The sequence below is a fragment of the Lygodium microphyllum genome, chromosome 4 (assembly GCF_053477565.2).
Source record: "Lygodium microphyllum isolate KBCC chromosome 4, Lygodium_microphyllum_v1.1.10, whole genome shotgun sequence".
NCBI lineage: Eukaryota > Viridiplantae > Streptophyta > Polypodiopsida > Schizaeales > Lygodiaceae > Lygodium > Lygodium microphyllum.
Window position 1 is genome coordinate 30,380,372 of NC_141138.1, and position 288,358 is coordinate 30,668,729.

The 288,358-nt window shown below is 43.1% G+C and overlaps 2 protein-coding genes across 2 annotated transcripts in view; both read left to right on the forward strand.

Annotated features, from left to right (window-relative positions):
* Positions 1-5,522, forward strand: part of LOC148036911 (protein AUXIN SIGNALING F-BOX 2-like) — an 8,167-nt gene extending 2,645 nt beyond the window's left edge. The window contains exons 2-3 of the mRNA XM_087675834.1: positions 674-1,166; positions 4,458-5,522. Of these exons, the coding sequence (XP_087531960.1) occupies positions 674-1,166; positions 4,458-5,210 (1,246 nt within the window). The 3' untranslated portion in view covers positions 5,211-5,522. The remainder of the gene's footprint in view (positions 1-673; positions 1,167-4,457) is intronic.
* A 41,200-nt stretch (positions 5,523-46,722) lies between these two features.
* LOC148036912 (Acyl-CoA N-acyltransferases (NAT) superfamily protein) lies at positions 46,723-177,070 on the forward strand. The gene is made up of 7 exons (XM_087675835.1): positions 46,723-46,919; positions 109,026-109,128; positions 109,300-109,379; positions 140,802-141,143; positions 141,263-141,339; positions 141,643-141,685; positions 176,638-177,070. Exons 1-7 carry the CDS (start codon positions 46,872-46,874, stop codon positions 176,704-176,706), a joined length of 762 nt encoding a protein of 253 aa, XP_087531961.1. The 5' UTR covers positions 46,723-46,871; the 3' UTR covers positions 176,707-177,070.
* Positions 177,071-288,358: the final 111,288 nt, after the last annotated feature.

Below are 288,358 nucleotides of genomic sequence, written 5' to 3' on the forward strand. Positions count from 1 at the left end.
GGTTTATTGTTTAGGCAAGCACATAGGTCAAACTTTTGGTGGTTACCACTTCGCTTGCCCTTGTCAAATTTCCTGATTATGTGATGTAGTAGGAGGTTCTGTTTTGCTTGCCCTTGTCTGTTTACTACTGTTCTGGGTGTTTAAGAATCTCTCTTTAGGTCTCTCCCTGCTTTTGAAGCCCATATTCTTTGAGTGATTGACATTTCCTGAGATGCACAAACAATGGTATGAGCTTATCCGACTGCCTGAAGCAGCTGCCTGGGTTTTGTGTCTGACCTCTTTATTTTGGTCATGTCACCCTTTTGAAACTATGGTCTCCTCTTTGTACATTTCTGGTGATGCATGATCAAACATTATATTTGTTGGCTGTTCATGGCCTAAGTGGGCGACTTGCTTGATGAATGTTGCTTTTCCTCTTGACTATCAAAGACATCCTTTCTCCAAACAAATTGCATATATATTCAAGAATAGGCCTCTATCATGAGTATCAACACTGTCGATGCAGTTAGTTTCATTGCATGAATTATTTGGGTGCTTTGATATTCCACATGCATGCTTTTCACTCCACAGTATGTTTCTTATGTGCTTGTTCTGCTTGATTGCAATTCTGCCGTTAAATGCACTCCTTTTCAACAGATTGACTCACTTTTAATCCTCGTCTATGTCTTCGCAGGCACTTGACACATTTGGAGCTCACAGAGAATCTTCTGAATTTCATATCCAAGACCTGGTTGGATGCTTTTCCTGAGACTTGCACCTCCTTAGTGTCTCTGAACTTTGAAGATCTTGACCATGATTTGGATATTGGAGTTCTGGAGGCTATCATAACCAGATGTGTCTCTCTCAGAAGTCTTAGGGTAAACAGGTCAGTATCCTTGATGCAGTTACGGCGGTTGATCTCCAAGGCCCCTCAGCTTATCGAACTTGGCACCGGTTCATTCACTGCAGAACTGACACAAGAGGATCTTGTTGATGTATGCTCTGCATTTGCTGGGTGCAGACAGCTTCAATCTCTGTCAGGGTTTTGGGAAGTTTCACCTGGGCATCTTGCACTGATCTACCCAGTCTGCTCAAATTTAGTGTCACTAAACCTAAGCTACTCACCTATCAGCGATGGAGAACTTAGTATCTTGGTCAGTCAGTGCAACAAGATACGTCGATTGTGGGTGCGTACCATGAACTTTTTCAATTTACTTTGGTTGTTATCATTAGTTTTTATATGTATATGGTTTCTTTTTGATTGTCCTCAAAGAAAGAGAATCAGATGTAGTTTATCCAAGTGGACTGAGGTGGTAGCTCTTTTTTTGCCCCTTTAGATTAATGAATGCATTGATAAAGTGGACCTCTATAGAGCACATCAGGCCATGCAGAGGGAGTTTCAGAATGCATGCTTGGATCCACATGGAGATGCACCGAGTTGAACTGGACCTTGCCAACATTTTCTTTGAACACTTTGGGCCTTATTTGGCGTTGTCCCTGGTAGGGCCAGCTGGTGTGATGGAACCAAAGTTTTGATTATGTAGCACCCTCTTGGTGGTCTTTACTGCTAGATCCACAACTTTTTATTGAAACTAATGTTCAATATGCTAATTACAGGCGAGTGAAACCAGTAGGTCTATATCACAAAGAATACTAGAAAAGCTAGGAAAAATCATATCAGAGAGAGCACACTCTGCCAGGAAACCCCTCCCCGCCTCAAGAAAAGAAGGGGTGTGATGCCAATGCAGCAAAAGCTCATTGGTTCCGCATTTTAAGGGCTGTGGACAGAGTTGGGCTGACACTCCCCACCCAGTATGCAATCTCCATGCCCGAGGCTTATAAAGACAAATACTCTAGTCAATAATTTTTTTTGCATTCAATGGGGTTTGAACTCCCACCAGCAGCTTGGAAAGCCATTGGTTTGACCAATGAGCCATACACTACTTTTTGAATTGGGTTGGACATTTCAGTGCGAAAAGCATTAGTGCCCAGATTTTTGGTTTTTCAAGTTGGGCAGGCAGGGGATTGGCAGTGTGTAATCACCCTAAGACCAACTGATTTGTCTCCCTTTTTAGAGATTGCTGTAAGGACATTTGGAAGACGAGGAAGGGCTTAAAGTTTGCGTCCATAACTACGTCATGTGGTATGGGCTGTTTGTATGGTCCAAAATAGCAAGCAAAATTTGGGCATATTCTCTAACCAAATTGGACATGATCTTTATGCATGCTGGATATCTGCCAAAGAGCCAAAATATGGCAATCTGCTCCCTCTTGAATAGGCTACCCAACAAGGAGACAGCATGTGTCAACATTGGATGTGGGATAGGGAAAGCAGGCTATTTTTTGATGTCTATAAATGTACTCCCCTGGGAAAACTCCAAGAATATAAAAGAAAGAGCGATGTTTGCTTTAGAGGCAGCTTACTGTTCTAGGTGTATCTCATGATACCATTATCTTAGGGTTAAGGGTTTGGGTCAAATGATATCAGTCCTTGGCTTTAGACATTAAAATTTTTTGTACACTGCTGCCCATCATAGTGTGTAGGCTTAGATGTCTATTTTCCAATGCTTTGAGACATGAATTTTGAAAAATATCAACATAAAGGCAGGCTAGGGTTTTAAAAAACTGCTCAAAGAGTGAAACTAGCTGAGCTGCAGCTTTTGTTGTATCTGTATAGGCAGCCTCTTCTCTTTTTGTGACTTTGTGGTTTGCTCAGTGTTTTTCTATTTGACTACTATCTACTATTTACCTTGTAGCCTTTATGGTAGTGGATTTTTACAGACTACACTCCCTTTCTCCTATTTCGGATTTTAGAAAATCACTCATAGTTTCTAATCTAGACTCTGGAGTCTTGAAAAGTTGAATCATTGATACTTGAATGGTGATGAATCTTTTGTAAAGATGTGTAGTTTAAGTATTTGACTTTCCTTTTTTACAGTTTGTTGATTAAATACCATTTATATTGACATGAAACTCTCAATTTTCAATTTACAAAAATAACTCTTATCATGTTTCTAGTTGAGTCATCTATCTTGAGTAATCTCCCAAAATAACTCTAAAGCCCAACATATATTGGGCTTTGCAGCTTGCTTCATTTTGACACATGGATCACTTCCATTAAGACACAAGTCTTCATCATGATGTCTTTTTAGTTATTGCTTTAGGTCATTTCTAAGAGAATTCCTAAAACAAGGGTAGATTTTCAAGACAAATGCTCTTAGTAGGTCATCAAGGATGACAACCTGGACTTTTGTAGTTAGATTCTACTAAATGAATCTGGTTGAGGTGATTGATTGGAGGCTGATCAGTTATCAGCATCCATATCATCCTTGATTTGGAACAGATTGCAAAGCAACTCAGGCAAAGATCAAGAAAGTCTAGCATAAGCAAGCTTGGGATAACTAGCAAGAGCTGAACTTCAGGGGAGGAACAGTAGGTGCACATGAAGATTTGAAAGGATTGATTTCAGATTTAAAGGCGTCGGGTAATACAAGTTCAAATGCTGACTTGCCTGGATATATTGATGAACTGCATGCATGAAGCAAACTTAACTAGCTGGTCGCCCATCAATCAGAAGGAAATATATCCATGACAAAAGCAATACAATTCCAAGCAGTTGTGAGCTCCCATTAAAAAGAGAAGGGGGAATATCAGGATTAGAGTAATGGTTGCATGCAGGTTGAAAATTGGTATTGCAGGTTGAAAATTGGAATTACAACTCATGCTTGACTATCCTGTGTGCACTTTGAGTAAATCATAGAAACAGGGAACGGTCGTTTTGGCCTTTAAGAATGGCCTAACGCATTCCAAACCCTCAAAGAAGGTGAAACAACTAGGGAATGCTCCTTGCCATTTCCAGGCCCACTCCTTCTCGTTCCCTTCTGTTCCCTCTGCTGTTCCCTATTTGGAATGGCCATTGGCTTGCTGACCAAATTTGATGTTTTTTTCCCATTTTTTCTTCTCGATTGTGTCACGACTCACACTCCTGTCACATGTTCATCCATCTTTTTCTTTTTTGTATAATGAGTTATATTATATCATGTCAAAGTACAAAAGAAAAAGTACATGTTCATCTCTCTCTCTCTCTCTCTCTCTCTCTCTCTCTCTCTCTCTCTCTCTCTCTCTCTCGTGCTTGAGGACCCAAACAGTATGTAGGTTATGTGCAACAGTGACATGAGTACAGATGCACTCTTAGGTATTACTTAGTTAGAAAGATGCCACACAACACTCAGCAAAACTACCATGGGACTCAAGTTTGGACTTAGATTTGGAAGGATACCCTTGTAAGATGACAGACATTGTATGCACAAGCTGATTCTTTGAGGTTTGTTCCATGTGTTCAAATGGCAGTATTTACTGAAGAGTTCTGCTTTTATGCTGCTTATTTTTTGTTTCCATCAATACAGGCGTCAAGTGTAAAAAGCACCTTACATGTAGTTTATCTGCGTAAGGTAACAGTTTTTAATTGTGAAATTGCAGCTTATGGACACAGTAGAAGACAGTGGTTTGTGTGCTGTCTCTCAGTCATGCAAGGATCTGAGGGATTTAAGGGTATACCCAAATACTAGAGGAGAACCAGGACAAGGTGTTTCTGAGGAAGGCCTTGTTCACATTGCGGAAGGCTGTGCTAAATTGAGCTCAATTCTCTACTTCTGTGGTCAGATGACAAATGCAGCTGTGGAAATTATGGCCAAAAACTGCCCTTCATTGATAAGTTTCCGGCTCTGTATAATGGAGCCTCGTAGACCAGACCATACCACAAACGGTCCCATGGATGAAGGTTTTGGAGCTATTGTCAGGCATTGCAAATCTTTGAGGCGCCTGTCAGTGTCTGGTCTACTAACAGACAGAGCATTTGAATATATTGGGGCATATGGCAAGCGTTTGGAGCGGCTTTCTGTTGCTTTTGCAGGGGAGAGTGACATGGGTCTTCAACATGTGCTACGTGGGTGCACAAACCTTCGTAAACTGGAAATCAGAGACAGTCCATTTGGGGACATGGGACTGCTTTCCGGAATTCACAGGTATGAGTTGATGCGATCTTTATGGATGTCCAACTGCAGTGTGACAGTTGCTGGATGTGCCTGGCTTGCTAAGCAGAAACCCCGTCTCAATGTGGAGATTATTCAGAAGGGTGACAGGGAGAACAGTGGGCTTGTAGAAAGCCTTTATGTATATCGGTCAGTTGCTGGACATAGGAAGGACATGCCACCATTTGTTCTTGCATTATAAAACCTGATCCTTTTCATAAAAGCCAAAATGTTTCAATCCTTTTGTTACTGCATACGAAGCTCTCAACACAACGAAAACCAGACCACCTTCCGAAGTCTTTCTTTAGAGCAGAACAGGCATTGCCTTCAGAGCACATCAGAACAGATATTCTAGAGAGAGAGAGAGAGAGAGAGAGAGAGAGAGAGCTTGATAGTGTAGCTAAAATTGCCACCAAGCTTGTCCTTGGGAGCAAGTTCATAATGCAAATGCTCTCAGCTGATCACAAGAGCAATGGTATCATATCACTAACCTTTTAATACTTGTGTTTCATTACACTGGTCTGCTTCCTTAGCATGGCTTCTAGAATCCTTAAACAACTTGGCTCAATTTTCATGCTCATTTCGGGCACATCTGAAGGAGGGGCTTGATATGGCTTGTCTCCTGCAAGAGTTGCAAAAAGATGGTTTGGGATCAAAGTTTGGGCTTTGGGGAAATTAAGACTTTATCATAGATGAAGGACTATAGATGCAAACCATCCATAGTTGCGAATAATCTCTATTGAGAAATTAACACTAGTATACATTCTTGTTAATGTATTCATGAGTATTGGAATAAGTGATAAAGATGGGGGGATGTGCATTTTCGAAAACTAGTAGCTCTTGCAACAATGTACAATACACTTTGTAGTTTGTAGCTCTTGCAACAATGCACAATGCACTTTGTAACTAGCCTCGCACAGTCAGCTTTGGTAGTGGTCTTGCAAATGGATCCTAGTCAATGATTACGATGAATGATAATCTTGTAAGGGTAGAGAAAGGTGTGGAAGAACTTGAGCTTGTGGGAATCGACGAGTACTTAAAATGTTGATGCTTTTACTAACATTGTTGCCAAAGGTTTTGCAATGAACTAAAATGCATAAATCACTTGGCATAATCATGGGAAAAAGGAAGAGTAGCTTTCTAGAATTTGTAGGTACCATTCAATATGTATGGTGGAGAGTTGGCACAATTCTCTTCAAAATTTAAAAAGACGAGGGTGGTGATCTCATTTGTTCACCAAAGGGCATATTATCCTACCATATATGCTTCCAAGTGCAAGTAACTACTCGCAAACATGGTTTTGTGTAACATTTTGCTCCAACTCCTTGTTTATCTCCTCTTGCTTGGAATTTATGAGTACTTGGAAAGTCAGTGTTTGTTGTTGAATGTTGGTATGAGTGGCATTAGTGAGCTAGTCGGTTGACTTCATCTTCCTTTTGCCTATTATGAGTTAGATTGATCCCTCACTTAGCTCATTCAATATATATTATGTCTTCATGCATTGTTGAGGTAGCATGGCAATTTCTATCAATTCTCCTACTTTGTTTGACTTGGATATCTTGCCATGTGTTCTTCCTTCCACATGTTCTCTCATCGTTTTATATTATTCTTATTATTTGATCATTACATCAAGTTTGTATCCATCTTGTGTTTTGTTTTGAAAACTTTTGCAAAAGGTTGTGCACTAGGATTTACCATCCTGAGAGTCATGCATTGTTGCTTGGCATCATGTCAAGTATGCCACATGTAACAATGTTAGCACCTTTCAAAGGGTTTGGCCAAATCTAGGGGTTATATTATGCATGTGTTATATGTATAGATTGTAGGTGTTTCAATATGTGAGATGCAATTCAAAAAATTAATACTTATCTAACACTACCTTGCTTAAGCATCTCACTCAAAAATTGTAGCCGAGTTCACCATTGTAATGACTTGGGGCTAATATGGTTCTTGCTTGCTTTCCATGCTTGTTGATGTTTCTAATTGTGTATCACTTGAGTGATTCTTGGTTGATTTGGCTTTTATGTGAATGTTGGTGTTTAATGTGGTCATCTTTAATTAATCTTGAGAGTATATTGTAGGGCTTTCTTTTGTCTACTCTAGGTATTGTAGGATGAAACATTTTTTGCTAGAGTTTGTTGATTGCATGCCTCTTAGTTTTCTACTATGCTTTGAGTGCCCAATTTTGTAAGGCCCATATGGGAAGCTTGTGCACAATACATCATACGGTTTCTAGTTACCATTCAAAGGATTCTAATAATTAAACTAGATGGTTAGGAGATGGCTTTTGTGGAGGATGGTTGGGCCCAAGTGGGATACTGTATGAAGGTAGGGATATACATGCTCAAGCCATTTAGTAATGGGCAGTCAAAGTTACCATAGCCCCTATTATGGGGTGTAGAGGGGTGGGTAGTCTCTTGATGTGAGCTCCTTTTGGTGACCCACAACTTTCTTGGTAGGTAGATGTATTTTCTTGGATAGCTTTTTCGATATATGTTAGTCAATATATGTGGGTGGTGGCTGATGGATCAATCACAATGCATGAGGGGTGAGTCTAGTTTAATCATGCACATTTATTTATAATTACTTGATCTCTAACACAAATAGTATGGAGTGGCGTTTTCTAGTACAACAAAGCCATTGAGAACTTGTACCTTTTGCACTAGGCCCTTTATTCAACATCTACTTAGATCATTATCAAAGCTTGTAGGAGTGAACTAGTGGACATTGTTATTAGCCAACAAACGTATCTTCAATTTGGTATAACATGATTGTCGTGCTATTGTTATGGGCACGACAGGCGCTCCTCGACAGCAAGGAGATTGCTCTCATAACTTACAAGAGAAGAACTTGAAAGAGAAACACATGGCATGGCATGTGTACTGACACATGGATGTTGTCATCAACAATGATATAAGTGATGATGCAGATATGTTCTAGAATGTTCTAGAAACTTCATCCAGGGGTGGTTGTCCTAGCTTGTATGTGAACCAAGGGATGTCCTTGCTTGAGAGTCCGTTCCAACTATTATTGATTTTATGGCTTGATAATTGAAAAAGCACAAAAAATAGCAATTTTAGATTTTACTCACCACATTGCATTTTGAAGATGAGTTTTAAAATCACTAAGGAATATGATGAATTTTAGCACATAGAAGAAAGCTAACTAAAAATCAAAGCTTTGGATGAACTTAGGCACTTATGTGTGGATGATTAAAAATGTGCATTGTATTTACATGCAAGCATTTTATTCACTTCATTGTTATCCTACATCCACATATGTGGAATGTATACTTAGTTGGTATTAAAGTCTTCATCCCTCTTTTATTTTCCACATTTCTCATATGGCAGCATTGGTGTTACCCAAAGATTTTAAGGAGGATTTTGCTACATTTAACTTGGTTCTTTAAATGATTTATTTTATGTATTTAAAATCTTATCAATCTCTAAAGCAAGCAATAAAATATTTAATTGCATATACTGGAGGTAGGTTATCATGCACCACATAGCTTTAGCTAACCCAATTGATAGATAATCCCCATAAAAAAGGATGAACTACACTTAGTAAAATTAAAATCCATGTAGGTATATGAATGCATGCTTGAAGGTAACTCAATAAGTAGTACTTTATCGTGCTTATGGTTATGTTTCTTCACATGGTTGGCATAGCTAAACTTGAATAGGTCCAATTGTTGCTTATATGACCACACTAATTTCTTTTCTAGAATGCTTTAGAGCCTTTCTTTCATTCGATAAGGATATATTCTTTAGGCATAATGCTTGTTTAACCATTTATTTTGCCTTTGTGTGTTCTTGTCACATTATGTATGCTACAATGGTTACAATTTAAGATAAATATGACAATGTCCTAAAAATCTAAATGTAAGGTAATTACGAGTTTTGATAACATGAAACTGCTAATCTAAATGTGATATAATCACTAGTTTTGATAATATAAAAATGCCAATCTTATTCATTTGACAACTTGGATGTTGCCTTTTTTTAAAAAGAATGTGGTAGAGCCTTTCTTTTAAAGAGTAGACAAGGGTAGGTTCTTTTGACACTAATGCTATGTTTGACTATTTCTTTTTCTTTCATTTGTTCTTCTCACAAGCCAATGGCATATCCTCCACAAATCGTCATTGTGACAATCCTTGTGTAACTGTTTAACTATTGTAACAATTGTAACCATCATTCTAATTGTAATTGTAGGATGATAACATCCAAAGTGCTAACCTAAATGTGGGAAATTTACTAGTATTAATAACATGAGAAATTCAATAACTTTTATTTGAAAACTTGGGAAGTTGCATTTTTTTAATAGAATGCTTTAGAGGTTTTCTTTCAAACAATACATAAGGATAGGTTCTTTTGGTAGCAGTGATGCTTGTCTAGCAATTTCTTTTGCTTTCCTATGTTCTTTGCATAAACCAAATGCATATCTTCCACAAATGGGTCAATGACATATAATGGTAATAATGTGTTCTTGTCTAGGGAGGATTTGTTCCCATATTATGTCTTCTTGTTATCATAAATTGATGCCATATCTTTTGGGTCCTCCAAGTAGGTCTAATCACTTCATGCTACTAGCTTTAGCATGGTATGTAGATGAACTAGCTATGATATTTAACTACATGCATAATTTGACGATCATGCAATGTACTCTACCTTGACGGTTTTCTTATTGAAACTATTGAAATAAAATTAGTTAGCTTGCTAAATTTTTCCACAATGTTACAAATGATGTCATTTTTTATTGTAGCAATGCCATAGTGAAACTTCTAGTTACATTGTGTGTGAGTCGTGGCATAGAAGGGGCAAGAAATGGCTACCATAATTTTGCTGCCTTGTCTAGATAATGGCTCAAAAAGTCTTCACTTTGAAGGTATAGGTAATTGCTCCAATAGTGGATGTTTTGTGCCATTTTGATTTTGCTTTCCAACTAGTCATATAATCTTTGCCTAAGGCTTCAAAGTCACATCCTTAAATAGGCCAATGAAAATACCACTCACACGAATCCATACTAAGATACTATTGACCACCAAATGTTGCACTATGTTCTACAACTTTTTATCTTGAGGTAATTCACAATGCATAAACAATTAATTCAAGGGCATCTATCTTTTATAGCTCCTACTTACTCTATAGCATGATGACTAGTACATTGCGGAAGCATCATGTTTTGGTTTTGCAAAAGCACAGTCTTAGGGATGTTTCTACAAGTATTGAGTTGTGATTTGCATTTATAGCAAATGTCTTGTTTAGACCTATATGTGTAGTGGAAGGTAACATAAAGTAATGGCAAGGCTACTCCTCCATGTGAGTCTATTGTATGGCCTACATAGGAACAAAAAGGATGAGATGGTGGAGATGTATAAGCATATGGTTTGATTGCTTTGAACTTCAAATGTTTCATTATACCACAAATTCTCTCTAGTAAGTAATACTATTATAACGAGGAAACATGTGATGCACTTGCTATTTTGTATCACGTTTGCAATTAAGCATGAGTCATAACCAAATGGAATCAAATCATACTAATGAAGATGATTCTATGGATAGTTTCCTTACAAAGATCAAAGATATTTTAAGGACTAGTAAATTTCTTCGCATGAGATCATGCTTAACAATTCACTTGTACAAACTATTTTCGTGTGGACTACTATATTATTATTAGTTTTTGAGACTTATAATAGCAAATATAGATATAATAATGATGTTGTAGATTAATCATTTATTGTTACTCAAAGAGATTTAGAGAAAGGAATCTTTAAACAACAAAAGAAAGGCTACATTGACTACAAAAAAAACCCAAATATGGATGGTGGACAAAAAGAAAAGGAAGTATAAGTGTCACAGGGAACTAGTTCATCTCATTAAAGGATGTCGATTGTTGGGGATGGAAGCAAAGGAGAAAGAGGCAAATGTACCAAAATTTTTGTTAGCCAATACCAAAAAAAATGAAAAGGATGGTGGAACAAGAAGAAAGGAAATTATAACTATCATAGGGAACCAAGTCATTTCGTTAAAGGATGTTTGAAGTTATTTGAGAAGGAAGCAAAGGAGAAAGAGGCAATTGTAGTTGTTTTAGATGCCTTTACCATCACATTTATAGTCTACAATCTTGCACATGATGCAAAAGTGGGCTTTAATGTTCAATGTTTTATGACCCATCTATGTATGATGTCTATATGCTATTTCCAAATTTATGAGTTAATAACTGTGTTGGAAACTATGCCACTACTCAAGGAAAGATGTTCTCATCTTGACCTAGCTCCTTTTTTAAGGAAGGCAATCCATCCAATAGCTCCTCTTATCATGACGAGGGAGTTGAATAGATTGTCTTGTTGCATGCTAATGATAATGTATTCGCATTTTCAAATACATTATATGTATGAAGGACCAAATGTAATGAAGTAATATCATGCCAAAACTTTTGTGAAAACTGTTGCAATTACTTAGAATTAGGGATACCTATAAAAGGGAAGAATGTGCCATTGTATCTATCTTTTGCCAATCAATTGTAAACCTCCTTGTGGAGCTTGAGGTTCCCCACCCACCTTTCAAGGAGGTGTATTTCCATGGCCACCATGCATGAGGAGTGTATCATGTAGTCCATTGTAAGTTTTTCTCGGTTCTTGGCTATGGCTACCTTTTTGTCATGAGTAGCCCAAGAAATGGGTATGGTCTTTTAGCTTTCTTGTATTTTCTTGGATCTATCAATAGATTTCTTTTCAATTAGATTTCTACCATTTCAGTTGGTATTTGACGTTCCCCTCCCACCTTTCAAGGAGGTGCATTTCCATGGCCACCATGCATGAGGAATGTATCATGTGGTCCATTGTAAGTTTTTCTTGGTTCTTGGGAATGGCTACCTTTTTGTCATGAGTAGCCCAATTAGAAATGGCTATGATATTTAAGCTTTCTTGTATTTTCTTGGATCTATCAATAGATTTCTTTTCAATTAGATTTCTACCATTTACTTTGATCTTAGTTGAAGCCTTTCAAGTAAGTTTCAAGTTATAGACATGGTACAACACTACAATCTAGTTATAGTTTAGTTGCAAGATATAACGGTGACTAGTAGAGCTCTCCATATCTACCTATTAAGGCTAATCCTTGGTCATATTGGAGCTTTCTTATGCCTTCTTTCATGTTATAACATTCATTAGGGAAGCCCTAGTAAGCAGGACAATCAGTTGGACAACAAGTCTTGGTGATATTAAAGCCCTTTCATATTCACAAATCACCTCCATAACTTTCTTATATAAGTGGTAGGCCATTGAAGCTCTCTTTGAGAAATTTCCCTCTTTCTATTAGCCTTTCTCCTCAATAGTCTTCTTTCTAAAGTAGGGAAGCCATTAAAGCTTTACTAAAGCTTCAAAGTTTGTTCTAAATGCTTTATTTATTGGCCTTCAACTCTTCTTTATCCAGCATTGCTAGAGATACATTGAAGATTGCAACATTTGAGCATTGTTGAAGATTTATTGAGCAAGATTGCTATATAGTGATATGGATTTTGGGTAAATTCCATAGTTAGCCCAAATCTTGTTAATGTAGCATTCTTATGCATCATAGAGCTATTGAAGCTTATATTGGAGCTTCCTTTCAAGAGAGATCATCTGTTGATCATTGATTGGGCACATTATTTGATTGATCAAGAATCAAGCTTAACAAATGAGGTATTTCTCTATAATTCTTTCTGATATCTTTGTAACCCACTTGTTGCTAAGCCAATTCTTTATTGAAAAGAGAGATTATATTCTCCAAACATTCATTTGCTCCATTGATATTGAATGACTTGATTGTAATGGTTAATGTCTAGGCTCAATATTAATAAAACCCTCTCTATCTGATTTCAATCATCTTGAATCCTTCCCAAAAGTATCTTGAATACATTGGATTGATTCTAACATTGACATTTGATCTTGACCTGATTTGATTGATTGAAAATAATTCTAAAAGGGTAAGTGTAATAGTACAATCAATGACATTGATGTACTTGAGGGAAAGACATACTCCCTTTCATTCCATCATTTTCCGTTTCCTTTCCTAAAATTGTTAACGGCATTTCAATTCCCTCCAACATTGTTTAATTATTAGAGTAGAATACTCTTGCCATATATATCAATCTGGCTGAGGCAAATAGTCAAGTCTAGGAGAAGTAGCAAGACAAAAGAGAGGTCCCCCTCTCTTTCTACTTAGGACTCTAAAGGGGTGTGCAACTAGCCCCAACGGGGAATTTTTCATACTCCTTGTTGTTCCTAAGCCCCTGTAGGAAGCCTTCATTGCTGTTATATCCCTCACTAAAGATACTTGAGTGGAATGTTAAAGTTTGAAGTCATCATGAAATTTCATTGCAAATAAAGGCAATTGTAGGGTAATTATAGGTTCCTTATAGGTCTAAACAAAAACTTTATAGGTTAATTACATGGATCACAAGTTCTATACAGATAATTGATATGTGCAACAAGTTCCCTATAGGTTTTCCTATAGGTTTATAAAGGTCTATAGGGCATACATGGTCAAAAAAAGATTCCTACAAGTCCAAATAGGTTGTTGTCTTATTCTCAACATGTTTAGAAAAGTAGCTACATAATTTGTGAGTCTAACAAAAAAGTGAAGTATTCATGTTGGGGGTAAAGGCGCCTCTGCCTAACCGCCCGTGTATTACTACACTGGCAATACCCGCCACTGCACACTGCAGGTGGCGAGCACTCGTCACAGTCACTTATTCTTTATTATTTTACTGATAGCTTGAATAAACGAAAGCCCAGCCACACATTGTGGTTGTTGGAGTTCGCATTTATTGTCTCTCTCTTTCTTGCTCTTGCTCTCCTGCCATAGCCCTCGTATGCAAGCTTCGATCCTTCTCACCTTTCAACTGGTATTAGAGCATGGCTTCCCAACTCTTGAGCTTGGCTCATGGCATTCTCAGCTTCCCATCGACTCCCTACTCGCATTGGGACTCCATCCTGGCAGCCATAGCCAACTCCCTTGAGCTCCCATCACTCCCTGGCTTCTCGAGCTTCCTCCCAGCCTATTGAGGCACCCTCAGGGCATTCACACAAAGGTATTGCTTCATTCTTTACTGGGTTTTATTCATTCCATAGGGTGTAGGCAATGCGGCATCCATATCCAAGGTTCATGGAGCTCATATCTTGCTCCCCCTTCATGGTGGCTTGTTGAGGCCTCTTCCTAGGCTTCATTGGTGCCTACTCTACTCCCCACACTTGCCATTTAGGCCACATGGCATTGCAATAACCCCAGATCAGGTTGCACCAATTTTTCAGCCTATTTCCAGCAGCTACAGTTTAGTCTTTCTCATCTCCAGCTGCCCAGGCATTGGACACTTGCAAAGGCTCCATTTAGGGCATATGAACATGCTTTGATGCTTGGCATTGAAGGTGTGAGCACTGACATTGATTCGGGACTGATTTGGCACTATTTTGGGACTTTCATAATAGTCCATAGGAAGTTTATAACAATGCTACAATGATATTTGATGTTTATGCTTGCCCGGCATTGCTATTTGATGCCCGGTTGGTCCTGGTTGATGCCTATTGATTCGGGGATGCATGCCTATTGATTTGCCACCATTTTGGAGCTGATTTTGATGCTGAAATATTCAGTTTTGCACAATGAATCACTGCTGTAATACAGTGGGCTGAAGCTATTTAACTCATGCTTGGTTATGCCTATGCTATTCGGGCTATGTTTTGGGCATATATAGTGATGTATTGACATTTGAGGACCGACTTTGAGCTTGGCTTACACTTCAGACCATTGATTGAGCTTGAGCTTGGCTTTAGAAAGCATTTGGATGCTCCATCTTTGATGCACTTATGGTATGCTTTGGTCTATGCTTGACCGCCTTGACCGCCATTACGGGTTATGTCACCTATGCATGCTAGTTACATTGTTTGGAGCTGCTTGCTACTGGAACTTTGTCTTGGCTTAACTTTGGACTCCCGGAGCTTATTTGGGCTATTTATTGGCTTGCCAAAGTTTATTTTGGGATGTACTTGATGTCTATGGATGCTACATACGGATGCTCTACTGCCTACATGTTCGAGATGTATCATTGATGCTTGATCTTGGACACTTGTCATTGGTGCTTGTACATGCTTTGTTCAAGCTTTGTTGCTTGATATTTACAGCTTTTGTGCCTGTGAGAGCATCTTTGGATGCATGACAGACATCGAGCAGGCGGTCTATGCTAATTGAGCTTTTGAGACTATTTGGGATTTCTTACCCTTTGGGATAATGCATGGTTCATATGTCTTGGTTCCTTCCGATGCTTATGAGCTGACTCTTTGACTTGGGTCCCTTTCCTTGTGAGCTGACACCTACTTGTGTCAAGTCTTGGTAGTGGCAGGTACACTTTGCTTCGTTGACGGGGAGGTGTGCCTACTCATTGGTGGCAGATATTTCATGACATGTTTGGGTGTTGGATTCATGCTTATCGACTGTCATATGCCTATGTTATGCCCACATGATGTTGGTCATGGTCTTGCAGTATGTGATTGACTTGGGATCCGCTTCAGGTACAGTTAGCTCTCATTTACTGAAATCTGTCATTTATTACAGCAAGCTGAAATCTGTAGATTTTGAGCACTTCTCTAAGGGTAATGCTTATTATTTGATGTTATCTTGGTCATATTTGGTGGTCAGGTGCTTCTCTTAGTAAAATCCACTCTTTCAGCCTGTTTTAGCAGTGGTTTTAGTGCATTTTCTGCTAATTATAGCAACCTGTAATTTTGCCTTTTTGCATTGATTTGGGACAGTGTGGCTAGTCATCTGAAAGAAACAGCTCTCTTTAACATTGCCAAGTTGGATGGTACCAACTATGGGTATTGGAAGTCCCAAATATAGCAGGTTTTGGTGCAGAAGTTGCAGATTAAACCCTTGCATTTCAAAGGTGTCAAACCTAAGGATATGGGTGATGATGTTTGGATGGAAGTTGATGAGCTATGCAAGTCTACCATTAATTTGTCACTCTCAGAAGAGGTCCATCATAATGTTGTTGAAGATGAGAATCAGAGTGCATGGGATTTATGGGAGAAGATTCAGAAGCTCTATGCGCGGCAGAGTCCTGCGTCATAGATGTATTGGCTAAAGCAGTTAATGGACCTTCGCATGAAGGAGGAGACCTCCCTTTCATCTCATTTCAGGAAGTTTCATGCTATCATGAAGAGTCTGTTGTCACAGAGTATTGAGTTCAAAGAAAACTTGCACCCGTTGTTTCTACTTGGCACTTGCCTGAATCATGGGATGTCTTTTGTACTGCCATGTGCACAAACAAGCTTGATGGGCTAAAAATCAAAGATGTTGAGAGTGCTTTATTGACTGAGGAAATCAACAGGAGAAACAATGATGCTTCCCGCTCTTCACATGCATTGACCGCTAGTATGCCTAAGGAATTAAGGATAGAGTCCCCCCATGGCTCCTTAGTATCTCCTAGCTAACTACAAGCCCCTATTGGGAGACCTCTTGCATCCAATGTTGGTCCTAGAATCTAAAGTGGACAATTAACTCCTTGGTAAAAGATCTCAATGTGGCTGACCTTGGGGGGATCAAGCACACTCCTCAAATTTAATCTTTGTTGGCATAGCATGAATTAAGATACACCAATAATCAAACAATTTTTGACAATTCATCAATTAGTTCTTTGTTATACAAATCCATGTATATAATCTATATTAGTAGCTTTCTAGCATAATTCAAGCAAGCATGAGATTAAAGTAGGCCTTAGCCTATATCCCTCTTAAAGGGGAATGAATCCTTAGCTCCTTACATCATCTTTAATTTGATCTAGACTTTCATCTTGTAAATTCATCCATTTCTTCATTCTTACCTCACTAAGGTCTTGGATCTTTCCATATCCTTAGTGCTTAATTTCCAACCTAGTTTAGCCATCCAACTCAAGGTTTTGTCCTAGGGTTTAAAAATATTTCTCTTGAGATGAAAACTTAAAAGAAGCTCTGTATAAATCATAGACTTGATATTTCTTTAAGTAACTCAATCTTAGATCTAGTCAAGAAGATAATAACTCACTCGAAAGAAGACAATGTTCTACTAGTCAAGGGGCTAATATTATACTAAATTCTCCAAATGAAAGATTTTTCCAAGTACAATCATCAAGATCTCAATCGTAGCTCTCTTTTAGGTACATGATAATTGCATGAGAGTTTATAATGTATTATTCTTGATACTAGCTTTTCTGAAGAATTTGAGTGTTACAATGCTTTTTTGATTCAAGAAGCACACAAGCCAGGCATGTAATCGATTGGGGGGTTGCTTGCATCCCCCATATCTCCCCTCTCCCAAAATCGTCTCCCTATGAAGATGGCACCTCCACCCCTTTTTTCGGGCGAAAAAGAAATCCCCCCCCCCCACGAAATCAAAAATTAATGGGCTCCCCCAAGGGTCACACCCTTTTGATTCTTAAGTGGTTGGCCACTTTTTGGCCCTCCTCTCACGCCTGACGTCCAAATCGACCTTCGAAAATTCCTAGGCGAACGTCTCAAAGTCCCCCACTGCTAGGCATCTCCTAGAGTCTCATCTGACATGCTAAGAAATAATGAAATTTTCCCAACCGCCACTCAGTGGGTCTTTAAAGCACTTTTGGGGCTTGCCGCTTAAAATTGTACTAATTGCAGCTGCCGCCTTCAACGAATTCTATTTTTCCCCTGAAATTCAGATTTTTTGGATATTTTTAAGCACTTCTCAATGTCAAAAATCATCTGTCACAACTAACCAATAGCTTTCTTGCCCTTAGGCAAGACAACCAAATCCCAAGTCTTATTGGCTTCTAATGCATCCATCTTCTCATCCACTGCTACATCCTTATGAGCATGACCAATAGCATCCTCAAAATAAGTGGGCTCAGCATCCTCAACTACCTTCACTATATAAGCATAATGGTGAGCTACATAACCTTCAAAACCAAATCTTTTAACATGGTATTTGACCATGCTAGACCTGCATACCACTAGATCACTCGATGGAGCCTTTACATTACTATGTGCTCTCTATAAGCCTAGTGTTCTGAGACTAAAGGAATACCAAGCTCATCGTTCAAACTCTCTGAACCACTACAATCTCCATTAAATCCCAAATGACTAGTAGATACATCATTACCATCCATCACTTTTTTCTTTTCTTTGTTTTTACCTGCAACTCTTGTAGATCCACCTAAAGATGTGGGGCTACTCCTTAGTCAACTAAGGACTAACTATAGGTGTAGTATCAAATGATGTTTTTAGTCCACTAATGCTCCATAATTCTTACTTTTCTTTCTGCACATAGCTATCATGATCATTATCATCATCTAATACATCAATAGTAGATGCATATCAATTGCTCATCTCATCAAACATAACGTCGCTATTCACTATGAACTCACCTATGACAGGGTTATAACAATGATACCGTTTTCTGCTCCAAAGAGTATCCAATAAAAATACATTTTTCAACCTTCAAATCAAGCTTCTTTCGCAATTCATCTAGCACATGAACATATATAATACAAACCAAATACTTTCAAGTGTGAGATATCGGGCTTCTTGCCTATAAAGAATTCTTCGGGGGTCATTCCATGAACTGCAACTGTGGGAGTTCTATACATAATATAGATAGCAATATAAACAGCTTCAGACAAAAAATGTTTTGGCATATTTTTTTCAGTTATCAATGCCCGTGCAACTTCTGCAATATACCTATTTTTTCTTTTTGCAATCCCATTTTGCTATGGAGTATACCTGCAAAAGTAAACTGTCTCTTTATCCCAGGAAACCTCAAGAAGCCATTAAACTCATTAGAGAGGTACTCTCTCCCTACATGTGATCTCAAGAACTTAACTCTCCCTCCATATGATCTCAAATACTTAACTCTCAAGCATGTTTTTGTTTCAACAGCTACCTTGAAAGATTTGAAGTGCTCAAATACATCACTCTTTTCTTTCTTGAAATATATCCATAGTTTCCTTGAACAATCATCAATAAATGTAACAAAGTATTTGCTGCTACCACCAAGAGATACATTCTATGTAGGCCCCCAAACATCTGTATACATAACATCAAGTATATTTCTACTCACATCTCTGTCATGCAAAAAGGATTGTCTTGCTTGCTTACCAAACTAGCATGCTTCATACACTTTATGAAATTTTGCAACTCTAAAAGCAAGCAACTCTATAACCAATCCTTTGGACTGCATTAATTTCAGCCTTTGCATATTTGCATGTCAGATACGTTTATGCAATATTTTAAGGTCTGCAACCACTCCTTTTCCTTTAGCATACATGGCAGCATTCATTGTAGAAAATCCAGCATCTAAAGTGAACATGCAGCCAACTCTACTTCCTTTTGCAACCAACTTACACTTATCATTAAAGTCTTCTACAAAGCAATATTTTGCATTAAATCGAACCTGCAACCCTTGCTCTACCATTTGACCAACAGACACTAAATTCTTTGTGATTGATGGCACATGTAATGCATCTGATAGTCTCTTTGTCTGGCTATTATACAAGGACGGGGGAACCTTTACAATGTGTGAAATTGGGTGGTGGCATGAATCATCACTCATTTGTACCTAACCTGGATTTCTAAAGTCCTACATCTCATCAAACCATTCAACCTGACTAATCATATGATTAGATGCACCAAAATTGACATATCATGCATCATCACATGTCTCTTTTCCTGTAATAGCATTTATCATATGACGCATAACAAATAGGCACTTATTTTTATCTTCATTCTGTTGTGAAGGCAATGCATAGTTTCCTTGTTGCAATTTACCACTGTGAATATCATCCTTCTTAGTATAACAATGGGTTGCAATGTGACATGTTTTACCATGATAATGGCAAACAATAGCAGAATTTCTAGAACCTCTTTTTTGCCATCCACCTCTTCCTCTAGAGCTCCCCTTGCCTCTAAAAATTCCATGGCATCTTGAAATCTACATTTCACTAAATTGATGATTTAACCTATTTTGCCGATTATCACCAACATGTCCCATACCATGGCCTCTTGAAGAAGATCTACCACGCCCCCTTCCTAAACTTGAGTAAAATGCTTGGAACCATTCATCATTTCTTTTAGATAAGTCACCCTACATATTGATCTCTTCGCGGTAATCATGAGAGAGACCAACTCATCAAAATTTGAAAATGGCTTCCATACATGTATAGAAGTAACAAATTATTTCCAAGACTTCTCATTATTAAGCCACCCTAAGTAGATGAAACCAAATCATCCTCATAAGGCATTGCATCAATCGTTGCTAAAGCATATGCAAGGCTCCTCACCTTCAAAATATACTCATTGACAAACATTTTTTCATTTTTTCAAGGTATTCAACTCTTGCTTAAGTTGAATCTTTCGTGCCTTTGTATTTACTGAAAACATGTTGTCAAAAATTGTCCAAGTTACATGTGAAGTTTTTGCATTCCTGATATGTCCTAGCATAGTATTATCAATGAATACATATAGACAATACATCACCTTTTTGTCTTTTGCATTCCATTCTTTCCATGCCTTTAATTCATCTACAGTCGCAAGGATACTTAGCTTTGGCTCCTTTTCTTCACCTGAAATAAACTCATAAAGGCCCTTTACAATGAGGAAGTTCGTGACACAAAACTTCCATGAAGGGTAGTTGTTCTTTTCCAACTTCTTAATAATGGGGTAAAAATCTATATAAACCTTCCATATTTAAGATAGCATGATATTTATGCCAAAAATTTATATAATCACTATTTTATTTCATTAATTTTGTAAATCTGCTTTCACCTAACAAAATATTATTAGTTAGCATTGAAATCTTTTGTTGATAAATATGACATATCCTAAGTCATATTCTATGGTTGTATGTATAGAAGCATATGTAAAGTGTCCTTAAGTTGAGGGTATCTATCACTTTTTGAGGATACCACTTGTAGTAGACTGTGAGAATGGAAGAATGAAGAAAGAAGAAGATAAACATGGATAATGGTTGAGCCTCCATGTCCCATGCCATCCACTCTCCATTGCGTATCTCTCCCCCTCTCTTTTCACCTTCTAAGAGACCTATCCTGAGTTTTTAAGAATTAGATTAGTCCTAGCATGCCCAAAAAATTGTGGTTAGAGTCCCCATATGGCTCTTTGGAACCTCTTAGCTAACTATAAGTCCATATGAAGACACCTCTCATGTTCAATGCCAGTCCTAGCATCCACAATGGATGATTAATCGACTCCTTGGTGAAAGATCCTAGTGGCTAACCTTGGGAAAGGTCAAGCATGTTCCTAGAAATCAACCTATGTTGGCATAGCATGACTTAGGATACATCAATAATCAAACAATTTATTGTAATGCATCAAGCAATCCTTTGCAATTCAAATCCATGTATAGTCTAATGTGCCCATTACTCAGTCCCAATCCATTTTAATAAGCAATGTGCGCATGCGATTCACTTTATAAAAAAAATTTCATTTTAAAACAAGTTAATTAATGTGTGAAAAAATTTCAATGTGTTATTCCATTGATGAAATGCAAATGCTTGTCGTATTTCCACATTTACTCATTGTTAGATGATGTGCCCATTACTTAGTAAAAGTTGAACCATAATGTTAAAACATGAAATAAGTTGTCAATTTTAATTTGGACTATTTATTGCTAAAGATGAGGAAATTAATAGCATAGACATGTTCCTTTGGAAAAATTAGTCACATTATAATTTTATAGTATGTCAATCTAAGATTGAGAATGCATTAAGACATTACATATAGGAAATAGGGTAAATGTGCTTTTGAGCTAGCAAAAAAAGAGGGAGAAGGGGAAAAAAAGAGTGAAAAAAATAAATTTGAATTAACTTTTGTTAAAAATAGGGGAGTAAAAAAGAAAGTCGTTATTTTAGGAAAGGCATACTCAACTAGGCCTATTTTTAAAATAGAGCTTCAAAAAAAAGCAAAGGGGAGAAAAAAGCATGTTGGGTCCTTCTCCCCCTAAAATCGATATAAACCTTCCATATTGAGCAAGAAACCATTAATTCTCTGCTTTGTGGAGTTATAACAAACCTTGGACTAAATTAGCCTACTCTTTCCAAGGATTGCAACCATGTCCTTCATTGGAAGCTTCGTAATCGATATTGCACACAATATCCACTAACATCTTAGCATATTGGTGCCTATTTGTTGCTTTATTTCCCTCGTTTCTTCACAAAAACAATTGCAATATCATTTGAAGTTCATTCACACTATTTTCTACCCTTAACTCACTTACTATAAGCCATGTTTCTATACAGTAAGCCTTGGAGGTTGCCAAAAGGACCAAACGAATTTGGAATGGATCATGGAAATTCATGGAGGTTACTATAATCCTGCTCTACCCTTGAGCAATACCAGAGCTAGGTTCTAAAGACCATTCACATATGTTCATCAAGATTGTGTCTAAAGGACTACTTCCAGGGCCGCGAAGAGATGTAGAGAAACCATATGAGCTCCCATCAACAACAACAAAATGGTTGTTGAAGTTGAGGATCAACCTAAACCTAAGGCTCAAGTTGAAGAAACCCCAAAACACACACAATTTGAAGATATGGTAGTTACACACCAACCTGAAGTTATGACAATTTCATGTAACAATGGATGACAACAGAAGATAACTAGGTTGGAGTAAAAATTAATGGTCAATTTTTTCTATTATGAATTATTCTTAAAAATTTTGAATTTTATAACTATTTTTATGCGATCCATCAAAATAGTTAATGTGAAATAAAAGAACAAAATCAAGATAGTGAAAGAAGCATGTATGATTGTTCTTTTTTGCTTCATAAAATTGTAAGTGACTATAAATACTTGAAAAGAAGTTAGAAAACATATAAACAACTTAGAATCCTTAATTTCTTTTTACAAGTGAACATGGAATTTAAGGATAGTTTCTATGCACTCCATGTGTAAAAGTGTGTTAAAAACATTATTTTATAGTTGCAACTACCTTTGAATTTGGACAAGTGATGAATAATGTTATCATATGATGGTCTCGTGCTTGTAATAGCCATATGGGTTATGGATTATGGTGATTTAGGATATTGGGACACCTAGCCCAATGCTCCTTAGCATTCTACTCAATATGCTAAAAAACTCACCTATAAGGGGGGGGGGTCTTATGCTCTAGTGAGAGTTACATGTTTTTTATATATGGGTCATTCAAGCACTTGAGAGGGCAAAGGACTGAGTGGCAAGTGCCCCTCTTATGTAGAATAGTTCTAGAGGCTCAAGGAAGCTTAGTAACAGCTCTGAGCCAATAAATTACATGTTTCCATAGAAGGAGTGCGATCACATATAGGGTAACCTTATGGGATTTAAGGTCCTATCCTAGGCTAGATAGTTGTCTTATCTATGGAGAGATGGATTTTCTACCACTCTATAGAGAGATGGTTGTACATATTTTTTATGAAATAAAATACTTTTTTTTGAAGTGTTTATCATATGTTAAAGGCTATGTTAATGAACCTTGTTTAAATACTATTTAATAAAGTTTTTCGCATGTGCTAAAGGTTGTGTTAATGAACCTTGTTTGATGGGAAAGAGGAAGCTATTTCTATATATTTCAATAGTGTAATAGTATGCTTTGCTAGTTAGATAACTAAATTAAATCATATTAAGGAAAGTGGGAAGCCTGGGTCCCAATGACCAATCACCATAGGTGATTGGGTGAACCCAATAATTTGGGTATCCTTCCTAATACTAGATAGAGCTATTTACTATGTGACCCTTCACTTTTGATAGGATAGTTATTGGTATTAAAATTGTTTAGGATGTTGAAGCTAAGATTTTACCTTATGGTTAAAGCAATTAAGCTACACTCTCCCTTTCTCTCACTCTCTTTGAACCAAGTGTGGTATTGGCTCTACTCTTGCCTTTGATTGGTTACAAAGTAATAATTTTTAGGTGGGCATTAGATTGCTAGCAAGGCTCATCTATTTACGATTTCCTTATGAAGTAGAACTCAGATTCCCATGCTCAACTAAGCTTGATGTTTCCCGAGGGGAGACTAGCTAGTGATATGCATGGACTTGGATTTTGGTTGACTACTACAGGACTTCTCTAGGTTTATTAGAGAAGACACCTTGCACCTAGTATCAAAGCCAAGGTTTTTTGCAAGACATGTGATCAATAGATAAAATGAATTAATTAAATAGCAACACCTATTTGAATAGATCTTGGTTGTTTATTTTCCATTGATACAATAAGTGCATTATGACCCACATGAAATTAGAGAAGAAAAAGCTACACAATTGAGGGAGATTTTTCCATTGATGTATCAAGTGGCCTTAGTTTTAGATGAATTCTCATATCAAAAAGCCATATTTAAGGTATTGAAGAAAGTATTTTTTTCCTCCAAATTTGTTGAATCTCACCAAGATGATTAGTACATGAGTGTTTTTGGCCCCGAAATAGGTCGCACATTGGGATAACGTAAGCTTGAAACTTTTTGATTCGAGATGAATTGCTGAGGATTTGTTAGGCTGAGTAACTAAAGTTAGCTAAGTCATATGTTTTGTTTGCTCCTTTTGATAAACAATTCTTGTTATTTGGCAATAAATTGGTACCCAAAACATTGTATTTCTATCAGCAAGTATTGCACATAGTACCATGTAAAAAAGAGTAGCTATAGTACAAAGAATGCCTACATTTGGAGCTAGATGTTGGGGATACCCCAAGGTCCTACTAAGTATGTCATTTGATATTACATAAGTAATGAGAAGCTTTGTTGTTATGGGAAAATCTGAGTATGATAATCAAACTTGTTAGTTGAGTTGTTTTGACATGTGAGTAATAGAGTACAACTTATGTGATTCAATTTTGAAATTGCATACAAACTACTTGTTAATCAACAACTTTGGAATTTTGTAAGAACATTATGACTATCTTAGAAAAGATTAGTTTTGAAATTTTCAACATTTACAAAAAAGTTTCAATTGGAATCCTACTTAGGGATGGATTGACCCCTACTTTTATTTAGATGTAACTTCAAGGTTGTATGAAGATATGGAAACTCATCATAAATTCTTGAAGTGGCTTGAGGAACTTAAATTAGTGGGACTTTATAAGCAAGATATTCTTTGAAAATGTATATTGAAGTTTATAAATGGAAAGTATGTAAGGACAAATAAATGTGTATATGTAAATATTCCAATGTTTATCTCACCTTATAAAATTGTGCTTATTGGACTTCATGCTTATGGAGCAATTTTTGTTATATATCCATGTTGCTACATGGATATCCTTGGTAGTGGGAGCTTTGTATCTAGGCATTTTGCCTATAGCTACATACTTGTAATATCCCCATTACTTAATTTATTTTAATGTGCATATACATTCCAAAGAAAATTGATTTATATTGCACATTTTTTTTAAAAAAAGGAAAAAATACTAGCTCTAATTATGAAATTGACTCTCATTATGAAGATAATTATTATTATAATGAGGTATTATATCCAAATCATGGAAGAAAGACTTGGAAGACCCTTCCAAGTCTAGCTTATTAAAACTATGTTTGTAGTATAGAACAATTAAAAAAAAACTAGCCTAGTGGATAGTCTCTTGGAAGTTAAGCGCACTTGGGTGACAACACTACCGGGATGGGTGACCTCCCGGGAAGATTTTCCTACAAGCTAGTGGGAGCTTCTCGCGCATAGCCAACGACTCCAACAAAGCCTTCATAGCCCGTTGCTAAGTATGCCAAGGTCTATGCCTTAGTCACCACCTTGGTCGCCGCCTTGGTCTTAAGCCTTAGAGTGACGGCTGTTCGATGATGCACCACGCGATGCTTGCCCATATATTCGTAAATTTTTATCTTCGTGCTACAAAAATGGAGCTCCCTCTCTGACGTCATCAGTGATGTTATCAGAAGCTGATGCTAGGAGGCATAGTCATAGTGGATTCCGTGAGATTTTACAATGGATTGTGTAAATTTATTTGTTGACCGAGGCTCATACATAAGGTGGATTCCTTGTGCCAGAAGTTCACGGGGACGCCTATCCTTCTCGAGTGTTTTATTAATTAATGTGCACGTGGGTGATTCCACAGTGGGTGATTCCGTAAAATTTATATTAATTAATTAATCTTTTATGAGTTTAGAGTACGCACTCAAATTAAATTAAGGTTAGGATAGTGTTCCAACCTATTTTAATTATTTCTAGCTGAAGACTGATAAGTATTCACTATTATTTGTTTATTTTATTTATAATCAATTGTGAATGATTCAGTTGATGTGTAAAGCAGGTAGCTGTGGCTTTGGGTAGCATTAGGCATTAGCGTAAGTCCAAATGTAAATTTCATCATTATGATTAGTTATCTCAAGTATAATATATAATATTATGTATTTATATGATATTGTATTATTAATTTTATTACTCTATTTGTAAGTTATAAGTTTAAACTTCTTTAGTAATAATTAGATCATTATCTTTAGTACTATAAATTTATTTATTTTTAATATAGATTATTTTAGAATATGATATTTAAGATATGCTTTTATTGAAATAAGCTTTCTTTATGGAATACCTTGTTATTTTCTTAATGTGGTTAAGTATAGAAGGCTTTTTTAGCTTTCTTTATAAAAGCAATAGGATTGCACGCAAAATAGGAGAACATGGTGAAAACTGAGTTTTTTCATTTGTCCCTCATCCAAAATTGAAATTCAAAGCTTCAAGAGTCATTTTGGGGATTTTGGCATGCTTTGGACGCGATGGTGATATCAAAATGTCAAGATTCAGAGCATAGAATTTTCTGCATCAACTATAGCATGTTACAATATACCTCTTGACTTTTAAAACTCTGTATTTCAATTGATATTTGTACTTTCTTTGTAATTATATGTAAGATATGAATGCAAATATCCATGTAAAACTATAATATATAATTAAGGATGGCAAACTATGGCTTTTGCCATGGGGGACGTTGGGCCCAATCATGTGTTTTTCTCTTGTCATTCTCAATCTATTGAGTTATTCAAATCCTCTTATGTATTATAATGTTGTTTATATTTAATAGTTAAGATGTTTGATTTGCTAGATTTGCCACATGTTCTGCTTTGTGTTGGTATCAGAGCTTGGCTACCCTCCGAGTTTTCAATTGTATGATATCAGTGTAGAAAGGCGAATACCATGAAACAATCACAATCTACAAGACAAATCCCTACAAATTAATATTACAGCTACATTTCTCATGTTTTTGACAGCCTTATATCCATAGTTGATTGACTCGAATTGATCCAATTTGTTCTTCTTTGAATTTGGATTATAATATGGACTTGGCTATGCAAACATGATGTTATAGCCAAAAAGCTTTTGAAGTTTATTTCATAGTAAAATATAGCTTTGTTTTATTTTATAAAAGTTTCAAGTTTAAGCATATTAAGTATTTATTTATATAGCAGGCTATATAGAAGAGACACTTGAAAGTAGTCTAGCTATTCCATATACTTTACCATAAAAATCATCTCGAACAACTATTTTTCAGGTAATGTAGCTTTTTACTACTTCATATTTTGAGGATTGTGTGAAAATAAAAGTTTTAGCCCTCAAAAAGATCTACAATTGTTATTAGACACTTATTTTACAAATTTTGAATATCTAGCGAGTTATTTGAGTCCTAAAGTGACCTTGAATACAAATTTCACAGCAGTATGTAGAAAACTGTGTAGTAGCCAACTTTGAGCCCTATTTTTTATGACCTTACCTTCAAATTTGGTAATCCATCATGGTACGTGAATTGTAGACATTTTTGTTGTCTACAACTCTCTAGTTATCATCATGGCCTGATTCTATCTACAAAGAAAGTTATTTATCTTGAAAGTAGGTCTCACAGTTAATCCAAACTTAGTGAAATTTGTAAATTTCAATCTATACAGACATCTAATTTCCTAGTAGGATAGCTTTTAATCCATTTGGAATTTGAGTATACTTCCAAAAGAAAAAGTTTTAGCTTGTACAAATATCTAAAACTTATATTAGATATGGTTTTGTCTAAATATGCATATATTAAAAGATAATCATATCTAAATATGCCATAGAACTTGAATATCACTATTTTTTTTTTGCCAAGAGACTAGTATTTTATCCAACTTTAGCCTTATCTTTAATATATTTCTTTTTAAATTTTAGTATTAGTCATAAATAAATGTTTTGTAATATTCCTTATAAGCTCCAACTCTCTAGTTATAGACTAATTTGATTCACAAGAAGATATAAGTTGTTTTTTATTCAAAGTAGGCCTTCAATATGATTCTCTCTCTAATTTTTGACGATTATAGTATGCCTTTAATGTTGTTATCTTTTGATTTGATAAACATTGAGACTAACAAAATTTTCTTATGTACATTGAAAAATTCTTCAACTTCCTAATTCTGTTGCGAATTCATGCTTTCTAATAAAGATAGAGATCGCCAATCAAGGTAAGATAGGTAAGTCTTTTACTCTCTTTTTCTAGAATTCTTAGTTAAATTTTTACTTACTACTAAACTAGAATAACAATTTTATTTGTTATTGTCGATGCTTTGAGTATGAGACCTAGCATTCATAATATTTCTGTCTTATCTTTTGACTCTCTTACTCCCACGAAAGACATCTATGGCAGTAGCACTAGTTTTTAATCTTATTAGAATCAATTGTTTGCTAATAATTAGACTTCGATTGATTCATTGTCATATACTAAATACTTGGTAAAATTTTAAAATTAAAAAAAACTCATTCAGTTGAAGATGTGCAACGGATGACCGCCCGCGCCCTTAGTGCTTACCCTACACTGCTAGCTCCACATTGAGCAGCTAATAGCAATTGTGGACAATTGCTATCCTACCCCAGGGGTATGATGCCAGTAGACATAGTCGTGGTGGATTTCATGAGATTTTACAATGGATTCTGTAAAATTTATTTGTTGATCGAGGCTCGTACATAAGGTGGATTCCTTGTGCAAGAAGTTGATGGGGACACCTGTCCTTCTCAATCGTTTTATTAATTAATGTGCACGTGGGTGACTCCACAGTGGGTGATTTCACAAAATTCATATTAATTAATTAATCTTTTACGAGTTTAAAATGCACACTCGAATTAAATTAAGGTTAGAACATTGTTCCAACCTATTTTAATTATTTGTAACTGAAGCCTGCTAGGTATTCACTATTATTTGTTTATTTTATATATAATCAATTGTGAATGCTTCTGTTGATGTGTAGAGCAGGTAGCGATGGCTTTGGATAGCACTGGGCGTTAGCGTAAGTCCAAGCATAAATTTCATCATTATGATTAGTTATCTTATGTATAATATATAATATTATGTATTTATATGATGTTGCATTATTAAAATTATTACTCTATTTGTAAGTATAAGTTTAAACTTCTTTAGTAATAATTAGATCATTGTCTTTAGTATTATTAATTTATTTATTTTTAATATAGATTATTTTAGAATATGAGATTTAAGATATGCTTTTATTGAAATAAGCTTTCTTTATGGAATACCTTGCTATTTTCTTAATGTGGTTAAATATAGAAGGCTTTTCTAGCTTTCTCTATAAAAGCAACAAGATCGTACACAAAACAAGAGAACATGATGAAAATTGAGTTTTTTCGTTTGTCCCTCATTCGAAATCGGAATTCAAAGCTTCAAGAGTTGTTTTGGAGATTTTGGCACACTGCAGACGCGATGGTGATGTCAAAACGTCAAGATTCAAAGCACAAATTTTTTTGCAGCAACTGCAGCATATTACAGGATACCTCTTGACTTTTAAAACTCTGTATTTCAATTGATATTTCTACTCTCTTTGTAATTATATGTAAGATATGAATGCAAATATCCATGTAAAACTATAATATATAATTAAGAATGGCAAACCATGGCTTTTGCTATGGGGGAGGTTGGGCCCAATCGTGTGTTTTTCTCTTGTCATTCTCAATCTATTGAGTTATTCAAATCCTCTTATGTATTATAATGTTGTTTGTATTAAATAGTTGAGATGTTTGATTTGCTAGATTTGCCATGTATTCTGCTTCGTACTAGAAGCGCTAAAAGAAAGCGTTCTCTCCTTGTCATCAATGATGTCATTAAAAAACACTAAAAAAGTAGGTGTCCTCTCTTCTACCCCCATGCAAAACTATAAATTGAGGGCTTGTGGATGACAAGGAAGAGGGAACAAGAGCAATCTTGACAAGGACAAGATGTTGATCGAGAAGGAGGAGACTTTATTCCTCAAGACAAAGAGACATCATTCCATTCAACCCAAGGAAGGGGATACGCAAAAGGTCTCTCATCCTCTTCTACTCTAATCTAAGAAGAGAAGACATTGAAGAACTTTATCATATTCTATTAATCCAATTAGAAGTCATACCTTTACTCTCGTCCCTATTCCGTCTACTAGAGAGAGAGAAGTATTGCTCTCCATGAGGCAAGAAGAACCATCTGCGAGTGCTACATCGTTGAATCCCATAATGTCCATCATCATCATCTAGAATCTTACACCCTTTCCAACCGGTATTAATGCCATGCTCTTCTTCTTCTACGAATCATATTTCCGTCATGGCCCCAAAGAAAAAGATTTCAAAAGCGAAAATCTCAAATGACCCTACTTACATGGAAGCAACAGTTGGAGTTGCGAGCGTGGGAGTCACTAACAGAGTCACAGGCACGGATAACAACCCTTTACCAATCGTGATACCACAGGTTTTTCTAAAAATTTCTATTTGAATTCAATAGAAATAAGATAAGTCTCTTGAGAAATAGTGCGATCTTAGAGTATTCACTTGGTAAATTAATAGAACATCTTATAGGCTAGAAACTGTTAGGGGAACTATGAAAACCTAGAACTCAAGAGAAATCACAATAAATTTTAATGTTAACCCCATAGAAAATAAGACTAGTGAATTCAAGACGAATTTACTAAGAACGAAACCCTGAAGAAACTAGCCAAGGATATAGTTTTAATCTAGAAGCTCTAATAGAAGGTTTTTTATTTTTTTAAAAACCAAAAATAACTCTAAGTTAAAGAAACTGACTTAAGGCCAAGAAACTTAAACTGGAAAGTTAGAGACCCCAAAATCTAGATACTCTTAGTTGAATTCCAAGGGAAAGAGTTCATTATGTGAAATTCAAGTATCGATTGCTACTAGATTAATCATCACTTGAAAGTTGCATGATTGATTGAAGTTATAACTGCTTGAAGACATCAATCTTGTTTGTGATTTTCTAGATTAGATCCTAATTGAATTAAGTATTGAAATATATAAGATTTGAGGAGCCCTATACCTCCCCCAAGGATAGATGCCAAATCACCATACCAAGAGAGGATGTTTTTACCATCGCGCAAGCATGGACCGGCTCCGATGGCGAGAGGTCTCCCAGCAGGGATCGTATTAAGTAGGAGGTGGATAGGGTGCCAAGGGAGCTTTGGCTAGTAAATCCTTTATGCACCTAGGAACTACTTGATCCCCTATATGGCCCAAGTTCTACTTAGGACACCTAAAAACGCTAGCTATAGGTGGATTTTATCTTGGCGATGTGTAGATGCACCGAATGAGGCAACATGTGAAATTGTAAATTTTCTCCTATATGGGCGAGAGAACACACATTATGGAACATAATCAATGAATTTGTTTTATTTTGATTGTATGTCCGTGAGTAAATTACATAAACGAACAAATATGCATAAAAGGATTCTTTTTAATTAATGAAGTTGTTTTTATATGTTTGAAACTCTATGAAAGGCCGATTCGCTGACTTACCTAGGGTTTGGTCTCAGAACCCGAACTGTAAATTATATTAGGAGAGAGGTACGGCGGCTGTGCCAAAACACTGCAAGGGATTTCATAAATCCTTAATCTGCTACTACTGGAAAAAAGTGTTGTACTCCATGAACCAAGGATAATGGCAGTCGCTCCTTCCGGACAAGAAGCCTCTCGAAGGACACCTCCGGATATGAGCTAGTTGTTGATAGGTGACTGTTAGGTCAATTAGGAACCTTCAGGTTGGTCCTCCGTGGAAACGGCAAGACGCTTCCCTTGAGGGGTAGACCTAGAGTTAACTAGCCGGACAAAATCCGATCATTTTGGTTAGAGTTCGGATAATGATGGCTCGAATGTAAACTCTAGGCAACTACTAAAACATTATCCGTTACATAATCAAGGGTGGGTACGCTACAATACTCTTTTACTGGAATTTTATGGTCAGCAATGCTAAAATTAAATTTTGAGGAGTTTATTTGAGAGCAAATACTTAGTACAAGCACTCTAATGCATTTCTTTTGTGGACAACCATACATTGTATTGCACCCCACCTCTTGCATTCAGTTTTGGGCTAATTTATTGTTATTACAGCAACCCATTCACTTTTTACTTTGTAGTTATCATGGCATTTGCTTTTAGGGATAGTGCCATTTTCAACATAGACAAGTTGGATATGGCAACAACTTCAATTATTGAAAGACCCAGATATAGCAAGTATTGATTCAAAAGAAACAAATGAGATCATTAAAATGCAAAGATATAAAGTTCGAAGAGTTTGATGTAGAGGCTTGGGCTAATCTTGATAAGATATGCAAGTCCATCATTATCTTGTCTTTGTTAAATCAGGTTTATTTTAATATCATTGAGACAAAGGGTGGTGCTTGGGAGCTATGTGAGATGATATGTGGTCTCTATGATAAACAAAGCCCTGCTTGGCAATTGTATTGGCTTAAGAAACTGATGGACCTTCATATGAAGAGAGGCACTGCTATTTCAACTCACTCAAACTAGTTTCATTCCATTTCTAGCCAACTTACTTTGCACATGATTATCTTTGATGAGAATGTTAGGGCTATATTCTTGCTTGTTACTCTTCCTAAGTGTTGCAATACTTTTCGCATTGCCATAAGTACTAATGCTTCTGGTTTTATGACCAAAGATGCAGAGGGTGCCTTGCTTACTATGAGGAAGAAAATAGGAAGAATATTGATGCATCTCACATATCTGATGCATTCACTATTAGAGGCCATAATGATGGAAGATATGGTAATGACCACTGTGGTAGAGATGTACAACAAGACAAGTCAAAGTCTAGATATTGTGGGTAGGATCGTCCTAAATCTCATGGCCCCAAATCGTCTCTTACATGTCCTTTTTGTGGATAGTAGGGTCATATTTAGCCACAGTGCCATAAAATGCACCACAATAGGCGAGATAAAGGCAATGCGAAATTGTAGGATAATGCTAAGACTTCGGATGATTGGAGCATCACAAATTCTACTGTCAAGATTGAGGAGATAAAGGCATTGGAATATAGTTTTGATGATGAGCACATATTTGTTACTTTTTCTCATAATGTCCAATTGACTAATACTCAACCATATTTCTCTTAGCATTGGTTACGTAAGTTGGCAGCTTCCTTTCATGTGACCCCGCATCATGCTTGGTTCTATACATGACGTCCTATGAGACATGTATATGAGAGTAGGAGATGATTGTGTTTGTGATATTTTTGGCATCAAATATGGTCATTTGCAATTTGCTATACGTACTTCATTTATGTTGTATGATGTAAACCATGTGCTAACTTTGACTAAAAGCCTTATCTTTGTAGGATAGCTAAATGATTTTGGGTATCGTGTTTCCTTTGGTGACTTTGCATGGAAAATCACTTGTATCAACCTCATTTTGGCTAGAGGTGCCGAGACAAAAATCTTTATCCTTTACTATATCTAACATTATTGATCAGGTTTTGATTGTGAGGACTAATCTTCCACATCTATCTCTTTGGCATCATCATCTTGTGCATATGTCCCTACAATAAATTAAAGCCTTGACTCATTTGCAATATCTTCCACTCCTAGACTTTTCATGTTTTGATTCATATTATCATTGTTTATATTGCAAGCAAACTCATAACATGCATAAAAAGGTCTGGTGCTATGCACACTGGTGAGCCATTGGCTCTTGTTCATTTAGATATTTGTGGTCCCATGCCTTTTCAGTCCTTGGGTGGTGCAAAGTATTTCATTACATTTATTGATGATTATTCCATAAGGTCTGGGCCTATCCCATAAAGCAGATTTCATAAGTTTTGCATGCATTCATCACTTTCTTGCTATTGTTGAGAGCCAATAGAATTGCATAGCAGATATGGTCTAAAAAAACTCCTTCATTTATTCATTTGCAAGCCTTTGGATGTGAGGCATTTTAGCATATTTTCAAAGACAAATAAAGCCTCTATTTCCCTTTCCCTTAATACAAACAATTTATCTTGGTGTCCAAAATTGTATTCTTGGTTCCTCTAGGAAAGGATCCAAAATCAAGTATTCTTATGGTTTCTCCTTGATAGTGCTAAGATTACTAGAGTTGCGACCATGCATGGTGCTAGGTGATCCTTTTCATTCTCACCTTAAACAATTTAAAACATCTTAGCTTTTTAAGGCAAGGATATGATATCTAGGGTTAAAAAAGGGTTTAAAGGTGAATGTGTCAAAGAGAGTTCTTCAACAACATTAGAGTCTTGATGAGTAGTCATAGAGAACAAAAGACAACTTTTACCTTAAATAACTAGTGATCCCATCAATTTCGTGCAAGGATATATTGAATTAAATGTCGATGAATTGGAACTAAAACTCTTGAGATAGGAATTCCTTAGGATAGAATTATAGGGTGGACATGGCTTTTGATCCATTGTGATTTGAAAGTAGGAGTAGGAACGTGGCAAGTATTGGGGGGTCATTTGCTATATGTAGATCTAAACCACTCCAATTTGATGGGGTAGTTGAATTAATGTGATGACATGAGGCCATCCTTTGCCTTGTCCTCCTTTGATCTTATTAGTGCACTCGGCATGCCTTGATTCTTTGAGTTTTGCCTATTGCACAAGCAACCCTCAAGCCAAGGCCACTAGTAGGCTTTCTTCTTCTCTCCTCTCTTGCTATTTTGTTTTTGGCCTCCTTTTCTCTTCATTCTTCCTATCTCTCCCTCTATTTTTCTCTCTTTCTTTTCCTCTATCCTTCTTTCTATCTCTTACTATACACACACACACACACAATTATCAATACTGTAATATGAGCTAGTTAAGGGGTCTAATGGATTTCCCTTGATGCATCTAAGGGTGCTGCAACATCAAAGAGTGCACACTGAGGTCAATGACGATGAGCTTTGTTGCTCTACTCATTGCCGTGAAGAGCATGACAATTGACGGCATCTAGTTGGTGCAAATCGCAATTCGTTGAGGCAAAGTCATGAGAATTTGTTTAACTTTTCTTTTTTTATTCTAAACCTTTGTAAATTATATCCCCCCCAATAAGCTCTCGTTCATGAGCAGAGGGGGAAGGCATGGATATCTCACAAACCTCATGCCAAACTTCAAAGAAGAAGGCCCTAGAGCTCATCAATTATGCGTAAAAATGTGCTTCATCAACAAAGCAATGTATTGCAAAGAAGAAGATTGTAGTGGACCTCTTTGATGAGGATGATATTGACAACAAGGGAAAAGGCAAGCAAAAAGACTTTTGGGTGGGCCAACTCATTCATGTTTGGAGTGGTATGAATGAGGAATTTGGAAACCCACAAAAATAGAGGGTAAATATTTGGGAAAAAGTTGCATGCAAATTGTCACTACTTACCATGTCTTTGATAAATTAGCCAAAGCATATTAAAAAATGTGGGATGTAGTATTAGACCAACATATGATTGATAGGGCTCACAATTCAATGTTTTGGAAATAGTATGTGGTGCACTTGCAAGTGGTATGATGTGGTTGGCAAATAGCACTATAATAGGCCATCCATTGATTGTGTCCCCCTTGTGATATCTACTACCTCTAATCATAATATGGATGCTTTGGAGAGGGAGACAACTATCAAGGGAGACTCCCAAGTAGACCACATCAAAGCTCAATAATCTTCATCTTCATCCCATCATACTTGATCATATCAAGAAGGCCTCGCTCTAATAAGAGGCCATTGACACTAGGCAGCCATATATTCTTGTACAATTCCAAGGTACCATGGATGGATTCCTTGATCAAGCTAAATGAGTTCAAATAGCATGTATGTTTTGAATGTTTATGAAAGCATACTATCAAAAGTAATTAAATGTTTTTTATATGTGCCATTAAAAGAAATATGTACTATCAAAACATACTATCAAAAATAAATTGTACTATCAAAGTGCATTGTCAAAGTAATTTGTTAATTTATTAGATATTCACAATATTGAAAAGTTAACATCATGGGTTAATTCTTTTGACTAACATAGATGTGTATATGTAGGTTATAATAACAATCTCCAAAGGGATGGCCTTCTTTTATGCACGGTTGTGCTTCTTGGAAATCAAGGAGCTTTTTACACCAATCCACATACACATTGATGAGATGGCATTGAAAATGTGGTTGCATTTATTTCAGTGCATGGATTGTTCAATAAATGTTAAAGAAAAGTAACTGTATGAAGGGTCATGAGCATAAAAAGGGTGGGCTTATCCATATCCACAAGATTTTCTCAAACATTACTTACTAGGTTCTTACTCAACAAGTATATTCAAGTGGTACCGTCACATCAATATAGAGACTTTTCATTGCTTGTGTGGCAAGCTTGCTCTAAAAATGGAAAAGAAAACTAAGAATATGTGCACCATTCTAATTATTAGGACATATGTTTATCTTGCTATCCATAGATTGAAATCCAACAAAACATTAGAGATCTTAGCAAAATGGCATGGGTATGCAAAGAGTACTACTTGTAGCATGGTGACTTTTATATGGCCATCCTCATATCATGCTTAAATGATGCATATATTAACTGGCCTTCTCAATCTTGGTTTGAGAAGTTAATTAGGGAATTTGAGGTCTTGAGAGGTATCCCCTATGACTCGCATATTCCTATCATTCTCCTAAAGGAAGACCATGACAATTAGTTTAGTTTTAAATGGTTCCATCCAATTCTGTTGCAATTAAAAGTTGTAGCAAATTGTTATGTATGGAACTATGACATAGGATGGGTTGGGTCAATCCATGACTCCTTAAACTTCACTAGAAGTGAGCTAGGTCAAAGATGTACTAGGAGTGAATTGGATTACTAGTGTTTGGTAGGAGATTGTGCTTACCCAACTCAATCATATAGGTTAAGACCCTTCAAAGGATGCAAAGAAGGCTTGTCACCATGAAATATGATTGGAATTTCAATCTAGCATAAGAATGCGAGTTGAGTAAGATTTTGGTATGTTGAAGGTGAAAACAATAGGAGAGGATGCACAACCGAAGGAGCAATAGCACAAGATATGGAGACTCAAGAGTTTTTCCTCACCATCATCTTCATTCTTCTCCTTCTCTCATTGTCAACTAATACACACAAAGTATCCTCTAAAGTAATAGATAATGTTTGACCTTGAAGTCAATTTACACATAGCCTCTACTTTATTTATGCATACATAGGATATGACTTAGTCTATGTCTTATTTCACAACACTCCCCATCAAGCTTAGAATGATCTTGCAAATACAATACTTCAAGTGCACATCTAAAGTACTCAAACTTATCTTTACCTAATGCTTTGGTAAAGATATCCATGACTTGGTTGTTGGTTTTGATATGTACCAAGTCTATCTCTCCATCCATAGCCTTGTCTTTGATGAAATGGTAGTGCACTTCAATATGCTTTGTCCTTGCATCTAAGACTGGGTTCTTTGCCAACATAATGCTACTAATGTTATCACAATACATTATAGCTTCACCATCAATCTCTATCCCTATATCACATAATAGAAATCTCAACCATATGTGCTCACGTGGTACTAATGCAATACTTCTATACTTAGCTTCTATACTAGATAAAAAAATTGTAGGTTGCTTCTTGTTGCTCCAACTTACTATGGTTGAATCAAATGAAAATGCATAGCCACTAGTGGATCTCCTACCCATGATACTTCCTACTTAGTCTATATTTATGTAGCCAAACAATGTAGACTTGATCCCTTTCTCATAGAATAAGCCAAAATTAACTATCTTCTTCACATATCTCAAGACTCTCCACATTACATCCAAATGTGACTTGCATGGTTTCTGCAAGCATGAACTAGCTAATAACTCCCATTAAATAACTCAAGTCTCATCTTGTTATGGTTAGGTAGATTAGGCTCCTAACCATCTTTCTGAACATAGTAATATCCTCCACATATTTCCATCATCCACCATCTTAATGTTTTGATCCAATGGTATATCCGTTGGCTTACATATTGTCGTTCCATACTTCTCTAGCATCTTCAATGAGTATTGCCTCTACACTAACCAAACTTCATGTGGAGTGTAAATCACCTCAATGCCAAGAAAGTGCATCAATAAACCAAGGTCCCTGATGTTAAATTCTTTGTGCAGCACATACTTTACTTCAAAAAACTCTCTTTTAAGAGGACCTATAATGATGAGATCATCAACATGGATGACCACAATAACCATTCCATCTTTTGTATGTCTAATATAAAGTGAATCCCAGCCATGCCTTGCTGAAATCCCATGCTATATAAGAACTTATTGATCTTCTCACACCAAGATCTTGCTTGCCTCAATCCATATAATGTCTTCCTCAACTTGCACACATAATGTGGATATTTATGGTGTACATAATCTTTACTTGATTCATGTATACTTCCTCTTCCATTGTACCATTCAAAAAAGTATTCTTCACATTCGTTTAGTATAACTTCCAACCATAGATAGAAGCTAATGTAATGATTGATCTCATTGTAGTCATCTTAGCCAATGGACTAAATGTCTCTTCATAATCCAAACCACATGTTTAAGCATAACCTTTTGCAACTAACCTTACCTTGCATCTCTCCAATGAGCCATCAAATTTGCTCTCGACTTTGTACACCCACTTGTAGCCAATGGTCTTCCTACCATAAGACAACTCAACTAAAACACATGTCTTGTTCTTTCTCAGTGCATCTATTTCCTCATCCATACCATTCTTCCAATCTTTATTTCAATTGCCTCTTCAAAACAAGTGCACTAGATGATGTCTCTATCATTCTTGCATATAGTGGAACATACTTTCCTACACTCTTTATCCCTAGAGTTCTAACATATAGCAGGCCAAACGCATCATCTATAGACTATTCCTCAAAACTTTCACCCATAGGCTTCTTTCCTTGTGCAAGTTTTCTGCCCTCTTTTGCGCACTCCTCAACCTACCACTCCATGGACTATAAGTGCCATTGCTTTCTTCATGGACTTGAGGTCCAGACACATCCTCAACATGCCAATTTTTTAAACCACTATTTGATGTAATTTTCTTTAAATATCCATCATCATCATTGTTGTCATAAATATCCATCTCAATTGCACATTTCAATCAATACCAAGACTCATACTCACTGAATCTCACATCCTTGCTTATGTGAACCTCTTTAGTGAGATGATAGGATCATGACATTTGTATCCCTTCTTCTCATCTAGATACCCAAGGAAAATGCATTTAATAGCCTTTGGTTCCATATTTTTCCTCAAATCATCGAGGACATGTAGATAACATGCACAACCAAACACCCTAAAGTATGCAATTGTAGGTGTCCTTCCATGCGTCTTCTCATATGGAGACATATGATGAGTCAAAGCTGTAGGTGTCCTATTTATGATATGGACTACAATATGTACTAACTCAACCCAATAAGCTAAGGGCATGCAGTTTTGATTCATCATTGCCCTTGTCACTTTTGCAATAATCCTGGATTTCCTTTTTTCCACACCATTATGATGTGGTGTGTAACTGCATGTAATCAGTCTTTTGATCCCATAGTCTCTCAAATAGTAAGAGAACTCATTTGACATAGATTCTTCACCATTATCCGATCTCAAGCATTTTATATAGTCCCCAAATTGCTTTTCTACCATGGCCTTAAACTCAAAAAACTTTTCAAATGCTTCACTTTTTCGTCACAAAAAGTACGCCCATGTCATCCTACTGAAATCATCAATGAAAGTGATATAGAACCTATATTTTCCACTCAATGTTTTTTTTTGACATAAGCCCCAAATATCAAAGTGTAATATTTCCAAATGATAGTTGCTCACTCTCTCTCTCTCTCTTTGGAAATGGGAGTCTAGACTGTATCCAAACCGAGAAGCCTCACATACATGATTATAATTTACATATCCAAATTGTGAATGCCCATGAACCACTTGTCTAGGCTGCATCTATTTAAGCCTTTGAAAATTTGCATGCTCAATCCTTCTATACCATAGTTCGACATCTTTATCTTGTCCATGCCCTATCTCAATATACATAGAGCTTTGTATGATGGGAGTTTCTACATTCAAAGCAAATAAGCTACCTTTCTTTAACCACAAGCAATAAGGCTATCGAGTTTGTCATTCTTGAGCTCCTCAATAAAATAACCATACTTGTTAAACATCACTTGCAATCATTAATAAGCTATTTGACCAAAATTGAAGCCAAATTTTTAGTGATAGTAGGCATATATAAGACATCCCCAAGATTATTTTCTATTCTATCTCTAGTCACCAAAGGTATACTCCCAATATGAGTTATCTAATGCAATGTGTCATCTCCTATAGCCACATACTCTTCAGTTTGCATTTGCTATTTTCTATCAAACCATTCTGCATGGTGTGTCATATGGTTTGTAGCACATGAATCCAAAAACTAGTCATCCTCTCTAAGAGGGTGCATCATTCTACCAAGTACGTGCTCCATGGCAAAGAGATGATCTCTAGGTGATGAACCACATCTAGAGCCATAGCCACCACTATTGTATCACAGTGCCCAAGTGGATCCTTCCTCAACCCCTAAACATAGCATTTTTTTATATGAAAGCATTCTCTCTCAAATTGACCAAACTAACCACAATAATGGCATGCACCATCTCTTTGTGGACTAGAGCATCCCCTCTGCCTCTAGAGTAGGATCTCCCATTGCCTCTAGGCATAAAATCGCCATGTCCAAGGTACTACAACCATGTGCAAAGCTATCTGCATGATCATATGATGATCCTTTAGGTCTAGATTTGCTACCATGACCTCTTTGATGATAAAACACACTATCTTAATTTGCATTCGTTCCACTATTAGATACATTGAGGCCCAATTTTATCTCTTCCAGAAGCAAAAAAGCAATCAACTCTTCAAAATCAAGTATAGAGTCTCCTCTCATCATAGAAACGGAGGTATCAAGGGATTTGTATGCAGGTTAAGTCCATTTAGAGTGATAAAAACTGAATTATCATTATCAATTGTTGCATTTATTCAAGCAAGATCTTTTGCAACCTGTTTTATGTCTCCCACATAGTCACTGATGCTTCTATTTCCTCACCATGTACCATGCAATATGTGCTTTAGTTGTATCTTCCTAGTCTCCATGCAAGCGCTATACATCTTCTCAATGATTTCCTGAGCATCCTAACATGTACTTACCTTTTTAATGTGTGAAATCAATGTCTCTTTGAGATACATATAGATATCCAACATAAGACTTTCTTGTTTTTACTAGTCCAATCCTTGTACACCTTTTTCTAATCTTCAATGGGCTCATTAGGTAGTTATGGGCATACATATAAACTTGTAATGAGGTCCCATATATCTCTCCCTATCAAAAAAATTATCCATATGTAGGACCATACACTGTAGTTGTCCTTAGTCAATTTGTTACCCACAAATTGTGTAATCTTTGTGGTTTCCAACATTACGATGGCCACAAATTTAGTAAAACTAGTAGTATGCAATGTAGCAAATCAATATCCAAACCTATGAACAAGTCCGAGCATTAATCCGCTCAAAACTAAGACCAAAAAACATTCACAAGACCCAAGAAAATACATATAAATTGAGTTCCATTGATATGGATGTCATATATGTGTCTAGCTGTTATCACATACACCCATACATTATGTCTATATGACAACTTTTTGGGCTCCAAACATCCCCTTGAAACTCACATAGAAACCCTTTTTTGTGCATCAAAATAGCTAGTTCTCTTATATGTAATGTGAATAGACCAGCGGTGAACTGGTTTGTACAATAATTAGTTCAAACTCTTGATCGTGTGAATACAAAGTTTTAGAATAATCAGTTTATTGAGACCCAAGTGTGAAAGCAGGTAAGAAAGTAACCAATTCACTATTTGTATCAATGTGAAAAGGACTAATGTGTGTGTGTGTGGGGGGCTGGGGGGGGGGGGGCAGATAATTAAAGGAATTTAACTAAGCTTTAAAAAAAAAGCTTTAGCCAATAGCGACATCAGGTTCCTAGACCATTTTTGAATGACGTTGATTTTGTCAGTCTCTTACATGGGTTGCCTTTCTTCTTTGTAACAATGGCTTCAAGCCACCTACTTACAAAGCACGCTCTATGATTCTTCTTCTAAGTTGCCCCTAAGTTTCTCCTTCACAAACAAGCCCCCTGGGTAAGCTAGGCCTAAGCTTAAGTAGCCCCTATGCTTGTAAGCATTGATACATGAACCAATTTTACACTAAAAGCAAATTGAACCTTACTGTTCTAGCCTTCTTTAGCTTTCCAAATACATTCAAAGAGAGCATCAATACTCAAAATTTGAGCTTCAAGGGCTCTATAATCCGATGTACTTGTTTCAGGTGGATTAGATGAAGATTTGTACCTAATTTAATGGCCAAAAACAAGCTTTCAATCTAATATAGACCTCAATTCAATGTACTCCTTGATCCAAGCTTTTGATATCACACTCCTACTTTGATATCTATTGAAAAGAATAGAAGAAGATGTGTAACTAAAGGAGCAATGGCACAAGATATGGAGGCTTGAGAGTTTTTCTCAATCATCATCATCATTCTTCTCCTTCTCTCACTGTCAACTGATACACACAAAGTATCCTCTAAAGTGATAGATATCTTTTGACCTTTAAGTCAGTTGACACATAGCCTTTACTTTTTTTACACATACATAGGATATGACTTAGCTTGTATCTTATTTCTAAATAGAATGCAAGGTTTCACATATTCTTAGGAGATGTGACATAGATCTACATCACATGCTGGAATTCATTATTGCTTATCTAATGTTACATAATATTTGTGTATGCCATGGTGACTCTTTCGACATGGAATGGACACATGAGGCTGAGGTATGCTTGCAACTTGGTGAAGGGAGAAGCCCAAGTGGAAGCATGAGCAAGGGAAGTAAGAGAGGTGTGAGCTATGGTGGATGCAACAAGAGAGCAAGAGAGAGAGACTCAAGATGTAGAAACTCCAACAGTCATAATGTGTGACCGGCCTTCCCTTTATTTAAATGTCACTAAAAGAATAAAGAATGAAATGACAATGATGGGCGGCTACTGCTTACAGTGTGCAAGTGGTGCAGGTACTGTCAATGTAGTAATACATGGGTGGCTAGGCACAAGCGCCTTTATCCCTACTAACCTCCCACTTAAAGTTGAATGTGCCTTGAATGAAGAAGGAACAAGAAAAAAATAATAAAGTAAAATATGTATATAGAGTATAACATGATGAGGAATAGAGGTCATCTCATTGAATACCCATCAACTTTCTAAGAAAGGCAAAACACTCTGTTGAGAGACTTTTCGTGAGTAGATTTGCAGGATTTTGGTAAGAAAAGGTTAACAAACGTGTCCTTAATGATATCTCTGATAAAGTGATACCGCACCTTAATGTGCTTTGTCTTCGCATGGAAGACCAGATTCTTGGCTAACTAGATAGCACTCATAGAATCCGAATGTACTGTAAGGACCACATTAGTCATACCAAGGTCTGGCCTAATCGAAGAGCTTGCTTACAAGCCTCAGTGGCTACAATATACTCGGCCTCTGTAGTGGTAGAGAGGGTCATGCATTTTGTGCATCATGGACATCCAAGAAACAACCCCCCTAACATTGGTAAACACATAGTCAGAGGTGGATTTCCTACTATCTACATGTTCTACATAATCAGAGTCAGTGTACCCCATGACTCTTGTATCCTGGCTACCATAACATATGCACATATCTACTGTGCCCTTTAGGTACCTCATAATACCCTTGATGGCATCCCAATGCCACCTACCAGGTGTAGCCATATAGCATGCTACAACTCCCACTGCAAAAGCTATGTCTGGATGAGTAGCTATTATGGCACACATCAAACTATCCATTGTGGATTCATAAGGGATCTTAGCCATCTCGGTCTTTTGCTCATCAAATTATTGTCGACAATTTGCCTAGCTCATCTTCACATGAGAAGGCAAAGGGCATCCATTATTCTTAACATCTTGTATATGAAATCACTCAAGGACCTTCTGAATATACTCCTTCTATGAGAAGTAAAGGAGTCCTTGAGAGTGGTCACATGCAATGCATATCCTCAAGAATATGTTAGACATGTCCCATGTCTTTCATCTCAAAGCTCTTCTTGATCTGACTTTTTAGAGCATCCAACTCATCAAGAGCTCTCCCAGCAATCAACATGTCATCCATATAGCGTGTCAAAATCAAAAGGTTGCTATCACGAGCCTTCTTTACATGGATCCATATCACTACATGTATAGCCCTGTGCATGCATAAAAGCATCAAACTTGTGGTACCATTCCTAGGTGCCTACTTAAGGCCATAAGCACTCTTTCTCAATCTGCATACTAGGTGTTCCTTGCCTTTTTCATCAAAGCCCTTAGGCTGCTACATATAAATCTCCTCATGCAAGTCCCCATGTAGGAAAGCCATTTTAATATCCATATAATAAAGGTCCACATCTAACAGAGCAACCAATGCTAGTACCAAGCATAGGGTAGTCGTTTTGAGTACAAGAGAAAAGACTTCCTTGAAGTCAACACCATGCTCTTGTTTAAAACTCTTGGCAACCAATTTGGCTTTATAGGTAGGCTTGAGGTGTCTAGGGGTACTCTTCAACTTGTACACCCACCTGCATGGCAATGCACGCTTTCCACTAGGCAAAGGAATTAACTCCCACGTATGATTTTTTTGTAAAGAGTCAAACTTTGACTACATGGCCCTCTCCCAAGAGTGACTATCACCACGGTGCATGGTCTTATCCTAAGTGAGAGGCTCACCTACATCTGTCAGTATCACATAATCAACGGAGGGTTCAAACTACTCAAGGGGATGTCTAGCTCTAGCTGAGTGTCTCAAGGTAGGTTGAGGAGCCTACACCTTCTGTCTAACATCATGGCCATGGGCCACTAGAGCATTAGCTGCTGCTGCAGGTTGTCTAGTTGGTTGTATGGGAGTAAGAGGCTTCTCTTGAAATACAACCCTACGTATCTCGACTATCCACCCAAGCTACTTATGCATCTTTTTCAACAAGAACAAATGTGAAAGACTATCCTTAAGGTCAATACCTTGTGATGATATCTGGCCAATGATAGCATGAAACTTGCTCAAATGCTAAGAAACATTGGCACCTTCCTTCCTACAAAGGTCCATATACATCTGAGAAGCAGGACTTTGCTTATCATTGAGATTATGGATTTTCTCCCAAAGATCCCATGCAAAATGTCCATTTGTAACAACATTATAATAAACCTACTTGTTGAGGGACATGATAATCATGGATCTGCAAAGCTCATCTAAGTCATTCCTTGCATCCTAATCTTGACCTTTAGGCTTAATGCTCTTGCATTTGATAGGCCTAATATGAGATTTCTACATCAAAACCTGCCAAATTTAGGTCTTCTAATAGCCATAATTGCTACCATCCAACTTTTCAAGGTTAAAGATACCACTGTCATTTGAATGACTAGCCATACTACAGGAAAAAGAGGTACAGTACATACCAAATAGGCTGTTGTAATACTTGCAAATAGCCCCATAACCACTACCAAAATAAGCTGAAAATAAGAGGTACGGACCAAATAATGAGCTGTCCACGAACTATAACCAAAATAGCATCAAATGGATGGGCTTGCTCTCATAATACAATAGTTTGCAATTACATCATGCTAAAAATGAGGCACAATAGAGTAAGAAATCAATGCCAAACAGGGGCAATCACTGATACAAAACAACTTGTAGCACGCAAGTAGAAGTTGAAGTTGCTCAAGCTCAATTGCAAATAAAATCCAAAGCTCAATGTAATATCCAAGTATCAAGTAAGTGCCTCCCACTAGAACAAAAGTCAAATGCTAGACGAGTAAACAAAGCTCAAATCCTCATGTGAGTGGCATCCAAGATACATCAAGTACATAGTTGAGAGCATAAGACCCAATAAAAGCTTCAAGCACATAAGGTCATAGACCTTTGAAACATCCAATGAAGTAACTGACAACAACCAATGTCAAGCTCCGTGGTGGTGGAGCTATACCACGTGACTTCGATTCTAGGGCTAATTGGTGCAACAATATTCCAAGATCAATATATACAGAATATGCAAGGAAGAAAGCACATCATGTCTTTGGTGATAACATTTTGAAATGGAGAGAGATATCAACATCTTCCATCTTTAAAAAAAAGTACTAATGTATTTTTCCATTATGGTCGTTGACAATTGATGTACCGTGTCTTTATAATCAATGTTATGATTAGAGTTCATTGCATGCCTTTGTGGTTTGGAATTTATAATGTGAATGATTAAGATTGCTTTTCGATTCTCCAAAAAGTGCACACATCTTATTTGCTAAATCTTACACCACCACTATGTGAAAGTAAGGGCATGGGAGGATTAGAAAAAAGTTTGTTCCACTTATATTGTGTGAGCTTAAGGCCGGTGGCAAGGATACTTTGAGTCATAGCCACTCGGGAATGGATTCCCGAGGGATTAACTTCCACCGCCATCATGTGAACCCAGCCATAGACATGGACTCGGGGAGGGGGGGGCGCTTTGAAACATCGAACCGGAGCGAAAACCTAAAACGAAGAGCTACTCTCGCATATGGACAAGAAGCTCAAAAGCAAGGAAAAGAAGCTGAAGAGGAAGGAGGTACGCTGCCCTCATCGATTCCCATTTTACCTCAGTTTCCTCTCTCGGTAGGCCATAGTACGCTCTGCCAATCTCACCATGTTCGCTTGTGCCCGTTGGAGTTTCGCGGCTACCACCACTCTGCTTTGGGAGGGAAAAAACACAGTCGCCGCCTGTGTTGGTTTCATTTGTTTGCTTACCAAATCAGCCACCCTGCCATTTTCTAAGGTGATAGCCAAGCACGATGTTTTGGTCGCAGCAGCATTATGACAGCTTTGTCAAAGACCAGAATCACAATCAGAAGTAGAGCCGCTTGGGCCTTCTAGGGATGCAGTTTTGACATACTAATCTCTGTCTGGAGGAAGACGCACTTTGGAAGCAGGGCTTCTTGCCTACGTACTTCTAGGACCCTAGTGAATTCTGTCTAAAGGAATATCCTTCCACAAGTTTTTGTAGATAGGGTCACATAGACCATTAGCTCCTGGAATGTCTTAAGGTGCATTGGTACGATGAGAGGAGAAACTCATAGCGGCAAGAGGAGAAGCTCATAATGATGAGTTTGAAAAGAATTCTCCATATTTTTGTAGCAAACTAAAATAGGAACTTAAGTGATGATGTAAGTAGTTGTTGAATGGTTATAGAAGGGAAAGGTGAATGTCGAGTTAACGAACATGGACATTAGATGAGAGAGTTGGTAAGTTGAAAAGGTATTGGTTTGGTAATACAATTGCGTAAGATTGAGGCTGGATTGGGTGCAAAGCTTGCACACAAAAATAAATAAGAGAGAGAGAGAGAGAGAGAGAGAGAGAGAGAGAGAGAGGGGTGTAGCTCAGTTGGTTAAGTTGAACAGGGTGGTGTGACCAAAAGGTCTTTGGTTTAACTTCTACATCTCGCTCAATCATTAGAATAGGTATTACAAAAGGAAAAAGTGAACTCAGGTCAGTGGGTTAATAAAAACAAGTTGCTTACCTCGAGGGTAGTCACTTGATTATGGGAAAAAGAAAATAAATAAATATAAAAAAGAAGAAAAAAAGAAAGAAATATTTATAGCCACTAAAGGCCAAATCGACTTGTGAGACATATCCATGTACAAGGGAATATTCTCATAGTATTAGGAAAGTGAAAAGTGGAAAATCCTATCTAATGTATAATGAGTGTGTGCCTCATCATATAGGCGAGCCATCAATGTATACCAGTATATGTTAGAAGTGGTGCAGTAACGGAAGCATAGACAAGTGTTGAAATAAACAGTTGAATACAAGACAAAAGATAAAGAAAATAGAAGAATATTGTAAAATAAGAGAACTCAGAGATATGCTCGGGAAATTGAATTTATATATCAAACACGGGACAATGGTGTATAATACTGGGTCATTGGTTGGGTGGGCACCGATACTGGCTCCTCTCTCCAACGGAAAATCCACCTAATGAATGATGATGATTGAAGAGGAGGAGGAGCCTTGCTATAAGTAGGCATAAAACAGGCCTAAAATAGCAAATGCCACACAAATAAATCACAATAAAATGCCTAAAATAAGGAAAAGTGTGCCTAGTCTTAATTGGGATGCATTGACTCACACATGAGCCTTCTTATCCGAGCGATAACATTGGGCTTGCGACTTCTTCTTCTTGTTACCTCTCTCTGAAGCTGTAAAGGCCTTACTGGAACTTCCACAATGAAATGGAAGCCTCCCTTGTAAATGCAAAGATTTCTCATGATCAAGCAGCATTGAGGACATATATGTGAAGCTCACAGGTGTAGATGATGTTTGCACCCTCAAAGCATTTGCTACTCCATCAAACTTCAAGGAGAGCTTGTAGAGTACTGTTTCCACAGATGCACCTCTGGAAGGGCAGATTGTATGTGTCGAAGCTGGTCTTATACGTGTGTCGAAGCTGGTCGAAGCTTGTAGAGTTCTTAGACTGTAAATGCCTTGAACAACGTAGTATGCTTAAGAATTATGATATTCGTTTATTTTCGAGATTTAATATAAAAGAGAATGAACACTTAAAGCTGAAAAATGAAAATTACTCACAAAATTACAGCCATGAAAATGTAAAAGTAATGGAGACAAGATTGAGGGTTGAAGATGGGCAACCAACCCCCTCCCCCCCCCCGAAGGAATGTATTTCTGCTCAACCCAAGTCCCTTAGGGAAGAGCTCAGTTACAATCAACCTGAGAGTGAGTAGAAGTAATTCTCACTCTCACAAGATCATGCAAAGATGTACAAACACACGTTCATTATCCATTATGCAATGACAAGAACTGATTTCTTTACAGTATGAGAGAAGAAAGAGGAGAAACCAGCCTTTCTCCATTGTTGATCAGTAGTACATGGATAGGGCTTGCTTCTTGTTGCTAAAATGGAAGAAAGAACTCGAGAAGGAGGTGCTGTAATGAATTTACAGGCTTGCTGTCCTGTAAAACAGCAGTGATAGAAGAGGGAATATGGAGGAATTTGATAATGGAGAAGTGGGGGATGATGATGTGGATGGATGGGGCCAATTTCTGGCTATTTGTGGGTGTTGTACATGAGTTTACAACAAAGAAAAATGATGCTGAATGAAGAAAAACGAGCTCTTATTTATAAGAGAGGGAAGAGCTAGTACAAAAGGGGAAAGTAGAGTAGCACAAAACAAGTGTCTAGCCACATGTCATGAGATGTGACAAGTGGTGGGACACTTGGAAACTTGTGTGACAAGTGTCTTTACACTTGTCTCTTCTCTATGGCCTTTCTTTTTGGGCTGAATACTGTCAAGAATAGAAACAACCAAATTTAGTAAGCACAGTCAGAGTACAGAATTTACAATTTTTAGAATGACATCCCTATTTGTTAGGACTAGCATTTTTAGGCTAATTCGAGGCTCCTAAAATTTAAGGACCTCCTAAAATTTAGGGACCTCCCAATATGGGTGTCATATGAAAGCTTTTTCCGTGTACATCGCAAAAACGGTATTAGAATCTTCATGTGACTTTCCTATGCAAAGAAATATGCATTTCAAACTTTCAGCCCATACATGCACATAATATAAGCATTTCATGATCATGCCATCTTGTTGATTGTAACTGTCTGTTCTGGCGGATTTAGCCCACACTTCAAGGCATTCGATCCTTTTTGTGTGCGAGTCTAACCCTGATATGCGTGAGTTCTGGTCACAGGCACCCAATCGGGCCATATAGGTGGAAGTGTGAACTATCTTTTCTCTGACCCACTGTGTGGGTCCACCATAACATGTGACCACTCATCAGTGGCTAGCTCCAATGCACTTTTCTTTATATCTAATTAGTGCAAAGGAAACAAATTTAATAAATCATTATATAGACAAATTAATGGAAAAGGATACAAATTCTGTTTTTATAGAGTTGTGACAAAGACTCAACTTCTGTTGAAGCTATCCATAAAGGGTCACTACATGCATGGTGGAAGGTGCCTCCTATAACATTTGAAGCTTCGACCATACTTTGGGAGATGTTGTGCAGGAGGTAACCATTGGTAGAACTCATACATTGAAGAAGAGCATAATAGGCACATGCATCATTTGAATCCCATGTAAACATAGCTTCCTCATGGTTGTCCTCATCAAAATCTTTAGGAAGAGGAAAAGGACATTGAGGAAGGGGAATAGCTCCACAAACAATGTACCAAATCTGCTTTTGCACAAACCAAGCTTTCATCAGGAGAGGATACGAAGTGAAGATAGAAGGTATATAGAGAGATAATATAGCCAAACCAACAGCAAAGACTTTAGAAAATGAGAATTCACATGCAGTGTAACAAAAAGCTTGATACAAAACGAAGGGGGACTACTGCAAAATGAGGAAAACCTAGTCAAAAACTACCAGAAACAACAAGAACGGTATGTAAAAATAGTCACCCAACCATGGTTAGGGGCAGAAAATGCAAAATGCAAGCTGATTATGTAGTGAACGAGTAGATTGATGGTTATAGGCTGCAATGCTGGCACAGGTTGAAAACATAGGGTGTTGGACTAACAACACAGGCACTAGTTGACCTCTGATAGGCAAAACATGATCAAAAATAGGTAATTGGATCAGCAAAGAGAGGAAAGACCTGTAATCAGCAGAAAAACCAGTAGCATGATCCTAGATCCTACAATTTGATACTGTGTCAAAAGTGGTCCGACAATGGAAGATAGACAAGTGTTGAAATAAACTACTGAATGCAAGACAAGAAAGAGAAAATGGAAGAACATTGCAAAAGAAGAGAACGCAAAGATGTGCTCGGGAAACGGAATCCATATACCAAACATGAGACAGTTGTATACAATAGTGAGTCACTGGTTGCATGGGCATTGGCACTGACCTCTCCTCTCCAATGAGAAGTCCATTTGATGAATGATGATGATTGAAAAGGAGGAGGAGGAGCGCCCCACTATAAATAGACATGAATAGGCCTAAAATAGCAACTGGTTGGCCAGCATTAAATGTTGGTTGAATAAGGACATAAATACCACAAATACGACATAAATCACAACAAAAAGCCTAAAATAAGGACAAGTGTGTCCAACCCTAACTAGCATGCACTGATTCACACATGAGTTGACAATCCTACTAAGAATATGTCCATGTGGGGATGTGAAATTGTATCAATATGAGGTACAACAATTCCATGCAAGATCTAACTCCATTTAGTGAGGATGGGGGGATGTAAGATTTTGTTTATTGTTGATCCCTCCTCTAGACTAATGATGATGACTGCATCAGAAGCGGAGACTGTTGGATATGGAGTGTACTCAAATTAGAAGATGAATGATCAAGTGTATGTGGGGTAGGGGGTAGGGGAGGAGGCTATAAATAGCTGAACCTACCCAAATTTGGTAGACAACTTTAGGACAAAAACATTGATGCAGTGAGCCAATCAAAACTAGCCAATTAGCCTTCAAAAATGGTGAAAAACCTCATGCATATCTCTAGAACAGGCCACCCATTGTCTAGTACAAAAACAAGTTTCCCAGCATTGAAAAAGAAATGCAGATGGCTGGTGCTAGTGTGAACACACTCAAACCTTAGTGAAAATGCCATGTGCACACCTAGACTGAGCTAAAATAGTTAGAGCTCCTGTGTTTCTCTTAGAGTCAGACTTTGACGGAGTTCACCATTAGGAGATGATAGAATGCTAAAATATAAGCTACTATTGTTAGAGACTGTCATCCCTGGACAGGCATTTTCCTCAGTTAGGCTGTCTACATATGTATTTCCCAGCCAGGCAGTTATTTGAGAGTGTTACAGTGTGTGGAGCAGATTGACAGAGCCATCAGGGTCAGAGCAGCAGACACGCAGATGCCATGTCATTGCTGCCAGGTTAGATGCCATGTGGCAGTCTGCAGTCGGACAAGTGCAATCGGATAGGTACAGGTTGGACAGTTCTGCATCAGTCGGCTGCATTAAAGTCGACTTGGTCATTACTTGGCATTTCTTTTCTGCTATATATAACAGCTCTCCAGCACATTGTTCCACACTTGGCGATTGCAGATTTCAGGGCAGAGATCGGGCAGATTGCAGCATACTTTGAGGTGTACAGCAGGTGGCATCATCAAGGTGGAGATACGCAGACATACACACTGCGCCCGTGTACATATCTGCATTCCTTTGTATTAGCATACTTCATACAACAGATCTTGTTCTGTCTCGCTCTCTCTCTCTCTCCTCTCTGTGTTCACTCTACTCTCTCAGTCTTGGTCCCATGCTTCCGCATCGCTGCACTCTGACATGGTATCAGAGCAGTAAAGATGGACTGACTGAGTGAAGAACCTATGTGAAGAGGAGATTTCAACGCGACACAAGGCTGCGTTTCTAGCGTTCGAGGGCGAGCAGGAGGGCTGCGCATCGGAATAAGGCTGAAGCGAGTGTGGGCATGCGGGAAAGGAGCACGATCGGTGAATTTACTGTTGTTTGTTGCTGTTTGAAGAGGAGGAAGGCTACATTTTTGGCCTTCAAGTGCAGATTTTACCTTTTCATCGCCTCTGGCAGCTGAAGAAGATTCGGGAAGCGGAGAAAAGAGCCCTAGTAGGCTACATTCTCATAGTCAAAGGGGGTTTCTTTTGTGTTTGTGCAGGCATTGCAGGTGAAGATGTCTACAGAGACTAACGTGGAGTTCCAAGCGATCATGGACTGTCTTACTGGCTCTTCCATCAGATCAAAAGCTTGATGGTGACAATTATCGCATCTGGCGCGTGATGATGTTGGACATACTAGAGTCTTACGATTGGTGAAGCTTGTGACAAAGATCGTCGACTAGCCCTCGGTGAGAGATGAGTCCAAACTCTCTCCAAATGCTCGTGCGGAGTGACCAAGGCCCAGTCTCATTGGGACAAGCTGAATGCCAGGATTCGTTCTTTTCTTTTTCTATCTTGTACCCTGAGCCGTGATAGCCCATATAGAGTACTCGATGGTGGCTCAGGAGATATGGCTAGAGCTTGACCAGATGTACAACTGGATGACCCTTATGAAGAGGGTTTCTTTGGAGGTGCAGATGCGGATCTTGTTCATGAATAAGTCTTCTTCACTTCGGGAACACATCAACAAGTTTCGACAGCTTCAGATGCATGTTCAAAATGTGGGGAAGCCAATTTCCTCTGAAGACATGGCAATCACCTTATTGTCCTAGTTGCTGCTACGATTCCGTGCCTTTTATTCCGCTCTTATTGCTTCAGAGTGGGAGTTGACTCTTCATTGGGAAGAGTTAGTTTCTATGGTTTGGACCAAGAGGAACAGTTGAAGGGATAGAATGTTTCCAAATCAGAGACATTGATTGGTCAAGCCTCTCAGAAGAAGGGGAAGGACCAAAAGAAGGAGGGGACAACAAACCCAAGGACAAAGAGAAAGAATCGACATGCCATATTTGTGGTAAGACCGGCCATTGGAAGAAGGACTGCACCGACAAGGATAAGAAGGACACCAGGAAGAAGAACACGAAGGATTTTGGAGCGGTGGCTGCACCCTCATTAGCTTTCTACACTTAGCGGTCGTTGAGGACTCTACACCGAAGACTTCTAATGCTGCAATGACAGCTCCCCAGGCTCGAGAGTGGATCATGGACAGTGGTGCCTCATAGCACATGACTCCTTCGACAGTTGGTATTGCCCATTTGCGACCCTCGCATGGGCAAATTCTTACAGGAGACAACTCTTCTGTGTCTATTGCTGCATGGGGTGAGATGTAGCTGATTCCAGATGGATGCGGTGGTACCCATACTTCCGAGGTGTTGCATGTGCCAGGTTTAGGGTATCATTTGCTTTCGGTACATAAGATTTGTTCTCTTGGTCTTTTGGTGGAGTTTGACAGTGATGTTATTCGAGTCCTTGATCATGGATTGAGGAAGGTTCTCTCTTTAGGGTATGAGGAGAATGACATCACAAATTGAAGTCTTCTTCCGCTCTTACCTCTCTTCTTTTTACCTCTCAGACAAAGTCCGAGCTATGGCGTGCTTGGTTTGGCCACTTGAACTATGAGTATCTTCGGAAGGTGTCGCAAGGATCGCTTGTTCAAGGTTTGCCGGATTAAATGGTGAGCTAGCTGCCATGAGTCTCTTGCATTCGTGGGAAGCAGCATAGGGATGCGATTCCCAACAAAGCTTCGAGGCAGTTTACTTCACCTATGGAGCTTGTATCTATGGATCTTTGTGGCCCTATGAGGAACGAGTCCTTGAAGGGGAGCTGGTACTTCATGTTGATCGTAGATGACTACAGTAGGATGATGTGGGCCTATTTCGTGGCCCTGAAGCCGGCGGCTTTCTTCCACTTCAAGTATTGGCTTCTCTTTGAGGAGAACCAATTGGGCCGGAGATTGAAGACCTTGCGATCAGACAAGGGTGGTGAATTTGTTTCTAATGAGTTTGCTCGTTTTTGTGTAGATAGAGGCATTCACTAGGAGTTTGCTAATACCAATACTCCTCAAGAAAATGGCATCTTGAAACGGAAGAACCGAAGTGTGATCGAGATGGCACGCACCATGATGAAGCACTGACAGACACCTCAGTTTCTGTGTGCCGAGGCAGTGGCTATGGTAGTCCATATCCTCAATCGATCCCCCACTTTGGCCGTTGGCATGATGACCCCTTTTGAGGCTTACTTTGGGACTAAGCCTGATGTCTCTTATTTTAGGATCTTTGGGTGTGACGCCTATGTGCACATCCTGAAGATGCAGTGTGATAAATTTGAAGCGGCTTTCCGACGATAGGTATTTGTTGGCTATAGCTCCTAGTCCCAAGGTTATCGCTTGTATGATCTCATGAAGCGGAATGTCTACATGAGTTGAGATGTGTGGTTCGTGGAACTTTTGGCCACAGGGGGGGTAAGGATTATCCCATACTTTGAGGTCCAGGGGAGAGTTGGGCTCCCGAGACAGTTTCTTTGGAGCCAGAGCCTCTTGTTGGTGATTCTTCTTCAGATACAGAGTCTTCTCTTCCATTGGCCACCCTAGTGGAGCTTTCGTTGGTGGATGTACCTGAGTCTTCAGTAGATGGAGAGCGACGAGGAGAGATCCAGCCTCCTCCTCGTTGGGCTCGTGACACACTCCGAGATTCAGGGATTGAGGAGGTCCCTGAGAAGTGGGAACTACAAGATGAACTGCGGAGGTCATGGAGGCACTAGGCACATTCTACGGAGCTTGTTTGCTCTAACTACTTTGATGTCTCGTGTTATGCAGGATCGAGAGCCCACCTCCATGAAGGAGGCTTTATAGTCAGCACCATGGAAGAAAGCAATGGAAGCCGAGTTGGAGGCTATTGAGAGGAATGGCACTTGGTACCTTGTGCCTCGTCTCTCTCATAAGAAGATGATCGATGTCAAGTGGGTTTTCAAGACCAAGTACCATAGTGATGGCTCTTTGGACAAGCACAAGGCTCGCCTTGTTGCTAAAGGTTTTGCATAGCGCCTAGGTGTTGATTTCCATGATACCTTTGCCCCTACTGCTCGCATGGCAACTATTCGTGCTGTTCTTGCCTTGGTTGGTCATAGGAGATGGCCTGTCTTTCAGTTGGATGTGAAGTCGGCCTTCTTGAATGGTGATTTGAAGGAGATCTATGTCAAGTAGCCTCCTGACTTTGGTTCATCAGATGGGAAGGTTTACAGGTTGAAGAAGGCCTTGTATGGCCTAGCAGGCTCCGCACGTTTGGAATGAGAAGATTGATTCGTTTCTCCAGGCCATGTTGAGATATCAGCGCTCTAGGGGCCTGGAGCTCTATGTGCACACTTCCGAGGGTGATCGTGTGTTGTTTGTTTTGTATGTTGATGACTTGATTGTTACAGGTGGTCATGCCCAGAAGTCGACGAAACGAAGGCAGTCCTACATCAGAAGTTCGAGATGACGGATTTAGGACTTCTCCATTTCTTTTTGGGCCATGAGATTTATTAGTATCAGAGGGGGATTTTCATCTCTCAGCAGCAAAGATATGTACAAGAGCTCTTGGTGAGTGGAGGATTGTCGGTCCATTTCTACTCCTATGGATCCGAACTGGAAGGCCACTTCACACGCAGATTCTCCTTTGGCGGATGCTACCCGCTATTATCAGCTGATTGGATCATTGATTTGGCTCCTCAACACATGGGTTGATCTAGGTTTTGTTGTAGGTCTTTTGGCTGGGTTAATGAGTGCATGTCAGCAAGTGCATTGGTAGGCTACTCAGAGGATACTACGGTATCTGAGGGGGACCTCCGACTTAGGGGTTCATTATCCAATTGGTACAGGTGCTTCAGCTCTTGTTCTTGCAGGTTGGATCGATTCGGATTGAACTAGTGATGTGGACCACAGGCAGTCTACTACAAGCTATTGTTTTACCTTGGGTGCAGGTGTTATCTCTTGGAGTAGCAAGAAGCAACCCACGGTAGGCCCATCTTCTACTGAGGTGGAGTATCAGGCTGCATCTTCCACCACATGTGAGGTTGTGTGGCTTCGGAGATTGTTGGAGAAGCTTGGCTGCCCTAAGACTTGTCCTACTCTTTTGCGGTGTGACAATGAGAGTTGCATTGCCTTGGCACGGAATCTTGTTTTCCATGCCCGGACGAAGCACATAGAGATCTAGTACCACTTCATAAGGGAGAAGCTTCTGGATGAGACCATAGATGTGGAGTACTGCAAGATGGAGGACAATCTTGTAGATTTGTTCATGAAGGCGCTTCCCTAGGCTCTTCTTCGGAGACATGCCAGATCCATCCAACTTATGTCTTGTCTAGGATCTGAGAGGGGGTGTTAGAGATTGTCATCCCCTGGACAGGCATTTTCCTTAGTTAGGCTGTGTATGTATGTATTTTCCAGCCAGGCAGCCGTTCGAGAGTGTTACAGTGTGTGGAGCAGGTTGACGGAGCCGTCAAGGTCAGAGCAGCAGACACGCAAAAGCCACATCAGCAGCCACGTCATTGCTGCCAGGTCAGATGCCACGTGGCAGTCTGCTGTCGGACAGGTAGAGGTCGGACAGTTCTGCATCAGTCAGCTGCATTTAATGCAGCCGACCTGGTCATTATTTGGCATTTTTTTCCTGCTATATATAGCACCTCTCCAGCACATTGTTCCACACTTGGCGATTGCAGATTTCAGGGCAGAGATCGGGCAGATTGCAGCATACTTCGAGGTGTACAGGAGGTGGCATCATTGAGGTGGAGATATGTAGACATACGCACTGCACCCGTGTACATATTTGCATTCCTTTGTATTCGGCATACTTCACTCTTAGTCATGGTCCCACGCTTCGGCATCACTACACTGTGACAACTATTCCCTCTCAAATCCTGCGGGTGTTTGAAGACTGAAAGACTTCATGTGGTGAAGCATAGAAGCTCGAGACAATGGCTTTGTAAAGAGGTTTGTTGCGTTGTCCTCAGTGGGATAGTAGGTCACCTCTAACTCCGATTCCACAATCCGCTCCCGTACAAAATGATATTGAACCTCGATGAGCTTCGTGCGAGCATGAAACACAAGGTTGTTCACCAATGCTAAGGCATTTTGGTTATCCACACATAGGTGAGTGGGTCTTGTCTATGGAAAGCCAATCCCTACCAATAGTCGGTTGAGCCAAACTACATCTTTAGTGGTAGAACAAAATGCTCGGCACCTTGCCTCTATAGAAGATAATGTCATGGTTGCTTCTTATTGCTCATAGTACCTTGAAATGGCATTTGGGGGGCGCCAAAACGGAACGGTTGCTTGAGATCGAAACGGGAATGGGGAAACGTTGTTTCGGCACCTTGCGGCGGACGGGCAGACTAGTTTTCAGTTTCGCTCCCGTCTTTTGTGCAATCGTCTCCTCCTCTTTACTCGGAACTCAAGCACATTACTTCCTGCAACTCTCAACTACTACTACTACTACTCGTCCTCCTTCCTTCTTTCCTTCTCCTCCTAGGTTCTTCTCCTTCTTTTTTTTTGAGCTCTTCTTCTTCTACCCTCCTCCTTTTTCTTTAATCTTCTTTTATTTATTAATTTCTTTGTGAATTCCTAGGATCCTCAAAATCCGAATGAGTCACAACTCTTGGACTCTAGAGACTAGATTCATGATACCTCAGGAGTTAAGAGTCAGGAGTCAGTTTAGTATTGCAGCTGCTAGTTACTAGTCACCAGTGGTATTATACATGTCACATGTACACGGCGATATCATGATTGTTCATTAAAGTTGATAGTTAGTACTTAGTACTTACTCGTATTTAGTGTCAACCGGACTTTGGATAGATTACTCACATCACACAGTTATATATATCTTGATTTTACTTATTATGCATCTTAGTTCTACTGTTCTTGATATTAGTCTTTAGATAATTTACGAGTCATAAAATTTTTTTTTTTTTGGTTTAAAGTTTTGAAAACTATGTCTTAACTGTGTTGAACTATCTTAACCATTGAGTCTACACTTGTGATACGTGTAATGAATCGTGATTTCGATCATATGACATAAAGACTCAAATATTTTGTATAAACTTTGGATACACGTTGTTGTAGGATTGATATATTTACATATCCATGCAATAACATATTTATTTTAGTGTACAATTCGAAATGCCATTTTCGTGTTTTCAAAATTTAGTTGGAACTCCGAAACTCCAGTTTATCCCGTTTCTGTTTCCGTGGTTTTCGAAACTCCCCTGTACTATGTTATTACTCCATGAGATAGTTATTGATTCAAGGCAAAAAGCAAAACCCGTAGTGGAACATCTAGAGCCCATGTCACCTATCTAATTTAAGTGACTCTATCCAATGAGAGTGGCCCCCACTTCATACATCATTCCATAGGATTGAGTCCCCTAGGGTTGAGTATGAATAAGCCAAATCAAAGATCCAACAAGACACCTATAACAAGTAGTATCTAGAAGGGGATCTCTGGTAGTAATAATCTTGGACTTAGGGTCCATGGGGCATGAAGTGGACTTATACTTAACTATACTAAATTTTGAAAGAAGCTCTGTGCTTAGAATAAAGATGCCCTATGTTAGTTGATAAATCTCAAGACCAAGGAAAAAGTATAGGATCCTAGGGTTCATCATGTCAAACTCTTGTTGCAAAATATTTGGAGTCGAATGTACATGTTGCAAGTGACTCCTTGTAATAATCAAGTCATTTACATATAGGATGACTAAAGTACACCCTCAACCTTATGACAAAGATTGGGCTCAAGACGTAGGAACTTGCTTTAGGCCAGAGGGCCTTTTGCAATCCGCAAACATGATCCCCTTTTCCTTGTACACAAAAACTAGAAGGTTGATTAACATAAATCTTCTCCTCTAGGATGTTGTTTAAGAAGACACTTTATATCTATCTGGTAAACTGGCCATTAGTGATGAGTTGCAAGAGCCAACCCAAATAGTAGACATACATGCAGTAGGTGCAAATATCTCGGAATAGTCCAAGCTTGCCTTTTATGCAAAACCCTTGGCAACAAGCCTAGCTTTGTGTTTCTCCAAGGTACCATCACTCAAGTATTTGGTCTTGTAGACCTGCTTTACATCTATCACCTTCCGCTTTCGTGGATGTGGATCCAACTCCCAAGTTAGATTACGCTCGATGTAACCAACCTTTGTATATCAATAGTTATCAAGACATATTGGCTCAATGATTCCAATTAAGCTAATGCTCATTTACTTTGAAATGCGATTTATGTTATTTGAGTGTTTCAAAATATGGCTAAATGTTCATCTTTCTATTCAAGGGTAGCCAATGGCTAGAACGCCCTAGAATTGTACTTAGGCCTCATTGATAAGATGTCTAAGAGAAATCACAAGTTTAGTGGGACAATCAAATCGACTAGAAAGCCCAAATGACTAAGAGTTGTTCACTAGAGTAGTCACATTGACTAGAAGCCTATATAATGAGTGGTTTCAGAAAGTGAAACTAGATGCTCATGATTAAATAAACCAACCATGAACCGGTTGTTAATAAACCACTTTTTTGGTTTACACACTTCATTTAGGGTTTCTCATTGACAGCCCCAAAAAGGGTTGCGTCTACATTTTAGCGACTTTTTTAGTGGACGCCTACACAGTGGTGCGCCATCCTAGACAACTTATGCCTATAAATAGGCAGTCACTTCATTCATGCATCACCACCCTCTTTGGTCACTACTACCACACTTTAGTCTTTTTCCACTTCTCTTCTTCCGTTACTCTGAGACTCTTCCCATGTCGCTGCTTTTCAAACCCCTTGTGGAGGACATTGCAGTTCATGGCCTTCTTCCACTTGGCATTAGTCTCCACCAGCTGGCGTTAGCTCCCATCAGCCCGGCGACTTATTGAGGCCTTCTTTCTGCGAGGCGTCAACTTCCTACTTTTGGCGACAACATTTTGCAAACTGACGATTGCCTTCTTACTCTCTGCTCTAGTATGACCACCCCAAGTATTTGCATTTTGCAGCTTGGGGACTTCCTTTGCATCTGATGTCATCACTTGATTCTTGGTGTCATCATTTGGGCTGCTCTCCTTGCGTTTACAGATAGAGACACCCTTTTCTTCCTCTCCTACTCAGCTGCTATAACTTCTCTACAGGCAAATGGTCGGTAAAGTATATGTATCTATCTTTAGACACTCCTTGTGCCACCTCTCCCTTTTGGGCCATAGAGCTTCTTTTGCATCGGCTGTTAGGTTTTTATGCTCAAGGCAATAAGACACATCCGATGCACACTAAGCCCTTTCGAGCCACAGGAGATCCAGTGGTACCCCGGCCTCCTCGCTACCGTTGCAATGTGCTACGTTTCTTTTAGGGTTTCAGGAATGCCACATTGACAATCTTCAATTCTGTAGTCCGCTCCACTGAGGGACAGTGATTATTGGATACTGTCCCCTTGGTAGTCCGCTCCTTCGCAGGATAGTGGTTGTTTGACACCTTCCATTACTGCGGCTCCACAGTCCACTCCCTTGAGAGACACCAATTGTTGCCCATTCTCGACTCAACACGAGTCTCACCTTTCCCCACCCTTGACCACTCAAGTTTGAGTGGCCACCTCTGGGAGTTCTTTGGCATCTTTAATACCTCAAATACCTTCTTCAGCATGACTGGTGGCACTTCCTTGATCATTAGATAATTCAGAGTCCATGATCCATGAGCTTTTAGATTCCCTCTCTTGTAGAGGGGGATTCAGAGAGGGATGTATTGTCTTTGCCCTCCGCGGGGGCTTCTACTTGTTCGGCTTTAGGGGGGTGGCCCTTGCACCTCTATCCTCAAGGGGGCACCTACTCATCAATAGGTTTGTCACCCATCCTTTACTCTTTTGGGATGGTTGTCTTCGAGTATTCATTTCTCATACTGAAACCCAAGATCTTTAGATACCACTTAGATCGGGGCCTTGGAGGTTCTTGGTGACGAGGTCTCCAAATTCCTTCCAGCATGGAGTTACGAAGCTAGTGGCTTCTCTCTTGAGGTGGAGTTAGGTTCTGCATTTCATCCTGTCTACTCTTCCTTACTACAGGTTACCTTTTAGGTTGCAATCTTGGATCTCCATTGTCCAAGATTCTCTACATCTTCAGTGTCTCTCTCTTCGCTCCTCTTTTTTCCTCTCTTTTTGGGCTTGAGAAGGGGTGTTGAGAAACCACTTCTTTAATTTACACAATTCATTTAGGGTTTTGCATTGACAACCCCAAAAAGGATTGGCGTCCACATTTTGGCCACTTTTTCAGTGAGTGCCCATACAATGGTGTGCCACTCTAGACAACTTATGCCTATAAATAGGCAATCACTTCATTCATTCATCACTACCTTCTTTGGTTACCACCACCACACTTCTGTCTTTCTCCACTCCTTTTCTTTCGTCGCTCTGACACTTTTCCCACGCCATTGTTACCTACACCTCTTGCATAGGACATTGCAATTCATGACCTTCTTTCACCTAATGTCAGTCTCCACCAACTGTCATTAGCTCCCATTGGCTTGGCGACTTGCTGGCATTTGTATTTAGCATCTAGAGGCCTTCTCTTTGCCAGGCGTCAGCTTCCTACACTTAGCAATAGCATTTTACAACTAACAATTGTCTTTTTTACCCCTTGCTCTAGTCCGACATATCCTAGGTATTTGTGTTTTGCAGCTTGGGGACTCTCTTTGCATCTGGCGTCATCACCTAGTACTTGGCATTAGTGGTTCTTGGCATCAGCATCATCTGGGTTGCTCTCCCTACGTTTGACAACTTTGACACTTTGGGATTTGTGTTTTGCTGCCTAGGTCACTCCCCGGCATTAGAGGATTGCGGTTCACTTTCTCAACAGTTGTCCTTCACCTTCTAGTGACTACTTTGATAGCCCATTGCCAGAAAGACTGCGTTTTGCTCCCTTCACTATGCAGATTCCCACAGGTGTTCTCTCCTGATTCAGATAGGATAATGCAATTATCTTCTGAGCTTTGGCTTTGCTACATGGGCTTTTCTTCTCATAGCATGTTTCAGTGTATCATCACCGTGTTCTTGTGTTTCTGAGTTTTGCTGTACACACTCTATGTTTCTTCCCGCAAACCCTAATGTCTCTATAGTCTCTTTGTCATTTTTTGACACTTGTGAATTTGCATAATTAACCTCTCTAGAATCTAAATTTGGCAATCCCTAAACTTTAGGATGTTACTATTTTTGGAAGTTACTCAAATGGAAATTTTGTTTGCATTAAAGGTTCCAGAAAATTTCAAAGAATACCTTTGTCTTCACATCTATCTCATATTTTTAACCATTTGAGAGATTTTTAGAGTAAAAGGTTTAGAAACTTCATTCTCTAGAAAAGTGACATGTGGTATCTAGGATAAAACATTTGTAATTTTGAAGAGACAAGTATCCCTACACTTGTCATTTTCAACAAACACTTGTCATTTGTAAGGTCTACTTTTCACTTTTGAGCACCCAAGCCCCACATGTATATTTTGGAGGTCTCTCTCTTCATTTCGAATATGTTCTCATGCTAAAATTTCAGCCACATGCTTTGTACTCTTCTATCTATCACTTATCCAAGAAGCACTTTCTACTTAGCTTGGTCTAGTCCAAGCGCTAAATAAAAAAATCAGCTTGCTTCTCAGAGTATTCAAAAATTAGGGTTTCAAAATCCTAATTTTCAGATTTACAGCAAATCAGCCCTTTGTATACGGTTCGGGCACTTGGTACTCGTGGTTTGTTTCGATAAATTCATGTAAAGGGGAAGGGCCGCTTCCCCTCTCTACACAGTGTAGAGACTCTCTCTCTCCCTCCCTCCCCTTCTTTTGTCTTCTAATTTTTATGGTGCTAATTGATCAAGTTGGTTAGTTCAAAATATTATCACTCTTATGTTCTTCCTTGTGCTTACACTCGATGGAATTGAGCTTCTCCTGCATAGCACGATGCCATACATCGTATGCAAGAGTCTCATCAATAGTAGCAGGCTCATGATCTTTTAAAATTTGAGATATAAAGGCATAGTCCACATAGAGTGAACTCTACCTTGTGGGGCTTGTATTGTGGCTGAGCTACGTGGGCTGGTTGGTGTAGTGGGAAAGTGAGAAACGCTTGTATTTTGTGTAAGCTCTCTATACCACCGTAGAATCACAATAGACTCATCTTGCTGTGATGGAGATTGAGAGGCCTTCGGTACGTGTAATGAACTTGTTTGGGATAGGGACTCCCCCTCACTCTGGGTAAAGGTACTTTCCCCTCATCAGAAGAAGAGGACTTCTCCTCAAACGGCTGAATATTCCCTAAATACACTTGAGGGGATGTATTACGTGTTTGACAGTAATACAGGACTGTCTTCTGTCTTCTGCTGATGCCCCATTGAGCTTTGTCAATCCTTTTTAAGAAGCACGAGAAATCTCTGTCTCTCCACCCAACCATGCTCAAGAAGATGCTGGAGTGGAACCCTATCGTGACTCTCTCTGCCAGCCATCATTACCTGGTGAGTTTTACTATTTTTATGACTCACTTACTTCCTAAGCTCCCAAGGCTACATTTATTAATGTAACATTTCCTCCCCCTTAAGAATCGGTTTCGTCCTTAAAAATGATACTTGGAAGGTCCAACTGTAAATTTGGAAACCTTTTCCTCAAAGTACTTACTCACTCCCATGTTGAGCTTTCTTTTGAACAATCTTTCCATTTCACTAGATATTCTTGATAAATAGTGTTCCTTGTTCGTCTATTATGAACATTTAACATTCTTTCTGGTTCATGTGGAATAGATTGGTCACCTAATAGCTCCTCAATGTTATCATTTAAGATTAGATTATCCATGTCGCCCAACTTTTTTCTTAGCTTGCTTACATGGAAAACTTGATGTGTTTTACTACCAGTAGGCAGTTGGAGCTTATAAGCCTGTTTCCCCACCCTTTTAAGTATTGTGAAAGAACCACAATACTTGGGTGAAAGCTTTGGACATCGTTCCGTTTTCATGGTTTTAGTTTGTTCAAGCACCTTAAGATAGACCAATTTCCCTTCCTCAAAGGAGATGTCTCTTCGGTGAGGATCTGCATAAGCTCTAGCTCGGTTTTGAGCTTTCTTAATATTTTCTTGAGCAAATTTTAACATACTATTCATATCCTGCAAAAAATCCTTTGTTGCTTGAACCTTTTCCTTGTACAGTCCTACTGCATGAGGAGCTCTGGGCTGAAACCCATACATTAGCATAAATGGACTATATCTAGTGAAAGAGTGCTTGGCACTATTATATGCAAACTCTGCTATCGGTAAATACTCTTTCCAATTAGTTTGCCTTTTACTTACATATGCTCTCAATGTATCTTTAAGGATTTGGTTAACCCTTTCAGTTTGCCCATCAGTTTGCGGGTGCTCCGTCGTGCTCATGCTAAGTTTAGTATCCAACTTTCTAAATACAACGCGCGAAAATTGACTATTAAATTTTCTATCCTAATCAGAAACTATATTTGCTGGAAGGCCATACAATCGGTATATGTTCTCTATGAATAATCTAGCAAATTTTGGTGTTTTAATATCAGTTGAAGTTGGAATAAACCTAGCTATTTTGGTTAACCTATCCACAATCACCCACACAAAGTCGTGCCCCCTCTGTGTTCTGGGTAATGCGACAATAAAGTCTATGGAGATACTCTCCCATTTTCTCGAAGGAATCTCTAATGGGTGAAGAAGTTCTCCCATTTTCAATCTTTCAGCTCTATTAACCTGGCATTTATTACATTTGACCACATAGTCAAGGACGTCCTTATTCATTCCACGCCAATAGAACTACCTTTTAATAAGACTATAAGTCTTATTAACTCCTGGATGTCTCGCACTAGGAGTATCATGACACTCGAAGAGTTACTGGCGCCTTATTTCTTCATCTTTCGGGACACATACCCTACCCTTCTAGAGTAAATAATCATCATCAATGGTAAAATTCTTCCACTTGAATCCCATTTGAGCAACCCTTGATGCTCCATTTCCTTGTTGAACATCCTCAGATGTTCCTCCCTCAGTGGAGGCCCTTTCATTTGGATCCCCATTTTCAATTGCTTCTCATATGTTGGAATATGCCGGATCAACCTAGCATTTTCCTTTTAAGGATCCAAGCAAATCAAAAGAGAATTGAGTAAAACTCAATTCATTTATGATGGGCATTCTGCTGAGTGCATCAGTCACTATATTGTACTTTCCTTTTCTATACCTTAACTCATAGTCGAACTCTTGGAGGAGTTCGGCCTATCTGGCTTTATGCCCTCGTAGATCCGGTTGGTCATTAAGCCACTTAATGCTTTCATGATCTGACAAGATCAAAAGTTTGGCACCGTACAAATAGTGCCTCCATTTCTTCATTGCATGTACTATTGCATACAATAAACTCTCATAAACAGAATAATTCCGTTTTATACAGTCTAATTTCTTGCTTTCAAAACAACCGCTTGACCTTCTTGTAATAAGACCGCGCCTATTGTTCTGTCACTAGCATTAGCTTCAACCACGAATGGTATATTGGGATCCACAATTAATAGTATTGGAGCTGTAGCAATAGCTACCTTAAGTTTTTTAAAACTTTCGTTTTGGTTTGTTTCCCAATTAAAGCTCTTTCCTTTCCCTTTAAGTTAGTCGGTCATTGGAACAACTAACTTGGCATAATCTCGAATGGATCTACGATAAAATCCAGATAAACCTAGGAAGATCTGCAGCTCTTCCAGGTTCCTTGGAGATGGCCATTCAATAATTGCCCTTACTTTTTCTGGATCCATCTTAATTCCCTCTTTTGAGATAATATGCTCCAAGTATTTGACTTCTTGTGCAAAGAATTCACATTTAGTTTTCTTCGCATAAAGGGAATGGGTTCTTAATAATTGGAATACTAACCGTAAGTGTTCCAAATGTTCTTCTCTTGATTTACTAAAGATCAAGATAACACACTATTCATTAGCTTCATAAAAGTAGCTGGTGCATTAGTGAGACCAAAAGGCATCACCAAAAAATCATAATATCCTTATCTAGTACGAAACGCCATCTTAGGAACATCTTGGGCCTTAATTCTTACTTGGTGATAGCCTGATCTTAAGTCAATCTTTGTGAAGAATTTCGCCCCTTGTAATTGATCAAAAAGATCTTCCATTCTGGGCATAGGAAATTTTTTCTTCACCTTTATCTTATTAAGTGCTCTATAATCAATACAAAGTCGCATAGAACCATCTTTTTTCTTCACTAATAAAATTGGCGAAGCCCAAGGTGAATTGCTGGGTTGTATAAACCCCTTATCAAGGTAATCCTTGATTTATCTTTCGACTTCTTGGTGCTATGTTTCACTTAGCCTATAAGGTGGTTTAGAAACAGGGTGTATATCCCTATCTATGTCAATTGGGTGATTCACATCACCCCTATTTGGTGGAAGGCTACTTGGTAAATCAAAAGGAAACACATCTTTAAATTAATCTAACAAGCTTCATATTCACATTATTACAAGAAGTAAAAGTGTCTTGTACAGGAAGGGACCATAATATATATACCTTACAAGCTTCCTTCTTTATCAGCTTTTGAACTTCAAAGGAACACATCAAAGGGTTATCAGATACTTCATGTTCACCTTGAATTACAAAAGTCTTACCATCCCTTTTAAATTCCAGTGTATTATGATGATAACTACATTTTAAGGATGGTTCCAATCCTCATAGCCACTCCCTCCCTAAAGCGATATCAGCTCTTTCCATATTCATAATCTGGAAATCAAGCTTATCTTTATATCCTTGGATCTCGATTTCCAAATTGGATACCATTGTATCCCATATTTTGTTATCCTGACCTTGCATCATGCGAACAATGTATTGATGTTCACTCTTTTGTTGGGGAAGTTTCAACTTTTTGACAAGTACATAACTTATGAAATTGTGGGTGGCAGAGTCATCAATCATGACTCTAACCCTCTCCCCACCTATCGATCCATGCACTCTTACTAATTCATGTGGTCCGAAGGTAGGTTGCTACATAGAAGTTGACATACAACACCTATGTTGTACATCCTTGTGCAAGACCTCTAAAGATTTATACTTTTCATGCCCCTTTAATTCTAGGGTCTGCACTACATGGATTTGTTTCTCTTTTCCCTTGCTCTTTTTCTTTATCTTCCCCCTTCTTTCTTTGAGGGCAATTCCAAGCAGCATGGTTAGGGGATAGGCAATTGAAACACAGCCTTTTTTTTTTTGGCCTTATTAAAGTCATCTTGACTTAACTTCGGCCTTACATATTGTTTCTTTTCAAAGGGTTGTTTCTTACCCTTAAGGAATGGCATTTTCCTTTTGGATTTGCCTACAAATATTGAGGTCTCAAATTCCTTAGTTTTGGGCTCCGTATCAGTGAGACTAGTGAGTGCATCTGGACGCATATTATCTTCATTGATTAATGCAAATTTAATTGCCTCTTCTAGCATCTTGGGTGAACTCCTTTTCACTTTCTTTTTACAGGACTTATCTAGTCTCTTTATGAATCCTCTTGTTTTTTGAAATTCATCTATTCCTTCCAATTTGAGGATTATCTCATGATATTCCTCGAGATATGTCAGCAAAGGTCTTTCCTTTTGTCTGACAAAATCCCAATCTTTCCAAATTCTTTCCATTTCATTTTCAAGAAGGAATTCTTTCAAAAAGATCGATTCAAATTTAGCCATCCCTCAGCTTTTGGTGGGGTTCCTGTTAGCAGTCATGTTTGTCATGTCTTGTCATCTCTTGCCTGTGAGCCTCAGTCTGAGTCAGACGAGGGCATTAGGAGCTCTGACATGTCTGTCATGTGTTATGATGGGGGAGGCTAGTCACTCTCGATTGGCTGTCTTAGGTTGTGTATTTCTTTTTGGCCTCTTTTAGTGGGCAGCCACTGGCTGCCCGGCCACTTTTTGGTCACTGTGGTGGGGCGCCCATTTTAGGGCACTTTTAGGGTTTGCGCCCATTTTAGGGTTAGGGTTAGGGTTTGTCCGTTGCCTATTTATTGGCAGCCCCCCTCCCCACTTGATCACTTGTCTTCTTGCAGATTCCGACACTCCTTCTCCCTCGGGTGGTGCTGCCATCATCATCAGCCTGATCTGGTGCCCTCACTGACGCTGTGGGCTGCGTGCAGGGACTGATCAGTCCATTTCAGTGTATTCAGCATTCATTTCAGTCAGTGCAGATTTCTCTTCCTTATTTTCTGCTTTCTCTCTCTCTCCCCCTCCGTGTTCGTATTTCCTCTTCCGCAGCGCACTCTCACATGGTATCATCGCCAAACTGAGAGCACGGAGGTCTTCATGGACTGGAGAGAGACCACACCTCTCATCTGTTGTTGCCCCCCTTCTCTCCAACAGCCAGGCGGCCCCTCCAGGTGGTCTGAATATTTGTGTTTGCTGCATAGGTGGTTTGAATATTTGCATTTGCTGCATCAGCCCCTTCCAGAGGCTGCCACATCATCAACCAGCTCCTGCTCCCTGCGTTTTCAGCTGGGCGGCCTTCTCTTCAGCTGGGCGACTCCCCTACAGGCTGCGTTTTGCATCCAAGGTGGTCGTTTTCCCTCCTGGCGGCTCATCTCCAGCTAGCGCTTCTTTTCTGGGCTGTGTTTTGGTGCCTGGCAACTTTCCCTCCGGATTTTGTGCCCTACACAGCTGTGTTTTCACCTCCTGGTGATAGGCGACCTGATTTCCTGGAGTTTGGTGGTTCTTCTGGTGGTTGGTGACCCATCTGGTGGTTATTCTTCGGCATCGGCACAGTTTTCTTTGGTGTTTGGTATTTTGCAGATTGGAAAATGTCTTATCATCAGTCTACAGGTTTTGATGATTCAGATGACGAACTTTTGTCTCAACACTCATCTGAACGGAGGCGTGATTTCTATCGCGAGGATCGTCCTACGGAGTCTATTCCTCGTTCCCGTCCCCCTTCTATTCATGTATCTCGGCGATCCCCTTCCAGTGGGCCGACAATGCAGCCTTTCGTACCCCCTGTACAGGTACCCGTACTTCCTCAGCTGCCCAAAGAGGACCGGTTGGATGGCTCCAACTTTTCTTTATGGTCCTGCAAGGTGGAGTGTATCTTGGACTCCTTCGATCTTTGGGAGCTTGTTTCTGTTCCTATTCCCCGGCCTATGGTGGATCCCGCAGATGGGACATCTATGGATTGCGCAGCCTTATGGGATCGGCTCAATTCTAGAGCCCGATCTTTCCTCTTTCTGAGTTTGCAGGATTCTGTCCTTGTTCATGTTCACAGGTTGAAGACTGCAGCGGATGTGTGGAGAAAGCTCGTGTCTCTCTATCAACAGAAGACGTTTGCCCATCGGATATCTCTTGAAAAGAAGTTGCGGATGCTCGCTATTGATGATAGTCCTTCCATGAAGGACCACATCAATAGATTACAGGATATGAGGGATGAGTTTGCATCCCTCGGTCGTATGATATCGTCTGAGGATATGGCGATGATTCTTTTGACTCAGCTGCCCTCGCCTCGGTTTGATGTCTTCTATACCAGCCTTCTTACATCGAGGACCCGTGAGAAGCTTCTATGGGAGGAGCTATCCCCGCTTGTCTTGGAGCATGATGAGCGACTCAGAGAGGTTAGTGCTAGTGGATCCGACTCCATTAGAGCCTTTGTTGCAGGTTCGGGAGGACAGAAGAAGAAGAAGAAGTCAAAGGCTAAGCAGAAGGACAGTTCTTCAGGCTCTGACTCAGATTCAGAGAGACCGAAGTGCCCACATTGTGGGAAAGGGACACATCCCGAGGAGAAATGCTGGAAGAAGTACCCTCACCTTCGTCCGGGAGCGAAGGGTGGATCTACATCGGAGCCTTCTTCTACCTCTACACCAGCTGTTACCCATGAGTCAGTGTTCCTTCATATCCATGCTTTGGAGGAGGATTCTTCTTCCGTGGCTGCAATGTCTTCTGCGCAGCCTTGGTTAGTGGACAGTGGTGCTTCGAGTCATACGACTCCCCGAGGTGATTTGTTACAGGATCTCCGTCCATTAGAGGGTTCAGTCACTGTTGGTGACATTTTATCAGTGCCTGTTAGTGGTGTTGGCACATTGCCTTTGTTTATCGATTGACCTTCGAGCTCCTTTTCCCAGGCCCTACATGTTCCGGATTTGGGCCTTCCCCTCCTCTCAGTTTATGGCCTTACGAGGCTTGGCATATGAGTGATCTTCACCGAGCATGCCGTTGTTATTGAGGATTCTTCTACAGGAGCTGTCTTATCTACAGGTTGGCAGGAGAGCGGGCTTTACAGGCTCCATTCCCCTTCTTTGATGCAGGGTCCTCCGCGGCAGTCTATTGCTATACCCGTTCCCGCTTGTGCACCTTCTATTCCACAGGTTCCTTCCCATCCCCCACCTTCTCCTCCGGTGGTTCCCTCGTACCCCCCATCCCTTTCAGAGGGGGACGATCTTGGTGATGCGGCTGTGGATTCCCTGGCCCCTAGTGTTTTAGAGGGGGATTCCCAGGATCGTGAGGAGCTCCTTCAGCGGCAGTCTATATCGACGGACTTCATCGACCTTGGCATTCCTCTTGCCACCCCAGGATCTATTTCTCCCTTGGCCTTCAGCCACATCCAGGATCTGAGAGGGGGTGTTAGCAGTCATGTTTGTCATGCCTTGTCATCTCCTGCCTGTGAGCCTCAGTCTGAGTCAGACAAGGACATTAGGAGCTCTGACATGTCTGTCATGTGTTATGATGGGGGAGGCTAGTCACTCTCGATTGGCTGTCTTAGGTTGTGTATTTCTTTTTGGCCTCTTTTAGTGGGCAGCCACTGGCTGCCCGGCCACTTTTTGGTCACTGTGGTGGGGCGCCCATTTTAGGGCACTTTTAGGGTTTGCGCCCATTTTAGGGTTTGCGCCCATTTTAGGGTTAGGGTTAGGGTTTGTCCGTTGCCTATTTATTGGCAGCCCCCCTCCCCACTTGATCACTTGTCTTCTTGCAGATTCCGACACTCCTCCCCCGGGTGGTGCTGCCATCATCATCAGCCTGATTTGGTGCCCTCACTGACGCTGTGGGCTGCGTGCAGGGACTGATCAGTCCATTTCAGTGTATTCAGCATTCATTTCAGCCAGTGCAGATTTCTCTTCCTTATTTTCTGCTTTCTCTCTCTCTCCCTCCGTGTTCGTATTTCCTCTTCCGCAGCGCACTCTCACAGTTCCCTAGGATCTCGGTCTCTTCCGATGCTCGTGCGAAGTTGGTCAAGGCACAGTTTCACTGGGACAAACTGAATGCCCGGATTCGTTCTTTTCTTTTTCTGTCTTGTACTACAGCCGTGATAGCCCACATTGAGCACTTGACGGTGGCTCGGGAGATATGGCTGGAGCTTGACCAAATGTATAACCGGATGACCCTTATGAAGCGGGTTTCTTTGGAGGTGCAGATGCGGACCTTGTCCGTAAACAAGTCTTCTCGTTGCGGGAGTACATCAACAAGCTTAGACAGCTTCAGATGCAGGTTCAGAATGCAGGGAAGTCGATTTCCTCCGAAGACATGGCGATCACACTTTTGTCCCAGTTGCCGCTACGATTCGGTGCTTTCTACTCCGCCCTTATTGCTTCGGGGCGTGAGTCTACTCTTCGGTGGGAAGAGCTGGTTCCTATGGTCTTGGACCAAGAGAAACAACTGAAGGGACAACATTCTTCCAAGTTGGAAGCCTTGACAGGTCAAGCCTCTCAGAAGAAGGGGAAGGACCAAAAGAAGAAGAAGGAGGACAAGTCAAAGAAAGACAAGGACAAAGAATCCACATGCCATATTTGTGGCAAGACTAGCCATTGGAAGAAGGATTGCCCTGACAAAGACAAGAAGTACACCCACAAGAAGGACACGAAGGATTCTGGAGCGGTGGCTGCACCCTCATCAGCTGCATTTCTTTATCTAGATGTCATTGAGGACTCTACACCGAATGCTTCTGATGCTGCGATGACAGCTCCCCAAGCTTGAGAGTGCATCGTTGACAGTGGTGCCTCCCGATACATGACTCCTTCACCAGTTGGTGTTGCCCAGTTGCGAGCTTCGTGTGGGCAGATTCTCATTGGAGATAGCTCTTCGGTGTCTATTGCAGGACAGGGTGAGATGCAGCTTATTCCAGATGGACGTGGTGGTACCCATACCTTAGAGGTCTTGCATGTGCCAGGTTTAGGGTATCATCTACTTTCGGTTCATAAGATTTGTTCACTTGGACTTTTGGTGGTTTGACAGTGATTCGGTGCGAGTCCTTGATCGTGGGTCAAGGAAGGTTCTCTCATCAGGATATGAGGAGAACGGCATCTACAAATTGACGTCTTTTACTGCCCTCCCTACTCTTCTTCTTACCTCTCTGACATAGTCAGAGCTTTGGCATGCTCGGTTTGGTCACCTCAACTATGATTATCTTCGGAGGGCGTCACGTGGACAGCTTGTTTGAGGGTTGCCAGACATAGTGGTGAGCCAGCAGCTATGCGTCTCCTGCATTCGTGGGAAACAGCATAGGGATGCGATTCCCCACAAAGCTTCGCGGTGGTCTACTTCACCGGCTGGAGCTTGTATCTATGGATCTTTGTGGCCCTATGAGAAACGAGTCCTTGAGAGGAAGCTCCTACTTCATGTTGATCGTAGATGACTACGGCCGGATGACTTGGGCCTATTTCTTGGCGTTGAAGTCAAAAGCTTTCTCCCACTTCAAGGATTGGCTTCTCTTTGAGGAGAATCGATCAGGCCGGCGATTGAAGACCTTGCGATCTGACAAGGGTGGTGAATTTGTTTCTAATGAGTTTACCCGTTTTTGTGCAGATAAAGGTATTCACCAGGAGTTTGCTAATACCAACACTCCTCAAGAAAATGACATTCTTGAACGGAAAAACCGAAGTGTGATCGAGATGGCGCGCACCATGATGGAGCACCGACAGACACCTCAGTTTCTGTGGGCCGAGGCTGTTGCTACTGCAGTTTATATCCTTAACCGATCCCCCACTTCGGCCGTTGATGGGATGACATCTTTTGAGGCTTACTTTGGGACTAAGCTCGATGTTTCTTATTTTAGGGTTTTTGGGTGTGATGTCTATGTTCACATTCCCAAGAATCATCGTGATAAATTTGAAGGAGCTTTCCGAAGATAGGTATTTATTGGCTACAGCTCTCAGTCCCAAGGCTATCGTTTGTATGATCTCGTCAAGCGGGATGTGTACACCAATTGAGATGTGCGGTTCGTGGAGGTTCCGGCCATAGCAGCGGGTGAGGAGTATCCCGTTCTTGGAGATCTAGGGGAGAGTTGGGCTCCCGAGATAGTTCCTTTGGAGCCAACGCCTTTTGATTCCGATTCTGTTTCCGATACAGAGTCTGCTGTTCTACCGGTCTCCCCTGAGGAGTTACCACCGGTGGATATCCCAGAGTCTTCAGTTGATGGAGAGAGATGAGGAGAGGTTCGGCCTGCTCCTCGTTGGGCCCGTGGCACACTCCGTGATTCAGGGATCGAGGGGGTCCCTTAGGAGTGGGGACCGTAGGATGGTCCGTGGCGGTCACGGAGGCACCAAGCACATTCTACGGAGCTTGTTTGCTCTAACTATTGTTTGATGACCCGTGTTATGCAGGATCGAGAGCCCACCTCCGTGAAGGAGGCTTTATAGTCCGCACCATGGAAGAAAGCTATGGAAGCCGAGTTGGAGGCTATTGAGAGGAATGGCACTTGGTATCTCGTGCCTCACCCCCCGAATAAGAAGGTGATTGGCGTCAAATGGGTCTTCAAGACCAAGTACCTTAGCGATGGTTCTTGGGACAAGCACAAGGCTCGCCTTGTTGCTAAGGGTTTTATACAGCGCCCAGGGATTGATTGTCATGATACTTTTGTCCCCACTGCTCGTATGGCGACTATTCGAGCTGTTCTTGCCTTGACTGGCCATAGGAGATGGCCTGTCTACCAGTTGGATGTGAAGTCGGCCTTCCTCAATGGTGATTTGAAGGAGGAGATCTATGTCGAGCAGCCTCCTGGCTTTGGATCTTCAGATGGGAAAGTCTATAGGTTGAAGAAGGCCTTGTATGGCCTCAAGCAGGCTCCGCGTGCATGGAACGAGAAGATTGATTCGTTCCTTCAGTCACAGTTGGGATATTGGCATTTCAAGGCCCATCCGTAGCTTTATGTACACACTCCTGAGGCTGGTTGTGTGCTTTTTGTGTTGTATGTTGATGATTTGATTGTCACAGGTGATTATGCACAGAAGGTCAAAGAGATGAAGGCAGCTTTACATCAGACGTTCGAGATGACGGATTTGGGTCTACTCCATTTCTTCTTGGGCCATGAGATTTATCAGTCTTAGAGGGGGATTTTCGTCTCTCAGCAGCGATATGTACAGGAGCTCTTGGTTTCTTTTGCGATGGAGGATTGTCGGACCATTTCTACTCCTATGGATCTGAACTGGAAGGCCACTTCACATTTAGCTTCTCCCATGGCGGATGCTTCCTGCTATCGTCAGTTGATTGGATCATTGATTTGGCTCCTTAACACTCGTGTTGATCTTTGTTTTGCTATTGGTCTCTTGGCAGGGTTCATGAGTGAACCTTAGACGGTGCATTGGTAGGCTGCCCAGCGGATACTTTGGTATTTGAGGGGGACATCTGATTTAGGGATTCATTATCCAGCAGGCACAGGTGGTTTAGATCTTGTACTTGCAGGTTGGAGCGACTCGAATTGGGCTGGTGATGTGGACCATTGGCGGTCTACAACAGGTTACTGTTTTACCTTGGGTGCAGGTATTATCTCATGGAGTAGCAAGAAGCAACCCACGGTAGCCCTTTCGTCTACTGAGGCGGAGTATCGGGCCAGATCTTCCACTACATGTGAGGTTGTGTGGCTTCGGAGATTGTTGGAGGAGCTTGGCTGCCCCCAGACTCGTCCTACTTTGCTGCAATGCGACAATGAGAGTTGCATTGCCTTGGCACGGAATCCTGTTTTCCGTGCCTGGATGAAGCACATAGAAATCCAGTACCACTTTATTAGAGAGAAGCTTCTGGATGAGACCATTGCTGTGGAGTATTGCTGGACGGAGGACAATCTTGCAGATTTGTTTACGAAGGCGCTTCCTCGGGCTCTACTTCGGAGAGATGCCATATCCCTCAGGCTTCTACCCCGCCCAGGCTCTGAGAGGGGGTGTTAGCGATCAGATCCTGTCGGCAGCGAGTCGGTGGCAGTCCGACCTGTACCTGGACATGCAGCCGACCTGCATTTACTGGGCGATTTTATGCTGGTTATATATAGCCATTGTTCTGCAGTCTCTCCCATCTTTGATCATAGGTTTCAGGCTGGAGGCTCGTGCAGATTACATCTCTGTTTGCAGATTTTAGGTTGGAGATCGTGCAGACTGTAGCGGACTTCGAGGTGAACAGCAGGTTGCATTGTCGAGGTAGAGACACGCAGTCCCGTGCACTGCGCTCGTGTACATATCTACATATCTTTGTATACAACACACTTTATACAGCAGATCTTCATCTTCCACTGTCTCTTTCTCTCTCTTCTCTCTGCGTTCTCTCTCTCTCTCAGTCTTGGTCCCACGCTTCCGCGCCCAAGGCCTCGGACGGTCATCTCTCGCGCTTGTTTCCCAATAAGTTACATTTATTAATGTAACAAGATGGGGAAGGAGTAGAAATACTTGATGAGGAGTAGAAGAAACCATCATTGGTGGAAGGGGAGTTGAAGGGGAAGGAGATGATGCTAGGGGAGATGTTGGAGACAAAGGAGGGGAGCTCAAGGGTAACTTGAAAGGAAGGGGATGGGCTGATGTTTTGGAGAGGGGAGGGAGATTAATCTCTCATCGATGACGAAGAATCACCTGCAATAGAAGTACCATCAATCAGAATACGAAGATCGGAATCTCATCAAATACCACATCCCTACTCTCCTCAATCTTTCTTTTTGTTGGGTCATAGAGCTTGTAGGCCTTCATAGTCATGCTATAACCAATGAAGATAAACTTCTTTAACTTGGGGTCGACCTTACCCTGCTTCTCCTTAAGGCTTGTCCACATGGATATAAGTATCACACCCAAAGATGCGAAAATGAGTCAGGGAAGGCTTCTTCCCAAAGAAAGCCTTATAGGGAGTCTTGTCTTGTAATGTGGAAATTGAAGACCTGTTGTAGATATGCACCATTGTAGCAACTGTCTCACTCCAAAGGGAATGAGGATGACCGTAATGCTCCAATATCGAACGTGCCATCTCTAGCATGGTCTTGTTGGGTGAGCTCCACCACACTCATTCTCGAATGGTGTGTTCAGATGAGAGTACTCTATTTGAATGCCGTGCTCTTTGTAAAACCTATCAAAAGCCTTGGAGCAAAATTCTCCACCATGATCTCCTCTTACACCACAAACCTTGAAAGAAGTTTGTGTTTTAGCAAACACCTTCCAATCACAAAAGTTGGAGTATGTCCCACTCTTGTATCCTAGAAAATATGGCCACATGTATTTGCTAAAATCATCCGTAATAATCATTAGATATTTGGCCTTTGCAATTAAGGCTATGCCCATAGGTTTGCACAAGTTAGTATGCACCAACTTAAGTGGAGTAGAAGCCCTTCGAGAATCACGATTTAGAAGTTCCTCCACTTAACTTCTTTTAAGAAGCTTATTTGATGGAGGCAAAATTTAATTTCCCTTAATGAGTATGCCAATGTAGCCCAAGCTTGTGGGAAATCCGTGCAGCAAGGGTGGTAAGCTTGTAAAGCCCACCCTCTTAGGTACTTTTTCCAAGAATAGAACATGTAGAAGAATCCTCAATAGTCAAAACATCTTGGGTGAAGACCACACAAGTATCTGGCTATGCCAAACCATGGACAAAAAGAAGGTTAAAACCTTAATTGGGTATAATTGGATACATAAAGAACTTTGACGGATGAAACCTGTCTATCTTGCAAAAGTGAAATAGTCCCTACTCCACATATCAGTATGGAAGAGTTGTCAGCAATGATGATGGAACCTCCTTTGGTATGAAGATCTTGAAGCCAATCTTGTTGGTAGGGCATATGTAAAGAGGTCCCAGTGCCAACAAGCTATGGCTTCTTCTTAGTGGAAGAAGCAAGTGTTGTATCCTGTGTGAGAGTGTGCAATGGAAGAGAAACACAAACATAGAGAGAAGCACAGAGAGAGAGAGAAAGAGGAAGCAGAAGACGAAGGAAGGATACTGCACTGAATGAAGGAGAATGTTGATACAATGGGGATGGACTGATCATTCCCTGCATTCAGCCCAAAGCATCAGTGAGGGCACCAGATTAGGCTGATGACAATGGTAGTACCAAGCATGGAGAGTTGGAGTGTGCACTTGCAAATGGAAGATTGAAGATTGAAGAGTGTATGTGTTTGCCAAGTGGGGGGTGCGGCTATAAATAGCCAAAACACCAAAAAATTGGCTGCTTGCTCCTGTACGGGACATAAATGCTAGCCAACCAGCATTAAATGCTGGTCATTGAAGAGAAAAATGCCAAAAAAATAGGGGAGACCTAAAAAAAATCCCAAATCATAAATGACAATGACAATGTCCGGCAAGTGTAGGCAAATTGTGAAAAGCAGAAACTGGCCTAGGAATGCACCTAGGAAGCCGATAAATAAAGAAAATGCACCTAAACATCTAGAGCTTGTAAAGATGGTGATAGGATCGAAATGCAGCTGAGAGTACAATAGACATTGTGAGAGTGAGAGAGACAGAGTGAAGCTCGACACCCAATCCAATAGATTGAAAAAGAGTGTAACAAGAAAGTACAAAGTACAACCCTTAAACCTTAGGGTTGTAGGGGGTGTTCACATCCGACACACACTAAGTGCCCATAAGTGTGTAACATAAGCACATAAGCACATACGACAATAAGACTATAAGTCTGGGGGAAAAAACCTCTCATACCTAGAGTAAAAAGTGCCCCAGTGTCCTACTGATCACCGACACTCCCATATGAGCGTAGGCGTAAGTGAGGCGTGAGTCAAATACCCAACAGAGCTCCTATGTCTTCGTCAAACTTTGATAGGGGCTCACAACCAAGAGTGTGATGAAGCATAGAAGCTTGGGGCCAAGGCTTTGTGTAGCGATCTGTCCACTTTATGGGACAGTAGGCCATCGCTAACTCAGAATCCACGATCTGTTCTCAGACGTAGTGATTTTGAACCTCGATGTGCTTCATGCGAGCATGAAACATAGGGTTCTTTGCTAGAGCTACAACACTTTGATTGTCCACATGCAGCTCCGTAGGTCCAAGCTGAGGAAAGGCAATCTCTGCCAACATGCGGCGAAGCTTGTTGGATTTGACTCATGCCTATGCTTATAGAGGAGTATTGGTGATCCGTAGTTGGACACTGGGGTACTTTGCTCTCTTTATGAGGGGTTTTTTCCCTATTTTCTATTTTATGTGTTTATGTTACACAATTCGGTCACTTATCGTTTTTTACACCTTTCGGGTATGAACGCACATTAACAACCCTAAGCTCTAAGGGTTGTACTTTGTACTTTCATTACACAATTTGGAATTGCATTGAGAGTCATGCTGTGTCTTCACTCTCTCTCACTCTCTACTATAAACTGTGTACACTCAGTTGAGAGCTTCCATCTCCATCCTCACATTTGGTATCAGAGCTGTGGGCTTGCACGGTCTATCCCAACCTCTCTGTAATCTCAGTTAGCTCCAGCTTCAGCTCCTCCCAGTCAATCAGCTGTTCACCACCTTGCTGCTGCCCGTATAGTCCAGCGCCTCCTCCAACTACTCATTACCTCTGCTAGTGTCAATGCCTTTTGCTCCACTAGGCTTGTCGGCTCTTGCAGCCAACATTAGAGGCAAAAGAGACATTTACTCATTTTTTATTCAAAAATTTGAATTACAGCAAGGGTTTTGCCCGAGGAGTACATTTTTGCTTCTGGACGTGCCTTGGACACACACATTGCAGAAATTTCTTGGGATTTGGGTCAAAGAATTTGGGGCTTTTGCATGCTTGGTGGACATTGGCACATGTATAGACTGAAATTGTGTATTTTCGACAACAAAATTTTGGCGCTTTTGCATTGGTTGTGCTGCTAAGTACTATTTGTGCATTGGACAGCATGTACATTGGACAGTTGTGATAAAGTGTGACATAGATTTGCTAATTACAGCTTGGTGCATGCTGTAATTTCTGGAAATTTGCAGATTTTCAGGTTGTTCCAGCTTTGGTTCTTGCTTTTGTGTTCTTTGAACAAGTGACATTTACCATGGCCAATCAAGGACAAAATGATGTATTCACATATGTATCCAAGGAGGATAGATTGGATGGCAATAATTGTTCTCTATGGTCCTTCAAGATGAAGAATGTGCTGATTGCAAAAAATCTTTGGGATTATGTTAGTGGTGAGGAAGTCCGTCCCGGAGTTGTGGCTCCTACAACACCTCCCTCAGGAGAATGTTGTCAAAGGCTCGCTCCAGCTTAGCCACTACCCCAAAGATCAGTAGCATAAAAGACTTGGGACACACGGGATGCTCAATCATTGCCACTGATTGCATTGGTAGTTCAAGGGTCTATAATCCCGCATATACGATTTACTGCTTTTTCACGAGAAGCATGGCTCACACTTGAGCAGATGTTTGTTGGAGAAAATAAGACACTCATCTCTTTCTTGAAAAAAGAGCTTGAGAATGTGAAGGTGGATGAAGGTGATGCCATGTCGGATTATCTTAACAAAATTCAAGATTTACGTGAGTAGTTAATGAATGTAGATGAGTATTATTCTGATGCACAAATGATCCTACTACTTTGAATTCTTTGCCATCCTCTTATTTGGCCTTTCACACGGCCTCAAATCTCACCATGAGAATTTCTCCATAGCCACTTATTTTTCTTTAGTTGGTTAGTTTTCTCCTAGAAGAAGACCAAACAAGAAAGAACAGTGGGATGGATGTTGTAGCCTTGAATAGGCTTTTATGGCGAGATAGAAGGGAAAGGGCAGCTAGTCTAGAAACACTCCGCAGAGTTCTGGAAGTTCAAATACTTCACAGAGCAACAAGAAATAGGGGGGCACGCAAGCCAAAAAGGGAAAGTGCCATTATTGTAAGAAGCTAGGTCACTACATTACAGAATGTAAGAAGTATATTGCCAAGGAGAAGAAGAAGTCAAGGATGTCTGTTTTCTATGCACCTTCTATTGCTACAGAGTTCGCGTCTTTTGTTGTAGAGCGTGACTACTTTTTTTACACTTGCAATTATGACTCTTTTTGGGCTGATAGAGCATTTAGCTCTATTGAGGATGCTAGCATATGGTTCTTTGACAGTGGTGCTTTTAAGCACATTACATCCGGCATGAATTTGTTTTTCTCTGTTATTGTAGCTTTTGTTGGCAAGTCTGTGGAATGTGCCAACAATGCATCTTTCCGTGTTAGAGGTATTGGGAAGATTGTCTTGAAAGTTGTTGATGGCTCTACTCTTTGTTTACAGGATGCATTACATGTGCTAGGGATAATGAAGAATTTGTTGTCCATTTCTTCTTTAGCAAAATGTGGCATATAGGTTATATTTGATGATGACAAATGCATGGCCAGGGATAAAGAATTCTTGACTTTGGTATTGAGTGGCACATTATGTCATGGACTCTATGAGTTAGATGCCTATTCGATTAATCACTCAGTCTATTTAGCATCTACTCTTACTCCTATTATGTCATAGGCAGAGTTATGGCATGCTTGTATGGGGCATGTCAAGTATGGTAATTTGATACTTATGCAATGTACGTAGATGCTAGATTGCTTACCTCTCTTGGAGAGACCTCTTGAGTATTTGTGAGGGATGTATTTTGGGAAAAATGCATCGATTCTTGTTTCCTCATGATGTTGCTTTTAAGGCAACAGCTAGATTACAGATTGTGCATTTGGATGTATGTGGACCTATGCGGAAAAAGTCATTGGGTGGATGTTATTACTTTGTTATCTTCATTGATGACTTTACTTATTTTTGTTGGGTCTACTCATTGGTGAAAAAGTTAAAGGTGTATTATGCATTTTTAACTTTGTTGCACTTGCTAAAAATCAATTTGGCTACAGGATTAAGACTCTTTGTTCTGACCAAGGGGAAGAATACATTATTTACTTAATAATTTTTTGAAGTAGAAAGGCATTGGCCATTAGTATACTACTGCATACACTCCACATCACAATGGGTTTGCAAAAAGGGAGATTCAGTCACTCATAGAGATGGCAACATGTATACTGAAAGCTAACAAATTGCCATATGGTTTTTGGATTGAAGTAGTTATGTGTGCTTATCACATTTTGAACAGGTGCCCTACAAAGGCATTGAAAAATGTCATGCCTTTTGAGGCTTGGAACAGCCAGAAACCTTTGGTTGGCCACTTTCGTACTTTTGGGTGTCTTACATATGCTCATATTTGCAAAGTATTGAGAGCAAGGGATACAGACTGTATGATCTTGTTTTCAATAAAGTCTTTGTCAGTAGGGACGTGATTTTTGATGAAAAATCATAATTATCCCTTGTTGGTTTTGATACATATCTGGCTGCAAATGATGTGTTTGAAGGGCTGCTACCCATTTCTTTTGGTGATACACCTTGAGTTTTAGTAAATGAACAAAATGTTCAGCCAGCTGCTCCATTAAGTAATGCAGAAATTTAGCCTTGCTGAATTTGAGGTTCATCAGGAGCATGTACACAATTAAGAAGCTAGGTAAATGCCTAGATGGTACTTGTTGACTATGAAAGATAGTCATTTGAATGCCCCTATTGTTGGTTGTACTAGAAGACAAGCACGTTTGTATGATCATGCTAATACAATGGAGTTTGTTATGGCAGCACACACACTTGATGATAAGGAGTCAGATTGTTTTGAGGATGCACAACAGAGTGTGCATTGGATGGTAGCAATGCAAGCTGAATTTGATTCTATCATAAAGAATCAAACATGGGATTTGGTGATATTGCCTATTGGAAAGAAAGCCATTGGCACAAAATGAGTCTATAAGTTGAAAAGAAAAGTGGATGGATCCATTGACAAGTATAAAGCAAGGCTTGTGGCAAAAGGCTATGCGCAAAAGAAGGGCATTGATTATGAGGAGACATTTGCCCCTACATCTTGTATGATCACCATTTAGTGTATGGTTGCTTTAGCTGCCTATCATGGTTGGATTGTGTACCAGCTTGATATTAAAACTACATTTTTACATGGGGAACTTCAAGAAGAAGTGTATGTATAGCAGCCCATTGGTTTTGCAGTTGACGGATCTGAACACTTCGTATGCAAGCTGAAAGAGGCTTTGTATGGTTTAAAGCAAGCTCCATGAGCTTGGTATGCAAAAATTGATACCTTTTTACTCAGCCAAGGATTCATTAACAACCCATTAGAGTCTACTCTTTATGTATGCAAAGAGGGGGGATCCTTCCTGGTCATTTATCTTTATACAAATGATCTTCCGCTCATAGGGACGCATGCTGATCAAATTTCAGCATTTAAGAAAAATTTACAGCAAATCTTTGAAATGTCAAATTTGGGGCCTTTGCATTACTATTTGGGCATTTAGTTTATCTTGATGCCAAAGGCATTGAATTATCTCAGTCTAGATATATTGGTAAACTCCTTGAGAGGTTTGGCTTTTAGGATTGTAAGCCAGTTAGCACACCGATGGAGAGGACTCAAGTTATCTTTGTTGATGACAGTGATTTGTTTGACATTCATACATATGCTCCAATAGTTCGATGTCTTATTTAAAGGTCGGACATTCTATTTGTAGTTTTAACCCTGAGCAAATATATGTAAAGGCCACACATATCACATTGGAAAGTTGTGAAGCTTGTTTTTTGCTACTTGTAGAGTACTATGCTTTATGCCAAGGGGGGATCATTGCAATTACATGCTTACAGTGATTTAGATTGGACTGATGATTTTGATTTACGTCACTCCGAGTGGAAACTATTTCTTTCTTGGCTTATCTTGCATCTCTTGGCTTAGCTAGAAACAATCCACTGTTGCCATATTGTCTTGTGAAGCTGAATACAAGGCAACTTTCACTACTATAGTTGAATGTGTATGGCTGAGATGTTTGTTGGCTGATCTTGATGTATTTGTCAAGGAGCCTACTTCTTTGTGTACTGACAATAAGGATGCCATTGCAGTGGTATGGAACCTAGTGTTTCATGTACGCACGAAACACATAGAGATCCACTATCACTTTGTCAGAGAGGCTATATGCAGGAGATATTAGCCTTGTCTACTGTCCTACCACCAACAATGTGGTAGACATTGTCACAAGGATGTGAAAATTTGATGCTTTGCTTATGTTTAATTGACATTTGATTAAAGGATTAATCAAATGTGCAATTAGAAGATGTACATGTGTTGCACATGTGAGGTGCAAGCTACTTTTTCACAGTTGAAGGCCCAAGGACCCTGTGAAAAAGATGGGTATCAAAGGCAAAAGTTGTAACAAGTTAGACTTGTTAGATTCTAAGTGAATTTTGGTGTCAGTTTGCCCCTAGGACCATTAATTGGCCATTAAGTATCAGTGGGTGGTGACACTAGGGATTAGGCATTAATTAATGGATTAATGCTTGTCCAAGGGTCAATTAGTGCATGGGACCACTTTGGGTTGCAAATGGCCTAGCCAATTAATTTTTGGATGGGCAAGGTCAATTTTTTGGGCATGGATTAAGGGCTGAATTAATTTTCAGAATTAATTAATTCTAAAAATTAATTAAATGGCTGGAAATTGCTGAAAATGGATTAAGAAAGCTGCCACTTGGCAAAACTTTTCCATGCAAGTGGGGGAAAGGCTAAGTAGGGCTGAAGGGAGAGGGAAATCTCGTTTTTTCATTTTGGAGATGTTGGAAAGAGCTGTTGGACTGTGGCTGCCAGCTTTTGGGGCCATTTCCTAGCCATTGGAGACCATTTTGGTGATGGAGATTGCATATTCTTGACCTTGGGAAGTTGGCAATTGCTGCTGATGCACTTTCTCCTGAAGATCACAGTCTCTGATGCTCCTATTGTTGTTGGTGTATCCGTTTGGGGCTGTACAGCAGGGTAGCAGCTGATTTTGATCAGTTTTTCGTGAAAAATCTTAAAATTTTCTCTCTTTACAGCATTCTCTCATCTCCTTCAGTCTATGCTCAGCCATTCTCAGCAATTCTTAGCCATTTGGATGAGATTTCAGCCATTTTTTGTGGGCTGATCTGTAATTTCTGCAGTAAATCCTAATTTACACCAGAAATTAGGGTTTAGCAGCCACCTTGGGATCCGTGCCAGAGATTGAAGGCTCAAGGGACTGAAATCAGTAGCTGATAATTGAAGATTGTCAAGGGATTTCAGGAGCCAGCCCATCCCAAATTGATTTGGGGCAGCATTTGGCCAGCCAAGGGTCAAATTGGAGAAGAAGTCCTAGGAGAATCAAGGGGTAAATGACCCAAAAGGCTTGCTGGTCATTTATGACAGCAAGAGCAATTGGTTAGCAGGAGGAGATTGAAGAATCTCAAGTTGTACTCCTTCCAATTGAATGAAAGCTAAAGAAATACCACAAGGGGTGCTAATTTTGGGGTCAACAGGGTGTCTACTATCCTAGAATGTTATGGTAAAGTGTGTATTTCATTTTATATGCAATTATTTATTGCTGTAATTAACTCTTAAATCAAATTATCACCACCCATTCCAAGAACGAAGTTTCAGACATCTTCACCAAAGCTCTTCCTTACAAAAAATTTGAAGCATTTCGCATTGCTTTAAATTTCATCTCCTTTGGTGGATGATCCTTGTATGCTGATCACTTTTCACTCTAGGGGGTTTTGCTGGGTTTGACTCACACCTACTCTTACAAAGGAGTGTCAGTGATCCACAGTAGGACACTAGGGCACTTTTAATTCTCCTTATGAGAGGTTTTTACCAAAAGATGACGTACCAGCGAGACAATAGGGTTTGCGGGGAGGAACACGGAGTGAACTCAATAAACATGGAGAAGAGAAGAGAAGAGAGAAGAAATTGTGATGAATGGAATGATGAAGATCTGAATCATGGAGTGAAAGTGATACAAGAGAACAAGGGTGCCGTAGCACAAGGAAGATGATGAAGATAACCACGAACCACGAAGCGCAATGTCCTCCTGAAGGGATGTGAGTGTAGTGGAGAGGTTGGAGCCGTGTAGAATAACTTGAGAGAGTGACCTATAAATAGGCAGAGTCAGTCTAGGATGGCGCTCCTTTTTGGGGCTGCAAACCCTAAACGCAAAATGCAGAAACGCAAAAATGCAAATTGCCAGTGAAGGGATTCTCAACAGTTTTTTCCCCCAGTTACATTATTTTCTATTTTATGTGTTTATGTTACACAGTTCGGTCACTTATTATGTTTTACACCTTTCAAGTGTGAACGCACATTAACAACCCTAAGGTCTAAGGGTTGTACTTTGTACTTTTCATTACACACTTTGGAATTGCATCGTGAGTCATGCTGTGTTTTCACTCTCTCACTCTCTACTGTGTACTCAGAGCTGAGAGCTTCCATATCCATCCTCACAAAGCCAAATCACCTCTAGAGTTGTAGAACATAATGCTTAATACTGTGCCTCTATAGAAAAAAGGGCCACAGTAGGTTGTTGCTTACCGGCTCCATGAGATAACTCTCGATCCAAGGGAGGAGGGATAACCTGTAGTGGACTCGTGAATCCACATCACTTGCCCAGTTAGAATCTCTGATTTTTAGAATCACTCCAATCAGAGAGAGTAAACCCCTCTCCGGATCGAGTCCCTTTGTTTTCCAATGCTCCTGATGAGTGGGGGTCTTCATGAAAGAAGCCAACAATGCCACAACAAAAGAAATATCTGGCCGAGTGTGAATAAGCCAAATGAGAGAGCCAACAAAATAGCTATAACGGGTGGCATCTGGAAGGGGAGATCCAGTTGCCAAAAGCTTGGACTTTGGGTCCATGGGGCAATAAATAGGTCGACAATCAGCCATATTAAATTGTGAGTGCCACGAGGACATGAACTTTTATTGCTTTGCTCAGCATTTAATTAAAAGTTAATGAAATGTGCTAATATCACTTGCACATGTGAGTTGCAAATCAATTATTTCACAGTGTGGGATCTAGGGCCTCAATATATTAGTTGATGCCAAAGGCAATAGTTGTAATAAGTTATGCCTGATATGTACTAGGTGGTACCTAATGTCAGATTTTGGTCGAGACCAATATATTGGCCACTAATGTCAATAGTGACATTAGAGACTAAACGATGGAAGCCACTTTGCAGAAAGAATCGATTAATTCTCTAGTACCAAGCACAAGGAGCTTGCTTCAAGCCATAGGGGGCCTTCCGCAATCCATAGACATGGTTCTCCTTTCCTTGCACAAGAAAACTTGGAGATTGTAAAATATAAATCTTTTTCTCAAGGACACCATTCAAGAAGACAAACTTTACGTCCATGTGATAAACAAGCCAGCAGTGGTGGGTGGCAAGAGCCAAGATAGCCCGAATAGTAGACATCTGAGCCGTAGGTGCAAAAGTCTCAAAATAGTCCAAACCTGCCCTCTAAGCAAAACCCTTGGTAACAAGCCTAGCTTTGTGCTTGTTCAAGGATCCATCTGCAAGGTACTTGGTCTTATAAACCCACTTCACACCTATCACCCTCCATTTGGAGGGATGCGAAACAAACTTCCAAGTCTGATTACGCTCAATAAAATTGAGCTCCTCCTACATGGTGTGACACCCAATATTGTGTGCAAGAGCCTCCTCAATCGTAGTAGGCTCATTGGCATGAAGAATTTGTGACATAAGAGCATAGTTTACCCAAAGTGAGCTATTCCACTGGGCTTATAAGCAAGCTGATTTGTGTGGATCCATAGGAGAAGTAGGAATGTGAGAAACACCTAAATCTTGCATGAGTTGTCGGTACCATTGAGGAATTTTAATAGGTTCATTTTGTTGCGAGGGAGACTAAGGAGCCTTTGGTACTTCAATGCTATGAAAGGGACTCTCTCGCACCAACGGAAGGTAAATCCTCCTCATTTGAAGAAGGTTCCCTCTCTGACAACGACTGAGCATCCCTAGAATACTTCAGAGGGGAGGTTGAAGGGGTGGAAGTATGCGATGAAGAAGTAGTAGTTGCATCCGTCAAAGGTGGTAAGGAAGTTGGTGTAGAGGATAGAGAAGGAGGAGGGGGAGGAGTCGAAGATGAAGAAGGGGTGGTAAGAGGCAACTTGGAAGGAAGTAGAGGAACTGAGGGTGGGGGAGGGTTATTTGATGACGAAGAATCACCTGCAATAGAACCATCAATAGGATCCTTGGAGGTCGAAGCCTCGTTGAAGATTACATCCTTGCTCACCTCAAGCTTCTGTGTCGTCGGGTCGTAGAGGCGATAGTCCTTCGTGGTAGTGCTATAGCCCATGAAGATGAGCTTCTTGGACTTCAAGTCAAGCTTTGTCTTCCTCTTCTTCTTGTCCACATGGACAAATGCTTCACATCGAAAGATGCGGAAGTGAGACAGAAGGGCTTTCGACCAAAGAAAGCCTTGTAAAGAGTCATGTCTTGTAACGTAGAAGTCGAGGAGTGGTTGCAGATGTGAACCATAGTAGCCACCACCTCACCCCAAAGGGTATAAGGAAGACATTGATGCTCTAATATTGATCAGGCTATCTCTAGCATGGTTTAATTTGCATGCTCCACCACACCATTCTTTGATGGTGTGTTTGGATATGTATACTCCACTCGGATGCGGTGATTTCTGCAAAATTGAGAAAAAGGATTGAAAGTAAACTTGCACCACGATTTGCTCGTACACTAGTGTGTCTTGGAAAACGCGTTTCACTCACAGAAACAGGAGTATGCCTTGCTCTTGTACTCTAGAAAATAAGGCTACACGTAACAACTGAAGTTGTTTATAATCAACATTAGGTACTTGGCCTTCCCAAGCGAGGCCATGCCCATAGGTGCACAAAGGTCGGTGTAAACCAACTCAGTAGGGTAGAAGCCCTCTGAGTGGCAACCTTGGGATGTGGTTGCCTATGTTGCTTGCCCCTCAAACAGCCAGGGAATAAAGTGTGAATAGGAGGGAAACCAAAAAGTCCCTTCACCATCTTCTTCTGAGAAGCTTGTCGTATAGTGTCAAAAATCAGGTGACCATAACGAGTATGCCAAAGCAGCCCAAGCTCGTGGAAGACCGTGCGGCTAAGATTGTGAGTATGTAAAGCACACCCTCGTGGGATCTACTCCAAAGGACGGCACCTATAGAAGCATCCTCCACTGTCACCGCATCTTGTGTAAATACTAGGTGGGTCCAAGCCATGTAAGACCATGTAAGACTGTGTAAATCCATGAACATGCACAAGGATAGCTTGCAAACTCATAAAGAGAAGGATCAGGCTCGAGAGTTGTGCCGATCCCACAAGGTTGCTTGGTCCATAGAAGTCTCGTCTATTGGATCCTCCTTAGGACGGGGGCTGGAATTTGAAACAAGTGCCTAAAGATCAAAGGTGTTGAGTATGCACTCCACCTTACACGACCACAATGAATAGTTGGAACCATCAAGTTTGTCTTCTTTGGGTAATGAAGGTAAGATAGGCACCTGCACCGAAGGTATCAAGGACGGCATCCTCACTGAGAATGGAGCTTTTTGTGATAGATGAATAGAAGAGGGATGGGTGTTAACAGGGATTCCTCTCGCTAACTATAATTGCGATAATCGTGTCTTTGTTGAGAAGTGTGTCTGGAAAGAAGCTCCTCCTTTGAGTCATCAAAGTGTGTGTACTGGTAGGACATCTTTGATCTTGCAATCACCCAGACAGCTCCATTTGTCAAAGAAAGGCTATCGTCTACCACTAGAAGGTGGTCGCCTCCACTAGGAGGCTGTCGCCTATGCCAGAAAGCTTCTGCCTTTAAAATACAAATTTGTTTGCTGCAAAATGCAGAAAATAGGGGCCACTTGATGCTTGGATGTTGCTGCTAGGTCCTAGATGTTGTCGCCTAGCTACCAGGAAGGTTAGTGGACCACATGTACAGGCTGTAAATGCAGGCTGAAAATCTGTGTTTTGAAGATCTAGGCTGCTTTTTCGTGATGAAAATCTACTCTTTTGCAAGACATCTCGACTGTGTTCTCACTTAGGTGATGATACCATGTGAGAGTGCGCAATGAGTGTGTCTGCCAAGTGGGGGGTGTGTCTATAAACAGCCAAAACACCAAAAAGCTGGCAGACTTGCTCTTGTAGGAGTCATGAATGCTGACCAGCACCAGCATTAAATGCTGGTCATTGAAGAGAAAAATGCCAAAAAAATAGGGGAGACCTTGGAAAAATCTAGATGACAATGACAATGCTCAGCAAAGGTAGGTAGACCATGGAGAGCAGAAATTGGCCTTGGCATGCACACAGGAAACTGACAAATAAAGAAAATGCACCTAAATTGCTAGAGCTCCTATGTTTGTATCAGACTCTAATAGGAGCTCACAACCAGGAGATATTAGACTGACAAGACTAACATAGGCAGGCTAGCATCCTCAACCTCAAACAAATGAACAAAAATAGACTCAGTAGTAGTAGGGGTGGCCTTCGAATCCTTCGAACCTTCCTTTGGCTTCAAATGGGGATACTCTTGCTAACACTTCTCCATTGGAATCTGGATGAGTGCCCTTTCCACAATGTGGGCACTTAGGCTTGGACTTCTTCTAATCCTTCTTGTCATCCTGTTGCTTGTTGTTGTTTGCCTTCTTGTTCCCCTTCTTGCTTCCCCCTTCTACACATGCGGTAAAGGCCTTGGTAGAGTCGGATCAACTGGCACCTATCTTTTTGAGTTGCTTATCATGCTTCAAGACAGGTAGAGCTAACTCCTCCTAAAGAAGAGTCTCATGTATCTTGGAGATAAGTAGACAAATGTTGAAGACATCGTACTCAGAAGATGGCAATTGGGTAAGAAGAACCATTCCATATCCTCTGAAGATATCATATGTTCTAGGGATGCAAGCTCATCTTGCATGTCCTCTATCTTGTTGATGTGATCCTTCATAGAAGGAGAGTCATCAATGGAAAGCATTTTGAGTTTCTTCTGAAGAGTAATACGGTGGGCAAAGGTCTTCTGATGGTAGATAGAAGCTTCGTCCACATCTCTATTGCCATGTGTAACTTGCATACATTAACAAGGACAACATTGTGTAGAATCATAAAGAGAAGGGACTAAGCTTGAGAATGGAGCTGATCCCATAGAGTTGCTTGGTCCCTCGTGGAATCAATAGTGGGATCCTCCACGGGTCAAAGATTAGGAGTAGAAACGAAATTTCATAGATCAAGGTATCAAGGATGCACTCCATTTTGTAGGACCAAAGGGAGTAGTTCGACTCATCAAGTTGATCGCCTTTGGGTAAGGAAAGAAGAACTAGCAACTGTACAGAAGGTGCCATCATGTGAGACATGTAAAGAAGAGGGAGGAGGAGAAAGCTGCTTTGACGTTTGAGACCAATCAAAACAATGTTCCCTTTTGGAACGAGGCTTTGATCTCTGTCCTTCATGTCATTCTTCGCGAAGTTCAGACCAGTGTCTTTAGAGGAAAATATGGTTTTCTCATCGGAGTCATCAAATGCATTGAATCACGGTACTCCATCTCTGTCATAGACTTGCAATCACACTAGAAAAGTTGTGTTTTGGCGTTGCGATGCCTGGACGAAGGGAGAATCAGGTATACAGTACAAAGGAAGACTGTGGATGTCCTGCACGCTTGGTAGAAGGCCCGAAAACAGCAGCAAGATCGTGTTCTTCATGACAGATCTGCTCCAAACAGCAACCTAGATGTGGTCTCCTCTCGTGGAAGCCTCCACGTCCTCACTTAGGTGATGATACCATGTGAGTGCACAATGGAAGAGAACCATGAACATAGAGAGAAGAGAGAGACAACAAGAGAAGAGAATGAAGTGATTATCTGCATTGAATTTGAATGGAAGGCTGAATACAATGGCAGATTGATTAGTCCCTGCATGCAAGACAAGGTGTTAATGAGGGCATTGGATCAGGTTGACGATGATGGCTGCAGCAGAGGCAAAGAATGTCAGAGACGGAGTGTGCTTAACCTATAGAAGATGAATGATCAAGTGTTTTGGGTTGTGGGGGGGGGGGGGGAAGGGCTATAAATAGCTGACCAGCCCTAGGACAAAAACTCTAATGCATTTAGCCAGCCAAAACTGGCTGGCCAGCCTCCAAAACTGGCCAAAAATGTGGTGCAAATATTTGGAACAGGCCACCTACTGTTTGGCATGAAAACAGGCTGCCCAACAACTGAAAAAGAAATGCAGATGGCTGATGCCAACTGTTTGACATGAAAACAGGATGCCCAACCACTGAAAAAGAAATGCAGCTGGCTGGTGCCAGTGTGAACACATCCAAACCTCACTGAAAAAGAAATGCACACACCTAGACTGAGCTAAAACAATCACAGCTCCTCTGTTTCCATCAGACTCCGACACGGAGCTCACAAGTAGGAGTTGACAGACTGATAACATATGGGTTAACAGGGGGTGGTGATGAAGTCCCACAAGTGGAATATATCTAGGATGCATTTGGCTTTGCATGACCAAAGGGAGTAGTTTGGACCATTTGGATGGTCCTTTTGAAGAGAGTGAGAAGCGTAGGCTATTCTGACTGTGTCTGAGAGGTAAGAAGAAGAGTAGAGAGGGCGGTGGAAGACTTCAAGTTATAGATGCTGTTCTCCTCATATCCGGATGAGAGAACCTTCCTTGACCCACGATCAAGGACTCGCACCGAAGCACTGTCAAACTCCACTAAAAGTCCAAGGGAGCAAATCTTATGAACTGACAGTAGATGATACCCTAGACCTGGTACATGCAAGACCTCTGAGGTATGGGTGCCACCACGTCCATCTGGAATAAGCTGCATCTCACCCCTTGCTACAATAGACACTGAAGAGCTATCTCCAATGAGAATCTGCCCATGTGAGGGTCGCAATTGGGCAACACCATTTGATGAAGGAGTCATGTGCCGGGAGGCACCACTGTCAACGATCCACTCTCGAGCCTGGGAAGCCGTCATCGCAACATCAGAAGCATTCGGTGTAGAGTCCTCAATGACAGCTAGATGAAGAAATGCAGCTGATGAGGGTGCAGCCACCGCTCCAGAATTCTTCGTGTCCTTCTTGTTGGTGTCCTTCTTGTCTTTGTCAAGGCAATCCTTCTTTCAATGGCCAGTCTTTCCACAAATATGGCATGTGGATTCTTTGTCCTTGTCCTTGTCCTTCTTTGACTTGTTATCCCCCTTCTTCTTCTTTTGGTCCTTCCCCTTCTTTTGAGAGGCTTGACCTGTCAGTGCCTCCGACTTGGAAGCATTCTGTCCCTTTAATTGTTGCTCTTGGTCCAAGACCATAGGAACCAACTCTTCCCACCGCAGAGTGGATTCCCGCCCCGAAGCAATAAGGGCGGAATAGAAAGCACCAAATCGTGGCGGCAACTGGGACAAGAGTGTGATCGCCATGTCTTCGGAGGAAATCGGCTTCCCCGCATTTTGAACCCGCATCTGAAGCTGTCTAAGCGTGTTGATGTGCTCCCGCAACGAGGAAGACTTGTTCACGGACAAGGTCCGCATCTGACTCCAAAGAAACCCGCTTCATAAGGGTTATCCGGTTATACATCTGATCAAGCTCCAGCCATATCTTTCGAGCCACCGTCAAGTGCTCGATGTGAGCTATCACGGCTGTAGTACAAGACAGAAAAAGAAAAGAACGAATCTTGGCATTCAGTTTGTCCCAGTGAGACTGTGCCTTGGCCAATTCCGCACGAGCATCGGAAGAGAGTTTGAACTCATCTCTCACCGAGGGTCGGTCAATTTCCTCCTGTACAAGCTCCGCCAAATCATAGGACTCAAGGATGGCCAACATCTTGACACACCGGATGCGGTAGTTGTCGCCATCGAGCTTCTGATCTGCGGGAAGAGCCGGTAAGACAGACACCTTTCGGTCCATAATCGTCTGGAACTCCAAGTCAATCTCGGTAGACATCTTCACCTGTAATGCCTTCACAAACGCAAAAGTAGTCCCCTTTGACTGTGATAACTCAGCCTGCTAGGGCTCGTCCGCGTCCTGAAACTTCTTCACCCGCCGGAGGCGATGAAAAAGCAAAACCTACACTTGAAAGCTGAAAACTCAAACTTCCTCCTCGTCAAACAGCAGTAAACAACAGCAAATCCACCACCTGGACTCCTTTCCTGCGCGCCCACACTCGCTTTAGCCTTGTTCCGAGGCGCAGCCCTCTTGCCTGCCCTCAAACGCTGAAAACGCAGCCTTGTGTCGCGATAGAAACTCCTCTTCAGGTTGGTTCTGCACTCAGTCAGCCCTTCAACACTGATCTGATACCATGTTAGAGTGCAGCGGTGCGGAAGCGTAGGACAGAGAGAGAGAGAGAACACAGAGAGAGAGAACACAGAGAGAGAGAAGAGAGAGAAAGAGACAGTGGAAGATGAAGATCTGCTATATAAAGTGTGCTGTATACAAAGATATGCAGATATATACACGGGCGCAGTGCGCTGGACTGCGTGTCTCCACCTCGACGATGCAACCTGCTGTTCACCTTGAAGTCCGCTGCAGTTTGCACTGTCTCCTGTCAGAAATCTGCGAACAGAGACGGAATCTGTGCGTGCCACCATTCTGTAATCTGCGAGCAGAAAAGTGTCTCTAGAAGTCTGAAAACTCGGCTATAAATAGCCAGAAAACAGGCACCAGAAATAGCAAGTCAGCTAGATTAAATGCAGCCGACTGTACTGCAGTGTACAGTTCGACTGGACTGTGCAATCCGACCAGGGCGATGATCTCTAACACAATGCTCTTGCTGTCAAGTACATCTCTAATGAAGTGATACTTCACCTGTATGTGCTTCGTCTTTGCATGAAAGATGGGATTCCGTGCTAGCATGATAGCACTTTGACTATCACAATGGAGAACAGGTAACTCTGTAATGCCAAGCTCTCCCACCAGATGTGAAAGCCATAAAGTCTCCTTGCATGCCTTAGTGGCAGCCACATACTTTGCTTCTGTAGTAGACAATGCAACACACTTTTGTAGCCTGGAGATCCAAGAGATTGCTCCTCATGTGAAGGTAAACACATACCTAGAAGTGGACTTTCTGCAATCCGCATGACCACCATAGTCTACATCCGTAAAGCCAATGACAGATGCCTTCTACTTTCCAAAGTAGATGCACAAATCCTTTGTGCCTTTGAGGTATCTCATAATACCTTTGACTACTTTCCAATGCTTTTTACCAGGGTTTGCCATGTATCTGCTAACCACTCCCACTGCAAAGGCAATGTCAGGATGTGTAGCAACCATAGCATACATCAAAATGCCAACAGCTGAAGCATATGGTATCTTGTCCATTTCAGCCTTCTCATCATCAGATGTAGGGCTGTCCTCTGCACTGAGTTTCGCATATGGAGACAATGGAACCCCAATTGTTCCCCCCCCTCCATATTGAAACAGTGCAAAACCTTGAAGATATACTTCTGCTGAGATAGATAGAGTAATCCTTTTGACCTATCTTTGAGTATTCGCATACCAAGAATGTGATTTGCATCACCAAGATTCTTCATGGCAAAGCTGCCATGAAGAATTACCTTCAGTGAGTCCAAGGCATGAGTATCCTTGCTAGCAATCAGCATGTCATCTACATACAGAACCAAGATAATCAGACTGTTATCTATTGCCTTTTTGGTGTACAAGCAGTGATCCACTCGACTTCTATGAAAATGTTGAGACTGCATAAATGTATCAAACTTATGATACCATTCTCTTGGTGTTTATTTCAGCCCATACAAACTCTTTTTGAGTTTACATACCATCTTCTCTTTCTCTTTTGCCACAAACCCTTCAGGCTGCTGCACATATATGTCTTCATACAAATCACCATCTAAGAATGTAGTCTTTACATCCATCTGTATGAGCTCTATATCTTCAGCTGCAACCAAGTCCAAAATGGTTCTCAATGTAGTCATCTTGACTACAGGAGAGAAGATCTCATCAAAGTCAACTCCATGTTCCTGCTTGTACCCCTTCGTAACCAATCCTACTTTGTACTTTGGCGAGGAACTAGTAGCGACCTTCATCTTGTAAACCCATTTGCATGGAAGGGTTTTCTATCCTTTAGGCAACTGCATCAAGTCCCAATTGCCATTTTTCTCAAGAGATTCCATCTCTGACAACATGGCTTTATACCATTTCTTGCTGTCTTGTCTGTCCATTGCTTCTTGAAGCAAGACGGTTCACCACAGTCTATTAATATGATATAATTAGCCACATTATTTGCATTAGGAACGAATCTATTAGGTTGTCTAGTAGCCCTAGACAATCTTCTAACCCAATGATCATTGTTTGTTGGCTATTGAGCTTGCAAATTTCCATTTTCAGCTTACTGTCTTGGCATTTCATCCTGCAAATCAGCATTAACAGCTTGCTGTCCTGGCTATTCCTGCACATCCAGTGGCTTATCATTATGGGCAATGGCTGGTTGATCATTTTCAGCATTATTTTCAGCATTTGCAGGTTCATTTACATCAGGCATTTGTTGCTGTACAGTGGGCACATTTTGCTGTTCCAAAGGTATTTCTTTCCGGAATACAACCCTACAGATCTCCTCAGTCTTTTCTGGATGTTTATGCATGCGATCTTCCCGGAAGATAATATCATTGCTGCGTACTATTTTTCTTTTCTCGGGATCCCATAATCTATACTCCATTTCACTCTCGTCACCATATCCTAGGAAAATGCATTTACAGGACTTTGGCTCAAGTTTGTTGTGTTTTTCTTTACGAATGTATACAAAAGCCTCGCAGTCAAATACTTTCAAGTGAGCATATGAAGGTGGCTTGCCCGACCTCGCTTCCTGAGGAATGCCCCCTCTCCCCCCTCTCCCCCAAAGACCCGTTCGGTGACCGATTAATCAAGTGAATAGCTGTCATAACAGCCTTTGCCCAAAAGCCATGGGATAATGCAACATGAGACAACATAGTACGGATTTTATCCTGTATGGTCCGATTCATACACTCTACAACTTCATTTTGGGGTGGATTATAAGGAACAGTGGGCTTCCTCTTTATCCCTTTGCTGTCACAAAATGCATGAAAGGCCTTGGACACATATTCCCTACCATTGTCAGAGCGAAGACACTTAAGTGTCTTATTAGTTTGATTTTCAATCAATGCCAATAATTTTTGAAACTTGTCAAGCACTTCGTCCTTGCTACGAATAGGGTAAACCCATACCTTCCGTGTAGTATCATTGACAAAGGTGACAAAGTATTTCTTTCCCCCTAAAGATAACCCTGGCATTTGACATACATCAGAATGTACTAACTCTAGAGGAGAAGAGTTCAGTGAAAGAGACTTCTTATGAGGCGTCTGTGCATGTTTACCATAAACAGAATGATCACAATGCTCAAAATCAACATAACAAAGACAAGGCAAGTAACCCAAACGAGAAAGCACTTTCATTCCAGTTTGACTCATGTGTCCCAACCGGCCATGCCACGAAGAAACACTTGGCTGCTTGGTGATGGCAATAGCATAGTCACACATAGTAGGTACATGGAGAGGATACAAGGTATCACTTTTACCACCTTTGGCAATCACTCTAGATCCCTTACAGATCTTTCATTTCCCATCACCAAAGATGGTATGAAATCCATCGTCATCTAGTTGCCCTGTGCTAATGAAGCTCTTCTTGAGCTGAGGTACATTTTGTACACGCTGAAGTGTGAAGATAAAACCATGCTGAAACTGCAACTGCACACTGCCTATACTTGCAATGTCACATGCATAGTTGTCCCCAAGATGGACAATACCATGTCGACCCCCTGTATAGTTAGAAAACCACTCGCGATGAGGGGTGACATGAAAGGAAGCACATGAATCTAGAATTCAAGTGTGCATGTCATCATCCGTATCTGCAAGTAAAGCATGTATACTAAAGTGTGAAGAGACAAAGAATATGCCATTTCCACTGTTACTATCATGAGTGACTACATTCACCTCTTCAATTTTGACACTGCTCTTCTTAGGTTGACTCTCTTTTTTCTCTTCCTTGCTATCATCTGTCTTCTTGCCCTTACCTTTCTCTTTTTTCCATTTGTAGGAGTCACATTTAAAGTGACCCTTCTTGCCACAACAATGGCATTCAACATCCTTACCATGTGATTTACTGCATCCCTTGCTATTAGATTTGCCTTTCTGCTATGATCTGCCCCTAGTATGCAAAGCATTGGAATACTTACTGGATGCATTGTTCTATTGATTCATTTCTTCCATGAGTAGAGCACTTTCTACACCAACATACAAAAGCATCGCATTAGAATTGCTCATAGCAGTCCTGAATGTATCCCAACTCTCTGGCAGAGTGCAAAGCAAGAATGTAGCCTTAAATTGTTCATCAATCTTGAACTTCAAGGCAACCGGCTGGCTGAAAATGGAGTTAAACTCACTCATGCGTGTGGACATTGCTGTACCTTCTTTCATATGCAAATCCATAAGCTTTTTCAGCCAGTAAACTTTGCTTGCAGCACTCTTGTGGGCATACAGTTCTTCTAGTCAAGTCCAAATAGCATAGGAAGAATCCAAACCTTCAATGTTAAACAGCAAGGCATCAGAAATTGATAGCTCGATGGTTGAGCGTGCAAGCTCATTTAACTCATCCCAGTCTTCTTGTTCCATATTTGTTGGCTTTGTCCCTTTGGTCTTAATCAGCCTTGCCTGCTTCTTCTGCAATAGGATATTATAGCATTGCTTTTGCGAGACCGCAAAGTTATGTGCTCCTTCAAGCTTCTTAATGTGCATGAGATGATTGCTGTCACTGCTGCCAGCCATGATTTCAGCCCAAATGTGACCAACAAATTTAGCAAATGCAGGCCCAAATTGTCACACAAGTGACCAAGGTACAAACAAGTACCAACTAGCAATAAATAACCACGTAAAAGCAGAAATTTCAGATCTGCAAATAAATTTTCAGAAGCACTAACCTTGTGCTACAGCACTCCACAACTGATTACAGCTGTTCCAAGGACAAATACATCACATTACATGAGAAGTCCCAAATTTTAGCTGCAATTTCTGTTGTACATGCACCCACGGACACAAAATTTGACACCTACGGTCAAAAGCCCCAAAATTTTTGTGCTCAAAGCATCAACCATACATCTGCACTGTCTCTGACATGCATAGAATAGGCCAATTTTGCCAAAATAGAGCAATTTCAGCAAAACCCCCAAATTTTTCCAAGTGCTAGATGTTTATATTGCATGGAATTAAACCCGCATGTACATAAAATGACCAAATGGCGCACATATTTCACCCAAACAGCAAAAGCTCTAAATTGCACGGGGTCCAATGTGCAACAATGTTGAGGAATTGGGTAAATTTCAGCCCAATTCTTGCATGTTCATGAAAAACCCTAAATGTCAGAGGCAAAATGTCACAAATTCCTATAATTTTTGAGACAAATATCACTGTTGTGTCTTGCTCGCATCAAATCTGGATAAATCCTCAAAATTCGCGGGTTTGCCGGTATGCACAAATTTCAGTGAAATTGAAAAAATTTCACTAAAATATGAAAGGGGCCCCAAAATTCCCGAGCAAATGTACACTGATTTTGCAATTTCTGAGTTAGATTGTCTAGTTTTGCATTAAAGTCCCAAAATTTGGGAAAAGCCCCAATTTTTCAGGTCAGGTTTGCACACTGTGCATGTGTGCGCGAACACCCAGTTGTGGAAGGGGAACAAGTTTGAAATATTAAAGAAAATGACAAAGATTTGATTGCCGGTTCGTAACCCGTGGCCCGTCTAGTCACGGGTGACCTATTGAACACGTCGCAACCTATCTTGTTGGAGCGCCCGTCACAGTCCGTCTCGTCCGCTGCCTGGTCTTGGTCATGTGCAGGTCCCGTGTGACCCCCCCATTGACTTGTCACTTGTCGCCTACTCTCCAACAATCCACTTGAACCATCGTGCAATCTTTGCTTGGCCCCCCGTTGACCATGCTGACCTTGCATTGACTTGCACTTGTTGAACACTGACTATACTGATGCCGACACCTCTCACTTGAGGCCACTTGACTAGCTTGTGCCTGTCCAGCTTCTTCGAGAAGTGTGCACTCCTTGTGCTCTTATACCAGTTTGATGGAGCTGAGAGTGAACGCGACGGATAACACACACACAGAGAGTAGAGAGCACTAGAAAGGAGAGTGAGCAGGACACCTTTGATGTTTGGTACAAAGACTAGCGTACCTCTTTAGGTTTTAGATAGATATATATGAAAGTACAAATGTGCTAAGGGTGTATTCACACCTGTGCACATATAAAAGGCAAGATGACCCTTTATTCCCAACACAACGGAAGCAAATCATGAACATGAAGAGAGGAGGGAAGAGAGAGGTTGATGAAAATGTAGAAAATGAAGGAACAAGACCGAACTGATCTGCAAAAGAATGCTGGATACAAGGTTGGCCTGATCAGCCCCTATGTCCTTGGGCTTTGTGTCTTTGGGATTGGGGCCGAGGCATGAATCATGGAGTCTGGTGTGGACAGAGTGGCTCGAGATTATTGCATTGTCCTCGCTTATCAAGTGGCAACATCTGTGTATGAATCTACAACATGAAGGGAGTGAAACATGTTGAGCTAAAAAATGCATTACATGTTGATTAGCCTCTTCAACAGCCCAAAACATGCTTATGTAATGAAAAAGCCTAAAATGGTGCACTGTTCGAGAGAGTTTTTGTGAAACCATAAGGCAGTTTCAGCCATTGCTAGCCTTCAGTCTAGTCTTTTGCTGCTTGCATTCGATGCTCCATTAGCTCCCTTTATTTGGCGACCCTCTACTCTTTGCGATTGATATCATCTATCCTAGGCATAGTCTTCTGCTACTTGCATTTGATGCTCCATTAGCTAGGTGTTAGTCTATTCTACCCCTCCATATGGCGACCCTCTGCTCTTTGCGATTAACATCATCTATCCTAGGCCACAGTGGATTGACGTTCCACATTAACAGGCGACTCCTTCCTAGCTTGCATTTGCAGCTTTTTGGTGCTGTTTGTCTCCTCCAACATCTCTATTGCTGACGTTGAGTGTTCCAGCAGCCTTTGGCATTTGCGTTTGACAGTTTTCCTCACTTTGACACTCCGATTGGTGGTCACAATACTTGGGATTTGTCTCTGGTGGATGTTACTCTTTGAGACTACTACTTTGCCCTTGGGCACTTTGTACACTCTTACATTCATTTACAGTGCCCATTCACTTTGGAGTTGTGCTTTTTCTCTCTCCTTTTGCTTTTGTTTATTTTTGTATTTGAGTTTTGAGTTTTGCTTTTAGGGTTTGAGTTTTGCCTATCTATGTGTATATTGTTGTGTTTCTGTCGTGGTTGTACACTTTGTGTTTCCTCAATGTAAACCCTAGTAGCTACTCCACAGTTTTTTTCACATGGTATCATAGCTGGTGCTCTTATAAAGAGTATCTTGTGGATATTGTGGAGGCTTGGTTTTGTGCGAGGCAAACGAACGACTCGTAATTGCAGGACTCCATGATGTCTTATTAGGCTTCTCCATCACTGGAGGCCCTTAGTAGGCATTATGGACTTGATGAGGAAGACAAACACCCCACCTTCACCTTCACCTTCTTTGTTTTCTTGTGTTTTAAATTTCAGTCTCATGACAGAGAAGGCGTTTGAAGAGTACTTGCATATCCCTCCGACCAGCTTTGCTACTCCATTTGCTGCTCCTAATGACAGAGGAGTTTGAAGAGTACTTGCATATCACGTATAGTCGAACTTACACCCCTCCTACTAGCTTTGCTACTCCATTTGGACTAGTTGGTGAGGTTGGCCACCTCTACATGGAGGACATACGACATTCGGAACGATTGGTGACTCCCCTTTGAGTTGTATGACTCAAAATCCTCTCCTATTTCTCCTTTTGATGTGTAGAATCTGGACGATTTTCTGTTATTTAAACTTCAATAGAGGGGGCTCTCAAAACAAACATCCTTAATTAGGTATATCTATATCTTCCATTTCATTGGAGCATGTAAGCCACTCTTCTCAAATCCCTCCCATCCCACATCCCACCCCCTTCCAGCCTCTTCTAGCCCACATCTCGATTTTTGAAAGGTGAGAAGGATCGAAGCTTGCACACGAGCTATGGCGGGAGAGCAAGAGCAAGAAAGAGAGAGACAAAAAATGGGAACTCCAACAGTCACAATGTATGACCGGGTCTTCCTTTATTTACTAGTCACTAAAAAATGAATGTAAAGAATAAAGTGACGTGACGGGCGTCCGCCACTTGCAGTGTGCAGTGGCGTAATACACGGGGCGGCACGGTGGAGGCGCCTTTACCCCAACAGCCTTCCACTTAAAGGCGAATCTGTCCCAGTGAGAGAGAGAGAAAAGAAAGAGACAGTACAACTGTACATAGGTACAAGGGATGAGGAAAGGCAACATCTCATCCAACTCCCATCAATCTCCTGAGGAAAGCAAAGCACTCAATAGTGAGGCTTTTCGTAAGCAGATCTGTAGGATTCTCGTCAGTGGAGATCTTGACAAGGTCAACAGACTTGTCCTCCACGACACCACGTATGAAGTGATACCTCATCTCAATGTGTTTTGTCTTCGCATGGAAGACGGGATTCTTAGCCAACTGAATGGCACTCATAGAATCCAAATGCAGTGTAGGTATAGCATCAATCCCAAGGTCAGCAACTAGACGGCCTAGCCATATGGCCTCCTTGCAAGCCTCAGTGGCTGCAACATACTCGACCTCAGTGGTAGACAAAGCCATACACTTCTGAACCCTGGACATCCAAGAGACAGCACCTCCAGCATAGGTGAATACATAGCCAGAAGTGGACTTCCTACTATCTGCATGTCCTGCATAATCGGAGTTAATGTACCCCACGACCCCTGTATCCTGGCTGCCATAGCAAATACACATATTTGTTGTGCCCTTCAGGTATCTCATGATACCCTTCACGGCATCCCAATGTTTCCTACCAGGTGTAGCCATATAGCGTGCCACAACACCAACTGCAAAGGCAATATCTGGACGAGTGGCTATCATGGCATACATCAAATTGCCCACGGCTGAAGCATAAGGGATCTGGGCCATCTCGGCCCTCTGCTCATCTGTCTGCGGACAATCGGCGTGTGATACCTTCACATAAGAAGGCAATGGACAGCCAATAGGCTTTACGTCCTGCATGCGGAAGCGCTCAAGGACTTTATGAATATTCTCCCTTTGTGACAAGTAGAGGAGTCCCTGATGCCTGTCGCGTCTAATGCGCATACCAAGTATGTGGGAGGCCTGTCCCAAATCCATCATCTCAAAGCTCTTCTTCAGTTGAGATTTAAGAGCATCTAGCTCATCACGAGCTTTCCCTGCTATCAGCATATCATCCACATAGAGTACCAAAATAAGCAATGAACCATCACGGGCTTTCTTCGTGTAAAGACACGGATCCATAGCACTCCTGCTGTAGCCCTGTGACTGCATAAAGGCATCAAACTTATGATACCATTCCCTAGATGCCTGCTTCAAGCCATAAAGACTTTTGTTCAACTTTCACACTAGGTGTTCCCTGTCAGGTTCTGCAAAGCCCTTAGGCTGCTCCATATAGATCTCATCATGCAAGTCTCCATGTAAGAAAGCCGTCTTGACATTCATCTGATATAGATCTAAGTCAAGCTGAGCAACCAAAGCCAAGACCAAGCGCAGGGTGGTCATCTTAACCACAGGAGAAAAGACCTCATCAAAGTCTACACCATGCTCCTGCTTAAAACCCTTTGCTACCAATCTAGCCTTGTATGCCGGCTTGGGGTGTCCAGGGGTACTTTTCAGCTTGTACACCCACTTGCATGGCAAAGCCTTCTTGCCCTTAGGCAAGGCAACCAAATCCCAAGTCTCATTCTTATGCAAGGAGTCGATCTCAGACTGCATAGTCCTCTCCCAGGAGTGACTGTCACCCCTGCGCATAGCCTCATCATAAGTGAAAGGCTCTCCTGCATCTGTAACCAAAATATAATGCATAGAGGGCTGAAATCTATCAGGTGGACGTTTGTCTCTAGCTGACCGTCTCACTGCAGGCTCTGTTGCTTGCCCAGCTGCCTGTCCAACACCCTGACCATGAGCATCTGCTGCAGCTGTAGGCTGTTCAATTGGCTGTGTAGGAGCTCTAGGCTCCTCCTGAAAGATCACTCTGCGGATCTCAACCACTTTCTCAGGCTGCATGTGCATCTTGTTTTCATGGAAGACTACATCATGGCTGCGTATTATTTTCCGCGCTTGCGGATCCCATAGGCGATAGCCCATCTCTCCTGAATCACCATAACCAAGAAAGATGCATTTAATACTCTTTGGATCCAACTTACTCCTCTTGTCCTTGGGCACATGGCAGAATGCCTCACATCCAAAGATACGGAGATGCACATAAGAGGGTGGCTTACCAGCCCAAACTTGCTCTGCAACCTGGAAATCCAATCCACTAGAAGGCGATCGGTTTATGACATGCACTGCTGTACTAATTGCCTCAGTCCAAAAGCTCTGTGGTAGGCCTGCATGGCTAAGCATAGAGCGGACACGCTCCTGAATAGTCCTGTTCATGCGCTCAGCCAAACCATTCTGGGCGGGGGTGTAAGGGGCATTCAATTGACGCTTAATACCCCTGTCATCACAAAACTGCTCAAAAGCACGTGAGACATATTCTCCCCCATTGTCAGTTCTAAGGCATTTCAGCCTATACCTAGTCTGGTTCTCAACAAGAGCAAGCCAACGCTGAAAGACTGCCAAGACATCGGACTTTTGCTTTATGGGATAAGCCCACACTTTCCTAGAAAAATCATCAATGAAGGTAACAAAGTACTTCGCGCTACCCATAGACATACACGGCATGGGTCCACAAACATCTGAATGCACCAAAGCCAAGGGCTCACTCATGCATGGCCTACCCGATTTCTTATGCGTAGACCTATTCTGCTTACCATAAAGACAGTGATCAAACGAGTCAAAACGTGCATAGTCCAAAGGCGGAAGATACTGCAAACCAGATAACATTTTCATTCCCTTCAAAGACATATGTCCCAAACGGGCATGCCAAAGTGATACATGTGGGATAGAGCCCACTGCCAAAACATGGTCTACAAAAGACCCAGATACAACAAGAGGATAGAGGCTGCCAGCCTTGGCGCCTCTAGCAAGCACAAGTCTGCCTTTGGTAATCTTCCAGGAAGAATCCCCAAAACAGACATGAAACCCTGCATCATTCAACTGTCCTGCAGACATAAGACTGCGCGTAAGCGCAAGTACATGACGTACATCCCTGAGCAAAAAGGAACTGCTAGTGGAAAACTGCAACTGAATATCTCCATAGCCTACAATATCAAGAGACCTGTCATCTCCAAGTCTGACTGATCCAGATACAGTACGGTAAGAGTGAAACCACTCACGGTAAGGCGTCACATGGAAGGACGCACCTAAATCCAATAACCAACACTGTGCATACATACTAGGTGTCTCAGTCAAGTGTGAAGCATCAGAAGAACTAGCTGCAAGTATGAACTCATCACTACCATCGGAATCCTCGGTCTGCATGACATTAATTTCTTCAATCTTGACGCTCGACTTCGCAGGTACTATGCTGCAATCAGAGGACTTCTCCTGCACTTTCTCTTTGCCCTTATCCTTGCGCTTCTCATTGCGCAACTCATGACACTGTGGTTTGATATGGCCCTTTTTTCCACAATGATGACAAGTGACATTAGCGTTGCGCCCACGCGACTTACTACGCGACTTTCCACGAGATTTAGACCGACCCTTCTGCGAGTCACGGCCACGGTTATTACCACGATCATTCCTATCATTCCTGCCTCTAACTGTCAAAGCATGTGAAACACGAGAGGCATCCAAGTTTTTGCGATTAACCTCTTTCTGCAGAAGAGCACTCTCAGCATCATTAAGTTTCAGAGTAGCATTAGAGGCACATAGGGCAGTGCGGAATACATCCCATGACTCATTCAAAGTCCCAAGCAAGAAAAGAGGAGTTACTTCCTCTCCAAAGGTGATATCCTGCGAAGTCAGGTTCTTCAGTATAGCATGGAACTGGCTCAAATGAGCAGACATAGTCGCATTATCCTTCATGCGCAGATCCATAAGCTGCTTCAACCAGTACATCTAACTCGCCGGACTTTTCTTGTCATAAAGATTCTTGATCTTATTCCATAGATTCCATGCACTCTGTGCTTCCTCAAATACATTATAATATACCTGTTCAGTGAGAGAATATACAATCGTGGACTTGCATAGCTCATCAAGTTCAAGCCAGTCGTCATTGTCCATAGTTTCAGGCTGCTCCCTACTCAACTGAAGTGGCTTAATCTAAGATTTCTGCACCAAGACCTGCCAAATTTGACTCTTCCAATAAGAGTAGTTGGTACCATCCAACTTTGTGATGTTAAATATGGCATTATCAGTCAAAGAGGGCGCCATAATGCAGGCTGGAAATGCACAGACAATGTAAAACTGCTGGCTGTTTTACTGCAGAAAATGCCCAAAATCCACTGAAATGAGCTCCAAATGGCGAGAAAAGTGTGCCAAAAGATGCTGCCCACTTAGTACTAGGTGCGGTATACCAAATCAGGATATTTCAGCATAAAAAATACTGCTCAGTCCACCAATAAATGCTTGCTGTAATAAATTTCAGAATTGTAATAATGAGAGCAAACTGTCCCAAAATTGGATCTAATGTCAACTAAACAATGCTAGGTCCAAAGCTGGCATAAAGAGGACAAAGCAAAGCCAAATGACAGTGAAAATACATGAGCATAACACCGAGAGATGTCAAATAGCATCTGCCAGTAAGAGGCACACCCCAGACAATCTAGGCAAAATGTAGAACCAACTGCCAAAACTTGACACAAATAGGTGTTTGCTCAAAAGAAAGCGGATCCAAAATTGAGACTCAGCTTATAAGCATCCTGTGAACCAAGACATATACTCAATGCAACATCCAATTGTCGGAGTATAATCCCAAAGTCTCAATACATCGATAACTGCCAACACATTATCTCACTACTTAGATTGCCGACCTTCTATGAGTTTGAGTGCCAGTTCTTATGTTACACATGGTTGCATGACCAAGTCCACAAGAAATCCTCCACACATCCTTATTCAGAGAGGGGGCTAAAACCAACAGTGGCAAGAACTCCTAAGATGTGAAGCCAAGCCAAACCAAGGGTGACTGCTCTTCTTTAGATGGTGGAACCAAAGAAACAAAACCCTTCTGGTAATAACTCCTTAAGAAAAGTAGGTTTTGCACACATTGCTAGAGATCGGGCCATGTGGACGAGGAGTGTCATACCCAAGCCCAAGGTCTTTCTTGTAAGAAACCTCAGTAAATCATTGGGATTGCCTTCAATTCTGTTGGATAGTCCAGTGGGGCTATGCCTGCCGTTGTTGCTCCATCAGCTCATTCGATCGCAGTAGCTATTGGACATATGGCACACAGACAATCTTAGCATCGATTCTTCTCTACTCCTGAGGGGTTGATTGATTGGTCTATGAATACCGATCCCATTGCACTTTATGCATCCACTTTGCATTCACCTCCATCTAGGACTGCCTCACCATCTCGTTAGGTGTTTTATTGGCACAGACCTACTAGTGGACGCACATAATGGTGGTCACATCCTTAGATTAGCTCCATCTTCGCACTCTTAGATCTTTAGGCTATCGAGTAAGACCGATAGGATTTTGTCTTTAGATTTTCATTCTTAAGTCTTCCAGTGCATTTACTCACACACACATGCACATTTGCATCATTGCATTGTTTCTTTTGTTATCTTTTCATTTCAGTTTTGTATTGTTTTTTGAAGCATCCCACTATTGGCCTTTGTGCTTGTAGATCTTCATCTCTTTTGCTAGGCTTTGTTTTCAATGTAGGGCTAACATGCAGAGTTGCGCCAGTTCTACCTCGGCTGGAGACTTGGGATATGCGCCGTTCCATTCATGGTTTTATCACCCTAGGAGTTTTGCTCTTCTACTAGCATGGAGGTTTTCCCTCCTAGGCGGATTGTGCAACATCTCTTGATGCTATCATGGTGGTGACTTCTATCTTGTTCGAAGATTGACTCTGGCTCCTCTTCCTCCTTTGGCATCGACATCCAAGGTTGAGAGGGGGTGGCTACCCTTCTTGGTATTCTATAGGTCTTGGCTCTTGTCTTTGACATCAGCCTTCCCCTCCTATTGTACCTCCTCCGCGAAGGAAGTGAAATGTAGTCCTTCATAGCTGTGAGTGATGACGAGGAAGATCTCTAGGGGAAGCAACAGCAAAAACCAAAGTGTCTGCTGATGGAAGGACCTGAAGCAGGAAAAATACAAATTTATGCTGGGAAGGTCTCTAGGGGCAGTTGTTGCAAAAATGAAATTGTTTGCGGACAGTTGGTGCAACTATGGGGGGTGCTGGAGTGTCTTCCACAACCCTCTCCTTACCTCTGCTAGAATCTTTTGCTGCTTGTGATTTGGACAATCTCTCTTGCTTTTGTCATTCCAAGCACTCCCTTTGTCTTCTCATGTCCTCCTTATAAGACAGCCTTAGGGTGGCTGAGGTGTATTTGTGTTCTTTGGCACGAGCTGCTAGATCCTAAAGGTTTGCATGAAACTACACGCATTTTCAACATTGCATGATTGATCACAATTGGTGGGAGGAAGCAAAATACAGTCCTCTTCAATGATGCAATGGAATCGAATGAAAGAATGCGAGTGGACAATGGTCTTGTTGCTCCCAGAAACCTGTGTTCTTCACAGAGATTGAGGACCTTAAAGGCATTCTGAAGGTGTGAATGACTTCAGCAGCCACTGGTCATGGATTCATAAGCTTGCTGACGCAAATACTGTTCCAACTTGAGACCAGCAGTGCTGTGCAAACAGAATTGTTAATTGGCGGTTACAGTATTCCATTAGCATCTGAATAAATTAAAAAGTAGACTAACCCTTCATTCTATTGCTCATTTATGTGCACCATGTCATCCACTACTTACCTTCTGATGGGGATATCCAATATTGGCAGACTAATAAGGATGATGTTAGACTCACACAGTTGGAAATGAGAGCCAAAATAGAAAGCACTTCTATAGGGCAGTGGATGTAATTTTTAAAGGGAGTAGGAGATTTGACATCACACTGCTATCCCAAAGTGTTTCTAGAATTGGTCAGGATGTGTTGAAAAATGTAATTTTAAAGGTCTGCCATCTGGAAACTTCAATAAGCTAATCTAAGCAAGCTCATATTTCTTACATAGCTAGTTGATGATTTGCTTTGGATGTCAACCAGGAGTTTCTGAGAAAGAGAGCGGTCGATGAAATTGTCAAGTCAGCTTATGAGAAGACTGACCACCTTATAGATTTTCCGGCTTTTGTACATTTTAATCGCAATGGTGATTCCTGCTATCTTTTTATGCATGCTCTGGGATTCTCTGACCTGATTGAAACCTGGTTCTGTGATATGGCTCCTCTGTTTCATTCTTCCAATCTGTTAGGATGGATATTGGGTCTCATATCTCTTGATTTGTATTAACATGTTTAACTGGAATTACATGATCTGGCAGGCATCTCAGTTTGTTTGCATTCCACTAATGGGGTGTCTCTTTCTGTTCATATGAAACATTTCATACAAGACTTACTGAAGGTAAATAACATCCCTTTCTCTCCCTCCTGAAAATATATTGACTCACTGTCTGTTTTGCCATTAAACCAGTGCTAATCAAGAAATTGCTAGTTAGAGGAAGAAAAGCTTGGTTTACTTGCTGCGAGTTGTGCTGCTTGATTTGATAGTACTATTTTTCTTAGAGATTGATATGCCTCAATTTGTGTGTGTAATTTGAAACTTGTTCCCCATAAAAACCCAATCTCCCACCCCTTCCCCAAAACTGAAGGGATTGAATCTTGAAGTGGAAGCACAGAGTGGAAGCAAGAGCTATGGTGGAAGGAGTAAGAGCAAGAGAGAGAGAGATACACACATAAGATATGGAAACTCCAACAGTCACAATGTGTGATTGGCCTTCCCTTTATTCAAATGTCATTGAAAGAATAAAGAATGAAGTGACGGTGATGGGCGCCCACCACCTGTAGTGTATAGGTTTGTGGGTATGCAAGTATTGTCAATGTAACTAATACACGGGTAGTTAGGCACAGATGCCTTTATCTTCAACAACCTCCCACTTAAAGGTGAATGTGTCCTTAGTGAGGAGAGAACAAGAAAAAAGTGACGAAGTACAAATGTACATAAGTACAACAGGATAAGGAAAGACATAATCTCATCCAACGTCCTGTATTTCCTAAGGAAGGTAAAATGCTCTGTTGAGAGACTTTTAGTGAGTAGATCTATAGGATTTTGGTAAGTTGAGATATTGACAAGCTCAATGGAGGTGTCCTCAACGACCTCTCGAATAAAGTGGTAATGTAGTGTAGGGGCCACATTAGTAATACCAAGGTTTGACGGCCTAACCATAGAGCCTTCTTGCAAGCCTTAGTGGCTGTAATATACTCTGCCTTTGTAGTAGATAGGGTTTAGCTCATCCTGATCACATCCGTCAATGGAGAGTCCACAATGCCACACCCAATGTTGAGTTAATATAGGGGCAGCTTCCTGAACTCCACTCTCAATTACAACATTTTCCCCTCGCATCTGAGCATTGGAGTCATCTCATTGATATCTATGTGGCTCGATATCGCACTCGACATATTAGTCTCGATTTTGAGCTCCAGGAGTTTTCCATCAAGGAAGGGGATGATTTGAAAGTCAAGTTGGCCGAATATCCATGGTTACTTGTCAAGTTTGCTACTACTGGCTCCCCAAACTTAGACGACAATTAGACAGGTCACGTTCTTTTTGAACATGTTGGTCGATAAATACTTCTATTTTATCCAGTACATTATCTCACTACTTAGATTATCGATCTTCTACGAGTTTGAGCGTCAGTTCTTGCGTTATGCGAGGGTGCATGATCAAGTCCACAAGAAGTCCTCCATACGCACCCATTCATCGGGGCGTGGGTTGGTTGTCTCTTCTTCAGGAGGAAAAACCAACAGTGGTAAAAACTCCCAAGGTGCAAGGGTAAGCCAACACAAAGGGTGACACTGGTTTCTTCAACGAAACAAAGAAACACGACTCCTTTGGTAACAAATTTCTAAGAAACATAGGTTTTACACACATAGTTTGAGGTCCGACCATGTGGACGAGGAGTGTCGTATCAAGGCCCAAGGTCTTCCTCTTAGAAAACCACAGCAGAGTACTACCACTGCCTCCACTCTAGTTGGCCGTCCAATGGGGCTATGCCTCTTGCTGTTGCGCCATCTACTCCATTTACCCTAGCGGCTGCTAGATATTTGGCATGCGGAGAGTCTCAGCAGCCTATCTCCTTCACTACTCTTGAAGGATTAGTTGATTGGTTTGCTAGTGACTCACCTATTGCATTTTATGCATCCATTCCTAGGACATCCACTGCACCTTCTAGGACCACTTTCCTACCTCGCCATATGCGATGGTGGCCACACACTTAGCGTTTCTCTTTTTAGACTTCCATTGCATATGCTTTGCACTTTGCTTTGCTTTCTTTTATTTTCAGTTTTGTTTTTTGGAGTATCTCACTACTCACCTCTGTGCTGATATATTTTTTCTCTCTTTTGCAGGGTTTTGTGTTTCAGTGTGAAGCTAACATGCAAGCTTACATCAATCCTTCTTGAGCTGGAGAGTGGAGATGCGTGCCATTTCATGGTTTCATCTACTTGGAGTTTTGCTCTTCTACCAACATGGGGGCTTCTCCTCTTGCGGCAGATCATGTAGCATCTCTCTTGATGCTATTATGGCGGTGTTTGTAAAGATATGCTAGGGTTTGCAGTGAGGAAACACATGTACGACCAAGACTGAAATACAAAGGCTTAGACAGAGACAAGCAAAACTCAAATCCTAAATGCGAGACTCAAAACGCAAAGACTCAGAACTCAAAACTCAAATATGGAGACAAGCATAGAGAGGAGAAACTTTGAAGTGAATGAATTCTGTAAATGAATGTAAGAGTGTACAAAATGCCAAGGGTAGAACAATGAAGTATGGGAGAGTGATGTCTAGCGGATATGGATTTCAAGTGCTGTGACTACCAGTTAGAGTGCGGAAAACACCAAATGTTGATCACTAGAGTGTCAAGGAATTGAGGCGACAACAAGAAAGGTGTTTACTGATGTAGATGGCCTGCTGGACAGCAAAAACGCAGGTACTGCAGCAGTGGTTGTAGCATGTCGCTTGGCACTAGATGTTGAAAATGCAGACTCATCGGGTGCTATATTGATTAACATCTCCAAACGGCAGGGCGATGGCTGAAAATAGGCCATAGTGATGGGCTGCAGTCGATGATGGTTGGACAGCAGATGGTAGGTGGTTGGTGACTGAAATCTGCATGGTAGAGTGAGAAACTTGCACCAAAGGATGAGGCTGAATGATGGGCAGCTTGTCTACTTAATTAGAGTTTTGGGGGACCGCTGAAACTCTCTCGAAATGCGTACCAAATTTGCGTTTCTCATTAGTTAAGCATGTTTTGGGGTTGTTAAAATATGTGAATCAGCTGTAAAATGTGTTTTAGCTCAATATCCTCTCTCAGGACGAAAACTGAGCCTAAAAGAAACGACCGGCAATGTTTACCCCAAGGCGTCCCACCCCAAAGCAGCTAGGGTATCGGACAAAGGATGCACGTTGGTTGCCCAGTGGCTTACCAAGACTATAGAGGTGATGGTTATGTTACCAAGGGAGTTCAAGTAGTCACCCCAGAGAGGACAGGGCATCGAACAAGGGGTGCTCATCAATTGGCCAGTGACCTACCATGCCCTACAAAGGCAGATGGAACCACATTGAACTTTTTTTTTTGGTGATGATAAGTTAATTTTAGGGATAGCGGCCGATTAAGTAATAGGGACCTAGAAGACGTGGTACACTCAATACATCACAAAATAGTACAAGCCTACCCATCCACTCGAGGATTGTGATGATGAGGGAAAGGTGATGAAGTATCATGTGAAGAAGAATGGTAGTGTAATCCGGCGATGGAAATAGCTTAGGATTTGTCTAGTGGTGGTTTACACAATGGGATGCATAGTATGCTACATGCTGAAGAATGCTTATACAGCAAGTGCCACTTGTAGAGTGTCCCTTGTGGGGAAATTGTTCACTTGCCCAAGCATCCTAGTACAAAGATGATGAAATCATACACTGCATAGAGAAAGGTACAATAAGTGGGGAAGATTGATGCTGAAGACAAGTGCGAAAACTTGTAGAATACCAAGAAGGATAGGGATCCCCTCTTAACCTAGATATCTATGTCGAAGATGAAAGAGGAGCATGAGGATGTCGATCTTCATGTGGTGCCGAGAGTCATAATGATGAAGCATCCCTATTGGAAGAGCAAGGATAGAAGTCACCGCCATGATAGCATCACGAGAGATGTTGCACGATCTTCCACGGGAGGGGAAGCCTCCATGCTAGTAGAAGAGCAAAACTCCAAGTAGATGGAACCATGAAAGGAATGACATACATCTCCTGCCTCCAGCTTAGAAAGGATTGGTACAAGCCTGCATGTGTCAGAAGTGGAGCAGCGGTGAAAGCATAAACATGTGCTGAAATAAACTGCTGAAACACAAGACAAAAAGAAAAGAAAGAACACGATACAGATGAGAACTCAGATGTATGCACGGGAAATGGAATCCATATATCTGAACACGAGACAGTCGCATACAACAGTGAGTCACTGGCTGTGTGGGCACTGACACTGGTTCCTCTCTCCACAGAGTCTGTAGATGGTGAAGATAAAGTGACTGACTGAGGAGGAGCCACTGAGTATAAATAGGCTGAAAAAGTGGGGAGCAATAATGCTGGTCGGACAGCATTAAAGCTGGCCGACTGGTGCATAAAATGCTCCACTGGCATAAAATGCCACACCAGAAAAATACCTAAAATACCTAATAAAAAATGCCCAGCCCAGATCAAGCTCAGACTCACACATGAGCTGACAAATACTCTGCTAACACCCTCTCTCAGATCATGGGTGATCTGATATAATACAATAGTACAATGAAAAGGGATAAGAAACTATACAACATAGAACCACCAAGTAGAACCATGGATACCCAAGCAGTGGGTGATCAAGTCACCACCAAGGTGCCTCGGAGAGAACCTGATGTCGATGTCGATCGTACCAAACACCTGAAAATAGAGAAGATTATAGCATGTCTGTGTGTCCATCACCAATGTCTCTCAGTAGCATACAAGACCAGCCTGTCAAAAATGCCTCTGAACATATGCGAACGTGGATTCCCCGCCTTTGGCCAGACCGCCAAAGTGTCCCCTCATGTGAGCTCCAGACGAAAGCCTCCCGCTCTCTGTCAGATAACCAGCTCATCATGAACCTGGATGTCAATCCCAGCTCCAGGATTTGATTCCGCCAGACTGAAGTCGATGCGTCAGGGACGTCCCTCTCTGGAACTTGTGCACCTGTATAAAAATATAGATGAGGCGCGGCTGCCCCATCTGAACACCCGCTCACACTCCCTCTCTGGCACAAGAGAGTCGTGAGGGATGACCTCATCACCACCACTAGAAAGCAGCCGAGGAAGGGGCCACCAAGCCCTTCCCGCGATCCAAAGAAGAGGATCCCTTCCGCACCTTGGACTTCACCTTGGTCGGAGGATCGGAGTCGGAGTCTGATGAAGGAGAGGACTCATCGGTAGAGTCAACATCCCGCTTCGTCTTCTGCTCCTTCCTGGAAGCCGCTAACTTCTTGCAGTCCTTCCGCAAATGTCCCTTCTTGCCACATTGGTAACATTGGGCCTTCGACTTCGCCTTCCCGTTACCCCTCTCTGAAGCTACATAAGCCTCACCTCCATAATGTGCTGGAAGCCGCCCCTGTAATCTCAAGGATGTCTCATGGTTGTCCTCATCAAAGTCTTCAGGAAGAGGAAAAGGACGGAGAGGAGGAGGAGTAGCTCCATAGACGATGTACCATAACCGCTTCTGCACAAACCAAGCTTTCATGACAGCACTCCATGTGAGATAATCAGGTCCATGTAACTTATCATCAGTGGAAGTGCACGGAGGAGCCATATGGAGAGGATAAGAAGAGAAGTAGAGAAGAGATGGATTTTAGAGAGGAAACACAGCCAAAACACAAGCACAGACTACAGAAAAAGAGAGTTCACATACAAGATAACCCAAAATTTGATCAATAGAAGACAAAATCTGCTGCAGAAAGTCAAAAAATTAGTCAAAAACTGCCAAAAACAGTAAAAACGGCCTGAAGTAACAGTCACCCAGCCACGAGAGATAGTGAAGCAGCAAAACGCAGGCTGTAAACTGGAGAAAAACAGGTAGAAAACTGTTGCCAGCAGCTGCAGATGAAAAACGCAGGCAGCAGAGGGTGCGTAGGCAGTAGAGGGTGCGGAGGCAGCAGGCGATGGCAAAACTGCAAAAAACGCAGGCCGAAAACAGCCCCAAAAGAGGTTGCCTGGCTGCGACAGCAATCGTCTGATCAGCAGGGGTACTGAACAATCCTGAAATCAGCAAGAAAACACAGCAAAAACACAAATCGTGAAAACTGATACCATGTCAGAAGTGGAGCAGCGGTGAAAGCATAAACATGTGCTGAAATAAACTGCTGAAACACAAGACAAAAAGAAAAGAAAGAACACGATACAGATGAGAACTCAGATGTATGCACGGGAAATGGAATCCATATATCTGAACACGAGACAGTCGCATACAACAGTGAGTCACTGGCTGTGTGGGCACTGGCACTGGCTCCTCTCTCCACAGAGTCTGCAGATGGTGAAGATGAAGTGACTGACTGAGGAGGAGCCACTGAGTATAAATAGGCTGAAAAAGTGGGGAGGAATAATGCTGGTCGGACAGCATTAAAGCTGGCCGACTGGTGCATAAAATGCTCCACTGGCATAAAATGCCACACCAGAAAAATACCTAAAATACCTAATAAAAAATGCCCAGCCCAGATCAAGCTCAGACTCACACATGAGCTGACAAATACTCTGCTAACAGCATGTTGGCCCTACATTGAAATACAAAATCTCGAAAAAACGATTAAAATCTGCAAGCACAAATGTGACTAGTGGGATACTCCAAAAAACAAAACTAAAAATTAAATAAGAGAAAGCAAAGCTAAGTGCAATGTAATGAGTATTTAAGTATGTTACGGAAGTTTAAAAAGAGAAAGGCTAAGTGTATGACCACCATCACATACGGCGAGGTGGGAAAGTGGTCCTAGAAGGTGCAGTGGATGTCCTAGGAATGGATGCATAACGTGCAATAGGTGAGTCACTAGCAGACCAATCAGCCAATCCTTCAAGAGTAGTGAAGGAGATAGGCTGTTGAGGTTGTCGGCGTGCCATATATCTAGTAGTAGCTATTGGGATAGTTGGAGTAGATAGCGCAGTAGCGAGAGGCATAGCCCCATTGGACTGGCCAGCTAGAGTGGAGGCAGTGGTAGCACTCTCCTGTGGTTTTCTAGAAGGAAGACCTTGGACTGTGGTACGACTATCCTCGTCCACATGGTTGGACCTGAGATAGTATGTGCAAATTCTATTTTTCTTAGGAATTTGTTGCCAAAGGGGTCATGTTTCTTTGTTTCCGTCGAAGGAAGTGGTGTCACCCTTGTGTTGGCTTGTCTTTGCACCTTGTGAGTTCTTGCCACTGCTAGTTTTTCCTCTTGAAGAAGAGGCAACCCACCCGCACCCCTCTGAATGGGTGTGTGTGGAAGATTTCTTATGGACTTGATCATGCAACCTCGTGTAATGCAAGAATTGACACTCAAACTCGTAGAAGGTCGGTAATCTAGGTACTAAGATAATGTGTTGGATAAAATGAAAGTATTTGTCGACCAACTTGTTCAAGAAGAACGTGACTTGCCTAATCGTTGTTTGAGTTTGGGGAGCCAGTAGTAGCAAACTTGGTGAGTAACCACCGATATTCGGCCAACTTGACTTTCAGATCATCCTCTTTCTTAATGGAAAACTCCTCGAGCTCAAAATCAAGATTGATACGACGAGTGTAATCTCGAGCGGCATAGGGTCAATGAGATGACTCCAATGCTCAGATGCAAGGGGAAAATGCTGCAATTGAGAGTGGAAATTAGGAAGCAACCCTTGCATTAATGCAACATGGATTGTGGCATTGCGGGCTCTCCATTGACGGATGTGATTAGGGTGAGTTAATTGACATAGGCTCAGTACCAACGACGAGGTTCCAAAGTCCTTGAGATTCAAGCACTTGTTGCATTAAGTTTGGCCAAGTGGTGAAATTTGATCCGTTAAAACATGTCTTATCCGTGAAGGCATTCTTGGCCATGGCAACAAGAGTGGTAGTGCTAGGAGATGGAGGTGTGTAATGGAGGTAGGGTGGATAGGAAGGATAGGGAGATGGAGTGGAGTACACTTGGGAAGTAAACCGAGAGTGCCCATGATGCATATGAAAAGTGTGCATAGCGGATCCAAATGTGGGCAATAGTGGATTGGGTATGGGCATGGTAACCACTTGTGGAGCCTAAGGCGGAGGGATAGGGACATGGGGAGAAATGAATGGAAATTCCTGTGTAGGAGTGACCTAAGGGATGTGTGACGACAATCCATAAGTAGAGGAGGGATATCCTTGCGCTTGAAAGGTCATATGGGGGGTTTGTGAGTGTCCTTTTCCTTCTTTGGCATCGATATCCAGGTTGAGAGGGGATTCCTACCCTTATTGGTACTCTACAGGTTTTCACATTTGTCTTCGATATCGGATTTCCACCTTGTTGTACCTTTCCCTATGCATTGCAGGATTTCATCATCTTTCTACTAGGGCGCTTAGGCAAGTGAACAATTTTCCTACTAGGGACATTGTCCAAGTGGTAGCTGTTGCATTAGCATTCCTTAGCATGCAGTATACTATGCATCCCATTGTGCAGAGCACCGTAGGATGGATCCTTAGCTGTTTCCACTGGCGGATTACACCACCATCCCCCTCCCCACCACGATACTTCGTTCCCTTTCCCTTGTCATTGATATCCTCGAGTGGTTGGGTAAGCTTGTCCTATTTTGTGATGTATTGGGTGTACCATCCCTCGTGCCATCTTTAGGGTCACTGTTAGTTAATTGGCTGCCACCCCTCATATTAACTTTCCACTACCAAAAACTATAAATGCAGCCTATGGAGGAGAGAGAATGTCAGGGTGGTAGCTCCAGACTGATGATGATAACACCAAATGATGATGTTAGCATCAAACGCAGTACCAGGCGACAATTGCAGGCAAAGATTGGAATCGGGTGGAAGATGGTAGTAGCTAGCTAGGAGAAGCTTTGACTGCAATGTCCTTTGCGAATGGGGTGTGGGCAGCAGAGATACGGCTCTTAAAACCTGCAAAAACGAGATTATAGGAGAGTGGTGGGCTGCATGCCTATTTATGGAAAGTTTGGGACACCTAAATTAGGGTTTTGCATGTGGGACACAATAACACTCTAGGATTATGTTTCTTTTTTAAAATAAGAAGGTTTCTTCATTAATTAAGTATATTTTGGGGCTGTTTAAGTTAGGCTAATGCATTTTTAGCCCAAAATCCCCTCTCAAGACTAAAACCGAGCCATGAGAAATAAGCCCTTTATATTGATTTTTTTGTCTTTTTCCCCAAGGTGTTCCACCCCAAAGCAGCTAGGGCATCAAGCAAAGGGTGCATGTTGGCTACCTAGTGACTTGCCAAGACTATTGAGGCAATGGGTATCTTATCAAGGGAGCCCAAGTGATCACCCTAGAGAGGCTAGGGCATTAGACCAAGGGTACTCTTGAGCTGCCTAGGGGCCTACCAAGTCCTGTAAAGGTGGATAGAATCAACAATGGACTTTGTGTGTTAAAAAGAAAAAGAGCTTTTGGTGTAATTTGTTCAAAAGATTTAGCATTAGGTGAGAGTTTGAAATAAGTGGTTGTCCCATTGAGTCACTGTGCCTCAAAGTACGGGAAAAGAAGGATGGATAGCCTCCCTACTTTCATAAAACAAGCAAAACAATCCCACACACTACTAGGATAAGTGCTTAGGGATGCCTAAGGATGTGTGTGTATGTGTGTGTGTGTGTGTGTGCGTGTGTGTGTGTGTGTGTGTGTGTGTGAATCTTATGAAGAATATGTGGAGAGAGAGGCAAGATGATGGGAGCAAGTAAGACAGGCAAAGCCAACATGAAAGCATAGAAAAAAATTGCCTTTGGAGATTGGCATGTGACCGAAAAGGGATAAGTGTAGAGATGCATGTTTACATGAATAGAGTGCCAATGCATGGGGTAATGCAAAGGAAGATGAAAGTTTCATGCTCATGCAATGCGATGCAACAGTGTCACTTGGATAGTATCCTTATAGGGGAATTGTTCACTTGCCAAAGCTTCCTTTTACAAGCATGTCATCCTGACATTGCGGATGAAGTTATAAATGTCCATAATATACAATACAAAATAATTAAATGTTTGAAGGTGAAAAATGGTAAGCATCATCATTGTCACTATCAAGAGAAGAAAAGCACCCTCATAAACTAGAAGGAGAAGTAAGAGCGAAGCACTCTCTTCTCGTCAATTTGAAGAAGTAGAGGAGGATGTGCCCAAGCCGATCCGCGGTAGAAGACACTGTAGAATTGGAGTGTTGACCGCCTTGGTCAAAATATTTGCAAAATTATCACTGGATGGTAGAAACTCTAGGTGAAGAGTGCCTAGCTCAACCTGCTCTCTGGTGAAATGTAAATGAATTGCCATGTGTCGTGTCCGAGGGGTGATGATGGGATTGCTTGCAAGGGCAATGGCACCTTAGTTGTCACAGTAGATAACTGTAGGCGACTTGCAAGGAAATTGTAGTGCGGCCAGTAAGTTTCTTAGATAGACGGCCTTCATAGTATCAGCGAAGAGAGCCTAATACTCTACCTCGGTCATGGAGGCCACCACCGTCTCTTGCTTACGGCTAGCCCAAGAGATAGGAGCTGTGCCCAAGGTGTAGAGGTAGCCTCCACGGGAACACTGGGTGTTAGGTTCTCCCGCCCAACCAGTTAGAATCAATATATCCCTACAATTATAAACCATGATCATAAGTTAATCCATAATTATAGGAACACCTTAAATATCTTAACACATGAAAACAAGCAATCCAATGAGATATTCTAGGAACATTTAAATACTGACTAAGAAAACTAATTCACATGTTAACCTAAGGTATCCTTGTGCAGATGGACAGTGGGATCTAGACGCGTGGCCACTGGTTGTGTTTGATCGGTGCAATATTGTTTCACTAGTTGTAGGGCGTACTTTTGTTGTGACAGAAAGATACTTTCCTCGGATCTAATGATCTCCATTCCCAAGAAATAAGACAACAAGCCTAAGTCTGGCATTTCAAATGTAGAGCAAAGCTTTGTCTTAATTTTTGCAACAAAAATTGAGCCAATGAGTAATTTATCATCGACGTATAGAAGGATATAGTTGATCTCCATGCTAGCGGTACGCACATATAGGATCATAGGGAGAGCAAAGCTGTGTCTTAATTTTTGCAACAAAAACTGAGCCAATGAGTAATTTATCATCGACATATAGCAGGATATAGTTGATCTCTACGCTAGTGGTGCGCACATATAGATTAGGATCATAGGGAGTAGAATGTTATCCATGAGTCCATAAGGACTCGTCCATTGTGTGGTACCAAGACCTTGGCGCTTACTTCAGCCCATAAAGAGCTTTTCGCAAGTGAAATACCTTGTCAGTCCGGTCAGCGGAAGAAAAGTTAGGAGGCTGCTCCACATAGACTTCCTGCTAAATAACCATTTAGAAAGGCACTTTTGACGTCCATCTAATAGATCGATCAACTGTGGTAAGCGGTAAGCGCAACCAACAGACAAATTGATGTCAGTCGAGTGGTCTGTTCAAAGGTTTCCTCGTAGTCTATGCCATGCTTTTGCCTAAAACCTTGCACTAGAAGGTGAGCCTTGTATTTGTCTAAAGTATCATTAGCCTTTAGCTTGATCCTAAAAATCCACTTCGTCCCGATGATTTGCTTGTGACAAGGGCTATCCATTAGCATCCGAGTCCCATTTCGATTAATACTATCTAGTTCCTTCCCCATGGCCTCATGCCATAGAGGGTCCTGGAGAGCCTCCTTGGCTTAGAATGTGCAATGTAATCAGCTGTAAACAGTCATGCATATGAAGCCTAAGAGGCGAGCCAACAAACCTTCTAGAGCTCTTCGGAGTGGAATTTGATGGAAGGATCCTCAAATCCCTCATGGTTTACTGGTATCGGCGATGTAACCGGTCTCTTGGAGGAGGCATGGGAGTTGATGTATTTGCAAGTCGGTTAGGAGTGGGTAGTAGACTTGGCTCGATAGGCACAATCTCAAATGATGTGAGTGGAAGTGAGAATGGAGAGTCCAGTGCAGAAGAGTACACTATGTCCATCTTATCAAAGAGAATATCTCTCCTAATGATTACCTTGTTCATCTTAGGATCAAACAAACGATAGGCTTTCGCTTGAATAGCCCACAAAGATCAAGAGATCAGCTCGAGGGGTGAGCTTTCTTATCTTGTCATTAGAAGTGTGCATATAAGCACGACTATCGAAAACTCTAAAGTGAGAAATAACAAGCCAAGAGCCAAAAATGCCTCCTAGGGAGTCTTTTTAGAGATCATGGCCCATAGTACAGGAAAGTTTTGGAAATGGAAAAAACCAAAGTTTCAAAGTTTCGGCCAAATTTTGGAAATAGGGAAACAAGATTTCAAATTATACACTTAAATAAATACAGTATTATGTGGATATGTAAATACATCAATGCCTACAACAACATGTATCCAAATTTGATATAAACAACATGTATCCAAATTTGATATAAAACTTTGAGTCTTCATGTCATATGATTGAAATCATGATTCATTACATATGTCACGACTTAGGAGTGAAGATTCAGGAGTCAAGACTCAATGGTTGAAACTTAAGATAGCTTAACACAATTAAGACTCAATTTTCAAAACTTAAGGCAACCAAATGAATTATAATTTATGACTCATAAATAACCTATGATCTAAAGAGCAATGAAGATTGACATCAAGAACAGTGGAGACCGACATCAAGAACAATAGAACAAGAATCAAGATGCATAATAAGATACACAACCATTGTATCTTTGATGTGCCTAGTTACTCTTCACAGAGTTCCTTGTACGTTGTATTTACCTCAGGGGTTTTTCTTCGAGGTGTTATTAATAGAATTCTCTTTTCTTGGAAAAAAAATGCATAATAAGTGAAATCAAGATACAATGATACATGTAACTATGCCACATGAATAATCTGTCAAAACTCTAGAGTCTAGTGAGCACTAAGCACTGTATACTAGTCTTTAGAAGGATGATGGATCATAGATAAAGAAAGTTAAAAACTTAGAATAATGATCAATCATCAAGGAGCCGTTAACACTAAATAATTACATGTGTAAAAGTTAAAGAAGAACTTACGTCTTGGGGCAAAATGTTGTTGCGAAGCAAGGCCTCGCCAATTTTATCCATATACTCATATAGAAGGCCCAAAGTACTCCCTTCCATATCAGTGATGCACAATACAATGTAAATAGAAGTGTGAATTTTCACCAATGCCTTTGCCTCAACCGACTAGCTCTCATTTAAAATATTGTGCCTAAAAGTAAGAGCCTTTGGAAACTCTCTTACTCCATGTGAGTCATTCTTGGCATGCAATGGTCCGTATCAAATTTGGACGGACCCATATCAACCTCTCCAATATAATAAACCTATAAGCAATTTTAGTGGTTGAGAGCTTCAATAGCTTAAGTGTGCTATTGGCTTGAAGCATGCTTATGATGGATGGCCTCTTCTTCATAAATCTTACCATGCTTGTTGCCATCTTGAAAATGTCATCCACCTAAGATATTTGTCCAATATTTTCAATAGGCAAGTCAAAGCAATCGGATACATATGGAGTACATACTAAGCTAGGAAACTCCTCCTGAAGCATATGTCCCATAGACATATATTTGCTTTCATTATCTGTCACCACCTGCATCACATTTTGGACTCCTACGTCTTTATGACCTGTTGCATGTGCTCTCAAATGAAAGCTCCTATGATGATAAGACCTGAGATAGAGACATTGATGGCCTTAATGAACACATTTCCTTTGCATGAAGACACCAAAACATTGCATACATTTCTTCGTTGACGCATCTTTGACCATCCATCGCATAATATTGTGCATACATATTTCGCCCATGTCTCCTTCAAGGGCTCCAATCGAGGCTCTATGGATGCTTTCTCCTTTCGAAGCTTCCATGTGTATAATGCATCTGTGGATGGGCCTTCCCACTCACACCCTATGTGGCTCACTTCCCTGATTGTCTTCTTCCATTGATGTGTAGTGGCCACATTGAAAGGGATAGCACACCGAATAAATAAGCGTGTGAGTTTCCTAGTTGCTTCCACAATTGCCTGCCTTTGAAGTCATGCATAGACACTTGTACCATGCAAGGAGCCCTTTTGCCCAGCACCACTAGAAGATGGCAATGGGATTCTTTTTGCACTTGGACCCGATATGGATGGATGCACTTCTTTTCGATGGGCCACTGGCATCTCCAATTTGGCTAGCGCCACTAGCCTCTCCTTGTCCCACTTGTGCTTCATTAGCCTGATGTGGTGTTGGATAAGAGGATTCATCCTTTTCTAGCCCAATATCCATATGCTTTTGGTGCCAAAGATGGAGAATTATTGTTACTGTTGCCGGCACGTTTGTGCAAGGCCCGATGTCTTTGTTGGGAACGCATGCTTGGTGGTCTTTTACGCGGATTATGCTCTCCGATTTCTCCAACCCACAATAGTTGGACTGCCACTTCTTTGATTCGTCGGAGTCCTCGTATCCCTTGATTGGAGTGACATTACCTCCAATATGGATCCGATGCTATGATTAGGAGGAGGAGGAGGAAACTCAAGAGTTGGAGTGTAGTCTATAGGACCGAGAAGAGTCAAGATGATCGTGCTGAACGAAGAATGCCAGGTGCATTTTCTCCCTGGATAATCCACGGGCTGTTGCTCGTTTTGGATCGTAGGATGCCAAAACACTGGTTTGTTGTTTCCGTTTCGGTCCGAAACGGTCCGTCTATTTTGGCAGCCTTGAATCATTGTTTCGGGGTACTATGAGACCGCTGTAGTTGGACAGTGGTTGAGGATGTATATTGAAGTTTTAAGAGCCTTGACCCAAAGGCACTTAAGGAGCTTTGCTGTGAACATTATAAAGCGTGCCATATTCAGGATTGTTCAGTTCCTACACTCTACGACTTCATTTTGTGTAGGGGAGTTGGTAGAGGTAAATTGGCGTGCAATGCCCTACTCTTGTAGAAACTTAGAGAACTCATGGGAGGTAAACTCACCACGGGAATCACTCGTCAAAACCCATATGATGACTAATCTGGTTATGAACTGGTAGCACCCAAGCACTAAAATAAGTGAGGGCATCGGATTTGTGCTTTAGGAAGTACACCCACATGTACCTAGAGAAATCATTGACTATCAAAAAGAAATATAGTGTGCCATTCAAGGCAGTAGTGGATGTGGGACCACAAAGATCTACATGAATGAGCCTAAGAGCTTCTGCAACACGAGTGATAGACTATTGAGGAAAGGGTGTATAATGCTGCTTACCTAGTTGACAAACTTTACAGACCTCTTGAGATAGTTTTAGGTGTGGAAGGCCCTCAACCATCCCATTGAGCGTGGTTGATACAAATCAAAATAAGGCGGAAAAGGCAAAATAGCTTCTTCCATGGATTCCTCAAGCATGAAGGATGATGGTGCTAAGAAAAAGAGGTGCAATTATTGTAGTAAGAAGGGGCATGTAATTGAAGAATGCAAAAACAGGATGGCAAGTGAAAAGAAGAAACAGTTGGGCACGAGTGTTGCTGAAAATTCAGCAAATGCAAAGGATGCAACCACACATTTGGCAAGCTTGGACAATGGTTAGTCTTATGCCTTTGTTGTGCGTTGTTCATATGATTCTTCTTCACATGAGCATGGTCTGTTAGTTGCTGAAAATTACAGCACTTGGTATTTTGATAGTGGCGCTTTGAAGCGCATAATGTCCTTTTGTGAGTTGTTTGTATCATATGCAAATATACAAAAGGGGGGATCAATTGTATGTGCAAACAATGCTTTGTATGCCGCTCAAGACATTGGTCAGACTTCGATTATTGCAGTGGATGGGAAAATTAGCGTGCTCGAAAAGGTCTTGTATGTGCCAGGCATAAAGAAAAGCTTGTTTTCAGTTTCAGCCTCTGCTGGTTTTGAGGTCAAATTCCACATGGATTGATGCAATGTCTAAGACTGTAGTGAGGGGGATGCCCTCATCATCAGTGGTACTTTGTGTGATGGATTGTATCAACTTGATTTATATGAGAGGAGAGCATTAGAGGATGCATTACATGTTGATGCCACCATTGTGGATGACATTGAGTTATGGCATGCTCGGTTTGGTTATCTTAATTATGGTAGTTTGCTACACCTAAGAAGCAAAAATATGGTGCTCAATCTTCCTCCGTTAAAAGCATCCACTCACAATGTATGTGAGAGTTGTGTACTTAGCAAAAAGTATTGTACTTTGTTTCCCAAGGGTGGTACTATGCGTGCTGATTAGAAATTACAGCTTGTGCATAGTGATATTTGTGGCCCATGCATGTCAAATCCATCGAAGGATACTTGTACTTTGTTATCTTCATTGATGACATTACTCGTCATTGTTGGTTGTATGCTTTGAAGCACAAATCCAAAGTGTTTGCATGCTTAAAAACTTTCTTGGCCTTGGCTGAAAATGGCAGTGGATGCAAGCGATTACACTACGTACCGATCGAGGGGAGGAATATATGTCACGAGAGTTCAACTTCTTTTTGGTTGGAAGGGGTATTATCCATCAGTGATCTATGCCTTACACACCTCAACAAAATGCTGTGGTTGAAAGGACAAATTGCACTTGGATGGAAATGACACATTGTATGCTCTCACACAACGAGCCGCCCCCAAAGTTTTGGCTTGACACTATTGTGTGTGCAGTGTATGTGCTAAATTGCAAGCCAACTAAAGCATTGGCTGATTGTACGCCTTATGAGGGTTGGAATGGTCGGAAACTAGTGGTGTCATACATTCGTGCCTTTGGTTGTTTGGCATATGCTTTAGTGTCACAATCATGAAGGCATAAATTGGAAGACAAGGTTGTCAAATGCATGTTTATTGGTTATAGTGCAAGAAGTAAAGGGTATTGCTTGTACCAACCCTCCACCAATAAGATTTTTGTTAGTAGAGATGTTGTATCTATTGAACATGCTGATCAGCCCTTCATGGATTGCAAAAATTGGCCCAATGTGGAGTCTATGGACATGTTTGACAGCTCATTGCCTTTATTTTAGCAAAGTGAACCTACTTTTGGTCAATTTCAGCAACCTACTGAGGGTTTACAGTAGCAAAATCAGCAGCAAACACATGCTGAACAGCAGCCTGATTTTCAGCCCATTCATCAAGGCCTTGCTGATTATGAAGTGGTTGATGAGAGGGCTGCTATTTGGGAAGCTAAAACAATCCCTAGATGGCTGTAAGATACACTACAGGGGATAGCAAACAGCCCGTTTCTCTTCCCGGTAGAACTAGAGCAGCCACTCATCGTGCATAGGATAACTTGGTTGTGTAGGTGCTTGTAGCCCTACTCATAAAAATGGCACATGGTAATTATATGACTTACGTGCAAGCAAGTGTACTATAGACACTAAGCGGGCTTACAAATTAAAATGCAGATCTGATTGTAGCCTTGATTGCTACAACATGTTGAGAAACCATTTCTTGTGTGTATCTACTTCAATTAGGGTTTTGCACTGATAACCCCAAAAAGAGCTAATATTCTCATTTTGGTCACTTTTTCAGTGGGCGCCCACATAATGGTGCGCTACTCTAGATAGCTAAGGCCTATAAATAGGTTACCTCTTCTTCAAATACTCTCACCCCTCTTTCATTTATTCACCACTCTGTCCTCTCTTCATCACTTCGATACCCTTCTTTCCTTGCCATTGTTGCTCATATCCCTGTTGGAGGTTATTGGAGTTCATGGTTACTATCCACCAGAACCACTTGGTGTTCTACTGCTATGTTTTACTATTGCGTTTTACTATGACATTCTTCTATGGTGTTCTACCAGAGTGTTCTACTGTGGCGTTCTACTACGGTATTCTACTACGACGGTCTACTATGCAGTTCTACTACCGCGTTTTGTAGTGTGGTTCTCTTTCCGGCATGTGAAGAGTGCGTTCAGCTTCCTTAACAGTTTGTGATCATTGTTATGGGAGCACTAACTGTGCTCGAGAGACTAGAATAGATGCAAGATTTGTTACAAGAATTTTGATGATAAAGAAATCCCACATAGGGGCACAAGGTACAATGATAACTTAACAAGATACAGAAAATTTCACAACCCGGGACCGTAGGTATAGATAACAAGACTCCATAGGATATGAAGAATCCTACAACCTGGGACCATAGGTATGGATACAAGATATTAGAATTACAAGATCTCCCTCGATGGAAATAAACAAGATACAAGACAATACTAGACAAGATCTCATACTATGAGATTACAAGTTGACCAGACAACATGAGTATAATGGAAGACAAGACAAGACTAGATACCATGACTGGATAAGAACTAGAATTGGAACTTGAAGTTACTTACTTCGAGGCCTCGACTCCTTGAGCTCCCAAGACTGGCATTGGCAAGTCTAAGAAGCTCTATAGTGAGCCCCTTCTTTTACAGGTGTTGAAGAGCGGCTAAAGATCTTCTAGAATGTTCCATGATGACATCGTCGATAATGTAGGCGATGGCATGTTATATCTTCTAGGAGGTTCTATGATAACATAGCAAGGATGGGTTCGCGTGGTTGACTTGAGGATGTCCTCTTAAGGGTGGATTTCCATGGGGTGTGGATTCATATGGCATGAGCAAGAATTAATGCATATACTTGATCATGGCATGTTCGTGACATCATCCCCTCCTCTAGCAACGAGTTCCATGAGGAGCGACTTGGTGGTTTGGTCCAAGTTTCATTGGATTTCTCTTGTGAAATTCTTTAACTTTGAGAGGTGCTCTTTGGAGATATTTTGTAGGTTTCCAAGTGTGATCATTGATGTCATATCCTTTCCAGTGAAGAAGGTATTCCAATCGACCTCGGGAGATTCTTGAGTCTAAGACATGTTTGATCTCAAATTCTTCATGATCTTCAATCTTCATGTAATTGTTGCTACAGGCTAGGGCATGAGATCTTTGAGTGTGGCAAGTGTAAGGGTGCGGAGAAGAAGAAGAAAGAAGCCTCATTGGCTGTTAACAACTACCACATCTATTGCTCCTAGTGGTGGGAAGGATGAGGCAGCTCATCTTGCAGAAACTTTCAGTTCATATGCTTTTGCAGTGTCTTGTTCTTATGACCCCACTATACATGATGTAGGGCTTTTAGCAGAGGACAATGAGCAGCATTGGTATTTTGATAATGGTGCTAGCAAGCACATCACCTCATGCATGCATCTTTTTATTTCTTTGGTTGATGCTACACATGGGAGCACTGTAACATGCGCCAACAATGCTCTTTATACTATCAAAGGCATTGGGAAAATCCTTATCAATGTGGTGAATGAGGATGTTCTCACCTTAAAGGACATTTTGTATATACGTGGCATGCTCTGTTTGGGCACTTGAATTTTAACAGCTTGTCACGCTTGTATAGAGATGATATGGTACATGATTTTTCCAAAATATGTGCGCCTCATAAGCACATATGTGAGGTGTGTTTGCTTGGAAAAATGAATAGATTCAGCTTTACAAAGGATGGGAGCGTGGGTGCCACATAGAAATTGCAGCTTGTGCATAGTGATGTATGTGGTCCTATGCGTACTCCCTCTCTTAGTGGATGCATCTACTTTGTTGCCTTCATTGACAACTACACATGTCACAATTGGGTGGTTGGCTTGAAGGCCAAGTCAGAGAGGCATTCTCATGCTTTCAACATTTTATTGCCATGGCTGAAAACTCCTATGGCTGCAAATTGGTTACTCTTTGCACTGCTAGAGGAGGGGAGTTCATGTTGATGGAATTTGCAGCATTTCTTTAATCTAGGGGTATTATTCATCAGTGCTTTAGGCCTTATACACCAGAATAGAATGGTCTTGGTGAGTGCAAGAATAGATTTCTTATGGAGATGGTCAGATGTATGCTTAAAGGAAAGTCTTTGCTAGATAAGTTTGGGTTAGATGCGATTCATATAGCTTGCTATGTGCCGAATTGTTCACCTACTCGGGCATTAAAGACTATCACGCCTTATGAGGCATGAAATGGTAGAAAGCCAGTGGTTGCACACATGCATACTTTTGGATGTCTTGCCTACACTCTTGTTCTGTCTCAAAGGAGACACAAGTTGCAGGACAATGCAATCAAATGCATTTTTAGTGGGTAGAGTATTGAGAGCAAAGGCTATTGGTTGTATCAACCGGTTACAGGGAAAGTGCTTGTTAGTAGAGACGACCCCTCTTTGTTTGGGCTTCACACTCTAAATTGACATGGAGGCTTTTTCCCTAAGGCCAAGCTATTGTCTCTCTTGGGGTTACCTTCGAGGTGATTCATAGAAAAAGTTTTTAGTTGGACACATGTTTCACACTTCTTGTTTGGGTGCTTCTTCTCCTTCCTTTGGCATCAATATGTTGGGGTGAGGAGATGTGCTTACTTCTTCCACCGTCTGGTGGTGAGAGGGGAAGTATCCTTCTTTTGGTGCTTTCACAAACTTGGTCATTGTATTGATTCATTCATACCTTTGTATCATCATCCATTTGCATCTCAATGATCATACTTGTGAAAGGGCACTTGGGCAAGTGAACAATACTGCTCAAGTGGTACCACTAAATTGTGCATAGCATTCTGTTTGAGCATAACACTTTGCATTACTCATGCAAAGAGAGTGCTTTGGATGGAAGAAGATCTCTATTTGCAAGTGCCTATCCAAGAAAGATAACTTGCATTATGTAAGCATACTCCCCTTTTACCTCATTAAAGGAGTGGTCAACTTGAACCCGCCATATTTATAGCATCTCATTCTATGGTAGTCTACTATGGTAGAGATTTATGGGAGATCTTCCCTTGGCTATGCCTTGTCACCGTAGCTTTGCCTTACATAGATTCTATTTATGGAGGATGTTAAAATATCCCACCACACTACCATTAAGAGCCTTAAAAGAAGACTCTTTATATAGGCTATTTGAAAGAAGATATCAATTGCCTTAGTAGTCTTGGTAGGACCTTGGGTAGTTGTTGATGTGCACTCATTCAACCGATGCCTTAGCTGCTTTGGGGTGGCATCTTTCAATCATCAAAAGGGGGTGGAGACGTGACTTACACACCATCTTGGGCATAGCCTTTTTTGGGGCTTGAGCGGGGATGTTGTGCCACAAATATAGGATTTGCACTCGGACATAATTATGTTGCATTAATCAGTAATTTAGTTTCTTTAAAACAGCCCCAAAGAGCAATTAATGCTAAATTTCTAAAAATAAATGGCTTTATTTTTGACAGTAGGACAATGCACCCCCAATCGTCTGTAAATAGGAGTCTCATGTATGTGCATCCTCATTCCCTTATTCAGCCAGCCACACCTTCAGCCTTCTGATTGCCCACTCCTGCCCACACCCCTTTGGAGGATATCTCCAGTTTGTGGTGAGTGTTTGAGTGTTGTGGCCTGCCCCTGCTGATTGCTGGCCCTACATAGCTGGGCGACCCATTTACCAGCCCTAGACTGCTGCATTCTCTCCTGAGTGAAAGAAGCAAGAGTTGTATTCTCCTTGGCAAATACATGCACAAAGACAGATTCTGTCAGATATCATCAGCTTCCTGGCAACCTGATCTTATTAGCCAGACCTGCATTTTCTGCTACAACAGGCCATTCAGCCCCTCTGGACACACCTAAAGCTGTTGCCTGCATTAGCAACCTTGCATTTTGCTGTTTTGAGGTCCTTGCAAGCTGCTGCTGCTGCATTTTCTATCAGGATAGGCTGCCAGGCTAGTTAGTTGGCCTGTTGGACACATCTGGCTGCTGACATCGTCATTTTCTCCATCATAATCTGCATTTTCAGCTGATTTATTTGCTTATGTTGTTGCCACATCACTCAATCATCATCGACATTGCTGCTGTTACGTTTTTGGAATTCATTCAAAGTATGACGTGCTTCAAGATTGACTCCTTTAGCCACTCCTTTCCCAATCCTTGAGCGTGGACATTCAAGGCCCTCTGGTTGTGTCATCTTCATTTTCATAGATTTGATAGCATTCAACATTGTACAAATTGTGTTCTCCATGTCGTATACTAAGCGTTTTCTATGTTTACTGTATTATTATTTTACATGTGACACAAAGGTATTACTTGACCTTTTGTTTTTCTACAATCATCTGTTATTGCATTTCCATACTGATATGGGTTTGGATCTTCATAATAAATTTCACCCATTACTTGTGTTTCAAAAGGAGGGATTCAAAAAGAACTTGCAAAAGTTGTATTATATATAACTTGCATTGTGTTTGGGGAAAACGCCAACATTGGATAGCTCATGTTTCCCAAATTGGTTTGTTCTCTTTTAGTTGGGGGTCTGTGATCCACACCAACACGGATCTTTGACTTGCATGCAAGATCCTCCTGGTTGTAGACTTGGTCAATGAACTGGTATGCCAAAGGTGATGTGTGAAGTGGATTATGAGCATAGGGGCTCATTGTGGTTGTGCTTTCTCTAATCTCTGTCGTAGGTCCCGTTCATATTCCTCCTTAATGAGCATACACATTTTGGTGGGTGGGAGATCTTCATGAGGAGGAAGATCTGCCCTTTCAAGCACCAATTCCGTTGAGCCGATGTCGTAGGCTCTGAGGGAGATTGCTTTGGTGATGATGTGGAAGACAAGTCAGAAGGTCTTCTTGCATTTTGGAAAGCCAAACTTCATTCTTCACAAGGGGTGAGGATGTTTAGCTCCTATAGCACCTTTACTATGATACCATGTAAAGAAAGGGTACACTAAAAATGCAAAGTGTTGGACAAAATGGAAAACACAGTTTGTAGAATGCTGAATGGTGATGAATGATAATGAGAATGGAGATCATATAATCAGAGCATGTTGAACCATGTTTCTAGGACCAGGGAAAATGTGGCTGAAGGAGACGAGTGTTTATCTTTGATTGGATCTTGAAACGCAGCAGCTGCAGTCCACAAGGCTTTGATAATGTCAAATGATGGTAGCAGTAGTGTATGCAGTCCATTGTGCAGGAGATGCAGAGTTTGCTGGCTGTATGATGATATCTGCACTCCGAGAAGATGTGCAGGCTGGCCAAACAGCAAAGTGGCCTGCCTGATGACAGCACCTACTAGCAGTGACAGTCGATACCTGGCTGAGAACTCCAGAGCAGCAAAGACAGGTGCTTATCAGTAGGTGAGAGGTTGCAAGAGGTTGTGGACAGCAGGGCAACCACCATAATGCAAAAACACAGAGGTCGATGAGGTCACCAGCTGGTATACAGGTAGCCTGGCTAAGATGTGTAGCTGTACAACAATGGCAGCACTCTAAGAAGCTCCATGAACTGAGGTATCTTCGGGGTAAGTGTGTAGACAGCAGTCTGCGATGAGAGGGCTAAAGGGATGCTGGCTGGAATGGAAGGATTGAGGGTTCACAAACATGAATCCTATTTACAGAGGATTGGGGGTGCATTTGTCCTGCTGTCAAAAATAAGCCATTTATTTTTGGTAAATTTGTTACTTTTTGGGGTTGCTCTAAGGAGACTAAATTGAAGGTTGATGCATGATTATGTGCAAATCCTAATAGTAGTGGCACAACAGCTGCCACTTACTCCATGAAGTTGAGGGGAAAATTGTGATTTCACCATAGAGCATTTTTCGTCTGCCATACTTGGATTAGGCCCCCTCTGTAGCAAATATATGCTGGATAATCATTTACAGAATATCGGCAGCCTTATGGTTTGTCACATCTGGAAGTCATCTGTTGGTTCTTCTCAAAGAGAGAAGGTTTGTGTCCTAGACCTTGGTAGAGCTCTAGAGCTCTTTTATTCAATCTCATCATGTCGTTGGGATGAGCTTTTAGAGGGACTCCTAGCATTGCCAAGAGCTTCACAGTTCATTGACAGATGGAGATGGCATGGCAAGTTTTTGTCTATGCAGGATCATTGACATTAGTGGATGTATACTCCTCTGGTTTCTGCCCCCGTCTTACCATGTCTGTCCTAACTGCCAGGTGTTGTATTCCTCCTCCAGCATTGCTGGAAAGCCCCTTGCTTTCTTTCTTTTATTTGTTAGGTAATTTAACTTATCCAGTGATTCCATTAAAAGAATATTTTTCCATGGAGAATCTCCACAATCCTATATCAACTTGGTGAGTATAACATAGAGATTGTGCAGATGCGACAAATCAAATGGGAAAAGAACAACTACATTTGCTACCTGAGCTTCGTCTTTGAAGCTGCTTATAAACAGCTTTTCTTGAAAGATTAGTCCTACCAAGGAGATCTTCATGCCCTTTGTTCCATTTTGGCCTCATTAAAGCATTAAGACGTTAACACTAGTATATTTTTGCAAATAAAGTGTGGCTAATTAAATTACTTGAGACAAAAACCTGAATACAAGGAACTGCTCATGCTCAACAGACTAGCTGGAGCTGATGCAGAGTCACAGATATATGAAGTGCACAAGCATCTCAGGGCGAACTAGGGGGGATGGGGGCAAGAAGCCATGGAGGGGGGGGGGGGGGGGTATCGCCATCTGGGGTTGCCTGCCTGCATCACAAAAAAGAGGTCTTGGCCGCCCCAAGTGTGCATGAAATGAAAACAGAGCTCTTGATGAGCTCGAGACTCGCCCTGCACCTGGTTCCATCGGCCACGTAGGGAGTGGATGATGGAGGTCCAAAGCTCTGCTAAAGTCGCCTGTACTAAAAGTCTCTCTTCGCCAAAAATCTCCTGACACTGCGCCTTCCAGATATGCCATCCATTAAGACTCCCTATGATCTTCCATACATTAGAGTGGTCTGTTGTGGGCTCTAGTACTTGGCGGATGGGTAGAGCCTCCAAACTGACCACTGTGCACGACCTTGCCTCAGTAATGAATATCGTGTCATGCATCCCAGCCTTATACTGAAGGTGACGGCCTTGGCTGACTGGCTGCTAGCAGAAAGCTCCTCATGAGGTACATCCAAGGCTGGGTGCTATACGGCGGAGGATGCGGCATGCTCCTCTCCACACCAGCTGTGCCGCCTCACACAACCAAAGGCAGTGCTTTTGTTTCCAGAGGTTGTTGTGTGCAGCGTTAACAATCACCCTTCTTCGGCATCTGGGCTAACCAACTTCCCATTGCCAGGCCTTCATGTGCCACCAACCATAAGAAATATGATACCCTCCTCGACCTCCAACTATCCCATAGGCGGCGCCAAAAGGTCCGTTGGAAAGCCTTCGTGATGCTATGCTCCGCCCCGTACTTGCTACACGACGGCGCCCAATCCATGTTCTCCTGCATCAGTACGTGTCTACCAATCCTGGCTGTGTACTTCAGGAACCTCAGTGGTTTCTTGGTGACCGCAGTGGCCAGTCATAGCCACTCTCCCGGATCCCACTCTAGCTCATCAAGTGGCCTGTCCTCCCAAATCTAGAGGCGCCACTCCTTGAGCTCCTCCCAAAAGACATAGGGATCCAGCCGCCATGTCTTTCCCTGAAGGCCAACCACCCGAATCGTCCTCCATGAAAGGATAGCTATCCCCTCATCTTGCTGCTCTCTGTTAAGGGCCAGACGCCCCTCCTCTTGCACGATGAAGAACGTCCCATGTGGCACACCACCCATTCTACTTGCCACCTATAGGGGAATACCTACTGGTGAAAAAGCTAGCAGCCCATACCTCCCCGGGCTCTACCGGCTCTCGTATTGGGGGGACAAGCCACTCGTGAGGTATTGTTGTGTCTATCTCCCTTCTCCTCGACTCAACTCCTCTTTGGCAGCCTAATGCTTGCTGCAACACCTTCTCGTCCACCATCCTGTACACCTCCCGCCGTGTCTTGATGGTACAGGCCGGGCCAGCCTTCCAATCAGCCCACTGGATGTGGGGGCGCTTGCCAATCTGTACCCCATCCCGATCTCTGACCTAGGGGTTCTAGATCACAGGCTGGCGGTCTATCTTCTCCTGGCAGCCTGAGGGGCTCTGAATTAGGGCCTTACGAAGTTCCTGCCACATACGAAGCAAGCTACGTAGAAAGGGGGATTTGGGAGGGGTGATCTAGGCCGTCGTGAAGATCCATCTCAAGAACAGCCTTCAATCACTGCCAAGTCTCGGACTACAATCCTAGAGACCCTCCTGGAATAGGACCTTCCAAGTCTGCCCTCTTGGTGTGAGGCCACGAACTACTAGCTTGCCCAAGAGGGCTATACTCTGATACTTTGGGTTTATGATCCCAAGCCCTCCCTCTAACCGATGCCGAATGATGGTCGCCCACGCCACCTTGGCTGGGGAATCTCTAGAACCGTTTGACCCTGCCTAAGGGAAGTTCCGCACTAGGCGGCGAAGTTGAGCTACATAGGACGAGGAGAAGCACCAACACGAGGTGATGTACCAAGCTGTCGCTAGGAGGACCTGGTTAACCACCAGGGCTCGCCCTGCTAGGGAAAGGCGAGCAGTACTCCAGGAGGTCAGCTTCTTCTAAATAGAGTCAAGGATTGGAGTGATGTCGAGTCCCACCTGGAACCCTAGGTAATGGACGGTCCCTGTGCACACCCATCTAAATCCCAAGTGGACGCCCCACTCCGTGCTGGAGTCCAGGTCTGTAAGGAAATCGACCGACTTTCACTAGTTGATTTTTGCTCCCGCTGCAGTACAGAACACCTCGAGAGTTAGTCTCACTCTCTCCAACATCAACTCATTCTCCTCTATGTAGTGCTGTATCATCTGTATACTCTTAGTCTAAGAGCTCCATCTCCTCTCTTTTTACTGGAAGTCGGAGGCCGCGTAACCCGCTCACACGTAACTTGAGGAAGTGAGACATTGCCTTTGCAAAGAGTAAGAACAGGTACGGGGCCAGAGGGCAGCCTTGCCGAACCGATCTTTCCAGCTGAAACTCCTCCCCTCGCTTGCCACCTATGAGAACCCTGCTGGTAGCTGATTTGTAAAGTGCGGACACCCTATGCATCCATGCCTAGGGGAAGCCCAATCTCACCATGGTGCCCTCTAAGAAGTCCCAGTCCACCCTATCATAGGCTTTCTCGAAGTCCAGGAGTAGTACAGCGAGTCCCTGACAACTGTGCTAGGCCCATTGTGTCACCTCAAAGAAGGTGAAGACATTGTCTAGGATGCTTCTATCCTGGACAAAGCCTGTATGTGTGTCATGAATGGTGTCTGGAAGAAGAGGGCGGAGTCGCCTACCAATCATCTTTGCCAGTGCCTAATAGGCCACTGACAGTAAGGTGATCGGTCTCCACTGGGATAGCTCCAACCGGTCTCCTCCATTCGGAAGGAGACTGATAAGACCTGCCGAAAGACTCCCTAGCATCTATCCTGAAGTGAAAATCTCTTGGAAGGCTAGCAGTAAGGGGTCCTTCACCACCTCCCAGTAGGTAGTGAAGAAGGCCTTAGATAGGCTATCCTCTCCTGGGCATTTCTGCCCATCCTGTGTATGGAAAGCCTCTTCTAGTTTCTTCTTTGTGAAGGGGGCTAGGAGGAAGCGTCCATCTCCTCTGTGATGAGGGACGGGATGTGATCCTAGACCTGCTGTCTACATCGTTGTCCTCTAGCTAAGCTTATTTCCTGCTGGAAAATGCATCTATAGTAGTCGGTGGCAATCTCCATCACCTCGTCTGGGTTAGAACGAGTCCTCCCATATTGATCTCGAAGGCTGCGTATTTGCTCTCCTGAGGTGTGGGACTGGTGCAGCTGGAAAAACTCCTTGCACATTGTGTCTCTCTTTTGCACCCAGAAGGCTGTTGAGATGTGGAATGAGAACTTCGAGCGCCTATCCTCTAGGCCGGTGATAGTTGCTCGCATGCGCACCTCTTGTGCGTGGAGGATGGGATCCCCTGGTGCCTCCCGTAGTAATCTCTGTGTGGCTGCTAGGTCTCGCCGGAGTGCTATCTCCTCCTCCCAGCTGTGCTGCCTAGTCTGTAGGGCTGCCTCTTGGTAGATACTGCTTGACTCGGCTAGGACCTCTGCAATCTCCTCTGGGATCCGGCCCATCTTGCCCCACTCTCTAGTCCAAATGTGCTCAATTTGTCTCTTCATCTCTTCCCTTCTTTAGATCGAGTGAGGGATCCGCCAGGATCGTGTGTCTAGGACAGATGGTGGGGGATTAAGTGTCAGGAGAACCGGACAGTGATTGGACAAAGTGGTGCCCGCCAACTACCTTACCCGGCCTCCGCAAGAGCATTCCCACTCTCCCACATAGAACTCGTCCAACTGCTCTAGCAGGACTCCACCTAGCCGCCTATATCCCCAAGAGAAGTCCAATGATCCCTCCCTCTCGTGGAAAGCTGGGTCCCTCCAAGCATCGCGTGCTCCTATTGACAGTAGAAAGACCTCCCATGCCTCTCCTTCTCCTCCCCAGCCATGCCCTGGTAGTTTCCCTCTCTTCCCTACTGATCCTCTAAGGCCTCCAGGTTGTTGAAGTCTCTTCCAACAATCGAGGAGTCCACCTCTGGGAGTCGTGTTGCGATCTCCACCCAGAACTTGCTGCGTGCCCTAACCTCGGTAGAGGCATGGACATTGAGGACTCCAAGGCACGAGTCCCCAATATCCAATCTAATCCATAGAACCCTCCTTGCCACTATCGTCCCGCGGTCTTGTACACAGGCGGTGAGACCCGGGCCAATAGAGGTGCATACGCCTCCACTCCTGCTATGGGCACTGATGGTGTGCTCCCAGTAAGTGTGTGAACTGCCCAGGAGTACCTTCCCTACCCACTGGGCCTGGGTGGGAGTGAGCTTGTGTTCGTGTAGAAGTAAGATGTCAATCCGTCCGGCAAGGGTAGGCTGCAGCTCTTGCTAAACAATCAACTTCCTAGAACCACGTGCTCCACTGTAGTGGAGGCTATTCACATTCCAGGATGCAAGATGTAAGCTCATAGGGAAACCTGTGATTGACCGAACAAGAATTTGTTTGGTGTGGAAGTTGCTCACGAAGAAGAGGAGCTATGAGGCATGCGGATACACTTTGCTGCCGGCCTGGACGGTGAACTCCATTCCCCCAAGGTAGCCCTTGGGCAGACCATGGCGGTAATGGATGCGCTTGGTGGTACCATTAGGGCATCTATCAACTAGACTGAGAGGCGAGACTCTGTACATTGGTAGAAGCAGGCTGCCTGTGCCAGGGGCCACTTGATCACATCCATTGGAGCTCTCCACTGTAGAGGGGCTCGAAAGATAATGCTCAGATGTGGGACCTCGTCCCCAGCCCACCAGTTAATGCCATCATACAACATGGCCACTACTGGGAGAAAAGTACCAGTCTACCTTCTCCCATCCACTGGGGGATGTGGTTTGCTGCGTGGCTCTTCACCTCCTCCTCTATTTGTGTCATCGTCCAGTTTCCTATGTGAGAGATTTGAAGGAAGAAGACATAGTTTGGTCCGTCCAGTGGTGCTAGTAGATGGACCTTGCCGCTCCTTGACTTGCATACCACGAAGATTCCCACCTCCAGGGGTAGTGGGAACTCTCCGCGCTCCACAACTCTAAGGTAAGACCACGGTCCACTGCGAAAAAACTCATGTGGTAGCAGTTGTGCTTGTCTCGGGAAAGTGTGACGGGCGGCATGGACGGATGAGCTGGTGGCTGTGTGGGTTGGGGGGGGGGAGGAAGGGGGGCTTGACTGCCGGTGAGTGGAGGATGTCGGTGTATGGGGCTCCTCCCCTCCTGTGGGGGGTGGGGGGTCACCTGTACTGGGTGGGGATCAAGGGGGGTGGTCGGAGGGGGTGATGGTTGGGAGGGGGGGACTCGAGGGGTGGTGGGGTGGTCCGGGGCACACGGCGGGTGTGGGGGAGGGTCCGGTAGCTCTGGAAGGGGGCAGTTGTGGACTAGGGTGGGGGGGGGGGAACCTTGGGGGGAGGGGGGGAGGGCGTGGGGGATGTGGGCCCTCGTGGGAGCTGGCCTGTGATGCTTCCGTGTGGGGTGGATGCGTAGGCATGTGGTCTTGTTGGGTGGGGGGAGGAGGGGGTGGCTGCGTGGTGTTCTGTCGGGGTGGGGGGCAATGCTCGCCCTCCTATTGCCGTGGCTGTGTCTGAGGGGCTGACTACGGCCTCCCTGCCGTCTCCCTCTCTATCGTCTTTGGACCTGTGTGAAGCCGTCCGCGTCCACCTATGGGCCTATTGGCGAAGCCACCTTGGCTCCGAAGTACGTACAGTCTACTGCCTAATGCCCAAACTCATGACAACGCAGGCACTACCCTGGTTGCCAAGTCACAATAACCTGCTGCTTGAAGGAGTGTTCACCTGCCCCAATCTCTAGAAACTGTTGTATATGCTTTGTCTCTTTCATTGCCACTCGTACCTTCGGGACTCCTGCTGCTGTCACTGCGTCTGCGAAGGAGGTAGGACGGATAGTGCTGAAGAGCCGTCGTTCGAAGTCCTCCACTAGCTGGCAATACTCTACCACTAGTCCAGGGAAGAGTAGGGTGACCGGATGTCTCAGGAACCTGTTGTGGAGCGCGAATGCCTCCATTGTGAAGCCAGTGTACTAGGGAACCATATAGATGACCCCCTTTGTGGAAGCATAGGGTGAACTAGCCACTAGCTCACGGGTTGCGTCTGCCGAGGTGAGTCGTACCATGAAGATCCCTTGCCCCATGAGAACCGCCTCCACGATTTGCGTAGTGCCAATGCGCAGTGTGGAGTGAAGTCAATCCCGAAGCTGGGCCCTGGATGGGGAGTGTTCTATGACCTGACCGAAGATTGTTGTTACTTTTAGCTCCAGCTCTGTGGCACGGACTGCGAAGAGCTGTTCCTCAGAGAGGACGATGCACAAGGTGTTTGACTGGGGGCACTCACAGAATGCGCCGGCGTCTGACCAGAGGTTTCCATTGCGCGTCCCTACTGAGAATGTGCCAATCACATTGCTGAACTGCCAGAGGGGGGGGGGGGGGGGAGTGTTGCTGCAAACGGAGGGAGCAACCGGGGGGGGGGGGGTTCTATTTTTTGACGATGATGGAGGCACTGGGCGCCACGAATGATGTCGTCAGACTGGAGCTGTGCGGGTGAGGGGCCTGGAGCTGCAGGGTGAAGGAGACGGGGGACAGTGGGGGGGTGGGGGGGGGGGCCTGGGGCGTCAGATTGGCGGGGCGCAGAGGGTGGTGGGACTGGAGCAGCAAACAGAAGCCGCAAGGTGGGGGAAGACAGCGCGGGCTGGAATCAGGGCTTTGGGGGGGGGGGGTTGAACGGGCGTGGGACAGGGCGGGGGGGAGGCAGCTCGATGGTGAGAAGGTCTGGCAGGGGGAGAGGCACAGCACGCTGCATGGAGGAACAGGCGGGCGAAACGAGAAGGTCTGCTCAACAGTGTGGAGGAACAGGGGGATCTAACATTTCTTGTTGAGTGTCTCAACAGACCTTTAATATTTGATACATCATCACTTCTGCCAAATAAAATTTTGCCTGCATTAGAGAGGAGGGGCTCTAACATTTCTTGTTGAGTTGCTCAACGAACCTTTAATATTTGATAGTTCACCACTTCTGCCAAATAAAATTTGTGCTGTTTTTATTATTTGATGGATCATCGCTCTGCCAAATGACAAGCTTGCTATGTGGTTTCTGGGAAACTAATTTTATAAACCAATTTTTATGATAGTTTTGAGATATTGTGAAAGTAAAGTTGCCCTGCAGTTTTAATTTTTGTCTGAAAAGAGTATAATATACCTGTGACATATGCAATGAGAGTAACAAACTAGAATCTAAATCATAAAGGTATGCAAACATGATACCTGTTCCTTTTGCTTGTTAGATAAACATGGAGGGGCCATATGGCACTGAATGGGCAGAAGAGGAGAAAATAAAACGAAGAGAAATGGTCGCTGCAGACGCTAGGTACATTATTGGATCCTTGAATGAGACAGTGAATGATGTTGACAAAACTTCTGAGCGCAGTCTTGGTGGTACTGAGGAAAGTCATTCACACCTCTGGAAAGGTTCTGGAGGACGTGTTGTTGGTTTTGTGCAATACCGTTTTGTTGTTGAGGAGGAAGTACCTGTGCTATATGTGTATGAACTGCAGCTGGAAAAGGATGTGCAAGGCAGGGGCCTAGGAAAGTTTCTTATGCAGTTACTGGAGCTAATTGCACGGAAGGTCTTAGTCTCATACTGCCTTCTGCACACATGGTCAAACTTGCCCTATGCTTACATATAGTGAAGTCTATGTTGATACTTGTCAAGCAGCAAATGATCCTACAGTTCACTTTTTTGCAGAACAATATGAAGGCAGTGATGTTAACTGTTCAGAAAAGAAATATAGGGGCTATGCGATTTTATCAGGAGAAGTTGAGGTAAGTACACTCACTTTTTGTCATAGTTTTGAACAATAAGGATTGATAAATATAATAAATGAGGAAATGAAGTTACAAAATACAATACATTCATATTACGAGTCCCATTCAACAATAGGAGAGTATAATGTGCTATCCAGTTATAATGTCTGCTTGACATAAGTATGTTTTGGAAGCTTTAATCTTGCTTGGATGTGCGCACTGCTTACTTTTGTGAGAATTGTGAATGGTTTGTGAAGATTGCACATTCAAAGATACAAAATTTTCCTTTTGAGCTACCTTTTTCTTGCTTGGTTCTTGTAGGTATCAAATATCAAGTCTCTCACCTTCAAGAGTGGACCCTGTGGTAATAGTTCCCCCATAACAACTTCTTTACTTTTTTTAGGGTTCTACCTTTTGGAATAGTTATTTTAATGTTTTATGGCATTAATATTAAATCGAATAAGTGTGTCAAATACAGAATTAAAAGCAACTATATTATGCCTTCTTAGTACAAGTGAGGGCAAATAAGGTAAACAGAATGGTAAAATGCAGAATAATACTAAGAACTGATAAATTTTGCATCTGACAAATTTTGACAAAGAAATGGTTCTGTTTCCTTAATTTCATAAATTGACTTATATTAATGAAGTATGAGAGAACAGGAGAGTTCTTTAACATGGGTAAGCAAAAAAGGGACAGTCATGATGCCTGAAAGTGCATCTAGGCACTCACGTCACTTTGGTTTCCATGTATCATGTTCAAGTGGTCATGAGTGTGGGATCTTTTTAGGTCTGTTGCTTTCAAATGCAGGAGCATAGCCTTCTAATCCTGCCAGGCAGGAATGCTCAATATAAGCTCCCAGGTTGCAGAGATTTGCTGGTCACGCCCATTGTTAGAGGCCTTCTTCCAGGTGCAGAGCCTTGGAAAAAGTTATTGCTTTTGAATAGGAGGAGATCAGACATCAGTTGTGGGGCCCTTGGCAGCTGAGCATCAGGTGTCTTCTGTAACAGATCAGAGCTAGAGACTTGGGGAGGAGTTTCGAGGTCAGATTTACAGCTGCTATGATCAGGGTCTAGAGGTCTTTTTCCTGATGCCTGTATTAGAGAGCCCTGAGGCAGCCTCTTCTCTTCAACAACCAGGTCACTAGGAGATAGATGTCATTTTTCTTCGGTTAGATTTTCGTAAGAGATTGTCAACATTGTTGGAGTGGTTTTTCTTCATCGACCCTAGTGTTAGCAGAGAAAACAGTGTGTTCAAACATGACTAACATGCGGTGAACTGGGGTAAAAATGCAAGAAAAACAAGGAGAAAGTAATGAATGACTGAATACTGATGAATGCAGGATGAAAGTAGTACAATACAGATGAGGGAGCTCTTGAGGTAGGACAGGACATGCCTTATGAGGAGTTGGTTGCCATTCTTATGGACAAAGAACGTTGAAGCAAAGATATAGAATTGATTCTCAGTGCCTTCTACAATAAAAACAAGCTGTCCAAGTGTAGTTATTGCAAATTTCTTCCAATTCAAGGTAATGCCCTTTGGATTAACCAACCTCCAATAACATTTGAAAGAATGGGAAATAACTTGTTCCTAGATCTCATTGAAAGGAAGGTGCTTGTCAAATACTTAGATGATATATCAATCCATGCCGCAACATGGTCTCAACAGTTGGATATAAATGCAGACAGGGCACAACAACATTGAAAATCTTGGGTTACATTATCTTAGTAGAAGAAATACAAGTAGACCAATAAGATACTTGCAATAAACAGTTATGAGCACCCAAAATAGTTTAGTTACAATACTTCTTGGGCTTGACGGCAAGTTCTTTTTAATTCATACCAAATGCTTACGTCGATAGTGATGAGGATGTACTTGCATCAACCACCGACGAAGCAATAGCACATGTGGTAAGATTCTTGAAGAAGTTATCTTTTAACTGGGGGGTTTTGGTAACTCATTTCCTGGCCTCTGCATTGAGCCTGAGAGCAATACTTGGATTTTTGGGTCCCTGCTCATGTGCATTCTGCCTTTGAGCCATACAAATGTACCTCTGAATCATGCCCAACTTTAAATCCTTGAGCTTTTCAATAGACTATGCTATGCTATAGCTCTTCTTACAAATAGCCTCTTTATCTTGATATATCTTCTCTCTAGAATCTTTTGTATAGGATTACCTTTTAAGGTAAGACCTTCCCATTTTCAGATCATCTGCTGCATACACAGAGTATGTGACATGCATCCAGATTCGGAATAGACTACCTAGAAGGGCCTTTGAGGCCTCTAGGCTGCTAGCTCAAGCAGGACAGAAGACTTCATGGTATGCATAGGTTGAGCAGTGGCTAAGATATGGGATTGATGGACCATCTCCCTCCCTTCCAGTATGATCTTGACTCCCCCTTCATACATCTCTCCCACACAGAGACAAACTTGGTCATGCGACAAGATCTTTATCTATTGTACATACAACATACATGGCTATCACCCAGGCAGCCCCTTCCCCCAAAGATGCCTTACTACAGAGACCACTTCATGAAGACTACCATGGATGGCTTCATCGAGAAACCTAGATACCTAGATGTATACATGCCACAGGCAGGTAGCCATTGGCTTAGGGTATTGTCACAAGACTGTGACAACTATTACCTTTTTGCTGATTTCTTTATTACATACTTTATTTGGTTTTTCTTTTTGGAAGGATCCCTCTTGAAATCTAAATGCCTGAGTTGCATGGCTAGTATGTGAAACGGACAGGAATGTCCAGTGAGTCAAGACTAGACAATTAAGGTCCAGTACAAGTATGGAAGAGATTGATGGCATTGTAGATTGACAAGCCTGGAAGAGACTTGTGAAAGTGTATATGGACAAGTGTGTTGAAGAACTAGCCTGGAAGAGACTAGTTCAAAGTGAAGATGGACAAATCTCCAAGAGATTAGTTCATGTGTGGTCATCAGTGGAAATTCACTTTCAGTTGAGCTACATTACAAATTTGGATGTAGCCATAGTTTGCAAAGATGGTCAGAAGACTAGTGGGGATGCAATGGAAGCAACTCCTAAAATTTAGGGAGTTACTATTTTTGGGCCTCAGAATTTGTTCGTGTCATTATCTTCGTTTTTGCACGAGGATTAATTCTCTGGTTTGTGCCGAGGTCAAATTTTGCACCGAGCATGGAGAATTTTAGATTGGAATGCTAGAACGGGAAACACCTTCCATTGCTGCCATTTGGCACAAATTTGTGCACTTTCCTCTTTAAAGAGGGGCTGGCGTGCAGTTTTTTGGGCTTTTGGGGGGTTCATTTGAAGAGGGGAAAAAGATGGACAGTTGCTGATGGAGAATTATTGAGAGCTTGCCTACCTTGTCTATGATGCACAGAGGGTTGAGCTTGCTCCCTACTCTCTCTGTCTCTCCCTAATAGTTATGGTTATGCCCCAGTCAAGGGCCTTTCTTCTGATTTAGGTACAGTTGTGTGGGAATATGTTGTTTTTGCATGAGGCAAGAGCCTCCTTTCTCCAGGAACAGGAGCAATTGTTTGCTGCCCCCAAGCAGGAACAGGTGAGGGTGGTAACCTCACCAAGCAAGTGTCCGAAACAGCACTAAATCAGTACTGATTTTGGACTGTTCAGAGGTTATTTCAGAGCCCAATTGATGTCAGAATCAAGGGGCACTTGGCACAGATGATGGAGAACAGTATAGGGAACAATATGAGCTGAAAACAGGTTTCAAAACAGGTCTGAACCAGTAATTACAGCACGCTGAAATGGTCAATTTTGCACTCCAACCAGAAGTTTCAAACTTGGGCAGAGTTTCCCCTCCTGGTCAACTTGTTTTGGATCAGTAATTGTACTGTTATGTTGCCAAATTTCACCCAGAATAGGTGAAAGACAGCCCATTGTACTTTCTCTCTTTTTAAAAATAAAGAAATACCGCAAGGGGCACTTGACTTAGGGGCCAACAGGGTGTCTGTGTGGCAACAGGATCATTCTAGCTTCTTGTATTTCTTCTTGATTCTGTGTCTTTAAGTTCAGGTAAAGTGAGCGACTGTGAATTGGGTGAAAGCATTTATATATTTTGGTTGTACACTACTGCCCTTTCCAGAGAACAGGCCGGTTACATGGTTCCATCGCCATTGTTTACTCAAGTGATGCAGAATCCAAGGTTTTTGGCATTTTTGGAACCCTCCCTTCCTTTACAGCAAGTTGGGCAATCTGCAAAGATTTCAGATCCAGTAGAGGTCCAGGATAAGGGTAATCATGCTGCAGATTCAGTGGAAACACCAAGGCAGCTTGCGGAGTCAATGGAGACTCCAAGATTGGTTCCGACTGTCCAGGAACAGGTGGCGGAAACGCTAGTTACACAGGCATTGCTAGTTCAGCTCGCCACTTTACAGCAGCCAAATGTTGGTTTAAATGGACAGGGAAGTAGTTTTCTGGCTTTACTACAGGTTTTCCCACCGACCTCAGTACATCCTGGGTACTTTGGAGGTGGATGTGTATTTTAGAGTATGGCTGGTTATGTGCTTGGAAACCAGATTTATGTGCCAAGAACAGTGTTTGGGGGTACACAGGGTTTTATACCAAACCCCATGTATGGCAATATAGGCATGCAGCCTGGATTTCAGGGAGTTCAGGGCAGTTTTGGCATGCCACAGGGCACTTTTAATACGGCTGGTTATCAAAATCAGCAAGCAAGCATTGTGTCTACAAGCCCTGTAGTCAGTGGTCCGGCAACTCCCATACCACCTGTTAGTGTTCCTATGTTACAGGCATATCCTACGGACCCTTTGATGGCTCATGAGAAGCCAAAGCCATATAAGGAAGGTGGTGCAGCCGTACAGTTTGACATCTTTCGAGGATTTGAAGATAGGACTAAGGCTCTCTCTTTCTTACAGCAGTTTGATGCCGCATTTACAGGAGGGAATTTTATAGAGCCTTCTAGGGTCCGGAAAGCTTCCACCTTTCTTAAGGACAATGCTAGTCAGTGGTGGAGTACACTGTTGATGCAAGGACATGCTCCTGCCACTTGGACTTACTTTAAGCAAGTATTTGCTTCTGCTTGGTTGACCAATGAATTTGAGATCGATGTTATGTCAGCTTGGCACAATTTGGATGTATATAAATGCAAGGATCTGGAAGACTATAACAAGAAGTTTTGGGAGGCTTTACTTCCAGTCACTTCTTACAGGGTTGTGCCATTGACCGAGCAGATAGAGAAATATTGTTGCAGGCTGCCCAAGGAACTCCGGAATTATTGTACAAAGACAAAGGTCACCACTTTGACTCAGTTAATTGAGAATGCCAGCACAGGAAATGCATTATTGTTGGGATAATCAAGTGGTTTTGGGGGCAGCATTAAACATGACAAATCTGAGAAATTTTCAGCAAAGAAGCCATTTGGTAAACAGGTTTCTCAGATTTCTCAGAGCACAAGTAAACCTTGGCAGTTCAAGAAGAAGCCAGCCAAGTTCTTTGGACAGCAGTCAAAGGACCAGAAGAAACCTTTTGTGCGCAAGTCTCTTGAAGAGAGAAAGGCTTTAATGGCTGAGAGAAAGTGCTTTATCTGTGAGCAGACTGGTCATATTGCGTCTAATTGTCCGGACAAGAATAAGAGACCAGCTGATGATGATAAAGAGGATAGGAAAGGAAAGAAACCCAAACCTTCAGCAGGTTTAGTGCTAGATATGCTGGGAGACAAGCCACACTCGGATGCTAATGAGCTTTGCAGAGCTTGGGGTAAAGTTAGGGATCAACATGTACTCATTTCTTTGATCCCAGAGCTAAGGCAAACTTTATCTCACCAGAGTTGGCTTCTACTTTGGGCATCAGAGCAGATGAGATGGGCTACACAGCAGAGGCAGGGTTGGCATGTCCTGGCCACTCAGAGTTTGTGACACCCATTCTTGGAAAGCTGCGTCTTCATATACAGTCTTATGTTGATGCAGAAGAATTTTACATCATGCCACTTGAAGGCTGTGATGTCTTGTTGGGAATGCCATGGATGTTCAGAAAGCATGGTGTGTTGGATGCCTTTAACAAGACACTGACTTTGGAACATAGGGGAAAGACTCATGTGCTTAATGTGAAGCTTAAAGGAGAGTCTGTACCTGTTGTATCGGCTTCTGCCATTACATTTGTAATAAAGAATCATCTTTCTGCGTACTTGATTTTTGCACGTGATGTCAAGGATAATGATGAGTCAAATTTCTCTATGTTAAATAGAGATAGGTCTGCTTTCTTGTCTCAGTTCAGTGATTGTTTTTCCGACTCATTACCATCACAGTTGCCACCAGAGAGGTCTGAGGATCATGCGATAGATTTGGTGCCAAGCAGTAGCCCACCAAATAGACCTCCGTATAGGGTTAGTGCAGCCCAACAGAAAGAGATATTGAGCCAGGTGAATGAGCTGTTAGAAAAAGGGCTGATTTAGGCAAGTTCATCTCCCTTTTGCTCACTAGTGCTCTTAGTGCAGAAGAAGGATGGCTCTTGGCGCATGTGCATAGATTATCGAGCGTTGAACAAGAGTACCATCAATAACAGGTTCCTCATTCCAAGAATTGACGACATCCTTGATCGTTTGGAAGGAGCGTCAATTTTCAGCAGGATAGATTTGAAGAGTGGATACCATCAGATCAGGATTAAGCGAGAGGATGTGCATAAGACTGCATTTAGGACCACGTTTGGTCTCTATGAGTTCTTGGTAATGCCATTTGGACTTACTAATGCTCCTACTACGTTTAATCAAACGATGGACAGGATTTTTCGTCCATACAAGCAGTTTGTTGGTACATTCTTTGATGACATGATTGTCTTTTCAAAGAATGAACAGGAGCATAGAGAACACTTAAAAGCAGTCTTTGATGAGCTTTGCAGTAATAGGTTGCTTATCAATGGCAAGAAGAGTGAGTTCTTCTTGGAGGAAATCTAGTTCCTGGGGCACATAGTGTCAAAGGATGGTGTTCGAATGGATCGTGCTAAGGTTGAAGCAATTAGAACATGGCCAGATTTGAAGACTGTCCATGATGTTAGAAGCTTCTTGGGTTTGTGTTCTTACTACAGGAGGTTCATCCGCAACTTTGCAGAGATTGCTTCACCTTTACATGCTTTACAGAAGAAAGGAATCTCTTTCCAGTGGACACAGAAAGAGATTTCAGCTTTTAATCTTCTTAAAGAAAAGATGACTTCTAGTCCAGTGATCATTCTGCCAGATCTTAGAAAGCCATTTGTTGTCCAGTGTGATGCCTGTGGTAATAGCATTGGTACAGTGCTAATGCAAGATGGCCGGGTAGTGGCTTATGAAAGCAGAATCTTGCGAGGGCCAGAGAAGACTATGCAGGTCTATTAGAAAGAATTGCTGGCTGTGATTCATGCGCTTTCTTGTTGGAAACACTACCTACTTGGGGCAGGTTTTGTTGTCCAAACAGATCATCAGACATTGCGTTATTTCTTAACTCAGACTAAGCTGTCATAAAAGCATATGCATTGGGCAAGCTTTTTGTCAATGTTCCATTTTCAGATTGTGCATGTGGAAGGCAAAAAGAATGTTGTGGCTGATGCTTTGTCAAGGAAGCCACAAATTTAAGCTGTGTCAATTCCTTATCATCATGAGCTTGATGATATGAAGGAACAGTATGCTGATAATTAAGATTTTGCAAGAATCTTTGATCAGCTTGTCAATGGACAACATCATGAGCATTATCTTCTCAAGGATGGTTTCATGTTGATGCATGATAGACTATGTGTGACTATGCCATTGAGACGGAAATTTATGATAGAGAGTCACTCTCCACCGTATGTAGGGCATCTGGTATTGATGCAACAGTCAAAGCAATAGAGACATTCTTTTATTGGCCTACTTTGAGAAGAGACGTGGATGCTTTTGTGCGGCAGTGTTTGATTTGCCAGAAGGTCAAGTTTGACAGGCAAAAAGCACCAGGGCTTTTACAGCCATTGCCTATTCGAGATAAACCATGGGAAAGCATAGCTATGGATTTTATCTTCGATCTTCCAAGGACACAGACAGGAAATGATGGGATATGGACTATTATTTGCAGGTTTAGCAAACAGGCTCATTTCATTCCTGTCAGAGAGAAGATAAAACCAGATCAAATGGCACGTTTGTTTATGTGCAATGTCTTCAAGTACCATGGTATGCCACAGTCTATTGTTAGTGACCGTGATCCACAGATGACAAATCTACTTTGGAGAGGCATATTTGAGAACATGAGCACAACGCTTAAGTTCTCATCGTCATTTCATCCACAGACTGATGGACAGTCAGAAGAGGCAAATTCTACTGTCTTAGATCTGCTTAAGTGCTATGTGTCAGAGCACAAGTCAAAGTGGGAGCAGTATTTGCCTTTGGTCGAGTATGCATACAATAATACTGTGCATTCGTCAACAGGCAAAGCCCCTTTTGAAATTGTTGAAGGTGGTAAAAAGGTTTCTCCCATTTTGCATACAAAGGATAAGATCTTTCAAGCAGATCAATATGTGCTGAGTATGGGTGAAATGTATCAGAAAGTTAAGCGTGCCCTCGAAAGGACTCAGGCAAAGCAAAAGAAAGCTGTTGATCATCACCGTCGTGAATTGATATTTTCACTTGGTGATTGGGTACTGTTGCGGTTTGAAAAGACACGTTTAAAGAAGCGGAAAGGCAAGGAAAGTCTTTTCACTAAGCTTAGTATGCGATAGTATAGGCCTTTTAAAGTAACAGAGAAGATTAGTGATGTCAGCTATAGACTGAAATTGCTTGACAATTGGAAGATTCATAATGCTTTCCATGTAAGTCTTCTTAGACCCTATGTGGGTGATGTGCCAAAAGATATGCTAGTTGAGGAACAGCCCGAAGTTGAGAAACTTGATGAAATTCTTGTTCCAGAATAGGTACTCGCACACAAGGAAAGGAAAGTGAAAGGCAAGGCTGCTAGAAGGTATTTGGTTAAGTTCAAGAACTATCCAGCTGTAGATGCTAAGTGGATGGACGAAGGTGAACTTGCAGAGTCACCTAATGTGTTGGAACTTTACATTGAAGCATTTCGCTTGCAACCTACCTTGACCCCTTGTATCTCTAAGCTGAAATAGATTGTCAAAGTGACAATTGCTCAAGAAAGAAATTATGTACAGAAACAGATTTTGTACAGGTTAACACTTATTGTGTCCATATGGTTTTCTCAGTGCTAAAGAAGTAAGTATTGCTTGCAAGAATACAGTTTTTACTTCTATTGAATTGAATACATGTTGTAACAATGGTTACTCGATCGGGCATGTATTCTGTGAATTGACTCAGTGGGAATATCATTTTGATGTACCAGCCACTAGATCTCTAGTCAGGGTGATGTGGAGTCATCAAATGAGAATCTGCCACTATGGGGATATCATTGTGGTGTACCGGCCACTATATCTGAAAACAGTGATGTGGAGTCACATGATGATAGTCTGCCATGTTTCACAGTTAGAACATACATGTGTTAACAGTGTGTTCAGTACACAATGTTGACTGATAGCGTGTATGTGTTGTATATGTGCTGCCAAGTGTAAGTTCACTGGGTTAGCTGGAAGCATGTATGACATTCATGCAAACGAGGACGTTTGTGATTTCGAGAGGGAGGTATGACACAAGATTGTGACAACTATTACCTTTTTGCTGATTTCTTTATTACATACTTTATTTGGTTTTTCTTTTTGGAAGGATCCCTCTTGAAATCTAAATGCCTGAGTTGCATGGCTAGTATGTGAAACGGACAGGAATGTCCAGTGAGTCAAGACTAGACAATTAAGGTCCAGTACAAGTCTGGAAGAGACTGATGGCATTGTAGATTGACAAGCCTGGAAGAGACTTGTGAAAGTGTATGTGGACAAGTGTGCTGAAGAACTAGCCTGGAAGAGACTAGTTGAAAGTGAAGATGGACAAATCTCCAAGAGATTAGTCCATGTGGGGTCATCAGTGGAAATTCACTTTCAGTTGAGCTACATTACAAATTTGGATGTAGCCATAGTCTGCAAAGATGGTCAGAAGACTAGTGGGGATGCAATGGAAGCAACTCCTAAAATTTAGGGAGTTACTATTTTTGGACCTCAGAATTTGTTCATATCATTATCTTCGTTTTTGCACGAGGATTAATTTTCTGGTCTGTGCCGAGGTTAAATTTTGCACCGAGCATGGAGAATTTTAGATTTGAAGGCTAGAACGGGAAACACCTTCCATTGCTGCCATTTGGCACAAATTTGTGCACTTTCCTCTTTAAAGAGGGGCTGGCGTGCAGTTTTTTGGGCTTTTGGGGGGTTCATTTGAAGAGGGGAAAAAGATGGACAGTTGCTGATGGAGAATTATTGAGAGCTTGCCTACCTTGTCTATGATGCACAGAGGGTTGAGCTTGCTCCCTACTCTCTCTGTCTCTCCCTAATAGTTATGGTTATGCCCCAGTCAAGGGCCTTTCTTCTGATTCAGGTACAGTTGTGTGGGAATATGTTGTTTTTGCATGAGGCAAGAGCCTCCTTTCTCCAGGAACAGGAGCAATTGTTTGCTGCCCCCAAGCAGGAACAGGTGAGGGTGGTAACCTCACCAAGCAAGTGTCCGAAACAGCACTAAATCAGTACTGATTTTGGACTGTTCAGAGGTTATTTCAGAGCCCAATTGATGTCAGAATCAAGGGGCACTTGGCACAGATGATGGAGAACAGTATAGGGAACAATATGAGCTGAAAACAGGTATCAAAACAGGTCTGAACCAGTAATTACAGCACGCTGAAATGGTCAATTTTGCACTCCAACCAGAAGTTTCAAACTTGGGCAGAGTTTCCCCTCCTTGTCAACTTGTTTTGGGTCAGTAATTGTACTGTTATGCTGCCAAATTTCACCTAGAATAGGTGAAAGACAGCCCATTGTACTTTCTCTCTTTTTAAAAATAAAGAAATACCGCAAGGGTCGCCTAACTTAGGGGCGAACAGGGTGTCTGTGTGGCAATAGTAGCATTCTAGCTTCTTGTATTTCTTCTTGATTCTGTGTCTTTAAGTTCAGGTAAAGTGGGCGACTATGAATTGGGTGAAAGCATTTATATATTTTGGTTGTACACTACCGCCCTTTCCAGAGAACAGGCCGGTTACAGGTATCCTCTCACCAGCTTGAGATCAAGATCGGGTGAGCAGCCCGGATGCCTAGAGCTGAGTGGAGAGTTGGGAGCACTACATCCGCAGATGTAGAGCCTACAGCACAATCTGAGCCAGCTACCCCACACTATTTGGAGGAGACACCTTGCTAAGACTAGTTATGGAGTCCCCACACCAGCGCCACTTGGGCCAGTTTCTAGTCAAGATTGAGAGGCTCCGCACATCACTACTACAGAGTGGCACTACACAGAGAGTGGCAAGTCACAACTTACTGATTTCTTCCAAATAGCGACCACACACATGGCACCTACAAAGAGATGGGTGATAGTTCAGAGAGCTGAGGAGATCTGAGTAGCATGCCACTTGTGGATACAAGGTTACGAGGCATAGATACTACATTAGAGAGAGATGAGGGAGATCTGCAAGTGATACAAGTAGTAGTTGATAGAGTTGAGGGCGTGGTCCAAATGCTACCCTCATACTATTTCATCCAGGATGTGTGACATATTGTACCCACCGATCGTGATTGGGTGGAACTAGATATATGAGTATCATTTAGGCACACAGCTAGACATGTACTATCTCATCCTCCCATTGTATCCTTATATGAGCACTATTTTGTCTTGTACACCGCCTTGGCTTCTTTTATTGTATATCATTGACCATCTTTTAAAACCTCACATTTTGATGTCCATCGATGATCAACATTGTACATGATTTTGTCTCATACGCCAATTTTGACCTTAGAAGACACGTGTGTGTGTGTTCGTGTGTGTGTGCGTATTTCTTTGTCCACCTCTTGGCTCACATGGACTACCTATTCTTAAAGGATTCGCTAGATGGATAGCATCTAAGACGTGTGTGTGTGTTCGTGTGTGTGTGCGTATTTCTTTGTCCACCTCTTGGCTCACATGGACTACCTATTCTTAAAGGATTCGCTAGATGGATAGGATCAGATGCTCTCACATGCTTTCCACATAAGCATGCATCTAGACGACCAAAGGGAGCCCCCTCTATTGGAGCTACGTAGAGGCTAGGAGTGAGCCCAATGGATTATCTACTAGGTTTCTTACCTCTTATCGCAGATAGTATTTTATTGATTTTTTTCTGGGCAAGAACTCAATAAGAATCTGTTTTTTTGGAGTTCCAAAGGCAACGCTTATCTTACTTACCTTCGTTGTAATAGCCTTAGCCAATCCATTTCTTTTGCTTATATTGAGAAATTTTAGATTTCGTTGTTGATAATGCATTAAAAATGAGTGATCTAGAGAGATATATTTCACAAATTGCTGAGAACAGGTCCACAAGTATCATTTTACCAAATAGATGGCAAGTGCCTACTCTAACTGCCTACATTGGGCCTTGTAGGACATGGATCAATACTTAACCTTGAAGGAGTTTATGACACAGCTTGGTTCCACACTCCATACTGTGGCTACCACATATTTCTCTCACACTTGCCCTCCTATCACCCTTACGAGGAAGAATGTTCCATAGAACAACTAGTATAGTATGGAATGCCGAGAAACTTATCCATTCCTCTAATAGGAGGACGCATGAGGGACCTATACACATGGCTAGACATGCACGATCTTTTGTTGCCTAGTGTGGCTAAAGAAGAGGGCATACCTGGCCAAGTTAGAGCATGAGTTTTATCAGCTATTCTTAGGACAGAGGATCGTAAGGTGGCATAGAAGGCATTTCAGGAGCTTAAAGCCCATACCCTATTGAAAATCAAGCTTATTAGTGGTATTGACACAGACTCTACTTAGTACAGTTGTAGCTAGCTGTTACTAGTCATGTGTGGGATAATAATGGGTCAAACAAACTTATTTAAGTTAGAGATGTTTGGTTAGTTAGTGACCTACTTTCATACACTATATGTGTGACTTAGTACTTTTTGTGTGTTACAATGAATGAAATAATGAGAGTTGCACTAGTACCACATATGAAAGGTTTCATACTATACCATACTTTAGGTACCGTACCTTACGTATTAGTACCATAAAGTACCAACTTAATGGATACATCTTTCCCATCGAACTGCACTTTGCCTTGTGCTTCCTTCAATGCCTCCCTGATGATGGCAGTCAAGACCCCACCAAATCCTATGGTCGAGGCCTTAGATGACGACTTCTTTCTTGCCTTAGAGGCCGGGACTCTCCACCTGCAAGTCTTCCACTTGTAGCTAGTACATTTGTTGAGGTCTCAATTGTCTTCCGCACAAAGCCAGTCAAGTTCACTTCATCTAAAGACTTGGTTGCAATGCTTTCCATCATCGACATGTTGATCTTGCTCATTAGCATGTTGTACCTTTGGCTTGAAAACAAGGCATGCACCATCTTGGCTTCTAGCTTGACTTCTAGGTCAGGGATATCAGCTAAGCTGATGCCATCAATAGTGTGGACGAGAACTTTGTCCATTCCCAGCATGTTATACACATCCCTTTTCAGCTGTCTTTCAACTTTGTTGGCCAGGCCCAACGCTCTCTCCACGAGCTCCGGGGTCAACTCAACTTTCTCTTGGCGGGTGGCCTCTCCTTACCATACATTTATGGTGCCACGGTTCCTGTTGAAGGTACGGAGGAACTTTGCGCACTTACTATAGTCCACTGCTTCAACTTTCTCCATATACTTCTGTAGATTGCATTGATCCACAATCTGCTTTATGGCCCGCTCCTCCATGGCTACATCTTTCGAATTCAAGATGTGTCTGGACTTGAATCGGTTGAAGGCCTTCATCTCCACTGAGAAGCCATACTCTTCTTGCTCTTCCTTTGAGAATGACAACTTGTTGGTTTTCTCTTGTCTTGCCATTGTAGGTGCTTGTCATGAAGCCATAGCTCACCATTAGTGTTCTTCAAATAATTTCTTACGGAAAGATACATAGAAAATGGTCGTATGCTTATAGAAAACTGAAATGCTTAAGTATAGAAAGAGAATTTTCCTTCTAACAATCCATGCATTCCCCAAAAAATTTATGACACTTTTCCTCAATCATAAGTTGATTTTTATCCATTCTTTTCTGCTTTTGGATATTGATTGAGATTCAGAGTTTGTTTTTATGTTCCGCACCTTACCCCCTTCCCCCCTTGGAAATGAGTGTTGGGTATTTTACTCATGCCTTACTTACGCCTACGCTCATATGGGAGTGTCGGTGATCAGTAGGACACTGGGGCACTTTTTACTCTCGGTAGGAGAGGTTTTTTCCCCCAGACTTATGGTCTTATTATCGTATGTACTTATGTGCTTATGTTATACACATTTAGGCACTTAGTGTGTGTCGGGTGTGAACACCCCCCTACAACCCTAATTTTAAGGGTTGTACTTTGTACTTTCAGATTACACTCATTCAGTCTATTCTCTTGGGTGTCATGCTTCAACTCTGTCTCTCTCACTCTCACACTGTCTACTGAATCTGGCTGTATCTCGATCCTCTGCTCTCACATTTGGTATCAGAGCTGTCCTCAGGCAGCAGCTAGGAGTCCCTGCCAGTCTTGCCTCCGAGTCGGCAGCTCAAGACCTGCCCAGTTCTACCTTGCGCGCAGCTCACAATCAACGTGCAACATTGCCCTGTCCCAGCGCGCCACCAGCAGGAGCCGTCAACATCCCAGACGCGTCACGTCAGCTGCAGGCGCTGACGTTTGTCAGCGTAGCCTTCTCACATTTCGTCGTCGCCTGCAGTCGTCCACGTCAAACGTCAACGTCGTCAGATTCGTTAGTCCGCCTGACACAGTCTCGCCACGTCACGAAACTCCACGTCAGCTCGCGAGCAGCTCCACCAGTCTGCTAGGGCCTCGTTTCCTGCAAGCCGAGTCAATGCCTGCTCGTGACCACGAACTGCCCGCCTACCCGCGTCAGAGTCGCTGCCCGCCTACTCGCGTCAGAGTCGCTGCCCGCCTGCCCGCGTCAGAGTCGTCAGCCCGCCAATCGACAGCCCGCCTGCCCTGTCCACGTCGCTTGCCCTGTCCACGTTGCCTACCCGTCAGACCACCGTTTTTTACCACATGCCCAGGTAAAATTTTCAAAATTTTTTATTATTTCAGCCCAGAATAAAATTCTGGAAGCGGAGATTCACACGCGGTTGGCACAGAACTACTGGAGAAATAAATTTCATGCAAATTTCTAGACTGAATCGTCAGAAATTTTGGGGCTTTTGTGTATTTGGAGGACAGATGCGTTTAAACTGCTGATACAGTCACAGAACGACTGTTTTTGACAGAAATTTTGGCAAAATTTTTGGGGATTTATTCATAACAGTGTTGCATTGCACTATTTGCACCTTGGGAAACGTGCAGTAAAAGACAGTTTTCTGATAGAGTACGCCCTTGCACATTAATTGCAGAAACGTATTTACTGCAATTTTTGGAAATTTGCAGATTTCCAGTTCGTACTGCTTTGACATTGCTCATTTTGTCTTTGGAAATTTGTGATCATGGCAAATCAGGAAGGTGATGTTTTTACGTATGTATCTAAGGAGGACAGACTGGACGGAAACAACTATTCCCTTTGGTCATTTATGATGAAAAATGTATTAGTGACCAAGAATTTATGGGATTATGTCAGTGGAGAGGAAACTCGGCCGGGAGTTGTAGCTCCCGCTACTCCTCCTCCCCATGGCGCACGTGGACAATGGGGACCTCTTCCCGCTCCACCTCAGCCACTTCCTCCAAGAATTGCAGCTCAAAAAGCTTGGGATACCCGTGATGCACAGGCCTTGTCGCTGATTGCTCTGGCAGTTCAGCGGTCCATCATACCTCATATCCGTTCGGCATCTTCTTCACGAGATGCATGGTTGACTTTGGAGCATATGTTTGCAAGAAAAAATGAGACACGGATCTCTTTTTTAAAGAAAGAGTTGGAAACTTTGAAGATGCATGAAGGTGATTCTATGCAGGATCACTTAAACAAAATTCAGGACTTGAGGGAGCAGCTCATGAATGTAGATGAGTATTTTTCGGATGCACAGTTGATATCCACCACCTTGAATTCCCTACCTCCTTCGTACTTGTCTTTTCATACTGCATTGAACCTCACTACGAGGATTGCTGAGCACCCACTCACTTTTATTCAGCTGGTTAGCTTGCTTCTAGAGGAGGAGCAAACACGGAAAAATAGTGGTGTGGATGCTATAGTCTCTGAGCAGGCTTTTGTGGCAAGACAGAAAGGCAAGAACAACAAGGTGAAAAATGCTCCACAGAGTCCTGGTACTTCTGGCACATCGCAGAATCAGTCACAAGGGGGGACGCAAGCAAAGAAAGGAAAATGTCATTATTGTAAGAAGCCCGGCTAATATATCATTGAGTGCAAAAAGCGCATTGCCAAAGAGAAGAAAAAGGAGTCAGGAATGTCTGTTTCTACTACTCCTTCCACTGCTAGCGAGTCCGCATCCTTTGTTGTGGACAGGGACTATTGTTTTTACACTTGCAGTTATGATATCTCTTGGGCCGATAGAGCACTTAGCTCTACAGAGGATGCTGACACTTGGTTCTTTGACAGTGGTGCTTCTAGACATATCACATCTTGCAGAGATTTGTTTGCTTCAGTAGTGCACCTCCCGTTGGGAAATCAGTACAGTGTGCCAATAATGCATCATACCCTGTTCGTGGTATTGGGGAGATTGAGCTCACAGCCATTGATGGCTCCATTCTCCGCCTGCAGGATGCTTTGTTTGTTTCTTCTTTGGCACGTTGTGGTACGCAGGTCACTTTTGATGATGACCGTTGCATGGTTCGAGAAAAAGAATGCATGACATTGGTCTTGACAGGATCTTTGTGTCATGGTTTATATGAGTTGGATGCTCTTTCAGTAGATCAGTCAGCATACTTGACATCCACTCTTACTCTTGCTATGATACAGGCGGAGTTATGGCATGCTCGTTTAGGGCATGTAAACTTTGGCAGCTTGATGCTTTTACAGCGTACTCAGATGCTGGATGGCTTACCTCTCTTGGAGAGACCTCCTGAGCACTTATGGGAGGGATGCATTTTGGGGAAAATGCATCGTTTCTCATTTCCTCGTGATGTTGCTTTCAGGGCAACAACCAGATTGCAGTTGGTGCATTCAGATGTTTGTGGGCCTATGCAGACCATGTCATTGGGTGGTTGTTATTATTTTGTGACATTCATTGATGACTTCACACGTTTTTGCTGGGTCTATTGTTTGAAAAAGAAGTCAGAAGTGTATGATGCATTTTTGGCTTTCAGTGCACTTGTTGAAAACCAATCTGGATGCCACATTAAGACTCTCCGTTCGGACCGAGGGGGGGAATACATGTCCTCTATGCTGAATTCTTTTTTGCAGCAGAAGGGCATAGTACATCAGTATACTACAGCTTATACTCCACAGTAGAATGGGGTAGCAGAGAGGAAAAATCGGTCACTCATGGAGATGGCCAGATGTATGCTGAAGGCAAAGAGCTTGCCTCATAGTTTTTGGATGGAAGCAGTCATGTGTGCTTGCCATATTTTGAACAGATGCCCTACCAAAGCCTTGAAGACCATCACACCATTTGAGGCTTGGAATAGCCGTAAACCTTTTGTTGGTCATTTTCGTACCTTTGGGTGTCTTGCCTATGCCTATATTCCACAGGTACTTAGAAGAAAATTGGACAACAAGGCTGTTAAGTGCATTTTTATGGGATATAGCAATGAGAGCAAAGGCTACAGACTCTATGATCCCGTTACTAAGAAGGTTTTTGTCAGCAGGGATGTTGTTTTTGATGAAAAATCAGAATTATCCTTGGCTGGTTTGGACACATATCAGGCTGCCTGTGATGTTTTTGAAGGGCTGCTGCCCATTACTTTTGGTGATTCAGCTGGAGGTTCACAAAATGAACCTAATGTTCAGCCAGCTGCTCCTATGGATAGTGCAGAAATTCAGCCATTGGCTGATCGGAATATTCAGCATCATGCTGAAACAGAAATTCAGCAAGAGCTTGCACACAGCCAGGATGCTAGACAGCTACCTAGATGGTATTTGCAGACTATGCAAGATAGTCCTTTGGATGCACCCATGGCTGGTCGTACTAGAAGGCAAACTCGTTTGCATGATTCAGCACATACTATGGAGTTTATGATGGCAGCAAGTACTTTTGATAATGAAGAGCCTGAATGTTATGAGGATGCACAACACAGTGTGCATTGGATGGCAGCCATGCAAGCTGAATTAGATTCTATTACTAAGAATCAAACTTGGGACTTGGTGTCCTTGCCATTTGGGAAGAAAGCCATTGGAATGAAATGGGTCTACAAATTGAAAAGAAAAGCAGATGGATCCATTGATAAATACAAGGCACAGCTGGTAGCTAAAGGCTACGCACAGAAAAAGGGCATTGATTATGAGGAGACATTTGCTCCTACTTCCCGTATGACGACCATCAAGTCTATGATTGCTTTGGCTGCACATTATGGTTGGACAGTTCATCAGCTAGATATCAAGACTGCATTTTTGCATGGGGAACTTCAGGAGGAAGTTTATGTACAGCAGCCCATTGGTTTTGCAGTTGAAGGCTCAGAACATTTGGTATGCAAGCTCAAAAAGGCACTATATGGTTTAAAACAAGCTCCTAGAGCTTATGAAAAGATAGATGCTTTCTTGCTTGGTCAGGGGTTTCTATACAGTTCATCTGAGTCTACCCTTTACGTATGTAAAGAAGGGGGATCTATGCTGATTTTATGTCTTTATGTTGATGACCTTTTGCTCACTGGAACACATGCTGATCAGATTTCAGCATTCAAACAAAATTTGCAGCAAACTTTTGACATGTCTGACTTGGGAGTTTTGCATTACTACTTGGGCATCCAGTTCATACATACTGCTCGAGGTATTGGGTTATCACAGTCAAGGTATATTGGGCAGCTTCTTGAGAAGTTTGGCTTACAGGATTGCAAGCCAGTTTGTACTCCCATGGAACCTGGACTGAAACTGTCATTACATGATGACAGTGATTTGTTTGATGTACATACATATGCTCCTGCAGTTGGATGTCTTATCTATCTATGCAATACTAGGCCGGACATACAGTTTGCAGTTTCAGCCTTGAGTAGGTATATGCATCAGCCACGTATGTTACATTGGCAAGCTATCAAGCGTGTTCTCCGCTACTTGCAAGGTACTCGTTCTCTTGGGTTGCTTTATGCCAAGGGGGGACCACTGCATTTACATGCTTACAGTGATTCTGATTGGGCTGGTGATTATGATACACGCCACTCTACTAGTGGCAATTGTTTCTTTCTTGGCACTTCTTGCATTTCTTGGCTTAGCAAGAAACAATCCACTGTTGCCACATCGTCATGTGAAGCTGAATACAAGGCAGCTTTCACCACCACAGTTGAATGCGTATGGCTTAGACGTTTGCTAGCTGATTTGGATGTATTTGTTACTGAGCCTACTCCTTTGTTCATTGACAGTCAGAGTGCCATTGCAGTGGCATGGAACCCAGTGTTTCATGCTCGCAGGAAACACATTGAGATTCACTATCACTTTGTCAGAGAGAGGCTATATGCAGGTGATATCAGCCTTGTCTATTGTCCTACCACTAGTAATGTGGCAGACATCTTCACCAAAGCTCTTCCTCGTGACAAATTTGAAGCATTTCGCGATGCTTTAAATTTTATATCATTTGGTGGCGGATGATCCTTGTACTCTTGATCACTCTTCACTCCAAGGGGGTTTGTTGGGTATTTTACTCACGCCTTACTTACGCTTACGCTCATATGGGAGTGTCGGTGATCAGTAGGACACTGGGGCACTTTTTACTCTCGGTAGGAGAGGTTTTTTCCCCTAGACTTATGGTCTTATTATCGTATGTACTTATGTGCTTATGTTACACACATTTAGGCACTTAGTGTGTGTCGGGTGTGAACACCCCCCTACAATCCTAAGGTTTAAGGGTTGTACTTTGTACTTTTAGATTACACTCATTCAGTCTATTCTCTTGGGTGTCGTGCTTCAACTCTGTCTCTCTCACTCTCACAGTCTACTGAATCTAGCTGTATCTCGATCCTCTGCTCTCACAATGAGAAGAATCCTTCCTAGGATTGGAGGTTGAAGGGTTAAGGTCATTCAGTGCATGCTCACGGTGTTTCAATTTCACATGAGCCAAGCGTACAAGTTCAGGTTGTACTCCATGTTAGCATAGTGGTCCATGTCAACAGGTTAGATGCCTACATGGGTGATGTAAGTGAGGACATCCATTAGGAAGTCACCGGAGTCTCTTCAGTTGGCAATGTGTAAATCCTCCGTCAAAATGCGATCTAAATAGGGGTGGGTCATGATGTGCTCTTCTAGGGGTCAGTTGCGAATGGTGGTCAACAACCTATAGGAGGTTGGAGCTACATAAGTTGGGTCGTACTCCGAGGTTTTAATTGTACGTCTCTGCTCAGCATTGGTCAAGGTTCGGCAGCCCTCTAGCTCCCATTGAAGTTGGAGAGCATGCCATTTTCGTAAGAAAGAGGAGTCGTTGTCAGCAAGTTGTTTTAACTCTTCAATTTTCTGGTCTATGGTAAGGACCGTGCTCTTGTCATATGATGTGATGAGTCATCATTTGTGTGCTTGCTCGCGGGAAATCTCGGTGGAAATTAGCTCTTCAATTGTCTGGGGAGCCTTAACGAATACGAATTTTGATTCTTCCCAAGAGCAAGGTAGTGTACGTACCTCCGTTGCTAAAGGCTCTTCTCAAAAGCCTAGGTCTAATCAGTCATAGCTTTTAGCAAGTGTAGTAAATGTAGCATCCAAATGTCAAAGGCAAGTAACCAAGTCATCCCCCATATTTTCAGCTAAGTTTGAGGCCAAGGTAAGAATTGATCATCATTCATAAGAGGGTTTTAGGCCCACGGTGCATGATGTTATGAGGACACAGTGTGAAAAAGTATGGAATGCATTATCATCCGACTTCTTATTAATCAAGAGAGTCAATGTGATCTGAGTCATTAGTATTAGTGTGAGTTGCATGGATTATCCAAAAATACTAGATTTTTGGATAATTTTAGCCTATATTTGATATTATTTATTGTAAAAATCCGAAAAAGTTAGAAAAGCTTCTAAATTAGAATAGCATGCAAAAGCAAGTGGCTTTTTCAGCCAGTTAGGAGATTTTTCATAAAAAAGACAGATTGACGAAATCGCACGCGTCATGATCGTTGTAAACAGGCTGAAAATTGCAGATTGAACTGAAAGAAGAAGAAGGAGTGATCTGGGAGATCCGTGAGTAGGTGTCCTGGGGTTTTACCCCCCTTTCGGAGCCAACAGAGCCATTAAATTTGGGTTTCGAGTAGCAGAGAAGGAGCTGTAATTTTTATGCACGTTTTGTTCTACGAAGAAGCTCGAGGAGATCTAATGCTTGGAGATTGTTTTTGAATAGTACAAGGATTCCAGGTTCTTTCAATACATATTGATTCAATTCATTGTGCTTTGTCTTTGTCGTGTTTACCACTCGTGTATTCTCTTTCTTCTCTTCCATCTCCTATCTCTACTTCCTTCTACCTCTAATCCCCGGCGGATTTGACCTTTCGATAAAAATCCCTCCGACAATGGGAGGTTGAGGTTTGATTGGGCTAGACAGGTCTGCAGCTGAGGTTTATGGTTTTGCCTGCTCTTGAGGAAGCAGTTCAGTCACTTGCGCACTAGGTGTGGCTTGTGATGTAGATAGTGTGTTGCTTGTGAGACCTTAGGGGCACTAGCAGTGCTAGGTTGAGGCAGTTTGGAGGCATTAAGCTGCAATTTCAGTTGATAGACTTATTGAGGCTGTGGAGGCTTAGTGAGTTTGGGTTCTATGGGCTCTGTAGCTTGAGTCGTTTGGGATTTCGGTTTCTAATCTGTCATGTGGGCTTGTGTGGACAAGCTCGAGGGTTGTGCTTCAGTAGTGCACTTGGCAGTCTCGGCTTTAGGTACCCATATCCAGGTATTGCCCTCATAATAGCCTTGTGCTTGCAATAAGGTCTTGGGGACCTATGGCGGCTTGACCGTTTGTTGATACCTATAGTTTCTTCTTTGCCTCTCCTAGGTTTCGAGTATGAATTCTTAGCCTTGCGAGGTCGCATTTGGTTGCTTTTAGGTGACGGTCCTTGATGTTTAGGTACCCATTTGAATTTGGGTTTTCATGGGCTTTGGCTTTCATCTTAGCTGTTTGCTAGCGTTAAGGCTTGGCGGGTTGTGACAAGTCATGACCCCCCTCCTTAGACTTGGTTGTAGATTTCTCTATCGGTGGCTTTGCAGGCTTTGATGGAGCCACGTTGCCCTTGTTGAAAGCTATCACTATACGTACATTGCCGATGGCAAGATGAATGCGCTGTGACTTATAGTCGACATTGCAATGGGCCTGTTTTTAAAAGGTGTGTCCTAACAATGATTCCTTACTGGCATCATTTGTGTTCGACAATAAATACAAGATCATGGGTATGCTCTCAGACTGCGACTTTGCACTTTTCCAAAAGTGTATATGATTGGCCCCCAAAAGGGCTGAGTTTAGCGCTCATGGGCTGTAGTTGTGGTCAGTCGATTGAGTCTAATGATCGTGAGTTAAGATATTAAAATCAGCTCCCTCATCGATCAATGCATCAAAAGTGTGTATTCGTTGGGCAGTGATTGTTATACGGAGGTAAGCAAGTTTCACTGCTTTTTCATCCTTGTCTTCAATTTTCATAATTGTGGCAACTCGGACTTTCACAGGGGACTCTAGCATGGGAGGCTCGTGTAGTGGATGTGTGGGGAGGGTAGTACTTCTTTATGTGGCTATCATTGAAGAAACCTATGCCCTCTCCATCTAGGGTCTTGAGCTCCACATTGTCGGTTCCGACTGATGTTGCGAACTCAGAAAGGCCCTAATCCCCTAAACTTCATCTTTTGCTCGTGGCCTTTCACCGAGTATAACAGCACAAGGTCGCCCTGATTGAAGTCTCGCTGCTTGACATGCTTGTCAAACCAGCTTTTACGTTGTGCCTTTTCTCAAATCAATGCATAGGTAGCTAGAAGTTGAGTCTCTAATAGGCGTTCTAGCTCAACTAGGCATTCTGTCCATGCCTCCTTCCTATCCCATCTCTCTTGAATGGCTACTCTCAGGCTAGGGACAAAAAATTCCACTGGTAAAATAGCTTTAGTTCCATAGGTCAACCTAAAGGGAGTTTGTCCTACAGCGGTTTTGTAGGCTGTTCGATAGGCCCATAAGGCTACCATCAGTTTGTTGTCTAGTCGCTGCGCGAAGTAGAGACTACTGTGGTCAGGACATTCACTAAGATCTTATTTGTAGATTCTGCGTGGCCGTTCGCTTGAGGATAGTAAGGCGAGGATTTCCGATGGATGATTAGAAAGGTAGATAGAAGATGAGCAATCACTTCATTGATGAAATGCATACCTTGATCACTAACTAGTTCAATGGAGCAGTCGAATCACGAGATCACCTGCTCCCAAAGGAACTTAGCTGTGGTTCTAGTGTCATTCTTTCTAGTGGCTCGTGCTTCTGCCCACTTTGTGAGATTATTTGTGGCAATTATGATATACTTGGCCTACGAGTATTGTGTTGCGGGACTAATCGGCCCGATGAAGTCAATTTTTCATTTTTCGAAAGGTTGTCTTGCAATGATTGGGGTTAGCTTCATGGGCCCGATGAAGTCAATTTTCCATTTTTCGAAAGGTTGTCCTTGCGAATAGGTACCTTGGTCTGTTGGCACTCATCACAGTGCTTTACAAATCATGCTACGTCTCGAAAAAGTGTAGGCCACCATGGTTGAGATTGCAGTACCTTGCGGACTGTCGGTTCTCTGTTGAAGTGTTGCTCCAGCAATTCTGCTATGTGTGTCTACAAGTATGTCCTGCATTTCATGCTTGCATACACACCTACTATCAATTGATAGGGTTGAATCTTAAGGATGAGTCGCCTAAGTCGGACCTTCTCAATGGGTCTTTCGAGTAGTCCGTGCAGAGACTCTGCAGATCCATGCCTGGGGAAAGCCCAACGTCACCATGATACCCTCTAAGAAGTCCCAGTCAGCCTTGTAATAGGCTTTCTCAAAATCCAAGATTAGTACGGGCAATCCCTGACTACTATACTGGGCCCACTCTGTTGCCTCAAAGAAGGTGAAGACATTGTCTAGGATGCTCCTATCCTGGACAAAGCCTGTCTGTGTGTCATGGATGATGTCTGGAAGCACAAGACGGAGTCGCCTACCAATCATCTTGGCCAGTGCCTTATAGGCCACTGACAACAGGGTGATCGTCACTAGGATAGCTCTAGCTAGTCTCCTCCTTTAGGGAGAAGATTGATAAGACCTGTCGATAGACTCCCTAGTATTCGTCCGGAGCTGAAGATCTCCTGGAAGGCCAACAATAGGGGGTCCTTCACCACCTCCCAATAGGTATTGAAGAAGGTACGGAATGAAAACTCCGAGCGCCTGTCTTCTAGGCTAGCAAGACCCGCTCGTGTGCGCACCTCCTGTGCATGGAGGATGGGATCCCTTGGTGCCTCCTATAAGAGTCTCTATGTGGCTGCTAGGTCCTGCCGGAGTGCTCTCCCCTCCTCCCAGCTCTACTGCCTGGACTGTAGGGCTGCCTCCTGGCAGATGCTGCTCGACTAGGCTAGGGCCTCTGCAACCTCCTTTGCAATCCGGTCCCTCCTATCCCACTCCCTAGTACAAATCTGCTCAATCTGACTCTTCACCTCCTACCTCTTGTAGATTGAGTCAAGGATCCGACAGGATTGTGTGTCTAGGGCAGAGGCTAGGGGATCAAGTGCCAGGAGAACCAGGCAGTGATCAGACAAAGTGGTGCCTACCAACTGCCCTACCTCGCCTCCGCAAGAGCATCCCCACTCCCCCACATAAAACCTGTCCAGCTGCTCCAGCAAAACTCCGCCTAGCCGCCTAGCCGCCTATATCTCCAACCAAGAGAAGTCTAGCGATCTCTCCCTCCTGTGGAAAGCAAGGTCTCTCCAAGCATCGCGTGCTCCTACTGCCAGTAATAAGACCTCCCATGCCTCCTACTCCTCCCTAGCTATCCCTTGGTAGTTTCTGCCTCTGCTTTGCTAGTCCTCTAAGGCCTCCAGGTTGTTGAAGTCTCCTCCAATAATCCAGGAGTCCACCTCTGGGAGTCCTGCGATCTCCACCCAAAACCTGCTATTTGCGCCACGGACGATGAGAAGGAAGGGGTGGGGGGGGGTTCGGTTTTCTGACGATGATGGAGGCAGCGGCGCCACAAATGATGGGGTTAGACTGGAGCCGTGCAGGTGGGGCCCTTAGAGCTGTAGGGTGAGGGAGACGGGGGCCAGTACGAGGGTTTTGGGGGGGGGGGGGGGGGGGGGGGGGGGGGGGTTTGGGGGTTGCAAAGGGTGGTGGGCTTGGAGCGACAGATAGAAGCTGCAGGGTAAAGGAGATTACGAAGGGGTTGCTGGCAGGGGGAGCCACAGGGCGTTGGGGGGGGGGGGGGGGGGTTTACAATGCAAAGGGGTTGTGTAATATTTCCCTCCCCTGCTGTATGACCCACACACCCCCCCCCCCCCCCGGCGGCCCTTTTAATTAACGAATTTAAAAAAAGAAAGAATAAACGCCCGGAGGGGACTGCCGTGTGATGACGAGTGGGAGTGGGGGCGTGAGGAAGACGAGTTCATCTTCCTAGTTGGTCGCAATCGTCACGAAGAGCACTACAGGAGATGACATGATGACGAGATGGGATGGCGGAGGAGCTACGTGGTGGCCAACGGCTGCTGTGGGAGGATGTGACGACGTGGAGCAGGGAGGCATCGACTGTATGGCGGTCATACACCTAGCCGCCCTGATGGGGATAAGGAGGGGGGCTCCATACCATACTCTCCTCCCCCCCCCTCCCCCCACAAAAAAAAACCACTATAAAAGCCCCTTAGGCATAAGGAGGGGGATTACTACCAGTACCCTCCCCTGCTGTCGGTCTGGAGAGAGAGAGAGAGAGAGGAGAGAGAAAAAGGGAAATTTCCCTTGGAGGCTTTCAAGCTTTCCCTTTATTTTTCCCCCCTCTTTAAGAGGGTTCTCACAGTCGATTTCCTTCCACAAGGAGTCAACTCTCTTGTAACCCAGGTGCGTAGCCGCGAGGAAAAAGCCAAACTATACGATGCCTCCCAAGCGAAGTAAGGTCCAATAATCGAGTGTGAATCCCGCTTCAACCGATGGAGTTGTAGGTCAAGGAACCGCGACACTTGGTAACCAGGTGTGTCCCATAAATCCTACTTTGATGGGAACTCTTAAAAATGCAAATCTACTTCATTGGGAAGAGAGAAGTATTTTGGTAAAAATCTATGATAACTAACCACCAATTAGGTTACTGTGTTTTATTGCACTCTGGCATGTTTTAGAACGAACAACTTGCACAAAAGATTACGCATGGATACACACTGAAATCAAGGGCTTTATTGATTGTGTTCGTAGTGCATTAGATTTATGCACTAGCATTGGCATGCTTGAGAGGTAAAAGAAATTGAAAAATGGGTTATCAGAACGATAAAGTATAGTCATCATTAGGCGGAAATCATACTTTTTGTCAGGGTTAGTATCCATGCTTCCTTTTGACTTTGATCTTGATCCTTTTAACATCGAAATCTGCGAAATTGGAAAGGTAGGTGTAAGGGCTTGAATCAAGTTCATGATGATCATGGGTTACCACAAAAACGGTTAAGTTGTTGCAATACTAAGCCGAGTATTAGGCTTCTGTAAACCTTTAAAGAGAAGTAGCTCGCATTTGCATTAGGCCTGATAACTTCGTGTCCCCCGCACAAAAGAAAAATACAAGCCTCTATTTATTTTTTGCATAAGTGCATTGAAATGAATTCCCAAGAGTAGAAGCTCCGCATTGCATCATCGTCTTAGGAAAGACTTACATCTAGATTGCGTGGCATCATGGTCAGTTTTAGTTGCACTGCTAGGGATTCTCTTAAGGATAGATATAAGACGCGCTTATGAAGTGCTAAACTTAATTGCTCAAGGTAGTTCAATAAGATGAATCCTATATGATACGTAAGGCTAGGGCTTAACTTGACTTATTTAGGGTTTAAAAGTAAATGAGTCAAACTATTGTTACATTCATAGGTTGACCTTGAGACAAGTGAACCACTGATTGATCTCTATCCTACATTTGGCCGCGATAAGGCTAAAACAACCTCGGAGATATCGCATTTAGCCATGATACAACTCGATGTTAATACAAGAAAACTCGAGTGTCGTTTTTCCAAGACAAGAACCTTGAACTAAGGGCCAGCAAGGTAGGACAGCTACCATCAGAGAACTATCGGATATAGATCCAATTGCATAATTGCTCGCTCCTATCACATAGGAGTAGGGTCAGAAAGAAGGTATTCTCTATCCCTCAGAGGATATTGGAAATTGACGCTAAGGCAAGAAGGACAAATGCTAAGCGTCAAACATAGGGACTCCACCTTAGCATTTGTTCCGAGCACTCGCCTTCATCATTATTTGTGCTTGTAAATTTAGAAACACTGCTTGTAAAAGGATTGTATAACTCCAAACTCATAAAAGAAATGGGAATAATAAATTAGGTTGAACTCTTGGAGGGCGCACCAAACCACCCCCAGCTAGCCGCCAACCCTAGCCAAGGGGGTTCTAATAGCCATGACAAGAACGTGGATTGAACCCGCTACTAGAGATCTCTCCGCGGGTTGGTTTGAATGTAGGAGGACGCTTGGATGCCAAGGGGGGCTCTAGCTTAAATTCCTTGCCTCTGGGTCCTCCTCAAACGATCTATGTGACTCGAGATAGATTCTCGAGGCTCCTGTTACTAGTGCAAGGGCGGAATCTTGGAGGAAATAAGGTGCATCCTCACGGATTGCAAAAATTGTCTCTTTTGAACAAGACTTGTATCTCAATTAAAACGCTAATATTAAGTTTACTTCCAAGGAACCTGTTTGAAATTGTTTGCGTGTTAGTGCTGTAAGATTACGTGAACGAACCCTGTTCCCTAAAAGGCTAATTAAGGAAGTTGATTTTAAATGTCGCACATAAATGTGATAGAGGCTAATTAGATAACTAAAGTACGTCTATGGAGGGAACAGGGTGGGTGGAACCCCGACGGGTCCACCCTACGGCACGGTAGTCCCAAAGAACTGGGAGGCTTCTCACAAGGTTTTACCATCGTTCAACCTTTAGGTAGCGCGGGGTTAGAACCCGATTCATGCCGTTTTAGGGGACCGAAATGGGATTATGCCCTACGGCCAAAGAGTTGGAGCGACGCATTCCTCTCATTTCTCATTCTCCTTAACCAAGTGGGATATGGATCTGCTTCAGATTGGGTAACTCTGCGTGAAGTAGAATGTCTAGGACCCAACGCTAGAATCCTGTCAGGAGACCTTGACCACTAGGGACTCAAGTTTCAGGTTGATCCTAGTGGGTTCGGCCGCGAACGTTCGTTGCGAGGCGAACTCAGGAAACCCTAGGCGACAAACCCCGTGACAATCCATGGGAGTGCTGGGTGATGACACTTAGATTCGTTTCTCAATGGACTGCCAAAACATGCTTGGACAGCCAATAGGCGGGCACATCACAGGTTGTTGGTGGAGGGGGGGGGGGGGGGTTTGTATAGGCATGGGGCAGCGCGATGGCGAGAAAGTCTGGCGGGGGGAGAGGCGCAGTGTGCCGCGTAGAGGGACAGGCAAGCAAAATGGGGGGGTCATGGGGGGATGCAGTGGTAGGTCAGTGGTGACCGATGGGAGAAACCAAGGGGGGTAGCCGGGGGTGCAGTGGCAGCGGTGATGGGCAGGAGCCATAAAAATTGCCTCTTTCCCTCTCTGACATTGAGAGTCGTGAGGGATGATTGCATCACCTGGACTAAAAAGCAAGAGGGGCTGCCAAGCCCTTCCCACAATTTGAAGAAGATGATCCTTTCCACATCTTGGTTGGAGGATCCGAGTTGGAGTTGGAGGAGGTGGATGACTCATCGGAGGATTCCATATCCTAATGCTTCTTTTTCTCCTTCTTCCTCGAAACCACTAATTGTTTGCAATCCTTGCGCAAATGTCCCTTCTTACCACAATGATAGCATTGGATGGTATCCTTTGAGATGGAAAGCATTTCCATATGTTTTCCCCAATCTAGAGGATGTGGAATGAGAAATCTTGCTAGGATGCTCATTCAAGCACAAAACATAATGTCAAGTTGATTTTGTTGATTAACACATCCACCTAAATCTCCCTAAGGCTAGAATAATCTCTACCTTTAGCAAGAGGGAGTGAGCTGAGCTGATAAACAACAAGGTTCATCCAAACCGACCCACCCAGCAATACCCACAAAACAAAAAGAAAGTTTGTTGAAGGAACTTTTGTTGGTCTAGGATGAACAGCTCTTGCTAGTAGTCAATAGTTCGAAAATTGCACGAGATTATAGGAACCCACATGGAATGGTCCTAGAAACTTATCCTAAGCCATGGAAAAACCACCAATAGATTAGACCTAAATATCACATCAGTCCCACTTAGGTACCTAAGGCTCTACGGACTACACAAGGCTACTACGAGAAAAATTACTTCATATGGATCCAGAAAGGTGTCTCTTGCTCAAGTGCTGAAAACTCAAAAGCGACTCATTGTGGATAAAAGCACATATCAGGTGGATGCAGAAAAGTATTGGAAAACTCAAAACGCAGCAGCTGGCACGTGGAGTTGATGACATGGCAATTAGAGCAGCTTGATCTGCAGCCACCAGAAGCAGACCAGCAGCGGGGTGAAGCGGAGAAAGTGCTCCAGATGACAGACAGCAGCAGGGCAGCCTGTAGGGATAGAAACAAAACACTTCAAGTCATGATGCAAAATCCTTGAACTTACTACCTTTTGGTGATTGATTCACTCCTTTGTACTTCATCACATTGGCACTACGGGGGGTGTTAGAATTGGTCAATTATGGGCAGTGCCCAATGTTTTAGTGTGTGGTGTGGGCACAACTAAGTTAATAAGCTGTATCACTACTTCTAGAGTTAATTTAACTCCAATAGAGTTAGGGACAGGTATAACTTACTTTAGACCTATTGTACTTGTATCTTTTGAGTGTGGGACTGCTGCCCCCTCCTCTCTCTTTTTTTTTTTGTAAACCTCCTCTCTCTCTCTCTCTCTCTCTCCAAGGCATGGCAGCAGCTAAAGATGATGGGCAGATTGGAGAGATCGGGGATGCAAAAGAATGTGGGGTGTGCAAAGTGGTTGGCTATACCCCTATTTATAGACATTAGCCAACCAACTATTTACGGTGGGGCCTATCTATCTCAGGTGGCACCTGCACATTTTGCATGCATGAAATGTGGATGCCCATACACATTAGGTGCATTTAATATTTGAGTTTTGGGGATGTTTAGTGAATTGAAAAAAGGGAGCCATTGAGCTAATGTCACTTCCTATGTAAAGACAGCTAAGGGAGGATGCCATGTGTGCCTTGAAGTGCACTTATTGAAGAAATGTGCAGGTCTTCTTCAATAATTTGAGGAGATTTTTCTTTGGGATTAGCACTCGCACAAACTCCTATAGTCAAGATGAGACTATTATTAAATAGGTTGATTTACACTCCCCTACACCTCTCATGGGATATGGAGGAAGAGCTAGACTCACTGACAACAATTCTTGGTGCTCAAGTTTTGCAGCCTTGTTGGGCTAGACTGGGATTGCCAAATCCAAATGCTCACATGCCCTAGGCTAGAGCACTCACCTTGACTAGAGGTTCATTGTCTATCTAATGTGGTGGGCATAGTTGTCAGGTACGATACGGTACGGTACGATAAAATACAGTACTAAATGGTACCTTATGATTTTATAAGATACGGTACGATATTATTTAAAAACGATAAATCATTAAATGATAGATCATAGAATACATGTTTAAAGTGGAAATAGCCATTTCATTACAGAATAAGATGAATATATGAGGGTGACCATCGCGGTCACATGGGCTGCGCAAAACATGCGATACAACTACAGTCTAGTATATCTGATACAAAAACAAGAGAGACCTATGAATCTATGATGAGGCATCACTATCATCATCATCATCAAAACCATCTGAGTGCTTATCAAGAGAGTCTGAAGATGACTCGTCGGCATCCGATTATGAGACACACTCATACTCATCCTCATTGATGAGGTTACCACCATCATCAAATGATGGCTTCCTAGGTGGCGATTGTGTAGGCAACGGGGGGGATGTCATCATGAGACACATGATGTGAGCTACTAGAGCCCCACCTTACATAAGTCACTTTAACTACCCCTCGATGATGAAGGGCGTCGAATGACCATGCCCCTGCTACCACATACTCAAACTCCTCACCCACGAGCACGCTGATTACGAGTTTCACGAGTATCTGCTGCTATAAGCTCTCTATAGAGCTCTACAAAAATCATCTCCTCCTCATCCACCTCCTTATGTATACTTGAAAGAGTGTCGCCTGTCAACTTGAATGTATCAACATTCACCTACACATGCATCTACACAATGCAGTGATACACTTAAGATTGATCATTGTAAATGCTAAGGTCTAAATTGTTAAGTATAAACTTTAAAGTTCAAAGTTTAAAAGTTAAAACAACAAATTTTAAATGTTATGGTTAAGTGTTTAAACTTTACTTGCTTTGGACTACCCATGCTCATCATAGCTCTGATCATGCGTAAGTTAGTATGGCAAAAGACTAGCCACTCTAACTGTCGTGTGCTAAGCTGATTGTGAATCTTTGTGTAAATGAGAGAATAGGCACTCCAGTTTCTCTCACACGCACCTGAAGAGTAATCTTGGGCAAGGACCCTCATAGCTAAGGGCTAAAGGGTCTCCAGTGCGTATTCAAAGTTTTGCCACCAAAATAAAGCCTTCACAAGTAACTCTCTCCTCCAACAAGTGGAAAAAGCAAAAGCCACATGTCCTCTCTGATCTGCATAGCATCTTAGCTCCTCCAGCACTGCATTGTGGTCATCCATAGGGACCACATGAGTCAAATAAGAAAGCTGGTCCAAATGGAACTCTCTATCATCCATGACCGCCGGTGACTTATAGGCTGCCCGGATGTACCAATGCGGCAAAACCATAGATGGGCTTATACATCCACGCCCATCTCCTCTGCTATCTCTAAAAGATGTGCACGATGTGTCTTTGTGATCACTGTACAAGCACGTGTCTCCACTAATGCTGCTCTAAATAAGTGAACGAGAAGGCCCATGGTGGATCCCTCGCAATCACTCGTACGTAACACCCTATAAAAGGGAGTCACGACAATGACAACGACACAGACTTTTTGCCAAAACTGCTCATTAAGGCACAAGCACTGCATGGCTTTGGTCTCCTCGATCTCATGCTCATCCCACTCATTCCATAGAGTGGACACGGACCACACCTCATAAAGGCGCTCTAGCAATCACCACATGTAAGCAAAGCGAGTTGAAGAAGGCTTCTTCAACTCCAGTGTGCTATGTTCACGATACATCGCGAGCACCTTTACCTTTACCGTGAAGAATATGACAATAGATGTAGCTTTGCGAACCACCCTCTTCACCCACTTGAGCTTTCCAATGTCCCCCATGAGTAAGTCCAAACAATGGCTTGCATATGGAGTCCACACAATCGTAGGAAACTCGGCCTCAAGCAAACAGCCCATGCGCCGACAACTCAATGCATTGTTGGTAACAACTTGCACCACATTTGAGGGGCCCACCTACAACCACAATTTACAAATTACAAGTATACTTATTACTAACAATACTTGAAAATTGGAGGTTAGAGAGAGAAAGAGCCTAGAGAGAGTTGAAACTTGAGCCTTTCAAGTTTCAAGTTTCAAGTTTCAACTTTCAAGATTCAAGGATGAAGAGAGATGGGGCTCGGGGGTTGGGGGCCTTGCAGCCGAGGGGAAAAGAGAGAATCAAGATAGATCATAGATACTAGAGAGAAATTAATTATTAGAATAGGGAGATAGATAGTTATATATAAATCAAATTTCAATTATGAATCATGATATTATCATAATGGAAGAAATTGAAACAAATTTAAAAGGCAAATTGCAATGTATACCTCAATGATAGCTTGTCGAATGTGGCAGTAGATGAATGCGCCCATCGTTTTCCTCCCCCTCTTGCTGGTATCTACGGCCCGCAAAAAGTAAGTGCCAAGTGGACATAAGACGAGTATGTTGATGATGCCCAGTTTCTTATGATTACTCCATCCGTTAGTGAAAATGGAGTAACCATATTTTATCCATGCGGCTCGAACAGGATCAAGGGCTCTATCAATCTTCTGCCTCTCATCATCAATCTTTTTCGTCCTCATGTCATTGTATGTAACATTGGTTCATCCTTCACATGGTCCCACATTGGCAATGTCTTTTACCATCTTCTTCCATTGCTCTTGCTTTAGGACATTGAATGCAAGATTGCACTCAATCACCGTGCGTGCAATTTCAATGTCTGCAAGTCATTGCCTTTCTCTAAGAAAGGCAACCAATCCACGCACATGACCGGGAGCTTGAGAGAGAGAGGATTGTCTCTCTGGCACCGCATGAGCCTTCACTCTTTGTCTTTTACCGGAGCGAGATGCGGATGTGGAGCCCCTACCACCAATGGTAGAAGCCTCTCCCACATACACCCACATTTTATGCTTCCTCGTTAGTAGGCATAGGAGTTGGTGCGCGATAAGCCACTTCCTCCTCCTCTTGTGGATCCCCCTCTCATCTTGGCAAGAATCTCCTCCACGATGTTTTGAGGGATCTTCTTGAATGGAGCAACTTGCTCCCGTGTCTTGGAAAGATGTTGGAGAAGCCGAGTTGCACTAGCACTTCCCACAATACTTGCATATCCAATGGTGGGAGTTGGACTTCTTTGTGTCCCTCTCCACATGGATCACATGCAAATTGAAGGCCTTTTGCTTCTCATGAGTCATGGTGCCGATGACGGATAAAGAGGCCATAGCGAGAGAGAGAGAGAGAGAGAGAGAGAGAGAGAGAGATGCTTGAGTCTCGACTCTTGAAACTTGAGTCTTGAAAGTTGAAAGGGAGGGAGACTCATGTTCCCGAGGGTTGGGGTAAAGTTGAAAGAGCAAGAGTGAGAGAGAGGGGATGGGAGATGAGAATGGCAAATGCTTTGATAGGGTGTGGGATAGAGAGGATGGGAGATGAGATTTGAGAATGGCAAATGCTTCGATAGGGTGCGGAAAAGAGGAGATGGGAAGTGAGATTCGAGAATGACAAATCACAAGTCCATTCAAGAATCAAGATCCAAGAGAGGAAGATGAGAATGGTAAGTGCTTGCTGAATTGGTATGGAAGCATGGAAGAGAGGAGCACCTTTTGTAGATGAGAGAAGGGTCGAAGTTCAAACAGTCAAAGAGAGAGGGGTCAACAGTCAAAGAGAGGGCTGCCAGCTGGAAGGAATCCAAAGAGGGCTGGCGGGGCAGGGGGGAATGCATGGCTGGAAAAGGGGGTGGGATGAGGTAAGGCTTCCTAAACCCCCAAAAAGTGCAAGAAACGCGGGAAACGCGGGACGTGGGGCCGCAGGAAATGTGGGACACGGGATTGAGGATGCGCAGGCCAGCCAGCCCAAATAGGCCCGTTTTAACATACAAATTTGTACCGTACGGTACCATATGGACGGTGTTGTACGTCGTACAGAGGCAACTATGGTGGTGGGTGCCTTCATTGAATGGATTGTTTCGCCTATTTATGCATTAAAAAGTATCCTGTTTAACTTCGTTCACAGGGCCTCAATCTCCGAAAAGGTTGAATCTGACATTGTTTGAGTTGGTTCTATGTCAGAATGATAGACAACTGAAGCAAATGAAGTGTGTGAACGAGCTGAAAACTATTGCAATAGATGGACACTCGTTGCTAGGGAGGAAGATATATGGAGGTGCAATGATGCTGATAAATTGAGCTGACACATGACAAGCAGTATATAATTAGGTGCAACACTGAATTGTTGGGTGCCAAGTTGGTAGTACCAAATATCTCTAGAGAGTTGCATTGTCTTTGTTTCTGAAATAAGACTTCTTGAATACTTGCCATGACTGAAGCAAAATCAGCAAATACCTTAGATTTGTACAAGTTTGTTCTGGGTCAACTTGTGTGTCAAATGTGAACATTAAACTTACCTTTATGAACACGGTAGAATTGCTAGTAAGATTATTACTGTGTTCTTTTGCTGCTCTCAGATAGAAGTTTAACTTTTATGGCTCTAAAGAACATCTTTCAAGAGTCTGAATGCTGGTTTTTAATGATTTTGGTGTATGTTTCCAGGTTTGGGCTGATAGCACTTACGAGATTCTATGCAAGCCCTTCGATACACATGCTTCAGACATACTGTAAAGCAATCCAAAATTTTAATTATATATTTTGCTCAATAATCCTGCATTAAACATATTGTAAGGCAAGTGCTTTGATACCCATGCCTAAGGCATATTGTAAAGTAGTCTAAGGCTTGATTTGCAAGTCATCTTGAATCTTGTATCTGCTAGGATTGGGTATACCTTTCTTGTGTATCTTTGATATCACCGCATCAAATGTGGAACTAATTGTCATTCCAAACAATATGTGAACTACTTACTTCGTTGAGGCTAAAGGATTCATGTGGTATCTTGATTATTGCCTTGAACCATTAGGCTAATCTTTGATGATACTGTACTTTTTTGATGACATACAATGGCTTGCAACAATCCTTGTGAGTTAAAATTCACCAGCTTTTAAAGTAGTTGAAGTGGTCTTTATGAAGAAGGTTCAAAACATCAAGGAACTGAGAAGGTGTTGTTTAGGTGCATGCCCAATTTCTAAGTGATTTTTCCTGCAGCTGAAGAGAGTTTGGTTTCTCCATGCTGTCAGCTAATCAGCTTAAGCAACAGCTTTTTAAAAGAAATCTTGGATTTTGTTGTCATCTACAATGGTACATTTAGTAATCAATTCGTAACCTTGTCCTCAAGAATAATATAAAAGACAAGTTCTCCTAGATATAAAAGACACAGACCAGCCTCTTACTATGGTTTCCCATGTTAGAGAAGAAACTAGTTGTTGCTTCTAAGCATTAGACAAATGGTTTATCTGTCGGAGTGCAACTAGACTTCCAGATGTCTTGTATTGGCAATGTGAAGCAACTTGTGAGGAACTTTATCTAGTAAAGAGGAGCCCAGCAAGTGAAAATTTCTCTTGGAACGCCATCTTAAAATGGAGGTTGTTTGGGGGTGAGCAGAGCTCTGTTGAGAAAGCTCATTGCCAGAGGGATTCTTCCAGTAACAGAATTGTTTTATACCCGCGTTTGGTTCAAACCTTGATCATTCAGTGTTCATCCAGATGTCCAAGGATATAATAGTAGAGGTGGACTAATCTCTTTGGAGGTCTAGAGACTCTTGTTGATCATCTTAGTATATGCTCAACTTGAGCATTTTGTTATCACAACTATTTATCATGCTAAAGGGTTAGGCTACACACTTCGTTGTGGTATTCCCACCTAAATTAATGTGGTTGTCCTGGCCTTGCATCATGTGGAAGAGGTTATAATGGTTGTCGTCCATCCTCCTAAAGTACCACCTTGTGTATGTCAGCAATCTTGATAGGTTGTCTATGGACATTTTCATTGAATATATCACATTGTGACTATGCACTCTCTCTCTCTCTAGCCTCCAGATCCCATAAATGGTATCCCATCTCTCATTAATATCCATACCCAATAAAAATGCATTTCTATGAATTTGCTCCTCTTATTCTTGGAAATATGCATTTAGGCCTCACATCTAAACAAACACAAGTGCTCATAATAGGGTTTGTTTCTATACCATAGCTCTTCAAAAGGGCTTCTATCCAATGGCTTATTAGGTGATCTATTGATCTAATTAATATTTTTTAAAATTTAAATGGCTTTAGTCTAAAATTCATATGAAAGACTTGCATTAGATAGCATGCTCTAAAGCTTATCCTATATGGTCATGTTCATCTTTTTGGCAACCCCATTTTGAGATAGGTTTTCAGGAGTAGTCAACTCCCTTTTGATACTTTGCATTTCACAAAAATTTTGAGAGGCATGAAAAGTGTGCTTCCTACCATTTACTATATACAAGCATCAAAAGGGAGTAGTCAACTCCGTTTTGATGCTTTGCATTTCACAAAATTTTTGAAAGGCATGAAAAGTGTGCTTCCTACCATTTACTATATACAAGCATTTGAGTTTCTTACGTGGTTGATTCTATATATGTATCCATAACTTTTGAAATGTATCAAAGATATCACTCGTTTTGTAAATAACATAAGCCCATGCTTTCCATGTACATCGTCAATAAATGTGACAAAGTACAATGCTCCTTCCAATGATATGGTAGGCTTAGGTCCACACAAATCATTGTGAACTAACACCAATGTTTTACACCTCTTTTTGCAAAGATTATTATTACTTGGTGACTTAGTTTGCTTGCCATACATGCAATTCTCACACATTAAAATTTGAGAAGTTAAAATAGGAAACATACTACAAATGACAAAGAATTTTCGTTCATATCATTGACATGTGATCCAAATAGTGATGCCCAACCACAACAAAGTAATAGACTTGGGCCCTCTTGCAACAATAAGATACCCTTTCTAAATCTTCCATGAATGACTACTAGCAAAACACAATATTCATAACCATCCAATTGTGTAGTGCTAATCAAATTCTCATTGAAACTTAGTACATGTATATTTTTCAGCACACATGAAGAACCATTTGCAAGAGGTAGATATACAACTTGCGCTTCCACAATGTTACTTGTATTTTATGATGCAAGCCAATCCCTATATGTGGAGTAACATGAAAAGTTACTATTGAGTCAAGGATCCGATCATATAGCATACCATCATTATTAGCAATTAGAAATACATCACAAAGTATGGAGACATGTAAGACTTTACCATCATCACTAGTGTAAATAATGTTTACCTTTTCATCTTTTTTTTTTTTCCTTTGCCTTTGTTGTTCCATTTCTTGATGTAAACCTTCCTTCCATGATGTAGCCTTCTACATCCTTCCTTACATGAGATTTGCTCCTAGAGTTTTCTATTTTATGAGATTTCCCTCTTGCATTAGACCTCCATCTCATAGTAAGTGCAATGAAACTTTTTGTACCTATATTATTTTTCATGTTGAGCTCTTCAATAAGCAAACATCTCTCAACTACACTAGATATTGAATTACTTATGGTGATCCTAAAAGTATTTAACATTCAAGGTAAGTGTTAAGCAAAAACATAGCTTTGATTGAATCCTTAAAATCAATATTTTGAGCTAAAAGCTAGTTGAAAATGATATTAAACTCATTCAAGTAATTAGACATAGATGTCTCCACTTCCATGATGCAAAGATCAATAGCTTTTTTAGCCAACACACTTGAGATACACTTTGCTTTTCATAAATATTACAAAGCTTTTTTCATATACCATTAATTGTTTTCTTCCCATTAAAGTACACAAACTTAGAGAGTGTCTACATGATAGTAGAGTGGGTAAGCTCATTCAAATCATCCTAGTTATTTCTATCCATACCTTCATGTTAAATGGGCTTAATCTATTTATTTTGCATCAAAATATTATGGATTTTGCTCCTAATAAGTTAGTGTTATCCAACTTCTCTATATTGAAAAGTGGATTTTCAAATGAAGATCAAGAAGCCATTGCAATTGCAACAAATCTAAACTAAGAAGCAACCAAATGATATCCATTGCATCAAGAAGAAGGTTCAAAAATTCTGTAAATTGGGTGCTTATTGTGATAGCCAATTGATGCCAAATGTTATGGAAGCACTAGACTGTGCTCAAGAGACTAGACTAGATACAAGATTTGTTACAAGAATTCTGATTATAAAGAAATCCCACGTAGGGGCACAAGGTACAATGATAACTTAGTAAGATACGGAAAATTTCACAACCCATGATCGTAGGTATAGATAACAGGACTCGACAGGATATGATGAATCCTACGACGTGGGACCGTAGGTATGGATACAAGATATTAGAATTACAATATCTCCCTCGATGGGAATGAATAAGATACAAGACAATACTAGACAAGATCTTGTACTATGAGATTACAAGGTGACGAGACAACAGGAGTATAATGGAAGACAAGACAAGACTAGATATCATGACTAAACAAGAACTAGAACTAGAACTTGATGTTACTTGGAGGTCTCGACTCCTTGAGCTTCTAAGACTGGCATTGGCAAGACTCAAAAGCTCTATGGCGAGCCCCTCCTTTTATAGGTATTGGAGGGTGGCTATAGATCTTCTAAAATGTTCCATGATGACATCATTGATGATGTAGGTGATAACTTGGCATATCTTCTAGGAGATTCTATGATGACATGGAAAGGATGGATTCACATGGTTGGCTCGAGGATGTCCTATTAAGGGTGTGGATCCATATGGCATGAGCAAGAATTAATATGTACACTTGATCATAGCACATCCGTGGCATCACCCCCTCCTCTAGGGACGAGTTCCACGAGGAGCGGCTCAGTGTTTTGATCTAAGTTTCATTGGATTCCTCTTGTGAAACTCTTTAACTTTGAGAGGTACTCTTTAAAGATATTCTACAGGTTTCCAACTGCAATCATTGATGTCATATCCTTTCTAGTGAACAAGGTATTCCAATCAATCTTGGGATATCCTCGAGTCTAAGACATGCTCAATCTCAAATTCTTCATTATCTTCAATCTGGACAGGTGATGGGAGATTAGATCTCTTCCCCCTCAGTGGTGAGCTATGATATGGATGGAGCTAGGAAACATGGAAGACTGGATGGATCTTCATGGTGTTTGGGAGTTAGAGTGCATAAGCAACTCGGTTGATTTGGGCTATGATAGCTAAGGGCCCAAATCTTTGTTGGTCTAGCTTGGTGGAGAGCATTGTTGTCTAGAGGTTATGCCTGAGTAACCATACTTTATCACCAACTTTGTATGCTGGATGTTGGAGACGATGCTAGTCTATATAGTGCTTGTACTAATTCTAAGCCTTTTGGATTTTTTGCCTAAGTTCTTGGTGTATATCTGCTAGGTGTTGAGATTTATCTTGGGCAGCATGGTTCTTTACTTGATTGGAGAGATGCACATCCATCCATAAATGCTGGCCATAGTTTGCAAATAAATAAGTTTTCTTGGTAGATGCATGGATATTGTTATTATAGGCATACTTTGCAAAGGGCAAGAGCTCAAACCAATCATTCTGATGGTAGTAGATGGTGTAGTGGAGATATTGTTCCAAGACTTGATTTACCCATTCTGTTTGACCATCAATATGTGGATGATTGGCTCTGGATAACGTAACTTGGACTCCAAGGAGGTTGCAAAGGCTCTTCTAAAAGCTAGATATGAATTGGGGACCTCAATCACTGATGATGTCGTTAGGGAGTCCATGTAATATGAAAATGTATGTAAGGAAGAGTTTAGTGGTAGTTGCATGATGGTCATTTTTTTGAACCTATCTACCACAACAAGAATAGAGTCATAGTTATGTGATTTGGGAAGATCTAGTATGAAATCCATGGACAAAGAGGACTAGGGTTGCACTAGAATGGGCAAGGGTTGCAGGAGCTACGTGGTCTTTGACGAAGTACCTTGGCTATGTTGCAAGTATCACATGATTTTATATATTCCTTAACTTCTTTCCACATTTGGGACCACCAAAAGTCTCTTGAAATAAGCTCTAAGGTCTTATTAACTCCAAAGTGTCCTACTCTGTTGGGGTGTCATGGCGTTGTTGGAGTACCTGGAGTCTCGGCTTTCTTGGAGGGATGTAAAGTAGATCCTTACAATATAACAATCCATTAGTTTTCTAAAACTCACAAACTTCATTTCCTTTTCCCTCTTGATTTTTCCTCTTGACATTGTTGGCCAAATCATCATGTGGTAGGGCTTCATGGATTAATTGGATCAAGGTAGGGACATGTTGGCAATCAAGATGGCTGCTAGCTGCAGGTGCTTTAACTTGAGTAGTATTGCTCGTTGTTGATCAAGAGCTTCTTCTCCCTTCTTAGATTCCAAGTAGGATCTTCTTGATAAAGCATCTGATTGGCATTGTTGGCCCCCTAGGTGGTGATGACAAAATCAAACCTAGGTAAGAAGTTACTCCAATGAGATTTTCTTTGATTGAGGATGCGGGTTGTCATGAAGTATTCTAGATTTTTGTGATTTGTATAGACGATAACTTTATGGGCTGCACCCCTCTATGATGATGCCAAGTATCAAAGGTATCTATAATGGCAAGGAGTTCTTTGTCATGGATCTCATAGTTTATCTTTGGTGGGGAGAACTTCCTTGAGTGGAATGCCACTGGATGCATATGACCATCATCTCCATGCTGGGACAAGATGGCTCCTAAGGCATAGTCTGATGTATCGCTCTCTAAGAAAAATGGCTTGGTAGGATCTAGGTAGACTAGGATTGGGGCAATGTTGAAAGCAATCTTTAGGGTCTGGAAGACCTTCTCAGCTTCTAGGGTCCATGAGAGCTTTGAGTTTCCTATGAGTCTTGCAAGTGGTGTGACTATCTTTGAGTAATCCTTAATAAATATATTGTAGAAGTTGGCAAAGCCAAGGAAATGTTGGACATCATGGAATCATGTGGGCGTGTATCAATCAAGAATAGTCTCGATCTTCTTGGGGTCCATGAAGATTCCTCTTTGGAACACATTGTACCCCAAGAATTCCACTTCTATCTAATGGAAAAAGCGCCTCAAGTTTTGCATATAGTCATTTTTCTCTGAGCTTTTCCAAAACTAATTTTACATGGTGCTCATGCTCCTTTGGATTTTTTGAGAATATTAAAATGTCATCCAAGTATATAATTAAAAAATCATCTAAATGCTCTCAAAACAATGCAAGAGCATTGGTGAGACCAAATGGCATAACAACATACTTGAAGTAACCATACCTTGTGCAGAAGACTATCTTCTATTCATCTCCCACTTCTCTGATCCATACAAGATTGTAAGCCCCTCATTGATCAGTCTTTGTAAAGATCTTGGCTTTTCCAAGGTGTTCCAAGAGCTCTGGTATCAACAACAAAGGGTATCGATTCTTGACTGTTATCTTGTTGAGCCCTCGATAATTTATACACATTCGAAGTGACCCATCTTTCTTCTTCACGAACAAAATTGGGGCTCTGGTAGGAGACTGAGTGCCTAATGAACCCGTTGGCTAAGTTATCATCAATGTTCTTGCGTAGTTCAGCTAGTTCATCAAGGGATAGCCTATGGATGGATCGAAAAGGTGGTTGAGCCCTCTCATGGAGTTCTATAGCACAATCATATGTTCTATGTTCGAGCAAGAGATATGCATTCTTTTTTTCAAAGACATCTTGGAATTCTTGATACTGGCTCAGTAGCTTGACTGACTCATCCTTACTAGATTCTTGAGCTGATATATGATATATCATGTAGGTCGATTCCTACCTTGATGTGTGCATAAAGGCTTTGGCTCCTAGATATACAAACTCTCCTTGATTTTCACAAGGTGTAATCTTTAACTTAACCCAATTAATTTCTGGGTTGTGTTTCTTTAGCCAAGGCACTCCAAGGATGATTGGATTTGTGGGACTAGATATGACATTAAAGCATACATGAGATTTGTGATCGCCAAGAGTTACCATGAGTGGTCAGGTTTCCTCGGAAATATCTCCAAATGTTAGAGGTCTTGTATCCATGACTTCAACTGTTGGAGGATTAATCTTTTGGAGTACTAGAATCTAGTATTTATTCACAAAGCCATCATCAATGAAACATGTGGAGGCCTCAGAATCGACCAGCGCTTTGAGAGAAAGGGTCTTTCTCGGGAGGATCATTTGGATTATAACAAGGAAAGTTTCCATGGATGTGGTTGGGATCAAGAGACCCTTTCTTATGTCAAGGTCTAGTTGTACCATCTCATTTACAATTGAGCATCCTCATTTTCTTGCTAAGAATGGTTGCAGCAACTCTTGTGGTTCTTGCTCTCTTATTTGGGCAATTTAGGGCGATGTGTCCAAGGTTTCCACAATATAGGCATATATGATCCTCTCTTCATATTTTCTTTTCTTGTGGGGTCAAGGGGTGGAATTTGGTATTATCTATTTGCATCGATTCAAGCTTGGTTTCTTCTCTGATTGGGGATGGGTTCCACTGGTGAGGCCTTTATTCTTCTCGCTTTTCTTACTTCCTCTTGAACAATCTATTATCACACTAGATGTCTTGCATGATATAATTGTTGAGTGTTTAGGTGTAGTAAGCATGAGGTCCTTGATGTCATCTTAAAGATCCCATTTGAATTGGCTAATAAAGTACTCCTCATGCCAAGTGAGATCACATATTAATTGCCCAAATTTAGATGCATAAGCAGAGGAAGGGTGGTTAACTTGTCATAGCTTTCGAAGTTTTGTTTCTACTACTTGACTAGTATCTGCATCTCGAAATGTGGAAGTGACCTCACAAAGGCCTCATAGTTATGAAGTATTGGCATATTCTTTTCCAAGATTGGGGCGAACCATGATAAAGCATGACCACAAAGCAAAGTCCCAATGAATCTCACCTTGGAAGCATCATCTGGATACATATCCAGTTGCATGCAGATATAGAGTCCTACTTGTTGCAAGAATCCCTTGAACTTTGAACGATCACCATTGAACTTCTCTAGCATGCTAATCTTGGGTTCTCTTGTTGGGGGTTGATAAACGCGCAGAATCATCTGATCACTTCCTCTATTGTTCTACAGGTCTCAGATCTAGTCTTGCATCTCTTGAAGCGCAAGGTCTAGATGCATAGGGTGCTCTATTTGAGGTTGTGATTGTTGTTCATTCAAGTGTTGAATTTGTTGTTGGAAGTTTTAAAGGGAGGCCACGATTCTTTCAAGGGTCACTTCCATGATGCTTTGTAGGGCTAGAAAGTAGTCTTGCCAAATTGTTATGGGAGCATTAGACTGTGCTTAAGAGACTAGACTAGATGCAAGATTTGTTACAAGAATTCTGATTACAAGATAATCCCATGTAGGGGCACAAGGTATAATGATAACTTAACAACATATGGAAAATCCCACGACCCGAGACCGCAAGTATAGATAGTAGGACTCGATAGGATATGAAGGATCCCACTACCCGGGCCATAGGTATGGATATACAAGATATTAGAATTCCAAGATCTCCCTCTACGGGGATGAACAAGATACAAGGCAATACTAGACAAGATCTCATACTATGAGATTACAAGGTGACGAGACAACAAGAGTATAATGGTAGACAAGACAAGACTAGATACCATGACTAGACAAGAACTAGAACTGGAACTTAATGTTTCTTACTTGAGGATCTCGACTCCTTGTCAAGCTCCCAAGACTGGCATTGGCAAGACCGAGGAGCTCTATGTTGAGCCCCTCCTTTTATAGGTGTTGGAGGGTGTCTAAAGATCTTGTAGAATGTTCCATGATGACATCATTGATGATGTAGGCAATGACATGGCATATCTTCTAAAAGGTTATATGATGACATGGCAAGGATGGATCCGCACGATTGGCTCAAGGATGTCCTGTTAAGGGTGTGTTCGCAAGGGGTGTTGATTCATATGGCATGAGCAAGAATTAATACATACACTTGATCATGGCATGTTTGTGACACCAAATAAACCAAAAAATAGTCCAAGTAATCCCAAAAAATAGTCCAAGTAATCCTAAATGCATGCTAATGTTTTGCAATTTTTACCAAGCAAAACAATCCCTTAAAACATGCTTAGAAACTATCTTTTAGGCCTTCCAAAAAACTAGGTTTGCTCTCTGTAGTAGTGTGAACACAAACTAGCTAAACCAATTCATTAGAATAATTAGTCCAGATCCTTTAAGTATGAAAAAAAAAATCTCTAAGTGGTTCAATAAATAACAAGTTCAATATTTTGTAGTATGAGCACAATGTCTTGCCCGAGAGGTTCAAGCTTGAACCAACTCAAAACGCCTACAATGTGAATCCATCTTCCAACAAACTAGTTCAATTGTTTCAAGTGTGCATAAAGCTTTAGCCAAACTATTTTCATTTCATAGTTATAAAAAGGATTCCAAAAGAACTAGTTCATACAAAAAAGGATTTTTTGAAGTTTAAAGCCTTTAGATAAGCTTAATAAGCCTTATGATTAGTGAGAGGCAACCATTTTCAAAAGGGCATCAATTAATGCAGGCACATGGCATGTTTTTGTTGAGATAAAATTGAGATGCAACATCCTCAAGTTCTATGAGATTCGGTTGAGAGCTTCAAGCTTGCTGACAAGCCACACAAGAAAATTTTAATATCTTCTTTGTCTTTGACTCTAATAGAACTAAACAAGCCCTATGCTTTTTTGGATAAGTTGGCCCCCTAATTCTCAAAATAATAAGTTGTCAATGTGCTTAAGTAGTCCCTATGCTTGAATACATCAATACATAAACCAAATCTCTTCTTGAGAAATCTTAAAAACCAATTGACTGACTTTGATAACAACCTTTAACAGCTATGCAAACATTCAAACGTGGGCTATGGCAACCCCCAAACTAAGCCTCAATGACTCCCTTAATTGAAGTTTCTATTTTGCTTAAATCAGAAGGCTCTATGACAAGATATGTATCTCTTTCAAATTTAGGTAGCACGCATCAATCTCACAAGAAGCATTCACTTACTGTACTCTGTGCTCCAACTATAAGCCTTTAAGGATGATGCTTTGCTAGCAGCTACTAATAGAAAGAGAAGCCTAAGCATGAGAGAGAGAGAGAGAGAGAGAGAGAGAGAGAGAGAGACCATGGGTTTTTTTTGTTGGTACTGTGATTGCCTCTATTCCTCATTATCTCCACTCATATATGAATATACAATCGGTACATATAAGTGGTGCCTACTAGGCCTTTGGCCATTGGCATTTACCTCAACACCAACTATGTGAGAGGTAGCCTGAACCACAAGGATTGAACTCTTGAAAGTATAAAAGCTCTATTGATATTTTATTGTTGCACAAAAGCAATGAGAAGCTGACTCTCCATTTAATATCTAGAGTGGAAAGCTCTTTGTCATGTCCTTTGGTGGTGCCATCTTTTGTTTCTTATTCACAAGCTTGGGAGCTATCATATCTTTTTTGGGATTCTTGGGTACCCACTTAGTGCTCAACCTTTTTTTCTTTGGGAAAATTTGATCAATTATTTTCTTTTTCTCTATGTAGGGTTTGAGTAGTTCTCAAGAATCCATCACTAGAGATTGATACAACTTGCTTGTCTTTCCTTTGACATTATGCAAGGTCTCCTTTGCTAAAAGCTATTATGACATTGATATTGGGAAGGCTAAGGTGTATGCATTGCATGCCAAAGTCAATATCATACCTAGTAGCTTGCTTGAGCATCCTTCCAAGAAAGATCTTCTTTCTAGCATCCTTGTGATTAGGAAGTACATAGAATATGAGAAGCATGCTTTTGATCTCTATTGATGTTAAGGTCTTATGCTTTCCTAGTAGAATGTCTGGAAACCCCCCCCCCCCCCCCCCCTCTTATAGGTTGATTGTTTCAATGTAGGAACAAGTTGAGACTTTCCAATTTTGGTCTATGTATCAATCAAAAGGTTAGCATATGAAAATTGGAGCCTTCAACAATGAGAGCACTCATGACACACTTTGTCTTCACAATTAGTTTGATGATAAGATACATAGATGATACTAGATTTTTGTCTTTTGGATCAATATTAATGGCTCTCACTACTCTAATAGTAATGTTAGACAGTGGCAGGGTGGCTTATGATTTGGATGTTCAAATGGATAATATTGCTTTGTACAACTCCCATGGAAGTATCCAATCCCCTCGCCTTCTAAGATCTCAAGTTCTACATTACCCATTCGCCTAATGGTGTGGACATGGAAGAGTCCCAATCCCCAAAACTTCATCTTTTTCTATATCCTTTACACGAGCAAAGCAACACTATTAGGCCACGTTTCTTGAAGTCTCTTTTCTTAACATGTTTATTGAACGAATCCTTCCTACATACTATTTCACAAATTAAAGCATGCGGATTCACTTGCAAATATATAAGTGTATCACATGTTCAACTAAAGGGATCTTCAATTAATCTATTTTTAAGATAATTATTACAAACTAAAATGTACCATTTATTTGGAATATGCATATGTCGAATAGGAAAAGTGTATGTTTTATTCCATGAAAATTTCATAAATAAGGGGTTTCTAAATAAGGCCTTGAATGCACATGATAATAAGTGTTTACATATACTAAACTCCATAAGGTCACTCACAATTTCAATGGGATAGCTAAATCTACAGATGGCTTGCTCCCATAAGAACTTTGCTATGGTTCAAGTATAACTTTTCCTTGTCGTCATAGCTTGAGCCCATTTGTCAAATAGTCAATGTTGTAACTATGATTTATTGGACTCAAGAGTGTTAAGTTGCATGACGTATAGATCCAATGAGATCTATCCCCCATTTCTCAAAGGGTTTATGGGTTATCTAGTATAGCACCATCTTATCCTTTCTAATCGGCACTTTAGTACACTAATACTCATCGCAATGTTCCACAGAGCCATGTCCTCAAACAAGGTAGACCACTATAATTGAGCTTGAAGTACTTTACATGTAGTTGTATCCCTATTGAGGTGTCCCCCTACTATCTCTTTGTGATGCTAAGGTGCATTAATACAAATACAAGATTCATATAATATGAAAAATACAAGACTATAATCCAAAGGCCCTTAAAAATGTGGGGTATAATACAATGATATGTCAAATACAAGTATTATCATCTTGGGTTAAGGAAAAGTCTAGATAAAAATTCATTTTGTACTACAGAATCATTCATTTGAAAGAATATTTTGTAAGAAAGAATTCTTTCGTATGAAATATAGGGAATATTCCTTCATACAAAAAAGGGAATTGATAGGGCAAAGATAAAGAGACAAAAAAGTAACTTAATTAATGTGAGTTTAGCTTATGTTCTATGATGGGTTAGTCAACTTAAAGTTGTGAAATTCATGGAGTAAATTTTGACATTATTATTATTACTTAAGAAATTTTTATTGAGATTGTAAAATTTTTAATTGATATTTTGAAAAATAGTTTCATACAATTTTCAAAATAATAGTAAGTTAAATAAAAATAAATAAATTATTTAATTTAAAAAGTTAAAAATGGAAAGAAATTTACTTGATGAATTTTATCTTCAAGTAGACCTATTTAGGAGTAGGGGAAAACTAAAAGAATAATAATAACTTTACTTGATGAATATATTCTTTAAGTAGACATCTTTAGGAGTAGGGAAAATCCAAAAGGATAGAACTTAAAATATTTAGTAAGGGAAAACTTAAGGATACAACTCAAAATCATGATCACAAAATTAGGAGGCATTGGCAACAAAATGCAATGGTGTGCCAACTATATGAGACTGCTCTAAGCTTGGAATTACTTGCAACGTTATGTATCCTCTTGTGTATGTAGTGCATCATTGCATTTAATGGCCAATGCCTTCAAAATCAACGTGGTAAAGATATAAATATAGAAAAGCAAGTGGATTCATGGGTCTACCCCAAATGCCATGGAGGCTACATTCCTAGTTGCATGAACCAATAAGCCTCATGATGAAGTGGCATTTTATTTTGTGATCATAATTTTAACATGTTGTAGTTTTTCTACAACATAGCTTGTATATACTCAAGCATTAAATGCCTAGAATTTTCTCATTATTCTTGTAATATTTCGTGTGCATTGTACCATATATGCTATTGTTTTAATTTTACAATTTAATATGCTTAAGTAATTAATAGTAAAGGTGTGAATGATTGACTTATAAATAATATAAATGGAATAAAAAATGGACTTGCAAACAATTGTATTGTAAAGTATACTATTGCAATGCAAGTAACCTGTATACAATATGCAAAATACATCATTAACTCTAGATTATTGAATCTTAAATTATGTGATTGCAATGCAAGTAGCTTGTATACAACTAGACATAAAGCACGTGATTAACTCTAAACAATTGAATCACAAAGTACCTAATGCAACACAAATAACTTGGATATGATTGAAAACATTTCTATCATAATGTCTATTAAATCCTACTCCTAAATATGTTGGTGAAAAATGCATGCAAAATATTACTAAGATGCTGTTAATGCAACTTTTTTAAATATTTAGCTAACATATACTCATGTCTAATCCTAAATATGCAAATTGGCACAAATGTATCACTTATTTTTAATATTATTTCTACAAATTTTTACCTATTTATAATTATTTAACTATTTTCATATTATTTTTTAATAATTATAAAGTAAAAAGTATTTTTTAAACCATGTAAAGATATGTTTATTGATATTATTGAAGGTTGTAATGTTGTGAGCTCAAATTTTGATTATTTTAATTTTTTCCTTCTGTAACGAACTTTAGAATTGTGAGCTTCAACTTATATAAGGGAGTATAGCTTTCTATAAAAGAATTCTTTTCTACATTCTTTCATATATATGAAAGATTAGTGGTTACATAGTAATTTCAGTACTATATTGATCACATAGGGATATTGAATGTATAAAACATGTTTTTTGATAATATGGTTATATAAATGCAATGTAGTCCATGTTTTTCTTGGAACACATTTAGCACCTCATGTTCGATGCATATCATCCTACCCTAATCATGTAGTTAGCTTGCATGAGTTGGTGGGGCTAAGTCTTGATGCGGAGATGAGCCATAAGGTAGTATTGAAAATAATTCATGGTGTGTATCCTCACATTTTTCATTCCTAGTCCTTTTTAAAACTTGTACGAAAATAAAGTCCATGTTATATTCACCAAGCTCGCTATTATCACTTTCACAAGCTATACATATTGGACTTAATGGAGCACTTATTGTTTCAAGCAAGCAATATGTGGCTATGACTATACCTCTCACATAACCATTGCACACTCTTAAAACAAACGTAGTGAACTCACCAATTTCCTTCTCTTTGTAGTCATCTCCTTAGCCTCAATCGCCATGCAAGCTTCATATTTTTTGGAACTCACCGATTTCCTTCTCATTGTAGTCATCTCCTTAGCCTCAATCGCCATGCAAGCTTCATGTTTGTAGTAGTAGTAGCAGTAGTAGTAGTAGTAGCAATAGAAGAAGTAGTAGTAGTAGTAGTGGTGGTGGTGGTGGTGGTGGTGGTCGTCGTCGTCGTCGTAGTAGTAGTAGTAGTGGAAGAAAAAGAAGTAGTAGTGGTGGTGGTGGTGGTGGTGGTGGTGGTGGTGGTGGTGGTGGTGGTGGTAGTGATAGTGGTAGTAGTAGTAGTCGTCAAGAACTTGTCCCACACCACTCTCTCTCTCTCTCTCATATGAGCAAGATGCAAGCAAGAAGCAAGAAGAGAGCTCCATAAGATTGTACACCACAAGAATGAGCTTATCCTTTCATTTTTTACTTATGTGCATGGCATTAGTGTTCTTAAGTACCCTTCCATTTCATTGGCTTAACCTGATCTTCTCTCATCTTGCACACACTCTTTGATTTTTTTACAACTCTTTTCCAACGTGTTGGGTCAAGATTTTTACGCCCATGCCTCACTCAAGATGTTATTACAATTTGCATAGGAGTGAGCTTGAGTCTCTTTTACAAAACATTTGTTTACCAAACCATTACAAATACTAGAGAGATGCTCTAATCTAAAATTTTGCCTTTCTTTTTATGCCTCCCTTGTCGTGCTTTCCTAGAAGGGTTTAACATTATCCCCCTCCTTAGTCTCATAGTACTCTATGATTTGGTGAGTAATATTATGTGGCTAGTGTTGATGGGTCATTTAGAGGGTAACCGCTAGTGATATTGCAATTTTGGGGCCATTGTTGGTGTGGATGGAATTAACTCTTGCTTTGTTCTTCAAGAATTGACTTGTTGTTAAGGGAAAGGAGGAAGAAAGCAAGATGACAAGGGCCACTGATATCATTGGGTTACCTAGGTCAATCTTTAAGTTGTAATCCCACCATAGAAGAAAATATCCACTCCCTAAGAGTGTATGCTTGCCTTATTGTGCTATGACTATTATGCAAGTGCAAGTATAACTATGAGATGGGTCAAACCCCAAGCAATCTTGGAGTATTATCCCATACTTGAGAGCCTAGTTGGTGCTAGGGAAGGTGTGGTGCAAAGCTCAAGGTGACAAGTCTACTAATGCCTTTAAGAGTCTTACCCTTAAGGTGCCAAGAGTTTGTGAAGTGGGGAAGGGCTAGGGGATTGGGGATGGAGCTCACCGCATGTTGCCACGAGGCATACACAACTTGGACCCCCCTAGGTGATGTCAATGTGAGTGTTTCTAAAGAGACTTTTGTTTACTTTAATTGTTTTCTCTCTTTTTTTAATAGAAACTTCTGTATGGCTCCCTTTTGTTCCTCGGTGTTGGCACGGGGAGTAATCACAGTGATCTTTTTAAGCATGTCCTGGTCATCATGTATATCTTCAGTAGTATTGCCCTTGCAACTAGGGGTGTAGATGGAACGAAGGGAAGGTTGCAACTAGTGAACCTTTTGGGGTTCATATTCTCTAATAGCTCAAAACAATATGCAAGTAACAATGTAATGTTCCCACTACTTAGTTTATTTTAATAAACAATATGTGTATACATTCTAAAAATTGATTTATGTTGAAAACAAAATGGTAAAGATTGCACATTTTTAAAACTAGCTCTAACTATGAGGATAATTGATGAGGTATTATATGCCAGTTCATAGAAGGAAGGTTTGGGAAACCCTCCCAAGACAAGCTTATTAAAACTATGTTTGTAATATAGAACAACAAAAAGAACTAGTCTAGTGGATAGTCACTCGGTAGTTAAGTGCACTTGGGTGATGACACTGTCGGGATGGGTGACCTCCCGGGAAGTTTTTCCTACACACTAGTGGGAGCTTCTCTCATGCAACCAATGGCACCAACAAAGCCTTCGTAGCCTGTTGCCAAGTATGCCAATGCCAAGATGCCAAGGTCTATGCCTTGGTCGCTTTAAATCCTTGTAACTTGTTGGCTACTCCATAGACACCTCCTCTTACAAATCACCATACAAGAAGAGTCTTTATATCCATCTATTGTATGTTGAAATCTTTGGATACTACCAAAGCAATCACACATTTGATAGTCTCCATCCTAGCAATTGGACTTAATATCTTATGCCATGTATTGGTGCATAGGCTTTTGCGACCAACCTAGATTTATACTTCCTTATAGAACTATATACACTATGCTTTGTTTTATAGACCCGCTTAGAATCAATAGCTTTCTTTTTCTTGGGTAAAGATATCGGATCCCAAGTCTTATTGGCCTCTAATGCAGCCATCTCCTCATCCATTGTTGCATCCCAATGAGCATAACCAACAACCTCCTCAAAACAAGTGGCTTAATATACTCACCATTGTGGCAATGCTAGAAAGTGTGGTTGCATAGGCAATGGATAATAAGAACCTCAATGATTTTGTTATAAAGGAAATCCATGATGTAGCCAAGTCACTTGGTTTTGGTGTACAAGACTTAAAAAAGATCAAGATCCATATTGGAAGGTAAGAATAGAAGCAAAGAAGAAAAGAGGGAAAAAGCTATAAATCAAAGCCACATTAATAGGATTTGAAGGTAAATTAACAACAACCATACAAGAGGTCATCAAGGATCCGTAGACATGAGAGAAAGAGACATCCTAGAAATCCCCAAAGCATGTTGATACCGAAGGTGGTCTCCACATTCTTAGCTACATTAGAGCATGAATCCTCAAGAGACCCAAGGGAATAGAAATTAGGAGACTACAACTAGAAGTAGAGGAAACTACCAAAAGGTCCATAACAACAAGATAGAAGCTCAAAACTCAATAGGAAAGCATCATCCCAATCTCCATAGCTAACCCAATCATAGAAGAGGAAGTGACTCAACTAGAGCTTACAACACCTATTCTTTAAGCTCAAGGGCTAGAGTGACCACCAAGTTTTTTAAGCAAAAGATTCCATGATCCATGATCCATGAGTTGAGTCTAGAAACTCGAGTAACCAACACAAAACATAATCAAAAGAGCCAAAATTAGCCACCTCCAATAAGGAAGGAAGGGGAAAGTTTATCATTAGAGTATTGCCAAACAAAAAGGCCACATCCAAAGAAGACAAGGAATTAGAAAGAGACAATGAAGAATCAAGGAACCCTCCAATAAGGAAGGGGAAGTTTATCATGAAAGTATTGCCGAATGAAAAGGCCACATCCAAAGAAGACAAGGAATTAGAAAGAGACAAGGAAGAATCAAGGAATGAAAAAGAGAAATGCAGGTTGAAGCAACAAGAGCAGTAGGAGCAACTCAGAGAACAAGAAGAGGAGGATATAGCCTTGGCATTAGAAGGTCAATCAAACAATCCTCAAAAGTAGAAAATCTAGCATTAATGAGCCTCAACTTGGGAATCTCATTAGACAAAGGTGCAAGTGTAGCAAGACCTCCAACAAGGCCACCAATCATGGGAAAATGTAAGGCTCCACTAGAAACACCTATTTCATTAAATATGGCAACCACACTTTCCATCTTATTCCCTATAGCATAAGTCCTCACTAGATTTAGGCTAGAGATCATGGTCTATGAACTCATGATGCAAGTTGTTGCACTTTCTCATATGAGATTGGAAGAGGCCGCAACCACAAGGAGTAGGAGATCAACTTTTGCAATTGCAATTGCCGAGTTTGGTCAAAAAGCACTAAAAAATATAATAGTGGAAGGATAATCAACTTCCATAACTATAACCACACTAAGCTCAACACAAGGGTTTGAAGAGCTATTGAAGGAGCTAGAAGAGTAGAGGGACTAGTTAGATGAGGAGAGAAAGATAGCCTTAGCCACATTGATAAGAAAAGAAAGCTCAAGTAACATATCAACAATTGAAGTCCAAAGAAAGATTTGGTCTAAAGAAAGAATTTATCATACTAAAAGAGAGTAATGATAAAGGAAAGGGATATGAAGAGTTGTGGGAGTAGTATGAATTTGATAGAGAAAACCAAGTACAGCTTGAGAGTGAATATCCCCAAGCCATACAGAAGAAGTCCAAGGTAGAAGGAGAGTTAGAGGTGCTAAAACAACAAAGGAGATTGATGAGAGAGTTGGAAGAAAGAAAGGAAACAAAGGAGGACACACAGCATAAAATCGGACACTTGTGGAGTTATAAAATGAAATAGAAAAAGGCACATGTAACTACATACAACTTTAGAAGCAACTAGAATATGAAACACAGCAAAGAAAAATCTTGAGTCAAAACCCGAAGGGGACAACAAAATATGCTAGAAGTCCTTACAAGGTGGCAAAATGAAGGGGTAGAGCAGGCATGAGAGAAGATAAATCAATGGAAGGAAGAAATGTTGACACTATGAGAGATATGGCCACTTGCTTATCTCAAATTGAGTGTGAAAAGAAATTGGTGACGATTGAGAGGGCTAGAGCATTAGAAGAGGTGATGTGGGCACAACATCAAAACTTCGCCAATACATTGCTTGAAGGATGGGAGTCATGTGAGGAGGACACCATTGATAATCTTAACAAGAAGTTGCAACTTATAAGGCAAGCACTCAATCACAATCTAGAAATAGGAGTAATCTAGCTGCAATATAGGGTAACCAAGGAATAGAAGATGATATAACTAAGGAAAGCTAGACTCTCAACAAAAGATCTAATGCTGATTGGGGTTGTAAACAATGACAAACCCACTCCAACTACCATGGAAGAGCCACCACTACCACCACCTACACTTGAGTTAGATTGAGAACTAGAAAAACCTTAAGGATACTATCGTTGCAATCAAAAATTCCTATAGAAGCTGAAAGGGAACCCACTTCTTTAGAAGGAATTATAGAGCCTATATAGAGAAGAAGAAAGAGGGCGGAGAGAAGTAGAAGAAGGCTCGCCACCACACCTTAGCTAGTACCAAATGCATCCTTCCCATAAAGAGGGGAATCTATCTTAATCAGTTGGGATAGTGAGATCAATGCATGGGAGTAATAGGGGACTCAAGGATTCCTCATGTAGTTATCTTTCAACTTTTCCCATAGATTTAAAAAGGTGTTGCCACTCACTATAATGCAAAAGGTAATTCAAGTATCCTTGCGACTAGGGAAGAAATGGTTGGGGCCAAAAAGCTCAAGTCCTTGGAGTATGGTAGTGAGAAGCAATCAACCACTGGCAAGATAAAGTATTCGAGATACCAAGGAATGTGAAGGGATACCTCTCCTAATCAACATGGAGAAGGAACATTTTGGATAACAATATCGAAGCATGGGTAGCATCCTGTAGTATAGTACCCTTTGAAAGGGGGGATCTCAACTGCATGCCTTATCTTAGAAGGTTCAAAGTTGATTATGACTCTAAAAAGAATGGTAGGTATGGTTTTCCTATAATCTTTAATGTCAACACTAATAATCCAAAAGACAACCTCAAGTTTTGTGAGAAGGACTTGATTCTCCCTTTCAAATAGTCCATGGAGGACTTCTCAGCTTGTTGTCTTGACCTTGCCTTCATCACCACGAGTAAGTACCGAAGGTTAATTATCCAATTTCTCAATCAAAAGTATGCGACAGATGGAGAGGGTTGCATCCACTCCACTTTGACATAAATAAAGGAATAGATAGATATATCATGGTAAGACTAATTTTTTGAGCTACTTTGTTTATGAGGTGCCTCCTCCAACAGACTCGGAGGAGTCCTCTTAGTAGTCGACCGAAATTCATATCCATGCACATCACCATCCAGTCTCCCCATGGGAAACCTAGGACTTAGTTGAACATGGGAATCTCAATTCTACTTCACAGGGGAAGCATGGACAGGTCACCCCTAACAGCAATCTAACGGCCACCTAAGAAATATCACTTTGTAATCAATCAAAGGCAGGAGTGAGGTTAACACCGCACTTGGTTCAAAGAGAGTGAGAGACAGGGGAGAGTGTAAATCGATCCCCCTACCCATAAGTTAAAATCTCAACTCCGGCCCCCTAAAATGGTGTCAAACCTGGTAACTAATCCTATCGATATTGGAAGAGTCGTGATTTAATAATCTCTATCTAGTGTTAGAAAGTTACCTAACTTATCAGATCCACCCAGCGATAGGTGTTCGATCGCAAAGCCTCCCACTTTCCTCGATTGGATGCATCTTGTTAACATTTACTTTTTTGTTTCTAATGAAAATCACTCAATTTATGTGAGGAAGGATGATAGCAAGTTTAATATTCATAGTCATCTATGTCAATGAAATGATTATTATAGGTGATAATGACATTGGGATTGTTGATGTCAAGGGCCTTTTGAAGTAGAAGTTAGAGTTTGTGGAGAGAAACATTAAGTGTGTATGGCAAACATTGAGAGAGAAGAGAAACTCAAAAAACACATTTGAAGAAGATGATGAAGCACTGAATCATGCTATGTGAACAAACCTAATACAGTGGAGCCAAAGTTCTAAAGATAACTACACTGTCATGTTTGAATCGAGCAACAATATCTAAGGGGAATTTGTAAAGTGAAAGGAGTGAAACTTAGTTCTCTGGGTAGGATGTTGAGGATATATGTTGAAGGTGAAGGATAGTTGTCAAGGGAGCAAAACTCAATCCTTGCATGTCATCGGAATTGAGGAAGAATATCATTAGCTATAAGAATTCATACTCCAAAAGATAAGGATCAACAAGATGGCTTGCCTGATGAGGAAATCTAGCCCTTGATGGAGTAGAATTGCAAAAATGCAGGTGTTTGCACAGTGCAAGTGTTTGTAAGAGATGTTGGTGATGCTAGGGAGGTGTTAGATTATGAAACATAACCTAAGAGGCTAACACCAGATAGGGAGCATTATCATTAGGTAGAGAAAGATTATCTAGCAGTAAAAATGCATGTGCCTATTGATGCCAAACAAAGATGATGGTCGCAAGGTGGAAGAGAATCTACCACCAAAAACATAGGTATAGTCTAAGCCAGATGGTGGAGATGGACGCTAGAGGTGGACAAATATATTTTCCAACCCAAATGGAGCTTGAAAGGTATGGAAGATAGGGCACATAGTGCATTGAGAGATGTAGACCACAAATTGCCACAAGCTCCCTTAATGCTAGAGAGTATATGTAGGCCTAGCCATCAAGCCATGACTGAAACATCCAAAGCCCCAAACTAGGAAGAATCTGTAGATCCTACATAGCATTGCAGATTAATGGGAAGGGAAATCAACGATGAGTGAAACATCATGGAGATATCAACCACTCCAAGAAGGTAAAGGATTGTCGACAATGTGTGTGAAGAACCGCAGGATTAGGGACCCTCTCTAAAGCTAAAGGAATGGGATCCTCCTCAAAGAAGAAGAAAGATGAGCCCCCTCCAGATCCCCGATGGAAGCCCCCTCAAAGAGAGATATAGAATCAAGAAACCAATGGATCACAACCTCTAAAAGATTGAAAGATGAAGGAAACACCATTTGTGGTGCCAAAGAAGGTATGTGGGGCTCTAATGGCATATAGAAGCTAGGCAGCTCTCAAAGATGGCCTCTCAAATGTGAGTAGAGGAGGGAGTAGAGGGAGGGGTATCACATTAAACCTCCTTTATGCGCACAATGGAATCACTATCTATGGAGAAATCTAAGGGAGGGGAGGTAATAGACAGCTCCTTTGAAGCCGTGGGTGGACAACAATTACTATCTCTTAGTGGAGTGAAATGTAGAGCCGAAGAAGACGAAGGATTAAAACAACCTATAGAGGGACCTCATGAGCTCAACCACCAAGACCCACTGATTGCTTATTGTTTCAAGTGTTTCAAGCAAGCACAAATGGCTATCTCTTGCCTAGCCAATGTGCCTTCGATCCTACCGGGGTGTAGTGAGCTTACCTTGATGCTCAAATGAGTAGCCTCCTCCTTCAAGCAAGGCGATAGCTCCACGATTCGTGATGCAAGCTCAAGCATCCTCAAGCCTCCACCTCCAAGCTCCATCCTCCATAGCCATGCATGAGACAAGAGAAGAGAAGAGAAGAATAAGAGAGGAGATTATGGAGAGCTTCTTCTCCAAGATCCCTCACCCTCACACACTCATTCCCTCACACTCTTACACTCCCTCTCTCAAGCACACCCAAGCAAGCAAGAAAAAGAGAAGAAGGGAAGAAGAAGAGTCCACTTTAGCCACACACCAAAGAATGAGCTCCTCATTCACTTTTTGAGTTTATATACCAAAACCCTTATCCCTTTGGATACCCATCCCCTTTTTTACATGACCGGTCATTGTGACAAGGTCTCTTTTCCTATTCTCTTCTAGTTTCCCTTTCTCTTTATCTATGCCCATCTACCCTTTACAATTTGCATAAGAGGCTGGTGCTCTTTTACAAAAGTTCTAGGGGCGCCTTGCATTTAAAAATGTGCTTTTGCCTTTGACTTAGCTTTGAGGCTGCCCTTGCGCTTTTGACAGTTTTCCTTCCTGCTTCTTCCTTTGTGTCTGCATTTGGAGTTTTCTTGGACTTATTTTTCTTCGTCTCAAATTTGGATTAACATTACCCCCTCCTAGAAGAGTGCTAGTTTGTTAACGAGGGTTTGCAGTTATTTGAAGGGTGGTAGGAGAGTGGATGATGATGGAGCCTCTTGGGGATTGTTGGTTGTTGGAGAGAAGCTTATCAAAATGTTGAGGTGGTGGAGGCTGAGAATGGTTGGAGTGGATGACAGGGCCTTCGAAGTGGGTGGTTTGCAGTCCTTGTATGTACCTGAAAAGAAAAGAAGTGTGCTACCTAAAGGGAGTGTCTACCTTACCATGTGGTGCATTGTGCTCATGCTAGTGGAACTGGGAGTTGGCTATGCCTGGGTATTGTCCCACACTTGAGGACCCACTAGTTTGTACATAAGGGAGGTGCAGTGGGTGCGGCTTAGGGAGACAGGTCTCTAACCATAGGCAAGTGTGGCCTCCCTAGGTATGTCATGCCTTTGATGTGCCCTAAGCGTGATGTGAGGAATCAAAATGGGCTAGGGGGTTGGGGACGGATTAGGCCAACCGAAGCCATCGAATTCAACTAACTTGAGAACCCCTAGGTGTAGTGGTTGTGGTCTACATGCATTGAGGTGATTTGATTGCTTTTTCTTGTGATTTTCTTCTCTTTTCTTTTCTTTTTCCTTTGTTTTTTTCGTTTCTTTGTCTTTTTCTTCTTCTTATTCTTCTCTCTTTTTTCCTTTTTCTTTTTTCTTTTTTTTTGAATTACATAAATATGAGGAGAAGCTAGTCTTCATCATTTGAGTCGTGAGAGAGTGGTTTTGGGGGCTTAAGATATTTTTCAAGGAATTTTTAGCTCTGCATGTATCCCTTGAGGTTCAGACATACTTGGAGAATGGTGGTGGAAAGAAATGGATAATTGCAGCGACGGGTGAAGCGGCTATCATTCATATCTTCTAAGAGGGCTAAGCAAAATGAGGGGAGTAGAGCAACTCACATCATTAATCTAGCCATAGCACAGCTGTCTATGCCATTGGGATTAAAAAATAGTGCTGGGAGGAGATGTTCTTGTGGTGTCATATCCTGCCTCAGTAGTATCCTAAGCAATCTAATGTAGTTACACATTGTGATGAAATTAGGATCGGGGCAAGAAGAGAATTCATCAATGAAGCATACTATTGAGTTGTATAGATCCTTTGACGTGAGTCTGACGTGAAGACAAGGGCTTCTTCGAGTTTAGTAGCATTCGCATTATAGATCCATGGAAAATCATATTTGTCGTGGATGCTTGGATTAAAATCCACTCCTACCCTTCTTGGGTATGGCATGAAAGTCAGGTCATTCCTTTCGAAGGATAGGGTGTTACAAAATGCCATCTAGGCATCCATGTTTACATCCAAAATGCGCCTTCTCCATGTTGGTTGGCATTCATAGCCTTTGATTGCTCTGGGTACTTCAAAAACTTTGTTCTGCCAAAAATATGTGCCCTCTATCCACCATAAGATGGCAGGGTTCTATGCCCTCTCTAATATCCATTTGTCTCCAAGCTTGCTCCTGACATTGATTACCTCTTCTACCACACTTGACTGGCAGTACTTTGCACAAGTTGGCAAGAAATCAGAAATTAAAGTCAAAGGGCTTACAAGTAGTCTCTTGTTGCTCCCAGATTATGAGCTCAGCATTAAGGCTTGTTGGGAGTCATCTTGGCTTGGTGGGATAGGTGCTATTGGCACTATTGTTGGTCGAGCATTTAGCCTCATGCATGCTTGTTTTACCATCTTTTCTCTCTTCCTTTTAAGTGTAGCTTTCCTTTCTGTAGAGGTGTCCATTTGCTGCTACTCTTTTGGGCGAGGGGAAGGGGGCACTGGGACGAGTTCTTCCTTTTGAGGTCCCATCTCAAAACTTGTTCCTGCCTCGCCCTCTTGCATGTCGTCCTGCTGTTGTGCTTTCTTAGCAAACCCTAGGGCATCCACTTCTTGTGGGGTCAAGCCTTCCCTTAATAGATAACCCCTCGATTCTTTGAGGCTAAGGCTAACACCCAATGGTTGCACCTGCATATGCAATCCTGCTCTTAAGGCCCTATAAGCAATACCCAGCTTTTTCTTCAATGGTTCAACAGCCTCCCCTTCTTATGTTTGAGTGATATCCAAGATTATGTTAAGGAAGGCACGTTGTTGGGTCTCTAGGCTCACTTGAGTGGCCTCTTCCTTGTTCTCTACTAACACTTGATCTCCTTCCATATGGGCCAGATGGCGTGCCAAGTCCTTGACTCTTCTTTCATTTTGATTAGTCCAATCCTTTGCTCTTCTTTCATTTCTTCCAAACTCTCCCCTTGCCTTTGAGCCACGATTATGAGTCTTTGCTCTTGATCTTCAATCTCTCTCTCCAACCTCTTTTTCTCCTCATGTCCCAAGGCTGCCTCTTTTTTCAAATTCTCTATCTCCACTTGATATCTGCGTATCCTTTCCTCTCGTGATGCCTCCAGTGTTTCTATGGTGTCTTGGACATTCTTCATTTCTTCTTGCAACTCTTCATACAACCATGCCAGCTCCTCGATGCATTGTTGCATCCTCACCAAGCCCTATTTCTCCTCAGCTAGCCTTGCCTTCCACTTTCCTTCTTTACCCTCCTTAGCTTCTAGCTTTACGTTCAGCTCATGTATTTCTTTCTGGCACATAGCTACTTGGCATTGTCTTCTCTAATTGGAATGTTGCCATGGACTCCTTTTTGGCTTCTAACTTTTTATCCTCCTTTGCTTTCTCTAATTGCGAGAGAAGCTCTTGGATGTACTCATCATAGTTTGCAAGTGGCATCATCATCGTGGGAATGGAGGTCATGGAGGCTTCCACCCTCTTCCTCTTAGGATCCTGTCTCAACTCAGTATCTGCTACTACCGGTCTCTTAGTTCCTACTCTACAAGGGTACCTTCAGCTGCCCCTTGGGCCATTTCCTTATTCACCAAGAATTGCACCCATGCCAAGATATTGCTAGCATCAACCTTATGCATGGAGCCTTGGGTGGTTGTGGGCACTAGGAGAGTAGGGATGGGATCAATAAGTCCCTTGCCCTTGCCTTCTTTCACCGGAGGTGGTGTGATCTCTAGAACCTGGGTATTTGAGCCTGGGCCTTCATCTTGTGGTGGGCTCATAGCACCCATCTCATCCTGTCTATATTGTTATTCTATTGACATGAGCGTTGCTATCGCAATGTCATCTTCTTCCTTCCTTCTCAATTCTTTCTCTTTTTTAGTTGCCTTCCTCCTTCTCTCCTGTTCAGTTCTCTTTTATTCTTCTTTTAACCTCTCTGACTCCTCCTTTTCTTTCTTTTTTCTTTCTTCCTCTACTTTCTTAGATTCTTTCTTAGCCTTTTCTAAGTCTTCCTTCTCCTTTTTCCTACTTTCTTCTTCTTGCTTCTCTTGTGCAATCTTTTTCTTTGCTTTCTTAGCCCTTCCATAGATAGATTGTGTTTCCTTTTCCTCCTCTTTGTCACTTACTGTTCCCTCATTGGATTGCTCTAGTTCATGGTGGGGATGCGAGCTTTCTGATGTCTCGTCGACCCCTTCTTCTTCTTCATTTTGCATCTCTTTCAATACCTCTTGGATAAGAGCCGTTAGAACTCCCCCATACCCAATGAATGAGGCTTTTGATGATGGTTTCTTTCTTTCAACTCCACCTTTTGATGCTAGCGATTCTCCACATGTTGCCTTGCTTCCAAGGGCCAGTGCCTTGGTTGATTGGTCAATCGTCTTTCTCAGATACCCATTCCAATCGACCTCATCCAGTGAGTGGGCTGCCAAGCTCTCCAACATGGGTACGTTGATTCTATGCATGAGTGAATTATACCTTTGGCTGGAGAATAGGGAGTGGATGACCTTTGCTTGGAGCCTTATCTATGGGTTGGGGATGTCTTGAATGTTGATGCCATCATTGGTTATAACCTAGCCTTTCTTCATGTTCAACATGGTATAGATATCTCTTTTCGGTCTCCTTTCCACCTTGGGTTCCAACCCTATTGCCTTCTCTACCAAGGCCTTACTGAGCTATACATGTAGCTGATTGGCTCCTTCTCCTCTTCCAACTATCACCATGCCACATTCTGTGTCAGGATCGTAGGTTCTCAAGAACTCTATGCATTTGGTGTGGTCGGTCTCCTACCCAAATTTCTCAACGTATTTTGCCAGATTACATTGTTCTATGACTCTTTTGGCAACCTCCTCCTTGGCCACGACTTCTCGAATGTTGTGGATAGTTTTGAGCTTTATTTGGTTGTAGGCATGGTTATCGAGGAAGATGTGGTACCTTTTCCTCTCTTCTTCTATGAAAGGAAATCGATGGGCCCGATCCTACGGTGTTGCCATTTTGAGTTCCTAGCATGATATCATAGTTCACCATTAGTGTCCTTAAGATAATTTCTTCCTGAAAGATAAGTAGGAATTGATTATGCTTTTATGGAAAGAATAAAATGCTTAAGTATAAAAATAGAATTTTCCTTCAAGCAATCCATTCATTCCAAAAAAATTATGACTTTTTTCCTCAATCACAAGATTTTCATCGACTCTTTTTCGCTTTTGGACATTGATTGAGGTTTTTTTCCTTGCATGTTTCATTCACCTTACATGGCTAAGCGCTGGCATGATCTAAAAGTGAAGAAATATACTTTTAAGAAAGGACAATTAGTTCTATACTACAGTGCATGTAGGGAGCTATTTCCAAGAAAGCTGAAACCAAGATGGGATGGCCCTTACAAGATAGTTAGGATATGTAAAAATAAGTCCACGGATTTATTAGCTGATCTACAGGGAGTGGAATTTAAAAATAAGGTTAATCTTAATAAGATTAAATCTTATTATTTCTAAATATGCTAACATGCTAAATGCATTGCAGGTCCACACTGGGGTTGATTTGAGACCCGCAGGAGAGCTTAAACTGGTTGATGGGGTGGTTAATCCCTTATTTGGAGCACCCATATCTAGAACAAAGATATAATTAGGGGAAGCTTATCTAGTGGAGCAAAGGGTACAAAGTAATTGAGTAAGAAGATGGTACCTTTGTGTGGGAGATTAAAGTTTTCTGCCATCACTGTTTACAAATCTTGACAAACATCCCTGTTAAGTTAACTGAAGAAGGGGGGATGGAGGCGTCAGTTCATCCTCTAAATATGTTTAATTTTGATTATCATCATAACGAATAGGGGGAGTTCTTGATGGCATACACATTATACTTTGATGGAGCGTCCAGGGCCCTAATAAAAAAGGGAGTGTTGGAGTAGTTATCCGAGATCCCTGACGTAAAGTTACAATGAAATTAGCTGTTTATCTTGGGGTAGGATTCACTAATAGTATGGCATAGTATAAAGCCTTGATTATGGTATTGAACATTGCCAAGAAAGGTGGTATTTGGCGGGTGTTAGTAAAAGGGGATTCCCAACTGACTCAATGAGACATAGATAATCTGGAATCCCATCCTTCACATGTATCATCGAACTAATATAACCCTACTTGATGAATTTGATAGCGTCTCTCTTCAACTGATTCCACATTATTGGAATCAATTTGTGGATTCATCAGCTAATTTTGCAGGAGGACCTCTTCTATGGTCGTAGTTCGGATGTTGTTATTGATAATGAGAGAGGACTTGGTCGCTTGTGGGGAGTTTTATCAGACCACACGTTATATGGCAGGCGATGGTTGACATGGATAATGCAAAGAGTAGCCGAGATCCATCTCCCACTATTATCCTAGACCCATAGGTTGGTCAGATGGCATGTTATGCGTACGCCTCTTGCTATATATGCAAGAGGGATGGGTCACAACTTGATGCATTTAGTCTAGGGCAGAAAGCCCTAATTTTTTCCTTGGAATAGAGTGCATTTTTGTATATCTACCTTCTTCCAAGGAAAAATCTATATGAGGTGGCATGTTTGATTTCTTTAGGCCAAGAGAGCCAGTTAGTTTGCAGTGAAATGTGCTATTTCTTTAGGCCAAGAGGGCCCTATGTCTCTTTGGTGCAGATACATTTAATGGTTTGCGGTTTTAGTGATTGCACCATACAAGTTGACGAAAACACTGGAGGGAGCCTTTGCTGCGAAGAAGCTTCTTGTGGCCCTTCTAGATGGTTTCGTCCCCTTTTCGAGTCTTTTTCCCTTGAGCAAATAATGATACATGTGTATGTAAGGGTGCTTTCTTTCTATTTGTTGGGGGTCGTCAATCAAGGCATGAAGTCCCAGGTTTATATCATGTATGTTTGGGGTGGTCCGAGTAGTCATTGCCTCCTACAAAGGTATTATTAGGCACTGAAAGACATGTTTTAGATGGAAGTTCTAGTGACCTTGTTCTGTTGACCTAGTAGGCGACTGTGCTAGGTGTTCCTGTTAGTGTGGGGCAGTTAGAGAAGCCTACTAAAAATAACTAAAAGAAACAATCCTAAATATCCGAAAGAAAATCTATGAATATACAGAGGTGTGTAAAAAGGGGTTCTAACCCCTATAAAAATAAAGAAGAAAGAATAATCTTTAAGCAGTCATTTATCGCCTTGCGCTGGTAGGTTCCTGGGGACGAGACAAGACCTGGGGCTGATGCCTTGTCTTCCTAGGTGTGGCAACTAGTTGAAAAGCAAAGTAAATAAAAGAAGGTTGGAGCGAAATTAAAAGTGAGCGTTAGAAAAGGGTTAATTGTCGCCTTGCGAGGGCTTGGTAGGTTCTTGGGTACTGAGACAGGACCTGAGGTCGATGCCTTGTTCTCCTTGGGTCATTACGCTCAGCTCCCTCCTTTTTACATACCCGAGTATGGACAATCAGATTTGTGGTTGTGTGTATGTGCAGATTTGTTCATGGGATTCGACGAGCTGAGTTGCCCTATCCCATGGTTGCCAATGACAAATGATTTTTGATGTCGAGAAGTGCTTGCAAATAACCAAAAAAATTTAAATTTCAGGGAAAAAATAGGATTTGTTGAAGGTGGCCAGTTGCAATTAGAATGATTTTAAGCGGCAAGCCCCAAAAGTGCTTTAAAGACCCACCGAGCAGTGGTTGGGGAATTTTCATAATTTCTTAGCATGTCAGATGAGACTTCGGGAGATGCCTAGCACAGTGGGGGACTTTGAGATAGACGCCAAGAATTTTCGGAGGTTGATTTGGACGCCGGACGGGGGAAGAGTGCCAAAAATTGGCCAATCACTTAAGAATCAAAAGGGTGTGATCCTTGGGGGCTCCCTTTGGGGGGGACTCCTTAATGTTTGATTTCATGAGGGGAGAGGGGGGATTGTTTTTTTGCCCGAAAAAAACAGGTGGAGACACCATCTTCACAGGGCGACGATTTTGGGAGAGGGGAGTTATAGGGGCTACAACCAAGCCCCCCAACCGATTACATGCCCAGCCTTGTGTGTTTCTTCGCTCCCTATCGCCAATCTTCGTGCGTCAAATGGCTGCTTGGATGGCCTGATCAAAAACCAGTATTTCTCTCTCCTTCCTCTCTCTCTTCCAAGCGGTGGTTCATGTGGGAAGAATCAAGAAAAAGAGGAGCTAAAGGATGCTTGTCCGGCATGGATCGGATTGCTCCAAGATCAAAAGGAGGCTAGGGAAGGTGTTTAGCACTGAAGAATAATCATCGGATGGTCCATTGGCTGTCCATATCAATTATTAAAAACCCGCAACACGCAAATAAGAGGTATGGCTCATTTTTACAAAGGAAATTTGCTTCTTTTTTATGTTTGATGGTTGAAATGGAATTCATATGGAAAAAAAAATTGGAACTTTTTTATATTATGATTGAGGGCTGTGCATAACAAAAATGAAAATCCATATAATAAATAGTAGCGATAATTAAATTATAACTCGAAAAGTGTATTTTTAGTGTAAAAATGAAGGTTTTATTGGTTTCGGGTGGAAAAAAGAGATGTGCATGGGATAAAATTCTGAGGCAAAACATCTTTCAACTTTCATGATTAGTCACTGATCATAAATTAGAAAATAATCTATTTTTATGCACAAATAAACAGAGAAAAATAGCTAAAAATGGAGAAAAATAGGATTTTTGCGTTATAAAAAACTAGAAAATTATGATTCGTGGTTGTGGTTGTAAAACAAAGCTGAGGCATGAAGTTTGGCTTCAGTTTAGCTTTGTTTATGTGTCATAGTTCATGTTTTTTTCTGTTTTATGCGAAAAATACATACAAAATAATATCCTACACCTATGCAACACAGCATAACCTAAACATTAGAGGGAAAGAGTGAGACCAAGAGATTAAGAGGGATGAGAGGGTTTGAATATTTGAAATATTTTATTGTGAATTTCATTTAGAATTGTGATATTCCAGTTTAAGAGGCTAGTAGCATGAGGAATCGGTGCTAGTCTCCATACATTGAAGCATATGTTTAGTGAAAATCATGAAAGGGCTTTTTTTTCCACATTACAAAATGTTGATTTGTTAAATATTGTTTGTGCACTAGGATCATATGCACTATGCATGACACATGACATGGTATCAGTACTAGATTGCATAGAAATTGTCTTCCTAGGATATAACTTATACATTGAGTGGAAAGGAGCCTTTGTTGTTGTAGTGGGAGCTCACGCTCAACCGCCAAGACCCACGGACCGCTTATTGCTTCAAGCGTTTCAAGCGAGCTCTAATGGCTATCTCTCACCTAGCCTATGCGCCGTCGATCCTATGAGTGTAGTGAGCTTACCTTGATTCTGATACAAGTTGCCTCCTCTCTCGCACACCTCGGTAGCTCCACGATCCTAGATGCGAGCTCAAGCCTCCTCCATCTCCAAGCTCCATCCTCTATAGCCGCACGCGCGAGAAAAGAGAAGAGAAGAGAAGAAGAGAAGAGGAGATAGTGAAGAGCTTCACCCTCTTGATCCCTCACTCTCACACACTCACTCTCTCACACTCTCACACTCCCTCTCTCAAGAGCACACACAAGCAAGAAGATGAGGAGAAGAGAAGAAGAAGAGAGCTCTTGTTAGCCACACACCAAGAATGAGCTTCCATTCATTTTTTGAACTTTATATACAAGCCCTAAAATCCCATGGGCACCCATCCCTTTTTTACTTTACCGACCATTGTGGCAAGGTCCTTTTTCCATTTCCCTCTTCTAGCCTTATGCCTCTAGCCTACACCCATCTAATATTTTACAATTGGCACAGGAGGGAGCCTGGCACTCTTTTACAAGAGTTTTCCAAGTTTTTTGAGGCGCCTTTCATTTAAAATTGCACTTTTTGCCCCGGCTTAGCTTTGGAGGTCGCCTGCGTGTCTTGCTCTTTTTCCATGTTTTTTTTTTGTTTTTCCTTCCTTTTTCCGCCATCTCGACTTGGGGTTAAAATTACCCCCTCCTAGACGGGTGCCAGTCCCATGGCACTTCTATGTTGTTGTAGGTTGGCAGGCAATTGGCCAAGTGGTGTAAAGGTGAGGGCCACTTGGAGACTCAGGTGCTTGTGGAAGCTGTGAAATGATTTTTGTCAGAGAAGCCAAATGGATATTGCGGGGTTGATGGGGGCCTCCGAAGTTGGTGGTTTGTTGCTTTTTGTGATGTCTCAAAGGAGAAGGTGCGGTGTTGTTCCTAAGGGGAGTGCCTACCTCATTGTGTTAGTGCATTGTGCTCGTGCTAGTGGAATGGGGAGGTGGGTCTAACCGCAGGCAAGCCTGGGTGATGTCCCACACTTGAGGACCCCATTTGTGCCAAGGGAGGTGCGGTGCAAGTGGCTTAGGGTGACAACTCTAACCATAGGCAAGTGTTACCTCCCTAGGTATATCCTGCCCTTGATGTGCCCTAAGCGTGAAGTGGGGGACCAAAAGGGCTAGGGGGTTAGGAGTGGAGCCAGCCGACCGAAGCCACCGAGCAGCCTAACTTGAGAACCCCTAGGTGCAGTGATAAGACTTAGATAGGTGCCTGAGTGCCCTACTAGTAGGACCTGGAGAAGACACGAAGACACGAAAAGCAACAATATAGAGGATTGGACAATGCCGGAGCTGCTTGGATTTATTGACAACCTCGTGGAGCTGAAAGCAGAAACAATGTCGAGACCAAGAGGCGAACAAGGAGAGGACCAATTAGACTTAGGAGAATTTCCAACCTCAGTCCAAGAACTGGTCCACAACTACAATCTACTCACTATAGGACCGTGATCCAGGGTAGACTTGTAGAGGAAGTGGTAGCAAATTTAGAAGAAGAGAGAAGAGTAATCAAGAGACCGCTAGAAGGCATAATTGCCTACAACCATGAGCAAAGGGCTAGAAGGCTACAGCAAGACGTAGATATGTACGAGGCTAGACGAGTACTAGACCTAGCTGGAGCGGCCAAATCTAGACCGAATGTAGAGAGGGAACGGGTAGCAGAGGCTGACATGACATTGAGTGAACTGGTAGCAAAGCGACTCTTGGACAATACGTCCGTTGAACAGAGCGCTACTGCCCTAGCCACCGTGCTACTATCCGGATTGGGAGTCACGTAAGGGGCTAAAGGGCATGCTAGAATCCCCATCATAGCAAAACAACTAGCTAGATACGAACCTAGCAGTATGTGAGGAAAACGGTCTTACAGACCCTACGCAGCGAGCTCAAGCTTTCAACATGTGCTTAGGCGATAAGGGGAGGACCTGGTATTCTAGTCTATATGACGCAAAACGTACGAACTTTGTTCGCCTTAAGGGCCTCTTCATCAAGAGGTTTTTGGAGGCAGGATATTCGGATAACCTCATCATTAGGTTAATGAATATCAGTCAAAGGAAGAAGGAAGACGTTAGGGATTACGTCACTCAGGTGCGTAGCTCTACAAGAGAATCCCTGCCAATGAGCGACCTACCGAGAGGGCAATGTCTACAATGTTCTTGAACGGGATTCGGAGTGAGGAGCTCTACAAGGCTTTGGCCAGTAACTCCACCTTACAACGAGATGTGCTAGCTAGAGTTTTCAAGGAGGCAATACACGTAGATGATCAACTCAGGGAACGCAGCATGAGGACTACCAACCGAGAGAGTGCAAGCCAGAGGGACCCTGAGAGATCAACTACTTCGGGGGAAAAAGCAATTGCTAGTGTGTAGGATAAGGGAAAAAGTGTAGACCACGACCAGGGGATGGCAGAAATGAGAATGGAGATTGCATAGTTGCAAGAGCTAGTAAGGAAGCCTGTGAGATCGCATTTACAATGTATATACTGCGGCAGCAATCACCTCCCAGTTGAGTGCTATTAAGCCTCAAACGAACGAAGGTGGAAAATCCAGAAAAGCTAAAGTAGAAGACAAAGACAAAGGCCAAGGAAAAGAGAAACAGAAGACAAAGGTGCACAAGGAAAAGCTCAAGTCAAAAATTTTGTAAAAGAGCGCAAGTGCATCATGGTTTAATTCAAGGAGCGCCGGGCCCTCACCCGTGCAATTTGTAAATGTAGATGGGCGGTGGAAAGGAATCTAGGAAGATAGAAGGACAATGGGAAAAAGGGCCTAGGCTACAACCGGCCATGTAAAAAAGAGGAAAAGGGGATGACCGCCCAAAAGGGATTTAGGGTTTTGTATATAAAGTTGAAAAGTGAATGAGAAGCTTATTCTTGTGTGTGGCAAAAAGTGGCTCTCCTCTTCTTCTTCTTCTTCTTCTTGCTTGCTTGAGCTTGTGCTTGAGAGAGGGAGTGTGAGAGTGTGAGGGAGTGAGTGTGAGGGTGAGGGACCATGGGGTGGAGAAGCTCTCCATCTTCTCCTCTCTTCTTCTCTTCTCTTCTCTTCTCTTGTCTTGCTCGCGGCAATGGAGCTTGGAGCTTGGAGCGGAAGGATCGAGCTTGCTTGATACTTGCACTTGGATCGTGGAGCTACCGAAGTGCACGAGAAAGGAGGTAACTCGAACAGCACGGAGGTAAGCTCACTACACCCGTAGATATGGATGGCGCGTCAGTTATGTGAGAGGTAGCCACTAGTGCTCGGCTTGGAACGCTTGAAACAATAAGCAGTCCATGGGTCTTGGTGGTTGAGCGAAGGCTCCCACATTTTGGTTCCGTTGCTAGGACCAACGGATTCAAGCCTTGAGCACTTGCGCGCTTCGAATCGAGCATCAGAGTAGGATTTTTCCTAAACCGGTGCTTGAGATACGTTGGAAGTGAGGGGGTTTGAAGAGGTATTCGATCTCCTTAGCAAGTAGGTTTTTGGTCTTTTGGATTTGGAAAAGCATGTTGGAGTAGTGTAGGTGATTGCTTTGTGATTTGTATATGTTTAGGATAGGAAAAAACAAAGAAAAAGAAACAAACAGTAGGATTCGATGTTGCTGTATAGCAGGCTAAAACAGGAAAATAGGGGCACAGATCCTTGGAGTGCCGTTTGATTCGAGCACCACACTGGTTCCAGGCATGTCTGGCATTCCCTTGTAGTGTCTTACACCTATCTAGAAGGCGCTGGACAATTCGATGTAGTAGACGTTAGTCTAGAGGCATCGCGTGCAACTCACGGGCCATCGACTACGTAGTTGGACCAGGTCATCCGAGTCCGAGAATCGGACTAGTCCATACTCGGACACTTGGACTCGAACCACTCGGACCAGTCCATAATCGGATGCTCGGAAAACCATCCCGATCGGACCACTCGGACCAACCAGTCTGATTTTGGAAATCGGACCACTTGGACCACTCGGACTCAAACCACTCGGACCAACCCATCCGATCGGACCACTCTGACCAACCCATCTGATCGAACCACTCGGACCAGTCCAGAATCAGACCACCCCGTCCACTTGGACCAGTCCAGAATCGGACCACCCCGTCCGGTCCAAATCCCAGAATCAGACCAGTCCAAAATCGGACCACCCTGTCCGATCTGATTCCCAGAATCGGACATGACCAAAATCGAACCACTGGGCCGATCGGACCGACCTAAAATCCAACCTAAAATCGAATGTCCAATTCTGATAATCGGACTCCTGAAAATCGGACATCTGAGAATCGGACAGAAAATTGTCAAAATTGGACAGGTATCTAGAACACAAATTTTGACACATCTAAACCCTGAGATTGACCCCAAAGACCAGGTAGAGCTAAAGGCACATCACAGATCGATCACTGGGCTAAAACTTAGATCAAGTAGTTCAAATTTTGGCTATAAATGGTCCTCCAAATTGCGAATGGTGTTTACCATAACAGCCCTGCGGACCGAGGGGGACTACCCCCCCGGACCCCCGCAGAGGGGGCTCTGGCCCCCTCCGCACCTCCCCCAAGTAGGTTGGAGGGAAAACGCACGCCGTGACAGGTCCTCCAAATTGGACCCTAGTATAGTAATGGCTCTACACGAGCATGGATTCTCCCTTGCAAAAGAGCGACCAAAAGCCCGTGCCCGAATAGAGACAAACAGAGACCCTAGAACCTCAAAGGGCCCATCTAGCCAAGAAGGGCAAAAAGGCCACACTGCAAAAACACATACGTGTTGCATTCGGACTGCATCTAGTCAAAGCAGAAAGCAACAACACCAAGCTACAATAGCGAGAATGACTAGATATGACAGTCCTGATGATAGATGCTCCTTGAATAGCACTACACTGACAATCCAAGGCACCAGTGGAGAATCCACATCTGGTCCTGCCAGTCGAGAACTCAAGGGCATCTGTCAGAAGGCTTAAATTTACAAGCCAAGACCCGGAAGATGAAGACATAGTACCACCTGATTATCTTAGGGTCAAACTCACCGCGAAAAGAGAGCATACTATTGATGCTCTAATTGATGAAGGAGCAGATTTTAATATCTTGACCTATGAATCATGGACCCTACTAGGCCAACCAGAGCTCACACCGACTGATGCAACTCTTAATCCTTACGGGGAACACCCACAAGCACTTCTAGGGAAGTGCAGAATCCTTGTAACAATTGAAACAGAAAGCTTGCCACTCCTGTTCTATGTTCCTCCCAATAGCCAGAATGGTGGAAAGGAAATCCTCCTAGGAAGGCCCTTCAAAAAGGCTACCAAGTGTGAGGCTGACTACGTAGCTCAAAGGATACACTTGACACTACTTGGTGTGAGGATAGTCACGACCTTTAGCAAGGCTGACCTTAGCAAACCTCGAGGGAAAGGCAAGGAAGGTGCTGACATAACAGTCAAGCCCATTAACTAGATCAAGGACTTGTTGGAAGAGTTAATACAAGCACAGGTCGAACAACGAGAGCCAATGAGTGAGGCCATGCCTGAACCAAGAAGGTCAAGAGACAATGCCAAGGATAGGCTTTGGACTTACAAATATCGTAGGAGACCCCAAAACAAGCCCAAGCCTTATAGACGCAGGCATCGATGGAGAGCTAGCACAACGCCACGATGGATATCCAAGGCATTGCTTCGTGCTCAAGGGTATTATGCAGGCAACCGATGGATTTGGGTACCAAAACCCCCTGCTAAACCACCTCTGTCAGACGCCCAAATTATGTCAAAAGCAAAGAGGCGTAGGAGGAGATCTAAACGAAGAACCAAGTCTCAAGTCAAAAAAAGTGGAGTGACTGAGCCCCTCATGGTCGAAATCAAGAAACCCAACGGGACCAATTGGAGGGTAGATCCTCAGCCTAGCGTGCTTGACAAGCAGGCATCAGATGTAATCATTGAGGATACAAAAAAGCCACTAGTGCCCAAGGAACCTTTGATTCCCCAAGAGGATAGCAGGCATCATAGGCACAACATTGCTCATGGCAAGGTTAAATGCTCAACAAAGCAAATAGCAAAATCATCTAACAGCCATGAGCAAATCTCCAAGCCAGTGTCAAAGCCACTTAGGAGTCCCAAGTCTCCTACACCCTCTTCCCCTAAACGAACACAGGAAACACAACACTCGTCAAGTGCGGCTACTCAATCCCAATCTCGACCTACATCAAAGCTTCCAAATGTCCAAGAGGCAGGACACGACACCACCCTTAGCTCTCAATCTAAGGATGTGCCTGTGTAATCCACCGTGGCTAAATCAACAGATACTCGATCTACGCAAGTGAATGCTCTAAGGGAAACAAAAGACACGACCACTTCCAATTGCTCTAAGGACTTGACACCGCAATCCACCAATAGTAGCAAGTCCATTGAACTAGCTGCTACTACTTCAAATCAGGAATCACAGCAGTCACAGCCCTTGGCCGTGACTTGCGGAATGTGTCCTTAGTAGTTTACATGTGGAGGAGGTGTCACAACCAACTTCATTAACAACTCCAGCCCTTCCTAAGCACCTAAAGCCTAGGCTTAAGGAGAAACCTCTCAAAGATGTGGTCAAGGAGGTAGCGCATCGAACCACTCAACCTAGCAAGGCTATTCAGCAGGCCACGGCCATGTCCCATAAGGACACACTAGAAAAAGAGAATGTTGAGGCCCAACCAAGCACATCAACGGTGGACCCAGTCCAAGGTCCTGAGTCATTGAGAGAGGCACCTTCACTGACCAAGAAAAAGAGAAGAAAGCTGAGAAAACAACAACAGTTGCAGGTGGTTGTGGACCCCAAGAACATTGAGACGAAGGGTGCTGGAGAGCTGATGAATAAAGCATCGAGTCCATCCACCAATGAACCCATTGATGCCTCTCCTAATAGTGGTGAAACCTCAGACACATCCGTATACTCTGAAAAATCAAAGCAGTCGTTGCCATCAACGGCTTCTTTCAACACTCAATCCACCGACAATAGAACTCACATCGACCAATCAAGAGTGGATACAACATTGTCACAGCAGGGTGACAAATCTATACCAGTCACATTCGAGAAGAACCATGACAAAATAGCAGCAAAACCTCAGGAAAAACGCACAATCCCTAAGAGCATAAGCAATCCTCGCATTGACCAATCTTGCTCATCTAGGCCTGAGCCCCCAGCTATGCTAAATCCTAAGGAAACTCCTAGAACCTTGCATGAGATGGCAACCGAGCAAGCCTTCGTTGAACATAGAAGTGTCATAGAATGCTTAAGTGAGTTGGATGCTAAGCTCAAAGTGTTCGCACATGTCTACATCCTTGCGGACATGGGCGCATTCCCTAAGGAGCAGCTCGAAGAATACTTACCATTCCCCTTATCTTGGGAAGAGCAAGAACATCTTGACGAGCACTATAACAAGCTCTTACATGAACACATGCGACTCATCTCTGACGAGGAGCGCTTACGAACTGCGCTTAACCGTCACGTTCAATGAAGTGCTCTACCGACCGAATCTCGTAAACATAGAGCAACTAAAGTGACTGTCAGCACGCCAGAGTCAATTTGAGCAACGTTGGTGCGAATGCCGCGTTGTAATGGCCGAACTAGGGGCTCAGATCATGACAGTCTCTGAGGAGTGATTGGCCAAATGGCGGTCTCAAAGAGACCCAACCTTTGTGGCACCAACTTCCCTTCGAGTGCTGACTGACATTCAGGGTACGGACTTAGCTGGAACTAGCCTAGAGAGCCCTTTGATTGATAAGGTTCTCACTGAGGAGGAGTTACACGTTGCCAGTAGACTCGGACAAGGTTCCATGTTACTCGATATGGCAAAATATCTATCGGTACGAAGTAAGCTGCCACGAGTGCTGGATGCGTGTACCACGCTCCGGTACAACCCCGAGTTCTACACTTGGTTCTTATCCTCGTGAAGTGACATGGATTCATAAATATGTATATAAATAAACACTGATTTTTGTGTCACCGTGTATAAACAATGTCAACACACAAGCAATGATAGTCAAGCGCAAGGAGAAGAGTTGGGTCAGACAAACTAAGCTCCTCAAGTCCTCCTCTCATCACGCATTTAAAAGCCGTGTGACCATCCCCACCTCCAAGTGAAGGGCATGCAACCCACATTACCACCATAGGAAGCCTTGACCAACAACTCTGATGGTGTAGATAGGGTGTAGTCCCTTTCTATACACCTTCTTCCCTTTTTGGTCTATCCTTTCGAGGATGTGCCCTGTCCCACTCCATGACAACCAGTCCACACAACTTAGCATAAGCCAATATCTGCTAACAATTGGAGGCAAAACAAACATCATCATGGGGGCCATCCCTCTACAACAAACATTGCATGCCTCACCCCTCCCCTTCTTGTCATATGAGCTTGATAAACCACACTAAAATCCCTTCCATGCGAACAGTTGTATCCTGTATCAAGGTCTAACCCTTGGTTCGCACCTTGCAGGTCCCCCTACGAGGAAAACATGGAGAGCCTAGGGCAGCTGGCTTGCAAAGACGCTCTCCACTATGCCGACGGGAACATGCAGCACACGCCCCTCCGCCGGTGCGCTACGTGCCCACCCTCAAGAGGTATGCGAAGAAGCGAGGCCCTAAGCAACACCATCCCGAACGAAGGCTGAAGAACCCTCGGGCCAAGAAAATCGAGACTTGAAGCAACATGCAGCATGTGGCAATGCCAGTTGCACAGACCCCCAACGCACACTCGGGCACCAGGTGCTCACGAAGTGACAAGGCGGCCAGGGATAGGGCAGAATTTAATGAATTGTTTAAAGACATTCTAGAAACTGTAACGGCTCAGGACTACACCATTCATGTCCCAATCGACATGTTCCCTGTCCAGCCTCAGGGGAGCCCCGCACTAGCACCACCCCGGTCGCCTAGCCAACCGGACTCACCCCGCCTCATACCTATCGACTAAACCCCTCTGATGTACAAGTAGCTCAACAAGTCAGCATGCCAGAACATTTTGTTTTTTTATGAGTAAAGGGGCAAGATCCCCACTTGTACACATTCCTGTTACCTCTCATTAATGTATGCGACCTTAACAAGCAAGAAAATAGGCATCCCAATAGACATCATAGAAACTGAAAAATTATGTCTTAACATGATTGCATTTGCGAGCATATACTCTCGCGAAGTGACAAGTGGATGCAGGATAATACAGGTTCTTGTGTGAAAGTGTTCAATGCCCGATCACCGCAAGACCATTGACCCCACAAAGAGCTGCGACAAAGCCACGCTGTCGAAAGCAAAAATCACCCTTGCCGACTACCCACACCACATGACCCAAAGCATATTCATGGGCTACGCTCTCTTTCTGGGTCAAGCTCTATAGTTGGCTCACGACAGTCGTTACCTCAATTGTACCAACATCGCATGTGTTGCAAGGAGGTTTGCAATATCTCAAGTGTATCTCCCCATCTCAACAACTGCTTCTCTAACAACGAGGCTAAAGGCACAATCAACACTGTAATATCCATTTCTTGAGCCTTCGAAGCTTGACATTTTCCAACCCATTGAAAGGCTGCTAGCCTCAACATATTGTAATGGTTGTACTCCGGCAAGTCCAAAAAAAAAAAAAAGGAGAGAACAAAACGAAAGAAAGAAAGAAAGAAAAAAGCACAAGAAAAAGAAACAAAAAGAAAGAAATTTAAAAAAAAGCACCCACAATCACAGCACAGCATCTAGGGGTCCTCAAATTAGGTACGTCCAGTGACCTTGGTCGACTGGCTCTGTCCCTAGTCCCCTCGCCCTTTAGCACCCACAATTGTTCAGGGCACATCAAGGGCAGGACATACCTAGGGAGCTTGTCTCGTGTAGACCTGTCGCCCTAACCCACTTGCACAATTCTCTCTTGCACTCTGCCTTAGTACCATTACAATCAATGGTGGTAAGCACCGCACGATTGGCCATGAAAAGTACACTGTCCTCATCAAGCGAGTCCAATAGCTTCCAGCTACCAAAAGTGCGGTGTCCTTGTATTCAATTATGCTACGACGTGCAGTCACAATGCAAAGGATGTCTCATATACCTTCACATATACTTCTTCTCAACATGGACAACCTTGCTTCATCAACACATTGTTACGAGAAACTAGCCCACACTCTTCTAACTACGTAATATCTAAGTATGCACAAGCACTCACATAATATGCACTAAAGTATATACACAGTTTGGGTCCTCAAGTGCAAGACAATACTCTCAGCTTGCTTAGAGTTCGACCTGTCTCCCAAACTAATCAAATATGTCTTGTGCACAATAAGAAGGCTAGCACTACCCCTTAGGGAGAGACCACACGAGAGGTTTTCAAATTGCAAGTATTGAAGCCTCCAACGAAATTTCAATCTCTCTTTAGCGACACCCACCTCTGAATGCTTATCCCTTACCATCCGACAAGCCCGCAAAGAATCGGCATGTGCAGAATCCCCAACAAACCTACACTTGTGCTGGCCATCAATGCAATCCCCAACACAGAATAGCCCTACCACCAACTCCAACAACCCTTCCACCAGCCATCTTGGCCACCAGCACGCCCCCAGGACCTTCTTTCATACCACCACCAACACTCCTCCACAAAAACCACAGGCGTCCTTGTCACCCACGTCTTCGATGCATGCTACAGCCTGCTACCTACGACGGTGAGTGCCATGGGACTGGCACTCATCTAGGAGGAGGGTAATGTTAACCCTCAAACAAACGAAGGTCAAAAATCTAGAAAAGCTAAAGTAGAAGACAAAGACAAAGGCCAAGGAAAAGAGAAACGGAAGACAAAGGCGCACAAGGAAAAGTGCAAGTCAAAACTTTTATAAAAGAGTGCAAGTGCATCATGGTTTAATTCAAGGAGCACCGGGCTCTCACCCGTGCAATTTGTAAATGTAGATGGGCGGTGGAAAGGAATCTAGGAAGATAGAAGGACAATGGGAAAAAGGGCCTAGGCTACGGCCGGCCATGGTAAAAAAGAGGAAAAGGGGATGACCGCCCAAAAGGGATTTAGGGTTTTGTATATAAAGTTGAAAAGTGAATGAGAAGCTCATTCTTGTGTGTGGCAAAAAGTGTCTCTCCTCTTCTTCTTCTTCTTCTTCTTCTTCTTCTTGCTTGCTTGAGCTTGTGCTTGAGAGAGGGAGTGTGAGAGTGTGAGGGAGTGAGTGTGTGAGGGTAAGGGACCGTGGGGTGGAGAAGCTCTCCATCTTCTCCTCTCTTCTTCTCTTCTCTTCTCTTCTCTTGTCTTGCTCGCGGCAATGGAGCTTGGAGCTTGGAGCGGAAGGATCGAGCTTGCTTGAAGCTTGCACTAGGATCGTGGAGCTACCGAAGTGCACGGGAGAGGAGGTAACTCGAACGGCACAGAGGTAAGCTCACTACACCCGTAGATATGGATGGCGCGTCGGTTATGTGAGAGGTAGCCATTAGTGCTTGGCTTGGAACGCTTGAAACAATAAGCGGTCCGTGGGTCTTGGCGGTTGAGTGAAGGCTCCCACAAGTGCCAAGATCCTAGATCTCGACCGTGCTCAAATTGCGGTAGATTCGGGCATGATGCAGTGCATTACAGAATGCCGAGGAGATTCCCATACACGCAACAGTACAACCCTCCATACTTAGGTAATAGGCCACCCAATTTCTTTGGGAGGGGAGCCCAGTTAGCTCTCCCAACACCGATTGACTCAAGACATGCCGTACCTAAGCTGGAGATGAATCCAACTGGTATACCCAAACCACCAGGGCCTTTTGTAACCCACCCATCTAGCGATGCTCCTTTCACTTTGTGGAGGAGCCTAATGTGGAAGAAACATATGTCAACTCGTACATATCCTATGACGATGAGGGCAACCCAGTCTTGATGGACTATCGGCCGGTGCCGGTGATGGCTTTAGGAAGAGGAAGAGGCAGAGGCTTTGGAGGGCCAAGCCAAGATACAGCCACGTATTGGACTTGCGGCCACCTAGGCCACATTTCATCACACTGTCCAGAACGAGAACAAGCTAACAAGGACAAAGCGGATCTTTGATGCACAGAGTGTGGAATCACACATCTGTTTCTTGACTATCCTAGGCGGAGGCCATCAACCAGCTTTGCCAACATGCCATCAGTGCCTTTGGGGCTTTTTGGAGTGGAAACCTTTGACAGTGAGGATACACCCATCCCACTACATGTTATGATGCAAGCTCAAACAAAACAGGTAGGCATCTCTTTGCCAGGGCCAAGTAACCTTGACGCAACCTCAATAGGAAAGAAAAGCAGGAGGAGACGGAAAAAGAGAACCAATGCAAAGATAATTCTTAAAATCGAGGAAGCGACTACGTTAGTAACGGGAAAGAGGGTCACAGACGCAGAGGCAGAGACCTCAGCTCCTAAGACAATCGAGCTAGGGAGTGCCAAGGTAGGGGAATATCCCCATCCCAAACGGTAGCTCGAGGCTATAACTAAGGTCAAGGAGTGGGTCAAGGACGCCCAAAAGCACCTCAAGGATGCTAAACCCATATTAGAAGATCCTATTGACGATTTCTCCAGCGTGAGCACACTAGTCTCACCTTCAAAACCACAAACTGCGAGTATACCTACACCACTAGGGGCAACTCAGCAGCAAGGCCAAGGGGAAACTTGCCAGGGCAAACAGAATGCATGGCCTAGAAATGCTAGCCTCAGGGGTGTGAGAAATGCAGGACCTAGAGCATGGCAAAGGCGGAAGCTATGAAGGATGGAAGATGAAGATACTACTCATGTTGACATTGACAAAGAAGACAACTATTACACAAGTGAATTAGATTTCAAGATTGAGACTTGAACTCATAAACACAATCCTGTGTAGGACTGACAATGACACAGAGACTTGACAGAAAGAGACAAGTACTATTGCACTATCTTCATATGAAAGTGATAGTCAAGTACATCATTATATAGGATTGCTTGGTAGCACATTTCATCACTGTGCCTATGGAATCTGTCTCTCTTCCTAGAATGAACTGCATCTTCCTAGCCTAGTTGTTCCATACAAAGGGGCATACATAGGGTGTGATTGGCAGATTCTTAACACCCCTCCTCAATCACAACCTGAAAGTACAAAGTGTGTAGAGGCTTTAGTGAGAGCTGCACCTGCAAAGTGTGGGCATACCACAAACATGGCAAAACACCAGAGGTTGTTGCAGAAAAGGCTAAGTGTGGGTACCATAAACATGGTGGACATCCAGAGGCTATAACAGGGGCCTCACAAAGTGTACAGAGGCTATAGTACAAGGCTACATGAGGAGTTCTTTTCCAAGCTTATGAAAGGAACATTAAGGCAGGTACAATGCTTTTAAAACAGAAAATGAGAGACAAGGACCAATAGGCCCTTGTGGTCTTTTTTAGCATATGATTTCTCTTTGTCAGCATGGAAAATCTTCTTGTCTTTCATCTTTGGTTCTTCAGCTTTGAATGATGTGGTCTTTTGGTCTTCATGGCTGATCTTTTATTGTCCTTCTTCCTTTGCTCTTTGATCTTATGGTCTTCTTGGTCTACTTCTTCTTTGTCTTTGCTTGCAGCTTTAAACTTCATGTCGATGTCCCCCTCAAGCAAAGGTATCCTCTTTGAGGTAGTGGAAATGTCTTCAAAATCTTCTGATGGATTCATTGATTGAACTTTGATGTAGACAGCTCCATGTCTTTCTACAGTTAAGATAGCCAAGTCTTGCATGCAATGTAAATGGGCAACAAGAGTAATGTTACTCTTTATAACAGGTAACCACCCAAGAGACTTCATGCTTGGCATTTCCATGATGGAATCAGCTTAAAATTTCTGAAACTTTCTAGCACAAAGTTGAAATCTAATGTGTCAGAAGACACAACAAATGGCAGTGTGAAAAACACACTATGTAGTATCAAAAGATACTATGGTCGAACTGATGATGATTCTTGATGCTTTGATTTTGTTGAAGCTTATCTCCTTGAATCTTTTTCTTGCTGGGAACTTCAGTAACACAGTGGATCAGAGTGACACAGGCTTGGATTGAGTGTCAGGAGAGAGAAAATGAAGAATTTTTGAGTTTGAAGGATTTTGGCTATGGTGGATTTTAGGGTTTCTGAGATAGGGGCCTGGTTTTTCTAACATTGCAGGAGCTATGGTGGACCATTTTCAAAACCTTTTTTATGGAAATGTAGCTTATGTGATGCTCAACCAAAGCCCTAATCTCGTCGTCTAGATCGTGGCCCGTACTGCACGCGCAGAGACGAATTTCGTGAACAGGTGCAGTTTATACAAATTTTCACAATTTCCGCAATGCTAGGGTCAGGGCGTAGCAATGTGATCAATTTTCATGCCAAGATGAAGCGCCTTGAGTAGAAGAATGATTCCTTAGAAGGAAGCAAGAGGAGATATGCTTTGTATTGGGAGATCCAGGGACTCCAATCAAGGTATGTCCTGTAGGTCACAGATTTGGGCTATGGAAGTGATTGACAGTTTAAGCAATGCTGAGCTATGGAGTGGCCAATGTCAAGCTCTTAAGTGATAGAAAGAAGCCTTGGGAGTCAAGGAACAAATTTCTAGAAGAGAGCAGGTTCAAATATGACCTATGGAGAGAGATCCAGGAGCTTCAAGTTGATAGGGTGCTGCTGGCTATGGCTGCCATGGAAGCTTCAGTGAGGATAGAGGTAAGAAATGGAACCATGAGCTGGACTTGAGCTGACCTGAGGTTAAGAGGGACTGAGAGAGCAGATAAGGGAGTTATGCCATGCTCGACTAGGCTCTGATACCATGTGAGAAATGCGGGATCTAGAGCATGGCAAAGGCAGAAGCTATGGAGGATGGAAGATGAAGATACTACTCATGTTGACATTGACAAAGAAGACAACTATTGCACAAGTGAATTAGGTTTCAAGATTGAGACTTGAAGTCATAAACACAATCTTGTGTAGGATTGACAATGGCACAGAGACTTGATAGAAAGAGACAAGTACTATTGCATTATCTTCATATGAAAGTGATAGTCAACTACATCATTATATAGGATTGCTTGGTAGCACATTTCATCACTGTGCCTATGGGATCTGTCTCTCTTCCTAGAATGAACTGCATCTTCCTAGCCTAGTTGTTCCATACAAAGGGGCATACATAGGGTGTGATTGGCAGATTCTCAACAAGGGGAAGACAAGAGCCCAGTAGCCTCCTCACAACCTTGTTGTCTACTCCAGTAACTCTAAGCTTGGAAGACCTGCTTAGGCAGAATCATTCCTTATGGCAGGAGTTAAAAGACTTGATGGAGAGACACGCAAGACTTGCAGGTGGTGATCTGCAAGATCATGATGCAGTTACACAGATCCCAAGTCTAACTCTACACTCAACTCCTAAGTCTTTGCACATCAATGTTTTTTGGGAAGGCACTGAAATGCATGTAGTTTTACCTGTCCTAGCCTTAGGAGATATGATGTGAAAAGGAGTTGTAGACACAGGCGCAGGTGTTAGTGTACTAAGCCATGCAGTCTTAGAGGCATGGGGAAACCCTCCTGTAGAGACTGCCAAGTTTAACATCACGTTAGCAAATGGAATGAAGGTAAGACCATTCGGGGTCTTAAAGAATTGGCCAGTAAAGATTGCTAGTGTGCAGTTTTCCGTAAACTTCATTGTCATGAAGGGAGTGGATTACGACATACTATTAGGCCGACCTTGGATGAGGAATGCATGTGTCATTGAGGACTGGGGCAATGGTTTGATTTTCCTAGGGAACAGAACTAGTGCAGTAAGGGTAGAGATGGACACTTGGAAGACGACCCCTATTGACCTAGATGCGATCTCAGCTATGCTGAAAGGCGATACTCAAACGACCAAACCCTATGGATCACTCACTAAATATATTCCTTGCTCTGAGGATGAGAGGGATTGGATGCACATTTTGGCAACCATTGACCTACCATTCTCGAATGAGGAAGAACCATATCGGCCGGTTGCTAAAGCCGCAACCATGCAAATTGAGGAGCCAATTGTGGCACTCTGCATGATCGCAGGAAGCTCACTCAACCCAGGCAAACAAGCCTCGTTCCATATCCCCAACAACAAACTAGAGCTTCAGGAAATCGTAGAGTGTATGACCAATAAACTGGAAGGCAACTTGGCTGCTAACTTAAAACCTCTACGTGATCTATTAGCTAAGCTAGAATGGAAATGGACCAAGGTCCACGACCTGAAGTTGTTATATAACTGGGCTTTAATTACTGATGACAAGGAGATTGGAGAGGAAAGCTTAGGTGATGATGAGCAGTCAGAAGGACAAGGCTCTGATGACGAGGAGTATGAGGACTGTCGCTCTACGGGAGAGGAGAGTGAAGAAGAGATAGATACAATAGAGTACGACACGGAAGGAAAAGCGATAGAACAAATCAGGGTAGACTCGAGGCCTAGGAGAGGAAGGACCAGTCAGAACAAAAAAGGAGTCATGCGAATGGAGTGTGACAGATCCTGGCTAGAACACATAGGAGCCGTGGATTACGAGCAAGCCGGAGTGGCACGACCATGGGTAATCCCAGTGCTCAAGACGGATGCACCTACTGAACTACGACTCCCTAGGGAAACACCTTCCTCAAGTGAGGGATGCAAGTTTAACTCGGAGTCGAAAGTCAACACTGAGAGTGATCCTGAGATACCACAACCTTCTAAAGTCAAACGCACCAAGGGAGACTTGCCACTCCACCTAAGGCGCAGGAGCCTAAAGGAGGAGGCCAGGAAGCAAGCAAAGGACTCAAAAGCATAAAGGCAAAAGAAACCGCAAGATCTACCCAAACGGTTTACAAAATTTAAATAGGGTGATAGAGTGGTGATTCTGCTAGGTGCGAAAAGACAAGGCCAAACTAGTGAACCGATCGAGGGACCCGCCAAAGTCAAGGAAGTTAACTTGGCTAGGGAAGGTGAAAAACCAAGACCTGTATTCATTGCAGATGACTTGACGGAGGATGAGGAGGCCAAACTTGTTGCACTTTTTCAAGAGTACATTGACATATTTGCCTGGACATTGGATGAACTTAAGGGAGTCGACCCTAGAGTTGTGACTCATAATATCCCAATGGTCCATGATGTAGTGCCAATGAAACAACGACCTTACCCCATGAATCCCAAACACGCCCATGCAGTAAAAGAGGAGATTGATAAACTCATGAGGGCAGGATTCATATATGAGATCGAGCACACGAACTGGGTATCACCTATCATGATTGTCATGAAGAAAAATGGAAAAATCCGAGTGTGCGTGAACTACAAGAAAGTGAATGCCGCTACAAAGAGGGATAACTATCTTTTACCTTACACCAAGCACATGCTTGAGAGGGTAGCACGTAAAGAAGCCTACAGTTTTCTGGATGGTTTCTCGGGCTATAATCAAGTGCAAGTACACCCCGAAAACAGGCACAAGACTTCATTTGCCACGGAATGGGGTGAATTCACCTACATTATCATGCCTTTTGGGCTAATGAACACACCTACGACTTTTCAACGCCTAATGTGCACTATCTTTAAGGACATGCTTAGGCGCGAACTGGAAGTGTTTGTAGATGACTTATGCGTACACTCTACTTGGGCCAAACACTTAGAGAAATTGAGAGTTGTCTTTGAAAGGTGTAGGTTGCACCACCTCTCGTTGAACCCCTTAAAGTGCCAGTTCTGGGTGAAACACGGATGCATCTTAGGGCACGTAATGTCAAGGAACAGCATTGCCACTGACTTTTCTAAAGTCGGAGTCATTGTTGACTTGCCGCCACCTGATAACTACAAGGAAGTTCAGTGCTTCTTAGGGCACACTGGATATTATCGACGCTTTATATTAAATTACGCACTAATTGCTAGACCATTGTACAAGCTGTTGATAGTGTTCGAGTGGACTGAGGAATGCCAGCGCGCATATGAGGAGTTGAAAAAGGCTCTTACTACTGCACCAATCTTACGAGCCCCAGACTAGAACATAACGTTTCATGTACACATAGACGCCTCTAAGTTCGCTATTGGAGCCGTGCTATGCCAGCCTGGTGAACATAGCTTAGTATTACTCGGTGAGTTTTGCTAGCAGGCAGCTCACAGAGACCGAGATGAACTATTCCACGACAGGAAGGGATGGGTTGACCATTGTATTTGCGGTAAAGAAATTTAGGCATTACCTGTTGGCCACTCCCTTTGTCTTCTTTGTTGACCATCAAGCCTTGCTATATCTTGTGAACAAGCCTTGCGCTACGGGATGCATAGCTAGATGGTTACTCCTTCTACTGGAGTTTGACTTCTCTGTGGTTGTACGCAAAGGAAAACAACATTACATGGCTGACCACATGTCCCGTATACCCACAGGAGAAGCTGCTGGACAAGGCATACCTAACGATTTACCAGATGCTCATCTCTTTAACCTGTCTAGCGAGAGAGAATTGTTTAAAGCTGATCTAACGCCGTATTGGGCTGATGACATAGTGCAAGTGCTAGAGAGCGGACTACCTGAGAGACCCATTGAGAAGGCCAGGCTGAGAAGACTTATCCTGAAAATTCAGCCATACCAACTAATAGCCGGCCAACTCTACAGGTTGGGACAAGATGGCTTATTGCGCAGATGCATATGTGAGCACAAGATGCACGATGCATTGAAAGAAGCATATGGCGGAATCATTGGAGGACACTTTAGCGGGGACACAATAGCCCGAAAGGTGCTACAATCCCAACTATGGTGGCTCACCCTTTTCTGTGATGCAGCTAAATTCGTAAAGCACTGCAATGAGTGCCAAAGGACCAAAGTGCCTGTGCAGAAAGACAAGATGGAGTTGACCCCTGTCATAGCCCGACAACCCTTTGAAAAATGGGGCATCGATTTTATAGGACCTATCAGTCCTGCGGCACAATATTCCCAAGCTCACTACATCATAGTGGCAACTTATTATCTAACGAAGTGGGCAGAGGCACGAGCCACGAGGAAGAATGATCCTAGAACCACTACAAAGTTCTTGTGGGAGCAGGTCATTTCACGGTTTGGCTGTCCAATCGAACTTGTAAGTGACCAAGGCACGCACTTCATTAATGAGGTGATTTTCCACCTGCTCTCTACCTTCCTAATAATTCATCGGAAGTCCTCTCCCTATTACCCTCAGGCTAATGACCAAGCCGAATCCACGAATAAAATCTTAGTCAATGTGCTTACAAAGGTAGTGTCTACTTCAAGAAGTGACTAGGACAACAAGCTAATGGCGGCCTTGTGGGCCTATCACATAGCTTATAAAACGGCTATAGGACAAACGCCTTTTAGGCTGACGTACGGAACTGAAGCCATTTTACCCTTATAATTCTTCATCCCTAGCTTAAGGATAGCATTCCAGGAGCGTTGGGAGGAAAGAGAGGCTTGGACCAATCGCTTAGTGGAGTTAGAGCGCCTAACGGAGACCCGACTTCTCGCCACTCACTCTCTGATTTGTGAGAAGGCTCGACGAAAGATGTGGTTTGACAAGCATGTCAAACAGCGAGACTTTGAACAAGGGGACCTTGTTCTACTATACTCTGTAAAAGCACATAAACGGAAGATGAAGTTTCGGGGGCTAGGGCCTTTCAGAGTACACATGATTGGTAGAACAGGGAATGTTGAGTTAGAGACACTTGAAGGCAAAGGAATAGGCTTTTTTAATGGCAGCCGCATAAAGAAGTACTATCCTCCTTCCCATCCATTACATGAGCCACCCATGCTAGAACCCCCAATGAATGTCTGCATGGCTACTATAACCGACCTTACAGATCAGGACGAAGAAGCAGTGGCACCGGCGTATCTACAAATCACAGTCACAGTAGGAGTGACATATTCTTTCGATGCCTTGATTGATGAAGGTGCCGACTACAACATCTTGACGCATGACCATTGGACACGCATTGGTCAACCAAAACTACAGCCCACTAATGCCAAACTCACCCCGTTTGGGGGTAATGCTTATTCACTCCTAGGAAAGTGCAAGGTAGTCGTTTCTATCGAGTCTGAAAGTTTACCAGCTTTCTTTCATGTGTTGCCTGACACTAAAGGAGCCGGTAATATGTTACTATTAGGTCATACTTTCAAGAAGCAAATGAACTGTAATGTGGATTACAACATAAACCGCATTCATCTTGCTATAGGCAATGTGCGTATAGTGATGACTTTCAGCAAGGGCTGTCCTGACTCCTCCACCATTACGAAGCCACCGGTAGAAACCCCTACGACCACGCTTCAGCCCACGTCTAAACAGAAGAAAACTAAGGCCTCATGCCAGGCTCTCGACCCTAGGCCCAAACCCACCAAGAGTGCTCACAAGGCCAAGGAGTCCAAGCTTATATGGGTGCCAAAATGGCAAAGACCACATCCGGGTAGACCACCCAAACGTGACTCTAAACGCCAAAATAATCAGCCACCATCACGGCCTAAGAGGCAGTCTAGACGCTATCGACGCAGACACACAACCACACTGTGATGGATCCCCAAATATCTCTTACGAGCACAAGGATACTATGAGGGCAACCCTGGATTTGGGTGCCTAAAAATGGCAAGTTTAAAAGGTCATCTACAAGCAATCTCACCCCAGTGAGGGAGGCTTGCACACATGGTTCCCAGGACATAGTCAGCAAACCATTGCCCGCTGTGGCTAGTAAGCCCCAGCTCATCTATCGACCAAAGCAAACACCACAAGCCTTAGACTTACCTAATCTAGAGAACTTAAATACCCCCATGATTGCTCACTCAGAACCCAGCACAACTCCCATGCCCCCAAAGCTTCCTACAGCACCTCAAAGTGCTTCGGAGTGCAAAGCCACACCTGTGACACCAATGATGGAGTCACCACTATCCAGTCTATTTGCACCATTCCCACCAACAGGTCTTAAACCTTCCTACGCGGTACGACCTTTCCTTTCCTTGGCTAAATACCTCGCCCTGACTTCTGGGGATGACTTGGTCACCTGCATCAAGATGTTGGACAAAACTTTCACTACATTCGCTAGAAGTTATCAGAGGCTAGACCTAGGTCTTCTTGACAAAACACTTGCTTTGGATGTTCGTGTTTACCATGCACTTGGGAAGAATACGAACTTATGACCTGTAAATTCCCCAAAATTGCTCATGAACTGATAGCAAACAATGAAATCTCAAAGGAGCAAGCTGCCCTCAGAAGACTAATCACTTCATATCGTAAGCCTCCTCGTTCTGTTCCTAAGCACGAGTTGCAAGAGCTCATGCAAATGGCAAGCTCACCTTCCACGTTCTTGTAGCAGTGGTTTGCTCTGAGAATCCCACGGGAGAAAAAAGGTCGCCAGATAATGACCAATGTTGAGCAACGCAGGGCAGTTAAAACCATCGAATATGACCCTACTTATGTGGCACCTATCTCGTTTAAGGTTTTGGCCATCATCCGCAACCAGCATTTAGACGACCATGTGTTGCTCACCCTTACATTGACCAATTCCTTACGGAAGAGGAATTACATGTTGCAAGCCGCCTTAATACTGGAGATCTCTTTCACGATGTCTTGACCTACATCTCCCAAGTCTCCATCCAACCATTTGCTCTTAATTGTCATGGCCAACTCGAATACAATCCAAGCTTCTATGATTGGTTATTGGCTAAGTAAGTCAATCCACGAAAAACAACATTTGCCTTGTACTTACTGTGCTAATCCTAGGAAGGATTCCTTGAAAGATCCAAGACGGGGGGAGCAATGTGAGTAAGAGTAGAGCAAAATGAGAGTCATGCTATCTAGCAAAATGTTATGATTAATTGAGTTTCAATGGAAGATACTGCAAAGGGAAAACAATAGCAATTGCTGCTGTGAGCATGTCTCTAAAATTCAAGCCTCTAAGCAAGTATGCCAATTTTTGACACATACATTTTTCTCTAAAAATTGAGTTTTGTTAGAAATAAGCCGATTTTTAAGCATTAATGTTGGCATGGTGGGTTGATAGGTAACCACCATGGCAGGACAAGACAAAGGGGGCAAACTCCCATTTTTTGAAGAAGAGATGACCAAGTTCGGCATCAACGTCGAGACATGAGGATTTAGTCAATTCACTTTCAAGCACACGATGAACCTGGATGAGGCCATCTTGGAGGAACCTGCAGTCAAAGAATTGGTGGACAGATGCCACCTCCACAAGTATGTGGAAAAGGTGGGGCAGGCTGTGGATTACGGCATGTGTGCTGAATTTTTGAGGAACTTTGACAAGGTCAGGAACTGTGGCACTGTCGCAGTGAGAACAAGGGAGTAGGAAAGAAGAGTTGAAGTCCCCCTCAATGTGGCAATCGTAGAGAAGGCCTTGGGGCTCATACCCAAGAAAGAGAGGCGACCGAGAAGGGATGTTTACGCCATGCTGGGGGTAAAGAAAGAAGAGGTGCACACAGTGGATGGAATCAGCTTGGCTGACATCCTGGATCCAGCAGTGAAGGTGCAAGCGAAGATGATCCACACACTCTTCTCGAGCCAAAGGTACAACGCATTGCTGAACAGGATCGGGGTCCCGTTGTTAGAAAGCATCACAGCAGGAGTCCCTGAGGAGGTAGACTAGAATGGGTTCGTGCAGAAAACCATTCAAAGCTCAGTTGCCCTTCTCACTCCAGCGGAAGCACCAGTAGGAGAAGAATCCCCTGCCTCAACAGCACGCTCCACAAGGAAGAAACCTGCCTCAAAGGTGGCCACAATTAGATATGGTGGTTTTTTGACAGCCATCATAGATGAAGCAATGATGGATGCTGGAGTCATGGAAGAGCAAGCTGCACATCAAAGCCCACCGCATCAAAGCCCACCTCACCGCGAAGGAGAAGAATCAAGTGAAAGAACAATAAGTGACAAGGGAGAACACGAGGTGCCGCCTACACAAGCAAGCAAACTAGAAGGACAAAAGAAAGGGGACAAAAGACAGAAGGAAAGAAAAGAGGAATTAAGCAAAGAAGAACGAGCTGAAATCAAGAGGGCTCAAAGAGAGTCTAGGAGGGCTGAGGAAGAAAGAAGGAGGAAAGAGGAGGAAGAGCTTGCAAAGATAACAGAAGAATCAAAGAAGGTAGAAGAGGATAGGAAAAGAAGGGCGGAAGAAGAAGCTGAAGAGCAGAGACTGAAGGAGTTGGCCAAGTTGGCAGAGGCTACATGAAGATCTGTGGAAGAGACTCACGGGGGTGGAGAGCTCGAACCTGTGAGCCCCTGTCATAAAGCCAAAGCTCGTTCAATTGTGGAAGCAACTCCAGTGGTGGCTGTAGGCAAGGGCAAGTCCCTACTACATCCACTTCCTTCCTCTTTTGTGCCTGCAACGACTGAAACCACGACTACAACCACCACACAACCCACACCTCCCCTCGACACGGCACAGCTAATGAACATGATGCACATGCTAGTGAGCAAAGTGGCCGAGATTGTGCCAGAAACCAGATTGAAAAGGCCCGCTGCCGTAGATGCAGAGTTGCGGCAAGACCCTAAAAGACTAAGGCTGGAGGCATCAACCACCACACCCCATACTCCCATGCCTGCTGACACTAACTATGACTCATATGTGGCTGAGCTACTGGCACAACTAGACAAGGCGAAGAAAGAAAAGAAATTGGCCTTAATGGAGCTAGAAAAAGAAAAAGAAATGTCAGCTGCTCTTAGGCTAGAAGTCTCAAGGCAGGGAGCCGACCGACGAGGAGAAATGAAGGCCCTGCAGGACCAGCTAGTAGCAAAAGCAAAGGAAGCCCAGGACAACGAAAGCTGCCTTAGACAAAGGCTGGAAGACGAAAAGCAGAACCTAGTGGCAGAGCAAAGGAGTCTAAAGGTACTAGTGCAGCAATACAATGATCTACAACAAAAGGTCGCTCAAGTGGAAACACTAATACAGGATGTTCAGGAAGGCGAAGCGAGTACACCACAAGAACATACCATGGAGCTCCGTTGGTGGCAGGAGCTAGAAGAACAAAACAGATTAATAAGTGAAATGGAGTTTCTAAAGAGTGAAGGGCCAAGAGTCTCAGCAGTAGAAGCAAAACGGCTAGAAGATGAAGCGTAAAGATTACAAGATGCGTTGGAAACCTCCCAGGAAGATGTAGAGGCCCTCATGGCCATGGCTTTCAATCAAAAAAGGCTATTCCTTGCTGAGATCCAAAGCCAAGAGCAGCTGGTGCAGGAAAAATCAGAAGTACTGGCCGAGGTGCACCAAAGGCTCAACATTGTAGATCAAGCCAAAGGGATTGCTGAAGAGCAGCTTGCTCAAAAGTTAAGAGAAAGGAACCAGTTGTGGTTTTTAACAAATGAGCAGCAACAGGTAGTGACCACCCTGGCGAGCCAACTGGAGGAAGAGAGAAAAAGGATGGAAGAAAGAGCTATGGATTGGGAAATGAATAATTTTGACAGGGTGAGAGACTTGACCGAACGCTTGGCAGTGGTAGAATGCGAAAGGGTGCTAGTAGAAGCCAGGGTTGAAGCTGCCGAAATAACTATTAAAACACAGCAATAGGCCTTCGTCAACACGGTACTCCATGTCACACAAGTTGAGGGTGATGATCCAGTGGAAATTGTGAAAAGAAAGTTGGAGCTGACCACCCAAGCTCTAAGATATGGTCTTCAAGAGCAAGAGCTCCCAACGAGTATAGGGATCACTAAGGAGCAACAATTCCACTACTTACGCTATACGGGCCTTTCCACTGCTAAGCTCAAGGAGCTAGGTTTTGAGGAGCATGAACAGCCACCACCACCACCTCCAGTCATCCCATCTGTTGGTTGAGCAACATGTCGAAGAGGGTCCGAATTTCGAGCAAGGTGATGAAGAAGAGCAACAAAGGATGCCGAGTCCGCCTCAACCCGATCTCCCACAGGAAAAACCTGCAGATAACCATCTGCCTAAGCTTATAGTTGCAGCAAGGAGGAGAAGACAAGAATTAGCTAAGGAGGCCCAACGCCGAGCACGCACAATTCCAAGATAACTTCTTGAAGAGCCCATGCCACTGAGAGTTGATGCACATCCTGTAGACTGGCCCCAGGAGTTGGTCATCTGGCATCAGCGAGAGTTCCAGAAAAGGCCGTTTGAGCTCCCATTTGCTTTCCCACGATCTCTGGACCGGGCCCTGCCTCTAAGAGTCTTAGCCAAGATCAAGGATCTGGCTAATGAACTGATAACCAGGAAATTTGTGCAAATAAAGGCACCAAAATGTGCTAAACATGGAAACATCCTTTGCAAACTAATGTTGAAAGGAAAGGGAAGGTCAAACACCGTTTGTCTCATGCTAAAAATTGAAGGGTCTTTAGACCTTAGCCAATGTATGCAAATTTGAAATTTTATAATTCAAGAAAGGAAAAGGAGGTGGTTGCAGCCGTAGGATTTGGGGAGGTGGGAGGTTGAGGTGGTTACACCCTATCTCTTCCTTTATCTTCTCTTGTCACGGTTCATTTCTCCCTCTCTCATTTTGGCACAACACTTACCTTCTTGTTCTTTTTTCCCTCTCTTGTGCTCCTTTGCAAGATCTCATGGAGAGTGAGGAAGAGGAAGAGGGTGAGGATGGAAGAATTGTTCAATTTCTTTGTGCGAGAGTATGGATTCTTGGTGAGAATGAGAGTTTTCTTGCAGGTTTTCATGGCCAGCAATGTATTTGCAGCCTCTACCTAGCCGATTCATGGTTCATATCGTGTCGTGGCAGGGTGCTATTCATGAACTTGCAAACTGGTGGATTGAAGAGAGGAGCCTGGTAATAACTAGGTGGCAACAAGAACCACAGGATTATTGGTAAGATAAGGTCAATCTGGTTCCCTAAACCGTCCAAGGCTATGAGGCACATCCGAAATGGCGGAGGAGGATTTGGGACACCAATTTTGATGCATGGACTGCCTTTTACAGTTCACTCCTCGAAGAGCGCAATGATCCTATCTACATGCCCTACCCCCGTAGGCATGGAGTGGACTATGATAGAGACTTGCATGGGGATTACGACTTCCCAAAAATGTATAATGTAAATGCTAGGAGCCGTGAGGAATGCTTAGTGTTTAGGTTAGAAGATATACTTCCTTCTATAAATCGTTTCCTTGCAGACTTCTCTTCCTGCCCAAATCCAGCATTTTTGACCACTTGTAATTACCTCCGACTTATCAAATTCCTGCTACTCCAAAAACCCACAGTAGAGGAAGCCCATCTCCCCCCACTCTTCTTTGATATCAACCTAGGAATAGATAGTAGAGCTATGACTAGGTTAATGATGCGGGCTACTCTCCTTCCTTCCTTCTGTCTAGAGCTCTTAGAAAATATGAGTGACACCCGCTTCACAAGGTGTAATCACCCTTTCTTGTCAACCACTCCTCTGAGAGCTAAGGCCGATATTAAAGAATACCTACAAAGTCACACATTCTTATCTCAATGCCTGCGACCGCGCCGTGATTAAATGGAAGTGATATGCCTTGACAATTGTACTCCCTCTCTCATTCTCAAAAAAAAAAGAGAGAGAGAGAAAAGAAAAGAAAAGAAAAGAAAGCAAAGAGAGAAAAAGCCACAAGGAAACAAAGACAAGGTGACTGGAGAGAAAGACAAGAGCAAAAAATAGCAAAGCTGAAAGATGAATCTACTACTAAGCAAGTTAACAAGGAGAACACTTCACATGTGCTTGCAGTCTCCCTCATTGTTATTGTGCATCACACTCACTGCATCTAGGGTTTTCCCTAGCCCCTTCCCCACTTCACACTTAGGGCACATCAAGGGCAAGACTTTCAGACCTGTCACCCTAAGTTTTGCACCGCACCTCCAACGATGCACGAACTGGGTCCTCAAGTGTGGGACATTACCAAGGGCTTGCCCAAGGTTAGACCCATCTCCCAGTTCCACTAGCACGGGCACCATGCACTACATAGTGAGACAGACACACCCCCTAGGAAGTGCACAACTTTTCTTGCAGGTTATGTTCGTGTTTCAAGAACTAGCTGCTTGGCTGAAGAAGATCATCCACTACATCCTCCAAAGACAATGAATTTTTCCATGAGTCGGACATGACTCCATTACTACAACTTCAGGAGCTTCACTACGAAGGTTTAAATGGCTCAACGGATTTCATGTTGCCAATCATCCGCCTTACTAATGGCTACCATGACTAAACCAAATCAAGCAAAAGGAAAACCCAGTGATGGATCTGCCATTGGCTTAGATCTTGGAACCTCATCATCTAATGATCCATGCCCAACGCCTCAAGATCTACGGATCGCTTATTGATTCCACAAGCCTAAAGACCTTCAACTCAAAACTGAAGATCTTCAAATCGAAGACAAGGATCCTCCGGATAACAAGATCTTCAAAACAAAGACAAAGATCTTCCATGCGAAGACAAAGCAAACCTTTGTCAAGACAGAGTTCAGGGGGGTTTCTCCAGGATAAATCCCTCCAACACCATTCTCCTAAGGGATTGCTTATTGATCAAGCGTTTCTGTTGACCAAAAGATAATCGGCTACCTATTTTCCACTAGCCAATTGGAACCTCTATCAGCCGTCGCAGAATGGGAGCCACAACTGTATGTGAAATTTCGAGCATTTTCATGAAGTCTAAAGCACACCGAAATCTCTCCTGGTCATCGTCATTAAACTCCATCACCTCTCATTCACAAGCATCAGTGTCATCTACCCACCAGTTCCACCTAGCAACAGATCATCTATCCCACTACTTCCCACCACAGTGCCATGGGACTGGCACTTGGCTAGGAGGGGGGTAATGTTTACCGCAGCACAGAGGATCGGGAAATGGAAAAAAGGAAATAGCAAAAGGCGCTGGACAAAAGGAAGAAAAAGGCGCCTTAACCGGTAACTAGACCCTGAAAAAATTAAAAGCCCTGGCACAAGCCTCAGGAAGTCTTAGAGTCACCCAAGGAAAGTAAAAGAGTAAAAAGCCTACCATTAAGTGTGAAAGCACTCCTGAATCCTTGTAAAAGAGCGCCAGGCTCATTCTTGTGAAAATTGTATGCATTAGTTGGGAATAGGATAGATTAGAATGGTGGGAAATGAGAAATGGGCCTAGGCTAATGGCCGGCCATGTAAAAGGGGAAAAGGGGATGACCGCCCAAAAGGGATTTAGGGTTTTGTATATAAAGTTGAAAAGTGAATGAGAAGCTCATTCTTGTGTATGGCCAAAGCTTCTTCTTCTTCTTCTCTTGTTTCTTGCCTTCTTGCTTGTGCTTGAGAGAGGGATTGAGAGAGTGTGAGGGAGTGAGGGGGTGATTGTGTGAGAGTGAGGGATCTTGGAGAAGAAGCTCTCCATCTTCTCTCTTCATCTTCCCCTCCTCTCTTCTCTTCTCTTGTCTTGCGCATGGCTATGGAGGATGAAGCTCATGGGAGAGGGATTGAGGTTGCTTGAGCTTGCCTCAAGGATCGTGGAGCTACCGGTGTGCAAGAAAGAGGAGGGTACTCGATCGAGCATCAAGGTAAGCTCACTACACCCGTAAGGTAGGTATTGCACGTCGGCTATGTGAGAGGTAGCCATGGCCGCTTGGTTCGAAAAACTTGAGCAATAAGTGGCCCATAGGTCTCGGGGTAGAGCTTGTAGCTCCCCTTCAAAGTGCGTCATAGAGTCATCTAGGCTTTCTGAGTTAAAGAGGAGGGCATGTTTGAAGTATACTACATTGGAGTTATAAATAATGGGAAAGTCGTAATGCCCGTGGAGGGTGGCATCAAAATCCACACCTACCCTTCGAGGGTATGCCATGTATGTGGGGTTGTTCCTCTCGAAGGGCAGCGTGTTACAAAACGCCATCTAGGCAAGCATACTAATGTCCCATACTCGCCTCCTTCACAAGGGTTGGCTTTTATAGCCATGTACTGTATGTGGAACTTCAAAAACTTTGTTTTGTCAGCCTCTTCAGTTCCCCAAGAGGTGGGGGTCTTCTCTCTCTCTTCTAGCCACTTTTGCCCTAGTCAGCCACCAATCGCAATCACCTCCTCCATCACCTTAAGCGGCAAGACCCTCCGCAGGCTGTTGGGCAGGAGAAAGCTAAAGGTGAATGGATCCTTTTCTTTTTATTGTCTCTCCCAAACCACTAGCTCTGCGTGGAATTCAGCTAGGATGTCATCAGGGCAAGATGGGAGGGGTGCGAACGGCTGCACGACTAGCTTGGCCCTTAACTGCTTCCTGGCTTCTTCGACTAACTTCATGTGTCTCTCTTTAAGTGCGGCTCGTCTCTCCGCAGATGGGTCCTCTTGTTGTTGCGCTTGAGACTGCGGCGAGGGGGGTTGTGGAATCACATCCTCTCTAAATCTACCCATGTCGAATTCGAGTTCTGCTTCCTCCCCCTACCGGTCTCCTTGTTGTGCTCCCTCTTCAAATCCTATGGCATCTATTTCCTGGGGGGTTAGGCCGGCCAGCAGTAGGTATTTCCTTTGCTCTTCCAGGCTCAATCTAACCTCCCCAAGTTGGGGTGGCATCTACAGTCCTGCATGCAGGACTCTGCTGCAATGTTAAGCTTCTTTTGTGCCACCTCCAATGATTCTCCCTCCTCTGGGCAGGTGGTGTCCATGATTGTGTTGAGGAAGGCCTTTTGTTGGGCACCGAAGGCCACCCGAGTGGCTTTTGCCTTGTTTTATGCGATGATCTTCTCTTTTTCACCAGAGCAAGGCACCGTGCCAGTGTCTTCACCCTTCTTTCATTCTGCATGGCCCACTCCTCTGCTCTCTTGTTCATCTCTTCTAGGCTCTCTCCTTGCCTTAGAGCCAAGGTCATGAGCCTTTGTTCTTGGTCTTCCCATTCTTTGACCAGTTTCTCATGTTCTTCTTTTTTGGAGTTCAGCTGATCGGTCAGGGATCTCGTTTTGCTGCTCCTCCATGCTCTGTTTCCTTTCCTCGTCCCTAGCATTGAGCTCAACCATAAGCGCTTCGACTTTGGCAATTTTTGCAATGAGCTTCTCATACTGCATGATCAGGAGCTTGTGTTCTCTCTGCATTTTTACAAGTTCTTGTGTTTCATTGTCTAGTAGCTGCTACCTCCAGTGCTCTTCCCTATCGTCCTTAGCCTTCACTTCTTGCTTGAGATCCGAGATCTCCCTTTGTTGCATGGCTATCATTCTAGTTTTGTCGAGTTGGAAGGCAGCTAGTAGCTCCTTTTTAGCCCCACAACTATCTTTCATTCCTCCTTAGCTTTCTCCAATTGGGAAAGTAGCTCGACAACGTACTCATTGTAGTTAGTTGATGGAGTCATCGTTGTGTGGATTGGTGATGTCAAGGCTTCCACCTTCTGCCGTTTAGGGTCTTGCCTTGATTCTGCATCAGTGGCTAGCCTCTTTTGCCCTATGGCCGTAGTTTCGGTGCTTTGTCCCTGGGCCATTTCTTTGTTGATGAAGTATTGCATCCATGCCATGACATTCGAAACATCGGCACTAGTCGGGATGCTGGGGGTGATGGTGGTTGGTTTGGTGGGAGGCACCATGAGGGGAGGAATCGGGTGAATTGGGGCTTTGCCCTTGCTCTCATAGGCTCTTCTTCTCTTTACGGGCTCAAATTCCCCAATTCATCTGCCCTGCTTTGTTGTTCGATAGACTGGCGTGTAGCCTCGGTCATGTCTTCTTCCTCCTTTCTTCTTAGTTTCTCTTCTTCCTCATCGGCTTTTCTTTGCCTTTCCACTTCTATTTTTCGGCATTCTTCCTCCTTTTTGTCTTTTTCTTCCTTTTCCTTCTTTTTTCTCTCCTCAGCCTCCTGTTTTCACGCCTTCTTTGCCTTCTGTAATTCCTCCTTTTCCTTTTCTTCTTCATGTTTCTTCTTCTTCTCCCTCTCCTTGGCCTCCTTAAGGGATTCTTTTTTGGCCCTTTCCAAGTCCTCTTTCTCCTTCTTGCGACCTTCATCATCCTTTTTCTTCCTTTGGGTTGTTTTCTTCTTGGGTTTCTTGGTCGTCTTCTTGCTTTTTTGCTCTTCCCCTTCTTCCTCGGTCTCGATTCTGTCAGTGGACCCTTCTTTGTCCTGGTGAGGGGGTGACCTATCCGACGTTTCTCCTTCTCCTTCTTCTGCATTCTGTGTCTCCTTTACTGCCTCCTGGATGAGCACAATCAAAATGCTTCCGTAGTAGTCTATAAATGAGACCCTCTAGACGAGGCCTTCTTCCTTTCTGTGGCCTTGGAAGCTGGAGACTCTCCACCTGCTAGCGTACTTCCCAAAGCCAGTGCTTTAGCCGCCTGGTCGATGGTTTTGTGGAGATACCCATTCCAATGGACTTCATCTAAGGTGTGAGCTGCTATATTCTCCAGCACAGACACACTATTTCGATGCATTAAGGCATTGTAGCACTTGCTGGAGAAGAGCGCATGCACTAGCTTTGCCTGTAGCCTGGCTTCAGCATCAAGGATGTCATGGATGCTGATAGCGTCATTGGTTAGCACCTCCTCTCTTTTCATTTTCAACATGTAGACATCCCTTTTCTGTTTTTTCTCTATCTTCGGTTTCAATCCCAATGCCTTCTCCACCAAGACTGGGTTCAAATGCACCTGTACCTGTTTAGCATTTTCTTCCCTTCCCACCATCACAATGCTGCACTCTTGGTCGGGGTCGTATGTCCTAAGAAACTCCACACACTCCGTGTGGTCAGGCTCTTGCGCAAATTTCTCAAGGTACTTGGTGAGGTTGCACTGCTCGATGACTCTCTTGGCTGCTTCCTCCTTCGACACTACTTCTTTGATGTTCTGGATGGTCCGAAACTTCAATTGATTGTAGGCGCGGTTTTTTAGGGATGTGCCATACTGTGCTCTTTCCTCCTCCGTGAACGAGAGTCAGTGGGCACAGTCTTGTTGCGACATTTTATGTTCATGTCATAAACCGTAATTTTCATTAGTGCTTTCCACATAGTCAGCTTGCTGATTGCTGAAAAAGAAAAACTCTATGCTTTTTGAATGAATTCATTAAGAACCAATGGGTCAGAAGGGCAAGGGCATTCGGCATGGTGGTGTAGGAGTTACTTGTGAAGGAGCCAATCATAGAACTGGGGGTTGTATTCTAAGTGAGCTTCACGGTCCAGATCAAAGGGTCGAATCCCCACTTGCGTGATGTATGTGAGAACATCTGTTAGGAAGTCACCAAAGTTGACGCGGCTAGCAATGTGTAATTCTTCCTCAGTCAACAAGCGATCGAGGTAGGGGTGTCCTTTGATGTGTTCTTCCATGGGTCGGCCCCGAAGAGTGGTTAACACTCTATACGAGGTTGGCACGACATATGTGGGGTCGTATTCCGTTGTTTTGATAGCGCAGTGCTGCTCAACGTTGGTCATTATGCGGCACCCTTCAACTTCCCATTGCAGTCTAAGAGTGTACCAATGCCTCAAGAATAGGGAGTCAGTATCAGCCAGCTTTGATAACACTGTGATTTCTTGATCAATGATAGCAGAAGTGGTTCGCTGATCGTATGACGTGATGAGGCGTTGTTTGATGGCTTGCTCCTTGGAGATCTCACTGTTGAGTAATTCAGCAGCAATAGAGCGAGAAGCTTTTGCAAATGCAAATTCAAAGGTCTCCTAGGAGCATGGCATTGTTTTAACTTCAATTGCAAAGGGTTTCTCCAATAGTCCTAAGTCCAAACGGTCGTAGCTTAGTGCTAGCGACATTAAGGTGGTGTCTAGTCATTTAATGCATTCCACCACGTCATCCCCGGTGTCCTCAGCGACGTTGACGGCCAGCGCTAAAAAGGATTTGCATTCATAGGAGGGCGTAAGGTCGATGGGTGGTCGAGGTTTGCTAGAACTAGAGCCTCTGACAACAAAGAGTTACGGTTGGGAGTGTTCTTGAGTCTGCGGTTGGGGTGCTTAGATTATGGGTGGACTAGGAGCAGCCACAACGGACGCGGACTGCTATATTCAGGTTGGATTTGGGGAGTCAGATTGAGTTGGTTAGGTTGTGGGAACTTTCGCTCAATCGCCAAGACCCACGGACCGCTTATTGTTCAAGCGTTCTAAGCAAGCTCTAATGGCTATCTCTCACCTAGCCGACGCGCCATCGATCCTATGAGTGTAGTGAGCTTACCTTAATGCTTAATCAAGTACCCTCCTCTCTCTTACACTCCGGTAGCTCCATGATTCTTGATGCTAGCTCAAACATCCTCAAGCCTCCTCCATCTCCAAGCTCCATCCTCCATAGCCGCGCGTGCAAGAGAAGAGAAGAGAAGAAAAGAAAAGAAGAGAAGAGGAGATGGTGAAGAGCTTCACCCTCTTGATCCCTCACTCCCATACACACTCACTCCCTCACACTCTCACACTCCCTCTCTCAAGAGCACACACAAGCAAGAAGGAGAGAAGAAGAGAGGAAGAAGAAGACTCTTTTTTCCACACACCAAAGAATGAGCTTCTCATTCACTTTTCAACTTTATATACAAAGCCCTAAATCCTTTTTGGGCGGTAATCCCCTTTTCCCTTTTTTACATGGCCGGCCGTAGCCTAGGCCCTTTTTCCTATTTCCCACCATTCTAATTTATCCTATTCCCAACTAATGCATATACTTTGCACAGGAGCGAGCCTGGCACTCTTTTACAAGGATTCGGGGGTGCTTCCACATTTTAATGGTGCGCCTTTTACTCTTTTGCCTTTTTCTGCTTTCATCCTACACCTTTTTTGCTATTTCCTTTTTTTCCATTTTCCGCTCCTCTGTGCTGCGAGAAACACAGTAACATTACCCCCCTCCTAGCCAAGTGCCAGTCCCATGGCATTGCAGTGGGATCGGTTGCTAGGCGGAACAGGTAGGTGGATGACACTGCTTCCAAGATGGTTGTGTTAATGATAGGTGATGGAGTCTAGTGACGATGACCAGGAGAGATTCCAGCGTGCTTTAGGCTCCATGAAGATGCTCGGCATCTTTCACACAGCTGTGGCGTCCGTTATGTAGCCAGTCGTCCCTCGAGCATTAGAAACACTTGAAGCAATAAGCGATCCCTTAGGAGGATGGTATTGGAGGGATTTATTCTGGAGAAGCCCCCCGAACTCTGTCTTGACAAAGATATGGTTTGTCTTCGCATTGAAAATCTGTGTCTTTGATTTGAAGATCTTTGTCTTTGAGTTGAAGGTCTTCATCTTTGAGTTGAAGATCTTCAATACTGCGTTGAAATTCTTTAGGCTTGTAGAATCAATAAGCGATGTGTAGATCCTGAGGTGTTGGACATGCATCCGTAGATCTTGAGGCGTTGGAAGATGAGGTTCCAAGATCTATGCCAATGGCAGATCTATCTTGGCTTGGTTCAATCGTGGTAGCCATCAGCAGGCAGATGGCTGGACACTGGCACATGGAAAAAGTTTTGGTCATTAAAGGATATCGAGGGTGATCCTCTTCAGTGGAGTAGCCATTTCTTGAAACTTGAACATAACCTGCAAGAAAAGTTGTGCACTCCCTAAGGGGTGTGTCTGCCACTCCGTGTAGTGCGTGGTGCCCATGGCAGTGGAACTGGGAGATGGGTCTGAGCCCTTGGTAATGTCCCACACTTGAGGACCCAATTTGTGTGTCGTTGGAGATGCGGTGCAAGTCTTAGGGTGACAGGTCTGAAAGTCCTGCCCTTGATGTGCCCTAAGCGTGAAGTGGGGAAGGGGCTAGGGAGAACCCTAGGTGAAATGACGACGGTGCACAACGAAGCAAAGGGGAGTTGCAAGCGGATCTTGCAAAGGTCTCACCGCTTATCTTTGCTTAATGGTAGTTGCATCCCATGGCTTTGCTATGCTTTGCTGTCATCTCTTCTTTCCAGTTCATCCTTTTTTTGTTGCCTTGTGGCTTGCTTCTTCCTTTTTTTAAAAAAATATATAATAAAGAGGCTTATAGATGGATACATGTGATACAAGGGCATGACGGGAGTTTACTCCTCGTCATCTGAATGGCGGGTAGGGGATGGTGGAGGGCGTGGAGCCTTGTTAAGGAAACTGCGACTCAACAAGTAGCCCTTGAGGTTGAGGTGGGTTTTGAGAGTGGTGGTGGAAAGGAAGGGGTGGTTGCACTGGGTGAATTTGCTATGGCTCATATCTTCGAGCAGTGCAACACAGAAGGATGGCAAAAGAGTAGCGCGCATCATGAGGCGAGTCATGGTGCTGCTATCTATGACATTGGGATCGAAGTAGAGGGGTGGGAGGTGGCGTTCTTGAGGTGCGGGCTCTTGGTGGACTAGGACCCTAATTAGTCTAAGATAATTACAAGTGGTTATGAAGGCGGGGTCAGGATAGGAGGTGAACTCACTAAGAAATCTATCTATAGAGCTGTACAAATCAGGGAGGGTAAAGAGAAGGGCGTCCTTATGGGAGGTGCTATTGGCGTTATAGATAATGGAAAAGTCGAACCTGCCATGGATGGACGGATTAAAGTTGACCCCTACCCTTCGAGGATACGGCATGAAAGTGGGGTCGTTTCTCTTGGAAGGGAGGGTGTTACAAAACGCCATCCCCGCGTCAAGGTTGACGTCAAAAATGTATCTTCTCCAGGTGAGTTAGCAATTATAGCCTTCCATCGATCTAAGCACCTGGAGGACTTTATCATGCCAAAATTCGCGGTCCTCGGCTCCCCAAGCAATTGGGTTGGCCTCTCGCTCTGCTAGCCACTTGGCCTTGAGCCTTGCACCCATGGCGATTACGTCATTTACAAGTTGAATGGGCATTACTCTGTTTAGTGTAGCGGGAAACTCAAAGCTCAAGTCAAAGGGATTGCGGGTACATTCCTGTTGTTCCCAGATAATCAACTCTGCATGGAATTTAGCGGGGAGGTTCTTAGGGCGCGGTAGGAGAGGGGTAGGTTGTTTTGGAACAGGTCTAACGTTCAGCTTTTTCCTTGCCTTCTCTACCATTTCTCTCCTGCGGTTAGCATGGGTTGCTTTCCTCTCAGCAGATGTGTCAGGGGGTTTCACTTCCTCTTGTTGTGGATAAGGGGGTGGTGGGGCGTAGTCCTCCTCCTGAGGTCCCAGATCAAACTCTGGTTCACCCCATTTTGCTTGCACATCTTCTTGCGCCTTCGCCTCTGTGACGCCGAGTTCGTCTATTTCCTACGCCATCAGGCCTACCTGTGCAAGATATCTTCTTTGCTCCTCCAGGCTCTGTGGCGGGCCTCCTAGCTGCAGTGGCACATGCAGGCCTGCTGTTAGGGCTCTACGTGCAATGGCTAGCTTCTTCTGCACAGCTGATCATTGGCTTCGTTTCCTTCCGGTTTAGTGGAGTGGAGCAGTGTATTGAGGAAGGTGTGCTGCTGGGCTATCATGGAGAGCTGGGCCGCCTCTGCTATCCCTTCTACTTTGGCCAGCCGGCGTGCCAAGTTTCATATTCTCCCCTCATTGTGGTCAGCCCATTCTTTTACTCTTTTTTCCATATCTTCCAGGCTCTCCCCCTGATGGAGGGTCATAGCCATGAGTTGTTGCTGCTGGTCCTCGAGCTCGCAATGCAGACGAGACTACTCCTAGCGTCGGCGATGTGTGCATTGAGCTGGTCCAACTTCACCTGCATCCTTCGCACCTGCTCTCCTCTTAACTGGTCCAGCTCTGCAGCCTCTTGTCTAATCTTGTCAAGCTAGTTTTGTATTTCCAGGTTGACTGTAGAGAGCTGGTCGTTCTTGCATCGCAGGTGAGCATTGGTCTCTCTCTCTCTGTTGAGGCACTCCATCAAGATTTTTCTTCTTCCTTCCCAAGCAGCATCATGTTTCTTCAGGGCTTTTGATTCTTCTACATCCTTATTGCTGGCTTCCTCCCTGAGCGCAGCAATCTCCCTTTGGTATTCTGTTATCTGCTTTGTTTTCTCCAGCTGGAGAGCGGCTCGTGATTCTCGCTCTATTTTGCCATCTCCTCCATGGCTGTTCTCCTTTCTTCCTTGGCCCTTTCTAGTTGCGTGAGCAGCTCCTTAACATACTCGTCGTATTGGCTTGCTGGAGGTGGGGGATGGGACATGGTGGCGGTGGTGACAACGGCTTCTATTTTCTGCCGCTCCGGCCTTGGCTCCATATCAGTCCGTGGCTGCCCTTTTGACTCTTGACGCTGGGGTGGCTATGCCCGCTTCTCTTGCCAACTCCCGTTCCAACAGGAATTGCAGCCAAGTGACCACGTTGCTCTCATCAACTTTCGGGGTAGAACCTTGGGTGGTGGTGGCAGTGGATGTTGTCATGATAAGAGTGGTTGGCGTGGAAGGTATGAAGAGGGGGGAGTTGGCATCATCGGTTCTTTGCCTTTTCCCTCTGTCAGGGGCGGGGGTGTGATTTCCGGCACACTGGTACTGGAACCAGGTGCCTCTATTTGGTGTGGGCTCTCTATGCCTTCCTCGTCTCTTTTGTGCTGCTCCTCAATGGAGCGACAGGTGGCCAGTGCTAGTTCTTCCTCTTCCTTCCTTCTCAGAACCTCTTCAGTCTTCTTTTTTCTCTCCTCCTCATCCTTGACTGCCGACTCCCTTTGAGCCCTCTCCAGATCTTCCTTTTCTTTTTTCTTGCGCTCCTCTTCCCTCTTTCCATGCAGGACTTTTGTTCGTTGTTCTGCGTGCCTCTATGGGCTGCCCTAGGACTCTCCCTCTTCATCTTCGTGAGTCTCCGTTTCATCTGAAGACCTACGCTGCTCTTTTGTGTGAGGTGGGGATTGTGACGGTGACTCGTCACTTCCCTCTTTGCCTCCCTTCTTGTCTTCTTCTTCCCATCCTTGCCCTAGTGCTTCTAGGATTATGGCCGTAAGGACACCTCCAAACCCTATGGTTGCGGCTTTGGAGGATGATGCCTTGCGGGTTGATCAGGATGATGGGGATTCTCCTCCAATGGCTCTTCCTCCTGTTGCTAGGGCCTTAGCCGAGGCCTCTATGGTTCTCCTCACAAACCCATTAAGGTTCACCTCGTCCAGCGATTGTGCCGCAATGCTGTCGAGCAGAGGTACGTTGATCCGGCTCATTATGCTGTTGTGCCTCTGGCTTGAGAACAAAGCGTGCACCATTTTTGCTTGCAGCTGGATTTCTGGGTTTGGGATGTCTGCCAAGCTAATCCCATCATTGGTATGGACCTTCACCTTGTCCATTCCCAACATGGCATAGACGTCCCTCTTCATCTTTCTTTCCACCTTATTCAGCAACCCTAGTGCCCTTTCCACCAACTCCGGGGTCAACTCGATTTGTACTTGCCTGGTGGCTTCATTCTTGCGCACCGTGATGGTGCCTTTGTTTCTGTTAAAGGTGTGTAAGAAGTTGGCACACTGGCTGTAGTCCACCCTCTGGCCCACTGCGTCTAGGTATTTTTGCACATGGCATTGATCTATGATCTACACACTGCCGGCTCTTTGATGGCCACATCTTCAAGGTTGAAGATGTGACGAAACTTCAACTGGTTGAAGGCTCTCGTCTCCACCATGAAGCCGTACTTCGCTTGCTCCTCCTCCGAGAAGGGGAGCTTGCCCACTTTGTCCTGGCTTGCCATGATCGCTACCTGCAAGTTCAGCCGTTTCCACTATTAGTGCTTTTTGACAAATAACTTGCTGAAAGAAGAAAAACGTAGCAGATTTTATTTAGTGTAGCCTTAACTTTTCTTTTTAGACTTTTACCATTACTTTTTAAATTCCACCTTACCCCCTCCCTCTTTGGAACGAGAAGAATCCGTCCCAAGATTGGAGGTTGAGGGGACAAGGGTATTCAGCATAAAGGGCATCGGTCTATTTGTGCAGAAACCAAGAATAGAAGTTGGGGTTATACTCTAGCTGAGCTTCCCTGTCTAATTCTAATGGGTGGATACCGACGTGCGTGATGTATGTCAGAACATCAGTTAGGAGATCGCCAGAATCGACCCGACTTGCAATGTGGAGCTCTTCCTCTTTTAAGAGGCAGTCAAGGTAGGGATGCCCCTTGATGTGCTCTTCCCTGGGTTGGCCACGAAGAGTGGTTAATACTCAATACAAGGTTGGCGCGACGTAGGTGGGGTCATACTCTACTATTTTGATTGCGCAGCGCTGCTCAGCGTTGGTCATTATGCAGCACCCCTCAACTTCCCATTGCAGCCTAAGAGTGTACCAATGCTTCAAAAGCGTGGAGTTTGTATCAACGAGCTTGGATAACTCGGTGATTTCCTGATCAGTGATAGCAGAAGTGGTTCGCTAATCGTAGGATGTGATGAGACATTGTTTAATGGCTTGCTCTTTGGAGATCTTGCTGTTGAACAACTTAGCAGAGTAGAGCGAGAACCTTTTGCAAATGTGAATTCAAAAGTCTCCCAAGAGCAAGGCATATTGCGCACTTCCGTTGCAAAGGGTTCTTCTAATAGACCCAAGTCCAAGCGGTCATAGCTGAGGGCTAGCGCCACGAAGGTGGCATCAAGTCGTTTAGTGCACTCCACCACATCATCCCCGGTGTCCTCAGCAAGGTCAGTGGCTAGCACTAGAAAGGATTTTCGTTCATAGGAGGGCGTAAGGCCAACGAGCAGTCGAGGTTTGCTAGAACTAGAGGCCTTGGCAATACATAGTTGCGGTTGGGAGTTTCCTTGAGCTTGCAGTTGGACTGTTTGGAATATGGGTGGATTAGGGTCAGCCACAATGGATGGGCTGCTGCAGTCAGCTTTGCCGTGGGGAGTCAGCTTGACTTGGTTGGGTGATGCCGCCTGTGACGGTGGCTATTGCTTGGGCCGATAGGTGTGTGCGACTCTCTTGGGCCGAAGCGTAGATGAGCCGGATGGCTAGGGCTCTGGAGAGCACTGTGGCCTATGGTTTTGAGGCATTGGGGGACATGGGCTCATCAAGCTTGAGGGTGGCATATGAATAGTGCCTTTGGCCATGGGGACCTTTGGGATCCACAGCCAGGTATTTCCCTCGTAGTAGCCTTGCGCATGCAAGAGGGCTTTAGGGACCCATCTTTGCTTGATCATGCAGCACTTCCTGTGATTGCGTCTTGACCTCCTAGGTTAGAGTTCTAGGTCTTATGAGGATAGGTGCGTCGACTCCTAGGCGGTTGTTGTGGCTATTTAGGCACCCATTGGAAGCGAGGCTATTGGGCCTTTGCTTTGGTCACTGCAGGCTGCGATTTATGAAAGTCGGGGAGTGGCAGCCGCGCACTACCCCCCTCCTTAGTCTTGCTTACGGATGTTTCTACCGATGGCTTTGCGGACGGTGATGGTGTCTCATAGCCCTTGCTGAAAGCTGTGACAATGCACACATTGCCAATTGCTAGGTGGATGCGCTGCGATTCATAATCAACATTGCAATGAGTCTACTTTTTGAAGGTTCGCCCCAGCAGTGACTCCGTGCTTGCGTCTGTAGCACTTGGCAACACGTAAAAAAGCATTGGAACAGTCTCAGACTCGATAGAAACAGCGACTCTGCACTTGTCGAGAAGTGCATATGATTGAGCCCCATATGGGTTTAACTTGGCAGTTGTGGGTTTAAGTAGTGGTTTGCCAAGTTAGATCCAATGATTGTGGGTTAAGACATTGAAGTTTGCTCCCTCATCAATCAAGGCGTTGAAAGCACATGTTTGCTTGGTAGTGATCGTGACAATGAGGTAAGCGGATTCTACGGCTTCCTCATCATCTTCGTTGATTTCAATGATTGTAGCTACTCGTACTTTGACCGGCGGTTCTAAAAATGGTGGCTCATGCAAAGGATGCATGGGAGGGAAGTACTTCTTGACATGACTGCCATTGAAGAAGCCTATTCCCTCACCGTCTAGTGTCTCAATCTCTACATTGCCGGTTCGGCTGATTGCATGAACCTTGAAGGGTCCGAGACCTCTGAATTTCATTTTTTGCTTATGCCCTTTAACTGAGTAAAGGAGCACTAAGTCACCCTATTCAAACTCACGCTGCTTGACATGCTTGTCAAACCAGCTCTTGCATTGGGCTTTCTCACAAATAAGCACGTGGGTGGCTAGAATACAAGTTTCTGATAGGCGTTCCAGCTCGACCAGGCATTGCATCCATGCCTCCTTCCCTTCCCATCATTCTTGAAGTGTTATTCTTAGGCTAGGAACGAAGAATTCTAATGGTAGAATTGCCTCAATTCCATAGGTCTGCCTAAAGGGGTTTGGCCGATAGCTGTTTTATAAGCTGTGCGGTAGGCCCATAAGGCTGCCATCAGCTTGTTGTCCTAGTCGCTTCGTGAGACTGAGACTACTTTAGTCAAGACATTGATAAGAATCTTGTTAGTTGATTCTGCCTAGCCATTAGCCTGGCTGAGGGTAGTATGGTGAGGATTTGTGATGGATGATGAGAAAGGTGGATAGGAGATGTGCTATCACTTCGTTGATGAAGTGTGTGCCTTGGTCGCTAACCAGTTTGATAAGGCAAACGAAGCACAAGATCACTTGCTCCCATAAGAACTTGGCAGTCGTATGAAGTCAATTCCCCATTTTTCGAAGGGTTGACAAGCAATAATTGGGATCAACTCCATTTGATCTTTACGAATCGAGACTTTTGTCCGTTGGCACTCGTCATAATGCTTGACGAATAGCTTGGCATCGCAAAAAAGTGTGGGCCACCATAGTTGAGACTACAGCACCTTTCGTGCTGTCGTGTTTCCACTAAAGTGTCCTCTCACAATGCCGCCGTGCACCTCCGAGAGCACATCGTGCATCTCGTGCTCACACACGCACCTAGGCAGCAATCCGTCATGCCCCAGCCGATAGAGTTGGTCTGCAATCAGCTGGTAGGGCTGGATCTTCAAGATCAAGCGCCTAAGTCGGGCCTTTTCTATTGGTCGCTCAGGTAGTCCGTGCTTAAGCACTTGGACTATGTCATCCGCCCAATATGGCATTAAATCAGCCTTAAATAAATCTCCCTCGCTGGACAGGTGGAATAAGTGGGCATCAGGTAACTCGTCAATGATGCCTTGTCCAGCGGCTTCTCCTATGAGGATGTGTGACATGTGATCAGCCATATAATGTTGTTTTCCCTTTCGTACTACCACGGAGAAATCGAACTCTAGGAGCAGTAGGAGCCATCGAGCTATGCGCCCTGTAGCACAAGGTTTGTTCACTAAATAGAGCAAGGCTTGATGGTCCATAAAAAAGATGAAGGGTGTGGCCAATAGATAATGCTGGAATTTCTTCACAGCGAACACCATGGCTAATCCCTCTCTTTCTGTTGTCGAGTAGTTCATCTCCATCTCAGTGAGTTGTTTGCTAGCAAAGCTCACTCGATAATCTAAGTTGTGCTCACCAGGTTGGCACAACACTGCCCCCATGGCAAACTTAGAAGCATCGATGTGCACGTGGAAGATAATGGTCCAATCTGGGGCTCGTAGAATTGGTGCTGTTGTTAGAGCCTTTTTCAATTCTTCGTATGCTCGTTGGCATGCCTTGGTCCACTCGAAGACAATCAGCAGCTTGTACAATGGTTTGGCGATCAGTGCATTGACCTTCGAGAAGTCAATGGCAATGTCGTTCTTCGACACCATGTGTCCTAAGATGCATCCGTGCTTTACCCAAAACTGACACTTCAAGGGGTTCAAGGAGAGACGATATAGGCGACACCGTTTAAAGACTGCACGGAGTCTGTCTAAGTGTTCGATCCAGGTCGAATGGACACACAAGTCATCGACAAAGACTTCTAACTCCTTGCAAAGCATGTCCTTAAAGATAGTACACATGAAACGTTGAAAAGTGGCGGGGGCATTGGTCAACCCGAAGGGCATGACTATGTATGCAAAGACGCCCCACTCAGTGACAAAAGTGGTCTTGTGCCTGTCTGCAGGATGCACTTGCACCTAGTTGTATCCTGAGAAGCCATCCAAAAAATAGTAGGCTTCCTTGCCTGCCACCCTCTCAAGCATGTGCTTGGTGTACGGCAATGGATAGTTATCTCTCTTCGTAGCAGCGTTCACTTTCTTGTAATTGACACACACTCGGATTTTTTCATTCTTCTTCATCACAATGACTTTGGGTGATACCCAGTCTGTGTGCTCAATTTTGTAAATGAATCCAGCTCTCATCAGCTTGTCAATTTCCTCTTTGACAGCATGAGCGTGTTTTGGATTCATAGGGTACAGTCATTGCTTGACTGGCATCGCGTCCGACGTCATGGGTATGTTGTGAGTCACAACACTCGGATCTACCCCCTGTAGCTCTTCTAAGGACCAGGCAAACACATCTATATACTCTCGCAAGAGAGCAACAAGACTTGTTTCTTCTTCACCAGTCAGGTCGTCAGCAATGAATACTGGTTGGGATGTTTCCCCTTCCTGGGCTAGGTCTACCTCCTTGACCTTGGCTAGTCCTTCAATTGATTCGCTCGTCTGCCCTTGACATTTGGCACCTAACAGAACTACTATCCTATCCCCTTTTTTGAGTTTCTTAAAGCATTTAGGGAGGTCCTGCGACTTTCGCTGTTCTTCTGATCATGTATCCCTGGGTTGCTTTGACTTTTCCTGCCTTAATCGTCTACGCCTCAAGTGGATGGGTAGGTCCCCCTTGGTGCGTCTAGTCATGGGCGGCCTCGGGATCTCTAGATCACTATCCGAAGTAACTTCCGATTCAGAGTCAAACCCTCCATCTTCGCTAGAAGAGGTGGTCTCCCCTGGTGGCCGCAGTTCAGATGGTGATTCGGTCCTAAGTATTGATGTCATTCCTGGCTGGGCTAGGCCTTCTTGCTCAAGGTCTATGGCTCCTATGCATTCCAACCAAGCGCGATCACATTCCATGCGCATGATTCCTCGCTCTACTCTAAGGTCCTGCCTTTTCTGCGGCTTGGAGTCTGCTCGTATCTGCTCAATTTCTTGTCCTTCAGTGTCATATTCTATGGTATCTACGTCACCCTCGCTCTCATCACTGAAGGATTGGCAGTCTTCCTATTCGTCGTTGGAATCTTTGTCATCCGACTACTCGTCGTCTCCTAGGGCTTGGTATACCTCGTTTCGTTGGGGTCAGGAACCAGGGCCCAGTTATACATGAGGTTTAAATCATGCACCCTGGTCCATTGCCACTTGGAATCCTCTAAGAGATCATGGAGTGGTTTGAAATTTGCAGCTGGGTTGCCATCTAGCTGGTTCGTTAGGTATTCCAATATCCCCTGGAGTTCCCTTTTGTTGGAAGGTACGTGGAAGGTGATAGGCTTAGGTTTTCTCCGACGGCTTGCTGCCATCATGCAAACTGGTGTAGAGAGTGCTTCATTGTTCTTGCCGATCATTTTGATGGCTTGCTCGTACGCCTCATGGTCTGAGAATGGCAGGTCGATTGTAGCGAGAACGTGCATCCAATCTTGCTTATCCTCTGGGCATGGGATATACTTGGTCAAGGGCCCATAGGGCTTCTTGACTTGAGTGTTCCCCTTGAGCATAGCAGAGATGGCGTCTAGGTCAACTGGTGAGGTCTTCCAAGTGTCCATCTCTATTCTTACAGCATCCATTCTATTGCCAAGGAAGATCAAGCCGTTACCCCAATCTTAGATGACTCTAGCATTCCATATCTAGGGTCGGGCCTAATCGGACATCGTAGCCCACTCCCTTCATGACTATAAAGTCGACAGAGAATTGGATACTTGCGATCTTCACTGGCCAATTCTTCAGTGCCCCGAATGGCTTCACTCTCATACCGTTTGCTAGCGTGACATTAAACCTAGCAACTTCGACAGGCAAGTTTCCCCAAGTCTGAAGCACTGCGTGGCTAAGCACACTAACCCCAGCTCCCGTGTCTACGATTCCCTTTCTTGTTGTGTCACCCAGAGCTAGGACTAGCAGGACCGCGTGCATCTCAGAGCCTTCCAAAAGGTATTGACGTGCAAGGATTTAGACACGGAGTGCAGCGTCAAACTCGACAATTGCGTTTCTGCATCCTGGTCTTGAGGGTCTGCTGTGACCTACTCTTGTGATCCTTCGACCCACTGCTTAAGATCTTGCCATAGGGTAGGATGCTACTTAAGTAGATCTCCCAGGCTAAGTGTTACAAGGGTGGTCACTAGCGTGGTCAGGAGATCATTAGATACTCGTCCTTCCCCTAACCTAGATTGTCCGGGCCAATGGCCACGGCTGATCTGCGACTCTATCGCGTCTAGGCTTAGCCTTAGCGGCACTGCTTATGGCGCGATTTCTTCTGCCGACTTAGGTTGAGGTGGTGATATCGGCGTGCTTACGCTGGAGAGGTCATCAATCTCATCCTCTATGATGGGCTCAGCGTCTTTGAGATACTCTTGAGCCTCCTTCACCCATTCCTTCACCTTTTCTATGGCCTCTAATTGTCGCTTCGGATGTGGGTATTCCCCTACCTTAGAGCTTCCCTTTTCGGTTGTCTTAGGGGCTGAAGTCTCTGCCTCTGCATCTGAAACCTTCTTTCCCGCAGGCAGAGTCGTAGCACTCTCGGTTTTTAGTGCGACTTTAGCTTCCGATCTCTTCTTTTTTGGCATGCGGCTTTTCTTCCCTATGGAAGTTGCATCAAGATTGCTGGGTCCTGGCAGAGAGATGTCAGCCTGCTTCATTTGGGCTCAGGTCATGACCCGCAATGGAATAGGTGTAGCCTCCCCATCGAGGTTTTCGACACCAAACAACCCCAGTGGGACAGATGGTAAGTTGGCTGAGCAAGAGGATGGCTTTCGCTTTGGGCAATCTACAAAAAGATGGGTGATTCCACACTCTGCGCACCTTTGGTCGGCCTTATCTCTGTTTTGCTGCTCTCTTTCAGGGCAGTGCGATGAAACATGATCGGGGTGACCACAAGTCCAACAAGTGACTGGATCCTGCGGCTATCCTCCTAGGCCTCTACCTCGTCCTCGTCCTAATGCCATCATCGGCACGGGTCGATAATCCATGAGGACCGCGTTGCCCTCGTCATCATGCGAGACGTAAGGGTATATATAGGTCTCTTCATCATTTGGCTCCTCCACGTAGTGTACTGGAGCGTCGCTCGATGGGTGGGTCACGTAAGGACCAAGCGGTCTAGGAATGCCTGTAGGATTTATGTCCATTCTAGGGACGGCTGGTTTTATATCGTTAGGAGTGGGAAGAGCCAATGGGGCTCCCCTTCCAAAGAATAGCTACGACCTGTTTGCTAGATAAGGCTAGCCATAGGGTTGCGAGTATGGAAGTCTTCTTGGTAATCTACAATGTGCGACATCATGGCCGAACCTACCGCAGTTAGCACAAGGTCTTGACCTAGGGTCTTGACACTCAGCCGGCAAGTGGTTTTTGCCACAGTACACGCATTGGACGTGCGGGCGCGTTGTTCATCTCAACATGTCTTGTAACTTGGCTAATTTTACCTTGACCTCAATCAAGCCTTGGTTTGTCTCGGTGGCCTTCCCCTTATCTTGGGATGATGGGATTGACCATTCACTAGAGGCCGATGTTCTCTCTGAGCTTCGTGAGTTGGGTTCTTCTAGATTTAAGCTCCTAGAGCTCTGCTCTTTTAGCTGGTCATCGACTCTGATGGCTTCCTCAAACACTCTAGCAACCACATCCCGCTGCAAGCTTGAATTGCCTGCCAAAGCCTTATATAACTCCTCGTCTCAAATTCTACTAATGAATACAGTTGAAACTGCTATGTCAGTTGGTCGCTCGCCTAGAGGGATTCTCTTAAAGAGACTCCTCACATGGATCACATAGTCGCGGATGTCCTCCTTCTCTTTCTGCTTGACGTTCATCAAGCATACTAGTAGGTTATCGGAGTATCCGGGCTCGGCGAATCTCTTGACAAAGAGATCCTTGAGATTATTGAAGTTGGCTCGCTCTACAGCATCCAGGCTTGTATACCACGTCCTACCCTTGTCGCCTAGGCAAAGCCCGAATGCTTGTGAACGTTGAGTTTGGTCGTTGAGGCCGTTCGCTTCGCAAACTTGCTCAAACTGCTCAACAAAGCTGTATGGGTTGTCCTGAGGTTGGTACTTATCGAGTTGCTTGCCAACAATGGGTATTTTGGCCTGGCTTTTTGAGCCTTGGTTTGCCCCTAATCCTGCGAGCAACAACGTCGCTAGTACGGTGGCACTCTGCTCTGTTGCGGTGTTATCGAGCAACCGTTTCATGAGGAGCTCACTCAACGTCAAGTCTCCCTCCAGTGCTCTCTCATGGTTTGTTTGGTTTCGACCAACCAAGTTCAGCACTCACTGCACCTCATGCGACTCTGTGCTTTGCCTTTGGCTCCTAGCCTGCTAATCCCTATTGTACTCGACTATGTCTTGCAATGCCTTGCGGGCTAGCCTTCTCTCCTCCTCTAGATCTACAATGATTGTGTCTGTTGTCCTGCCGAGGTCCTCGTACCGGGTGTGCACGTCGTAACTGCTCACCAGCTCTACTGAATAGCATCTGGGAATACGTTAAAATTGAGGTCCTCGTTAGACCGCTGGTCGGAGCCTTCATCTGTCATGGTCGAGTTCTTGCGCTCCACTACGTTGTCGATTAGGTTGAATAGACTTGACAGATCCTCGTCATTGGCACTCCTTGCTTGGTCCTACCCTGTGCTTCAATGGTTTGTCTATGTCTTGGGTCCTCTCCTATTGGTGGGTTTCTTGAGTGGTTTATCTGAGTGAGTTCCTTTGGTTATTGAAGACAAACCTCAATTTATGGTCACTCGGTGAGTGTGTCATCTCTCATGCACTTGTGCCCAATCAAGCTTTTAGCTTTCTTATGTGTACTTCAAGTGCGGAATTCACTGTGAGTGCGGCAACAATCTCTATATGCTTATACCCTCTTGTCTCATCTCGGGCCTGATAAGCTTTGTCACTCAAGTCCTGGCCGTTCTAGCGGTTTCTAGGGTCTGCGCTGCTTCTTGTTGTTCACTAGGGGGTCGATCACAAATCCTCCAATTGGATTTCTGTTCTCAACGCGTCAAGTCACTGGGGAGTGCTCCAGCACTGTCCCCCTGTCCCTTGGTCGTGACTCCTACGTCGGGAACTGCCTACAAGATGTTTGCTATGTTGTCCTAGAGCGGTTTGCGCTTCCAGTCGATTGTGGGGGTCTTTTTTTTTTTGTTTTGCCTAAGGGTGTGTCCGATTCTGAGAATCGGACATCCGATTTACCAGTGGTCCGATTTATCAGTGGTCCGATTTACCAATGGTCCGATTCTAGGAATCGGACCAAGTGGGTCCAAGTTTGAGCCGTCTGAGTCTCAGAATCGGACGGGGGTTAAGTGTCCGATTTTTGAAAATCGGACAAGTGGTCCGATCAGACCAGGCGTGTGGTCTAATTGCTAACCTGTCCTAATTCGTGAGTCTGATTTCCTCGATCGAACGATCGGGCTAAGCATCCGATCGGACGGGGTTGGTCTGAGAGTTCGAGTGGTCCAAGTCCGAGTGGTTTGAGTCCCCAAATCGAACGGGTTGGTCCCCGATCGGACGGTATCGGACGTCTGATTCTAAGAATCGGACACTGAATCGGGTGTCCGATTTCGCCGACCCGAATGCAGTTTCGGGCATAAATTTGTCCAAAATCTTAAGATATCGATTATTATAGGCTGCAAGATTCAACAGGAATGATACTAGAGTGATGGGGAAGAGATCTATATACTTGGGGATTGCTGATAGCAATGTCACTCCTTGCAATGATTGATCGAACGGGTCGCCCAAGCTCTCTCTCTCTCTCTCTCTCTCTCTCTCTCTCTCTCTCTCTCTCTCTCTCTCTCTCTCTCTCTCTCTCTCTCTCTCTCTCTCTCTCTCTCTCTCTCTCTCTCTCTCTCTCTCTCCCTCAGCTGGTTGCAAATGAGGATTCCCTTGCCCTTCCAGAACTTATAACCCTATTGGACCTTACTCGGATGTTACCAATCACTCTCCTTGCGATTCCTACACATTCAAATGAGCATTTCCTCCATTTTCCACCTGTTTTTCCCGATTTTCTCCCTGTTTTACAGCAACAAACCCTATGCCTCTCGGGTGCGATTTCCTACTATTAACCTACTCTAAATGCAACAAAAATCGAAACCAAAACACTGAACTAGTTTCTCCATATGTTCCAATCATCAAACAACCAAAATATCCCAAAATACTTACCTGTTTTGAAGATCAAAAACACCCAAACTTCCTACCTATCTCAAGCTCCGTTTTGGGGATGAATACCCTACTTCGATGCTCGATGTGAGATGCGCAAGTGCTCAAGATTAAATCCGTTGGTCCCGGAAAACGGAACCAAAATGTGGGAGCTTTCGCTCAACCGCCAAGACCCACGGACCGCTTATTGTTCAAGTGTTCCAAGCGAGCTCTAATGGCTATCTCTCACCTAGCCGACGCGCCGTTGATCCTATAAGTGTAGTGAGCTTACCTTGATGCTTGATTGAGTACCCTCCTCTCTCTTGCACTCCGGTAGCTCCACTATTCTTGATGCTAGCTCAAGCATCCTCAAGCCTCCTCCATCTCCAAGCTCCATCCTCCATAGCCACGCGTGCAAGAGAAGAGAAGAGAAGAGAAGAGAAGAAGAGAAGAGAAGATGGTGAAGAGCTTCACCCTCTTGATCCCTCACTCCCACACACACTCACTCCCTCACACTCTCACACTCCCTCTCTCAAGAGCACACACAAGCAAGAAGGAGAGAAGAAGAGACGAAGAAGAAGACTCTTTTTTCCACACACCAAAGAATGAGCTTCTCATTCACTTTTCAACTTTATATACAAAGCCCTAAATCCTTTTTGGGCGGTTATTCCCTTTTCCCTTTTTTACATGGCCGGCCATAGCCTAGATGCCCTTTTTCCCATTTCCCACCATTCTAATTTATCCTATTCCCAACTAATGCGTACACTTTGCACAGGAGCAAGTCTGGCGCTCTTTTACAAGGATTCGGGGGTGCTTCCACATTTTAATGGTGCGCCTTTTACTCTTTCGCCTTTTTCTGCTTTCACCCTGCGCCTTTTTTGCTATTTCCTTTTTTTCCATTTTTCGCTCCTCTGTGCTGTGGGAAACACGGTAACATGGGTGATGACTTTTGTAACGAAGTCTGTTGTTTGGGCCGATAGGCTTGTGTGACTCTCTTGGGTTTAGGCATGGATAAGTCAGATGGCTATGGTTTTGGAGAGCATTGTGGCTTATGGTTTGGAGGGTTTATGGGACTTAGGTTGATCAAGCTTGAGGGCAGCGTATGAGTAGTGCCTTTGGCCGTGTAGGCCTTAAGGATCCACAGCCAAGTGTTGCCCACGTAGTAGCCTTGTGCATGCAAGAGGGCTTTAGGGACCCATCTTTGCTTGATCATGCGGCGCTTTCTGTGATTGCATCTTGGCCTCCTACGTTTAGAGTTTTTGGTTTTATGAGGATAGGAGCGTCGACTCCTAGGTAGCGGTTGCGGTTACTTAGGCTGCCATTGAAATCTAGGCTGTTGGGCCTTAGGTTTTGCTGTTGTGGGTTGTAATTCATGAAATCTGGGAGGTGGCGGCCGTGCACTACCCCCTCCTTGGACTTGGTTACGGATATTTCTACCGGTGGCATTGCGGACATTGACGAGGTCGCGCAGAACTTGCTGAAAGTTGTGATAATGCGAACATTGCCTATTGCGAGGTGGATGCGTTGCGACTCATAATCAACATTGCAGTGAGTTTGCTTTTTGAAAGTTCGCCCCAGCAGCGACTCCGTACCTGCATTTTTAGCATTTGGCAACACGTAAAAAATCATTGGGATAGTCTCAGACTCGATAGAAATGGCGGCTCTGCACTTGCCGAGAAGTGCGTAGGAATGGGCCCCATATGGGCTTAATTTTGTATTAGTGGGTTGAAGTGGTGGTCTGCCAAGTTGAGTCCAATGATCGTGAGTTAAGACATTGAAGTCTTCTCCCTCGTCGATCAAAGCGTTGAAAGTGCATATTTGTTTTGCAGTGACCGTGATATGGAGGTATGCGGGCTCTACGGCTTCCTCATCCTCATCATCAATCTCAGTGATTGTGGCCACTCGTATCTTGACAGGCAGTTCTAACATCGGAGGCTCGTGCAAAGGATGGGTGGGAGGATAGTACTTCTTGACACGACTGCCATTGAAGAAGCCTATGCCCTCACCGTCTAAGGTCTCGAGCTCAATATTGCCTGTGTGGCTAATCGCATGAACTTTGAAAGGTCCAAGACCTCTAAATTTCATTTTCTGCTTATGCCCCTTAACTGACTAGAGGAGCACTAAGTCGCCCTATTCAAAGTCGCGCTGCTTGACATGCTTGTCAAACCAACTCTTGCGTCGAGCCTTCTCACATATAAGTGCATGGGTGGCTAGAAGGCGAGTCTCTGAGAGGTGTTCGAGTTCGACCAAGCGTTGCATCCATGCCTCCTTCCCTTCCCATCATTCTTGAAGTGCTATTCTCAGGCTAGGAACGAAGAATTCTAATGGTAAAACCGCTTCAGTTCCATAGGTCAGCCTGAAGGGGGTTTCACCGATAGTCGTTTTATAAGCTGTGTGATAAGCCCACAAAGCTACCATCAGCTTGTTGTCCCATTCGCTACGTGAGGCTAAGACCACCTTGGTCAGGACATTGACAAGAATCTTATTTGTGGATTCTACCTGACCGTTTTCCTGAGGGTAGTATGGCGAGGATTTGTGTAGTCCGTGACCACAATCATGTATTTGGCCTGTGAATACTGTGCCACAGGACTGATGGGTCCTATGAAGTCAATTTTCCATTTTTCGAAGGGTTATCGTACAATAACTGGGGTCAACTCCATCTGATCCTTGCGAATCGGGACTTTTGTCCATTGGCACTCGTCACAATGCTTGACAAATCGTGTTGCATCGCGGAAAAGCGTGGGCCACCACAGTTGAGATTGCAACACCTTTCTTGCTGTCGTATCTCCGCTAAAGTGCCCTCTAGCAATGCGGTTGCATGTCTCTGAGAGCACATCGTGCATCTCATGTTTGCATACACATCTGCGCAGCAATTCGTCTTGCCCCAACCTATAGAGTTGGCCTGCAAATCAGCTGATAGGACTAGATCTTAAGGATTAATCGCCTAAGTTGGGCTTTTTCTATCGATCAATCAGGCAGTCCGTGTTCAAGCACTTGGAATATGTCGTCCGCCCAATATGGTGTTAGATCAACCTTGAATAAATCTCTCTCGCTGGACAGGTTAAATAGATGGGCGTTGGGTAATTCATCAACAATGCCTTGTCCAGCAGCTTCTCTCGTAGGAATGCGTGACATATGGTCAGTCATATAGTGCTATTTTCCTTTTCGTACAACCACGGATAAGTCAAATTTCAAGAGCAGAAGGGGCCACCGAGCTATGCGTCCTGTAGCACAAGGTTTGTTTACTAGATAGAGCAGGGCTTGATGGTCCACAAAAAATGTAAAAGGTGTTGCTAATAGATAGTGCCAGAATTTCTTCACAGCAAACACCATGGCTTATCCTTCTCTTTCTGTCGTCGATTAGTTCACTTCCATCTCAGTAAGTTGTCTGCTAGCAAAGCTCACTCGATAGTCTAAGCTGTGCTCGCCAGGTTGGCACAACAGTGCTCCCACAGCAAACTTAGAAGCATCGATAATGCACGTGGAAAGTAATGGTCCAATTTGGGGCTCGTAGAATTGGTGCTATGGTTAGAGCCTTTTTCAACTCTTCATATGCTTGTTGACATGCCTCGGTCCATTCGAAGACGATCAGTAGCTTGTACAAAGGTTTGACGATCAATGCATAGTTCCGTACAAACCGTCGATAGTACCCCGTATGGCCTAGGAAGCATTGAACTCCCTTGTAGTTGATTGGGGGTGGAAGGTCAACAATAACCCTGACTTTCGCGAAGTCAGTGGCAATGCTATTCTTCGACACCACGTGCCCTAAGATGCATCCATGCTTTACCCAAAACTGGCACTTTAAGGGGTTCAAGGAGAGACGATATAAGCAACACTGCTCAAAGATTGCGCGGAGTTTATCTAAGTGTTCGATCCAGGACAAGTGGACACAGAGGTCGTCGACAAAGACTTCCAACTCCTTGCAAAGCATGTCTATAAAGATGGTGCACATGAGGCGTTGGAAGGTGGTAGGGGCATTAGTCAACCCAAAGGGCATGACTATGTAAGCAAAGACGCCCCACTCAGTGGCGAAGGCAGTCTTGTGCCTATCCACAGGATGCACTTGCACCTGGTTGTACCCTGAGAAGCCGTCCAGAAAACTATAGGCTTCCTTGCATGCCACTCTCTCAAGCATGTGCTTAGTGTATGGCAATTGATAGTTGTCCCTCTTAGTAGCAACGTTCACCTTCTTGTAGTTGACGCACACTCAGATTTTTCCATTCTTCTTCATCACGATGACTCTAGGCGATACCCAGTTTGTGTGTTCAATTTTGTAAATGAATCCCTCTCTCATCAGCTTATCAATCTCCTCTTTGACAGCATGAGCAAGTTTTTGGATTCATAGTGTACGGTCACTACTTGACCAGCATTGCGTTTGGCGTCATGGGTATGTTGTGAGTCATGACACTTGGGTCTACCCCCTTAATCTCTTCTAAAGACCAGGCGAGCATGTCTATGTACTCTCGTAAGAGAGCGACAAGACTCGTTTCTTCTTCCTCAGTCAAGTCATCGGCAATGAAGACCGGTCGGGGTGTTTCCCCTTCCTAGGCTAGGTTCACCTCCTTTTGACCTTGGTTGGTCCCTCGATCGGTTCACTCATTTGCCCTTGACGCTTGGCACCTAACAAAACTACTACCCTATCCCCTTTTTTGAATTTTGTAAATCCTTTAGGGAGGTCCTGCAGTTTTCGTTGTTCTTCCGTTCGTGTATCCCTGAGTTGTTTTGCCTTTTTCTGCCTTAATCGTCTGTGCCTCAAGTGGACGGGTAGGTCCCCCTTGGTGCGTCTAGCCATGGGCGGCCTAGGGATTTTTGGATCACTATCTGAACTAACCTCCGACTCAGATTCGAACTCCCCGTCCTCGCTAGAAGAGGTGGTCTCCCCTAGTGGGCGCAGTTCGGACGGTGACTCTGTCCTAAGCACTGATGTCGTTCCTGGCTGGGCTAGGCCTGCTTGCTCAAGGTCTATGGCTCCTACATGTTCCAACCACGCACGATCACATTCCATGCGCATGACTCCTCACTCTATCCTGAAGATACTCTTTTTCTGTGGCTTGGAGTCTGCTCGTATTTGCTCTATTTCTTGTCCTTCAGTGTCGTATTCCACGGTATCTACCTCACCCTCACTTTCGTCACTAAAGGATTGGTAGTCTTCGTATTCGTCGTTAGAATCCTCTTTGTCAGACTCCTCGTCGTCTCCTTGGGCTTGGTATATCTCTTGTCGTTGGTCAAGAACTAGGGCCCAGTTATACATGAGGTTTAAGTCATGCACTCTAGTCCATTGCCACTTGGATTCATCTAAGAGATCCTAGAGTGGGTTGAAGTTTGCAGCTGGATTGCCAGCTAGCTTGTCCGTTAAGTATTCCAGTATCTCGTGGAATTCCCTTTTGTTGGTTGGGACTTGGAAGTTGACAGGCTTAAGTTTCCCACGAAGGGTTCCTGTGCCATCATGCAAATTGGTACGGAGGGTGTGTCGTTAGACTTGTCCATAGTTTTGATGGCTTGCTCATACACCTCATGATCTGAGAACGACAGGTCGATTGTAGCAAGGACATGCATCTAATCCCGCTCGCTCTCTAGGCATGGGATATACTTGGTCGAGGGCCCATAGGACTACTTGACCTGGGTATTACCCTTGAGCATAGCAGAGATGGCATCTAAGTCGACTGGTGAGGTCTTCCAAGTGTCTATCTCTATTCTCAGGGCATCCATTCTATTGCCAAGGAAGATCAAGCCATTACCCCAATCTTCGATGACTCTAGTGTTGCGCATCTAGGGTCGGCCTAATAGGATATCGTAGTCCACTCCCTTCATGAATATAAAGTCCACAGAGAATTGGACACATGTGATCTTCACTGGCCAATTCTTAAGCACCCTGAATGGCTTGACTCTCATACCGTTTGCTGATGTGACATTAAACCTAGCAGTTTCGACATGCGGGTTTCCCCAAGTCTGAAGCACCGCATCGCTAAGCACATTAACCCTAGCTCCCGTGTCCACAATTCCCTTTCTCGTTGTATCGCCTAGGGCTAGAACCGGTAAGACCACATGCATCTCGAAACCTTCCTAGAAGGCATTGACATGTAAAGATTTAGGCATAGAGTGTAGCGTCAAACTCGGTATTTGCGTCTCTGCATCATGGTCATGAAGGTCTGCCGTGACCTGCTCTCGTGACCCTTCAACCCACTGCTTAAGATCTTGCCATAGGGTGGGATGCTGCCTAAGCAAATCTCCCAGGCTAAGTGTTATAGGGGTAGTCACCAACGTGGTCAGGAGATCGTTGGGTGCTCGTCTTTCTTCTAACCTGGATTGTCCTGGCCAATGGTTGTGACTGATCTACGGCCCTGTAGATCAAGGCTTGGCCTTAGCGGCACTGCTTGTGGTGCAGTTGCTTCTCCCAACTTTGGTTGAGGAGGTGAGATTGGCGTGCTTATGCTAGAGAGATCATCGATCTCATCCTCTATGATGGGCTCAGCGTCTTTTAGATGCTCTTGAGCCTCCTTCGCCCATTCCTTCACTTTTTCTATGGCCTCTAACTGTCGCTTCGGATGTGGGTATTCCCCTACCTTAGCACTTCCCTTTTCGGCTGTCTTAGGGACTGAAGTCTCTGCCTCTGCGTCAGATGCCTTCTTCCCAGCAAAGCAGGCAGAGTTGTAGCACTCTCCGTTTTTAGTGCGATTTTAGCTTTCGACCTCTTCTTCTTCCGCCTGCGACTTTTCTTCCCTATTGAAGCTACATCAAGGTTTTTAGGTCCTGGCAGTGATATGCAGGCCTGCTTTGTTTGGGAACGGGTCATGACCCACAATGGGATAGGTGTAGCCTCCTCATCGAGGTTCTCGACACCAAATAGCCCCAATGGGACAGATGGTACATTGGCTGAGCTAGAAGACAGCTTTTGCCTTGGGTAATCGATGAAGAGATGAGTGATTCCGCACTTAGCACACCTTTGGTCAGCCTTGTCTCTGTTTTGCTGCTCCCTTTCAGGACAGCGTGATGAGACATGACCTGGGTGACCACAAGTCCAACAGGTGATTGGATCCTACGTCTACCCTCCTAGGCCTCTACCTCATCCTCTTCCTAACACCATCACCAACACGGGGCGATAATCCATGAGGACAGCGTTGCCATCATCGTCATGCGAGATGTAAGGGCATATGTAAGTTTCTTCCTCATTTGGTTCTTCCACGTAGTGGACTGGAGCATCGCTCGGTGGATGGGTCACGTAAGGACCAGGTGGTCTGGGTATGCCAGTAGGGTTTATGTCCATCTTAGGAACAGCTGGCTTAATGTCGTTAGGCGCAAGAAGGGCCAATGGGGCTCCCCTTCCGAAGAATGGCTACGGCTTGTTCCCTAGGTAAGGCTGGCCATAGGGTTGCGAGTACGGAAGTCTTCTTGGTAATCTACAATGTGTGACGTCATGACCGAACCTACCGCAGTTAGCCCAAGGTCTTGACCTAGGGTCTTGACACTCGGCTGGCAAGTGGTTTCCACCACAATACACGCATTGGACGTGTGGACGCGTTGGTCTTCTCAACATGTCTTGCAACTTGGCTAACTCCATCTTTACATCATCCAAGTCTTGTTCGTCTCGATGGCCTTCCCCTTATGTTGGGATGATGGGACTGATCGCTCACTAGAAGTTGACGCTCTTTCTGAGCTTCCCGAGTTGGTCTCTTCTAGGTTCCAGCTCCTAGAGCTCTGCTCTCTCAGCCAATCATCAACTCTGATGGCTTCCTCAAACACTCTAGCTAGCACGTCTTGCTGCAAGCTCGAATTGCCTACCAAAGCCTTATATAACTCCTCGTTTCGAATTCTGCTAATGAATACAGTCGAAACTACTCTTTCAGTCGGTCCCTCGCCCATAGGGATTTTCTTGAAGAGACTCCTCATGTGGGTTACGTAGTCGTGAATGTCCTTCTTCTCTTTCTGCTTGACGTTCATCAAGTGTACTAGCAGATTATCGAAGTATCCAGGCTCGAAAAATCTCTTAATGAAGAGATCCTTGAGGCCACTGAAGTTGGCTCATTCTGCGGCATCTAGGCTTGTATACCAAGTCCTTCCCTTGTCACCTAAGCAGAGCCCAAATGCTTGAGAGCATTGAGTCAGGTCGTTGAGGCTGTTGGCTTCGCAGACTTGCTCAAACTGCTCTACAAAGCTGTATGGATCGTCGTGGGGTTGGTATTTGTCGAGTTTCTCGGCAACAATAGGGATTTTAGACTGGCTCTTTGAGCCTTAGTTCTCTCCTAATCCTGCGAGCAGCGATGTCACTAGTGCCGCAGCACTTTGCTCTGCTACCGTGTTATCTAGCAGTCGCTTCATGAGGAGCTCGCTCAATGTCAAGTCTCCTTTTAGGGCCCTTTCGTGATCTATTCGGTTTCTACCTGCTAAGTTCAACACTCGTTGTACCTCACGCAACTCGGCGCTTTGCCTTTGGCTCCTAGCCTGCTGGTCCCTATTGTATTTGACTATGCTTTGCAAAGCCTTGTCGGCTAGTTTTCTCTCTTCCTCTAAGTCTACGATGATGCCATCCTGCTGCGGTGCTCGTATCGGGCGTGTGCATCGTAGCTGCTGACCAGTTGGCTGAATAGCCTCCGGGAAGATGTTCAAGTCAAGTTCCTCATTAGACCTATGGTCTGAGCCTCCTTCTGCCATAGTCATGTTGTCATGCTCCACCAAGCTATCGATCAGGTTGAGTAGATTTGTCAAATCCACGTCGTTGACGCCACCTCCTTGGTCCTACTTCGCGCGTTGATGGTTTGTCTATGTCTTGGGTCCTCTCCTACTAGTGGGTTCCTTGAGTGGTTTATCTGAGTGAGTTCCTTCAGTTATTGAATACAATCCTCAATTTATGGTCACTCAGTGTGCGTGTCACTTCTCGTGCACTTGTGCTCAATCAGGCTTTCAATTTCCTTAAGTGCATTCAAGTGCGGAAATTCAAGGTAAGTGCAGCAAACGATCTCGAAGCGTCTTACACACTCTCGCTTTGTTTCAGGCCTGATAGGCTTGTTGGTCAATTTTCTAGCCGCCTTGATAGGGTTTAGGGTTTTTCTAATATGTTGCCTCGTTTGTTTTTTGCCAATCACGTTTTAACTGCTCAACGCTTTGCATTTAGGTCTTTGGGTCTCGCTGTTGCCTACTTCAAGTTGCTAAGCGGCTGCTCCCTACGATTTTGTCTATTTCGTGTGCCAAAATCAAGTTCTCAGTGTCAGAAGGACTTTTGACAGTTTGCACTGCTGAGCTCTAGTCAAGTCACGTTAAATTTTTGAGAATTTGATAAAAATTTACACTCGGCCCAGCTGGTCCAAATTGCAGGGTGGGTCACTCGGACGCCGAATTCGTGACTCGAACAGGGTAGACGGGCTGAATGGTTAATTCGGACGAGGTCACTCAGACGGGCCGAGGCACTTGGACCGAGGGCTGAATATGACATGTGGCCGAGGGCCAAATCCTATGGCTCGGACGGTTTGGCTCGAAAGGGCCAATTAGTCGATGGTCTGAATGGTCGACTCGGGCGGGCCGAGTAGGTCTGGTGGGCGAAGGGCCAATTAGGGTTTTGGGCCGAGTGGGCTGAACGAAAGAGGACCAAGGGCCGATTCTAGGACTCGGCCCAAAAGCAACCGCTCGGACAGGCCGAATGCAGCGCGACGACAATAGTGAGAGGTCGATTTTGCTCGATTCTTGCGATTTAATCAATCATAGTAAGCATAAACCTCCAGATCCTATCTAGGGGGATAGGGGAAGGGATTCATATACCTGAATAGAGTGGTAGGCTTGTCGATGGTGCGATCGGATTGAATCTTGCGATGGCTCTCTCTCTCTCTCTCTCTCTCTCTCTCTCTCTCTCTCTCTCTCTCTCTCTCTCTCTCTCTCTCTCTCTCTCTCTCTCTCTCTCTTTGTGAAATGGTCACAAATGAGCTCTCACTTGGCCTTTTGGCTCTTACACCCCTTCCCAAGTATGGTGTTGATGCCCCCAATCACTCACTTGTCGATCTTAGGCATCACAAGCAAGCTTTTTACCATTTTTTGTACGATTTTTGCCCTATTTTGCAATAGTAAACCCTACCCTTCTTCAGTGCGATTTCCTAATCCTAACCTACGCTAAATGCAACAAGAATCGAAAGCAAAAAACTGAAATAATTTCTCCATGTTTCCCAATCATCAAACAAACAAAATATCCCAAAATACTTACTTGTTTTGAAGATTAAAAACACCCAAACTTCCTACCTATCTCAAGCTCTGTTTCGGGGATGAATCCCTTACTTCGATGCTCGATATGAGGCGTGCAAGTGCTCAAGCTTGAATCCATTGGTCCCGGCAATGGAATCAAAATGTAGTGGGAGCTCACGCTCAACCACCAAGACCCACAGACCGCTTATTGCTTCAAGCATTTCAAGCGAGCTCTAATGGCTATCTCTCACCTAGCCGATGTGCCGTCGATCCTATGAGTGTAGTGAGCTTACCTTGATGCCGATATGAGTTGCCTCCTCTCTCGCACACCCCGGTAGCTCTACGATCCTAGATGTGAGCTCAAGCCTCCTCCATCTCCAAGCTCCATCCTCCATAGCTGCGCGTGCGAGAAAAGAGAAGAGAAGTGGAGATAGTGAAGAGCTTCACCCTCTTGATCCCGCACTCTCACACACTCACTCCCTCACACTCACACTCCCTCTCTCAAGAGGACACATAAGCAAAAAGATGAGGAGAAGAGAAGAAGAAGAGAGCTCTTGTTAGCCACACACCAATAATGAGCTTCCATTCATTTTTTGAACTTTATATACAAGCCCTAAAATCCCATGGGCACCCATCCCTTTTTTACATGACTGGCCATTGTGGCAAGGTTCTTTTTCCATTTCCCTCTTCTAGCATTATGCCTCTAGCATACACCCGTCTAATATTTTACAATTGGCACAGGAGGGAGCCTGGCGCTCTTTTACACGATTTTTCCAAGTTTTTTGAGCCGCCTTTCATTTAAAATTGCGCTTTTTGCCCCAGCTTAGCTTTGAAGGTCGCATGCGTGTCTTTACTCTTTTTCCATGTTTTTTCTGCTTTTTCCTTCCTTTTTTCGCCATCTCGACTTGGGGTTAACAGCTGTAGGTTAGTTGTACGCTTTCCTTGGGACTATTTGGTGAGAATTTATATATTCTTGGATCATGCAAAATAAGAAAAGAGTGGACTTTGTGTGTTATGTCTTATATGTTGGAGCGACGCATCTTGGGGCTAATCCCCGAGATGTAGGAGAGTCGCAATGGAGCCACGACAATCAGTCGAGGGGAGCTTCCTGATGTTTGTGTGACAAGGCACTAAGCCTATATGTTATGGGATCTCCCTCTGAGAATAAGGGAAGGTAAACATTGGACTACATATCAAGTACAAATGCATAATTAAGTCTATCTAGTGTACATCGGTGTATTATAGACGCTCCTGGCCTGCGAGGCCGTGTAGGGGGGTTGTCTATTTTGTGCATGAGGTCCGGCTAGTGCCATAGCCAGTGCTGGCCCATTTTAGGTCCCATCAAGTTGTAAGTGGGTTTACAAAATCAGGCATAATGTAGATGGTTAAGTTAGCAGGTATAAGGCTAGGCTGGTTGCAAAAGGCTATACTCAAACATATGGCATAGATTATGAAGAGACATTCAGTCTAGTTACCAGAATGGCAGCGATTAGATGCATGATTTCTTTGACAACAACTAAAGGTTGGAATTTGCAGCAAATGGATGTTGAGAATGCCTTCTTGTATGGTGAATTGCAAGAAGAGATGTATATGGAGCAGCCAACAAGTTATGAGGATTTAGAACATACCACATATGTGTGCACATGTTAAAGAAGCCACTCTATGGGCTAAAGCATGAACCTAGGACAAGATCGGAGAGTATCTTGTCAATATTGGCTTTTATATTTTTTATGCTACTCACTTACTTTATGTGAGAAAGGGAGATGGAGGTTTGATCATCATAGTAATCTATTTGGATGAGTTGATTATTACAACTGATAGTGACGATGGGATTGCTAAAGTTAAGGATTTTTTTATGAAGAAGTTTGAGATGAAGGATTAAAGTGAGTTGAGATACTTTCTTGGTATTAAGGTGATTAGATGTGATGATGATATATGGCTATCCCAAAGGCAATATGGCTTGGATATGTTATGCAAGTATGGTATGATAGCATGTAAGCCTCTTTCAGTACCATTGGAGCAAAATGTGAAGTTGAGTGCTAACATAGGGGATGAGATAAAGTACCCTACTATGTCAAGAGGATAGTAGGGATTGTGATTTACATGACTATCACATGGCCGATGCTGTTGGCCTTGTCGGTCAGTTTATGCATATGCCTAGAAAAGCCTCATTTGGATGTAGTTAGATGCATATTGAGCTATGTGAAGTCCACTTTACATTATGGACTGTTCTATGAGACAGGTAAGGACGTACAGGTTTTTGGATACACAGATGTAGATTGGGCTGGTAGCATGTTAGAAAGAAGATCTACTAGTGGATTCATGTTTTTCCTTGGTAATGCAATAGTCACATGGAGCAGCAAAAAGCAACCGACAATTGCTTTATCGAGTATAGAGGCTGAGTATAGAGGTGATGCTATGGTAGCATGTGAGGTGGTATGGCTGCAAAAGTTATTTTGTGATTAGGATGTGTAGGGAGATGGTCTAGTTTTATCATTCACAGTGACAACATGAGCAGCATACAACTAGCTAGGAACCTAGTGTTCCATGCTAAGACAAAACACATTGAGGTGCATTACCACTCTGTGAGAGAGAAGGTACTTGCAAGAGAGGTTGACTTGGTATATCTTAGCACACAAGATCAGATAGCTCGTATTTTCACAAGGGCATTGGGTGCAAAGAAGCTTCAAAAGTTTCAAAGCTTACTTGGACTTGTAGAGATACAATTGAGCTTGAGGGGGGGTGTTGAGACGACAAGCTCAATATGTGTGGACATTGATGATGGGCCGCCTGGCTAGATGCATCCACATGTCCACACTTGGCACATAGGTGGTCATTATGACCCTCACATGGTCACTGACTAATCACTTATTATATTTAGTTTGTTACATCTACCTACAGCTAGCATAGATATAGTGTCCCTCGATTAGCATAGTTAGTTATGCACTGTTTGACTTAGTACGCCACTTTCCTTTATGTTGTAGCTTATCTATACATTGTGTACAATATATTGTGTGTGGAAGAAGAAGAAGAAGAAGGATCTAGCAAGAAAACATTTTGGCCTCCATCTCTCTTCTTGTGTTCTTGAGTGAGCTTCCTCTTATGTGTATGGTGTGTGTTTGGCACAACAGCTCAAGCAAGTCCCCTCATCACATGATTCTTAGCTTTCCTTCTCCTTGGAATCAAATTTTAATTGTTGGATTCAAATTCTAGGTCAAAACCAGAAGTCAATTCGTTGATATCATCATGTTGATGTTTTGCGATGGACTTGTCAAATTTCTTCCCTTTTCCTAACTTTTCTTTTGACAAAAATTAATCCAATCTAAGAGCTTTCTTATAGAGTGGATCAATGTTATTATCGCATAGATCATCAAAAGAGAATGCTTTTTGAATAGGTTTATTGAAACCTTGGACATACAAGGTATTTAGCATTTCATCTTTCGATTGTGCATTGAGATCAATGCGATCGTTTAAGATTTTGAACTTCACGATGTACGCCTAGACTGATCGATCACCCTGCTTCAAGTATTGGAGTGTTTTAAGTTTTTTCGCATCCATTCGATCTAGTTGGAATCAGATAGAGAAGGCATTTAGGGCTTCATTCCATTATGGCCAGCCGTGTTCTGTTGCTAGCCAGGTTGTAGCCTTCTTCCACATCAAAGATTCAAATATGACAACTTTGTGAGCTTCATTAACCTAACCAAGGTAGTCGACATTATATGCCACATCAAACTCCCAAATAAAAGCATATGGATCTTCATTGAAAGATCCAAAAAACTTAGGGAGGGATATGCTAGGATGGTGTGCCATGGGGATGGGGAGGACATGGGGAGTAGGGACTATTGATGGAACACCTAGTGCTTTTATTGAATCTAGGAAATGATGGGGCTAGATTCAAGGGTGTGATAGGCAAGATGGCAGAACTGCTAGGTTTGCTCTCAATCGAAGGAGTGGAATGCGAACAACGTTTTTGAACTTCTAGAGAAGCTTTTAGCATGTCAGAGACATCCTTACTTTGAGGAACGAAATAGCCTCAAAAGGTGGTATCATTCGACACTGTCTAGATTGGGACTGTTGTGAACGGCCTAATGTCAGAACTACCTCAGGATGACCTTGTGAATGCATATGGATTTAGGTCAACATGCGAAGGAATGGTAAGCGCAGTTGCCATGTGTAATCGAGGTCCAAGCATAACTGCCATAGAGATGATGATAGGAGTACTCATAGCCGATACATACAGACACTAACATCATTTTCAACATATAGTGCCCATATTGGGAAGCAAGACATAATCATCACATAGAGATCAAGCACAAAGTGTACTCAAACCCAATCAAAATGTATTATTGAGGTAGAAACTAGTACATTAATTCAAAACCTAATGGTCATAGCACAATACAAGGGACTAGACGATTTCAAGATACAAGGACCAGGGTAGTACTACTACTGAGCACAAGGACTGAGGAAACAATACAATATAGATTATGCTAGGAGAATACCCAAGATACTAATCAAAGAAGACTTGGCAGAAAGTCTTAGGAGGAAGGGTATGCATGGAGAAAAAAGACTACTTGTCCTCCAGGACTATGAGTATGCTCAAACAACAACCAACTATCATAGTTCGCTTCCTACCATTATATAGGCCGCTACTTGAAATGGGATACTCCCTCTGCCCATGTGTTGTATAGGTGGCAGGACATTCTCATCTCCCTTGTGCCATATTTGGTGGCCTTTACTACATTTGCACCCATGGGCTCCTTAATGCATTGTTGGTGCCTCTAGCCATTGATTACCCGATGCCTTTTACACCTTCCCTCTCTAGTTCATGATCCTCTTCCATTGAGCACTCTCACATGACCTTCAAAGGACCACAATCTTCCATGTGAGAGCCAATAGAAGCTAGGCTAGTGCAATGTTTTACCACAAGAGAGATGACATGAACATGTACAAGTCTAGAAACCATGCATCAACATATGGCTTTTTAATAAATTGATCACCACAACACTTATTTACGAAGCAAATATTTGGGGGCCTAGTCTCTATCACACAATGACAAGGATAGTTACAAGGAAAGAAGGGCCAAAGAAAGAATTATATGATGGATGGTGTTAAGAAATGTGCAATCACATCCAACATGGCCTCTTTGTTTGGAACAAACAAGGCAAAGAAACTGACTGCAAATAAAGCCTTAGACTAAGTCATGTATGCACGGTTTATTAAAACCACAATTGGTGAATACCATGGTCATTTTCCACCTTTCTCCACCTACTAATACCACCTACTGTAAGCCTATAAAAGGCACTCATCCCCACACTCATTCTATCAGACATTATCATTTAGTTGTACTTGCATTATGCTTGGATAATATTAGTTGTTCTTCTTTGTCAATGCTTCTACCTCATTATGATTGTTTATTTGCTCATCAATGATCCTCAATAGCATGCATTCTCAATATTTTAACATGGTATCAGAGCCAATTTCAAGATAATGAGTCATTGGGTCACTTCAGTTTGAATTTTTGGCTCCCTCCACCTTTCCATGAATCTCTCACCTACCTCCATAGCTACCCACCTTTAGTGGAGGACTTGAATCTCCCTCTCCAGGCTGCTTCAACTCGCATTTTCTTCTAGACAAATACTCCCTGAATTAGGGCGCTCCTACCCATCACATCAAACCCCGACGTTGGTGGTTCTATTGTCCAACATTGCACCTTTACTCACTCGCTTCTTGTATGCGCTTGTATTCCTATCATACATTGCATATAGCCCGTGCACCCTACAATCTTGATGGGAATCATGGGGTTTTAAAAGCTTAGTATGTAAGCTATCTCTCCATGAAATATTGTGGCATGTAATCGCTTGAACGCGCTGCAATAGTGGAAAAACCAATCGGGTCTGGTAACCCTAATCACAGACTCCATAGTTATCAAGCTTCAAGCTCATGCATCCCTTCCTTCTCTCACTCCTGTGGCTCAAATCAAGTCATTGACTCTCTAATCTACTCCAGCACTTAGTCTTCACTAAGGATTCAAGTTATTTACCAACAAGGAGGGGAGATCTTCATAAGATTCGCAAGCATTTCAAGCACAGTGTCCATTGACACTCATCTATGTTTTAGCACTTATGTTATCTAACACAATCAGCCTTGCCCATGATCAAATCTGATTTTTTTTTGTGCTACTCCAGCATCAAATCAAGGAGGGGAAGACTCGAACTTGCAAGATCTTGAAGATTCCAAAATCAAGGGCATAATAGTCACAAAATACCTAGTATCTCTTGATACTAATCACCTAGTGCTTCTTGGCACTTGTATAATCTTGCAATCTCAAAATGGGCAAGGACTCATTGACATCCCAATTCAATGGTGTTGGATTCCATACATGGCAAACTAGAATCAAACTGATCCTAATAAAGAAAGGCTTGTGGTCAATCACAAGTGGTCAAGAAAAGAAACTAAGGGAAGCTGCACTTTCAGTCGTATGGGATAAAAATGATGATAAGGCTCAAGCTATTATCAAGCTTCAACTTGGTGACAGCTATATTCATCATGTTGATGATTGTGAAACCTCTTACATAACATGGAATCGATTAGAAACCCTATTTGGAGCTCATTCAAAATCCTCCAAATATGGTTTACTGATTGAATTTTTTAGGCTCAACATGCAAAGTAATACCTCACTTGCAACTCATTTAAATTATATGGAAAGCTTGTTGACACAACTTGCAAGAATCAACTTGAAGATGGATGAAGACATTTGCATTGGAGTGCTTCTTAAGAGTCTTCCACCTGAGTTGATAATGTGTCTACCACATTAATCAACATGCCAAAGCCAAAACTTGTGGACATCAAAGCCTCTCTCCTAGAAGAGGAAAAGAAGATCAAGAACAAGGGAGAAACAAGCATCCCAAGAGGAGACCAACAACTCCTCTATGTGAAAGGGAAGAAGAGAGTAGTCTATGAATTTTGTAAGAAATCTAGGCATATTGAGAAATTTTGCTATGCTAAGAAAAAGTCTCAAAGAGCATATATTGCTACAGTCAAAGAAGATGAAGATAACATTAAAGAAGAAGGAGAAGAAGAACCCTAAGAACAAAAGGATAGGACTCACCAGTCCCTCTTTTGTATCTCATTTTCTGATAGACTTTTTTAAGTTTAAAATGTGGACTTGCCTAATGTTCCCACCATAAGCTCCTATACTCCTCATGTAACCTCTGCACACTACAGCCTCTACACACTTGGTGAGGCCTTGTAATAGCCTCTAGCTTTGTATGGTTGTCCTTGTTTCTTCCATGTCTACACTTAGCAAGGTTCTACTCACGATAGCCTCTGTATACTCAGTGTCTTTTCTGGTTGTGATTAAGGAGAGGTGTTGAGAAATGTGCAATTGCATTCACCATAGCCTCTTTGTTTGGAAAAAACAAGGCAAAGAAATTGACTACAAATAAAGCCTTAGACTAGGACATGTATGCATGGTTTATTAAAACCACAGTTGATGAATACCATGGTCACTTTCCACCTTTCTCCACCTACCAATACCACCTACTATAAGCCTATAAAAGGCACTCATCCCCACACTCATTCTATTAATCATTATCATTTAGTTGTACTTACATTATGCTTGGATAATATTAGTTATTCTTCTTTGTCAATGCTTCTGCCTCATTATGATTGTTTATTTGCTCATCAGTGATCCTAAATAGCATGCATTCTCAATATTTTAATAGATGGTAGCCCATGGAGAGACCATTGGTGATGTTGATAATAAGTATGATCAGGAGTAAGCCATTAGTACCCCATGAGATCATCAAAGTAGAGCTAGGCATTGCATCTTTAGTCATAGAGGCCCTCTTTGAGACAGTGACATTTCTTTAGAGACTATGGGAGCTCCCATAACCGAGATACCCTTGCTTAGCCCTCATATCCTCCAAGTAGCTATAGTAGTAGAGGGAGACACATGTTGATGCAAGGCCTAGATATGTAGTTGGCTAGGCCTACATGGCATAAGGATAGATGCACTCCCACATTTTGACTAGAGTCGTGATTGTCCTATGCTTGGACTGAGTCAGCTAGAACTAAATCAATAAGTGATTGGGATCGACATTGTGAGACTGGATACTGAGAGGACTTGGCTGAGCCTTGTGTAGTGGCTAGGCACAAAGATGGAAAATTACCAAACAAACTATTTGCACCTTTCCTAGGATGAATTGGTCACTATCATACATCAACATAGACCTTCCACATGGCCTTTGACACACCATTGATTAGATCCATACTTCAACGTTTAGCTCTATAAACAAAAAGTTCTAGGATAGAGGTAGAGTTTGAGAAGAATTACATATGTTGTTGCATTGTCTACTATGATATTAGAGGGTGATAGCACTACTTATTTTGAGAAGGTTTTGCAGCATTACACAAAGTCATAGAGTATAAGGACCAAAGGTGCCTAGGATTGTTCTTACTCAGATTGCCATGCCAAAAGGAAAATCTTTATAGAGATAGGGGATTAGTTATCTAGATCCACCTAGATAGAGAGTACTCACAAAGTTCCTTAGTCATAGAGAGCTCATCCTCATGTGGGATCACCCTAGAGTGAGCCAAATCCCTATGTTGAGTGAGATGTCTTCGACCCCTAGGGCAATGATCCTATCATCCTCAGCAATTACTAGATATGATCCATCATTGCTTGCCATAGGAGATACCCACTAAGATACCTTAGTCCACTTAAATTGGAGCAATTGCTAGCACCCTTTGAAGGGTATCTTGGGATGAGCAAAAGACTATATCATCTTTGGTTTTTCAAATTTAGTTCTTAATGCTACTTTCATTTCTTTCAGTGCTCTCTTTTACTCCAGAATCATATATTTAAATTTGGTTTATTGTACTCTCTAACAAGATATCAATGTATTTGTACTACATGCTTAGGTCGTATAGGCCACTTTGGCCTTTTGCGAACATTTAGAACTACTCCCTCCTCGGTAGGTCACCAAATTTGTTTTGAGTTCAAGTCTTGGTAGGTGCATTACTTGGTTCTATACTTATTTGACATGTTTTATTTGTGAAAATTTGGGTTCTTGCCCAATAGAGTATTCCCTCCTTGGAAGGGTCACCTAAGAGGGTCCTAGTGTAGTGGCATATTCTCTTATTTACTCAGCATGTGAGCTATGCTGCTTGTTCATAGGACAATGCCATGTGACTCTTGAATTCTCTCTTTGGTAGTATTTACAATTGCAAAAAAATACAATATGTAACATTGTAGTGTCAAATGTACCATTATGTCCTTGGTCTTTGTTATAGTGCCACATCTTAGAAAGGAAACAATGAATATGAAGATTATAATCAATACCCATATCATGTGGAATTTACTTTGGCTTTGTGTCTCAAAGGGTTCAATGTATATGTTGAACTTTTATTGCATGGATTTCATAAGCAATAATCATGATAGTAAGGTTCTTACAACCATTTGCATTTGATATAACATCGTTACTACTATTCTAAATATTCCCTTTGAACAATGTGGTGATTTTCTCTTTGGTGGTGAGATCAAACAATTTTTTTAAGAAATGTTCTTTTGCATTTTAACTTTGCATTGTACATCTAGTTATATAGACATTATCTTGTACACCTATCAAATATTCAACTTAGAAAAATTTTGATTTTAAATAGATGCTAAAGAGAACAGACACATGCATGATAAGGGTGAAAGATGATACTGAATAATAATGTAAAACTTAGCATAATTGTTTGATAGGATAGGTAATAGATGTTATTAGAAGCTCATCAAGTAAAAATTACCATCGTAATTCTTCAATCCAGGGGTTATGATTGATGGTAGGCTTAAAAGAAAACAAAGCCTTGTGAAATAGTTGCTTTTAATGTGAAAGAAAGTAGCAATTCACTCCCACAATTACCAAATTTGTGTTGGGGTAAAAGGCCCTTGGGCATGCCTGTGTACAGTGACCGCCCATATTCTTTATTCATATATATATGAAAGTGCAATAAGGCTGGCATAACATTGTTGACAGCACCTACATTGTGTGTGCTCTTCTCTCCCACGTCTCCTACATCCCTTTCAACTGGTATCAGAGCAGGTCCTTTGCGAGCACTTCTCGGCCTTCCCCGGCATCTACACAAGATATGAGAGCTTGCTTCTCACTCAATTCTCAACCATTCTTTGACATGAACAATAGGGTTTCATGAAGAGGCAGCCATAGCTTCCATCATTGAAGCTTGTTCTCTTCACCTCTTGCTTGGACTTGTCCTAGGCTTGTGTAGGCCTATTGTAGGCCTTCATTAGACTCTTTCTTATCCCCTACACACCCTGATTTGGCCCCTCAAGTATAGCAGCATGCTCACGTTTTATTTGCGCCTGTTTGGCTCAAAAATCACTCTTTTTGTCATATCTCGGGCATTCGAAACCCGAATCAGGCAAGTTAAGAGTCTATGTTGGGGTTTTGGCATGCTCCGGACGTGATGGTGATGTTAGATTTGCTAAATTCTGATGACAAAATATTCTATAACAGATTTCAGGTCTGAGACAGTATGTATTTGTATGCCTATGGCTTATGTGATGCTTCTATTGATGTCTATTGATATCGGATCACTTGTGGATGTTATGCCTCTTATGTAAGATGCATTTGGAGCTGATTTAGCTTAGCCATTGACTATTTTGAATAGTCCTAGATCTATCCAAAACAGGGCAGCCGTCTGTTACTTCAATTTTATGCTTACAGGTCTTGGCATTTGATGCTCGATTATGCCCGGTTGGTGCCTACATGTCTGGGAATGTATGCATGTGAGTTGGCACTTGATTTGAGCATTATTTTACTCAATTTTGGACTGTTATTTGCTGCTGGAAACTTCAAGGATGAAGCTATTTATGCTACAATTGGGTTATGCCTATTGGTCACAGGGTACTCCCGGCTACTCGGTATGATGTCATGATGTATTTTGACTATGCCACATGTCTTATTTATGCTCCAAAATACTTTTGAGCTGAGGTTAGAGCTTGATTTGGGTTTGACTGTCACTTCTTTGCAGCTGGCATTTCATCTATGACATGGTTTATGCCTAGGCTACCCAATACGGGTTATGATGTCTTGGTGAATGCTTTATACTTTGGCTGTGGATGGCAGTTGTTTGAGCTGGTCTCGACATACTTTTGAGTATTCCCTTGAGCAGTTGGACATTAACTTGGCTTTTTCCATTATGACTTGGCTTTTTTCGTTACGACCTTGGATGCTATATGGGATTTGATGCCCTGATTATGGATCTTGGCTATTACTTGGATGCACTTACAGGTATTGAGCATTGAACTGCTCCCTTGTTTTGGCAATTGCCTATTGAGCTGTGATTGCTCATTTGCATTTGATATGTGGGCTACTTACTGATTAGTGGACTTGGATAGTGCTTGGGATTTATAGTTATGGTCATCCTGCTTCTCTGTTGTATGGCATCTATACTATTTGGGCTCCTATTGCCTGTATATGTCAAGGAGAAGTTGATCTTTATGGCCACTCATGTATGCACATGGTTTGTTGCTATGTATTTTATAGAGCCTCTTACCTGGATGCTTTTACACAGATATTTGGGCTTTTATTGGAGCTTGATTCTTGTAGGTTTATTTGCCACCTGCCATTCTTGGCTGGACATGTATGTCAATACATGGTATGAGACACTACAAAGTTATGTATACTCCTATGTTTTGGGGATACTTATGCATTTATGGCTCCGAGACATGCTTATGCTTTTATGGCTGCGAGCTACAATGGTTGGATATGTCATGCTTTTGTCTGCTAGGCTTGTCCGTGTGGGAGGTTTTGCATCCATGGTTGATGCCTTTGTGTTCTCCCCTTCTGGTTTGGATGAGTCCCCTTTGCAGTATGCTATGACGATTTCCAGCTCTTGTAATCATGCAAACAGTACTCTTGATGAGCCTGTTCTCTCTTATGAGAGTTTCCCTGATTCTTTGAGCTCTTTGGATGTATTGAAAAGACAGGTTTTACAGGTTCTGTTTGCTTTCATTGTGGAAAGACAAGGCATGTGAACCATAAATGCTTCAAGTGAATTAGAGAGCAAAAAATATTGCACCGCACTAAACATGAGAGCAGAGTCAGTGATACAATAGGTGAGACCACTATTGATAGTGGTATGGTGTATGTAGTTACCCATGATGATGCAGTTGAGCCTAGACTCCTGGCATCGTGTTACCCTGCATATTACTTGCTCAGTAATACGGCCTATACCTTTGATTGGCTTTTAGATAGTATGGCATCTTGTCATGTTACTCCCTTCTTATAGGGAGGTTGACTTATGTATTTCTTTGGGCCTTGAGCAGGATTGTCATGTTATTGGTACAAGGGATATACACTTGGCTTTGCCAAATGGGTCTTCTCTTATGCTCTGTGATGTCTTGCATATACCTACGCTCAGTAAGAGCTTGATCTCTATCAGTCAGTTGCATGGTGCAAGATATTATGTCTCTCTTGGGGATACTTTATGGAAAATCCGTCGTAGTTGCTTGTATTGGCTAGAGGTGCTAGATATGGCAGTGATTATGTAGTGCATGTCTCTCATGTGGGAGATTCTATGGTTGCAGTTATGCAGATACCACATGCATTGTTATGGTATTGTCGCCTAGGCCATGTACGACACACTGAGATGGATGCTTTATGTGATATGGGCTTATTGCCTGCTCTTCCCCATGCTACTTGCCCTTATTGTACTCATGGTCCGTGCAGAGCCTCTTTGGCTTATGGCGATCGTGTCAGGCAGTCTCCTCTAGATCTAGTCCATGTTGTAGTATATGGACCTATGCCTTCCCAGTCACTTGGTGGAGCATTGTATTTTGTGACCTTCATGGATCATGCTACCCACTGTGTTTGGCCTTACCCTTTGGTACTGATTGAGGATGCTGTTACTATGCTTGACAGGTTCATGGATTCTGCTGGTAGCAGGCCTAGATGCTTGCAAATGGATTATGAGAGCTATGCTATCTCTCCCAGCTTACGGATATCTTGTCAGTAGTATGGCATTGATTCCTTATGCCCCTGATAGTATAGCATTGCTCATGGCATGTGCTTGACCTTACAAGCGAAGGTTGCTCCTATGCTTACCACAACTGGATTGTCTTATGGCTGAGGCCCCTTATGATGACAGTCTACTTGGTTAACAGGACGTCGTGCTTGACTTTGAATGGTATTACATCACATGAGCCATGGAGTGGTATGAGACCCTCCTATGATCACTTGAGGATATTTGACTGCTAGGCCACTATCAGTATGCCACATGAGCCTATGTCACGCAGATGTCTTCTCCTTGGTTATGGAGATGCTGACTTTATGACTTACAGGTTTTGGGATTTGGATGCCCAACAAGTTCTAGCAACCGTCCTGCTATCTTTTATGAGACGCAGACACCCCTCAGGCCTCTTGATGCGCGTTCAGTGCACTTTATGGTTGATTCTACAACCGTATGTCAGTCTTCCACTTCACTGAGGCCGCATACTGTCTTGAGACCCCGTCGGGGATGCTGGCCCTCTTTCAGTGATTGACTCTGGAGAGTTTGGATGCTCTCCACTGTCTTGTATACGCCACGCTGATGCTATGCGCTACTCTAATGATGATGATGTATAGCCTTGCACTCATGAGTTGTGCTAGATTGCTCCGTTGTATGGAGTTGTGGGATCACTTGCCTCCCAGATGTCTTGGACTCGGAGATTCCCAACACTTATTGCACACCTCACTTTCCGATTGGACGTTGGGTGAGATGTCATGATTCCTCACCTTGTCTCTTTTCTTTTGTTTTGTTTTTTCACTCCCTAGCCCATTGGCCTTTTAGTGGGAGGTTGTTGGGGTAAAAGGCCCTTGGGCCTGCCCATGTATAGTGACTGCCCATATTATTTATTCATATATATATATATGAAAGTGCAATAAGGCTATCATAACATTGTTGACAGCACCTACATTGTGTGTGCTCTTCTCTCCCGCATCTCCTGCATCCCTTTCAATTTGAATGAAGGAAAGGCCTTCGTTAAGATAAGCCATTGTACAAATTCTTGTCCATAGGGATTGTGAGAGGTATACTATAGTGGATATTCTAATTGCAAAATCAATTAGTCATTCGTTAGGGTTTTTCCATAGCCTTCTACATTTCTAAATGGTTCTTGTGAAGCTTTATAGACTTGCTAAGATCTTCATATCAATTTATTTATTTGGGTGGCATATCCATTTGTTTGCTTAGTTTAAACAATGGGCCTTTGTACATTATAGATTAGTGTATTTAATTTAAAAAATGACTTGATTAAGATCAATTTATTGTTTTCCTATTGGACGTGAAAATATGTCATCTATTAAGTAATAACTAAGAGTACAAAATGAGATATGAGTTAATCAATAGCTCTAGTTGAAGAAGGGAGGCTTTTGAAAATCAAGTAATTGAATAAAAAGAGAGAAGCGATGGTCATAAGGGTCATAAACTATCTTTAAGAAGACATCATGGCTTTTATTGTTGCTACTAACTTCCTCTGATACATGGCAGCCATAGCACTGTTAACCCCAACACGAAGAGAGCGAAAGAAAGTGGAAAAGATGCAGAGCAAAGGCGGAAAGAAGGTAACCCGACGGAAGGAAAAGAAGGATAAAATGCCAAAAGCGCAAGGACAACCGTTAAAGACCAAGGCAACCACGAAAAGGGAAAGGCGCATAAAAAGCGCACCCTAAAATCTTGTAAAAGAGTGCCGGGCTCTCACCTGTGCTATTTGTAAATATAGAAGGGTAGTGAAAAGGAAGCAAGGAAGATAAAAGGACAATGGAAAACAGGGCCTAGGCTATGACCGGCCATGTAAAAAAGGGAAAAAGGGAATGACAGCCCAAAAGGAAAGTAGGGTTTTGTATATAAAGTTGAAAAGTGAATGAAGAGCTCATTCTTTGGTGTGGCAAAACTAGTCTTCTTCTTCCTCTCTTCTTCTCTCCTTCTTGCTTATGTATGCTCTTGAGAGAGGGAGTGTGAGGGAGTGAGTGTGTGAGAGAGTGAGGAATCAAGAGGGTGAAGCTCTCCACCATCTCCTCTTCCCTTCTCCTCTTCTCTCTTCTTATCTTCTCTTGTGCGCGCGGCTATGGAGGATGAGGCTTGGAGATGGAGGAGGCTTGGGGATGCTTGAGCTAGCATCAAGAATCGTGGAGCTACCGAAGTGTGAGAGAGAGGAGGGTACTCGATCAAGCATCAAGGTAAGTTCACTGCATTTGTAGGATTGACGGCGCGTCGGCTAGGTGAGAGATGGCCATGATAGCTCGCTTGGAACGCTTGAAACAATAAGCAGTCCGTGGGTCTTGGCGGTTGAGCGAAAGCTCCCACATTTTGGTTTCGTTTTGCCGGGACCAACGAATTTAAGCTCGAGCACTCGCGCGCCCCATATCGAGCATTGAAGTAGGGCATTCACCCTGAAACGGAGCTTGAGATAGGTAGGAAGTCTGGTGTTTTTGATCTTCAGAACAGGTAAGTGTTTTGGAACAATCTAGTTATTAATGACTGGAAAACATGGAGAAATTAGTTCAGTGTTTTGCTTTCGATTCAGGATGTGTTTAGGATAGATTAGCAATAGGAAATCACACACGAAAAGGCAGAGGGCTGCTGCTGTGAAACAGGGGAAAAATCACAGGAACAAAGGGAAAAAATGGAGTAGATGCAAGGTAACGGCATAGGAAACGCCAGGGAAGGAACCTGTAGTGTGTAGGGCAGAACTAGCAGGGTATAAAACTTTGGGAGGGCAAGAGGACCCCATTTCCAACCAACAGAGAGCGAAAGAGACAGAGAGTGAGAGAGTGAGCGAGCTGGGCAGCTGTCCGATCGACTGGAGCTAGGAGGACATCGCATTCGGCGACTTCAGGTAATCGATCTCATCTGCCCCACTTCAGCTCTGTCGCGGGGTAATCGCATGACCAATAGGATAATACACCTAGTGAAAATCGAGCAAATCGGTGTGCGTGACCCATCGGACCGGCGGAATCGGACACTGGGTCAGTCGTCCGATCGGAACAACCCATTCAATCACTAGACTCGAACTAACTGGTCCGATTGGACGTGCCACGTGGCATTCGGACCGACCGTCGCCTTTTGTTAGAATCGGACGCTCAGACCAACTTATCCGACTCAACTACTTGGACCACTCGGACGCTCTGACTCGGACCCACCCGGTCCGATCGGACGGAGTAATGCACGTCACCAGTCGGACCATGTCTAGTCTGATCCCTAGAATCGGATCCATCCATAATCGGACCAGAAGGAATCGGATCGACCGGTCCGATCGGACCTCCTAGAATCGGACCGATTCCTCGCACACTCGCCCGTCCGATTCTTGAGAATCGGACACGCGGACCCTAAGACCCCCACTTCGCCCTAACATACCTGGTCTGATCCCCACAATCGGACCACTGGTAAATCGGACGTCCGATTCCCAGAGTCAAACCAAAACAAAACGTGACCCATCCAGGGACACACTGGGGCACTCCCCTAGTGACCCACCCCCATGTGAGCAACAGGAAGCAGCATAGGGCCCTGTGACCCATAAGGCAGCCAGGACTAGAGTAGCAAGCCTGTCAGGCCCAAAATGAGCAAGTAAGACGCAAGGAAAGCACTCACAGCACTCTGATTGAATTTCCGCACTTGAAGAACACTTAGGAAAGTCGAAAGCCTGTTTGAGCACGAGTGCACGAGGGACAACACACTTACAAGTGACCCTAAGTTGAGCACTGCATTCAAAAATTAAAAAGAACTCACTCAGATAAATTGCCAAAAAACCCACCACTAGGAGAAAACCCAAGCGTAATAGACGCACAGAGCACAGGGCAGGATCAAGCAAGGAGCAACAACGACAAGGATCTGACTAACAACCAGGCGCAAGAATTTTACCATGACAGAGGGAGGTTCAGATCATCGGTTTGCAGGGGAGCTAGATGTTAGCGCATTTCTGGAAGCCATACAGCAAATGGTGAGCAGTTACGATGCGCATGCCAGGTATGAACACCATGGCAGGACGGCGGAGGCAATCATTGCAGACCTAGAGGAGGAGAGGAGGCTAGCCCGCAAGGCATTGCAGGGCATAGCAGACTATAATAGGGACCAACAAGCCAGGAGCCTAAGGTAAAGCATGGAGTTGCATGAGGTGCAGCGAGTGTTGAACTTGGCTGGCCGAAACCGAACAGACCAGGAAAGAGCACTCGAGGGAGACCTGACACTGGGCGAGCTCCTCATGAAACGACTGCTCGATAACACCGCAGCGGAACAAAATACCGCTACGCTAGCAACCTCGCTACTTGCAGGACTAGGGGCAACCCAGGGTTCAAAGAGCCAAGCCAAAATACCTATTGTCGCTAAGCAACACGACAAGTACCAACCACCGGACGGCCCGTACAGCTTTGTCGAGCAGGTCTGCGAAGCCAATGGCCTCAACGACCAGACCCAACGTTCACAAGCATTCAGACTTTGCTTAAGCGATAAGGGTAGGACGTGGTATACGAGTCTAGATGATATAGAACGAGCCAACTTCAATAACCTCAAGGACCTCTTCGTCAAGAGGTTTGCCGAACCCGGATACTCTGACAACCTGCTAGTGCGTCTGATGAACATCAAGCAGAAGGAGAAGGAGGGCATCCGTGACTACGTGACCCACGTTAGAAGTTTCCTTAAGAGAATCCCCTTGGGCGAAAGACTGACTGACAGGGCAGTGTCAACCGTGTTCATCAGCGGGATTCGAGATGAAGAATTGTACAAAGAACTAGCGGGTAATTCGAGCTTGCAAAGGGACGTGGTGGCTAGGGTTTTTGAGGAGGCCATTAGGGTCGATGACCAGCTGAGGGAGCGGAGCTCCAAGAGCTCGAACCCTGAAGAAATCAACCCACGGAGTTTAGAACGAACGCCAACCTCTAGCGAGCGATCCAACGCATCATCCCACGATAAGGGGAAGGCCGCCGAGACAGACCATGGCTTGGCCGAGGTCAAGACAGAACTGGCCAAAATACAGGACATGTTAAGGCGACCTACGCGTCCGCACGCCCAGTGCGTGTACTGCGAAGGAAACCACCTGCCAGCAGAATGTCATGACCCTAGGTCAAGACCCTGCACTAACTGCGGAAGGTTCGGCCATGATGCCGCACTGCAGACTACCACGAAGACTATCATACATGCAGCCCTACGGCGAGCTCTATCCGGCTAACAAGCCACAGCCATTCTATGGAAGGGGAGCTCCTCTTGCCCTACCAGCACCTAACGACACGAAGCTAGCGGTCCCTAGGCTGGACATAAATCCTACCGGTATTCCTAGGCCGCCTAGTCCCTATGTGACCCACCCACCGAGTGATGCTCCTGTGCATTACGTAGAGGATCCCAGTGACGAAGAAACCTACATATACCTTTACGTCTCGCATGACGACGAGGGCAATGCAATCCTCATGGATTACCGACCAATACCGGTGATGGCACTAGGACGAGGACGGGGTAGAGGCCTGGGAGGGACTTGTTGGACATGTGGACATCCCGGTCTCTACCCGGTCACTTGTTGGACATGTGGACATCCCGGTCACGTCTCATCACGATGCCCAGAAAGAGAGTAGCAAAATAGGGACAAAGCCGACCAAAGGTGTGCAGAGTGCGGAATCACTCATCTTTTCATAGATTGCCCAAAACGGAAGCCACCTTCTGGTACAGCTAATTTGCCATATGTCCCGCTGGGACTGTTTGGTGTTGAAAACCCCAATGGGGAGGCCACACCTATCCCCCTACGAGTGATGACCCGAGCACAAACGAAGCAGGCCGGCATCTCTCTGCCAGGATCTAGCAATCTCGACGCTACCTCGGTAGTAAAGAAAAGCCGTAGACGGAAAAAGAAGAGGTCAGAGGCTAAGGTCGCATTAAAAACTGACAGCATTACGACCTTGCCCCACGGCAAGAAAGTCTCAGATGCAAAGGCAGAAACTTCAGCCCCTAGAACTGCCCAACAGGAGAGCACTAAGGTAGGGGAATACCCACACCCCAGGCAGCAATTGGAAGCCATAGAAAAGGTAAAGGAATGGGTGAGGGAGGCTCAATAGCACCTCAAGGATGTCGAGCCCATCACGGAGGATGAGATTGAGGACCTCTCCAGCATGAGTGTGCCGTCATCGCTACCCCACCCTAAGTCTGCCTAGACGGCTACGCCACAAGCAGTACCAACAAGGACAAGGCCAAGCCTAGACGTAATAGAACCACAGGACAGCTGTGGCCATTGGTCCGGACAGTCTGAACATAGGGCAGGACAGGTGTTTAGCAATCTCCTAACCACACTAGTGACCACCCCTGTAACGGTTGCACTGGGAGAGCTGCTCAGGCAGCACTCTACCCTGTGGCAGGACCTCAAACAGTGGATCGAAAGACCACACGAGCAAGCCCCGGGAAATGCTCAAGACCAGGATGCGGAAATGCACTTGCCAAGTTTGACGCTACACTCAAACCCTAAGTCCTTGCACATCAACGCCTTCTGGGAGGGCTCAGAAATGCAAGCAGTCCTGCCAGTCCTAGCCTTGGGGGATACAACGAGAAGGGGGATCGTGGACACAGGAGCGGGGGTCAGTGTGCTTAACTATGCAGTGCTACAAAAGTGGGGAAACCCGCCCGTCGAAACTGCTCGGTTTAACGTCACGCTAGCAAATGGCATGTGAGTGAGACCATTCGGGGTCTTGAAGAATTGGCCAGTGAAGAATGCAGGAATCCAGTTCTCTGTCAACTTCATCGTCATGAAGGGAGTGGACTATGATATCTTATTGGGTCGACCCTGGATGCGCAATGCCAGAGTTATCGAAGACTGGGGTAACAACCTGATCTTCTTGGGCAACCGAACTGACGCTGTGAGAATAGAGATGGACACTTGGAAGACCTCACCAGTTGACCTGGATGCCATCTCCATTCTATTCAAAGGAACCACCCAGAACAAGGAACCCTGCGGGTCCTTGACAAAGTATATCCCTTGCCCAGAGGACGAGCGGGATTGGATGCACGTTCTCGCTACACTTGATTTGCCATTCTCAAATCATGAAGCGTACGAGCAGGCTGTCAAAACAGTTGGCAAGCCAAGAGAACCACAGCCTACACCTGTCTACATGATGGCAGCAAGCCTCCATGATGGACCTAAGCCTATCGCCTTCCAAGTGCCAACCAACAGGAGAGAACTCCAGGGAATACTAAGGCATCTAACGGACTGACTGGAGCGCAAAGCAGCCGCCAACCTCAAGCCACTCCAAGACCTCTTGGAACAACCTGAATGGAAGTGGACCAGAGTGCACGAACTAAATCTCAGATACAACTGGGCATTGGTCCCCGACCAACAAAATGAGGCAGAATAGGCCTTGGGGAACGATGAGCAGTCCAGCGAGGCGGATTTCGGCGACGAATACGAAGATTGCCAACCCTTCGATGAAGAAAGTGAGGGTGAGATGGACACAGTAGAATATGATACCGAAGGGCGAGAGATTGAGCAAATCCAAGCAGATGCAAAACCACAACCGAGGCCGGCCCTTAGGATGGACCAAGGGGTCATGTGTGCGAAATGCGATCGTGCTTGGTTGGAACAGATGGGAGCTGTGGATTTTAAGCAGGCTGGCCTAACCCAACCAAAAACGGCAGCCATGCTTAGAACCGAGTCACCATCCGAACTGCGGCCGCCGGGGAGACCACCTCCCCTAGTGAAAATGAGGAATTCGACTCTGAATCTGAAGTTACTTCGGAGGATGACCCAGAAATCCCTAGGCCACCCACGACCAGGCGCACCAGGGGAGATCTACCCATCCACTTGAGGCGCCGACGGCTACGGCAGAATGAAGCAGAGCGCCCCAACGATGTGCGATTAGAAGAGCAAAGAAAGCCGCGAGACCTCCCTAAGCGCTTTTCGAAATTCAAAAGAGGGGACAGGGTGGTGGTTCTGCTAAGTGCCAAACGCCAAGGGCAAACCCGCGAACCCATCGAAGGGCCAGCCAAGGTCAAGGAGATGAACCTAGCCCTGGAACGAGAAACACCCCGACCGGT

Coding starts and splice junctions, on each gene's coding strand:
- LOC148036912 (XM_087675835.1), top strand. CDS start 46,872: ATGGACAAGAAGCTCAAAAGCAAGGAAAAGAAGCTGAAGAGGAAGGAG. Junction 46,920..109,025: donor AGAAGCTGAAGAGGAAGGAG/GTACGCTGCCCT, acceptor GATGTCAACCAG/GAGTTTCTGAGAAAGAGAGC. Junction 141,686..176,637: donor CTTCAAGAGTGGACCCTGTG/GTAATAGTTCCC, acceptor GTATGTTTCCAG/GTTTGGGCTGATAGCACTTA.